The sequence below is a fragment of the Equus asinus genome, chromosome 23 (assembly GCF_041296235.1).
Source record: "Equus asinus isolate D_3611 breed Donkey chromosome 23, EquAss-T2T_v2, whole genome shotgun sequence".
NCBI classification, from domain to species: Eukaryota; Metazoa; Chordata; class Mammalia; order Perissodactyla; family Equidae; genus Equus; species Equus asinus.
Window position 1 is genome coordinate 45,932,537 of NC_091812.1, and position 288,358 is coordinate 46,220,894.

General features: G+C 37.5%; 1 protein-coding gene across 10 annotated transcripts; it reads right to left on the minus strand.

Annotated features, from left to right (window-relative positions):
- Positions 1-77,265: 77,265 nt before the first annotated feature.
- MPDZ (multiple PDZ domain crumbs cell polarity complex component) lies at positions 77,266-232,447 on the minus strand. Of its 10 annotated transcripts, XM_070496079.1 has the most exons (49): positions 232,154-232,427; positions 210,596-210,645; positions 207,556-207,631; positions 205,162-205,328; positions 182,133-182,342; positions 181,521-181,660; positions 180,188-180,401; positions 179,330-179,458; positions 177,538-177,747; positions 174,776-174,890; positions 174,335-174,423; positions 164,975-165,158; positions 164,058-164,147; positions 162,064-162,173; positions 159,707-159,853; positions 158,690-158,854; positions 156,562-156,747; positions 155,191-155,400; positions 152,994-153,110; positions 150,087-150,254; positions 143,492-143,773; positions 143,112-143,235; positions 135,787-135,985; positions 130,036-130,140; positions 126,147-126,239; positions 119,150-119,327; positions 116,212-116,322; positions 111,635-111,733; positions 110,840-110,911; positions 108,550-108,715; positions 106,568-106,764; positions 105,355-105,446; positions 104,781-104,871; positions 102,461-102,541; positions 96,383-96,475; positions 96,218-96,292; positions 94,903-95,077; positions 92,787-92,932; positions 91,969-92,052; positions 91,589-91,782; positions 90,025-90,172; positions 86,478-86,564; positions 85,480-85,570; positions 84,540-84,583; positions 83,558-83,680; positions 82,183-82,287; positions 81,513-81,625; positions 80,520-80,643; positions 77,266-78,673 (listed from the first exon to the last, which is right to left on the minus strand). In XM_070496079.1, exons 3-49 carry the CDS (start codon positions 207,569-207,571, stop codon positions 78,527-78,529), a joined length of 6,306 nt encoding a protein of 2,101 aa, XP_070352180.1. In that variant the 5' UTR covers positions 207,572-207,631; positions 210,596-210,645; positions 232,154-232,427; the 3' UTR covers positions 77,266-78,526. The 10 variants fall into 10 exon arrangements, with proteins under 10 accessions (XP_070352180.1, XP_070352179.1, XP_070352182.1 ...); XM_070496078.1 differs by lacking the exon at positions 210,596-210,645 and having other exon boundaries at positions 232,154-232,447; XM_070496081.1 differs by lacking the exons at positions 152,994-153,110; positions 210,596-210,645 and having other exon boundaries at positions 232,154-232,447.
- Between the last annotated feature and the right edge of the window lie 55,911 nt (positions 232,448-288,358).

The following is a 288,358-nucleotide window of genomic DNA, read 5'->3' on the forward strand; positions in this document are numbered from 1 at the left end:
CCTAATTGCAAGGGATCTGGGAAGGGTAGGTCCCCTATGGCCAGGAGAACCCGATATTATAAGCATTATAATGTCTACTGAAGCTAGCATACTTTCTTTTCTTTTTTATTTTGGAGGGGTGGTGTTTCTTCTTAGTAATAGTTTCTGAAGAATTTAGCTTTCTGTCTTACGCAACCCAAACTTATCTCTGAATTGTTGGGAATTTCCATGTGTAATGTTATATTGGCACATTTTAGTTTAAGCACATTATTTACTAAATTCTTTTCTGGCAAGGATCAGCTTATTCTAGTAGGAATATAGCTGACAGGTATGAGCAGATATGAGCCCTGGAAGGTAGCAGGCAGGGAGCCCTCCATGGTCACAACCTCTGTGAGCTACTTCTTACAGAATTTCCAGTCCCAACATTCCAACAAAACGGGAGTTTCTTAGCCTTGAGATTAGAAAGTAATGCATTTTAATTTATTACAAATTTGAACTCTCTTCCTCCTCTACAAAAGTGGTCATTTGCATTTGATTTTACTTTTCAATAAATATATAGCCTTTTCTCTTTTCCTGAAAGAAAGAAGTAATTAATCAGCCACAAGAAAAAACTGAGATAATACAAAAGACATGTGGAGTAGGAAAATTCATTTCAGGTTTAATAATGTCAAATGTGCATTTTCACACCTTTGAGAGGAAAAAAAAGGATAAAGCTAAAATCAAATTTTTAAAAATCTGACTTCTGATCTGTTATATAAATTTTGAAAATTTTTGCTTTGCCTTTTGGAAATGCAGAGGTTTGACAGAAATTCATACCTTTATCACTGGACACAGTGATCGTTGCTCACAGCCCTGCCTAGCATCTTGTAAGGGATATTTCAATTTAATTTCAATCTCTGTTTTTTATACATTAGTTTTATTTGAGGAAGGCAGAAGATATAATGTATTAATCATGCACTTCTGGGCTCTGTCACCTGAAATTTTAAAATATTCTTAGTTCAAACTGTGTTTGACTTCATGGCCCAGTTCTAATGCATACCATCTCTACCACAACATCTTAGAACTCATTAGGAGAAATTATATGTTCATTCTCCTGTCACTTCATAGCCATTTGTTAACAAATCCCTTTAATAAGGAATTTATTACTATTTTTTGCTAATTGAGAGCTTGCTTTTCTCATCTAATTGATTTTGAACTACCTGGGAGCAGAAAGTGTGTTTTATTTCATGCTAAGAAAAAAACTGTATTCGCTTAGCTTCCTATGGCTGCTGTAAGAAATTACCACAAACCTGGTGGTCTAGTATCAGAAACCTATTATCTCAAGGTTCCGGAGGCTGGGAGTCTGGAATCAGTTTCACTGAGACAAAATCCCAGCGTCGGCAGAGCCACGCCTCCACCACAGGCTCTGGGGGAGAATCTGTTCCTTGACCCATTCAGCTCCTGGTGGCTGTCAGCATTCCTTGACTTGTGAGCACATCACTCCAATCTCTGCCTCTGTGGGCACATTGCCTCCTTCCCTTCTTTGTGTGTCTGCTGTCCCTCTGCCTCTGTCTTATAAGGACGCTTCTAAAGGTGTTTCAGATCCACCCAGATAATCCAGGATGATCTCTCCATCTCAAAATTCTAATCACAGGGATGAAGACATGGACATATCTTTGGGAGCTATATCAGCCGACTTACACATATCCCAACAATTGCCCAGCTTAGAGCACAATCCTTAGGGCATAATAGGCCCTCAGGATCATCTTGACAGTGAAATTTCTGTTTCTCTGTCTCTCTGTTTCCAATGTCTCTTATCTCTACTTCTCCTGGGTTATTTCCTCTTCTGTGGATTGACTTCTTTGCTCACCATCAAAGCCAACCCAGAATAGCAGCCTTCATTTTAGAGACTCCATAACTTTCCACCTCAGTTCTCTACAGATTACTAATTCATTCTTTCAATGGCCTTATTCCAAAATTCATGGGAGAGACTGTCTAACCTCTCCTTTGTGCCAGTGTTCACTATTTGGGCAGGCAGCTTAAATCAAAAGGAAGAGTTCAGAATTATAGATTTTGCAGATTCTCTCTTAAGGAAGTGGAGCTGGGAGGAGATATAACTGATACCTACGATAACACACCTCCCTAGTCCTTGGTGTCCAATACTACCTTCAGTCTACAGGTTTGCTCATCAGAGTTTTGGAAATTTACTGAATCAACTCCTTTCCTTTGTTTTCTACACACAATCTCCAGAAATCTGGTAACCTTTTCTTTTTCTAGGCACACTCCACTGGACACCACAAGGACTGAACTTGGACAGACTATGGGCTCCAAGAAGACATCTGATTTCTACCCCAGTTCAATCTCTATCTCTACATACGATGACTTTCGGCAAAATGCATTATTTCTAGTTCTAATGTTTTAGCTTCAGTAGGAGAATATTGTATTTTAATCTCATTCTCCTCTAATTTGAACAACTCCAAACTAATGTAAAAATATACTTTTAATGAGTAATTAAGAAGTAATATAAATTTCTAAATGAATGCATTTTATTATCACTCCAAAGCAAATCATATGATGCATTGTGAAATCCAATAATAGCAACAGAAACAAGAAAAAAAAAACAGAGAAATTCTATTTTGTTGCTGCCAACAGACTGGAAATCCCCTTTAAGAAATATTTCAAAATTAAGATAGCAGCTGGAAGCATTTAGATATTCCAAAATACTTCAACATTCCTTATAGGCTGTCATTTAAGGAAGATTTTTAATCATGTATTTTAAAAAGAAACAAAGGGCAGGCTTATCAGCAAAGTCGTTTTTAGAAAAATTGCTTTCTTATTTCTAAGCAAAGCAGAGATTATAAATATTTGGCTCCAGACGAGTCGTCTTCTTCTGAATCTTCAGGAAAATATCTTTGATTCGTGCCTGCTGCTTCCCCCATCCCCGCCCCTATTTTCAAAGCCATATAGGCAGGAGATGGAAGGATGTTAATCTCACATATATTGAACCAATAATTAAGTAAAAAACGTTTATGGCATTTCCTCTGAACGTTTCATGTGAGTTTTTGTCTGCTATTGTACAGTGTGGACTTTTTAAAATTTTGTTTTCCCGAGAGACTCATAAGCCTCTTCCCTAAAATGCTTTCATCCTTTTTGTTTAATTCGTCTCAAAATTTCCCAGGACATTCTTTTGCTCCCTGAAAGCAGAGAAGTTTATTTTCGGGAAGTTGCTTAACTTTCTGTGGATGAGAGTTGCCCTAGGCACTGGGTGCATATTATCCGCCATCTAGTCTAGATGGTGCTGAGTCTGAGCTCTGCGTTACTTTAATGTCTGTGTGTGCCTACCGCCAAATCAAGTATCAACTATATGTCTCATGAGGGGCTGGCCCAGTGGCATGATGGTGAAGTTTGCACACTCTACTTCAGCAGCCCGGGGTTCATGGGTTCGGATCCTGGACACAGACCTATACATCGCTCAGCAAGCCACGCTGTAGTGGCGACCCGCATGCAAAATGGAGGTGGATTGGCATGAATGGTAGCTCAGGGACAATCTTCCTCAAGCAAAAAGAGGAAGACTGGCACCAGATGTTAGCTCAGGGCCAATCATCTTCATCAAAAGAAATATATATACATATATATATATGTATGTCACATGAAGCTTAATTATTGTTAATTAAGCATGCTCACCTCCTCACATGAAAGATAGTACTTAAGATTAAACTATGGGGGCTGGCCTGGTGGTGCAGCAGTTAAGTTCGCACATCCCGCTTCAGCGGCCTGGGGTTCGCCAGTTCAGATCCTGGATGCAGACATGGCATTGCTTGGCAAGCCATGCTGTGGTAGGTGTCCCACATATAAAATAGAGGAAGATGGGCACGGATGTTAGCTCAGGGCCAGTCTTCCTCAGCAAAAAGAGGGGGATTGGCAGCAGGTGTTAGCTCAGGGCTAATCTTCCTCAAAAAAAAAACAAAAACGATGAAACTATGTCATTTACATGTTAGTTGTAAATATATTTTGTCAGGAAAGCACCATACATTCTTTGGAAAAAAATTTTCCTGACAGTATTTTCACTTTTCTCTCTAATTTAGAAACTTCACCAAAAAAGACTGATGTAAGAACAAGATACAGAAAGAATTCTCACTAAGAATTCTGACTAAGGGGAAGAAAATCTGGAGTAGGCAACAGGCATCTATTTTTCTGTTCTGAAAATCCCAAGTTCCTAAATTTGCTTCCTTTTCAAAGCTGGGTATTAGGTTGCTGTTAGGAAATCATACATTTAATGAATAAAAATCTGTGGCATTCAAAATGCGTCTTTGGGCCAGTGTGATCAGGGCTGCCTCCCTGTTAGCCCACATCAGGGATATTTGCACAGTGATTCCAGGAGTCCAGTTCACACCGCATATCCATTTTGTCCCATTAGAGCCTTCCCTCCCAGAGGAACCTCAGGTTTGTCTGACTAGCCAAACCAAACGGCCCTTAAATTGCCTGTTTCTGCCCTGTGGTATTCGTGAAAAGTTCAGAAGAGGCTGCAAAAGCTCCAAGTCAAATACACCATATGTGAATCTTCTCCCTGTAAAATGCAAATGTCCCTATCAAATTAAATAGAGCATATTTTCTTTTAATTCCCTTCAAAGGTTTCTGCCAGAAACTTGCAGGTACAATGAACCAAAAGCACAAAGCAGGAATATTTTAGAGTTTCTGGAAGAACTCCTCACCATTTGGCAAGATAAAATAATCCAGAAAATAAATTTCTACATGTTTCTAAATTTTTTACTATGGAAGAGATAGATATAAACTTCTACGCTAGTCTTTAATGACTAAATATCTCCTATTTTTCAACATTTAGAAGGAGAGACAGACAGACTGACCACAGCACTCAGCTGGGCTTCTTGTCCTCATCCATTCCATCCGCAAAATCTCAAACTGAATGTTTGAGAATAAGGTTTTGCAGAAAGTAATGGAGGGAAAATATGGTATAAAAATGTTCTCCAAAACATGATGTCAATTTACAATTGTCCCATTACTAAATGAGAGCCCTGTTTCTTGTCATCACTGTGAATTCTGTTTTAGCTTTAAAAACACAAAAGAATCTTTGTCAGTTCGGTAGGTGAAAGCTGGCATAACACTTTAAAAACTTCTTTCTAATTTTATAAACTCACGTCTTTTGCCCTTGCAAGGGAGGAAGATATTTCTTTTTCTTACACCTTCACATAAACTTTTTATGTTGAAAATGTCCATCTAATACTTATCTTCATTTTTATTCATGGTTTCTTAAAATGTACAGATTTGTTTAAAGACTTTCTTTTTTTAGAGGAGTTTTAGGTTTGTAGAGAAATTTGGGGAAAGGCACAGGGATTTCCCATACACCCCTGCCCACACACATGCATAACCTCCTCCATTATCAACATCCCCCACCAGAGTGGTGCATTTGTTACCATTGATATTGACACATCATAATCACCCAAAGTCCTAGTTTACATCAGGGTTCACTCTTGGTGGTGTAAGTTCTATGAGTCTGGACAAATGTATAATGACATGTATCCATCATTATTGTATCATACAGAGTATTTTCAGAGCCCTAAAAATTTTCCATGCTCCTACTATTCATCTCTCCCACTCCTCAATCCCTAGCAACCACTGATCCTTGTACTGTCTCCATAGTTTTGCCTTTTCCAAAACGTCATGATTGGAATCATACAGTATGTAGACTTCCAGATTAGCTTCTTTCACTTAATAATATGCGTTTCTGGTTCCTCCATGTCTTCTCGTGGCTTGAGAGCTCATTTCTTTTTAGCACAAAAGAATATCTGACTGTCTGGATGTACCACAGTTTCCTTATCCATTCACCTAGTGAAGGACATCTTGATTGCCTCTAAGTTTTGGCAATTGTGAATAAAGCTGCTGTAAACATCAGCGTGCAGGTTTTTTTGTATAGATATAAGTTTTCAACTCCTTTGAGTAAATACCAAGGAACACGATTACTGTTATCATTTGGTAAGAGTATGTTTAGTTTTGTAAGAAACAACTAAAATGTCTTAAAAAGTGGCTGCACCATTTTGCATTCCCACCACCTCCTTGCTGGTATGTCATGTTGTCAGTATTCTGGATTTTGGTCATTCTAAAGGCCAAAATGTGTAGTGGCATCTCATTGTTGTTTTAATTTGCATTTCCCTGATGACATATGGTGGAGCATCTTTTCATATGCTTATTTGCCATCTATAGATCTTCTCTGAGGTGTCTGTTAAGGTCTTTGGCCTATTTTTTAATCAGGTTGTTTGCTTTTTTATTGTTGAGTTTTAAGAGTTCTTCCTATATTTTGGATAATAGTCATTTAACAGATGTGCCTTTTGCAAATATTTTCTCCCAGTCTATAGCTTATCTTCTCATTCTCTTGTTATTGTCTTTCACAGTTCAGAAGTTTTTAATCTTAATTATCAACTATTTCTTTTATGTATCATGTCTTAGTTGTCGTATCTAAAGAGTCATCACCATACCTAAGGTCATCCAGTTTTTCTCCTATGTTATATCCTAGTTTTACAGTTTCATGTTTTACATTTACATCCATAAGTCTATGAACAACTTGATTTAATTTTATGAAGGGTGTAACATCTGTGTCTAGATTCATTTTTCTCATGTGGATGTCCGGTTGTTCCAAGACCATTTGTTGAAAAGACTGTCTTTTTTCCATTGTGTTACTACTGCTCCTTTCTCAAAGATTAGTTGACTACATTTATACGGGCTCTCTATTCTGTTCCATTGATCTGTTTGTCTATTCCTCCACCAATACCACATTGCCTTGATAACTGTAGCTTCAGAGTAAATCTTGAAATCAGGTAGCGTCAATCCTCCAACTTTTGTTCTTCCCCTTCGATGTTGTTTTGGCTATTCTGGGTCTTTTACATTTTCATATAAATTTTAGGATTACTTTGTCAGTTTTAAAAAAATGACTTGCAGGGACTTTGATTGGGATTGAATTCACTCTATTGATCAGAGTTGGGAAAAACTGACATCTTGATAATATTGAGTCTTCCTATCCATGAGCATTGAGTATCTCTCCATTTATTTAGTTCTTCAATTTCATTTGTCAGAGTTTTCTAGTTTTCCTCATATAGATATTGTACATAGTTTGTTAGCTTGATAATCTAATTATTTCATTGTTGGAGGTGCTAATGTAAATGGTATTGCTTTTTTTATTTCAAATTCTACTTTTTCATTGCTAGTGATTGACTTTTGTACATTAATCTTATATCCTGCAATTTGTTATAATTGCCCATTCATTCCAGGAGTTATTTTGTCAATTCTTTTGGACTTTCTACATAGATGATTGTGTCTTCTGTGAACAAAGACAATTTTATATCTTCCTTCCCAATCTATACACAATTTGTTTCCTTTTCTTGTTTTATTGCATTAGCTAGGACTGGACTGATTTTTTAACGTAATCAAAAAACTCAATCTTTTTCCTTATAACGTCTACACATAGGGTAAAAGAAGGGAAAAAAATGTGAAAATGAAAGAGGCTCAAATTTAACAGAATATGAAAAAGATCTCTTTTTAAAAAATTCCATGTGTTCTAGCACACATGTGTTTGCTTATGTTTGTAGCTGACACCAGTTCTTGAGATAAAGAAATAATTTCAAGTCAGGACTCTGACCTTTGTGAGATTAGTCTGAGTCCAGGAGCTGTTTTCTCAATTATGCAGGTAGGAGACAAGCATATCAACTCACTCTAAAAGCAATTAAAGATGAATGACTCATATGATGCAGATACAAATGAGACTTTCAACCAAACATATTCATTTGAACTGGGAAATAAGTTCATAAGCAATCAGCTGGTCTGTCAGCTGTACACAGTATCCCTCCCTAATATGAGAGAGCCATGAATGAGTGTAAGAAGTTCCTTAGAGAATGTAGAACTAGAGAAAAGGGGTTTGGCATGGTATAGCCTCATACCTGCCCAGAAATGTATTGAGTGAGGTGCAGTCTTTAATAGGATCTGAACGGATTATTATGATTTAATTACTATGACTATGAGTAAACTAACAATCTGTCTTCTCTTATCATCACTCTATGACTTGTAGCATAGTTTTTGTCAGTCAATACTTGAATATTTGATGAACTGCTTTCTGCCTTACTCAAAGGCAACCAAGTCAGATGTAAGATCTGGATTCCTCTTGACCTAAATCAGTTGACTTGTTAGTTTGGGGGCTTCTTTGGGGGGTTTCCCACACACTGAGTGCCATGTTAAGCAGAATTTACCCCTAAAGGGCAGTTTTACAGAGCTGACGGATAGGATATGCAGGTGTGTAGAAATTGTAATACTAATTGAAAGATAACAAACACTCCACCGCTCTGCCCTGGAGCTATAGAACAGCAGGTAACCATCTTTGCTTCTTCTTTATTCCTTTTTTCAACATTTTCTTTGCCAATAGAGAAATCTCTTCATTTCCTGTGCATTTAGAGTTTGGCTTTTTAAAACGTTCTGTTATTCATTTCCAAACATTCTTAAAATTTGTCAGCTTTATTTTAACCTGGTTAAAATATTGGTTTATGATTGTATCTTTGTATAAAGTAGTCAGTGGTTTCCAGCATAGATAAGGATGGTAGATAAACACCAGTCCTAAGTGGAAATATTTCTACACTGCCAGCCAACAGCCTACATGTGCATTATAGACCTGACCACAACTAGGTGATGAACGAAGGTTAAAACTTTCAGTTTTCAGTATATCCTCCTAATTAATTATCTGAGTACCTAGCATGGAAAGCATTATTTTTAGCGTTTCCAGAACAGATATAAAATCTCTGCTGTCAAGATGGTTATTAACTCTTTGAAAATATATCTACACATGTAGAGGTGAACAATAGCAGTTAAATAGCCTCTAAAATAACAGTAGAATAGATGTCTCCAGGTAGTACACATTAATATGGTGCAGACAATAAATACCACGAACTTCTGATAAATTCAGAGGAAAACTATAAGCAAACTTGGTCAGAGCAACGTTCCATGGCTGGTCAGTCTTGAAAGATGAGTAGGATTCAGAAAGAACAGAAGACAAGGGTGACGGTCTAAAGGTGTGAAAAGACTAAACTGTGTGAACAGAAATGTTGGAAACAAGCATGCGGTATCAGAAGAGTGACTTTGTCAGTCAAAAAAGAGGGGGAGGTCAAAGTTAGAAGCTATTTAATATCTAATGGCATATTTGAGCATTTATTCCTTTGTGTCCTTGGGAACGATTTTAATAACATTACAATGGAACATATCATATTACTGAACATTTTGCTTTATAGGTTTATTCTTCTACTCAACTGAGAATTCCCAGAGCAGGGGCTGTTTCATTGCTTTCATCACCACATAACCTGGTACGCAAAAGTAATTTACTAAACCTTAGTTAGATGATGAAAGGAAGCAAAATAAATACTGATAGATTTTCCTATTAGTAAAGATTGTAATTTACTATTAATTACTGGAGTTTTCATTCTCAGTAAGAAAGGCATAAGATATCTGAAGAATCTCTGGCTTCAAATAAGATCCTTTTGGGCTTTCCACTAAAAATGAGATCAATTGAAAAACATCATTGAAAATGTTGAGTTAAACAAAGTTAAATGGGTTTATTTATTTTTCTTTTTCCTTTTTCTCCCCAAAGCCCCCCGGTACATAGTTGTATATTTTTCATTGTGGGTCCTTCTAGTTGTAGCATGTGGGACGCTGCCTCAGCGTGGTTTGATGAGCAGTACCATGTCCGCTCCCAGGATTCGAACCAACGAAACACTGGGCCACCTGCAGCCGAGCATGTGAACTTAACCAAACTGCCACGGGGCCAGCCCCTTAAATGGGTCTATTTTTACACATTCATTCATTCAACAAATATTTCTTGAGTATCCACTATATCCTGGGCACAGTTCTAGGTAAAGCAGGATAAAGATAAAATAGTTAACAAAACAGATAAATATCCCCGCCCTCATGGAGTTTATATCCTAGTAGAGGGAAACAAAAAAAATTTTAAGTACATATGTACGGTAGTTTGCAAAAGTGGTCCAAATTGTTCACTTCTCCCTCTATAGACATCCTTTGTAGGGTAACATTGTAGTGCCCACCCATTCTGATTCTGTGCTTGGCCCTGTGACCTGTTTTGGCCAATAGGATATTAGCAAATTAATTTAAGCATATTGAAAGTCTTGCTGGCTCTTGTTACTCTGTGACTGTCAGGAGACTATGCCTTTGCTAGCTTGCTGAAGGATGAGAGACACATGCAGTAGAGCCAAGAAACTCCAGTCATCTCAATGAGCCCTCATTTAGACAACATCTGGGAGACCCACAGACATGTGAACAAGTCCAGCCCTTATTAGTATTGCCGCCTAGATGACCCACAGCTGGCAAGAGACACAGGCATGGACTCAGGACAGATCTGGGAAGCGCTATACATTTGAGGCTAAGTGAATGTTTATGGTTGCATACCATGAGGAGATGAGCTTATTCGTCAATGCAGCATTAGTATGGCAATGTCAATAAGCATGACAGAGAAACACAAAGCTGAAAAGGTCAATAGGGAGTGCCAGGAGGGGATAATTTGGAAGTTTAAGGTAATCAAGGAAGGTGTCACTGAGAAGATGATATTTCAGAAAAGACTTAAAGAAGGTAAGAGAAGAACCCAAGGAGGTATCCAGGAGGGAAGGGAGAGAATTTCAGGCTGAGGGAACAACGGGTGCAAAGAGAGAGCGTGGTGAGTTGGCGTGTCTGAAGAATCACAAGACCAGAACGGTCAGAGACGAAAGAAAGGGTGACAGAGAGACACGGCAGGTAAGATCAGGAAAACAAAGGGAGCAGGACAGACTCTACTTTGCAGAGCTCGAGGAATTCTCAAAGCCTTAATATGCTAACAAGCCTTGTGAGTTTCCAAAAAGGAGATTGAGAATTCCGCAATTCCTCAAATGTATTTGATGGTGCAACCCTTGTTTTCACACAGTTATCTCAAAGTGCTAGAGCGCCACAGAACCCACGGGTGGGCAGTGTTCATCTTAAGGTCTCAGGCAAGGCTGAGACAGAATGGCCTGAGGCTGGCTGAACTAGCACCCTGACAACATTCCAGGAGATCCAGGCACTCAGGCAGAGCCTGCTCCAATCACTCCCCCCAACCCGCACCCCACTATGCGATTTGACAGGCAGCAGATAGATTAGCTTTTTTCATTAGGAAAGTTTCATATGTGGCATATTACATCATCACACAAATGTTCCAACTGAAATAAAATTTTACCAAGAAAAAAATATCAGACAGCGTGTTAAAAGACACAGAAGTTATAAATCACTAAGCCTTCCAAGCTTTCCATTAATAAAAAACGAGGGTCCCTCCTCCAGATGCTCTCATTCCACACCATTTGGATGGAGAGCCAAGACTTTAACCTGTCTCAGCAAAGAACATCTCATTTGTAAAGAAAAGGGAGAAATGGAATTGCTGCGATGATTTTAAAGATGGATTAAGCTTTAGGTGGCTTACATGAAAATGCAGGCGGCTATTGATTTGTAACAGGAGGTCTCACCGCGGTCTAGGGTCCCTGACACCAGAGAGACTGTCTCTGTAAACACGAGGCAAGAATTTTCAATCACACTGTATTATCTGATACCACCTTTCCCTCTTCCTCTGACTTCTTCATTATGTTTTTTCACCCCTACTCCTTTCAATTATAGCTCCTTCTTCTGAAAGTAAGAAAGAATTTTAAAGGTGAGAATGTATAGCATCTCCACGCAAACAGAATCCACTGTGTGTATTATGTTTAATTTTCAAAATCTCTCGGCCATCAGCAAACTGTTTGATCAGTCATGTCTTCCATATTTCCCTCTGTCATATTATATGCGAAATAATGTGTGGAGGAACATCCTGAAATGTTGTAAATTAAGTATTTTGTGAGGAAATATGTTCCCTAAACAGTATAAAAACAGTTTAAAAAATTGCTATGTAAGTGCAAACTAGCTTTCTACCAACTGAGAAGAGGCAAATTTTCCTTTGCTCCCCTGAAAGATCCGTATTCCCTCCCTCCGTGACTGATGGCCCTCCTTAAACTCCATTTCTGCAGGCCAGAAGGGGGCCTTTTCCCCCTGCTTCTCTTCCACAGAGCTACTGGCAGGAAGACTTAGGAAACCTGCTTAAATGTCAGAAGGCATGCGCACAGGAGACCCAAAGCAAGCCCCTGCGATTGTCCTGCCGTGGAAACCCGCTGTCTGCCTCCCTCCCAACGTGAGTTATGCTTCCTGCTGGAGGGAGCCTCCCAACCACTCCACATATGAGCATGGCACTGCACCCTTAGAGGGGCTAGAACGGAAATATGCATTTAATCAAATAATAGATAACTATTGCTTACCGGAGAAGCTCTGTCTGCCAGATCGTCCGAGACGCCCAGAGGATAGCACCAATCCTGGCCACAAGGCAAATCCACTATAATTGGAGGAATAAGGTAGCACTTCTATGTAAAAACTTATTAACTGTTCAAAATAAATTGAGTTGTTCAGGTACTAACATGGCAGAAGCTCGGTAGAGTATGAGCTATCACTTTGGGACGAGTCAGACCATTGGGAAAATTTCAGAGATGAGGAAACTTATCTGTAACATAAGCCTAAATTCAGTGAGGTAGGTTGAGAAACCTGGAGATGGATACAATAGAGGCTTTTGGTGCATACATATTCCTTCAAAAAAAAAACCCCAGTATTATATTTAAACATATACCAGTTGCCAAAGGGGTGAACACAACCATAGGATTAATAATAGAATATAAGAATCATGATTTTCACTCTAGCAAATCCAAGGCAGTATTTCACTGTTTAAATGGCATCTACAATACGTGAATCCCATCATCTGTTTTATCTCTTATTACTTATTATATCTAGTTTATCACTGCCCTTCCTATGAAAGCAGTGATGTTTGACTAATATGGTTTAGCTTGAATGTTACCATGTAATGAATTTCTATAGAATTCCTTGAGAGAAACTTTTCTCGTACTTCAATTATTTTCAGTGATGGGAATTTTGAGAATTCATAATAACTTTTATTTTTTTCATTTATTTGAATAGCTAGAATGTGTGTTCATTTTAAAGAGAATGTATCACAAAATGTAAGGTGGTATTATTTAAAACAAAACAAAAGAAAAGAAAACTGTATTAAGTGTATCGGAGAAGGGAAAGTAACAAGACAGAATGCCAGTTCCCCAGGACCTTACACGCTAGAGGAAAAGAACAGAAAACAAGTAGCAAATGAGCAATCAGCATCACGTCAAAAGGTGATATGCATTATGAGGAAAATCAAACAAGATGATGGCATGGGGGAGGAGTGAAAGAGAAGGCCTTTCTGAGGAGGTGGCTTGAAAGCTTCAACGCGTACTGGAGCAGAGAATGCCGAGGGCAGGACTTCCTTGGGTCTAGGTTGTAGAATTCTGATGTTCTGGGAAATATCAGAGTGATTGAGAGGGGGGAAAAAACACTTTTCCATAGAGATTCTTTCCGGAGATTCATAATACACATTAGCATGTTAAAGACACTTGAAAGGCCTACGGTAAAGAGAACTATTTAACTCAACGCTTCCCCAACTGCCTGAACACGATGGCCGATGGCCACGTTTTTGGTGGTGGTGTGTATCTGTGTGTGGGGGTTGGGAGAGTGGAGGGGCGGGTTGTAATATAACAACATTTCCACTGTTAGTTCTCAAAATACGTCTTAATGCCAAACTAAGAAGTTTGAAGACGCCCATAAAATAAAACCTGAATGGGGCTCCCTGTAGTTGTGCCATATGGCAGTCTGTTTGGAGTTTGATCTGTAGTAAATAGGAAACCATTTTAACTTTTGAACAGGAAATTTATAAGGTAAAAGTGTGTGTTTTGATCCTGTTATCCTAACAGTGATCATGCTGAGTGGGTTTAATGAAGGAGAAGAGAGAACTAGGGAGACTAGTCAGGAAACTATTATTCCAGCCTAAGCAAGAATGCCTGAACCAAGAAACAGCAAAGGGAATGAGGAGAAAGGTGGAGATATGAAAAATTAGGAAAGAAGACTTTGCCAAACGAGTGGCTAGCTCATCTAGAACACGGGAGAGACATAGTGAGTTGGAAGGTGTGGGTTGGTCTTGGGGTGGTAGATCAGAAATAACAAAAGAAAATTAAATTACATTTCACATGGCAACAAAGGATAGGCAAGGACAGAAGGATGAAATGACAATAAGGATCGAAACAAAGCTGAGGTTATGATATGAATGGCCTACAGTGGAAACTTTAAGGGTTTATGATTCATTTTATAGGCGAGGTACTAGAGGATTCTTAGTAGGAATGATTTGAAGTATGTTTTAGTATGTTTCATTGGGTACTAGTATGTAGGATTAATTGGAGAAGAGAGAGAATTGAGACAGGAGGAGCCATTCAAGGTCAATTTCAAAAGTCCAGGTGAAAGATAAGCAGTGCCTAAGAGAGAACGGAGCATGGGAATGGGGAAGAGGAGAGAGATGCTAAAGCTGTTTCACAGGGAAAATACCGGAACTGGCTGGGATCAAGTGTGTCACAAGCACTAACAGGGAAAGAAGAGTGGAGCATGATGGCATCTTTATCAGAACTGGGAAGATGGGTTAGACAATTAATTGAAAGTTAAGGTGGAGGCAGCAGGTACAGGGAGCAGAGTCTCCATTCCGTCTGGGACACACTGAGTTTGACTACCTTCTGGCTTATTCAGGAAGAGATGTTCTGCAGCCTGATCTGAGGTTGAAGGGAGATTTCAGGCCTAGAGATAAAGATTGGAGAGAGGATTCATTTAGCATAGAGGTTAAGAGTTTCTGACCAGACGCTATCTTGCCTCCACCATTCCACACTCCGTGACTCTGAAAGTTACCTCTCCTTTCTGTGACTTATTTTTTGTGTGTGTGAGGAAGATTGGCCCTGAGCTAACACCTGTTGCCAATCTTCCTCTTTGTGCTTGAGGAAGATTGTTTCTGAGTTAATATCTGTGCTGATTTTCCTCTATTTTATGTGGGACGCCACCACAGTGTGGCTCGACAAGCAGTGCTACGTCCACGCCTGGGCTCCGAATCTGCAAACCAGGGGCCGCTGAAGTGGAGCATGTGACGACTTCATCACCTGGCCGGCATCTCTGTGCCTTATTTTTTATTGTTGTTATTATTGTTATTAAATTACATAGATGAGAGACTTTTGAAGCAATGAACTGGAACAGTAATCTTCAAATACTCTCTCTACTCTCAGTATTTAATTATACAAGCCTTCTTATTCTTCATGAGAATGAGTAAATAATGCCTATTGCTATGGAGATTATATTTTGATTTTCAAATCCAAGCTCAGAAAAATAGCATATTAAAGGCACAATACACTATCTTGTTGCTCTGTGTACAAAACCCCATCATTTCCTTTGTAATGATTGACTAATTAAATGATTATAGTAACAGAGAGTCTAGACCTAGAGTTTGAAGTAGTTTTTGAGAAAATTCAAGACTGTCAGATTGGGACAGACCTGGAGGTTCAGAGGGATGAATGGAGAAAAGGTCACTTTATTCCTGAAGATTATATCTCAACTGGTTATATTATTGAGGATCTTCACCAGACTCAGCTCAGATATATTAGGATTAGGGTTAGGAAAATTTTAGAGAAATAAGCTCTCCAGAAATATATGGCTATGAGAATATTAACCATTTCTAATAGAAAAGTCTGTTTATTTTACATCAGAATGCTCACCAGTTACTGTTGCAATGAAACTGCAAAGATTATTAAGGCAGTTTAATGAAGGTGGTTATGAACTGCTACTTTAAAAATTCATGTGCCGTTAATCCAGCCTGTCTCTCCAAGTGGCCCTTCACAAAGGAAAGGATTACCCCACCAGTATGTCCTATTCTGTTGTGCAGTGAGGGGGCTTCATCCGTTCAACAGCTGATGGTTTTCTGGGAGCAGTTAATACCCGGAAGAGGCAAGCTCAGATGAGAACGGCAGTTTCTCTTCACCAAGGGAAACAGTTGGTTCATATTTCTTAAATGCAACAACCTCAAAAATAAAATCCCAAAGAACACTTTTGCGTGACTTTCTATTGTCTGAAAAATATTTTTAATATGTTTTTTAAATGAGGATTCAGTTCCTTTACTGAACCTGTCCTAATAGTGACCAAGAACATCTGTTTAAAATTCTGATGAAACACAACTGGTCTGTTCTACATAGAAGCACATACAGATTAGATCTTGTCTTTAAAGGTTTGAGTCAGAGATACACAGAAGAAGTTTTTAATATTTCAGTTTTGTTATCAAATGTATGTAGACCGCAAATTTTTTAGCAAGTGCAATCAGGTCATGTAAATATCAAGAGCTTCAGGCAGAGGAAATTTTCAATTGTTGATCACAAGTTTTTTTTGTTCTTTTGTTCTTTTTGCAATGATTGTTTCTTTCCTCCCAGAGGGTACTGTGATTCGAAAGACATTTTCCGCTAAATTCAGAATGAACATAAAGTCGGTTTGTTATTTAATGTTTGAAACAGCTGGAGCTAAAAGAATAGAATAACAGCATAGAATTTACAGTTGCATTTTATACGAAATAACACATCATCTCTATTTAGCTTCGGTTTTATAAAGATCCCCCTGCAAATTTGAAGGGAAGAATGTTTTCAGAATCTTCCAAAGAAGTGGAACAGGAAGCTGATACACTTAGAAGTGTGGGGCACTGGGCTGGGTAATTCAGTGGTTAATTCAGTGGGGAAAGTAGTTGAGTCTGACAGGGAAGCTCTGGGCTTCCTGGGCCCCTCGTCCCTGAAGTCTACAGTGACTTAGCACAAGCAGGAGTGAAGGAGCACTTTCGGAATTCTTTTAGCAGTGGGAGATGACCTCATAAACACCAAGTATGAAGGCTAAGCACCAGGAACAAAGACCTGAGTGAATAAACCTAAAACAAGATAAGATGCATTCACGGTTTAGCAGAGAGTCACGATTCCTTGAGAGCATAACCATAAAATAGGTTTATTTTTCCAGTAACTGCTAACAAATATGCTTTGCTCACTAAGACCTCATCTTTTTCCAGCTTGGTGGTGAGCTCAGTCTGATGATTCAAATTTCCTCTCATTTTAGGTAATTAGAAGGGTCCCTCTTTCCTGCTCTGGCTCCTCACGGTTGGAGCCGAGGGGACGAGAGCAGACTTCCTGTGTGACTGTGGGCTGAGTCGTCTCCCTCACAGGCTGCACCACTGAGGCCCGGGAGCTGAGTGTGGAAACAAGTATACTGCTAACTTCCTAGTCTCCGCTATTTTGATTGTAAAATTCTGAGGCCATTCATGTTTATTATATGCATGATCGTAAAGTGGCCAGGAGAAATTGAGATTGGGAGGTGAACCTGACAAATGAAACATAATAGACCCAAGATTAAAAGCCTCATCCCTAAGTCTCACTTGGCCACTTAACTAGCAAATGAAACCCAAGTGATCCTCTGAGCAACAGGAAGTGACGTAAATTTCCCAGAACTCTTGAGGAAGTCATGTTGATTTAAAATCTCAAACTAACTTACATAGTTTGGAATAATTGTTTACAATCTGATAAATGGAGAATGGACAACATGGGTGGGAAATATAAAATAAAAACAAAAAAATAGGCAAAAAATCAGAAAATACCTCATGTTTATATGTGTATATAACACATACGGCTTTTTTTTCTTAATGGTTCACTTCCCACACATAAGCTTACTGAAGGAAGAAACATTTTCTGTCTGTCTCCTCCATATCTGTATCCCCCAGCACATAGAAGGCTCTCAAAAAATAAATATTAAATCAATCAATCAACCAATCAATCAACAATTATAGTCTGATTTTTAAAAGGATGTGGACAAATGATACAATTGATAGGATCAAAACAGACTTCCAAGGCAACAATAGGATTACAGAGCCAAATGGGGAGTGGGGCATGACAGCATCTTCAGTAGTTGCATGTCCCTTTCATTCTGTATCAGAGTATTTATGAGATTGCGCTAATATTTGTTCACAGGTTTGTCTGCCCCACTAGACCACGATGCCTGCTTTTCTCCTGCTTAGTACAGTGTCTGGCACAGAGTATTCAATAAATATTTGATGAACGAAGGAACAAATAATAGGTACCTGGATAGCAAACACGATTCCAGATGTGTTACTAATTGAGATGTCAGGATTCCCTACAGCTTTAGATGAAATACAGTTATAGGGAGATATCCTTCTCAAAGGTTTTTCGGGCCTTTTGGACGACTTTGGTTTATTATTCCGTTCTTGAAACGCAGTGAGGAAGGAACTCAGTTCTTTCTCGGAAGTTCCACTGATGACCACATGATGGCGCTGGCGCTGCACCATAAATACAGAAGCAGCTGGGCAGCGTGGTTTCCCCAGGCCCCTCCGGGTGCCTCCCTCTCTCCTTTTCCTGCGCCTACTCTGGCTGTTTTTCCCCTCAGGTCCTCCTTCCCATCCAGTCAAGCTTGATACATATAATACTTGCCAAGAAGCTGTCAGACCGGAACTGGGTACGGCCCACCTGAAGCTGGTATTTTCTTTGTTCTCCGACAGGCCAAATTCTGTATATTCCTCCCATCTGAAAAAATATCTACGAACATTTTGCATGCTGTTTAAAGCTGTGCATCCTTAGTTTGAAGTATAGATTTTTTTATTTTGCACTTGATTGGCCCTTGCAAGTGACTATTCCTTTCTGAATAAAATAGCCAACAGAGCAAATTCCATCCCGATAAGTTATTAGAATCCTCCCAGCTACAGAAATTGAGAGCTAAGGCTTTGCCAACATATACAAAAGAAGTAGACTCTTACAGAGTATACAGCGTATGGATGCCTACATTCAAAGTAGATTGGAAAACTCAGGGAACAAAAGTAAATTATTTGAAAATCAGCTACTTGCTAAGAATTAAAAGTGAGTTCAGAAAGCAGATAATATGGTTTCCAAAAACAGAAAAGGGATAAACATGTTCATTAAATTAAACTAGGATTTTCTTTTCTTTTAAGATTGGCACCTGAGCTAACATCTGTTGCCAATCTTCTTTTTAATTTATTTATTTATTTTTCTTCTTCTTCTCCCCAAAGCCCCCCTGTACATAGTTGTATATCCTAGCTGTAGGTCCTCCTGGTTGTGCTATGTGGGACGCTGCCTTAGCATGGCCTGCTGAGTGGTGCTAAGTCCGCACCCAGGATCCGAACCTGTGAAATCCTGTGCCACCGATGCAGAGCATGCGGACTTAACCACTCAGCCATGAGGCCGGACCCTTCTTTTCTTTTTTAATTGAGACAAATATTATATATGATGAAATGCTCCAAGATTTATGTTTCTTTAGAAACAATTTTATTGAGATATGATTTACATTGCATAAAACGCATCCACTTAAGTAAATAGTCCAATGAGTTTTGACAAATGTATGTATACTAATGTAAACACCACCACAATCAAGATACAGAACTTTTCCAATGCCAGAGAAAGTCCCCTCAGGTCAATCCCTTCCACGTCTCTGGGCTGGTTTTTATTATCTGAGAATACTTTTGCTTGACCTTGACCTTCGTGTAAATGGACTCATACTGTATAAATACCCTTTTTGTTTTTGACTTCTTTCACTGTTTTTATCTTTTGTTTTTTGATGTTCATCTATGCTATAGAGTGTATCAGCAGTTTACTCTTTTTTATTGCTGAATAGTGCTTGACTATATGAATATAGCTAGTTTTTATTCATCTCTTTCTTGGGCATTTGATTTGTTTCCAGTTTTAGCTTTTATGACTAAAGCTGCTATGAACCTTCTCATACCAGTATTTTTGTCGACATATGCTTTCATGTAGTTTGGGTAAATAGCTAGGAGTAGAATTGCTGGGTCATAAGGTAGGTGTATATGTTTAAGGTTATAAAAAATTGCCAAAGTTTTCTAAAGTGGTTGTATTTGTTTCCCAGGACTGCTGTAACAAAGTACCACAAACTGGGTGGATTGAAACAACAGAAACATCTTCTCTCAGAGTTTGGGAGTCCAGACTCCTGCAATCGGGTAGTGTGATATTAAGGTCTTACCATGGCCAGCCTCCCTCCGAAGGCTCTGGGGAAGAATGCTTCCCTGCCTCTTCCAGCTTCTGGTGGTCGCTGGCAACTCTTTGCATTCCTTGGCTTGTGGCAGCATCATTCTGATCTCTGCCTCCTTCCTCACATGGCCTTCTTCCCTGTATATCCCCTGTGTCTCTGTTTCAATTTCTCTTTTCTTATAAGGACACCAGTCATTGAATTTAGGGCCCATCCTAATCCACTATGACCTTATTTTAACTTGAATATAACTGCAAAGACCCTATTTCAAAATAAGGTCACATTCTGAGGTTCCACGTGGACATGAACCTCATGAACCAATTCAGGGGGGACACTATCCAACCCAGTGCAGTGGCTGGTTGAACAATTTTATACCTCTTGCCAATATGTCTAGGAGTTCCAGTTGTTCTGCATCCTTGCCAATCCTGGATATTGTCAGTTTTTAAAGTTTTAGCTATTCTAGCATACAAGTAGTGGTATCTCATTTTAGATTTTTTTTTTTTAAGATTGGCACCTGCACTAACATCTGTTGCCAATCTTTTTCTTTTTTTTCTTCTTCTTCTCTGCCAAACCCCCCAGTACAAAGTTCTATATTCTAGCTGTAGGTCCTTCTGGTTGTGGCATGTGGGACGCCGCCTCAGCATGGCCTGATGAGAGGTGCCATGCCCCCACACAGGATCCGAACCAGTGAAACCCTGGGCCACCAAAGTGGAGCATGCGAACCTAACCACTCGGCCATGGGGCCGGCCCCTCATTTTAGTTTCAATTTGTAATTCCCTGATGACTGTTGAGGTTGAGGATCTTTTCATATACTTATTGGTTATTCAGGAATCCTCCTTTGTAAAGTTGTCTGGGATATTTTCCCATTTAAAAATTGGGTTGTCCTTTTTATTGATTTGTAGAAGTTATTTATATGATCTGGATATAAATCACTTAGATCTATGTAATACAAATATTTTCTCTCAGTCTGTGGCTTTACTTTTCATTTTCTGCAGTGTCTTTTGATGAATGGAAGTTTAATTCTGATGTTCTCCAATTTTCAACTTTTATTTTATGTTTAGTGCTTTTGTGTCTCCCCTAAAAAATCTACCCAAACGCAAGGTGGCAAAGACATTATATTTTCTTCCAGAAGCTTTGTAGTTTTAGCTTTTATGTTTAGGTCTATGATCCATCTTGAATTAATTTCTGTGTATAGTGTAAGCAAGAGTCACTGTTAATTTTTTCCGCACACTTATCTAGTTGTTCTGACTCCACTGTTGAGAAGAACCTTCTTACTCCATGAAACAGCTTTGCCTGAAAATTAATTGACTGAATAGGTTGTTTTGAAAATTAATTGATGGTACATGTTCTGCTCCAATGATCTATTTGCCTATTCTTGCCATATTGTTTTAATTGCTTTAGTTTTTTACTAAGTCTTGAAATCAAATAGAATGAGTCTTCTAACTTTGTTCTTTATCAGGATAATTTTAGTTAGTCCAGGTGCATTTCTTTTCTGTATAAATTGCAGAATTAGCTTTTCAATTTCCACCAAAAAAAAAAAAAACCTATTTGGATTTTACTGGGGTTGAATTGAATATATACTAAGTAGGCTTTTTAATAGTTAATTTGTAAAATCTATTTTTTGATAAGAAAATCTCACTTTCTAACCTTTTTAGTTTTCCCTAAATTGCCTTGTCTTTGTAAAATATGTATAACAGTCCTAAGCCAGATCAGAATTTATTTTGAAAACCTTGGAAATCATCCAATCCATTTTAAGCTACTCTTCCTTGAAAACAAATAATAAAACAAAAAGCTTCTCAATAATTCAAGTCTGGGAAAGACTTTTTCTGACATTAGAAAAAAATGTACATACTTAAGATAAGTAAAACCATAACTTCAAAAATGTTTTGGAGACTTTATTTAAAAAGAACATTTAATTTCCATTTTGTTTAACTGTTAGCTTCTAAATACTTCTCCATAGACTAGATTGAAACATACTGTCTGGTTATTTTAAATCAGTATATTCAAATTATTGAAAATTCAAAACAAATTTATTTTCCTTCACATCTCTCTTTTATTCCAGTATCCACTGTAATTATATATTTGCAATATATAGGTACAGAATGTTTGGAAAAATAAACCACAGAGAAAAAAACACCTGGCATATTTTGCTTTTCAAATGTTTTTAGTCTTAGGTTATTCTCAGTCTTATTTGTATTTCTTCCCACAAGAAATATTTCAATGTTCAGAAAGTAAAAACTTGAAAACAGTCTTAAATATTGTCATAATCCTACATTTATTTCAATATCTTGTTCCATGGCAGTGACACATTTTCAGGGAAACAACCCAACTGTCCTAGCTTCTTAGATACGACTGTTCACTTTATCCCAACCTCTCTTCAATTGTCAGTGAATGAAATACCTGGATTGTGGCATAATGTCTTTTATTTTTCCAAATCCCAAATGATGAGAGCTGTAAAATTAAGGAGTTATTGTCTACAGCATCACAATGATTCAAAGAAACTTGCTATCTGGCTCTCACCAGACATTTTGAAAGTTAGTGCACATGTTGAAGGTGCCATCTGCTGGGATGCTCAGGGAGCACAGAGCCACAGTTTGCGTCTCCCTTGCTGACAAGACATTTTGATTCCTATATTCCTTCCATCATAAGATGTATTTTTCCCCTCAGTATAATATTCCTGAAATTAGGATGCACTGGAAAATCTACCTTAAAATTTACCATTGTAACTAGCATTTCTTGCCCCAATCAGAGAAATATATACCTGAGTTTCTTATAAGGAAATCAGTACAACAAAGTTTGCAAGACCAGATCTGTTTGGGGAATGGTTTATTGCTTTCTAAAGACGATTTATAAAGAAATTAATTAAGTATGAAAAATCTATATAATGAATGATTCAGTTATTAAGCATGACATTTATGAAAATATTTTAATGACAAGTGGAATTGTTTATATCATTGTAATATTAATGGGAAAAAAGACAACAAAACATATGTATCATTTAGCTCAGACTAAGGCACTATTGTATTTGAATGAAAGATTCAAAAGCCCTGGGTTCAAGTGCTACCACTGTCCTTTATTTCCCGTGTGACATTGGCAAAGTTAGTTAATTGCTCTGAGCCTCAGAGTCCTTATCAAAAAATGTTGTAAATTACAGAATTCGCAGGGTCATGAAAATTAAATGAATGTGAAGCCCTTAGAACAGTCTCTGGCATCGACTACAGTCTTACTGAAGTATTTATGAGTTTACAGGAAAAATAAAATAATTCAGGCCAAAAAATCAGAAGTTAATTTATGAGAAACATTTTTAATTCTTCATGAAGGACTTGTGCATTTCCTAATTTTCTAGAGTGAACATATTTTATTTCAATAATCAGAGAAATAAAGTAAAAACCAAAAATACAGATCTTAATATTAGTGCATATAGGCCAATGGGGCAATTACAAACAACAAGCAGACAATAATGGCATAATGGCTGTCAGGTCCTGATGCGGCTTCAAGAGTGGTGGGCCGGCTATGGGAAATGCAGGGCTGACGGGCCAATCCTGTATTAGTCCTAATTCTGTTAGACTGTGAGAGGTGCAATGGGCTCCATTCAAAACACTTGGGCAACTGGGAACATCAAGACAGAGAGGCATTGCCATTAGAATCTTCTATGCAGTTTATAAAAAGCACAAAATAATTAATACAAAAAAGTGATGGGTCCGTAATTTCTGCAATGAGAGATGATGTTCTTGACTTTTGCAATTACTGAGAATTGCACAAGCCTGGCATTTTCTTACACATGGATACCAATCAGGGAGGCGGTAATGAATCTATTTCTCACACTGGTAGTTAATATTTTCCTTTAAATTCCATAAAAACAAATAATTATACAAAGATGGAATTCTTTTTATCATAAAGAAATTGTTAGACACGTATGATAATGCACTATAATGGCGTTAGGAAATGCAAAAAATATCATTTTTTTTAATCCCCCTAGTACATAGTTGTGTGTGTGTGTGTATATATATATATATATATATATTTTTTTTTTTTTCTGGTTGTGGGTCCTTCTAGTTGTGCCATGTGGGATGCCTCCTCACATGGCCTGATGAGCAGCGCCATGTCCATGCCTAGGATTCCAACCGGTGAAACCCTGGGCCAATGAAGCAGAGCATGGGAACCCAACCACTCAGCCACGGGGCAGCCTCCAAAATATCAGTTTTAACAATATGTAGGGGCCGGCCTGGTGGCACATTGGTTAAGTGCACACGTTCCGATTCTTGGCGGCCCGGGGTTCGCCGGTTTGGATCCCGGGTGCGGACATGGCACCACTTGGCACGCCATGCTGTGGCAGGTGTCCCACATAGAAAGTAGAGGAAGATGGGCAGGATGTTAGCTCAGGGCCAGGCTTCCTCAGCAAAAAGAGGAGGACTAGCAGTAATTAGCTCATGGCTAATCTTCCTCAAAAAAAAAAAAGAAAAAAGAAAACAATATGTAACTCTTCACATATATTGTGGCTGTCTAACTCATAATAACATAAATATCTGTTAAACTTAAACATAAAGAATGCATAAATTTCATATGCTTAAAACTACTCCCATGAGAGAACAAGTTTCCTGGGATTAAGATTACATCTTAATCCTTCTATCTTCTTAGTGCCAAACAGTAGTTTCTGTATATGCAGCAGGTATGAATTTGCAACCTCATATGTAGGTAACAGAAACAGCTCACCTTATTTTCTTTAATTAACTTAAACTTGACTCCAAGCAGCCACCCAGAAAGGCTGTCAGGAAATCCAACCTCAGTCAGTATTTGGACTTTCTCTCTTCTGCTCCGAGGTCAAATACTGCAGCAAAGTTTGGGAGCTTTGTTTGGCGTGGGGCGTGGGGAGAGGGCGAGCGCCAGTCATCTGGAAACGTTGACAGCTGCTGAGATGCGGAAAGCCAGGCTCTCACGGTCATCACCACGTCTATGTCATCCATGGGGCATGTGAACTTCTGCCCAGCATGCGAACCTCAGCGCCAGGGGGCCACTCTCCCCTCAGGCCCCTCTCTGATATCTTGCTGTCACAATCCTTCAGGCAAGAAGAAATTGGCTTTGGGCTTCTCATATCCTTTATTTGGTTTACCCCTATTTTGAGCATAGAATAAGATTTTATATTTTAATCAAGGAAAGAGAAAAGAACATAGATAATTCTTTCCACTCTCCATAAATCTTGACTTTCTTTTGCCTGGAGGAGACCTCGAAACTTTCTTATTGAAGAACAGAGACTAAATATTAACTTTCTTTTTTTAGTTTCCTTTATTAATTCTTCCTCTTTTTAGAATTTTAATCAAAATTCTTACATTTTCTCTACTCCCCTCGCCTCAACACCCACACCTCACCGAGGTCCGGCAGAGGTTAGGCTGAGGACATCCAGGAAGTCTACACAGAAAACAGAGGAGCAGAACCCTTATCTCCCTAAGTATTGGTCCGTCTATCCTCATTTCTCTTCTACCACTTCTGCCAGGACCCGTTAAATAATTTGCAAGGCCAAGTACAAACTGAAAACGCCGGGTCCCTTTTTCAAAACTTATTAAGAGTTTCGAGAGGTGACAGCAGAGTAACAGTAAGCACGAGGCCTTTCTCAGTGTGGGGCCCTCTCTGACTGCACAAGTCATGTGCCCTGACGCTGGCCCTGCGCACTGCTCAGTTCAGAAGGTCTTCATCATCTCACCTGTTACTCAACAACCTCCTAACTGAAGTTGCTTCTTTAGATTCGCTCCCTTCAGAATCATTCTACACACACCTTCCACATAAAATGTACCTAAAGCCAACACCAGGTTCCGTCACATCACTGCTCAAACTGCAATAAATCCCCTACAGGGTCATGTCCAAGCTACAAACATGAACTTCAAGGCCTCTAATCGACTGGTCATCTCCATCTCTTTCCACTTCCTGCTTCACACCTTAAGCTCCACCTGAGGGTCAAAATGCAATGCCATTTAGGTATCATGGACTCAATCTTCAAACAACCACAGAAAGAAGGTGAGACAACACTGGATGGTGCTATACACAAAGCCTTCATTTCACTGATAATATTCTGTCCTTTTAGAAGACACACAGCTACCAGACATGTTCATTTGTCAGCGCAAGAAAGCTCAAGAACCAGAAAATCAATGACGTTTTAAATGTGCTTGAGATTTGTACACACTATCAATGTCATCATTTCTAATCCTGTTATAGTACAAATTTCAAATGTCCTAATATTTATAGATTTCATCATTTATGTGTCCTTTATTTGTGTGTTGATCCTTTGAGCAAATCTTTACTGTACACTTGCTGTGTGTCAGGCACTTTGCTAGTGCTGAGGCCAGAAAAATGAACAAGAAAAAAAAGAAGATATAACTCCTTTTTACAAGGAGGTTATAATTTAAAGGAGATGAGGAAGACATTAACGGAGTAATTACAATATAATACGCTGTGATTATCATTTAGTGAACCCCTACTATGAGTCAAGGGTATTTGACTCATTGGGTATTTCACATATGTGACTGCTAATCCTCACAAAGCTTGGGCATTCTTATTCCTATTTGAAAAATGGGAAAACTGGGGCTCCAAGAGTATAAATAACTTGCCATAGGAAGTAGGTTATAAGCTAAGATTTAAATCCAAGTTTATTTGATCCCACAGCTCTGTTCCTTCCACTGTGCTGTGATGCTGTGTCTCATATATATTGAGAACGGCGCTCTATAGCTAATATGTGTGGAGGGGAGTGACCAGCACACCCTCTCCCAGGTTATCTAATAAGCCAGACAGAAAAGGATAAGAAGTGACTGGCCTTGGGGACAAGAGTGAAGGGTGAAGGGAAGGCATGCCAAAGGAAGAACACATTGCCAGGCCCCAAAGAATGTCATATTCTAGGGACTGCATTTAGTCTGGAAGGAAAGGGCCATTTGTGAGGAACTGTGACAGGTGGAGCGAAAACAGGCAAAGGTCGCATCATAAGGGCTTTGCAGGCCATCTAGACAGCTTGATCTTCACTCAGTAGTTGATGACAGGTCACTGAGAGGATTTAAGTGGGAAATGACACATCAGGTCTGAACTTTAGAAAGACATTCTGTTACCCATTTGGAGAACATATCAAAGGAGAAAGAGACCACAGGCGGAAAGATCATTCAATAGGCCACTGCGGCCTATGCGAAAATGAAGTTAGCCTGAACAAAGTCAATGGGAAGGAGGATGAAAAGAGGAAGCACATTTTAAGAGATAAACAGCAAGAAGAGACATTTGGTGACAAATTAAATCAGGATTTTGTGACAGGTGTAAAAAAAGAATCTAGGTTGACTCTAAGGGTTTCTAACTTAAATATTTGAGTGAATGCTTCTTTAACCCAATTACTCAGATCTACAACCCCAATTGGACCTTTGAAATTTTATCTTCTGTTATAATCTTCCATTTAGGAAACCATGATCACGTTATCTTTTTCTTTTCTTCACGATTGAAGCAAACCTTCCTTCCCTGTTTTCTGAATCATGTTGTTTTGTGTTGTTTTACTTTTTAATGGAAGGCCTATTTGAGTTCAATGATTGCTTATACATGTAGTTTCTGTTCTTTTCAATTATTCTCTAAGAAACCAGGTGCTATTCCAGGATAAAGTGTTCCACAGCTTATACGTGTGGAAAGTCCTTCCATTGTTATACCTCTCTCCAGTGTACACAGCATTTCCACAAATATGTTCGGTTTGATCTCCTTTGAGACAGCTGTGGAAGAATTAAATTTCCTATTTTAAAATGAAGAAAATGAGAGCCAGCCCTGATGGCCTATTGGTCAAAGTTCAGCATGGTCCACTTCGGTGGCCCAGGTTCAGTTCCTGGGTGCAGAACCACACCACTCGTCTGTCAGTAGCCATGCTGTGGTGGTTGCTCACATAGAAGAACTTAAACTATACACAGCGATGTACTGGGGCTTTGGGGGGGGGGGGGTGGGGGGGGGAGGAAGGAAGAAAAAAGGAGGAAGATTGGCAAGAGATGTTAGCTTAGGGCAAATCTTCCCCACAAAACAACAACAGCAACAACAACAAAAACCTTTTAAAAAAGGAAGCAAATGAAACTTTCAGAGCATTTGTATCATTCTCATTCAAATAGGGATAGAACCTAGGTCACAGGTTTTCTGAAAACGTGTTCATCAGTCTTTATGACTCCTCCCTGTCCCAGCAAGGTCTGAATTTTATTGCTAGGCATAAAGCAGCTGACATGTGCACTGTAGTTAAGTGGGAGAATTTATTTAAAAAAAAAAAAAAGAACCAACAACTTTCAGGATCTGGGGAAGCTACGGCTCAAGCCAGTTTCTATTAAATAAGGATTCATCTGGTCACTTGAATTACCTACTCGCCCTCCTGAGACATTATGTGTGATTGGATTCAGGCAGTTTGCACAATGCAGTGGATCAGCTAATTGCTCCTCTGCTTACTATAAGCACAATTGGCTACATTGGTTGGAAAACCAACCCAGGGAATAGGCTATGAAATTGGTATGGAAGCTTTGGCAGCCGACCGGCTGATCAGGATGCTGAATGAAAAGCTAAAACACAAAGCACAGCTTGTTTGGTTTGGTTTGGTTTTTTTAACAGTAATTTCTAGTGGCGGAGACAGATGTTTCTTGAAGTGGCAAGAGATTTGCAAAGCAGAATGTTATAGCACTTACTGTAATTGCTTTATTAATATTGTATGTGTTTATGGCTTCTATCTTTTGGCTTGTGGCACCTCTTACTTTAAATGGCTTTGGGTTTCCTGATGACTGGCAGTTAATCTTTACTTCAGAGATCCTTTGAGTCACATATCCAGCTTTGCTCCTGCATAGTGAATTATTTCATATGAAGCCGCATTTTCATTCGCTTTTATTACACTTAGAGGCCCTCAGGGGGCAGTGGAACACCATCAGAGACAGCATGCCTGTCTAGGCAAAGGAAACTAGTTTGCTGAGGAATAAACACCCAGTTACATGCCCATCCCTGCAACAGAAATGACCTATTCCATCGCTAGCCAAGTCTCAGGACATAATGTCAGCTACAGTATCGTGAGAAGGACCTAAGAGATTCTAATCCAGGATCATCAAAAGACTGGAGCCCTTTGGGGGGTCAAGTTTGCAATGGGCATATTCTAAACAACTTCTTTTTTGGTACTTGGTTTGTTTTGCTTTGAAAAGTAGAGACCATATTTTAATTCTCTTACAATGTGTTACTAAAAAGAGGGAAGAAGGAATGAATAAGGAAATAAACCAATGCAGTTAAATTTGGAGTTGATATTTTCTGAGAAGCTTTGCTAGTTGGCCCAGTGGCTGTTGCATTTCCTTCTCTCCCTTCCCAGGCCCATCAGAGTGGCTCCTGCATGTTCCTGCATGTTGCTCCGGAATGTTCTCTCACTAGGCTCTTTCTCTTCAGTGTGCCTGCTCACTGGACTGAGGAGGGGAAAGGGTCTTCTTTTAGGGAGTTTTAGTCTGAGTTTTGTGGCTGACATCATTATTATTATAATTTGCTTCAGAACTGCACCTAATGACAGCCTGTGAGTTAAAGGCAGGCCTCACTTAGCTAAAAGCCATAAGAGGTGTGTGGAAAAAGCAGTAAAGCCTACTGAAAGATCCTGATCACCAAGTCATTTCTGAGAACTGCTGGGACTTCCTTCTGAAACCAACCAGCAGTGGAGGGCTGAGCCGGGCGTTAGGTATTCAGCATCGTGCACCATGTTGTAACAAATTCCTTTGTGCAAACACACACAACTGAAGGCCTCCATACTTCACTGGTGAAAAAAAAAGCATCTTTCTTTAATTCATGTCTCTAGGAGAAAGCCTACTCAATATTTAATTTTAATCTAACGTGTCACATTTTTTTCATGCCAAGAAATAGCCCTCCGGTTATGCATAATTCATTGTGGTGGACAAGACCTACATCGGTTTTAGAGGAAATGTTGGTGGGGGCTGTGATGCAGCCGCCAGGATAGTCGCCTTTGCAGTGACAGTTGGATCCAGGAATTTTTAAGTCAATCAACATAGACTGTTTATATAAAGACAGAAATTATTCGATGGAAAAAGGGAAAACACTAACAGGAAGTAGAAACATGTAGATTTTTTTAATGCACCCTGTACAAGAAGCATAAATAAGCGTAGCTTGGAGCCAATCACAGACATGTTTTCTATACTTCAGATTCTTCATCCATGCCAATGGCCTTTCTTTAACAATGCCTGTGAAATGGCTTTTAGAACGGTCCAAGAGAAAGAAGCAGGACTGCGTATATATATCTCCAAGATGCTCCATTATTGTTGACTTTAGTTTGCAAATACTAAGAAATTGAGTCAACATGTGTTTTTTTAATCCTTGTGGTCAAAAAATAAGAAATGATCAAGAATTACCAGAATGAATTACATTCAACCATGACAGATCTACAGTCATCTCAGTTTTTTATCTTCAGTAGTCAACATTCCCCTCCTCAAAATCTAATCTAATTCTGTCTCCTTAAAAAAGACTTAAATGCTACTTTGTTAATACAAATAAAAAACAAAGGGGGATAAATATCTTATAGAAGTTACATTTTGTGTACTTAAGCTAATAACATCTTGCAGGTAAACAGATTATTTATAAAGGCCAGGTTAACATATAATATTATTAAAATACTGCCATTCCTTCAAGCTGTTCCACTGCACAACCAATCTGACACATTAACATACTGCATAGTGAAAAGGCTGCACTTGCTACATTCTCCCCAGATTTTGTTTCATTTAAAATATTGTGTACAAAAAAAAGTCATATTCAAGATATTGCTTAACCACAACATCCCTGAAGTGCTTTGACAGCTATGAGATTCCTTTTTTTCGGTAACTGAATCATGTAGCCATGCATCCATGCATTTGTTCTCCCTTAATGCTTTTTTTGTTTTTTTGTTTCATTTACTAGCGTGTAATTTCACTTTTCCTTATGGTTAGTTCTTGGGTTGTGCATTTTTTCTGTATGGTAACCAACTATCACATCTTACCTGTATCTTATATCTGGTGCCTTCCTAGCTCACCGTTGAATTTTTTCCAAAACAGAAAGAAGAAAGGAAGGGAGGAATGGAGGAAGAAAGGAAGGAAAGAAGGAAAGAAAGGAGAAAGGGAGGAAGGAAGGAAAGAAGGAAAGAAAGGAGGAAGGGAGGTAGGAAGGAAGGACAGAGAGAAAAAGAAACTCATGGATATTTTCCCTCCAATTTCTCATTTTCTTCAATTCCAAGATGTGCAGTTCTCCAGAGTATTATGTTCCCTGGGCTGATCGGTATTCTCTTTCAATAAAACCACAGGACATAGCTGTTGGGCACAGAAACTAAATGTCATGAATGCAGTGCCCTGCTACTTGGCAGAAAACTCTGCCGGCGTGCTTTTTATATAATGTTTTTTTCACCTTCACTCTCTTATTGTGCTTTTTTCAACAAAAGTTAGACAGTAATAACTAGTACATTTACACACCACAGTTAATGATTGTAATAGTATAAGGTAAGAGGATAAATACTTATTAACACAAAAAAAGTACAGTATAGCCCTACAATGAATAGAAAAAATTATTTCAGCAGTTAATGAAAACATGGATACATTTGACAGAATTACTTAGGGGAAGAAAATCGCTCGCATGCCTCCCAGGGGAAAATTAACTGGGTGTGTATGTGTTTAATCCTTTCAAGACTGTAAAGTATAATTGTTATAAACTGCCACCCTCTTGCCTCCTACCCAAGTCTGAGTAGGTACCCCCCAGTCCTATCTTACCTTTTGGTAGCTAATTTGAGTTTCTCTTCCCAAGATGCACCACAATGTCTGCAGGAAAAGAGGCTAATAATGCCTTCCTAGGAAATTCTAGATTTTGTTCCCTGGGGTTAATAGTTGATCGAATAATGGACAATCAGAGCAGTAGCCATTTGGATGAAGAAAGAGAGAGGGGCCTATGGATAGAACAAAGAAAAAAAAGGATGCTGTTAGAAAACATTGCGTAGGTTATCAAAATTCGTTTATCATTATTAATTAACACTTCTATGTCTTTTGACACTGCACTCTATATTAACTTGCTGGCATAGCCTAATTAAATAAATATGTGTGTGTGTGTGTTTGTGTGTGTGTGTGTTTATATATACACAAGTGGGCTTCCATGATCATCTTGCCCTTGCTAATCTAGCCATTGACAAAGAGCTTTCCCCGGGCTATGGACTATATACCCTCAAGGAGAAGGTGCTCATTCCATATAGGGGGCTAATTTATCAAACCTCAGAGAAATAAAATAATCTTAGTTAAATACAGTAGGAAGTAATTTAATAAGATTAGTAAATGAGCAGTCTAGGGCTAGGATCTGACACTTTCTGATTAGAAATGTCAAGAAAGTGAAGAAATTCTCTTGAGACAATTAACTTATGAAGGAAATTCATTTTATAGCTCTGGCAATTTGAGATGAATCACTTAGCTGCTCTGGCCCTCAGCTAAATCATGGCATCTATAAAAGAACAAGGTTGGGCAAGGCAGCTACAACTCTAGAATTATTTGATTAGGTGATATTTTAAATCTGTGAGTATTACCATGAAAGGAAAATAAGAGTTCAGAAGATGAGAACATAGATATATCATCTGAGAGTTCTTGATAATATAAACTTTATCAAAGTAGATTTCAGCAAATTGATTGTAGAAATATGTGAGGTTCTACTGCCAGAGAATCTAAAAAGCTCCCCTAAAAAGATAGGAGACACTACAACTTTCAAGCAATCACAGAGAGGGAGACAAGGAAACAATGTAAGGAATTGTGTCCGTTGGAAGCAGACATGGAAACGGAATTTGGAGAGCAAAAGGTTTATTGAGGGAGAAGAGTGGTGATGCCTGTGAAAGACAAAAGGAGAAGGATGCAGTTTGGGGCAAGAAAAGCCACTAGATGACAGTGCAGATCTGACCCTTGTGAAAGGAAAGTAGGGAAGGGGCAAGACTGGGCAGGACAGCTCTCAACAAACTCTTGACCAGCCCAACAGGAACTACAGACAGAAGACTGCTGATTACAAGTGTCCTGCCAAAACGGCCAGGTCCTAGAATCCCTCCATGCTCAGATGTTGGCTGGGGACTTCCCAGAAAGTTTGTGGCCTTGGCCCAAAGCTGAAGTGGTTTTGATTTGCATTTCCCTAATCATTAGTGCTGCTGAGCACCTTTTCATGCACATGTTCACCATTTGTATGTCTTCATTGGAGAAGGAAGGTTATTATCAAAAAACCCAAAAGACAATAGTATTGGTGAGGATGTGGACAGAGAGGAACCCTTGTGCACTGTTGGTGGGAATGTAAATTGGTGCTACTGTTACCGCCCAAGGGGGGTCATCTGTCCACTGCAGGACATGCCAATAGTCAAGAGGCAAGGTGGTAGGAGAGAAAGAGTTTTTTATTACAGCTTGCTAGCAAGAGGGAAGATGGCTGACTAATGTCCAAAAGAACCATCTTACAGAACAAAGACTACAGGCCAGTTATATATGGGGTTGGTCTCTGGGTGGGGCCTCCATCTGATCTCTGGGTAGGGGCAGACATATGGTCTTAGTTCCTGATAGTCTTTTGTTTTACTGGATATACATCATAGACTGAGCAAAGAGCAACGCCCTATACCCTAGCCCTATACCCTAATTGTTCAGTTGTCATTGATGATGTCTATCAGTATAGACTCTCTACCCGGGGGTCATCACATTCCTAAGGAACTTGAAAGAGCAAAGTTATCATCTTATCACAGCTGGGAGGGGCCATAAAATCTATGGGAACCTATAAATCCCTCAGAGACAGATGCTTACTTATCTAGGAAAACTAAAGCAAAGATTCAAAGGGGCTGGTGAGTCAGGGTTAGTTAATTAGAAGTCATTCAAAGTTACAATATGGTTTCTTTTCCACAATATGGCTTCCCTTATGTCAACCTTGGTTGAGCTGGTATCACAACCACTATGGAAAACAGTATGGAGGTTCCTCAAAAAAATTAAAAATAAAACTACCATACGCTCCAGCAATTCCACTTCTGGGTATATATCTAAAGGAATTGAAATCAGGATCTCAAAAAGATATCTGTACTCCTATGTTCATTGCAGCTTTATTCACAATAGCCATGGAAACAACCTAAATATCCATCAACAGACAGTGTAAACTATTTTTCAATTTAATATAATTTTAGTCTTCCATTTTGCTCTGACTTGCATCTTGTAATGTATTGTACTACATATAAGGTGCTAGTGCATCTTTTTAGCATCATATGTAAGCACATTGCTGATCTAGTCAGTGCCAATTGATTAATTCAGTTCAAATGGTTTTTTTCTATGCACCAATGCAACATTGTAATGTGTTTATCTGAATATCTTGAAACACCAGAGGTTATCATGATATCTATGTAAGTTTAATTGATAATTAAATTGAAATGAATGCTTTTAGGAGGACAATATTATTAACTTATTTTTCTAGTTCAGCACATAAGTATGAAAAAGTTTTATAGTTTAAAATAAAGACATGAGTGGAGATAAAGTTAGTATTATGACTGGAGCAATAAAGAAGAAAAAGAAGGAAGGTTTGTCTCAAATATCACCTTAAATGGAAACTGAAATTTGCTGGTGCAAAACAAAATAAAACAGCTGTTTGTTATATAAAATTAAAAAATTAAGATAATATGACTCTATGCAGTTGTCAAAACTTGTACAGAGTGGATGTGTTTGTGAAGGTGCTCTTGGATAAGACTAACATTTAAATCAGTGCACTCGAGTAAAGCATAGCGCCCTCCATAATACAGGTGACCCTTATTCAATCAGTTAAAGGCCTGAATAGAACAAAAGACTGAACTCCCCCAAGCAAGAAGGAATTTTCCAGCAGATGCCCTTGGGACTCAAACTGCAACTCGAACCACCTGGTCTCCAGCCCACCAGCCCACCCTGGAGATTTTGGATTTGCCAGCCTCCATAATCCCGTGAGCCAATTCCTTAAATCAATCTCTCTGCCCACACATCCCATTGGCTCTGTTTCTCTGGAGAACTTGACTCATGCACACTGCATCTCACACCACCACCGAGCAGACCAGGCAAGCCCCATTGCCTAGCTCCTGCATTCTTCATTTCTATGGCGGGTCAGAGCAGGGAATCCGAGAACTTCCCAGGTTCCAATTTCCCTCCTTTGGATCCCCCTTCTGAAGGCTCTGTTTCTGAGGACTCATTCTAGAAACTGACATGCTCAGAGCTTGTGGACCTGGGTGGTCATGGAAAGGAGAGTTTAAGGTTAACCCTGGGAAAGCACAGAGTTGAGTGGGCAGAACCTTACCTGTCATGTTCCACCTTTGATCCTCCTCCTGGCTCTCTGCTGATGCTGAAAGACAGGAAAACAATGAGAATCTGGGACTTAACTCTCACTCTCCTCTCTCTAGGCAAGCTGCAGACATTCATTATTCATGAATAATATGCCTTTATGGATTCAATTAATTAAGGTCAATTTTCCATCCCTGTTATTAATTTTTAAAGTGGATAAAATAATTTTCCACGGTTTCTTCTCTGAAAAACTCAAGTAACAAAGATTTCCTGTGTGAGGTCCTTAGTTGCTATTTCCCCCGGCCATCCTTTGCTGGAAAAGGGCACAGATCCTCAGAGCTTTAGAAACACCTATGCTCCGTTCAATAGGATTCTGGTCGCTGAGCACAGATGGGATAGCATCAGATCAGAGGTTTTCAGAAGCTCACCATCACTTTCCAGCTTAGCCTTAACACGAGGGGGACGATTATCCCAAAGACACAGAGATGGAAGGCATCTGGTGCACAATGTTGAGAAACTGTTCTCCTCAGGTGTGCTGAAATACCTAAATAAGCCAAAGCACCACCCCTGAATAATGGTATTTGGGATCCACTCCAGGAACCTCTACCACACCCAGGTAAACGGACATGGGAGCTCTAGTCCCCTCTCTAACCTCGGCCCTGTCCAACTCATTCCCCTAGAAGGATGGCGTTCTACTGCTCCCTGAGAGTTTTCATTTCAAGTGTCTCTGCGCCCCACCATGACTTAGAAAAATGAGAAGAACAGGAAAAACAAGACTCAATCTCTTCTGGGGAGCCAGGCCTAGTGTTCCCTTACCTGATTAAGATCTTTTTTTCCCCAATATTGATAAAAACCAAAGAAGAAGCCATAGTCTAAAAGAGTGTAGAAAATCAAATCAAAATTCCCCAGGAAAGGGCTGGCCCCATGGCCCAGTGGTTAAGTTCACGCTCCACTTCGGCAGCCCAGGGTTTCGCTGGTTCGGAGCCTGGGCGCGGCCCTAGCACCACTCATCAAGCCATGCTGAGGTGGCGTCCCACATGGCACAGCTAGAAGGGACTGCAACCAGAATATACAACTATGTACTAGGGAGCTTTGGGGAGAAGAAGGGAGAAAAAAAAAAGACTGGCAACAGAGGTTAGCTCAGGTGCCAATCTTTAAAGAAAATGTTCCCCAGGAAGTAGAGCTTCAGCTCACCTATCGGACAAAAAGTGTTCTGAAGAAAAAAGCTCATTTTTCATCCTTTGAAGCATACTGCATCCACAGACAACTGGGCACTGAGAATGCACACTCCAGACTGGAGCTCCGGGCCTGGAACTGTCACGGAGGGTTCTGGAAGGTGGGGGAGGGGACAAGACAGGAAATTGTTCTTACCAACCAGGCCCCTAGATCCCCCACACTTCTCTAGACCTTACCATTTTCCACTCCATCTCTGCATCATGTCATATATATGCATTAGTACAACTGTCTATTTACACCATACATAACCCAGATGCTAGCTGGGTCCACCTTTTACTCTCAGTGATCTTGGCTTTGACTTTATCAATTCTACAGCTCTGATAGTCTGAAGTTTACCCTAGAACTTTTGCTAATTGCATAGCATTTACACTCCTGAAATCTCCTCCAGCTTCTATACCAGCTTCTCCACATACTCTATTTTGGCCTTACATCAACCCAGACACAGAACTCAGTCTCCCCTTCAAGCATCCTCCAATGAAGCCACTTTCACAATAAAAGCATTAGTGAACTAAGTGGCCTTTATTGAAGATTCTATATGGGTGATAAAGTGTGGATAGCCCATCCCACCAGAAAGAATTTTCATTTTGTTTTTTTTTTGTATTTGTTTCCCATCCAAAGTGCTTTTCGGACTTTTCTGTCCCTCAGGCTCCCAACTCTCCCCTCTCCACCTGAGCATTGTTCCACCCTGCTGCTCTGTCCCTCTTCTCTGCCAGATCCCCACACCACCACCAAAGAATTCCGAATTCTCATCTTTTTTTTTTTTTTTTTGCTGAGGAAGATTAGACCTGAGCTAACATTTGTTGTCAATCTTTCTCATTTTTGGCTTGAGAAAGATTAGCCCTGAGCTAACATCTGTGCCAATCTTCCTCTACTTTATATGCAGGTTGCTGCCATAGCATGGCTGACAAGTGGTCTGTGTCTGGGGTCCAAGCCTGCAAACCTGGGCCGCCAAAGTGGAGTGCACTGAACTTAACCACTATACAATGGGCTGGCCCCTCAAATTCTCATCTTTTTATACAAAGTATATCAGCTCTCCCAACTCCCTACACCAACCTGGATAGCCAGATACATCCTGGTTGGAAGGGTGAGTGAGGCCTTCTCTGCAGCATAACTAACTTTGTAAGGGAGCAGCTAGAGTCATATAGAGCAGTATTTTTTGTTTGTTTCAAATCACATCTAGAGGTTACTTCCTCTATAATGGTTTTCCTAATTTTTCCCACCTATTTACTAACTTTTCACCAAAATCCCCATTAGCCTTTCAGTACTTATTAAAAATAATTGATGGGGGCCGGCCTGGTGGCACAGTGGTTAAATTTGCACATTCTTCTTCAGCAGCCTGGGGTTCACCAGTTCAGATCCTGGGTGAAGACATGGCACCACTTGGCATGCCATGCTGTAGGCGTCCCACATATAAAGTAGAGGAAGATGGGCACGGATGTTAGCTCAGGGCCAGTCTTCCTCAGCAAAAAGAGGAGGATTGGCAGCAGATGTTAGCTCAGGGCTAATCTTCCTTAAAAAAAACTTAAAAAATTAAAAAGTAAAAATAATTGATGGTGGTTACCAGGGGCTGGGGGAGGGGGTAATGGAGAATTGTCATTCAACAGGTATAAATTTTCAGTTATGCAAGATGAATAAGTTCTAGAGATCTGATGTACAACACAGTGCCTATAATTAACAATACTACATTGTATACTTAAAATTTTAAGAGAGTAGATCTCAAGCTAACTGGTAAGAACCACAAAAATCAAAAACCAGCCACGACAACAAAAATACAAAGGGGCAGGAGGCAACTTTTGGAGGTGATGGATATGCTGCTTACCTTGATTATGGTTATGGTTTCACAAGTATGTGCATATGTTCAAACCTATCAAATTGTATACGTTAAATATGTGCAGTTTTTGGCCATCAATTACATCTCCATAAAGCTGTTACAAAAGCTGCTGACGTGGCCATTTATGTCATGGTGTATATATGTCTGTTTTATCTACCCATGTTAGCCAGACATTTAACAGATTCATCAGACTTATGGCCTCATTCTTAAGATTTCAGGCTGGAGAATTCAAGCACTGTGTCATTTCCTTACTTTCATTTCCACGATTCCTTTGTTAACGCTGCTGAATCACCGTGCCCAGGATTCCCGAACCTTTCCCACCCATGGGATGACGGCTCCTCCTCTCTGTCACAGTTTCCTTCTGTATCAATAGCTGTTCCAGAGTCGCCTGCCCACGAAGGGCTTACATTTCAAGCTCTGCCCCACCTTTATCTACTCTCCTTTCAGTGCAAAACACATTTCTGTTCAGAAAAGTCCCTCTGCCCATCCTAATGGCTCTGGCATTATCATCTATGGCCTAACTCTATCCCTGATTGATCCTAAAGGCCAAAGGACTCCCATATCTAAAAATACCCTTCGAAGTTTAAGCAAAAATAAGCTCCAGGAAAACTATTCCAGGTGAGAAGAAGGGCTCTGTAAATGGCCCATTGGCTACATTCTTCAAAAATGTCACAGTCAGGGGCCAACCCAGTGGCGTAGTGTTTTAGTTCACACACTCCACTTTGGTGGCTCAGCCTTCACAGGTTCAGATCCCGGTCACAGACCTACACATTATTCATCAAGCCATGCTGTGGTGGCATCCCATGTACAAAATAGAGGAAGATTGGCACAGATGTTAGCTGAGTGACAATATTCCTCACCAAAAAAAAAAAAAAAAGTCACACTCATTAAAGACAAAGAAATCTGGAGAACTGTTCCAAATTAAAGGAGACTAAAGGAATTGATAAGTAAGTACAACATGTGATCCTTTACTGGATCCTGTCCTGGAAGAAAAACATGTTGTAAAGGAATTTGCTGGGTAGGTAAATGGACAAAATTGAAACAGAGATGGTAGATAAGATAAAAGTCCAGTGTTAATTTTGCTCAAGTTGATAACTGTACTGTGGACATGTAAGGGAATATTCTTTTTCTTAGGAAATACACATTGAAGTACTTAGAAGCAAAGGGCCATGACGTATGCAACTGAGTTTCAAAAGTTTGGGACAAAGAATTTTGTTTATATAAACAGAAAGAGCAAATAGGACAAATTACAAACAATAAGTGAATCTGGGTAAAGGTTATTGTGGAATTCTTTACTATCCTTGCAACTTTTCTGTAAGTCTCCATTCTTTTTTCTAATGAATAGCTTTTAAAAATGGCCCATCAATCAGTCCTGCTGAGTTTTAACTCCGCTTGAGATGAGCAGACTTTGGTACCCATAGTTGTCACCATCACCCAACTCCTCAAAGTGAGAAATTTCAATTTTGAAACAGTTTTATTAGGTTCCACCTCAGGCCAAAGCACTGGGATCTTCTTATGACAACCGTATTCTAACATTGTCAATAGGGGTTTTAAAAAAATATTGGAGAGGCCAGCCTGGTGGTGCAGTGGTTAAATCTGTGCTCTCTGCTTCAGGAGCCCGGGGTTCGCCGGTTCAGATCCTGGGTGTGGACGGGCCACCGCTTGGCAAAAGCCATGCTGTGGTAGGCATCTCACATATAAAGTAGAGGAAAATGGGCACAGATGTTAGCTCAGGGGCAGTCTTCCTCAGCAACAAGAGGAGGATTGGCAGCAGATGTTAGCTCAGAGCTAATCTTCCTCAAAATAAAATAAAATAAAGGAAAAAAAATTTAATTCAAAAAAATAAATGAAAATGCATCCTACCTATAAAAACACAAAAATTAAAAGAATAGTATTAATATCAGGATTCCAAACCCTTGCCCTGTAACATACCAGCTGTGTGACTTGGGAAATGTAATTTTAATTCCTTCTTTTTGAGTTTCTTTATCTGGAAAGTAGAGGTGAAAATCCTTGGTCACACGATAAATGGTAGTTATGATTAGGAATACTAATAGAACCAATAGGAGCTTTATCTGGACCTGAAATTTCTTTGTTCAGAAGATCCCAATTTTTCTGAGTGCATGTGGTACAGCCCTGAGTCCAGTACTTCAAAGGGCAGAGCCTTATAAGCCTATAGATTGATTCTTCTTGCCAAGATGGGGAGCTCCATTCTCCTTATTTTCACACGTTAATAGCACTGCCCCATCACGCTGTTCTGCTGAGGACTGACTCCAGGGCAGACCCCACTATCTCAGCCTTTCCACTGCGCTCTTCCAGAGAGCCTTTCACCTCAGGCTCTTCTCATCCTTCGAGCCCCTCTCCCAGTGTTGGGTTAGCAGATTTCACTTAAGTTCTATTTCTCATCGAAGTTTTCCTACATTGGGATAAACCTGCCTCCTCTTTGTTTTGCCATGCCTTGTGTTGACTTTTGGTCCTTCTCTCCGAGTCTTCATTTCCTCTCTGAAAATCAATTTATAACTGTCACTTTCCACTAACAGAAACATTTTGTTGCCAGCCTCCTATAATAGAAACAAATATTCAGGTTACGAGTATCCAGTACTCTGCATTCTGTGTGTGCATCAGTGCAACTATCTAGAAAGAAATCTACGGTTACATGGAGAGTATGAATTGCACTGGAAATTGCAGACTGCCAAATCTGGGGATGAGGATGTGCTCACCAGATTCTTGATTGAGGAGGTGGAAATTCCCAGTCTGAAAGCTTAAGACAATGAAACGTAAGGCTCTGTTATGTATCCCAATGCTCAATTTTACTGAATAATTTTTATTAAAAAACAGAGAACACAAAGTTTTTGGCACTTGGCATATGTAGTTGCAAATGCATACCAAAATACAGACATGTTTTTAGAGAAGTTTCTTTTAAAGCAATTTTTTTTTGTCTCAAATCCAATTTTTTCCAGGTGTTACTTTTAAGAAATCCTACATAGAGTTAGCTTTTTAGGGTTTCATATAATAACATCACATTGACAAAAAAGAAAAACTTTTCAAATCATAACATAGCTGGACAAAGTAATATGATAAGCAACATTTCTGCTCTCTGCCTCCCTTCCCCAAAAGAGAAAATAATGAGTCATCTTTATTTCTAGGGAGTCAGACAAGGGATTTCAAGAATGGAACATAAGGATTGTAAAAATGAACATCAGACCTTGGAAAGGATCTAAGGGGTGAATTAGTTTACCTCTATTTTCCCTAATAAGAAACTGAGGCCCACGGGTTTGTCCGGGACTTCCCAGCTAAGGACAGCACATCTGGTTTTCTCTGGTCTCTGCGCTCCTGCCCGTTGCCTTGTCTCATTTCACAGCCCTGCACATTTCACCCATTCCACAGTCTTGTCTCCAGCATCCCTTCCCTTCATCAAGGTCTCTTCAGGGCTTTCTAGACAGGCTGCTTCAGAATAGCATCTTGAAGGACTTGTTTCCATTCTGGTCACTCACCTTCTTCGATATTAAGATTCTTTTCAGCTCTAAAGGAAAAATCCCATTCTTGTTCACTGAATGCATTTGATAGCATTTGCATCTAGGAGTCCTTCCTTATTCCTTTTCTTTTACCTCCATTTATCTAACATTATTGAACTACTACTGAATGAGAGCAACAATGTTAGATGCTGAGGATATGAAGAAGAAGAAGACAAAGCTCCTGCCAGAAAGAACTCAGAGTATTCCTCGAGGTATTTCTGCTGTCGTCAGTGAGGGTGTAACCCATCTACCAGTCTGCAATTCTCTTAGTTCTTGCTTTTTTCTATTTGACATGGACATGACCTAGCTAATATTAGGTGATATTTGTCTACATGAGTGCTAATAATGCCTGCCCATCTATCCATCACTTCATTCTTCTGTCTGTCCATCCAAGCATTTATCCCATCAGCTGAAGATACCATTCTGTTGCCTAGGGCACCAAATTACAGGATTTATTAGCTGGCCTAGCATAGGCATGTTTCATTATGTCACTATTTCTCATAAGGAACGGTCTTTTGTCCACAGGGTAAATAGTTTGAGTTATGTAAAGTGAAAATCTGGCACACAGTGGTTTTTATTCTTGTCCCCTCAGGGATGAGCATTTTGTTAAGGTGCTTCCTCTGTCATGTTTTAAAGCTATAAAATGACATTTAAAAATAGTACCATATAATCAAATCTTCTCAAAAATACCAGAAAAGAATCAGTAAACCTCTAGAAACTTGAGTCTTCACGGTCTTAATGGTGAGTCTCTTAATTAACAGTTCAGAGATCCCACCTACTGTCAAAATAATTACGCCATCTTTTCACTGAATTTTCATCCCACCTCAAAAGACTCCCAGTTTTTTTCCTTCTCAGAGATCTACTTTACTTCCTGCATTACTTTTCTCACAAAGTGTTTCAATGCACATTTCAACTCAATGGACAACTGTAAAGAAGGACTATTTTCTCTGTTAAAGCACAAGCGCCTTCTTGACAGGGAGGGGCTCTGGAATAAAGGAGCAGCCTTGTTAAAACTTTGAGCTGTGCTTGAACACATCCTAAAATGATTAAATTGTCTGTTCCGGTTATAAATTATACTCTGGATAGTTTAAAGCCGACTCCCATTGACTAATAAAACGGAAAATATTGGGGTAGGCCAGTTACTAGTTTTCTGTGAACTGCTTCTTTATGAACAGCAATGTGAAATGTTCAGGACAAGCGACAGTAAACAAAAGTTAGATTAAAAAAAAATGCCTGGAGGATATGTGATTCACAAGAATTATGGAATCTGTTTCTGCCTCCAGATCAAGACTACTAATAAATTATAAGCACATCAAATGTAGCTGCTGATACAGTAATAAATATTGATGTAAAACAAAACTCAGAATCCTTTCTTCTGCGCCTGAATCTTGCGGTCCAGTCTGGCAGCTCTGTGTTACTCAGTCTTTTGAAGGGAAACAACTTGATTTTTTTTTAGATTAAACAAAAACAGAAAGCTTTGTGTCTATCTAATAAACAGCATTACAGTTCACATGAGGGAAATGGATTCTTGGGGAGACAAGATTTTATATAATGCGAAGTTCCCCTCTTGGTGCCTCTAAAGAAACTATCATAGAATGACAGCAATAAAAGATGAGCTTAGAGGCTTACATTCTTGGTGTTTCATGTAAACCACAAAATTTAGGAGTCTACTTCCCCTTTTCTCCACAAAATAATATCTGAGATCTTTTATGTCCAACTGATTATTTGCATTCTTTCTCTTTGCTTTCCTCCTCAAAGTACTCTCACTTTGAAAACTTTCAATGAAAAAGCTAGTTTTCTGTGATTGGCTTTGATTTTCACTATCTGCTGAAAATCCGGATAGTGGTATGTAATAAGACCCCCGTTGGGAAACTGGAAAAGCTGGAGGCTGGTTCAGTATCTGCCTCGAGTGAGCTGTGAGACCGGGGGGAATTCGTTTACCTTCTCTGCACCTCTTTGTTTTCATTTATGAGATGAGAATCTTGGCCTGGATGACCTGTCTAATCCCTCCTAACTGTAAATTATGACTTTGTAAGCTCTAACTTATCCCTCCAAGGCTCATTAAAATGACCTCAAGAATGCAAAAACCAGACAGAGATGTCCAAGTGCCTTCCCCAGATTTTCTAGTCTAACTGATCTGGGGTGGGACCCGGCCATGAATATTTTCTAAAGGCTCCCAGATGATTCTAATGTGCAGCCAGGGTTGATAACCACGGTTCCATGAAACCCGCTCAGGTTTCCTGTTTCTCAGTCCTTCCTCAATATCCCTGAAACCCTGCACAATAGTCTGAATCATCCAAGTTAGCATTTATTTATACTGCTGGCTTCAGTTCTCCTTACAGATTGTCAGCGTCTCTTTCCTGTGCTGTCCAGTGAGTCTACCATCGCTCATGGCAGCTTCTGGTTCATTTTTGATGAGTGAACCGTTTTCACTTGTACATATTCTTGAATTGCAAAATATTTTTAGCTTTTGATTTTATAAACCCTAAATGAGGTTAGGCTTGCTTGGGTTTCTATCCTGTCTTAAAACCATCCCCATTTACGGTAGTTAGTCTTTTTAATGAGACTTCTGTGCCAGACTGTAAGCTCCATGAGAGCAGGGCATCACTAGTCACCATTGTATCCCTACTACCTAGTAGCTAGTCAGACACATAGAGGCATTCAATAAATCACTGTGGAATGAATAATTCAATGAATAATTCAATGAATTCAAGTCAATAAGTGTTTGGATAAATGCATTTAAAGGCACACCAGTGTATTGTCTTCTTCATGGGAAGTGAGCATAGAGTCATCTGTATCTTGAGGTAGTATGTACATGTCCATGCGCGTGTGTGTGCTTGTGCATGGGTGTATGGGTATGCACGTGTGCCTCTATGCAAGTCGTGGTTGTGTGTTTGTGTGTGTGTGTGCATGTGCACGTGTGTTTCAGATGCACAATCACTGTGAGCATCCTTAAGAGGATCCAAAAGTTGCTGAGTACTCCAAAGGATCCCTCAGCACCTCTTGATTCTGCACAGCTGGTAGCTCTGCTCTCCGTAGCTACAGTCCTGGGAAATACGGTATTAATACTGAGTGAACAGATGGTGTAGGGTGTGTTACTTAAGACAGTTTTGCCAGGAGGTAAATTTATGCTTTATAAATGTACTTCAAAACTATGCTATTTGATTTAATCACTTAATGCAAAGACAGCTGCATACTATATTTGCCTTAACTGCTGTTATATGGGTTATCTGCCAATCTGTTAATTATAGTATTTTGAAAGGCTTCAGGAAAAAAACAGTAATTACACAGATTGGGGAGGGGGGGAGAAAAGAACATTTTTGAAGCCTAAATTCAGACATTCATTCCCAGCTAACACAAACTTATTGAAGATTTAGAAAACCTGTTAGGAAAGTGGGAGTAGATGCGAGAGTTTTCCTTTGAGGGGGACAGATGTGTGTGTTCTCCTTCTGCATTAGTTACCCTGGGTGACTGCCAGGGAGAGGGGAAGGGAGGATGGTTCAACTGGACAGAGCTTCTGCCCACTCTCTAAGGTCTTTGTGCAACCGCTCAATCGCTTAACATTAAAAAGAGAAGAAGGAAGGGGAGGAGGAGGTTGTACTTTGTTATGAATATGATTCTGCCCTTGACTTTCCCAGGCTTTCCCATCATCTGCTTGCTCCCTGAGCTCTCCGTACCTAAGTTTCCTCTGCTAGCCAGTTGCACGAATGATTAAGCAGATTTAATTAATACTTTATCAGGGAAGAGGAATATTTTAAGCACAGTCTGACAGCTTCCTTTTCTTGCCAACCACTAGATGCCACATATTCGTAGAAGAAGTCTGGCCCATTTTCCCCTATCCTCTGGGAATTCACATTCAATGAATTTCATTGTCATTTTGAGAACAAGATTTCCTCTCTGTGGGCAACTGTACCAGGATAAAAGGATTGAATGGGACCCACACTGGAAATTAAAGAATTCTGGAAAGAGCGTTACAGATTATTTGGTTCAACTCTCTCATTTGACAGATCAGGAAACTGCGGACCCAAATCCTTAATTGATTTGCTGTTCCAAATTAGTTAATGAAAAATGGGGACTTTGACCAGGAACATTTTTAAATCTGTTTAGGCCCTTTTCATGTGCATCACACTGCCCAAGAAGGCTATAAAGTGACAAGAAGTAAACAGAAAAAGCAAAGAGTTTATTTTCCTATGCTTGGCCAATACATGACTGGCTGGAGCTGCCTCTAGGCAAAATGAGAAGCCAGCAATAAGAATAACAGTTTTCCTAACAGACTGCCTAGGGGCACCTTGTTCCACAGCTTCCAGTGCCATCCACACAGAGAAGGGCGCCCTGTGGACTCGCGCATCACAGCCTGAATGCTGCCTGCTATGTGCTAGGCGCTGTATTAAGTACTTTCAAAACACTGTCTCAATTGAAACTGCTAACAATCTACCATGCAAACATCATCTCATACACTTCACAGGGAGGGAAACTAGCTCTCAGAGGTTGAGTACTTTTTGCTTAAAGTCACACAGCTGATTTCTAATAGAGTCTCATATTCAGACTTGGATTTACAGGGTCAAAAGGTATTGTGTTCTCAAGAAAATGTTTGTTTCTTGTCATCCTCTTTCCCAAATGGACTAACAACACTTCCTACAATTCTCCGAGCTCCATTACTGTGTCTGTTCTCCCTAGTCTAGCGCCATCTTGTGGCTTGCTACTCCCAGACTACCCTCTGCACAGCCATTCATCGGATCAATATCCCATCTTCATCGCCAGGCTCTATGCATTGTTCAACAAGCCTCAACTGATAAACTGATATGAGGTTAAGCCAGGTCACCAAAGCAGCCATTTAGGATCCATCTCCTTTTTTGCAGGAAGTATGCATTTCCATGTAGTCTTGCTTATGCTGATACACAGGTGCCCATCTGACCGAGAGGAGAATCACTACTTCTAATTTCTTGTGTTAAGGCTGCAGGTAGAGGAGGAATTAGAGAGGACAGCCTTGACTCTTGATATTTTCCAATTCAAATTTAAGTGATTATTGTACCTAAACTAAGAAGAAGGAATTGGGAGGTACTTATGTCTTCAGTGGTCCTTAGTATTTCCATTTCCTTGAGGATATTTAGATCAAAGTTATGAAAATGGCAATTTCTCTGAGCCTTCATATCTCTGCTTTGAACCCTTTTTATATAAAACAGGCAAATGTTTTAAGAAATTTCTAAATGCTTGCCTATGTTTGATCATAATTTTCACATATTTGGGGAAATATTTTTATCAACATTCTTTGGCCGCTGTTTTCTCTGTTCCTTTTCTGACTTTTCGTAATAACAATTTTTTTTAAATTATCAGTCATCTTTGAAATGAAGCAAATTTATCCTCTACCAGTTAATTAAAGGAAATTCACACATGGGAAGACAGCATTCTGAGAGAAGAAATTCTTTCTGGTTTATACTGAAGTGCTTTATGGCACAGGGTTGAGTGTGTGTGTGTGTGTGTGTGTGTGTGTGTGTCTGTATGGTATAAAATAGCTTCCAGGGAAGATCTACCACCAGCCCAATTACCCACATCTCTTGTTCCAAAGAAGGCATCTTCCTAGGAGGTATGTCAACTCTGGGGAATTCCAGCTGTTTAGAAATTCACTGCCCCACATAGAAAATCTAGGTGTCTCCTGGCATCTTCATTTAACAGGCACTACATTTGGCAATCCTTTTCTTAGATTCTGTGATTTAGAGTAAAAAAAAATCTCCTACTGTCATCAAAGTTACAAGTTAAAATCTGTATCTGTGTCTGCATTATCCTAGTTGCTTTGGAGTGATTTCTGAAACAACGGAGCAAAACCAACTTTATTCAATCATCTACCAAATGGAAGCCCTCTGTTTATAAATCATTTGTATTTTTATTTATATTTCATTTTATTTTTTTAAATCTACTGTTATTTTTTAAAATAGAGAAAAAGTACCAGACCCACTCATCTATAGATCAACTGATCTTCATCAAAAAAACCCAAAGGCAATAGAAAAGGGATAGTCTTTTCAACAAATGAAGCTGGAACAATTGGACTTTCATAGGCAAAAATACGAACCTAGACACAGAACTTACACTTTTAAACAAAGAATAACTCAAAATGGATCATAATACTAAGTTTAAATGCAAAACTATAAAACTTCTAGGAGATAACATGGGAGAACTTCGAGGTGGCCTTGTGTTCGGCAATGAGTTTTTAGAGGCAACACCAAAAATATGAGAAAATACAAGAAAAATAATTGACAAGTTGGACATTATTAAAATGAAAAAAATTTTGCTCTGTGAAAGATATTGTTAAGAGAATGAAAGATAAGGCACAGACCACGAGAAAATACTGGCAAAACACATACAAGTTACCTGATAAGTAACCCAAACTAGACAAAGAACTCTCAAAACTCAACAACAAGAAAACAACCTAATTTAAAAATGGGCAAAAGATCTGAACAGACATCTCACCAAAGAAGACGTATAGATGGAAAATAAACATGAGAAAATACTCTCAATGTCATACGTCATAAGGAAAACTGCAAATTAAAACAACGAGATACCACTATACACTAAAATCCAAAATACTGACACCATCAAATGCTGGTAAAGATGTGGATTAACAGGAATTCTCATTAATTGCTGATGAGAATGCAAAATGGCACAGGCATTTTGGAAGAAAGTCTGGAAGTTTCTTACAAAACTAAACATTCTCTTACAACATGATTCAGCATTAGTATTTCTAGGTATGCACACCACTGAGTTGAAAACTTCTGTCCACACAAAAACCTGCTCGTGAGTGTTACTCAACTTTATTCATAATCATCAAAAACTGAAATAAATCAAGATGCCCCTTAATAGGTGAACGGATAAACAAACTGTGGTACATTCACGTAATGCAGCAGTGAAAGAAGCCGAGCTATCAAGACACCAAAACCATGGAGGAATCTTCAACGCCTATTGCTGAAGTGAAAGAAGCCAGTCTAAAAAGGTCACACACTGTATAATTCCAACTATATGACATTCTGGAAAAGGTAAAATCACAGAAACAGTAAAAAGATCAGTGGTTGCCAGGGGGATGCGGAAGAAAAGAATAGGTGAATCACAGGGGATTTTTAGGATGATGAAATTATTCTTTATGATCTTGTAATGGTGGAAAAGTGGCATTATGTATTTGTCAAAACCCATACAACTGTCCAACATAAAGAGTGAAGCTTAGGGGCCAGCCCCGTGGCCGAGTGGTTAAGTTTGCGCGCTCCGCTTCAGTGGCCCAGGGTTTCGCTTGTTTGGATCCTGGGCGCGGACATGGCACTGCTCGTCAGGCCATGCTGAGGCGGTGTCCCACATGCCACAACTAGAAGGACCCACAACTAAAAATATATAAAACTATGTACCAGGGGGCTTTGGGGAGAAAAAGGAAAAAATAAAATCTTTAAAAAAAAAGGAGTGAAGCTTAATGTAAACTACAGACTTCTGTTACTAATAATGAATCACTATTGGTTCATTAATTACAGCAAATGTCCCACACCAATGCAAACTATTAATAATAAAGAAAGGCATATATGGGAACTCTGTGCCATCTACTCAAATAAAAAAATATTTTTAAACATCACATTTACTTTGAGAGGCCAAAGCTTTGGGCGACGATGCTATCATTAATGAAAGTCTTTGGAAACTCCTTTTTCAGATTATCTTAAGAGGCTGTGGTGCATCTTTTTGAAGATCTTCAATGCTAGTAAGCACTATCTTTTCTTTGAGGTTCTGAAATAATCAAAAGTCATTAAAAGGGAACACAAATGAAAACTTTTGTATATAGATCTAAGAAACATTTTTTTTGGTTAAAAAAACAAAATTAAATATGTTTATGGTATAACCTATCTGTGAAAGATGGATTCTGAAAAGGTCATGAGCAATGACAATGTTATTAGCATATTACGTAGTTTCCCAGAGTAACTAGTGTGAAGATTGCCTTCATTGAGATGTTCAAATACTGATTTTAATAAAATCTGTCAGAAATATTAACCCGTTCTCTCATGCACACACATAAGAAGGAATACAGAAAGAAAGAATGGAAAAGAGAGATGAGGGGTCCAGAATCAGGAACTTGAGAGGAGAGATAAGGTGGCAAGAGAAGAAATGTGTGGGATGATAGGGGAAGTAAGGAAAAGGGAGGTAATATCTGTTTATTTAGAAGGCATTTTATTCCTGGTGAAATAAATAGTATTATAAATAGGTTAAAATTAAATTTATAATATGCGTGCTAACACTATTTTCTTATAGAATACTAACGTTACTCTGCTAATTACAGGAAAACAAATTAGAAGAAGAAAACAATTTGGGGTTGATCATCTCTACTACTTAGTATGGCCTGCGGGCCAAGCTTACCTATCCTTTGTTCAGAAAACTTCTCGTTCTCATAGATTCTGCTGACATAGAACCACACCTTCTGCACTTTAAGTTGCCCTAGAGTGCCTCTTAAGTCTTCATACAGGAAGACTTCAGATAAGTGATTTAGAAATGGATTAGCGGAACAAAGGGTGTCACCCAGTGCATGCCCGTGGCTGTCTGAAGCACAAGCTAGGACAGAAAGTTTAGGAGGCAGCCTCCGTCTGAGTAACTTAGCCTCTCTTTGCCCAGGAATAGTAGAGAGGATGCCACTGAGAAGAAAAACACTCCTTTCTGAAGGATGAGAATGGCATTCAGCCATGGGGGTTTTTAGGTACCATGCTCTGTGTTCCTTAAGGTCCTGACAAAGTGCCTTATCATAACTGAATCACACTGGATTCTTGTGGATATAATGTGCATTAATAATTTTGAGTTCTCTATAAACTACATAAGCCTAGGTATATTATTAACATTGTTGGAGCCCAGGGAAGTCCACCCCCAAATATCTCACAATAGCATATTGATTATTTTGAATTAAGGTTACCTGTTTGACTTAGCAAAGATTTGACCTCCTCGCTCTGTTCCCTCTGAAAGCAGGAAATAAATTGCCCATATGAAAGGTACCCTCCATGCACCAGGAGATACAGATATCCTTATTGTAAGAGCTAGGAAATTCAGGGCCAAGAAGCCTATATAAACAAACCTTGTTACTTTTACTAATTTACTACCTCAAGCCTAACTCTGCCTAAATTCCTCACTAATTACATACCTGAAACCTAAGTTTCTTTGTCCTATCAATTCCTCACAAATTTATTGTTTCTTTGTGCAAAATATAGATAAACTGCCTGCTTTGTTCACTCTCTGGGCATCATTTTTATGATCTCCTGTGCACAAGTATTAAAGTGGTTTTTCTCCAGGTGATCTGATCTTGCATCAATTTTATTATTGATCCAACCATAAGAACTCAGAAGGAATGGGGGGCATTTCTCCTTCCCCATCAACACTTACACTTATTTGGCACTATTTGACATTTTTTTCTGTCTTATTTCCCCAAATAAATAGCAAATTTCTTAAAGTCAGGAAATACTATGTCTTCTTTTTTCGGCTCATAATATTTACCACACTGCCTTATGCAGAGTATATGCTTAAGCAATGTTTAATTTTTTAAATATTAAAAGAAATTTTTTTCTCATAGATTTCATTTAAATCTAAATATATTCAAAATGTATATGTGGTGCAGGTTGTAAATTTATTGTTTCTCCTTTTCCTTCTTGAATGTATTATTCTTATCTTAAATTCATTTCAAAATTACATGTTTAAATAAACAATTTCCTTTCTGTTTTTTTCTTCAAACTTATTTCAAATCCTCTCACATAAATGTCACATGTTATTTACTGTACACTTTACACACATGAATGCTGAGGTATGTGTGAAGATGACTGTTATAATGCATAATGATGTGAAACTTTCAGAATTTCTGTATACTCTGAGTGAACATTTAGGTATGCTCTTTTATTTCAGCATTGATTCATATTTTTAATATGTGTGAATACATCTAGAAATAAAACATGAAATCTGACAAAGACATAAAACAGACTTTTTATATAACTGTTGCCTTTCCACAACACAGCTTACACATAAATTTTAAAAAATTAAATCCTAGTTGTAGGCTTTCAACTTCTGGCCATGTTAAAGTAACTGGTACTAGACTTGTCATCCTGTTGTTAAAAGAAAAATAACCTATAAAACTGGGCAAAATACAAGAGACAGCTGTATTCGGATGTTGGCAAACTGGCAGTACCAGACTGTGATCCAAGAGGAAAATATAACTGTGATGATTCCTACACTCACCCTGATGACAACAGCCTTAAGATTTTTTCTGGACTACAGTGCAGGGCAGCAAAACTCAAGCAGAGCATAGACAACAAAAATAGGAGTTTGGAGAGGCTAGGATGACTGAAGTTTTCAGGCAGATTACAAGAAAAATGGGAGCTATGCAGAAAATATCTCCAGAAATTTGAAAAGGAGTCCTCTTGAATCTGTTCCTGAATATTACATTGCACATGCATAGGATGAAACTCCACAAGGGAGTCACTGGAGCCCAGAGCTCACACAGGGCTGGGAGATGAGTTACAGTCTGCCAAAAGTGTAGAGCTCTTGCTGAAAACCCAGGGTATTCAGTATTTATCCTAAAAAATTTATGCCTTAGTAATAGAGTTAAACCAAACGTGGAGTAAAAGCTACTCTAAATCAGCCCTAATAGTGCTTAGAAGCAAGACTCTAAGAGATCAAGCTGAATGTAAGTTACTTAACTACCGTTTAGAACCAGGTTCACCACTGTTTAAAGAAAGATAACAAAATCAAACATTCAATTATGTTTAAAAATAATCTACATTAAACTCCTAGAAATGAAAATCACAATGTTGAAATGTCCAGCATACAATCAAAAATTGCTAAACATGCAAAGAAGCAAAACAACATAGCCATTATTTGGGAGAAAGCAAAATCAGTCAATAGAAACATGCAGAAATGAAAATAATGGTAGAATTAGCAAAGACTTTAAACAAGTTATAAATCTGCTCAAGATTTAAGAAGAAAATCTAACATCATAAAGAGAGATATAAAAATATTACTTCTAGAATTGAAAACTATCTGAAATATAAAAATTAACTAGACAAGTTTAATGACAGACACTGAAGAAGAAAAGATCCCTAAAATTAAAGACATAATAACAGAAACTGACAAACTGAAGCAGAAAGAGAAAAAAAAAGAGATGGGAAAATAAGCTGAGACTGAGGGACCTGTGGTATATTATGAAGTGATCTAATGTACCTATAATTGGAGTCCCAGAAAAAGGGGAGCTGATAAAAATATTTTAGTAATAAAGAGCAATTTTTTCTAGATTTGAGGAAGTCTATAAATTTAACATATACCAAGCAGATAAACCCAAAGAAAACAATATAAAGGCAAACCATAATCAACTTGCCAAAAAAACAGCCATAAAGAGAAATTCTTAATCACAACTAGAGAAAAAAATGGACATATTACATATTGGGCGTTAAAGATGAAAATAGTTTCAGGCTTCCTGGTAGAAAATATCCAAGCTAGATGTATTGGTTTGCTGGGGCTTCCATGACAAAGTACCACACACACAGTAGGTGGCTTAAACAACAGAAATTTATTTCCTCATATTTCTGGCACCTACAAGTCCAAGATTAAGATGTTGGCCAGGGGGCCAGCCTGGTGGCGTAGCGGTTAAGTGTGCACATTCCACTTTGGCAGCACGGGGGTTGCCGGTTCAGATCCTGGGTGTGGACATGGCACCGTTTGGCAAGCCATGCTGTGGTAGGCGTCCCACATATAAAGTAGAGGAAGGTGGGCACAGATGTTAGCTCAGGGCCAGTCTTCCTCAGCAAAAAGAGGAGGATTGGCAGCAGATGTTAGCTCAGGGCTAATCTTCCTCAAAAAAAAAAAAAGAGATGTTGGTCAGTTGGTTTTTTCTGAGGCCTCTCTACTTGGCTTGTAGATGGCCAATTTCTTCTGGTGTCTTTACAAGGTTTTCCTTCTGTGTGTTTATGTCCTAATCTTCACATTTTACAAGGACATCGGTCATATTGGATTAGGGCCCACCCATATGATCACATTTTACCTTAATTACCTCTTTAAAGTCCCTATCTCCAATTACAGTCACATTCTGAGATACTAGGGGTTAGGATTTCAACATACAAATTTTAGGAGGACACAATTCAGCCCATAACACCAAATAACAATGAAATGACATCTTTGAAATGATGAATGAAAATAAAAATTTTTAATCTATAATTATAAAACCAGTGAAAATATCATTAGAAAATGAAGGGAAAAAAGAATGTTTCATACAAACAAAACCTAAAAGAATTCATTACCAGCAAGCCTGTACTACAAGAAGTTCTTCAAGCATAAAGACATCAATACTAGATAGAAATTCAGATACATGAAATTAAGGACTTCTGCTTTAGCAAAGGTAAAGTAACAGATCAGATTTATCCTTCCACATGAAACTATATAAAATGGACAAAATATATGAAATAAAGATTTACAAGACACCATATATCAGGTAACAAATAATAATGACTCAAGAAGTAGGAATCAAATGAGGTGAGTTTCCAGGCTGCAATGTAGGGAGGGGGAACCCAGGTAAAGCCCAGGAGACTCCTTGAGTTGAGAAGATAGAAGTGAGAGTTGAGGGAGACCAAGGTGGCTAGAATTTTCAGGAAAGAGTACCTGAGAGGAGAGAGCTTCTCAGAGAGAGAACTCTGGAGTCTACAGAGAATTACCTTCAAGTATTTAGCTGAGTACTCATCAGTGTATGTGTGTGAGAAAACTGCTTGAGGCTGTGGAAAGAATCACTCACAATGATTAAGGTAATAGTATATGGGATTCAATCAAGGAGGAGAAGAGTTCTTATTCCCATCAGCCATATGGTAACCCTCATGATTCATGAAGTACTCGGTAAAGTACAGAGAAAAAATAATTATCTCTAAAGTGAGCACTGTTTCAGTTTCCCCTAACAAATCTTAAAAGGCAAGACCTGAAAAGATCAAACTGTTTCCAAGTAATTTAACTGTGTCCCAGAACAAAACTCAAGAATATTTATAGAAATACAAAAGATATCCAGCACCTCAAAGGTAAAATTCACAATGTCTGACACCCAGTCAAAATTATCAGGCACATGAAAAGGTAGGAAAACATGACCTAAAATGAGATTAATCAATCAGTAAAAATAGCCCAGAACTGAGATAGAGAGAAGAAAGAATTTTAAAATATTAAAAGAGCATTAGTAAACTGAGGGAAAAATTCAACCAACTAATATCAATGGTCTAACTGGAGTCCCTGAAGGAAAGGAAAGAGAGGGTGAGTGAGGAAAAAAATTTGAAGAAATATGGCTGTAACATTTAAATTTGATTTAAATTTCAAACTTACAGATCCATGTAACCCCTGGTACAAGAAACAAGAAAAAAAACTGCTCAGCACCAGTGGTAAAGAAAAAGTCTAAGAAGCAGTATGAAAAAAAAAAAGACACATTCTGTACACAGGAATGAAGATAAAGATGATAGAAAATGTCTCATCAGAAACCATGTAAGTGAGAAAAGACTGAAATAACATCTTTAAAGTAATGAAAGAAAAAAAATCTGAAAACTTAGAATTCTGTATCCAGTAAAAATACTTTTCAAAAATGAAGGGAAACTAAACATTTTTTCAGATTTACAAAAGCTGAAAGAATTAATAATCAACAAACCCACATTACAAGAAATGCTAAAGAAAGTCCTTCAAACATGAAGAAAATGATACTAGATAGAAATACGGATCTACAAAACGAATAAAGAGCAATGGAAGGGATAACTACATGTGTAAATATGTGAAGTTTATTTCTAATTTTTTAAATCTCTTCAAAAGATAATTGACTGCTTAGTAAAAATAATAGCAATGCAGTGTGGAGTTTATAATATATAGAAAAGTAAAGTATATGAGAATGTTAGCACAAAGGCCAAGCGAGGAGAAATGAAAGTATACTGTTGTAGGTTTTTAGACTAAAGTAGTATAATATAATTTGAAGACAGAGTTTGATAAGTTAATGATGAATATTATAAATCACTAAAATAACAAAAGAAAGAGAGTGCATAACTAACAAGGAGATTAAATGTAATTATAAGAAATATTTAACTAATGCAAAAGGAGATATAAACAAGAAAAAATGGACAAAGACCAGATGGGACAGATAGAAAACAAATAGGAAGATGATGGATTTAAAACTAATTTTATGATCATTATAATAAATATCAATGGTCTAAATACCTTAATAAAAAGGAAGAGATTGTCAGAGTAAATATGAAAGTAAGACCCAAACATATACTGCCTACAAAAAACGCACTTCAAATAAAGGACAATTAGGTTAGAAGTAATACGATAAAGAAAGATACAATGCTGGCACTAATTAAAAGAAATCTGAAGTAGCTATAGCAATATCAGATGAAGTAGGTTTCATAGCAAAGAATATTACTAGAGATTAAGAATTTCATTTAGTAATGACAAAGGGGTTAATTCATCAAGAGGACATAAAAATCTTAAACATTCTTGTACCTAGTAATACAGCTTCAAAATACACAAAGCAAAAACTGATAAAACTACAAAGAAGAAATAGGTAAATCCACAATTTCAGTAACAGACTGCGATAGCTTTCTCTCAAAAATTAATAGAACATGTAAACAGAATATGAGTAAGGACACCAAAGATCTGCCCAACATTATCAACCAACTTGACCTAATCGACATGTATAGACCACTCCGCCCACCAAGAGTGGAAAGCACATTAACTTGTAGTTAAAAGCCTTTCCACAAAGAAAATTCCAGACGCAGATGGCTTCTCTGATAAATTCAAGCAAACATACAAGGAAGAAATAATAGTACTTCTGCATAAACTCTTTCAGAAAATTGAAAAGGAAAAAATATTGCCTAATTTATTTTATGAGGACTATGTTATTCTGATATTAAAACTCGCCAACCAAAATATAAAGATATTACAAGAAAACTATAGACTGATATCTCTCATGAACATAGATGCAAAAATTCTAAACAAAATTTTAGAAAGTTGAATTGAACCATATATAAAAAGCATAATACATTAAAACAAGTTGGCTTTACTCTGGGAATTCAAGGTTGGTTGAACATCTGAAAATAAATAAGTACAGGTACTTCACCATATTAATAAATGAAAAAAAAAGATTAATTTGATAGGCACAGAAAAATCTTTGGAAAAATCCAGGACACCTGATAAATACTCCCAGCAAACTAGGGGGAAAAATGGACTCCTCAATCTGACGAAGGGCATAAAAAAAAATAAATCACAATTACTTTTAGTCTAAAAACTGAAAAACTAAACACTTTGGAACAAGACAAGGATATAAGCTCTATTCAATACTACATTGGAGCTTCTAACTAATGCAATAAGGCATGAAAAATCAAAATAAAAATTATCCAGATTGGAAAGGAAAAAATAAAACTTTTATTTGCAGATGACATGATCGTCTATATAGAAAATCTAATGGAATCTACAAAGAAGCTACCAGAACTAATAAGTGATTCAACAAGTTTGGAGGATACATGACCAATATACAAAATCAATTTCATTTTTATATACTAGCAACAAACATCCAGAAATTGAAACTTAGAAAACAATACCAATTACAATATTATCGAAAAATTTAGGAGAGAGAAATCTAAAAAAAGGTGCAGAAGGTTTGTACTCTGAACACTACAAAAGATTGCTTAGAGAAAACAAAGGGATCTAAATAAAGGAAATATACTTTGTTCATGGGTCAAAAGACTCCACATGGTTAAGGTGTCACTTCACCATAAATTGATTTATATATTCAACATAATCCCATTCAACATCCTCACAGGCTTATTCTGTAGAAATCGAAAACTTGATTCTAAAAGTCTTATGGAGATGAAAAGTGCCCAGAATACCCAAAAGCATTTGGAAAATTAAGAACAAAGTTGGAGGATTAATGTTGCCATATTTCAAGGCTTATTTTAAAGCTAGAATAGTCAAGACATATGAATGTAAAGGTAGCAAAATAGATCAATAGAACAGAAACAGACTTACACACATATGAACAACTGATTTTCCACAAAGGTGCAAAGATAATTCAGTGGAGAAAGGAGTCTTTTCAGCAAAGGTGCTGGACCAACGACTATCCATATGCAAAAAATAAACTTGGATACACACCTCATACAATATACAAAAATTAACTCATAGACCTAAATATAAAACTTAAAACTATTAAACACTTAGAAAATAAGATAGAAGAAATTTTTTGTGACTTTAAGTTAGGCAAAGTGTTTTAGACACTCACCAAATGCATGATCTATAAAAGAAAAAATTAATAATTGGATTTCATCAAAATTAAAACTTTTGCTCTTTGAAAGACACTGGGAAGAGAATGAAGAGAAAATCACAAACTGGGAGGAGAAAAAAAATACATATAATAAAGGACTTGCATCCAAAAATATATATATAAAGAACTTTCAAAACTCAATAATAAGAAAAACAAACAAATCATTTTTTTTAATGCACAAAAGAGATTTGGACAGACAATTCACCTAAGAAGACATACAAATAGTAAATAAGCACAGAAGCACATGAAAAGTCGCTCAACATCATTAGTCATTACGGAAATGCAAATTGAACCTGCAATGTAAAACCACCACACACCTGTTAGAATGACTTCAATTAAAAAGACTGACCATACCAAGTATTGGTGAAGGTATCAAGAAGCTGAAACTCTCATACTTTGATGGTGGGAATATAAAGGTGGTACAGTTCGGAAGTTTCTTATAAAGAAATGCATATATACTTTCCTTATGACCCAACAATTCTACTCCTTGGTTTCACCCAAGAGGAATAAAAGCTTTATAGTGACCCAAAAACTTTTTCATGAATCTTCTTAGCATCTTTATAATAGCTAAAGCTTTGAAACAAATGTCTATCATAATGGTATGAATAAACAAACTGTGGATATCCCAACAGTGGAATATTTCTCAGAAATGAACTACTGACATATACAACATAGATGATCTCAAAAACAGGCTGAGCAAAAGAAGCCAATATAGAGAGAATACATACTTTTAGTGATTTTTGTCATATAAAATTCTATTAAAGAAAAACTAACCTGTAGTGACAAAAAGCAGGTCAGTGGACTAGGTGTGTTAACTGAGGAGGATGGCTGTCTGAAAAGGACACAATCAAACTTTTGGGGATATTGGAAATAATTGGTGTATAGATTTGTCAAAACATATTAAGATCTACACTTAAACCTGGTATATTTTTTTTTAAAGATTTTTAAAATTTTTTTCCTTTTTCTCCCCAAAGCCCCCCGGTACATAGTTGTATATTCTTAGTTGTGGGTCCTTCTAGTTGTGGCATGTGGGACGCTGCCTCAGCGTGACTCAATGAGCGGTGCCATGTCCGCGCCCAGGATTCGAACCGAGGAAGCACTGGGCTGCCTGCAGTGGAGCGCGCGAACTTAACCACTCGGCCACGGGGCCGGCCCGGCCCCCCTTAAATCCGGTATATTTTATTGAATATAAATTATGCCTTATTAAAGGCGACTTTGACTATAGTTTGTCTATCTCCACAAAACAACATGACCAGACACCTATTCAGCAGTAGGATCTACATCATTTTCTATACTTAATGTAGCTAAATTTGTCCTTAACTTCAAAAAAAAAAAAAATATTGGGTATCAAAGGAAGAAAAAAAATGCCTTCTAGAGATGTGCTAGCTTGCTTTCAAAACAATCATTTACATAACTGAGATTAAAATGTAACTGGCCTTTTCAGCTGAAGCAGATAAACATCTGGGTTGCCGAAACTTGTCTCGATGCTCTATGAAACAGCCGTATCATTGGCACTTATCAGGCATGAATCATGGCGCAGCCTTCCTGCTTAAAGACGAGCAGCGCAGTGGCATTCCGACCTATAACGATGTGGCTGAGGGCAGGGGAGAGTCTAGGTGCAAGAAGTCTTGTCAGGGGTTCAGCCGATTGTTCCCATTTACGAAGAATAACCTTTTAACATAGCTTGTGCTTTCAAATGCCGATTTAGTCCAGTTTCTACTTTTCCCCTTGGGTTGCAACTCCAGCTGCAGTTTTGGCAAAAACAAGAGTGGATGTGACATTAAAAGATATGGCTTTGATGCTCACTCTGCCCCTTTTTAAACTGTGTGAGCTTAGACTGATTAATATCTGATCTTTATTTTCCTCATCTGTAAAGTGGAGATCATTGTTCCCATCACACCAATGTTTCAAGCGTTCAATTTCATAATGTATATGAGCGGATCAAGTCATCACAAATCCTGAGTAAATAATGGTTGAATAGGAAATCAGAATCTTGTGGAAAAAGCTAACACGTTGGAGGCCACTGTGAAATAACGCTACAGATAACAGAATGGCTGACCTCCTACACTATGCCACACTAGAAGACGATTAATTGACTGTTACTCTCCAGGGCAGGCTGGCACTCAAATCCAATGGCGGAAATCTCGGCAAAGTAGCACAAGTGCGAATGTTAGTTGAACTGGATTAAACGTTGGGTCAACTGGGTCATCCTCCTTCCAGCTTAATGTTATCAAGTATCTCATTTAAGTATAATCTTATCCACAGAGAAGAAGAAAAGGGCCCTTCCTCCCACCCCCCCCCCAAAAACATTCCCGGATAAAAGTTGCCAAATAAAAATATCTTATTCAAACTGGGCAATATTAATGAGATAAACAGGAGTTCTAACAGCTTTCCATTTCTGAAAAAGCCGCTTCACAAATGCAGGTCTTCATACCTAAGCACCAATGCTCTGCTCTAAGGTCTAAGGCTTTCTCTTCTGCTCTAAGAAGACAAAGGTAACACATTTGAGGTTAACTCAAATTTTTTTTTAAGACAGAAGTGTCAGAATCCACTGTGGTTGTCTCCCGAGGAGTCTCTTAAAAATATTATCACTGGATTGCTTTGATATGAGAACACAGTCTGCTTAAGATCACGTCCCTATGCTTCCCTTAGAAGGGCCCACGTAACTGAACCATTATGTGAGTGATAACGGACTTAACACCCAGGGGAAAGTCAGACTGAGCCAGGATGATTTTTGTCTAAAAAGCTTTTATTGCAAAGCCTTTCCAGGAAGTTGCTTGTCAAACCCTAGGCCACGTCCAGAAATAAATCCCTTGTAAATCTCAGAAGGGACTTTGTGCGGGAGGGGCAGAGTACCAACACCATTTGTGGGAGTTACAAAAGAAAACTTTGGTGACAACATAAAGGGAATCTGGAAAAAATTCATCACTTAGATCAGTAATCGACAAGCCTGTCTTTGAGATGCTGCAGTTTGTCTGCAATAATCCCCAAGTTTCTTTAAAAATTCTCCACCAGTATAATTCAGTTCTCTTTAATTGGAAAAAAAAATTTGTTGCACGGCGCTTTTGTGAGGAGAGTAGAAACTGTAACAAAAATTAGCAAATACGAGGGCTAATTAACTTACCTCAGAGTCAGCAATAGCAAACATTTATTAATCTAGAGGATTTTGGCTCCCATAAGGAAGGGATAAGAGTTTCTAGCATAGTGGTTAGAATTTAGTTATACACAATAGATGCTAATTTTTGTTGAACAAATTGAGTAACTGCTCTATGCCCAGCACGTTCTTGGGAATAAATAGTTATGCAAAACTCCAGGTTAAAGTCTAACCATGTCTAATCGAGTTTTCTAAGGAAATCTCATATTTCTTCAAAATGTTGCTTTATAGCATTCCATTCTTCAGCAAGTAAAATGACCATTTCTTGAAGTATGTGTTCATAGAAAAATTTAATTCTAAGTATTTCAAGGCCAAAGACACCAACTAAGTTTACTTTTTTTTTTTTTTTTCCTGCAGAGGAAATTTTATGCACAAAATGTTGAGGACTGAAGTGACAATCCTGACAGAGCTGAAAACAGAAGCTGGAAAAATGATTTTACTTTATCAGTGATGTATTACAACATAACCTTTCTTTATTGGATAAAACTCAAAATAAGCACTCACAAAATCGGCTTATATTCAGTCAAGGAAAAATTTCAACTAAATCTTTCATTTTAGCAGAAATGAAAGCTTTTGTTAGAAGAGAGAAAGATAAAGGAAAATGGAAAAAATTATCTTAGAAAGTCATTTTTCTCTTCCAAATTCTAGCAATGATATGCAATAGCAACATCAATAAAAAGCGGGGCTTCTAAGTATCAATTATCTCATGTGGCTATTATTTTATGTTCTTCATATAGGATTTTTTACTCAGAATACAAAGAGCTTGGCTTTATCACTTTCATAGTTTCTGACTTTAAATTAGATTTTCAGGAAAGGGAGATTTTCTTAAGAATTAATTGATTTAGTGCTTGGTATTAATTTTTTCAATAACAACAGAAAAGCCTGTGGATATACCTTTCTTTTTGCCCTAAGTGTTCACTTCAAAAAAGAGCTAATTTTAACAGAAGCAAAAAGAATATAAGCACATCCTCAAATTTGGAAAAGGGTGCATCTCACATTCTAGTTGTGCTGCGTTGTGTCTCAGGTGTGTTTCTGAAAAAAGGTAATTTTCCAATATTTTAGACATGAGAAACAGCCTTTTTCTGAAGAATCCATTTAGCCACTCAGAATGAGGATGGGCTGGGGACAGAGTGGGGGTGGGGGGCGGAGCGGTGGGGAGACAAATGTAGGACAAAGCCAAAGTAGCATGGACTCTTCTGCCCTCTAGTGGCTGGACTCCAGAAAAAATTAAACTGTTGCATGGATTTTCTTTATTCTCTAGTGGCTTTATTTTCCCTTTGAGAATTTAAACTAAATGGAAAGATCTTTAACCAACTGAAAACATTGCTTGGAGTATCAGGAACAGCTACATTTTACTTCATCAATCATAGTTGTCATCTGGTCCTCTAGTTTTAGAGGTTATTGAGGAAGTACACCAAACACAGAATCAGCACTGCAAGGGCACTGCTGGCAAGTGGCACGCCCTCTCTCCCCAATTCAGTAGCCTAGTTTCATAACCATATACACATTTTCCCCAATTGCCTCCATTTCTCATAAACATCAAACTTTCTTTTTACACCTTAAAGCTCAAGAAGTAAGTAAATCTGGCCCAGTGGTGTCACTGTTGCACTGTATGTGCACACATGGACCAGCATTGGTTGTTAAAACCTAAAAGGTGAGACACATATTTCAATGTAGATGTAAGATTATGTCATCTATTACATTTATTTATTGTGTCCCTAAAAATTGTAAGCTTATTCTTAACTTATTTATTCCTAAGCTTTCCCTTTATACAGAACTTGTACTTTTTAAAAGCTTACACTAAAACATCTCACTAGTGTTCACTAACCTAAACTCACTAATTGAAGGAACTTCCATGTAGTGAATGTGCTTTATCATCACATATATTGCAATTGACTCTCCGTGAACAAATGTTTTTTAAACTGCAAAAATATTAAAGGATCACAAAATGGCTCTGTCTTATAACTTGATATTGCAATTACCATTACACAAACATAAACATTTAATCAAGGTTATGTGGGGAACTTCTACCAATAGTAAACACAATAGCAATCAAAATGTAATTTTGTTTAGTTTTGTTTCTGCATAGCTGTCCCAAGACTTAGTAGCTGCCATGATAATAAATTGATATGGGGATTTGCTTTATAATGCCATGGCAAAGGCAGATAAAACCTAAATCAACTCCAACTCAGAGAGATGATTCGAGAAACAGTGAACTTTAATGCCTGCTGAGAGAGTTGCTCATCTGCGTCTTCCTCCTCTGTCAAAGAAAGAGTTAAATCTAAAAGATCTTTCAGGTAGCTTCCTGTTGGAAACTATGAACTCTACTAGTTAATGTCTGGACTTTTGAGAGTACAGCTCAACAGCTTAATGATAATAATCAGCTCTTATTCATTCATCTCCTTTACCCCAACTTTAAATGTATAAGATTAATGCTTGGTTAATTTCCTTCAATTGAGCTATTATGATAAGATACTACTATTATAGATTATTTAAGTATTGAATTCTTTTAAAAACATCACTTTCTAATACTTGTGTTAAATTAAAGGAGTCATTCATTGTCAGAAAACCTGAGTTCTAGTCGCAGTTTTACTGTAGATTATGGGTAACTTTGAAGATGGTTCATCTATTATATTAGTGGGTTGGATAAGATTCTTCCCTAATTTAAAATTTTTGATCTTATTGAAAGTCAAGAAATATCAGCCTTGTTATTTAGTGTTGGCTTTAAAATGGTATCATGCCAGGCTCATAGTATATGATCAAGGTTTTGGTCAAATTTAACAAGCTAGAGAAATGGTAGATCATTGGGATACTAAAGTATACCCATGCACAAGAACTTATCAAGTAAGAACAGTCAACTTGGAAACATATGAGACCATTAGAGGACTGGCTTGTGCTCTACACCCTAACTTTCCAATATCAACTGAATAATTTTGTTGCAGCGTAGTGGGTATGCCAAAAGCTGACCCAATATTTCCCTCTTGCTCCATGCTTCCTGTGTGTTGGACGATGTACAGAGGGTTTCCTTTTCACCACTCACAACTCAGTTAATTCCTCAAAAATAATAAACACATCCTCTTTCCCTTCCTTGCTTTCAACTCCTACCCAGTTCCTTTAGGAAAAAAAAAAAAAAATTTCTCTTTCTCTCAAAAAAACAAATGTGTTATGGCCTGCTATGTGATATTTTTATGGGGTAAAAAGCTGAACGAGACTCAATCCTTCTGCCAGAAGCTGAAAATCTGTTGGGGAAGAGAACATACAGCTAAATATTTCAGATCAAAGTCTAGTGTGGTAGAAGTGTGCTTCCTAAAAATGTATTCCCTGGAGTTTGAGTTTCACCAGATAATTTTGGTCAATTAGGTTTGGAAAATTGTATTCTATAGTCTGTGAAGATTTACAAATATTGCTATATTTGACATTCTGATAAGTCTGACATAAAACAAATCTCTTTAACTGTGTTTAACCAATGCTCCAACAATTTATTTTTGGACCATAAAAGATTTCTGTTTTTTAATAAGTTAACATATAACATTTTAAAAATGCTGTGCCAGAGATAAATTTTATGAGTGTGAGAAGAAAAAAGATGAGTTCTGATTAAGAGTAGCTGCTATTTTCTGAGTGTTCTAGGCACTCTCCATGAGAAGCACTTTAACATGTATTAGCTCATTAAATAGAAAACTTTATGAGGCATAAAGGATTTGAGCTAGGCCTTGAAGGATGAATAACCCGGGGACATGTTGAGGAAATAGATATTCCAGATAAAAGTAACTGTAAACAGAAACATGGAGGACAGTATATGACAATGTTTGGAAAATTATAAAAAGAATGATAGGGCCAGGGCTTCAATGGAACAAAATTGGGGAATTAGACTGCAAAATTTGGGGCCAAGTGATAGATACTCCAAATACTAAGCAAAGTATGGACTGACTTTTTTATGCAGTGGGAAGCCAAGATACATTTGACCAGAGAGCGGCATGACTGAATAGTCCAAAAGAGTATTGTCAGTGACACAAAGCAAAGAAAATAGAAGCCACACGGTAGGACTCATAAAGAACCAGGACTTTTCACTTCTAGAATGCTTGAACACTCCTAATGGCTTTCTTCAAAATCTCCACAAAAGTATTTTACTCATCCTCCTCCTCTAACGAAGCCCAGTTTTCCTCAAACACTAGTTTTCTGTGTAACTTATTTTTTATTTTAACAGAATATATTAGCAGTGTTTAATTTTTTTAGTGAGAACTACAAATATTTTAACGTATTTTGTGGGTTAAATATGTGGGGATGAGGGAACCCATCTTATAAAGCATCACACAGGAGAGGCCGGTGAAACGGCGGGCAGACCCATCCACCCAGGAAAGGTGGGCACACTCCTGCAAGCACCAAAGCAGGTGTTTGAGTCAGGTGACAAGCACAGGGAGTCATGGGGATCTGCAGTCCCAATCCAGATGAAGAAGCAGCAAGAAAGGGGAGACACTAAGATAAATCAGAAGTGTATTTCATTCAAGGCATGGGCAGATGGCAGCAATGACAAATGCAGGGCAGGCCACACTTGACCATGTCAAGTGTTGCACTATCTGGGCATTAGGTAAGATTTGATGTTTTGGATCGAAGTACGATTCCTGGGTAGGGAACTAACAAATGCAAGCAGATGACCAGAATAGACAGTCAAGACCAAGGGTAAGGAAAAAGAACAATAAAAGTTCTTAGTAAAAGAGGCGTGGAGCTTAAAGGAAGCGGTGCTTTGAATCAAGGTAAGACTGGTAGCCAAGGAAACCATTTTGACCTGCAGACTGCAGAATGGGAGTAAACTCTTTCTCTTCTTGTCTCTGCTCAGGATACACCCTGAGAAACAAGGCTAGACCCCTGGCGGGAATCACAGACACTGTCCCCGGGAGGAGAGCTCTACGGAACTATCCCTGCACTTCAAGGGAGGAATATCTGCCCTTAGAAAACCAGCCCAGATCCAGAGGCTAACCAATGGCTACAGCAGTGACAAAAGAGGTCCTCAGTTCCATCCTCAACTACCACGCTCGTCATCCCCAACCATTCCCAAATAAAATTTTCAAACACCAGCCACTTGGGAGTGGGAAACATTCTCTGCAAGGGGACTTGAATGTTTGCATGTGGGAAACATTCAACCTTGGTCCTTGCTGTGCTGTCTCTTAGAGAACTTCTCAACTGGTAGCAAAATCACCCCTCCCCTTAACCAAGGAGAAAGATTTTTCCTCCATGTCACCAGGCCCACCCAAGTCATCCAATGCTCCCTCCTTCTGTTGGGGGACTTACAGAAACTTGTCCACAGGTGATGGTGGGAAAGGGGCAGAGTCAGTGCACTACTGGTCAATTGCAAAGGAGCTGGCACTGGGATCATCACTCAAGGAAGCATGGGACTTAGTCCTCTTCCCCTCAGCTTCCTAGTCCTTATACCGTAGGATTCTTTCCCCACTTTCCACTTTAAAGACTTTCATTCCTTCCCTCTTTCTCCCTCAGCAGCCATTTTCTGATATAATTTTGGGGAGTGAAAGCACCGTGCATTAAACACCTAAACTTTTTCCTCTAACATTTTTGCCAGTAGCTACTTTGAGAGTTTGCTTTTATTTCAGTGTGGGCTGGGGAGGGGGAAAATGGTTTTTTGATTAGGAGAGAAAGAGAGAGAAAGAGGAGCAGGGGGAAGGAGAGGGGAGAGAGAGATGCAATGCATAGAAAACACACATACTCACAGTTCCAGATACAATCCCACTACAAGCTTGTGCATTACTCTATACATATGCACATATGCTTGTCTGGTCTTTCCTACACACCATCCCAAGCAGACAGATTTTTTTTTATTGGCTTGCTATCATTTATTTACATGCTAAAACCAGGTAACGGGATGATTTTGCCAAGAAAAGTGGTCAGAGTTAGAGATTAAATCTATTTCCTAGGGGCTGCTCTGTGCTTCCCTCCATGATGGTGAAGGAGTGTATGGAGTCTGTGGGTTGTCCAGCAGTGCTAGATCAGCCTGACATGCCTGGCAGGCACAAGTGGCCATTCCAGTTTGAAGATGGAGGAAAGAAATGGGGCAGCACGTAGTGTGAGGGAAGTATTAGGCAATGAGCAAGGGAGGGGATATAATTTTTAATCCCTTCTTTGAGAGTGGAACATTAGGATAAGATAAAGGTCAATGAAAAGATTTTTAAGAAGGTTTAATGTGGAAAACAATTCAGATTTCATAAATGAAATAAATATTTGGACTGATTTTAGTTATATATTTTTTGGTTGCCAGACTGTGCTTCTTTGAATATGACCCATTTATATTTGGGCTACATATAAATTATGGTTTACCCATTAATCATACCTTATGAAAATCACCTTTAGATTTGACGTCTGCCATATCATATGCATTGGGGATTTGGAGAGGGTCCACAAGAAAGCAAAAAAGATTGAAAAGTTGATAAATAAGTGAAGGGTAGGAAAGACTTAGTCAACATGGATGTTGTGTTTCACTATGGAAAACTAGGGTATGGGTAGGGAAAATAAGATTTCATGAAACTCTCCCACTTTGTTTTCTTCATTCATTAAGAAGGGGTTGTAAGCATCTCTTCTAGATGAAATGTTAGGGAAATTCCAAGAATGAACTGTGGCCCTTCAACCTTCCTAGTAAAACAATGGCTTGGAACTGAGGCCTTCCCCTGACTGTTACAATCAGATGGCCCCTTCCTTTTTATTTGCTTCACTTTCTCAGCTTAGCCTTAGGCAATAAGCTCTCTTATCCACTCATCTTATCCAGGTCCTTCATGTGGTGATCCTCCTTGAGGAAATGCTTGCCATCACTGCCACTTCCCCCTTCTTTTAACCCAAGGCAAAGACTGCATGCTTTCTTTTCTAGCAGGAATTTAGCTCTTGTCTGTTTCTTGGAGAGAGGCAAGGAATCATTCTTCCTACAGTCCTGAACAAGAGTGAAGAGAATCACATGGACAGAAAGCACGTCAGTATTGCAAGGGAACTGCTATAATGGGGTGTGAAGAACGCACAAACATCCTTCACTAAAGGAAGAGAGCTGTTTGGTGTAGGGAGAAGGGAGGGGTTGGGAAGATCCCACAGAGAACAGTGGGATTACAGTCCTTACAGGCATTGAGCCTCTAATCAATCATCTATTTCTAGAAAACATTCACTGTCTAAAGAACTCGTGCAGAATACAGGTAAAAAAATTTCCTGGACCAAAGAGTAGTCTGGTTATCAACTCTTATCTTATTTATCAAAAATAAAGTCCATAGCCCTGTGTGTTCAGTTTTTTGTTAATACTTTATTTTGATCATACTTCAAATCTACACCAGAGAAATATCTAGGCGATTGGGACAACTTACTCAACAATTAAATCCAGAAAACTAATTTCATCTGAAATATCTAGATTTTGGCTTTACTTCACTTCTCCATCTCATGCCATCTGTCACGATGCTTCTCAGAGGATGGTTCACAGACTAAAGGACAGAGGAAAGATCCTTTTCCTAGCATGATACCAAGTACCATTGGAATGGACTATTCTGATTATCATTAATATTACCTAAGGTAAAAAGTCAAAGAGATAAACAAGGCCTAAGTGCTAATTTTTATTAAGATTTATTGTTTGTTCAATAGACGCTGCACCCAGTTTGACATGTTGTAGAAAGTGGGTTTGAATAAGTAAGATACACATCATGTATTTTCTTCTTTTATAATAAAGACTATCTTGGGGAGGAACTCCAATTGATTAAGAAGAATTAACATTCCAAAAAAGTTAAAACCATATTGCTAGCATCTACCTAGATACCGTGCGTTGCCATGGAAACTATCCACCAGACCTATGTTTCGGCGATGTCTGCAGAAACAAGCAGCAGTTGCTTTCTGCCCTTCATGCCCTTGAGACCTTGTGCATTTTTTTCTGTTTCCTCAGAGAGTGAAAAATATCCATCCCACTTATCATTCTCTTAGTTTCATTTTCTCAAAGTTAAACAAAAAGTTTGAAAAGAAAGAAAAGAAACAGAAGATGCAAACTAGCATTGTCCCCCACTGGCATTATTCTCAGTTTCTTTTTCCTTGATCTGTCCAAGTCTGTCCCCAAATGATGCTATCATTCATTTATTTATGTTACTAAACACTTATGAAGCTCTTAGTAATTGTATAAAGTATGAGATTTTGTAAATTCTGCCTCTTGTCCCCAAATTAGAATTATAATTGGCCCTGCCCTTTTGTTTTCCACTGACTCTGCAGAAGTCTATATTTAGCTTTCATATATAATGGTAGAAACTTTATCAGAATAGGCTTGAGGCCAATGATCTTCCCCTTTCCTCTAAACTCACTTGTTTCCTTCTTCCTCTCTTCATTCTTCTTTCCTTCCCTCACCCCCCTCCCCAGTGCTGAGCAAAATTCCTGTCCCAATATTATTTTCATATAGTAGCAGAGCCCATAATGTGGACAAAATAAAGCAACACAGCACAACCATCTGTTATAAAATCAGTATGTCTAAGATACAGTGACGATACAAATGGTGCAAGATCAACCTTGGGAATGGGTGTGGGTTTGTTCTTTAAGGAATCTATTGTGAATATTTTTAAAAAATTATATGCTGCAAAATAAAAAATTATATGCCGCCTCACATTTTTAGAAAAACACGGGATATATGTTATCCCTTAATAAAGTATTGCATCAGTAGGAATGGTTCATTTCCAGGGTTATATAACAGGAAAATAACAATATATGTTTAGATAGTCTTGGTCAACTTGACAGCTTTTAATCAAAATAGCCATAAATGTGTGATTTAGTCAATAAATAGTAACAATGATCTATGCTTTAAAACTTCAAAAGCTTTCATATCCATCACATAATTTTGACTTTCAAAAACCTGAGTGGAAGATATTATCCTCATTAAGAAACATATTAAGAGAAACTAAGTACCTGGCCCTAGTAAAGGAAAGATTTAGGGCTCCAATTCCATTTTTTGCTCCTTCAAATTTGAAATATTTTCCATAGTCCCATTCAAATTCTTTAGTAACTAAATTTCTCTTCTCTCCAGTATTCAGGATCCCCATATGGAAAATTAACATTCTTCCAATAATGTTTTCTCTATTTCAAAGTCGAAAGATAGATAAAGCCTCTAAGTAGCAACATCATGGTAAGTATATCACAAAAAAAATACGATCCATGGTCATAAAGGAAAACTTATCAAAGATTTTCATACTTTAGGACCTCCCATCACAACTTTCAAACGAGCACATCTATCTGTAAATGATCACTTCTGTACAGGTGGTTACAAACACGTCCAATCTTTGGGATCTCAATTACTTACATCTTCAAGGGTGATTCTCGGCCCTGTGCTATCTTCTAATATTTAGGTAATTTTCTTTTATAAATATCTATAAAATATTTTATTAGAAAGTGGGGATTGAGAATTTTATGTTCACCCCATCCAATGTACAAGTCTAGAAATTAGGCTTATGTGTACTAGCTGTCTGCTCTCCAGTTCAGAAAAGCACCACCTTTTATTACACCAAAGAAAAGCATGCTGCAGTACCCCAATAGAAGTTTCTGTTCTCCCAACCTTAACCTAAATCTTAAACTGTATGAGATTTCAGAGCCAGGTCTTCATAGACTTTGAAGTTTATTTTATACCCAAATGTGATCATCACTTGGCAGAAAGCCTCTTTAGAAGCAAATTCCCTTTCCTTGACTTTTTAGAAATAAAACATTTAACCACTAGTGGTATGTACAATTTTTACCTTACATTTTCCCAACTTATTAAATATCAGTCTCGTGAGAAACAGTACCTAATATGGAAGAAAAGAGCATCTGGCAGAATCTGATCTCATCAACCTTCATGTGGAAGACTGTTTAGTCTACCAAGCTGATTTCTTCTTCGTTGTCCCCTTCTGAAAAGGGATTGTACCGAAAAAGGAGGATAAAAATGAAATTTCTTTATCCTAATTAATTTTATATGGAGAACTGGGGAGGAGAAATTATGAGTGATGGATATTGTACAACTTCCCATTTACTTTTAAAACTCAGTACTTGGCTGATTTTGCAAGCAATGGGGCTTAGATTGATGCTAAAACCTCTCACTAGATTTAAGAAACTCCCATCCCAAATATATCTTATTTAAAAATTAAGGAGTGGCACATTTACTTCACCAACCAATGGGACTCTGCAGTTCTCACTTCTAGAGTCCTGTTTGCTTTTGCTTCCCATTCTAGTAGAAATTATGAGGAAATTTCTAGAATGAGAAAATAAAAGCACACAAGTTTATTTTTAAAGTTGGGATACTAATTAATACTAGGGACAGCACCCTCTCTCCAGATGACTGCCACAATTCCACTATAAGCATCATCACAGCCCTTAAGTTACATGGACTAAAGTAATTTCTACCATTTACCAACTGCCACCATGTGCAGACACTAACAGAGCTGTGAGGAAGATGTTGTTATTCCCATTTTACAGTCAAGGAAGCAGAGGCTCAAAGAGGCCGGCTGCCTCTTTTAGTCAGGAGCCAAGCCAGCGTATAAACCCAGGGCCCTGAGACCCAGAGGCCCATGCTCTTTACAGTACATTTCAGAGAAATCTAGAGTTCCTTCAGCATGAGGCATTTATCTGACTTACATTCATGCAAGGCAGTCAAAGTGGGTGTTGAGATACTGATGACTTCATTACATAACTACCTGTAATGTACCAAAAGGAAAACTTTAGAAAAAAGTCAGCTCCTGAATAGAAGAAATAATGGGTGCCTACAAATAAATGCAGATGGATGGGGTGGAAATTCTTACAGGTTTAGTTATCCAAATGGCAACAAAAATTACAAATGTAAATTTTAAACGTATAATTCCTTCATTTATTAACTTAAAGATTAAAGAGGAATAGATGAAGAAATTATTTGCTCCTTAGTCGAAAAACAAACCGCTTTTTCTTAAAAATGAGCCAGCATTCTTTATCATCACATGAACGTGCAGCACCACACTCCCATTTTGATGGAAACTATATCTGAAAAAGAATATTTCACTTGTCCTTTATTTTGAAAATGTAGGTAACAAATATATAGTTCATTTTAAGAAAAATAATAGATGTGTATGACAAATATTATGAAAGTATTTAAAAAATTATTCTAAAATTAAAACCAGAAGTTGCTGGCTGTTTGTTTTAACTGTATAAGCATCCAACTGTAACAAAATGAAGTCCTTGGGAATTCATGGAAGTGTTAAAAAGTTCAGTGATATCTCTGAAATATCTGTAAGAAAACCTATTATCTATATGCTTAATTATACCAATATATTTTCTACAGTAACTACTTCTTAAACAATTAAACACGTTTATAAATATCTGAGCGACAATTGGCCCATCCAATTTGTACCTAGAGTGAGAAATCAAATCAACTCATTCAGGATTCTGTTAGTAAATTTATCTTTTAAACTAATGTGTAGTGAGTAAAAACATAAGCTTAAATTTAAGTGTTTCCTTACTGGTTTGAGAATAATCTTCTTCTAACAGGACTGACATATATTTTCATATTCACAGAAAGGACAAAGACCATGACTGTAATAATGACATTTTAAAAATCAGGTAAATATTTAAATTACAGAATTTCATGTTTCCTTAAAAAATACAGCAGGCCGTGCTTTTTGTGTATTGTGCTGCCTTGCTCAAACTTGTCTGGAGCCAATGAAGGAACATATTTTATACTCTGTTGAGAGATTTTTATCAGTACACTTAAAGGCAGCAGGGTGCATAATTAGGTATGCCTGCCATCTGCATAGCCCTCCAGGTGCAAGAGGCATTAGCTTTATTTAATATTACCACAACATCAATTTTACCCCATTAATTTATGTCATTTGTCCTTTATTTCAAACTAAGATCGCCAAAACTAAAGCAGTGGACGTGATGACCCAATTCTTGTTTTAGTGAAAGCCCTATAAACAAAATCTTAAACAACCTCATTAGCTTAGAATACTCTTAAGGATAGGAATTGATTAACTTGCTTTCACATTTTAAAATAGTTTATAAACAAAACCTTCCTGACTTTGGTATGAGAAAGTTTTTGCAAAGAGGGAGTATACCGTGAGTTCATTGTTGTAGGTGGCACCAAGGCACTAGATGATAATCGAGTCACATAATGAAAAAGCTATTTTCTGTCAGTTCCTTTAAGTCCAGGAAAGAGTCTCCAAGGAGTCATTAACACCATGCTAACATTTGCAATTCTCCCTTTCCTGACAAAGAGAGCAGGTCTCAAGTTCTGATCTTTGGTAGCCAATAATATTTTGATAGAATTTATTAACATGACTTTTGCTCATAGCTACTTTATATCTTTGGCAAGTGATATTGGTTTTCCAAAATTTTTCTTTTAAGCATATTTAAGTTAAAAATTAGTCTACTTTAGGGGGCTGGCCCTGTGGCCAGGTGGTTAAAGTTCTGGGTGCTCCACTTCAGCAGCTGGGGTTTGTGGCTTTGGATCCCGGACGTGAACCTACTCCACTCATCAGCCATGCTGTGGAGGCATCCCACATACAAAGTAGAGGAAGACTGGCATAGATGTTAGCTCAGGGCTAATCTTCCTCACAAAAAAAGAAAAAAAGTCTATTTTAAAGAAAAATATTTAGTAATTAATAGTAGAGTTCTATGAGGATATGGGAAACATTGTGAAGGCTGCATGCAAAGCAATTGAAATTTTGGTATAAGTTGATTTGCATCCAACTTCAGAAGAAAAAGATATGATTATGCAAAAATGAAAACCGAAGGCTATTTAAAGAAAGCTATTGAGTTTATATCACTCTAAAAATTCTTCAAGGATATAGTGCATGTAATAACTACTGCCATTTCTTGATAGCTTGCCCTATGCATGGTATTAATGCTTGACATACAGTGATCTCACTTAATTTTCCAAAGCAAGTACATCTGTAGGTTTTTTACTGAATGGAATGAAGTATCTTTAGATAACAGAAATTTAGGGGAGTGGAACTTTGAATGCCAAGTATTTCAAGGTAGACAGGTAAAAAATCGTAATTTCTAGCACATCAGTAAGAAAAGAAGAGAGAAAATGTGTGTGTTCCAAGGATAACTGTGTTTGTTTCTGAAAACATGCGTGTAAGGAAGAGGCGGGTGGAGGAGGGAGGGAGAGAGGACCACAAAGTATTAGCAAAGCACACAACCTTCCGGAGAAACGCCCAACTTCAGGTGAGCAAGTGGAAGCTCCCTCCTAGACGCCGCCTAGAGCAGTCTTTTGATGGTAGTATTTCGGAAACTTTAAGAAACATTTTCAGTGAGAGAATTCTGAGATTATCATCATAGATTCGCCTCCTTCTTGACAGAATTCCTTTTAAGGGTCTACTATGGAACTCTCCGTACTTGACTGGTAAGTAAAATTCTTAGACAAATAATACAATTTTTTCTAATTTACATTAAAATGGGCAATATGGAATATCTATATTTTGAAGGGAAAAAGCTGCTGCAACATCAAGTATACAAAAATCACTTTAAAAACATTTGTTTTGCCTAGTTTTCATGCTCTTTCATGTAAAAATTTTTTGGCCTCCACCAATTTTCTTCCTCTTGAGGTAACAGAGGCCAACCTCGCCGTACCAATAACTCTCTTCAGAAAGGAGCAAAGTTAAACATTAACTCCTGGTAGACAAGGGTGAGGAACATCTTTGCACAAATCAAACGCATTCCAGAATACTTGCCGCTGACATGAAACAACCCACCAGGGCTGCTGAAAGCAGGTGATGATAGTTTTGACATTCTCACACCTAGACTAAAAAAAAAAAGCCTTTTTACTCCTGTTTCCCAGCAGACATCCTTTCAACTTCTTGTGCTCTGACGGAGATCTGAAGGCAGGCTCTGAATCAGTGTGGTGCGTTCTCAGACAGTAAGTCGGCTGACCAGACCTAAGGCAGCTTGGTACCGTGCATCTCTGAGCAGGGAAGAGCTGCCTTCGCTTCTCCAAACCTATGAAAATCTGCTCTATCAAGATTCTTAAAATTAAAAAAAAAAATCTGTCTTATCTTTCTTGAATTTTAATGTTTTATGCTTCCAACTCCATCACTGTTTTGTTGTATGGATTTTACTGACTTTCTATGCCGCATTGCCACTTCTGCTGCTATGTATCAGTCAGTGCTGAAATTAAACACATCATCATCATCATCATCCTTTTGGAGGGGTCACAAAGAGCACTGGAAAGGTGTGGCATTCTCCAGTGTGATGTAATCATAGAAGCAATTGTATTGAACCTATTATGGGCAATCTACAGTCTTTGAGTTGTACATGGCATTAATATTATAATGTTTAAGTCTTCAAACTCTTCGCTCAAGCATTCTCTTCCTTCATCTCAGAGAATTCTTGAATTTCCAGACAAGAACATATGAAGCACATCACTTCTCTCTAATGTTGATGAATCTATATTCTTTTCATCCCTCCCTCCCTTCTTTCATGTGTTCTGACTTTGCTACCTAAAAGCAGTTCAGGAGGGAGTTTTCTCCAGTGTGCTTACATGCCTACAGAGGCATTCTCACGGCTTCTCTTTTGCATTCGGTATGAAGACTGCAGCCAGCTTAAGTAAAACAAGGTAATACCATCAAATTAACCATACCTATAATTTAATCATTCATATGCTCAACAAACAAGTATAGAGCGTCTCCTGTTAGTCAGGCACAATGATAGTAGCTAAGGATATAAAGACATTTAAGGTACTGTTATTAGCATGTCCCAGGGCTTCCATAACAAAATACTATAAACTGGGTGGCTTATAACAACAGAAATTTATTCTCTTACAGTTCTGGAGGCCAGAAGTACAAAATCAAAGTGTCCGTAGGGCCACGCTCCCTCTGAAGACCCTAGGGAAAAATGCTTCCTTGTTTCTTCCAGCTTCGGGTCACTCAACTTTTGTTTTATTGCCCCCATTTTTACGTGGCCTTCTTGCCCTGTGTCTCTACATGGCCTTAGTCTAAGGATTTAGGGCCCACCATGATCCAGCGTGACCTCATCTTAATTTAACTAATTACATCTGCAAAGATCCTATTTCCAAATAAGGTCACATTCTGAGCTTCCCCGGTGGACATGAGTTTTGGGGTGATGCTATCCAGGCTAGTACAGGTACCCACTGGGCTGGTCTCTTTGGGGTACTCTCACATATTAACTCAAACTTTAATTTAGTTGGTTAACTTGTTCCCCTAGAGTCTACCATAGAGTGTCCTTCATAAAAATCTTTGCTGGTTAAAACGTATAAAAGAGGGTGCTTCCAGCAGCCCACCATGAGAGGATCCTGGCTTACCTTCATGATGGAGGGTCATTAACTGATGACTAAGAAGCTGGCTGTGTCACTGAGATACTGAAACGAATTTTGTTCTATCAAGTACCTCAGGTTACCATGACTGGTTGGGGAGCACATCTCCCAAATTACTGCAATGTGTGGTTTTGTCCATTCAATATTTTGTATAACTAAGAATCACAGAATTCTTATATTTTAGAGCTGAGATACAAGCTTTGAGATAAAATAACCTATCATTTTAGAGATGAGATGAGTCAGAGGGAATGCACAGTTCATTAGCTAATTAGGGGAAGAACTAGCAGAATAAAGGTTGCCCCATTCCTTGCTCGGTGTCCGAATCAGACTTTCCATGTTTATGAACATAAATAATTTTCATTATGACTTTTCCCATCTGAACACACTTTAGCTCTTGACTACCCTAAAGAGTAACTTATAATATTGCTTCTTTAACAGCATCTCAGAAGAACACACGCAGGCAGGCCACTTCTCTCTCTCTAATCTTGTTTATCTTTCTCTGCTGTGAGGAGTCTACAAATCTTTAGTATTAGTAAAAACTCTGATGTGAAAAACGTTGAGCTTTTCAGGATGATGTTGTCCAAAGTTCCTCTAGTTGTAACTAGGGACACCATATGTTCAGTTTGACATGATAAAAACCCATTTTAAATTGTAAATCTTGAACAATAAAGCTTTTTCCCAGTAAAAAGAACAAACAAAAAAATACGTCTGCTTCTTTATTTGTACACCATGAAACTTCTGATTTATTTACTTCAATTCTGCATTTACACAAAAGTGCTGTAATAAAATATCTGTACACTACTTCTGTTACAAATATAGATAATATTTAAAGTGACTTTATATATTCTAATGTAGGAGTTTCACGCTCTAAAATGGGAATGAACACATGATAATTCCTCACCAGTTGTCTCAATAAACAGCTCCATCTGTTTCCTTTAGTCTTAAACTATTGTATTATAAGATGTTAATATAAGGCAATGAAATGAAGTTATGTTAATCCCCTTAATTTTTCTATCAATTTACTAATGGCATACAACTAAAATAATTACTAACACATTGCTTTTTTCTCTGTCATTAAGATTAATACTAATTGACAACCAATTGCACAATGCACTAACACATTTTTAGTGTTGCATCAGTTAAAACGAGTACTAAAGATTCTGGGAGCTTCTATGTTCCTCCATGGTTAGCATGGCTGCTCTTTGGGGAAACCACAGTCAATACAGGGTAGCATCATCATTTTACTTACAGAAACATGAAAACAGGTCAAAAACGAAAATGATGGCAAGATGCACATTAAATGTTTTCTTTACAAACTTAGGGCCATTGCTTCATATATGTGCCATTTACTCAATCTTAGAAACCCATTTTAGGGGGAAAACATATATGTGTATACTGGAGGTGGGGAGATGCAATTTTTTACAATATTCAAAACTTTTAAATACTGAGAGCATTTTTAAAGACTTTCAATAGAAAAACATGTTTTCTTTTTTAGTTCGAAGTGGGGAGAGGAGTTGGATTGACAAAATGAAGCATTTTTATAAAACTTGAGATATTCTTTATTTTATATTTTCATTTTTCACCCTAATCTCATGAAACCATTTCTCTTTGCTCAGCTTTAGAATTATTTTTCTTTCTCTACTAACCAGTTTAGCACAAAACAACTTTTGTCCATGTGACTACAAAATGTCAGATATCTTCATAAAGAAAGACTGGAATTAACTATGCAAATAATCCTTCTTTTTGAGTTTATATTCACAAAATGCAAGGAGAAAGGAAAAATGATGCTACGTTGTAAGAAAATCATTTTCATATGAGAAAAATAAACAAGTGGTATTCTTCCTCTACAGTTCTAACAAGTCCGATAAACACAGCATGGGAAAAGGCGTCCACAAAGCCAGTCCCACTCTCTTTACAGTGTGGGTGTGGTGAGGGGTTGAGCTGCCTCAGCTCTGGCAGCAAACTCAGGAGAGAACCAGCAAAGTGACAGTGCCTTTTGTCCGCTTAAGGATGGCGACGGCTTCTTCATGGGTCACCCCTTCTAGACTCTGCCCATTGACAGCAATGATCTGATCGCCCCTTTTGAGACGCCCATCCTCAGAGGCTGCTCCCTGCAATGATAAAGTAGGCTTGTTGACTTCCCAAAAAATGCTGCCTTGCAGCTACACAACAGAAAAAGCTCTAAACCACAATGTAAATTGCTCTGCATGTACACACACATTGCTCTCCATGCTCCATGGGTAGTGTACAGCCTTTAGGCAATGATAAACATCCACAAAGGAGGCCTTTCTCTCCTAAATGGTTTTAGCACTGAGATTACAGTTTGAGAGAGAATTTAGCAGTCAACAGATTAGTTGGATGGTTTTTCGGCTATTCAGCACAGCAGTTGGTGGGAACTCAAATTAATAAAGAATATTTGGGAACTTGCCTAGTAGGAATGATTTTTTATTCTGTAAAGAACAACTACAGAAAGGAGACAAAGAATTAGCAGTTTTATGAGACAAAAGCAGTTTTATAGGACAAGGGCAGGAGGACCATGAAATGCAAAGGCTTGCAGAAGCAGAAAGCCCACGTGCATGTGGACAAGGACAGGACACAGGACAAGGCACAAGGCCTGCTAACTCTAATTCTCTTTCTGTAGCTTTGAAAGGGCTGCTCTAGCTGCTTGGTTCTTTACTTTCTAAGCGTAGATGGAGTCTTCATATTCCTTATGGGCCCTAAATGATTTAAGATAAAACACAGACATTCCTGTTTGAAAAAGAACCCCATCTTAAAGGCACACTTATAGTAGGCAATTATGTAATTAAATATAAGATTAAAAATAGGAAAAAGTTAATGAGGAATCCATAATGATGAAATTCTTAAAATATGTTCTAACTAGCATGCCTTAAATAAATTGTTCCAAGGCGGAGGAAAAGGACGGTCTGACTCTCCTATTCACTGGCAAATGCTGTCTGTATTTTTGGACATACCAAGGACTTTAAAAATCTCAGAAATTAAGCCTATAGCTAGACTGCTGTAGATAGAGCACTTTAAGTTGGTTAAAAATAGTAATTTTTTTCAAAATAATAGAATGAAACCTTCATAGGTGGGCACTTTAAAGGACCATAGCACTGAAGCCCCTGTATCAAGTCTTTTAATAGGTTTGACATAAGTTTTGTTCCTTTGCACTGGAACATTTTGAGATTCTGGATTTTCTCCAGCAGGAAATTTTGTTCGATTCTGTAGTTCCTGAAAAAATATCTTAACAACATATTAACAATAATTATATGGGTTTAAATTATTTTAATAACTTCACAAATGTTGCAATAACTTTATTCTTATTCTAAACATTCTTAAGATAGAACCAGTTACTATATGATTACAGCTATATACAAATGGCTTTTTTTAATTGAATGCTGATTGCAAACAGCTAATTTATTGTAAGTGACAGAGCTACTAGATACTCTTCAAATCTTTTTAGCAGTTATTTTTCTATTCCATTCAATGAAATTAAACTTGTAAAATAAATGCCCAATTAGTTAATCTGCATATGTATTTTAGGTACTTTTCTGTGCCTATTTTACATTTGACATCAAAAAATAAGACACGCCAGAGCTCTACAGCACACACATATTTAAAATGTCCTATTTTCAAAAGAAATTCACTGATATGCAACTTGTTTTCAAGGGGGAAAAATCAGGCCTTACTGTCTAAATAAGGTTCATTAATATTTTTACATATATAGCCAAGAGTTTCCATGGAATTTCAATTTGAGTCTATTTTTCTTTAAACATAACTAAACCTCATATTGGGCAAAAATATTTAGTGACTCATTCCTGTAGGGAGTTCCAAAAGAAAATGATCAACTGTTAACCATTTGGCGTTTCCTCAGGCCATAAACTAATAAGCCAGCTGCTGACCACCATTAATGAACGTTTAGCGGGGAAAAAGGGTGGTTAAAATTTGCAAACTTACCTTTGCAAACACTGTTTTAACATAAATTGGTAAGTCTCCATGAGGGCTGCCGTATCCTCCAACTATACTGAAACCCAAGCCATCTGGTCCTCGGTCTAGCATAATAGACTTACACTGAGGAGGTCTACAGTTAGGGAAGGAAAAGAGTTTTTGGATTTTTAAAATATATATATATACACACACACAGATATCTTTGTGAATCTGTAAGTTATGAATTATCTGACATGACCAAGAGCTAGTATAATTCTCTGTGTTAGTGATGGTGAGTATACTATGGATATTTTTGGGATGTTTAAATTGTCAGTACATGCTGTGCACAGTATTTTAAATTTACAAAATCTAATGAAATCCTACTTAACACCCTAATTCTATTTCTCATTTACAGCCCCTTAAACTAACATATTCATGGCATGTTCTTGTTGCACGGAGTAGCCCCTTCTTTTTCCAGTGTATTTAAAGTGAGAGGGCAGAAGTGCAGAGGACTAGCATGAAATAAGTCATAACGTCAGCATCCCCAAGCTCAGAGAGAAAAATCGATTCTAAGCAATGTAAAAGCTGCATCAAATTATTTAAAAATTCTAATAAGCTCCTCTCTTCTCCTCTCTCTATGTTCTAATTCTATTGTACTCAAGTGTTGGGCAACTGTAAAATTCTTTTAATCAAAACGATGATTTACTAAATGAGAAGGCAATGTTGGAATTTTTAAAAGGATAGATTTGACTTGTTCCATGTCACATAGGGTAGTGACATCAAGACTAAAATGTTCTCCCAAAAAACTCAGAGTTGAAATGTGGGAAGGGTAGTGGCATGCATGCATGTCTGTCTGTCTATTTATCTATCTGCTACCTACCCACCTACCTTTGATGAACTAAATCCAAGCCCTAATTATTGAAGAGTTTAGAAACACTTGATTTTCGTATTTCATACTTCATCTCCTATTATTTCATGTTTATGTGAGTAGTAGGGATAAAAAACTAAACCATATGAGCTTACCCTAAATCATCCTGAAATATGCTGCTTGATGTCAGCCCAGTGAAAGAAAGACTAGAATTGGTGGGTTCCTGCTGATGGCCTGTGACCACACTCACATCTCCTCCAGCAACCACCTGTATACAGGAGAAATAGAGAAATACACATGTTGCTAGGGAGAGATCAGTAATTTTTCTTGCAAAAGAGCATTTGCATTAAAACGTGTATTTTATCGTCCACTGATTCATTTCTGCTAACATAACACACAACTAAAGACAAAGAAATTTCACAAGGCCCAGAGGCCTCTTCAATAGACAGTAAAAATACTAATTCAATTCTACAAAGTTCTTTGATGCTTTTCAAACACGGTCTCATATGTAATTATTTTTTAAAGATCTTTAGAATACAAGCCACTTGCTCACACCAGTTAAAATTTTAGCAATTAATCATTTACTTCTAAGACCTTGTATTTTTCCCCCCTTAGATATAAAGTATGAAACAATAAATGCATCAGGATAAAATGTGACAGAATGTGTTTGTATGTACTTTCTTGGAACTCTCAATATAATCGTTTATGTTCAAGGGAAATATTAAATAAAACCACAGCAGGAGATTTAATCATTTTTACTGCTTTAACATCAAAGCTCATATGTCCTCAAGCTACCCATATTCTGAATGCTGCTTGGGATCTCACCTGCATTTCAACGGAGCCAGAGGCACTTTTCAGTAAGTTAACTGCTTGGGTGTGAGTCATCCCCTCAGTGGACGTGCCACAGATAGTGACAATTCTATCCCCAACCTGCAAGGGAGAGGAAGAAATAGCCATCTGCTAAAGCAGCCATGAAGAGTGGGACACTGAGACCTAACAGTCCCTTCCGTACCTTCCACATGACACATATACTGCTATCAGTAACTGAAATACAACCAAGGAAACCACTAATTCCAAGCAGCAGCCGCCATGAAAAGAAGCTGCACATAATGACTGAGTTCCATAATCTCTAGGGCAAGCGGGGGAATCACACTTCCCTTATCTTCGTTTCTCCTGCATAAGACATTACTTGCTATTAAAAGAATAAAATATCTGACATCATTTGGAAACCAGAATTTCTCTGGACATTATTATTACACATATTAGACGTGACGCTAAGTCAGGGGTTGGCAAACTAGAGCCTATAGGCCAAGTCTGGCCCACTGCTTACTTTGGTTAATAAAATTTGGTGGGAAGACAGCCATGATTATTTGGCTGCTTTCACAAGGCAGAGTTGAGTGGCTCCGATAGAGACTCATACGTCCCAAAAAGCCTAAAATATTCCCTATCTGGTCCTTCACAGCAAAGTTTTCTGACCTCGGTGCTATGCGCACGATCAGTTTTTAAGCGCCAGTCATGAATTCAGATATCAAGGAGACTGAACTATTCCCGATTTAGGACTATTTAAACTAAGAGGTGGTTATGTTTTGAGACCCTTTGTGAGGCAGGAGGCCATACAGTTTACTTTATAGAGACTGAGTAACTTTAATGGAATATTCCCCCGACTTCAGAGCTGGAGAGTTAGCGTAAATTCCACCACGGCGCTGTACATGCGCACAATCCCTCAACTTTGAAGCAAGTTTTGTTTAGTTTTACAAAATTACAAGTCATATTTACATTAAAATTCTGCAAATTTGATAATCAAATGCAACACAAATAATAATTTTCAATTTAATAAAGTTAAAGCAGCATTTCAACCAATAAAACGTAAGGAAAAAATTTCACCTCATACTGGTGTTCTGAGAATACTTTCTGTTTTCTTTTAAAATCTTCCACAGAGTTTCAAACAAGTAAAAGGTATTAAGAAACAACTGTAAATCTTTACATTTCATTTACTTGCAAATTTGCATACATCTGCAAATTCTCCTCTCTGAATTTTCTCCATCTTTTACTCAAAGCAAGCTCTGCTGTGGCTGGCTTAGCTGATTTGAAAGCAAATACAGACATTTTAAAACTGCCTGCAACAGGTGGCCAGATTCAAAGGGTTTACGAAAACTTTTGCCAGATTTGTGAAGGCTACAGGGCCATTAGCAGAACTTACCCTGAGTTTGTGGGTCTGAGCTGCAACTCCATTCGGGTGCATCATTGCAATAAATACAGGGACGTCACCAAGTGGGCTGCCCACGCCTCCAGCGATGCTGACTCCCAATGAGTCAGTGGGCCCCTGCCAGTGAACAAATAAAACGCTTTGGTCAAAGCGATATTTTTAATTGACTTTTGGTTTCTTTGGCACAACATTCCATAGTTAACTCTGCTCTTCTAGGTGTGAGGGTGGAAAATAAGGCTCAAGAAAATTGCACTACTTTATTTGACACAGGTCCTTAATGTGATTTAGGAAAATAAGCATCTGCTGAGGAAGTAAAAGAAATCAAAACATACTAAATGAAAATCATGCTGTAGGACTGATGGAAAGCAGGTAAGCTGACGGAGTGAAAAGGCTGCAGTTTTTGGAATCAGAGAGACCTGTGTTCAAAGCCAGGAGTCCACACTTACAAACGCTGGGACCTGGAACAAGTCCACTCCTCTCAATGAATCCCTAGATGCTCATTGACAACACAGAGATTCCAGTGCCACCACATGGGGCTGCAGTGAACACGGAATGAAATGGTGACGTATGACAGGTCTAGAGTGCTCAGCACATAGGAACAGCTTAGGAAACCGAAGCTGCTCTTATATTCTCTCTTAGCATGGCTGTCAGAGGAATCTGTTTCAGGAGAACAGGAAAGGTCTGTTGCCAGCAAAGGCTTACTTATCAGTATGACAAGTGAGAGGGGCCGGGCGTTAGTCTGTGTGGGCTTGGGTTCATGCATTTTTGGTGATACAGAATATGCCAATGAGGACTTCTCAAACAAGGTGTTATGACCAGGGAATTCAGCAAAGACGGCATTGTGCTATTTCCACTGCATATAATCCATATTTTATTAGACGGTGCTATAAATTGGTAAGACAGCTCACAGGAAAACACAGATGCAGATACCTCTGAAGTCAACAGAATTTATATTGTTTTCTCTCTCCCAAGTTACCTTTTTTATTTCAACTGTTCTTAATCCCTGTATTTCAGATGCCACTATAAAAGTGAAAAAGATAAAACATGGTTATTACAGCATTCTTTATGTTCAGTTAAACTGTAGGCAATGCCTAGAGCTAGATGGGACTAAATGATACCCTAATTTTTTTTAAAGGGGGTGCTCAAAGTTACTAGTACACATGATTAAATCTGTCTTACATAGGAATTCCTTATTTCTCCAGTTGGAAAAATGCAGACAGCATCTCATTTCTTCCTTATTTTAAGTACTGATTATATAACTGCACAATTCACTGTGAGTGAGTCAAAGACAGAACGTGCTTTGGATAGAAAGACACATGTGCACAGCTGAGAGGAATAAAGCCATGGATGCATTAAAAAGAATCCATGGACTTAAGTGCCTAAATTTCTAGAATATTAGTCACATTGCAAACAGAGAATGCCATATGGTTAGTTTCTTCAATCTGAACAATTTTCAACCAATGCTCCAAGTCAAAAAACGCTCTGCACCATTATTTCATGTAATTAAAACACAGAAGGATCACGTTAATTTTCTCAATCAAAATTTTTGCAATCTTCATGGAAAAAGAAAGCTTCATTTAATGGCATCTTCTGATTTACTGGTGTTACACTGAACAGAGAAAGGGCATAAAAATCAAGTACACCAATATGCTTAGTAAGAAAAAATTACAGAGTCCTGATTCTAATGTTTAGTAAGTCTTGTAGGGAAAACATTAAATGGAAAGAGTTGCTATAGGCACAGCTTCATGTCGTTCAGAATTTTTGCCCGCACACGTTTCTGCACTTAAATCTTTAAGATATGGAATGATTTAGAGGAAAGAGAGCTCAGAGGTAAATTAAAACAAGGAAAAAAAATCAGTGTTAATGGCCAAAATTAAAACGAGTAAATCATGCTTAAAATATCAAACCAATCTTACATGCATTCTTCTTTGAGCTACTTTCCAGTGACTCAGATGTACTGGATCCAGAAAGTGGAAAAGAGAATGATGACAGGCTGCCTTCACTCATCTAGAAATCATAACAGTAAATTTAGAAAGTTTCGGAAGTAATAATACTCCCTAAATACGACTTATTTCAGAATTCAATTCTTTTAATGTAGCTAGAGAAAAATATCTGTTAAGCAACAGTGGCATTTGATAATTTGAAGGGAAACAAACAGTTTCTACCTATTTTTTTTCTTTTTAAGGAAGAATTTGCCTAGTGACATAAATAAACTGAAGATAAAAGGATGGATGAAATTGATTTCAACCGACCTAAAATTTTAGTGGATTTTTCATCATCTCATTCCAACGAAAGCTCTCTAAATTTAAACTGAAGTTGTACATAGATGGGGACTTCAAAACTGTAGAATCAGGGCCAGTGAACAGGAAGCTAATGGTGGTTAATAAGCAGTGAGTGGGCGGTCTTTAAGGACAGGTTGATGAAAACGAGCTGCTGTCATTCTGATGACAAGACTGAGGAAGGGGGCTCAGCAGGAGATGTGAACCATGCAGCGCCATATTGTTATATATGGTGGCGAGCAGCTACAGCTCACCTACCTGGGATTGTTTTCAGTTGAATTTTGATTGATAAATGTTATAAAATACTTAAAAAATATATTATCTTGGTAGGCTTTACATATATTAATTGGTTCTTTTGAGATTATGGAAGAAGAATCATATCAGAAAAGAGGAATGCTTGAAATTAAGTCCCTTAGAATGACTGACAAACTACTCAAGAGCTACATCTTGCTCTCCTGTCCACTCTCATCTCTTGCTCTTCCCTATCTCCAATTCTGCACCTCAGTCACTCTGCCAAGCTGCCACAAGGCCAGGCCCGTGTACAGGACCCTGGACACAGACCCACAGTCACAGCATCTTTGGGTTCCTTTTGGTACGTGAACTGCACCACCCTCATGAATCCCACAGCTACCCACCTGGCTGCTTTGAGAAGGCCTCCTCTCTGAATGGAAGGGACCAGCTTTCATTCTTCCGACTTCCAAGGTCACTGTGCCTAGGGAACACTGCAGGAACGAGAGTTTTACGGAAATGTTTAACTAAAATATTAGTCATCTCTAGGAGTACATTTTAGTCTTCAGGACAGAGTTTTTGAAAGGCATCTTCCTTTTGGAATCTCCATAAGGATACCTCCAATCCTTAATAGAGAGAGGCTTTTCTAAAACATTAAAACTAATAAAAATAATAACAACAAGCAGCAGCAGCAATACCACCACATGACTGTCTTATTCCCTCATGATTTACATGGAGACTGTTTCTGCCAAGGCAAAGATAAAGTGAGAATTGAGCAATTATCTCATGAAACACAGTGACTTAGAGAAGCCAAATGAACTAAATAACTCAGGTTTTAAAAAACAAAACTAAAACAATAAAACAACCACTACCACAACAGCATGCTTTGCCTTTAATAGCAGAGGGACTTAGAGAATTGAGTAAGCTCTCTATTCCCACACTGCACTTGAATAGACCTATTATACGCTACTTAAATAAGCCATATTGCTATAAACACAAAACAAGAATTGAAGACATTTTCCCCGTGGCCCTTTACGAATAAATCATAGACATGCAAGAAATGCTGCATAGTCTAACGTGGAAGGAGCACCATGAGGTGTGTGAGATCCTGGGCTTTTGGAGTCAGAGACCCTGGTTTAAATCCAGACTATGTGATTTACTAGCTGTATGACCTTAATAGATGTTACCTTGACAAGTCTTTTACTCTGCATTTTTAAAATGGAGACCAAACTAGGTTGTTGAGATAAGTAAGAGAATCTATGTACAATGCTTTTGAAAGTGCCTGGTGCAAAGTATTATTTACACAAATATTGGGCACTAATATTATCATGCTGCTTCTGATGGGGTACTGAGGGACACGTTACTCATAAACACGTGGATAATAAATCAAATTTTGAAAGGTCAAAACTTGACTTGCAATATCCATAAGTTGTTTGTTTGCTTGTTTGTGTTTTTGGGGGGGCCAGGAACTTTTCAAATCCTTCTTGAACCTATTTATATCTCCAGCTTACGGAACTGCAGAGCTTAACAAATTCCACACAGTAATCATTCACTGTGTACTTATACCTCTTTCACCTACCTACAACATATCTCTTCCAAAGTTCAAGGGTATCTATTATTATAAAATTTTTTAAAGTTAAATTTTCCATTATAAAAGCAATTCATCCTCAAAAGAAAATTCTGAAAATAAAATGAAAACAGAAGGAACACAGAGGATCCTATAATTCCAAAAATCATCTCAAAATTATTGTTAAAACACTTAAGATTTTATTTTACATAGTTGTTTCTACACTGTAAATACAATTTTATCTCACATTCGCTGCTATGTTTTTCCATTGTTAATATAGTTACCATGAACATTATTTTAAACAGAAAGGTTTGCCACGCATCTCTGCTATATTTACCAAAGTTTATAGAGTTTTGTCAACTGTGTTGCTTCCAGTTTTTCTATCATTACAAATAACACTCCAAAAAACCTTACATACATGAAGTTTTTTGTGTATTGAGGATTACTTATGCAAGATTTTTAAATGAAAGTTAAGTCAAAACAAGGACAAGTAGTAGCAGCAGCTATAAACAGCAAAGTTATACAAATACTTAAGGCTCTTATTATATACTGCCAAACTGGTTTTTCAAACGATGGTTTAACTGGTTTTAAAACTGTTATTATATGGATATTCCTTCTCTTTCAGATGTATCTATCTTACAGAGTCAATAATCATTTTAAATTTATGTCCAAAGGAAGTTACTTCTCCTTAAAAAAGTCTAACTACTTTTTGAAAATTCATAACTCTAACAAAAAATCATAGATTTCAAGTGTGATTTACTAATAACTAAAGTGATACACCTATTCACACACCAGATCTTATCCAAACCACAGAGGTTACTAACAAGAGGATCACTTGAAAATCCCTCCGTGAAGCCCAGCCACTGAAGAGGAACCCACTAGCATCAGAGATCTTTGGCAGCTCTCTTGCTGTCATGAAGGCTCATGTTATTTAACATGCCTCACATGACATGGGTATAGATGGTGACTGTTTTCTAGTCAACGCTGAACTATATACTTCACGTCATAAAAACATGTGCTAGGTAAGAAAAACAATGAGATAAGCACCGCTTTATTTATTTGTAGGAACACACATTCCCTTTAGAAATTGGAAGACTCCCATAGGAAATATGCCTAGAGTCCCAAGGGTTGTATTTTTAAGTGACTATTCTGTATTTTACAATTTCTTTCTAAAATGAGACTGGCTCTGCATTTCCCATCAGAAAACGAGTCTTGATGGAGAGTTTCCTTTGGAGGAAAACGATTTCACAATGTAAAACGTACTTAAGACTAGAATGATACCTAGGGATGGGGGCCTATTGTTGAAATAATTCCCAGTGAAAGTACTGCCAGGTAAATCTGCATTAAATTACTTACTTTCATTTCATAAGGATGACCCATACAACTTCGAGTGAGAGTGTGTGGGAGTGAGGGAGTGAGGGAGTGAGGGAGAGAGGGAGAGAGGGAGAGAGGGAGAGAGAGGAAGATTGGCCCTAAGCTAACATCTGTTGTCAATCTTCCTCTTTTTGCTTGAGGAAGATTGCCGCCGAGCTAACATCTGTGCCAATCTTTGTCTATTTTATGTGGGATGCAACTACAGTATGGCTTGACAAGTGGTGCTTGGTCTCCGAGCCTGGCATCCAAACCTGCACACCCTGGGCTGCCGAAGTGGAGCACACGAACTTAACCATTATGCCACTGGGCTGGCCTGCCAACCTCAATTTTTAACTGTGAAACTTTAAATATTCAATAGTTTTGAGTAAGAACAAGATTTGGACCAAATACCATCTTCTGTGGTTCAAAAAGGGTAAAATCTTTCTCCCACATTCTTCCTGTCCAAGGAAATATAAGGATGTCAAATTTAGTATGCCCAGAAAAGGGTTACGGAAGGACTGGGACAGGACAGTCCAGAAAGCACGATTCCATCCCCAGAGGAGCCATGGGTGCTCTTCTTGCCTCCTAGCATCTCCCACATGGAGCATTTCTGCCAAGTCACTTTTCAAACAGCCAAGGATGAGACTCTTCACTTATGCCAGAGGTCATAAGAGTAAATCCAAATATCAACATGGATGAACTGAGTAAGACTTTGTTTCTACTTTGTGGTCTGAATATGTGTGTTTCTTTCAAGAAGAGATCCAAACAATATTCATCTTAAGATGAAAGATTTACTAAGATCACAGATATTCAGTTCATAATTCTTATTACTGCTATATATAAAATATAATAAACAGCTAATTATAAATTTATTAGAGATTTATCACTGAAATATAACATCTTACTTATAAATACGTCTTATTTGAGACAACATTTTAAATAAAGAGAATTCAGTACTTATTTTGGTAGCCGAAAGTTAAGTTCTCCTCCTTCTATACTATTCCACAAAATTACTTTTGGCATTTGATTTTCACCTTTAGCAAAGCAGCAACAGCCTCCTGGGTGGCACTGCGGACGTCCTCTCCATTCACCGTTAATATCTGGTCTCCCTGCATCAGTCTTCCGTCAGCGTCTGCAATTCCCCCTTTGACGATGTCTGACACAAATACTCCAGTATCATTTCTGCAAACATCATTTTGAATTTCACATTATTTTTTCTAGTAAGTAATGCAATGCTCATTTAATGAAAAGCTAATACGTTTTAAACTGAAAATTTTACTTCCATTTTTGTGACTTTAAAAGTTTTATTGTTTTTAGCAACACTGAGGCAACATTATTAGAATTAATTTTTTGTAATAGCTTATTTCATAGCACTTCACAGGTTAAACAGACCTTTCATAAGCATATTTATTCTTCGACAATTATAAACTGAGTAGAAGTGGCTACTATTATTCTCGTTTTATGGGTCACACAGCTACTAACTGGCAAAAATGGGACTTAAGAGTCAGTCCTTAGATGCTAAATCTATTGTTCTTTCTACACCACAATGAATCCTTGAATGAATATTGACCTGTAGCTACATAAATATGTTGCTATTATCATCAACAACCTTAAAATTATTGGAAATAAAACTTAAGTACCACTGCTATGGTGTCTTTTTTTAAACCACTATGGATCTAACTTTCACACAAGACAGATTTAAGGAAAAAGAGCAAATACTAATCTTATTCCAATTCTCCTTTCTTTCACAAAATAGTAAATAACCCAACAGCTACTTGTTGAGATACAATGATAACTACAATGATAAGTAGAACTATTTAGTGACAGCTGAACTGCATCGCTTGTTCTTGACAAGGTCATGATCTCAAACGAGCCACTTCACCATCTGATCCTCTGCTTTCCCATCTTTAGCATAAAGGTGTTGGAACTTGCTGGATTATGTATTTGTTCATATTACTTATACATAAATATTTCAATAAAGTAGGTACTGAATTTACGTGTATTCACCACTCTACCACGCCAGCCTCTTACTTTATGCTTTCTGTTCCCTTCTGATGGCATGTTCTTGCTCAGGCTGACCTTTCTCCCTATATAGCCTCCACTTCCCTGTAATAGATCAGCATCATTTACCACTTTTAGCCTCAACTCAGGCACCTCTTTTTTGGGAAGTTTTCCTAATCTACTTTCCTTAAATAGGGTCACTTGGTCCCTTTATCCCTTGCTTCTATGGCTCCTCCACATTACGCTGTTTCTATTACTCAACAATAGAACCCTTTGTTGCAAGAATATTGTTAATTCTAGTTCATAAAACTGAGTTTTTTCAGGTCAGGAACCATTTCTTACTTAACTCTGTTATCCAGAACCTATGGTATTTCCTGGCACATGGCAGGTACTCAAAACACACCAAAGGGCTTTTCATTTAGTACCTTCAAAATCCTGCAGAATAATGAGTTAAAAAATTCAAAACCAACATCTTTTGATACTGCATTACTAAGTGGGCTGACGATAGCTTTCTACAGAACAGTAGCACTGATAAAGTTTCTACACTGCTAGTACTCTTTACCAAAAGGTCATTGGGTTTGCCCTCTTCAGTCATACCTTTTACCAACAATACTTAATCCCAGGCCTTTCCCCGGTTTCTTCTGCAACTCAACGGTGAGCGTGTCATACACGTCCTCCTCTTTGTATGGGGCTTCATCTCTGTAGAGCGTCAGGCGCACTCTCTGTGGTGTCTGTCTCAGGACATTTATTGCTTCATCATGGGTGGCCTTTCTCAAGTCAATGCCATTCACCTGTTTAAAGATGGGACACTGACTGTGAGGAACCAGTTGAGTTAAGCAAAGTGAAGAAAGAGAGGAAGAGAAGGAGGAGAAGGGAGAGAGGGAAGGTGGGAGGAAGGAGGGAAGAAACAAAGACCACTTTCCCCAGAGTAGCCTTTCCTTTGTTAACGTAAAGGTCAAATACACAGCATTCTGTACCTCTAAAATCTGATCTCCAGCCCAGAGTCTTCCATCTTTACATGCTGCTCCTTCTTCATAAACTTCATGGATGATAATGGCACCCTAAGGGCCAAAACAAAACATACTCATGCTTTATCCCACTCTCCCTAGGAACAGTGAGCTGAAACGGAGTCAAAACATACTGTACTTTTTGTAGACAGCAACAAGGGTTATACACTCATTGGATCCATATGTGAGTCACATCAAAATTCAAAGAAAAGTATAACAACACAATTTTTGCTAAAAGGCTCAAAGAAGCCTATACTGCTTTCTAATGATAGGGAAGTTTAAAGAAAAAAATTATAAAATACAAAATTATACACATACATGTAACAGATATATATATCACCCTTCCTATCAGCAAATGAAATTAACAGATAGACATCACCTTTCCTATCCACAAAAGAAAGAATTAGATTTTAAAAGTAATTTTGACATTTAGAAAATTCTGTCTACAAATTATCCAATTTTTCAGACTCTTCTCAATATGGGTCAAATCCAACCATATTCAGTCAGTAAAAAGTAAATTAAATATGGCAAAGACTGGGGAACTGACAGAAGTATTTTGAACCTAAAAGTCACAATCACTAGTGTAACAGAATCTTATTGAGTCAGTATTGGCTTATTCAATATAAAAAGCCCCGTACCCCACTGAATATATGCCATACAAATTAAAATAACGATGAATGATACATTTTTCTCAGCCTTTATTATTTAATAAAACTGATGGAAATCTGCTGATAATGATCTCGATGAAGGGGCCATCTGTATATCTGAATCGCCGGGTGTGACCTCACCAGCAGTGTGTCAGAACCCCCAACGATGCTCAGGCCCAATCCTGTTCGCCCTTTAGATATCTCAATTGTTGTTTCACAGCCTGGGATAATGGGGCAGGTTGCAGGATCAGAAGCAAAGACTGCTGGCGTTGATGACCTGCTTGTACCTAAAAATATGTTAAAAATGAAACAAAATACAAACAAGAATTGATTAGAAGGCATATCCATCAAACTCACCACATTGGTTCCTTTGGGAAATGGAGCAGGGAAATGGGTCCAAGATTGGGGACAATGAAGACTTCACATTTACCTTAATCTTTCAGTTATATTAAAAAATATCAAACAAATACGATTAAATCATCATTGTTAATTTAGGGTGGTGGGCACAAAACTACTTTCTGCACTATTCTGTATTTTTAAAATTGCTAGAGAAAATATATATAAAGGAACAAGAACAAAGAGTTGAACTGAACCTCTAGTTTCACTGTGATATTCTGCATTTCACTGGACCAAACAAACTTCACATGAAAATATGATTTGTAAAACTCAGACCTAAGATATGTGGCAGTAACCTAAAAACACATTCAGGGAACACTGCAAAACCCAAAGCACATTGGTAATTCTGGTCATGGTGACCACCTTTAAGGGCTTTTTATGGTTTTGTTTTGGTTTTCCTTTCTTCTTATCCTAGAGCACCTCTTCTTATGTAATCAAATCTGAGCACGTACGCACCTGGATTTAATATGTGAGTTTATAAAACGTCAAGTGAGACCCACTTGCAATTTCTTTCCTTGCGTCTCACTTGACATTTTATAAACTCACATATTAAATTCTGGTACATATATGCTCAAAATTTAACAGATAAGAATAGGTTATAAGAAAACAAGGAGAATATAATTTCACACCTTGTTTTATGATAGTCTTCATATCATATGTTTTATGATATACCAAAGAGCATATAGAAAATCGCATATTTTGGGAAAGCTGAGACACGTGGTAGAATAGCTTTAGACAAGATGCTCTCTTTTTAGGAAACCAGAGCCAGACTATTTTCCTGCTCCTGAAATGGTAAGAGCAGGTGTAAGATATTTTCTGTAACATTACGTTTTCATTTTTCATATTTTTATAGACAATGCTATTTAGGGATCAAGATAAAACTGAAAAATGAGAACATTCCCATAAAATTTTTTAACACTTCAGTGAATTACCCAGTCTTTCTAAATAAAGGATTACTTTCATCAGATGTGTATGTATTACTTTAAGACTTTTCTGTCCAACTATATTACAAATGTTTTAAACTGCTCTTTCCTTAAAAACCTGTCAAAAGTACTGAATGTTTCAGTTTAGAGGCCAAAAGACATTTTTTTCCCCCAATTTCAGAAAAAGCCAATGTGTTTAAGTACTTTTTTTTAATGCTGCAAAGCTTGAAATTTATTGTTCATTAAATACCAGTGTAATTTTTCTCCAAAAGTAACTCAAAGGAATAATTCGCCTCCCTATGCCAGACTGGTATTTTAATGATACATGCAAGTGTCACCCCATGGTCCACACACAACCATTTCATCTACTTTGACAGGATCCACTATTACACCCAAATGACAGGACTCGATCGACTCCGTACACTGTGGCAAAGACTAGCATTTTTAAGAGTTTCTTGTGCCAGGCACTGTTGGAATGATTCCACCAGTGAAGTATTTATCACTACATCCATTTTACAGATTAGAACAGTTGAGGTTTAGAGAAGTTAAATTACTTGCTCAGTATAAAGAATAAAGGTACAAATGATGTTTCTAACTCATCAGTTAGATCCTGGAATCAGTACCCTTAGCACAAGATCTTCGGAGAGCATAGAGTACCACTCTTTTGTTTAGAGATGAAGAAGCTGAGGCTCGAGGAGGGTGGATGGGTTTCCTAAGACCCTGCGGCTGGTTAACGGACAGCACGCAGATCACCTGCCTAACAGTCCAGCACTCTGTCTTCAGGAGCCCTTCTCTTATGCCATCTTTTCACCAAAGGGTTCCCTGACTACGGCCTTTCAAACAAGGAGCTACATACAGGCAAGTGGCTCCCACGTGGGGACCCTCTGCTGTGTCTGAGTGTGCCAAACATGCAGGACTCACACGAGACCAGCCCTTACTTCGGATGGACTCTGGTTCTGGGGAGCCAGACGGTGGGACCATTGGAGACTGGGAGCTGTTCTTCTTTTCTCCATTGGCTGTACCAGCTGCTGAAGCAATTGCCTGGGAATCTGGATTCTCAGCACAAATGGTAAGTTTCACTGTCGTCTTTGCTGTTTTCAAAAGGCTAATAAACTGGCAGGGTGTTGGAGGGGAGGGGAAACAAAATCCAAAGGGAAATTAGTGGACTTAAACAAATAAGTCACTATTAAAGCTGGAATCTAAAACTATCTATGGCTGAGAGAAGAGTCACAGGCAACTTGTTTCCTTGTCAGGACTTGAGGAGTTAAGAAAGGTTATAGTTTCTCCAATTGCCTGACACTGATTAAGGCCACAGCAAATTTTTACCACTAAAAGAGTAGTTCTGACCATATTCTTCCTGATATAAGTATAGGGCTTCCAATGTTTTACATTTCTAATTAATCTCACCCATTTCTCTGTATCCCTACGATCTTAGAAGATATATGGAGTACTTTACCCATTTCCTGATTCTACAGAGAATATGGAGCAGCTTACTCAAACACTTTTAATAAAATGGAAACTTATGTTCAAAGCAGGATAAGGAAAACTATGCAACAGAAGAATCAAGCCAAATGGAAAGTGAGAACGTAGACATATGGGTTAAAGGATCCAACTTACACAATTATTAAAACTGAATGAAAAATGGTTTCAGCTTCTTGCTAGCCAACGTAGAAATGGAAACATTTGCACTCCAAATCTCAAGAGAAACAGCTTTTTTCCTAGCACTTATATATGAAAGGCCTCAAGTGAGACTCCTAGTAAGTATTATGATAACTTTTGAGGAGGAGGAAACTCAGGCACAAATAATTGTTTAATCCCAATGAAAGTTATACCTTTAATGACTGAGTCTTAAAAAATCTGTTTATAGAGCACTATACATAGTGGATATTTATGGGAGCAAACAGTCATAAAAAAATATCCCTTTCGTCTTAACACTAAGTTGACTTTTGTCTAGAAGTTTCAAGTTTTCCCAAGGGAAAATGGAAATAATATTTAGCAAAAATGCCCAGTGAATACTGAATTTACCGGGCAACAGAAAACACCTTAATATCACCTTGATTAGAAAATACAAAATAGAAATTGAAGACCAAATAATCTCTTCTCTTCCTTAAGGACATCTGTCCGATATAGTTACATAGCTTTAATCCTCTATGACTGACCACACACACACACACACACACACACACACACACACACTTTAGCCATGCCCAAGCACAAGTTCACAGTACCATTTGCTTTCCTTTGGAAAAGTACCTTTTCAACAGGATAGCCAACAACAACTTCATCATCTATAGCCAAGATCTGATCTCCAACTTTGAGCCGTCCATCCTAAATGGAAACATGGAAGAGTCTGAGTGATTTTGCAGAAATGCTTCCCTTGTCCACCACTGCATGGCAGTGAAAAAGGGAAAGCCTCACCTTGGCTGCCACCCCGTGCTCTGTGAGACTCTTGATGATGACTCCGCTGTGTGTATCTTCCTCACTGATAGCAATGCCCAAACCCCCCTGATCCTAGAGAAATAAAAACGAGAACACTAAGAAACCTTGAGACAGATTAAATGTATCCACATGGAAAGGTATGTGGCCATAACTTTTGAACATCATCTTCTACCCAAGGGCTAGAAAAGCAGTTAAAACTGTTCTAAAGTCCACTATTAGAAATCTCTTCTTCTCTTAAGCAAACTTTCAAATCCTTTTAATGGGAATAAATTCTCCTCCATCAAATATTCAAATGTTTTAACTGCTCTCATATGCTTAATATCTCTAGTATCTTTTTTTTTTCTAGAATTCAACTTTTTTTCGTTTTTGGGGGCGGGGGGCTAGGAAAGATGTGCTCTGAGCTAACATCTGTTGACAATCTTCCTCTCTTTATTTTTCCACCCCAAAGCCCCAGTACATAGTTGTATATTCTAGCTGTAAGTCCTTCTAGTTCTTCTATGTGAGCCAACACCATAGTAAGGCAACTGACAGACGAATGGTGTGGTTCCACGCCCAGGAACTGAACCCAGGCTGCCGAAGCAGAAAGCGCCGAATTGGTAGGCCATCAGGACTAGCTCATATCTCTAGTAGCTTTATCATATATATCCAGTAACATATCTTCAGTAACTTTAGCAAAATATCCAGAGAAAAGAAATGCAGTCAATAATTCAATGAACATAGAACATTTGTGGATTTAGTTTTGTGTAACTGGCTAAGGTAAGTCATTCAAAATCAATCAAAGTATCCTCCTGCTTCCTCTTTCTGGCCTACAGCTTTGAAATAACAACCATGACTGGCCTCCTCATCCCCTTCTACTGCCTTCCTTCAGCAGACAGACTGCAATTACTGCTGCGTGCTTAGTCCTTTCTGGGGTTGAAAACCCAGAGTTGTTTCTCCAGAGACCTGTGTTTTGATTTGGTGCAGAGTGAAAACGCTCTCAACTCTGAGCCCGAAGACCTGCACTGAAAACCTGCCAATGCTACAGAGCTACACCCACTTTGTCTATATTTTCCACATTTTCTTTTATCAAAACCAAATGTTCAATAATACTGGCTTTTACCTTTCCTTAATGTTTACATTAATAAAATTAAAATAAGGTTTTGAACATTTTCATTCTGGTTGGACCTGGTAACCTTTTTTTCCGTTATAGTTTCCATCCAGGGAAATGTAAAGCAAGAGAGAAGAGGAAATCTTGTCACGATTTCTCTGAAATGTAGACATGAGAGCCAAGCTTGGCATCAGACATTTAGGATCATGCCCACAGTGAGGTAAGGCTTCACCATCCTTTTAAAGATTATCAACAGTGTGGCCGTTCTGAGGTAGATTGTTAATGCCTGACGACTTTCAGACTGTCCCTGTGCATCCCTCTCTACCACCGCTCTCTTTCCAGGTAATCAGTCATGTGTATAAAAGAAAACTGAGTTTTTCAGGTGAGCAGACCTTGGTTCTAATTTACTTTCTGCCTAGCAATAGAAATTTGGATATTCTACTTAACATCTCTAAATCTCAATTTTCTTACCTAAGAAAAAGGAATAATAATACTTGTCCAACCACGAGCTTGCTGTGAGGATCAAGTGTAATGAGAAACGGTGTGAAAGCTTGATCACTAGACAAAAGTGTGGTTACAGCACATACATTCCTTCTGCTTAAAAATCTATAGGATATAATCAAACTTCCTTCAGATAAATTCTCTGAACTTTCCAGGATTTTGAAACTCCAAATCCTGATCTAGTGGTCAAAGAATTAGGCTTAATGAATAAGAAGGTCAACGTGCTACCAACTGACAAAATCCCAATGCCAATGCTGAATGCAGATAATTTAGTGACCCTCTATTTGGATTTCCCACACCAATCATCTTTCCTACTAATACAGAGAAATATTCATTTGAGTATGTAATCCTCTGGATCTAAGATGACTGTATATACTCAGTTCTGAGATTTGACTCTATTATTGTCTACTCACTTAACTGTAGTCAGGAAAGCACTTTACTAGTACAGTGGGCTTTTGCTGGTTGTTGAGCATTCATCCTCATCTTACTCCTTTGTTCAAACTCACACATTTTCCATTAGAATATCCAGCCCCGCCTCCTGCTGCCTCAAACAACACACACACACTCCCTCCTTCTCTCTCTGCCTATGTTTTGGGTGGTAGTTTTAACATATGTTCACAAAATCTTTGATATTCCTCCCTTCAAGAAGGGGATCCTGAGTGTGGGCTGGACTTTTTGACTTGACTGTAACAAACAATAATGCAGAAGTGATGGTGTGCAATTTGAAAAGTAGGTCAAAAAAAGGCATCCAGGCTTCCTCCTTGCTCTTTCTCTTGGATCACTTGCTCTGAGGGAAGTCAGTTGCCATTTCATGAGGACACTGAAGCAGCCCCATGGAGAGGAAATAAGCCTCATACCAACAGCCATTTGAGTCAACCATCTTGGATGTGGATCCTCCAGCCCCAGGCCAGCCTTCAGACAACTGAAGCCAGAGCTGGCAGTTTGTTGGCAACTACACAAGAGAGTCTGAGCCAGATAACTCAGCTAAAATGCTCCCAAATTCCTGACCCAGAGAAACTAAGAGATAGTAAATGTCTATTGTTTTAAGTTGCTAAGTTTTGTGGTAATTTGTTATGTAGTAATGGATAAGCAGCTCCAAGGATGGAGTTTGAATGACTTAAGTCAATCGCACAATTCTATTCCCACGGCCATAGTCCCTAGGTCAGGAGTAGGCATGTGATCTGAATTGTTCAATTAGGATGAACCTCAGGACTTCTGCTCAGAATTTTGGGACAGCCACTCTCTGCTCTGAACCCCAACTACATGTGAAAGAAGTAGTACATGACCCCAACTACGGCTGGCAGCCATTCTGAATCTATGAGGAAAACCAGCCTTGGGATAAAGCTGATACTGCGGATGGCTATGCAGGGAGAGGGAAAGAACTGGCTTTTCATGACTATTTTGATGGCTATTGAGTCATGGGGTCAAAGGCCTTGAAGATTGCTGACCTGTTACCTGAGCCCATAAATCCCCTTCTCCAATTAAGCCTGATGGAGTAAGTTTTCGCTTTTTGTTTTTTTGCAATAGGTAGAGTCCTAAAAGGAACAAAAAGCTACACATCTGCATGTATAATGGCCCCAATCCCACTTAGAATACTACCAAAATAAATGAGGACATACACATCTACAGACGACTTACTGACAGCAGAAAAGCAGGATGACATATAAGCAAGGATAATAGGGTGTGAGTGTGCATCTTCTTATTTAACTGCTCGACTTCCCACCTTACTTCTGTCACAGTACACACAGTCCTTAACAGAAGAGGATCTGAGAAACGCTGTTCCGAGCTAGTTATTAAAATACCACCACACAGGGAAGGTGAGACAAATTAAAGAAATATATTTATGGAGGAACAGTTGTATAATTAAACAGCTAGAAGAGTATAAACAAGAATTGGAAATGGGACTAAGCTAAACAAACCACTATTATTATCGGCAGAACTATTTTGAAGTTGGAAGATTCCCTAAAATTCAGAAGGAAAAAACCTCTTAAATGTCTTTAAGACTTTCACCATCTAAAATCATATGGATGTGAAACATATTTCTAACATATTATGCAAGGTGGTTACCTACTTTGACGTATAGGTACTCTCCTGGGGAAAAATGTGCTAAAAATAAATCTTTAATCAAAAATATTTTGTCTGATAAATTGAATTAGCATTTCAGTCAGTTATAGAGGGTGCAGATTATATACATTATAAACTTTCTGTTTATACTTCTATTTCCCATAAAAAAAGGATTAAAAAGAAAAAGGTCAATCGACCTGTTGAGAGAGTTTCTGAGGAGTCAAAACAGAACTAGAAATTACTTGTTACTACAGTTCCCATTTTGAAACAGTACAAAAACTATTCTTTCCTTCCTGACTCTCCTAATCCGACATCTTTTCCCCTGTGCATACACTGCATGTAAGCATTCATTCATTCTTCCCTCCCAAATACTTAGTAGGAACTACAGTACACAATACTACATAAGATAATGGGAAAGAAAGTACAAGAATTTCTTCTCTCAACATATGTGCAATTTAGACATACAAAAAATATACCCACATGAAAGTTTACTGCAAGAAACATGCCCTTGGGCCATGCATGGTTATATGACAAATAAAGGAAGACATTAATGGTAAGCATTATATAGGCCATAATATTGAAGGAACATTTCAAAACCCACAGAGGTGAGATTAAGCTAGGTCTTGAGTCATGCAGAGCTTAGATAAGGTAAAGGAAAGCAGAGGGACATCTCAGATGATAATAAGCAAAGGCAAGGAGGGATGAATTCTCAAAATAATCTCCATGGGCTCTGATTCAAGTCAGTGTGAAGGAAGTAGAGTATTCTTATCAGAAACACATAGGGGTTTGGAAAGGTAATGGGGCCCAATCGCAAGATGAAACAGAGAGTGGAAAATGGGACTTGGACGTAGAAGACCAAGAGTTTCAGTTTCAGCTCTACCATTCTGAGTTATGGGAACTGTTAAAAGTGAGGAAAATAATAGCAACCTCATGGGGTTGCTAAAAAGTAAATGACATAAATGTACACATATGTCTTTACCATTAAATTATTTTTCAAATAATCATAATTTTAAAAAATACAGGGTTGTATACATGACAAAGGATTTCAAATGAAGTAGGAATGTTAGAAGCTGGGTTAATTCTCCCTTCTTTGCTTTCTTGAGTTTTGTTCCCAGGGTCGACTAATAATGGGGTTCAGAGGGCATAGGCTTATAGTACGATATATCACTTAACATGTCATTTTTAGCAGTGGCTTCCTCAAAGCCTGTTTTCAAGGACACATTCTCCAGAGCATTCAGAACCTCATGGTTAAAAATATTAATGAAAATAGTAACTTGCACAGAACTAAGTGCTTTATATAAATTCTTTTACTTAATCCTTACAAACACATCTCTAATATAGGGGTATTATTATTTCCCCCATCTTACAGACAAGGAAACTGAGGCCCAGAGAAGCGGCTCCAAAAGCCCACACTTAAAATCATCGTCGATTGCCTCTTCTGTGAGCTGATTTTAAAAGACTCCTGAATAAAGTGAAGTCACTTTGGCTTTCATTAATAAATACATTTCAGCTACTTGAGCTTTAGATTTGTTTGAAATCTACACATAAACGGAAGCTTTCTGTGGACAATAAAATCTGAAGTTCTTAGAGTTCTCTCATTCCTCTATAGCAACTAATTCAGACAGGGAAGTGCAGAGACTGACTCTGGAGCCCAGGCTCTTAAGCACCAAGCTGCATCGCCTCAGCTGGAGAGGGGCACAGGGACCACTCCTCTTCTTTCTGCCTGCAGCGTTTCAGGTAAATAGCCCCCTACTCCCCACTCTACCTCCTTCCCTCCTCTTCTCCTCCTGAAGCACATCACCGCTCTTTCTTCTCACACTGTTCATCCACCATCCACCTGTGTTGTGAGCCTCCAGCACAGGGAAGCATTTCTAGGTTTCTGTGCAGCAAACCACCTCTTTAAAGAGGGTCATTTGAACCTAAGGTGCAGATCTTTTCAAAAGCAAATACCTCGCTGAAGCCTATCAGCAAAACTTCTGGTTAGTTGGGCTTTCAGCTTTATGAAGGACAAACACTATAACTTCTATTTCTTTATTCTTTTTACTTCCTTCATAGCAGGTCCTTGGTAAATGAATCAAAAGAGACACTGCTAAATGTTAAATCTTAGACCAGCCATAAAGGCAGGAAAAGCTGGGTCCCTATTGAAGTATCAATTAGCACAGTGGTTCTCGAACTTTAGCATGCATTGGAATCACCAAAAAGGCTTATTAAAATACAAACTGTGGGTCCATCCCCTGAGTTACTTACTCAGTAGGTCTAGGTGGGCCCAAGCACCCGCATTTCTAACAAGATCCCAGGCCGTGCTAATGCTGCTGGTCTGGAGATCACGCTTTTGAGAAGCAGTGAATTAGCACAGTGGTGTGAAGGTACTCACATCATCCCATTCCAATTCAAAGCAGATTTACCTTGGGAAGCTCCAGATATTGCACATTTTTAAATGAACTGAGGTCCACAGCTGAGTCAGAAGTAGTAACACTTAGTTCAGTCTGAAAAAAAAATGGCAAAACAGGCAACAGTGTTATGTATTTTTGTTTGTTTAAACATAAATGCCACTTAATCAAAATTATTTCATATATTGTAATTCCTTATTACTATTTAAACATCTCATGACATTTATGAACATTATATTCTCTTCAAAATACTAATGATATGTGATTAGACAGCAACAATTTTAGAGCAAAGAGACACAAAGTTGTTCTCAAGACCACCTGGATTTACTCTATAATGAAATCTAATAGCAACTCAGCTACAAGAGGGTTAAACTCACTGGAACACAGAACAGCAGCACAGGCACCATTCACTATTCTTCACTGTGGTAATCATCAAGCGAATTTAGGAGCTAGTAAATATTTTACCTGAAAATATTAAAACACTCCAATTTCTTAAGGGACATATTTGGTACAATTCACATGAAAATAAAATTTTCTCCTTTGTAATCTTGGAAAACCACTTGACTCAGTTCACCATATGAGCAATGACTCAGTTCACTGGGTTGAGACAATGATTCATACGTCCATCTTACGTATAGATAAGCCCAATGTTTGCATATTCTTTTAGGGAAGAGTGTTTCTATTTCTATACCTTCTCACACTGATAGTCATCACGGCTCCTCGAATTTTAAGCTTTTGACTCTCTATACCACCTTTTTATTCTTTTGAATTTATTTTTATTTATTTATTTTATTTTATTTTATTTATTATTAAGGTGTATTATATACACCTTAAACATGTAACCAAAGCTTTTCCAACTCAAAACAAAACTCCCACCAAAAAACTCTCTTAATTCTTTATCACCCTCTAACCACTGCCCTCTCTTTCCTAATTTCTTATCCATCATTTACTTTCTCAAAATCACTGATGATCTCCAGACTGCTAAGTCCAAGGGACTGTCTTTATTCATCTTCTTACTTGACCTCTTTGCAGCATTCAAGGTTGTGGAATATACGTTTCTTCTTGAAACGCAGCCTCCTCAGCTGCTGCCCAACACACCCGCTGGTCCTTCTTCAGCAGCTCTGACCACTCTTTGTTAGCCTTCCTCCTTACGGTTGACATAACAGAATTCTGACCTTGGTCCTCTTCTTCTCTAATTGTTCTCTGTAGGAAAGAACCTTAGCTCCCATGGCTAACAAACGACAGGTCTGCACCTATGGGAATTCATCTCTAAACTCTAAACCAAATGTCCTAGTGCAAAATTCACGGAAAAAGCTTGTCTACCAGGCTTTCCAACAGGTACGCCACTCTTAAGCTGCCTCAAATAGAATGATTTCTATTTCTACAAATATCTGCTACTCTTTTTTATTTTTCTATTTTGTTGAAAATGAGCCATCCATCAAGTCACCAGGTCAGACACCTGGAAGCCTTGTACATCTTGTCTGTGTCATTCACCAACCTATTCCCAGCCCAAAGAACGCTACCTGGTCTAAGGCAGATACTCAGTAAATCTCTTTTGGATAAATAGATTCTCAACCACTCATTTTTCCTTGCCTAGTACATTTAGGTGGGGATGAAGTAAGGTCAGTTTGGGTTCTAAACATCCGATGTAACCATTTCCTCTTTTCTGTGCATTAGTTCAGGCCCTTGTTATCTTTCTCCTGAACTACCGCAATACTTTTCTTACTCACTTTAACTTATTTTCCTTGCAACCTACGATTTTCTTCTCAGCACCATTTCCAGGGAAGCATTTAAAACGATAATTTTCATTCTTTGAGTTTCCCACTGCCTCAAAGACAAAGTCTGCATCATGATTCCTGAGATCTGCCCCCACCTCTTTCTCAGTGACCCTTGCCTCACCAGGTCCCCATTTCCTGCCTCCCACTGTTCAGTAATGCTCTGCAGTTTTCAATTCTCTGCATTTGCCAGAGTCTCCATTCGGTGCTTCACTCCACGCCCTCTGCTTATCTTTTTTCTGCCCCCCAGTCTTCTACTTTCAACACACACTTCATGTGTAAGCCCCTCTATAAAGGCTTATTCTCACTCTCTCTCCTGAGGCAGAATAGACAACTCCTTTTCTACCTTCCTTATTCCCTATGCAGACTCTACTTCTAGCCCTCATGTAAGCGGTGTGCTCATCTACACAAGCGTTTCTTGTACTAGGCTGTAACTCCTTGAGGGCCAAGGCTATGACTTATTTATCTTTGATATCCCTGAAAGGGGTCTATAATTGTTAGCTGAATTAGTAAGTGGTATATCAATCAATTCTTCCCAGAATAACACACAAGTTACATACCTCCTTGTTTTGTAGATTCTCTGAGGCAGAAGACAAAGGTTCTATTGTATTTCCAGGACATACGGCCATCTGACTCACTGCATCTTTATTTCTAAAAGAAAAAGCATTGACCTATCACAGCATAATAATTCATATTATTTTTATTCTTTCACTTGAAGACTCAGAAGGATTATTAGAGAAAGTTCTGTAAGCCCAAAGACCTGGAACTATAACACTCATGCATTTATTTTTATTTTTTTCTTTTTGAGGAAGATTACCCTGAGCTAACATCTGCTGCCAATCCTCCCCTTTTTTTGCTGAGGAAGACTGGCCCTGAGCTAACATCCGTGTCCCTCTTCCCCTACTTTATATGTGGGATGCCTGCCATAGCATGGCTTGCCAAGTGGTACCACGTCTGCACCTGGGATTCGAACTGGCGAACCCTGGGCCGCTGAAGCGGAACGTGCGCACTTAACTGTTGTGCTACCGGGCCGGTCCCTCACACATTTATAAATGTTTTATTTTCATTCAAAAGAACTCAAAATTGAAAGGCTAACAAAAAGTATTCAGTAAACCAGAACAAGAAAATGCTCACCTGATAAAAATTATTTTTACTTTAGAAGGAGCACATTTAATGATTGATGAAGCATTCTGATGACTTCTTCCATATAAAATTTGACCATTGATCTATGAGAAATAAATATAATTAATTGAGCCTGGAATTTTAATTTTGTAAATTTTTATCATCTTATCTAATGAAAATACATTTTTCTTCCTGTAAAATATCATACATATTTTCCTTCCCAGAACATGAACCTGACTTTGATGGTGGATACAGAAAAGTGCATGTTTAAAACCAACACTGAAATGACGTGTATGTAGTCTGACCTCCATGGAATAAAGAGGCACCACTTAGACTGACTGGAAAGTAGAGGGTCAACTTCCTGGAAGGCACGGGGCTTCCAGCGTGCTTTGAACAAACAAGGGCTCTGTGGAAGCACTTGTGACCTGCACTGATCATCCTGGGAAGTCCCCTACTGTCATATTTCCTAGTTAATCTCAAAACTCAAGCCCTGGGATTAGGCCACTGGGAGAAGCAACGCTGGCAGATGCAGGATTTGTGCAGCAGAATGTGCCTATGAAGCACAGTACCTAATGGAAACTGCCAGTCATTTAGTCATTTATCCACTGCTGACCAAGCCTTCCTAACCAACAGAGAAACATTATGAAGTAGGGGGAAGAGTATTAAGGCAATATAAAGACGTGGATTCCAGGCGACAGGAGGCAAGGACCAACAATACAAGCTAAGGCAATTCTAAACACTATAAAGTATGGTCCACAAATTTATTTTGTTTGGCAGGCTGAGTTACTGTTTGTGTTATTTGGCCTTAATCTTGACCCTGCCGCACTCCACCACCATCACTTCTGCCATTAAGGACTCAACTTCCAGAATGCCCAATGGGTCAGCCTCATTACTGAGGAGTGACTGGTCATTTGGCTTTCAAAAGCTCCTAATAAAAATGCAGCACACAAAAAATGTTTTTGAAGTGTGATCTTTATTACTGTCTTGGGACAAACATTGTTTCTGGTGCTACAGTCACAAGCTTTTAATGGAAGTAAATGGGAACATGGACTCTACTTAGTAGAGATTTGGTTTAGAGCCAAATATGCTGCAATGCATCTATTTTATTAGACAAGTGATAGCTTTCTCAGTCACCATATGAGGTCCAGGTGGATTTTCTGGAAACTGATGATTCTGTTGCACTGATTCAGCAAGAGCAAATTCAGCGTTTTCCACAGGAACTCACCTCTAGAAGCTCGTCTGCAATCTGCAATCGACCATCTTTCCCAGCTGCTCCATTTGGATCAATCCCCACTATAAAGACACTCATCCTGGATCGGTCTTTGTTCCCAGCAAGACTTAGACCCAAACCACTACGACCCTTTTCCAGTTCAATCATGTGTAGATCACCTGTTAGGGTTCCATAACGCTCTCTGATATTTTCTACACAATAACAAAAAAAAAATCTTAGGTATTGAGAGTTAACTCACAGCCAAATGCTGTACTATGTAAAGCTATACAGAACAGGCTCAAAAGGGCATTATTTGTACCAAAATGTAATCCTTGGCAGTTAAGAAAATCTAAATAGACTAGCCATCAGAGCATAAAGCCTGGTTTCCTGGAGTACCCACGCTCTGAGGAATTTCTTTGCATCCAGGATGAGACAGTAAGTGTCTGATTCATCGGTTCGCCTGAGGTTATCAGGCCCAATAGATGTGATTCACATTAACAAACTCCCAAGAGACTGTGATTAAAACAGAAAGTTACTTTATCAATTGCAGAGGAGAAGAGGACATCCAGAGTATTTGTCTTTACTTTTCTCCCACAGGAACATCTACACTGCGTGTCCCATCGTGTTGGACAGTTGCTTGTACAGATATCCAGAATAAAGGGAATGAGTTTTCTATTTGCACGGAGCCATCAGGCCAGGACAAACTGATGTACCTATCCCAGCTTTCAGACACACGTCCTAATCAGATGAGACCGTTCAGATCTCTCATGCCACATGTTCAAGACATAGAATTTACTCTTTAATCTGAGAGGGCAAGGCCACATGTAGGAGGCCCAGCCACCAGCCAGTAGCAACCAGCTGGTTGTAGGAGGAGCAACCAGCCAGTAGCCAACACTAATTGTCATGTGAGCGAGCCATCTGGGAGGCCCAGCCCGGCTGAGCCCAGTCAACCACAGCACCTTGAGAGATTAACAGTAAATTGTTTTCTTAAGCCATGAAGTTTTGGGGTGGCTTATGACATAATAGCTAACTGAAACATTTGGCTTCATGTTCTCCTCAGAGTACATCCTGGTCACCTTGATAGATTAGGAATACACTCTAATTTCATTGAAAATAGACCCAGAAAACTGTGAACTTTACAAATCATCTCTTACAAAATGTTCTTCTATAGGTAATTTTATGAATTATATCTTGATTCTTAACTGCATCAATTTCATAAACTGCCATTTTATTCCTTCTAGAATCTAGCAGCACAACTTTTATACTCTGTACTTCCTAAAAGTATACACAACAGCTTTCTCAAAGAAATAATTATATTTTTAAAATGAAACTATTTAAAGCACTGACACATAACTTTTGGCTAAATTTTTAATATTTCCCTGTAAAATGGCTTATTTCCTTAGAAAATAGAGACACTCCAAAGACCCTAATAACAGCTGCCTTCGAAGGCTTCTTGTGCATCAGGCATTGTGATCAGCACTCCTCAGACATTACCTAAGTTAACGTTAGCAACCTGAGGTGAGAACTGCATTTTAGAAAGAGGAATAACCACCAGGCTAAAACTCAGAGGCAAACAACTTGCCAAATGCCCAAAGTTTTTACCTCAACAATTATACTCTCTTACCATGCTAGCACAGAAAATACCGAAGTTTAAGACATATTATCAACAACAGATTTTACAAAGAGGAATCTGAGGCCTACAGAGAGGTGACGACTAGTTCAAGACCACCAGAGTGCCCTGTGCTCTGTAATTCTCATACAAATGGCAAAGTGGGCTTTAACAGGAATGTGCATTTAAAGGAAAGGAAGAACATGATCTCTCGCCTCGGGAATGTGTGCTGTATTCAAGCAAAACAAATAGTATTTTTTTCAACACAACATTGCAGTATGGATAATCAAAGTTGAAACAGACTTATTCATCCAGGGCATAAGCCTTGAAGAACCCAGAGCTATTTAATAGCTTTTATAATTACATCTATTACAAAAAGACAACTTACTCCAGCTGTAACCAAACTCATCCTCTTTGTCCCCATCTTCTGAGACTGTGCTTGCAGACGACCTTGCCTGATCACCACTCATTTCTGCAAATGCTGAAGGAGGGGGGGGCGGAGGCACACGGACTGATGGCGCCTTTTCTGGCTCTGATTCTGACTGACTGGGTGCCTGTGGGAACAAGAAGAATGCAGTGGGCATGTGCAGTCGAAGGAAGAAAAACTTACAGAAAAGAAATGAGTATAATGTCAAAAACAAAAAACTGGCTTTAAAATACCTGACACATAAATAAAGGGAAAAAATATACATATAAAACGGTAGACAGGATTCAGGTAAAGTTTAAATATACTAAACCAAATAGCATGTTCAGAGCACAATTCACTAAACCGTTATTTGGTATTTTAAGGTGATGAATTATTCAGTTTGAAGGCTTAAATAACTTAAGATAGAAAATTGTACAAACTTCCCCTTTTGCAAAAAACATTTTCATTCAGAAGTCATCATGCATGTGCAGGGGGTCTAGGCAAGATTTTAGGGGTCTAGAAAAGTCTTCCAAGAAACCAGAAAAAAATTCACCAAGAAGTTAGTCAAACAATCAAACGAAGTTCAAAATTTGCTAGTGAGACTATACATAAAGAACTTTTTATTGCTACCTGAATCCTTTCTCCAGACAACTCTCTCAACACATCCATAGAAAATGAGCATTACACATGCAGGTTCATCTACGGGCGAGCCAGTCTGTTAGCACAGAGCACACGGACTCAGAGGCGAGGGGCTGGTTTTAAGGGCCAACACCATTGTTTCCTTGCCAAGGCAGCTCGCAAGATAAATGAGAAAACATGGGAGAATACTTCACACAAACCCCAAGTGTGGTATACTTGCTGTCACTGAGGGCTACAGGTCCTACTTTGAAAAAAGGGCTTGGTATCATCAAGTTCTTATGTGGTAGATCACCAAACAGAATATTAGAGTCTGAAAGGCCCTTAAGTCACTGAGTTCATTTTATTCATTTTGCAGATTAATAATCTGAGGCCGTGAGAAGTGAAAGATTTTGCTGAAAACCACATAGTGGTACTAGACGTCTTTTTGCTTAATTCTTAATCCAATCCAATGCACTCTCCATTATACATCTTGTCTCCTCGAATTTCCACAGTAACACAGTAGCTAATTCAGGGGTCAGAGACACCCAGCTAAAGTTCTAGCCCTGGTGTGAAGCTGTCCTTGATGTCTTGAACCTACATTTTCCCTATCCTATTCTATTTTACCTTTTTTCTACACAAAAATTCTTCTGCTACACCTCATTTTATATGTGTATATCTGGAAAAAGATGAAAAAAAAAACCTTATAGAACACACTAAACAATAGGCATGAACAAATAGTTAGGAATTATTAATGGGTGTCAAGAATCAGAATACCACAAAATATACCTAATACTAAAACTATATGGCACTAAATGTGATCTTTCTTTGAAGATTCAGAAAGCATGCTTCAGGATTATAAGCTACCCCAAAATGATCCTAATAAACATGAAACACTACTTTTCTGGCAAAGCATAGGAGAGTTGATTGAGAAAGACTTAAGGGCAAGAGATTTTCGACTTACGGAAGCTGCTGTATTAAATGTTTGCTTTACACATCATTGGCCAAACAGACAAAAATTACTAGTGTAAATAAAGCTCTTGTGATCTTCCCAAATGCTGTGCCATAAAACTCTCAAATTAACAACGTAACAAATAAAAGAGAACAAACAAAAAATCTCATTTGATCCAATCAAGGTTTACTAAACATACTAAGGTGGTGGGGAGGAATATGTAATTCAGAATTTTTCTGGTTAAAATAAAAAATTTACTTTTCTGTAACAACAGGAAATGTTAACAAGCATGAATTAAGCCCATTCATTTTTAAAAAGTGAAATAAAATCTAATTTAAACTTCCCATAATTTTAATAAATTTATGGATGCAAATTTTATAGATCCTACTTGCTGCATAACTTTTCTGAGCTGCTATTTTCCTTAAAAAACAAACAAAACCTGCTTGTCTAAAAACTGCTCAGGATCTTACTTCAGCACAACACACCCTCATTCTCATTGAGACTGTAATCAGCTTGTTGTTGACATTTCTTAAAATTTACTAATGAAAATAGAACTCTTTAAAAAAGATCAGTTAGCCTTCACTGGCAAAAATGCAAAGTGCACTTGAAATCACTCCATGCCATGTATGCACACAAGTATAACCTACACACATAGCACACTGCAACACATCCACTTACTCATGAACATTTCACACTAAGACAAACCTTAAATGGTGTGGGAGCAAAAGGGTTAGTTGGGGAACAACGGAAGATAACTCTACTTGAATTCTGTAATTCCTACAGTAACAGAAAACATATTCCTTCAGACACAGCATCTTTGGTTATCTATATTACAGTAACATGAAAATCCAATGAATATTCATAAAATGCTTCCTGAAAGAAACTGTTCTCAGCTTTCTTCCTTTTCATGATCAGATTATAATATATAAATTCTTGTAAGTTTTTGTTTCAATTCTGGATTTATGATTTCACCAGAATATGAGAATATCCAAGTATAGATTTACAAGCTTTGAAACAGTTACATGTTTCCTGATTCAGGCATTTACATGGACACACTTTATGAATATTCAACAGACTCCTACACAATTATTTGTGAAGTGATTAACTCACAGAAGAGCTTACGACCACCCTGCATAAGTCTGAGAAGGATTTAAACCAATACAAGGTTTTAAAGAAATTATGTGTGAAAGCAGTTCATTTATTTGGCAACTAACAAAAATTAAAATATCAGAAAATTTAACTCACACCAAAATACAGGAAAGGCTCTGGACTCACGATTCCCTCTGACTCTTCAAAAGGGCCATCTAATTTCAGCTATAAAAATGAATATGCTCTGGCAAGAAAATGTGCTTATGAACGACTTGCATGCCCACTCTAAACACAGTTGTTTTCTTTTTCCCTGCCCAAATTTAGTAAACAGTGAACTGGGACAAAGGCACAGTAGTAACAAAGAACAAAACATTTGCAAAGGCAATGGCAAGACAATGGGCGTTATCCAACCTTGTCAGCGTTGAACGGCAGAGAACCAGCAAATGGGTTAGTGCTGCTGAAGGTGGACTTAGGGTAAAGGTTGTGCAGCAAGGAAGGCAAAGGGGCTTTCTAAAAGGAAACATAAGAGGCGCTGAGCGCAAAAGAAATGCTTTTAAAACAACTCAATTTAAGAACAAAGTACTTACTGATTTAAACACCTGTGTGCAACTAGATCCTAATAACAACATCTTTTAAGCAGTCTGCAACTAAAGGTTTACTTCTAGTGAACTGAATCTACACTTCCATCTAAATCAGGCTGCAAACTACATAGGAACCGAGTCTGTCAAATTGATCCCAACTTTCTTTACTTTCACTGAATGTCTTCACTATCACAGATAGATGCACATAGATTTCGCCCACTTAATACATATATGTTCCATGCATATCCCTAAAAATGTTTCAAAATTAAAACCATAAATGTTTTTATTTACATTTAAAAGTGAATTACGCCTTTTCTGTAAAGAAAAATAATAATAGTCTTTCTGTTCCAGAATGCAAATTAAACCTTTGCTAACTCATCGGTAACCTTCTTTTATCTTTTATCCTTTGTTTTCCAATAAGGAAACTTTTCATACTTTGACCAAATATTAAGATTACTTCTGATCAGTAGTATTTTTTAATTAAAAAAATGAAATCCACACTTTTAAAGAAATAACCACTCTATAGTGGCGTTCTTTATTTCTGCCCACTATTTGTGGAGTGAAGAGCATGGAGATTCAAATATTTTTTTTAATTTCCTATAAAAGTTTCCATATTATTGGGGAATTTATGAGGCTTTGGATAATATTTGAAGTCCTGCCTTAGCGTGTTTCTCATAGGTTTTGTGGCTTGCCTGTGATACGCCCTGAGCTGGGACTACTGGAGTTGAACACACATATTAAAGGCAGGATGACTGCCAGATAGAATTTAGCATTTTCATGTTTTTAAAAAAAAAAAAGAAAAGTAATTTCCTTAGCACAATAAATTCTTCTCCTTCTTTTCACACCCGCTATCTTTTTCTTTTATTGACTATATCTTTCAGGGGAAATTGCAGACATTTAAAATTCATTTTGGCTCCAATTAAATGTTTGTGTTACTTCTCTATAAAAAAGTCCTCCTGGCAAGCATCAAGAGTAGGGAGAGGTTGTCATGTGACACCACCCTGTATGGCAGAAAACGCTAGAAAGACTCCATCCTCATTCAGTACGCCTGTACTAAAGCTTATGCCACATTACCCTTTCAATCTGCTCTTCTTGCAATGTTTTTCCTACAGAGGGAAGACGGGGAAAAGAAATGGGCACAATGACATTTCTGCTCATCTCAACTTTCTCTCTGCTTTTCAGTTTAAAATGTCAACTCCTGCTTTATAAAAGAGAAGATCGCAAATGCCAGGGAACGTGACCGTTTATTAAGGTGGAAGAAATGACTAGGCAGAGATTAAAAACATATCCTAGGCAAAATAACTCAATGCTATGGCAGGTGGAGTTTATTTCTAATCCTCATACACTTTTTTAGGTTTTACATTTCCTTTATAGTTCTGTAGAATATAAAACCATAATGGTAAAATACGGAATATTTTAAAAGAGCTCTAGTTTTTTGTTTTGTTTTGCTTTTTGTCTTTTCAATTTGCAGTTCTTAGAGGATTAGAATTTGGCCCTGATAGCAGAGTATAAAAGTACAGCATGAGCACAGCAAATAAAGTGATAGATCACTCTATTATTAGGGAAATATTTATAGAAACATAATATTTCTTATTAAAAAATCAGTGATGAACTTCTGTTTATAGTCCCAAGATCTGATAAAAATAGAAACATCATTAATTAAAGCAGCACAGAGAAGACAAAAACGTTCTCTGGCCCACATTAACGGAGGCCGCCCTTTAGTATGACAGTGTGGTCAGACTGAACTCCGTGAAGCGTCCTATGGTGGAACTATCAGGGCTAGTTCCAGGAAGTTCTGACTCTCCAACAGTCTAAGAGCAAAAAAGACTGACTGGCTTTTCAGCCTAGATATAGGATTTCCTCGAAGCTTTATTACATCCACAAACAAAACATTTACCACTAAGAGACTCTTATGCATTTGTGATTTTTTTCCTTTAGATTCCTGGAGATATGATTATTTCCATAGGGAAGTAAATTGTTGAAAATGAGGTATATCTCATTTTAAATGCAAAATTCATTCTAATTCCCCAAAGCAAACTGCGTATGTGGAGGAGGAAAAATATCTTCCCTCTTAGGTTCTTGGCTGGATCTCTGTGACAAAAAACAGATTAACTAGAGAAAAGTATATGTACTGATTTAATATAAGTTTTACGTGACACAGAGCCTTCAAAAGGAAATGAAGACCTGAAAAAATGGTTAAATCTAAGTGTTTGTATACTAGGTTTAATGAAGAATGGAAAGTCGTGGAAAACATGATCTGACAAAAGAGCATGAGCTGAGTGTAATCAACTGGGAGAAACTTAGCAAGGCCTGTTCCTTCAGATTCCTGTCAGCCTGCCTCATCTTTGGAGATAAGGATGCTCCTTTTCTCCAGGTATAGGGAGGGAATCTCTCACAAAAGGGTCTTATAACCTGCTTCACGGGAGAAGGGGGAGGTCAGGGTCCTTCCTGTACCTGTCTTTTCTCAAATTCCTTCAGCTTAAAATATTCAATATGCAAAGGTACCATATTCTGGGGTAACATGTCCTAAACCCTGTCACGTATAACTTGACTAAACATGCCATTGTAAGCAAGATTTATCCTGGAATAATTGCTATAAAATCAGGCATCATTATACCTCAGATAATAAAATAGGATTATTTTCCAGGTGCATGAGAAAATATCTTCCCAGCTCATTACAAAATGGGACTGGCATTGAAAGAAATGTTTGTAGTTGAAGTTTTTAAAAGTAATACTGAGAATCGTATTCAGCAGTTTATAGTATTGTCCTAAGTGATATAAAAGTTGGAAATTAAAAATAAAAAAAGGAATAAAACCCATCTACAGGAAAAAATAGCTTTAACTTAACTTAAACAGCCATTTACCAACATTACCATGCTGTGTCGATGTTTAACACAACAAATAGAAACAAATGTAGAAAGATCTGTAGTTATTTAACAAACTGAATAGCCTTTGAAAAGAATACAGTATGATGCAGACCCACCATTTGGCAGATTTTCTCATCTGAATAGATGATTATTACCTAACAATAAACAACCGAAGGATTAAAAACTGCAGATGTGAAGATAACTGCTTACATTAAGAACTACTAAATTCATTTCTTACAGAGAACCCAGACCAGAGCTACACCTGTCTTGACAATAAAAGGAAGATCCAATAGGATGAATCTAGTCACTTTATCTTCTGTGGCACAGAATATTGACAAGTTACTTTTACTGATCTCTTCCACAGAGCTGTCTGCTACTTTCCTTCCATTATTTGAGTACTGATATCTTAAATTCTTAATGTTAAAATTAAATGTATTTTTTGCATAAAATTACCTATTTTAAGTTTTAGATGGTTCTTTTAATTCCCTCACATATGCTGACATTTTCCTATTAAAGACAACCAACCCTAAAAGCTAAAAGTAGGTATTTCAAAGAGAATTGGTACAAGGGTTCTTAAATCCAGAAGTAGAACCTCTCTGTGAGGTTCAGTACATCTAGAAAACTCCTGCAATGGTGTGCAAACTTTTCAGTGAATGTGTATGTTTCTGAAGAATTTTCAAAGGGCTGTGTGGCCCAAGTATATTGCAGAATGGCTGCACCTGAAAAGAATTTTTTTCACTGAGGCATAAAGAAGGAATAGAAAAAGAGTTTTACACTCTTGGCATAATTTTCATCTTCAGCAACATTAGGGTATATCAAATACACAAAGCCTCATTTAGTATCTTCTCCATCAACAACATTCACTAAATGCATTTATACTTGCCACAATATTTTTTAAAGTCATTTTACCTGGCTTGACTGATGGTAAAATGGGTGAGATTTCTGTCCACCAGGGGCTATAGAGCGATGAAGAGCTACATAGTGATTGCGGCTGGGAAACAGCAGTTATGAAATCACTAGGATATAAACATACAGCTTAAACAAAATCCACCATGTGGAAATTTAACGTTCAGTGGGATAGACAAACGCATTAAAGATCATTCACAGGTGATCATGGGATTGCACAAGCTGGAAATTCTGTCTAGAGATAAATTTATAAAGAAAATGTAATCTCTCTTGCTTCTAAGGGACTCCACTAGAGGTCACAAACTATTAACTTGAATGACCACACCACACTCCTCTTAACAACTTATGTATCTTGTGACTACAGAGAATGCTAATAATAATCCATCTAGATACCTGTGGCCACCAATGAATCCTACTTCTGTGTGTTTTCAACAGATTTCAAATGTTTATAAAACATGGTAGAAGGGATTTCTAGGAACTCAATAAAAAAAAAAGCAAAACAAACTTTTCACAAGTCTCCTGAGATTTCAAGACTCGTTATCTTTGCTCCTAGAGACAACTTGGCCCTTGATACATTAGATTCCAAGTTGAACACTGTTTGGACGTGCCTACCTTGCCCTTTGTGTTCGCTTACCCTTGGTCTGTTTATAATGCTCTGTACCATAAAGACTACAGGGTTGCCTGCTTTCCGAATGGCTTCCACAGCTTGTTCATGGCTTGCATCTCTGAGGTCCATTCCATCCACCTGCAATGGAAGGCCTCAGCTTAAAATTTCAAGAAGCTATAGAACAACAGAACAATTTGTGGATCTGGAGTTTTGAGGATCCTGGGTGAAGCTCCTAGAAAATCTGTTCCAGAATCAAAAATAACTGAGACTACTTATGAGGCTCCAGAACTTCTAATCTGTCCAACAAACTTGTGGTTCCTTATTTTGGACACTGATTTCTATCTCCAATAATCAACTGAAATAATAATCAGTTGGAATGAAGGCTCTGCTTCCGCTTTCCTTACACTGCTTAGTTGTTCCTTTAAATTAATAAATCAGCATCATTAAAGAAATAATATAAGGGAAATGCCTGGCTACACTATCTTCATCATGAAAGTCACCGTACAAATTTTCTTCCAATTCATTATTGAGTGGTTTAGGAAGCGGGTGGGTGATGGTTTGTGTATTTCTCTCTGTACAGGGAATCTTGAAGTTAAAAACAAAATTCTGATGTTCAGAAAAATCCGGTTATGGTAAGGTTAGTTGTGCAAAAGAATCTTTGCAGTAGACATGACAGGAGCTGGAAGCCAAGAAATTGTGCGTATTTGTTAGTAATTCTTACATAAACAGGTTGAAAAGGGAAGTTATTTTTTTAACTTTTTATTGACCATGGCTTGTCTGGGTCAGCTTATGCATTTCATGAATAGGAAGGAAAAAGAGGTTGAAAGGCCAAATGCTAATCCTGCCAGAAAACTACAGGGTACTTTCATTATTTCCAATTACGACAATATGGTACATTCAACAAAATAGTAAAATCAGAGTGGACACAATTCTGGAAAAGAAAATTAATTATTAGATCTCTGCACAGAACATTATCACCTTTCAAAGAGTTATACACGTTTAATTTAAAACCTCCCTCAGGTTGATATTTAGATGACATAACGTCTCTTTCAGTGCCTATTAAAAATGACTACTAACTGTTTGTAGATTAAGTTAGTAACCACATGTACTATACATTCCACTAGTGGGAAAATTGAGGAGGACATTAAATATCTTTGCTCAAGTCCAAAGAACACTCTATCTAGAATCAAATACTTTGCAAGGCTCTATTCATCTACTCTACAGACACTTTCAGAAAGAAATGTTCAGGAAGCCCCCAGACTTAAGAGAGACATGTTTTAGAATCCCCATGACTGCAGAGGCCCAAAGGCTTTCTTATTTACTAGAAAAGCCCCTGTACAGAACAGCACTCAACAAACCATTGTTAAACAGCATATAGTATTTTACAACACAAAAAAATCCGCTCTTTTCAATTCGAAAATGATGCCTTAACTCTCTTAATACATTTAACAACATTTTGGTACAAACTATGATCAATCCTCTCTAGAAATAATTATAAATATTTCTTTCTTTTTCTACATAGGTCAAAGGTATTTAACAGCGAAGTATTCTTAAAGTAAACTGCCTTGTGACAATTTAAAATTGGAAATTTTAACTAGTGCTCTAATTAAAAACAGTTCTTCAAAAAGGGGCTAAGATATCATCGAATGAAAGGTAAGGATGCAGGAAGAGAGAAAAAGCCCATCATTCTTCTTATAAATGGTTGGAGGAAAAACAACAGACAAGGCCTTTGCTTTCTCTCAAGCATCAATCTTCCTTCTTCAGCTCTCAGAGACAACCAACTAACCAGTCAGCCAATAAATAAATCCCCCAAATGTTTATTTTAAAGTCGTGGTGGATACGTTATAACCTTCTACATAATTAAGGCATTTTAATGTGTAAGTTACATAGAAAATGAGACAGTCGCTTGTATAAAGTAATTATAATGGTCATTATAGTAACAAAGCGATTGGTTTGTATTTGGACGTTGTCTCTCTTAGTTTACTCTATAAATCCTGACAACTCAGCAAATCCGGGTCAGGCAGCCCTTCCTCTACCCTCTTAACTAAAACTACGCTTATCCTGATCAAATGATTCATCACACTGTTCTGAGGTGACTTGATTTTTGTCACGTCTGCCCTGCTTGACAGGCAGGTGCAGTGTCTGTTTACTCTGGGAGCCACAGGCTGGTGTCGCACCTCTGAGGCAACAGCTGCTCCAGGAAGATCTGTTGAGTAAATGAGCGAGCGACGTGTGAGAGAAGAATCTATTTAAAATACTAAACCTGGCCTTGAATTGAGGGATCAGGTTCAATTTGACCAAACGTTTCTCTCTCACACATAACAAAGTACACGTTCATGTGTACACAAACGGATGTGCATGCACACACACGCACGCATGCACCCACACACACATACACACACCTTTCAGTGAGGAATGGGCACAGCACTGAGAAGGAGGAAAATTCCAGCCTGGACTTGGGGGCGGAGGGCATTTATATGAAAGGTAATCAGGGTCTTAGCATAAAAGATTTCACCAAAAAGACTCACGTGGAAAAGTCTCATCCAACAACATTTATCTACAATGAAATGACAATAAGTATTTCTTGAAATAAAATCACATTGGAGAACTTAATTATGATGTACACATTTGGTATGTGTATAGAGCATTTTAAAAAATTCAATTATTTCCTCAAGAAATTTGCTTTGTTCTTTTAACCAGAACTTAATGATTTTATTTCAGGGCAAATTTTATTTAAAATTGTAGGTTATACCTCCAATACATGAAGATACATAATCTGTCACCAGATTATCTGTCACCAGAGAAAAATTATGGATGAAAATAAACAAATAAGAAAGAAATGCACTAACCACAAACACATTTTACTTTAATGTAGGGTCAAGTAACCAGCATAAAGATGATGATTCCCTCAGAAAGAGGATGGAAAAGGTGAAGAATTTAGCACAGAAAGCTCACTGGAGGGTACCTCTACGATTCTATCTCCAGGTTTCAAGGTTCCATCTTTGCCAGCTGGACTATCTTCCAGAACATGTTTGATGAAAATGCCCCTCATCACTTCACCGTTGCTTAGACGACTCCCCATTCCTCGTCCACCAACAATGCTGATGCCCAAGGATTTGCTTGGTTCTCTCCAAAGTTCAACCCTATAAAAAACAAATAAAATTTTAAACTCTTCTAAGAAAAAACAGAGGAAAAGCTTAATGACACTGGATTTGACAGTGATTTCTTGGATATGACACCAAAGGCATAGGCAACAAGAGAAAAAATAGACAAATTGGACTTCAGAAAAATTAATAACTTTTGTTCATCAAAAGGTACTATCAATAGAGTAAAATGGCAACCCACAGAATGGGAGAAAATATTTGCACATCACCTATCGGATAAGGGATTAATATCCAGAACATATACAGAACCTCCAAAACTCAACAACAAAAAAATCAACAACCTGATTAAAAAATGGGCAAAAGACTTGAATAGATGTTTCTCTGAGGATATACAGATGGCCCCTAAACCCATGAAAAGATGCTTAACATCACTAACCATTAGGGAAATGCAAATCGAAACCACAATGAGATACCACCTCATACCCATTAGAACGGCTACTATCAAAAAAACAGAAAATGTGTTGGCAAGGACAAATTGTAAAGAAATTGGAACCCTCGTACACTGTGGGTAGTGATGTAAAATGTTGCAGCCACTATGGTAAACGATATGGAAGTTCCTCAAAAAAATTAAAAATAGAATTACCATATGATCTAGCAATTTCATTTCTGGGTATAGACCCAAAAGAATTCAGATCAGGGTCTTGAAGAGACATTTGCATAACTATATTCACAGAAATATTACTCAAAATATCCAAAGATGGAAGCAACTCAAGTGTCCATCTATTGATGAATAGATAAACGAAATGATATAACATATAATGGAATATTATTCAGTCTTAAAAACGAAGAAAATTCTTACAGATGCTACAACACAGATGAACCTTGAGAACATTATGCTAAGTAAAATCAGCCAGCTAAGTGAAATAAAGGACAAATATCATATGATTTCACTTATATGATGTACCTAAAACAGGCAAATCTATAGAGACAGAAAGTAGAATGGTGGTTGCTAGGAGAAGGGGAGATGGAAAAACGTGAAGTTATTATTTAACGGGTACAGAGTTTCAGTTTTGCAAGATGAAAAAAGTTCTGGAGATGGATGGTGGTGATGGTTACAGAGCAATGTAAACGTATTTAATGCCACTGATCTGTGCACTTAAAAACGGTTCAAATGATTTAAGAAAATAATAAATTTTTAAAAACACAATGAAATAAAATGCAGTTATATGTTAATTTCTGCAAATCTTATTTGTTCACTTTATTAAAGTTTTACGAGAGTAACAAGATAGTTTTAAATACTTTCCCAATTACGTGTATATGGAGTCTGATAAACACTAATGTATTTTTTTTTTTTTTTAAGATTTTATTATTTCCTTTTTTCTCCCCAAAGCCCCCCGGTACATAGCTGTATATTCTTCGTTGTGGGTTCTTCTAGTTGTGGGTTCTTCTAGTTGTAGCATGTGGGACGCTGCCTCAGCGTGGTCTGATGAGCAGTGCCATGTCCGCGCCCAGGATTCGAACCAACGAAACACTGGGTCGCCTGCAGCGGAGCGCGCGAACCTAACCACTCGGCCACGGGGCCAGCCCAACACTAATGTATTTTTTAAGTTAATTTATTACAAGTAAATATTGGCCTCAAACTCCAGGCTGGGGCACAGACAATATAAAACTACCATTTTCCAGGAGCTCTAACATTGCAGACAATAAGTAATCAAGAAATTCAGCTACCCCCGACCAGACAGTAGCTTCTAACTTTAGCAACCCACTGGAGAGAAAGAACATTCCTGCACATGCTATGTCAGAAGCTCACCTCTGCAGAAGTCTTTCCTGCCAAGGAAGACATGGTAACTAGCAGTCAGGGCACGACGAGTGGTGGCTGACAAGATTCTAGGTGATGTAATCCCACCCCCACCTCCCTAAACACATCGCCCATGGCTCTTTGCTGTCCTCTCTCCACTCCAGCTACCATGTCCTCTTCTTGCTGCTCCTTAAGTTCACCAGACATGCTCTCCTGCCTCGGGGCCTTGGCACTCGCTACATCCTCTGCCTTGAATGCACTTCCCCTACCCACAAAATAAACACATGAACTCATATATAATAACTGCAAATAGCTCTAAGTGATATGAATGAATTGAAAGTATACGCCTTGTGGAAGGTTGAGCTATAACAATAAGGTGATTTGCAGTGAGATGCTTGGCCACGATGAGGGAGCACTCAGGGCACTGGAAGAAAACGGAGATACCAAGCAGAGAGCTCTGAGGCAGATAACGAGACTGCAATTTGTTCCATGTGCAGGAAGGGAGACAATGGGGACAATAAACAGGGAAAGAAGGCATGGTCCAAACATGCTCTCAACCTTGACATCTGAGGTGTTCCCAGAGGAGAGGAAAGGCGGAGTAAGGACTCCACTGAAATGAGGGAGGCCCCAGCAAGAAAATGCTGGGGACAAAAGGGCACCACGGCCGGAGCGAGACGGTGGGCAACGGGTCAGAAGAGGACAGAGGAGGAGACACAGCTTTTCTTTGGTCACGCTTTTTTTGTTATTGGAAGTCTATAATCCCAGAGACCCTACCTGTTTAGTTTAAAAGGGTCTCACAGTGATCTGCAACCTTCTAAAATTGGTGTGAATAGTTTAAACTAGTTAAAATCTGAATCACCCTTCCTTTCACTGTAGGAATTTCATGAAAGATGAGAACCAAGACCTTTCCTTGTTTCTGAAAGCAGTTCCTAAGGTAAAATGGCAAAATAAAGAAGTCAGTCAAGGGGCCAGTCCGGTGGTGTACCAGTTAAGTTCGCAGGCACCGCTTTAGCGGCCTGGGGTTCACCAGTTTGAATCCCGGGTGCAGACATGGCACCACTTGTCAAGCCATGCTGTGGTGGCGTCCCACATATAAAATAGAGGAAGATGGGCACGGATGTTAGCTCAGGGCCAATCATCCTCAGCAAAAAGAGGAGGATTGGCAGTGGTTGTTAGCTCAGGGCTAATCTTCCTCAAAGAAAAGAAAAAGGAAAAAAAAGAAGTCAGTCAAGTTAGCCAGAGTCTAGAATTCATAGGTGGGACTCCTTAACTCTTTCCTTAAAAAGGAAAAAAATAAATAAAAGAAGGCTGAAAGAAAATGTCTTCCAGGGTTCTCCGTGGTTGGCATAAATTAGAAAGTGGTTATGATTTCTTGAATAATAAAAATAACAGCAGTAGCAGCAAACATTTATTAAGGGCTTATCATGTGCTCAGCATCATTCTCTAAGTGAGTTACACATACTTTCATTTAATTCTTAAGTCATTCCACAAGGTGGATACTCTTCTAAATGCTTTTATTGTTTTTTTCTTTTTTAAAGATTGGCACCTGAGCTAACAACTGTTGCTAACCTTTTTTTTTTTTTTTCCTGCTTTTTCTCCCCAAATCCCCCCAGTACATAGTTGTATATTTCAGTGGTGGGTCCTTCTAGTGGCACGTGGGATGCAAACTCAGCATGCCCTGATGAGCGGTGCCATGTCCACGCCTAGGATCTGAACTGGAAAAGCCCTGGGCCACCCAAGTGGAGCACGCAAACTTAACCACTCGCCCATGAGGTCAGCCCCAAGGTGGATACTCCTCTCAGCCCCATTTTACAGAGAAGAGAAGAGGCACAGAGAAGACAGACGATCTTTTGATAAGAGCACCACATGCCCACACAGGGTCTGGCACAGAGAGCAAGTGTTTTCACGTACCCTCCCTAGAAGAAAGGCTGTAACTCCTTACAACACTGGACAAGATAACAAAAGCCAGAGCTGTCAAAATGAGCACAGTGCTGAGGAACCAGACTCAGTGTCCTTTCACTGAACAGAACATGGTAAACATTCCATGGAAAGAAAGGGAAACCTATAAAAGGAAACTTTTACAGAACACATTCAGACTTAGTATCATAGAAAAATGGTATTCTTTCCTGAGACCTACAGGTAGGTTTAAAAAGAATGAAATTCAGAAAAGCAGAGTAAAACAGAGGTCTGAGGCCAGCCTGCCCGAGCTCTGAACCCAGAGTCCCTGCATTCAAGTCCTGCTCTTTTGCTACTTAACACTCATGTGACCCTCTCTCTTACTTTGCTCAGCTGAGAGACGGAGCCAATAAGAGTCTCTACAACAGAGAGTTGCTGTGAGGATTAAATTAATGAATACATGTAAAGGGCAAAACAAACCTTTGGCACATAGTAAGTGATCAACAAATCTTTTATTACTCTTATGATGATGATTATGATTACTGAAGTAATGTAAGATATAAAACTCAATCCGTATGTCAAATGAGCAAAAGTGTACCCCACCACCTCAATTCTGTTATACATACACATTGTTCATTAAAACAAGGTAGGTACCATTTTCTACCCATTAGATTGACAACAAAAATTTCTTTAATGATTATACAATGCGGTAACAAGGCTGTGGGGAAAAGGGAACAGTCACATATTGGAAACAGGAGTAAAAATTGCTACAGCCACCTTAAAAAGCAATTCGACAACTTCTAATAAAGTAAATAATACATTTAAATCTAAGAGCCAGCAATTCCACTTCTGGATATACACCTAGACAAATTCTCATATATAACTATAAGGAAATAAACATAGTTACTGCACAGAATTATTATAATAGTGAATGTCTGTTAACTACTCAAATATCAAGCTGGGAATAAACTGTGGTATATTCATATACTGAAATGCACTGCCACGACTAGATTGAGTAATTGGATCTTTAAGTATCAACATGATAGATCCCCAAGGCATTGGATTGAGAGAAAAGTAAGCAAGCTGGAAAATGATACATACAGTAATGATATTAATTATGCAAATAAAATCACATGAAAAATAAAAGAGTAACACAGCTTATTTATAATCTTAAAATTTACACTTTGCTAAAAAGTATTCTCTATTTCCAGACAAAGTGAATTTATTTGGACTGCATGAAAGAATGTCCCATCATGTTTCCAACGTTGTGAAGCATATTCATCACACTTGCTCCTCCCTCACTTACTAAAAGCTCTGGTTATCTTGCTAAGTGTCCTCTTAATATTCTATGAACTTCCCCCTAAGAGTACCTTAGTGCTTCTATATACATCATAGTGCAGGGTACCTTCTTTAAGATTTATGGAAGCTCCAAGGTAGTTACCATCTTTAGAGACATCTCTCAGGCTGATGTGAAGGTTAAAATTGGGGATAAAAGTAGAAAAATATTCCAGTCCAGAAGTGTCACTCAATTCTTTCTCATAAGAAAATTTCACAATGATTCCTGTGTTCAACACTTTCTATTTGCTTAGTTATTGATGATGATGATGATGATGACTGACAAGGCCAACCACCGAGTGGGTGGTCACTCTGTACCAGGCACTGCGCTAACGATTTTACACGCATTATCACACTGAATTCTCCCCCAAATTTAAATGGTTCTATTAGTAATCCCATTTTTCAGATGAAGTATCTGAGACCTAGCAAAGATTAAGAAACTTGTCTTAGAAAGTGTCAAAATGGGAATTCAAACATGGCTCTTATTGACTCTAGACATTTTGCATATTATCGTCTAAAAATTACTTTCCCTCCTAAAATGTTATTAAAACTGGCCATCTATCTTTTTATTTTTCTGTGATTACTGTCCTCCAACAAAATTCAAGTTTATCACTTGATCACCAGCTGCAAAATAATTTCATAATAACTTACTTCTGTCTCCATCCTCAAATAAATAAGAAACTTAACATCTTATAATATGTTTTCTGCCACAGATCTAGCACTTATATTCTGTCCTCAGTGTGGGTAATGTTACAGAGACCCTGATTTCTTTAAGCAGAATAAACAGGCTTTAAAGAACTCAAATCAAACAGTCATTTTAGATGGCTGGAAATACTTATTGTTTTTTTGTGAAAGTAACATAAAATGTTTTCTATACTTTGTGACTCACCCTAGAAAATGTTTAAATGCGATGGCTAGAGCCTTAAGTTCATTTGTGAGCAAGGAAAATCATCAAAATGTATTACATCTCTGAATAGAAAGTTTTCTGTCTTTAGTATTCTATTTATTCACTGGAGCATAAGTACTAAGCGTTGACTAAGTACAAGGCACCATTTTCACGGTCACCTTTAGATCTGTTTAGAGGGAATGTTCAATGATTACTTACATTTTACACTTAATGCAAAATACCTTATATTTTTCTTTAATTATTCTGTGTGTCTCCACATCTTGCCCACCCAAGTACATTATAACTTCCTTGAAGGCAGTATTTATGTCAAACTTCCCTGTTCTTCACAAAATCATCTGCCTCTTGTCTCGGTCTATAATCAGGACTCGATAAATTCTTACTAAACTAAATTTTATTTTACTCCACATGAATACAAAAATATGTCTTAGTGATGTATCTAAGCATATTTTGGAAAGTCATCTTTTCTATCATATCTGAAATTAATTCTAAACAGAGCATGCGTTAGAATAACCACAGCCTATGATAACAAGATGCTTACTTACACACACACAAATACACACACGTGTGCATTCTGAATATGTATGTTTGAGTTTCTACAAATGCTAGAGAAAACTTAAATTAGCAGTAGCAGTATATCTAAGATCAAGCTCTACTGAAAATATTATCCACTCCAACTACTTATGCATAATTTTCTCTAGTTAATTTTATTTAGTCCCTACCATGTGCCAAATCCTTGCATATATGTTAATTTTAACCCTGAGTGATACACATTAGATACTCCACTGTGCACATGAACAAATGGAGGGTAAGGGATATTAAACGATTTACCCAATGTCACAGTAGGAAGTTGCAATCCAGTACTTGAAACCAGACCTCCCTATCTTTAAACACTGAGTAGGCAGAAGACAGAAATAGTCCTTACCGCCTGGTCTGATTCCAGTTGCTATATGCTGCATTCTCAAGTTCACTTTCTTCTCCCTCTCCTTCTTCTCGCTCTGGCAGTTCTGGAATGTCTCTGTTAAAGAATTACACAGTGAGTACTCCAAATCCTAGTAAAACCACGCAAGACTGTCTTATACGTACTTTGTTGGTTTGGCTAAAAACGCAGAACTGCTTTATATTTTCACCATACTTGGCCAATAAGTATATAACATTTTACATTTAGGGGAAAAGAAAACTTGATCAAACAAAACAAAAAACTTATATTAGAATCAATCTACCCTACTTAGTCTGGAGATATAAATGAATACTAAGAGTCTTGTCTAGTCTGTTTCTTTCCTGACGAAACATAGGAGAATAAAAAAAAGAATCAGAAGAAGGGGACAAATGCCAGAATTTTAAAGAACAACTATTCAACAAGTACTTCTTACATACCTACCACGTGCAAGAAAGTAGAAACACCATGTGGGTTATAAGCTAGCACAGCACTGATCGAGCCCTGCCCTGAAAGAATCTGTCATCAAGTGTGCCAGAAGTCTGGCATCTCTGCTTCCTAAGGATGGACTAACACTTGCCCTTCAACTTTTGAAGAAAGATGGAAAACATTTATGGTCCAGCTTCAGCCCATCCAGATGGGCCACACACAGAATACTCCTTACAAGGAGTTTACAATGCATCTGGGTTCAAGGTCACTTTTCAACTTCTGTAGGAATTCAGATTTTGCCAAATGTCAGGCATGTAACAGAATGTGTCCAGTCTATTAACTGACTGCAAAATGATAACCATATAAAGTAATATTTTGTTTTTCCAAAGGTATACTTTGCATCAACAAATGACATTGTAAGGGTAATAGAGAATGGTTAAATCAATTACGCTGTGTCCTTATGTTGTTAGTAAAAATTAAATTTCTATAGAAATATGTCCACATATCCATGTGAAAGCAGGGAAAGCTATAAAAATTCTGATTCAATAAATGTTTGCAGTTGATTTTTATAGAAACTGAAAAATCTAAAGAAAGTATAGTCATACGTCACTTAACAACCAGAATACTTTTTTGGGAAATGTGTCGTTAGGTGATTTCATTGTTGTGTGAACATCATACAGCGTACTTACACAAACTTAGATGGTATAGCCTACCACATACCTAGGCTACATGGTACTAATCTTATGGGACCATCATACACGCAGTCCATCATCGATTGAAATGTCATTATGAGGTGCATGACTGTATGCTCAAACTATATCTATTCTCCACTGACAAGAATATTGAACTCTGTCAAATTACATAATCTCTAGACTTTGAGACCAGAAGTCATCTAATCCAATAACCCATCTGTGTTTGAACATGTTTCACAACATTTCTGGCAAGCAACGGTCCAGGCTCTCCTTGAATGTCTCAGTCTTTTTTTGACTTGAATGCTAGATTTTTGTTTTCAAGTGTTAAAAGGAAATCTACCTGCCTATATGTCCTACCCACCGGTTGTGTGTTTGAATGTCCCTCCTGTGCAAATTCAGGAACAAAGCTCTGAATGCAGTGGGGTTCGGAGAGCCTCAGACTGACAGTGGGACAGGACTGATGGGAGTGGATCCAAAAGGGGGATTTTAACAATGATGTTAAGAAGCTGATGAGAACCAGATAGTCTGCGTGAAGCCCTAATCCAGAAGATGCAAGGCAGAGAAGGGAACACTAGGCCTAACCCTCTGGAAACACAAATAGAACATGATAGAAAAAGCAGGTAAGGAAGACAGGCAAGAATGATTTAGAAAGAGTGCCTAAAATATTCAGCGACAGCCATAGGGGTGGGAGGAGGATCTGACCCCTAGGCCCAAGCTGTGGGAGCCACTGAGAAACACTCTCAGACAAACTGTATCAAAAGCTCCTGCCTCTTTAGCTGTAAGACGACTAATACTCAGACTCCTGATACAAAAGCCCCATTCTCTTCAAATGATTCTATAATCTGGAATCCCTCACTCACCCAGACATGCTCCTCTAAATGTACTGATTATTCTTTGTTCATCTTAGATTATGGTTTACAGGACTCAAGTGTCGTGTGCTCCAAAGAGTAGATGGACCAGTTCTCGTTCTCCTGCACTCACTTAGCCAAGAATGAATTAGACTTCTTTGCATCTGTGTTCAACTGCTGAATATCGATGAAATTTCTGTCAACTATAGCAACTAACCCTCTTTACATCTGCATAAAGGTGCTAGGTGAAGAAACTGGCATAAGGTCACTCAGTAAAGTAGCAGAGGTGAGATGTGAACTGAGGCCGTCTTACTACAAACCTGAACTTTTAACCTCCAGGCTATGCCGCCCATTATTTTTATACTGGGCTTGAGCGATTCTTTTTTTGGATCCAATGGTTAAGAACATGGAGCCTGACTGCTTACATTCTAATCTCTGCCACTTATTAGCTATGGAATTTGGGTAAGTTACTGAACCTCTCTCTGGTGCAGATTCTTCCCCCGTAAAATACAGATCATTTTGTTTTGTTGAGCACCTCATATTAATAGCAAATGTGCTTTCTCCGCAGTGAAGCAAGTAGTCACAGCACTGGACAATCCAGGTCATTCTTTCTGTGCTAGGAAGGAAGCACGGTGCTGAAAGTGGCTCTTTCTCTCTAATAACTTTTGAATGCTTCCAAGGCCTGGGACTTAACAGGAATATGATGTTACCTTGGCATATTCTTTAATTAGGCCATATGAAATGATATTTCAGAGGGACATTGGAACGACTGCTTTTACCATTTTGACAGGAAGCACCAAGAAGCTATAATCAATTCATGCCATTAACCCTGAGATGGAAATTCTAGAGTGGAGTGTGGCTGAGTATTGTACAGGGTGGAGTGAATATTCCTATTCCCATAAATTTCACAAGGCCCTAAGGGCCACGGCATTTCTTCCACTTATCAAACACACAGCATACACTTCCCTTCCCTAACGCCTTCTGTATTGCTGCAGTCACGTGTAATTTGTAGAGGAAAACAATGAGGCGCTATCATGATACCTGCAGAGTCACTAACACCACGGTGTTCTGGGATGTTCTGACATCCTCTGAGGAACAGAAGAATTCTTCTGAGAAGACCTCAGAATGTTTAAAAAGCCATTTTTTCTCTGCAGCATGTTTAAAGAGAAATTTGGTACTGAGCTGTTACTGCAAGTGAAAAAAACAGGCACATAGCTGAGAGTGTAAAATGGGACATTCTTCATGGAAAAACAGCTTAACATTATTTCTCTCCCTGTGCTGAACTCAGTCAGCAGAAGCATCAAAACCTAGTTCCTCACTTTTCTAAGGGAAAAAAACCCTTTTTCCTGTATTATTTAAAGATTCTTAATATGACGTGTATCAAGAGCCTTTAAAGGCTACACATTCTCCTTCCTAACACGCATATACACCAAGATGCTCAGCTCAACATTCTCCAAAGGAGTAAAAAATAACCATTAAAAATGTTTCTGAACCTGTATATATGTTGGAAAGGAATATACAAAATTTTTTAAAACATTTATGAAAGAGAAAAAAAGCATGATAAAACACTACACAAATTCTAGGTTCGAGGGAATTAATGAAATAATATTCTTACCTGGGGTGAATTCCCCAAACTTAGTATGTTAAAAGTGCTATACTGAGTGGCATAATTAAAGATGATTTTAGTTTCTTGATTTGAATTTTCATATATTTTCCACACTGTATAATAATTACTTAAGTAACAGGGTTTCTCCTCAATTTTTTAAAATATTTTTTTAAATCTTTAAAGAGGGAAAGGAATTCAGTCTTTCTCATTGCTATTTCTCCCTGACTCTGGATTCAAAACTCTTCTCTATAACTCGCTGTATCACTCATTCATTGTAGCTCTAGACAGACTGTTTCACTTACCTGCCGGTGTATGAAGAAAAAATATCCAGTGCCATTATTCCTCCAGACTGCTGTGCTAAGCTCATTCTGAACTCTTCCAAATGCTCTGCAGGCACATAGGTAATTCTGGAACACAACACAATTCATGAAAGCACAGGGAAGTAAAATTTTGGCTGTTAGGAAAGGCTTCCAAAATACAGAAATAAAATTATGTTGTCCCTTCATCTCTAGTTTTTCACACAACTCATTTAATCAGCTTACTCAGCAGAGAATCAAAACTTCAAAAGGATAAAGTGTCCTATAGGCAAGAATAACAACAGAAATTAAATTTTAAAATACTGCTGACAAACCACGTATTTTCCAATAATCATATGGGGGGGAGAATAGAATTATTAATATTTCCAGATGAGAAGACTAACAGCAACTTTTTTAAATTAGAAAGATCTATAAATCCTCAGAAAAATAATTGTCAGTAATAACAATATCATCCAAACATTTTTGGATTCTTTAGCACAAACAAATGAGGTGAATTGTATTCTATTAAAACACTGGGTGTCCCAAATTACTTTACATTCTTCCATAATACATAATTAATTATGGATGTTAATAAGCATTATCACTTAATTATATGATAGCTCTGTTAAGTCATAAACTCTCAAGTCCGAAGCTAAATCATTATAAGTTTATAGAAACACTCTCATACGGATTTGTAGCAACTTCCTGAAGGTTCATTTTGGTCTCAGAGAAAAGTCTACTGCTTAGACTTGGATGGTCACTTACTAATTCAACAAGTACCTGCTGAACGCCTATAATGCAGAAAGCACTGAGCTGAATGCTGACTGCAGCTGTAATGTTTAAAAACTCACATTTGAAAATTCAAGTTTACTCCTGTCCTATAAGGCTACATAGCTGATACATTTAAGTAGGCTGTTCCAAGATCCTCAAATTAATGAATAGTAAGGTAAGAAAAATACTGCATTTGCAGTCAGTTCACCATGCATGTGCAACTAAAAAAAAAGTATCAAAAACACACGACATAAAAATCACACAGACTATTAAACCAGCTATCCATAACTTACCCACAAAGACAGTAAGTACATAAAATCTTAGCACTGGAGGGCAAGGATAAAAGGATTGCCTTTTATGTTATAATAAAATAAGAATTACACCTATGGCATAATTTATTGAGTGAGGAGGATATATTATTTCAGATATATTGGTTATTCCATAAAAAGCATTCAGTCTCTGAGGTCACTTAGGTTTGGAGTCACAAGACACAGCGCTGTAGCTCATCGGGAGTGTGATGGGAGGGTCAATCACGACCAGCCAATCTCCATGCCCTCCATCACGAAAAGGACATCACTGGTCATGAGAAGCAGAATACAAACATGAGGCAGTGCTCTCCCAGGCCACCAGCTAGCCTGGTCACACCTCAGCACTCTGGCAAAATCCGTGGACCTGTGGGAATCTCTTCAGGACACTTCTACCTCAAAGACCCAAAAATGACGCAGAAAGTACAGTTCAGTGGAGGCAGGACTGGACTGAGTGAGACAGTTGTATCCTAATTCAGGCTTTACTTAATTTATTCATCTATATAAACACCTTCTCGATGGTGTTACAAAAACATATCGAATAGTCAATCTGCATTTATCCCTTCAAAAATAATGCAGCAAAGATGTATAAGACATTGTGTTGGGAAAAAGGACATTGTTTTTTACACAAAGTAAAAGGGTTATATAAAATCTAAAATCTGAACAGCTCATTCAAGAAAACTGGCATTATTTTTGAAGATTCAATAAAGGTAAAACTTATAAAAACAAGACCTTAGGGAAAAAAATACCAGGAAGAGCTGAGGAGAGAAAGTTAGAACATAATAGTGAAAGTAATAATAATCAGTTCAAAGTACTTAATTTTTTAATTGGTTTGAAAAGGAAAAGATGTTTCCATTCCAAACAATGCTGAAAATGAGTTTTCCTCTATATTTGTTTAAAGTTGTTTTTCCTTTTACCAAAGGGTGGGAGAGGGGGAGACTTACAAATATTTTTCTGATAGGTAGATATTTTTCTTTAGGTAGCAGTGAGAAAGAGGAAAGAAGGCCGTTTTCATAAACATTTAGCCCAATACAGACAGTGAGGCCACCAGAACAAGCATCCCATAATACACCAGCACATGCAGAGCAACTCTAACACACGCCTGGTCACACAGCCACACAAAACCTCCAAGTCACCAACAAAGAACACCAAAACTGAATTACAAACTGCATAAACACACTGCAACAGCTTATTTGAGAGTCGTATTATAAATTCTTAAATGTAAACTAACCTTTGGCTACACACGGAGTGGAAGAAAAAAGAAGAGCATTAGTGATGCTGAAATGTGACTCGGCTATTCATCCAGAGACTGCGCCTGCATATGCAGACACGATCATTCCCTTACAAAGGAGCTTGAGAGCTTAGTGGTTGGAAAATAGGGTTTTCAAATGAGTTCACAATCATCAGTGCAATGTGAAAACGTAACCACCTCAGAGCTCTTTTGGAATTTATGTTCTATAAATGAAGGGAAAAAAAGCCAAAATGTATACACTGTATCTATATCTGGATCTATCCCTGCATTGGGACGTTAGGAAAGCACAAAATGGTTTTCACAGACAAGTTGTAACACACAGCCATAATGAGCTTTTGAATCACCGATACTCACACATAAAAGGGGGCTCGATCGTCAGCAGGTGCTGTAGAAAATCTAGAATGTGAAGCATACGCCGCGGCATCTTTTTACAATGGTGTTAACAAATGTCAATGTCTTGTGCTGAATGTGAGATGCATACATATGTAGTTAAAAGTGGGTGCTCCTGGTTGTTTTTTTCCCCTTTCCACCTCCCTCCCGTCTACACCTCCCCCAGAAAAGCATCTGCTCTTCACTGGTGTCTATAGCAGTGATTATTAACAAGCATGGAAAATGTAACTGCAATCAATCTTTTATTCCTTGATCAGGAATTCATCCCACACTTTAGGTTAAGGCAGGTGAATTCTGATTCAGCTCAGTAATTATCTGGCAGATGTTACTAGCAGCTGCTGCTAAGCGCAAAACCCTGGCTATTATTACAGAAATATAAGAGCTCCTGGCAAGGTGGAGTGAGAAGCGAAACAGAATGCATTCTGGTGAGGCTTCACATCTGGTTTTCCACAGAAAATAATGAAACCTGGAACTTAAACTGGCTGTTCTTGAACTCTTGAAACTCAAATTATCTACCCAGGCACACAGGAACGCACACACATGAAGTTCCTAGCTATCTATCGTAAATGGCAAAAAAGAAATCCAGTGCATTGTCTTAATAAGTAATGCCTGTCCTAAAACCAATCAGGTATGTAACAGAACCATTTAGAGTCTTTTTTTTTTCTTGAAGACCCTACAATACACTCCCACCACCACCCAGGGGTAACCCAGGTTTATAACAAGAAATAAAGAGGAGGAGATGTGGATGGAGCCTAGATCTAGGCAATGACTACAAAGCTTAATTGGCCAGAGGCAATGTTATGGTTCCACTCAGAGTAACGGAAGGACTAGGCTTTCCTGTGGGGAGGATTACTCACACAGCTTTCAAGGTAATTCTAAACCTTTTGCTTCATAAAAGCAAGTGATAGGGAGGGGACAGGGCCAAAAAACACTTCATGCAATATGCACAGAACATGCTGCTCAGCCCTGGTCAATCTAAATGGTTGTTTTATCATTTAACATATTTTTTCTGAGAGAGGATTATATGATTCTGATTTCCTTCTACCGTTTACCCAATGAGTCAAACTATAACCATCTGAATCACAGTTTCAGGAGGACACTTGAGAAGAAATCACTGTGTTTTATGGGTATATTTGAGAGTATGTGTGCACGTGCGCACGTATGTGAGCATGTGAGAAAGAGATGGATTGACTGAGTCACTGTGATTTCCAGGGGAGGGAAGGTTATGGGATTTTCCTTATTTTCTTTTTTTAATATAAGATACTACAGCACATTTCGCTTCACGGGATCCTAAAGCAATTATTTATGAAGCTAGTTCTCTCGATATCCTTTCAAGGTCACAATAAAGCCACTATCTGCATGAATGGGTAAATACTGGTGCTGAATCAGAGCGTGGGAAAATGAACGAACAAAAAACCAGAACAAAACAGAACACAACAACAACAGAAACTAGAAAAGGAGAAAAAAGACTTTGGGAGCTTGAAAACGTACCTGACAACTTTTCTATAGTTGGCTAGATAATATGACTTACGATAAGTCAGTGTCACAATGGTCTTATTTTTTATCCACTTTTTAAGTTCTGGAGGACACGAGAACTGAGGGGTAAGGCCAGAACCAAGCACCGATTCTGGGGCTCAAAGTGACTACAAATGGGCAGGGGACCTGCATCAGTGCTCACAGCATAACATAGCATTATCACACAAGAAATCAAATGATCAGTTACTAGGCCATCTGCGTTTTACACTACATCTGAACTACGTAAGTTGAAAACCTTGCAACAAATAGTCTCCATGTGGATCTATACCATTCATCTTTTAAGCAAAAGGAATGGACACAAAAGGAGTAATGAGAAAAGCACTTTGAGTTTCTCCTTTTTCTTAGTGTAGATGCACTGACATTTTTAATGATATTCACTTGTACTAACATTATTAATAAGATAATTAAGGAACTGTCACATGATCTGTTCCATTATAAAATAAAAGTCAAGAAGTCATGCAAAAATATGAAAGCCCATTAGTGAAATTCTGCCTAAAAATAATACTTCTTTTTCATAAATCAGCAGAATCCACTCTAAATGGTATTTTTCTGCTTTTTATTGATGGTGGAATGAAAAACAGATCGTAAATAGTTTTTCTTACCTAAGCTCTAGTAATATATACTTTGCAAAAGAATAATACAGAATGCAGTCAGTAAAGTAACATTAATATGAAAAAATCTCCCATACCAGTAATCATTAAATCGATTTAAGGTAAACAATCTTTCCCTGAGCTCGTATTTTACTATTTTATCCCTCATACATTAAATACAAATATTCAATGATTAATGCTACAGAAAAAAGCCAAGCTATTACATTGATGAGGTGCGACAATAAAGTCGTGAACTGATTTTTACGTTGGCTCAAGAAATGTTTAGTGACTTAAAAACCAAACCATGTACATGACGTGCTTTTAGCACATTATGGGATTATGGGACATTTTAAGTACTTCCCAAGAAAATATCCCACGTGACCTACAATCAGACTATATCAACATATTGGTGAATTCTCTTAGATCATGAGGCAGTTTAACAAAGGGTAAATTATGTCATACTGGCACTGTTCTATATGGTCTTTTCCACGCCTGGCCCTTAAAGAACTGGCTTAGTCCTAGGGTTCATACTACTCAATTAAGCACTGCACAATTCCTTATTTTCAGGCCAATCCAAACTTCTTTGTAAGATCCTAACAGTGGTCCCCCCTGCTCTGTGAGAGATGTCTCATATCTCTCACATCTAAGTTTTTGCAGAAATCACTGGAGAAGTAAAATTAAAAACAGAAAGTAACATTGTTTTCAAATATTTCAACAATGCTATCATCTCAAAGAGACTATTGACAATCAAGAACTATTCAAGAATAGTCAAATTCTTAAGTGATTTATATTAAATAAATTTTTTGATAACTTTTGTATATCAAACAGAAGTATATACTGAAAAAAAAGTTCTCATTAATGAATTGAAAGTCCTGAATTTCCCAAGCCAAACTGGGGTCCAAATGATACTTACTTTATGTCAGGCCCAATGAGAGAATGTCTTCTTAACATGGCTCGCGCCTGGGCATTGGTTAAGCTGATAGTAGACTCTTCATTAATAGATAAGATGCAGTCCCCAACGGCAATCCGGCCATCTCGACTAATGGCACCTCCGTGAATGATGCTTCGAACAATCATCCCCAAGCCATCTTTATTAGCACTTACTGTCATCCCTATGGTAAAGGAGAAACACAGACACGTATGAAACATGTGGCTTTCAAATTAATTTTAATTTCAATTTAATAATGCTCATGGATTCATAGATAAAAGAACACGAGTAACATTTTTAGCCAAAAAAAGCATAAAAAGCTAGTTTCTCACAAAAAATATTTTTTAAGTAAGTTTTGAAATGTTTGTACAATTGCATCTAGATAAAGACACTCCATGTTGAATACATTAGAGATGAAACAGGTCTACTCTATGGGGTGAATGTAACTAAGGCTATTTGATGTGCTGCCCCTTAAATAGAAAGCTCTCCCAGAGAGAAAATTTTGACAGTATCAAATCAATTTTACAATAGCAGCTCACCTCTTATAAGAGAATAAAGTGCAGACTACAAATGGAAAATGAGTTGTATAAATTAAGAAACTCTGTGCTATTACCTTATTTCCAGATCACTGGGCCATTCTGTCTATATTTACTACATGCTGACATGTGCCAAGTAATATGCCAGTTGTTTGAGATAGAAAAACATAACAGGATTCCTAACATCAAGGAGCTTGTGTTGAAGTCTCAGCCTCTGTGCCTATCACAGTGTCTGAATGTACAGTAATCTGTTGAAGTATTCCTATATTTTATCTCCAAATCTGAACTTCTATGAGCTCAAGATTTGGAAATTCACTTGCTTTCTTGATGTATTCCTTGGATGACAAATAGGAAATGCAACCTCAGTACATATAAAATTGCATTTCCAAGTTTCTACCTCTCCTTATTTCTCCATTTATCTTCCCCTTTTGGGAAGTGGTACCACCATACTACTCTCCACAACTCAAAGGAGAAATGTTGACGTTGTTCTTGATCCCTACCTCTCTCTCACCTCTTATATTTAATCTACCACCAAGTCCTGTCATTTCTATCTCCAAAATTTATCTTGACTCCATTAGCCCTTTCTCCATTCCCATGATAACCCTAGACCAAGCCAGCATCTTCTCTTGCATGACTTTTTCTAACAGCCTCCTAAGTGGTCTCCAGTGTTATCCCCTCTAATGCATTCTTCTCACTACAGACAGAGCAACCATTTAAAAAAGACAAATCACATCGCTCCCTTGTTAACAAGGCTTTAATAGCTTCCCCTTATGCTAACATACAACACACCTATTTGGCACAGTCCATAGGGCACTGGTGGCCAGGCCCTCACAACATGCACCCTTCCTTTGTGCCATGTCCTCCACGTATCCTTGTGCTCCAGCCACGAGGACTTCTTTCAGAAATACACCTAGCCTCGCCCCATTTCGGAGTCCCTGCCTAACATCCTCTTTCTGAAGTTCTCACACAGCTAACTCCTTTCCACTCTTCAATATCACTTCCTCGGAAAGGCCTTCTCAACAAACCCTCTCTGAACCCCTCTCATTCTACCCTCGTTCTATTACTCCAATGTATAAAACTTTCTGAAATTATGTTCAAAACATACATAAAATAATGTAAGTTTACTTAAAACCAAGTGCTGAAAATTCCTTCCAAAACAAGATTATGTAATTAAATAAGGAGAGATATAAAGCCATAAGGATATTTATAAAAACCTTCTTTGAGAGAAATCACAAATTCCAGGTTTTTATATATTTTAAGATGGAAAGACTTTCTTTCTAAATATGAATTCTAACTTTACTGAATTAGACATGATATTTCAAATATTTTTTTAAGAATGATCCTGACTAAGAGGGGCCAGCCTGGTGGTGCAGTGGTTAAGTTCACACATTCTGCTTTGCCGGCCTGGGGTTCGCTGGTCTGGAGCCCGGGTGGAGACCTACGCACTGCTTGTCAAGCCATGCTGTGGCAGGCGTCCCACATATAAAGTAGAGGAAGATGGGCATGGATGTTAGCTCAGGGCCAGTCTTCCTCAGAATGATCCTGACTACAATATGTCTCCAGCCTGATATTTCATGTCTGGATATGGCTCATCCGGGCACTAGCTAACATTTTCTGATAGAAATGAATCATTATCAAATGTATTTGAAATATTCTGCTTAGACTCATACTAATGATTCTTAAATGTATTGTTATTAAAGAACTACCTCTGCTTACTATAAATCAACAAACAAATTTAGACACTATTTCATCCAAGGTGGGTTTCTTATGAGCAAAGAAGCTGGCTCTAGTTTGCCCCGATGCTGCCACCCTTCCCACCAAGACCCACCAAACAACTGTGCTATGGTAAAATTGACACGGATGACTACAAAACAAAATTTGACTCAGTGGTCCATACTGGGAATACCATCATCTGTTCTTATTAGCACCCTGCATTCTACAATACAGTCAGCCACAGACAAGGGACAAGTCATCATGAGCTATGGTTGATAGAACCTCTGAATTCATTTTTTAATGGCATATTTAACTCCAGACTCTATTAGCTCTGAAGGCTGTCAGGTCATGTCGACCATACAAACCATATCCACTAACTAGGATTTTGGTTGTAACTTGTACGATCTCTCAATTTTTTCCCAGAAGAAGGATAAGAGAGTAGCCCAAACTATGCACTGTACAACCAGAGAACTGGTCCCGAATGTGGGTTCCACCACTTCTAATCAGTGTGGCTTTGGGTAACTAACTTAACCTCTCAGAGCACCTCATTTTACCCTTCTGTAAAATGGGGACAATGCTCACTTTTAGGGCTGTTTAAAGAATTACGTGAGAAAAACATACATAGAGTACCTTTCAAAGTGCCTGACACAAAGTGCTCAACAAAGTACAAAGGAAACTCAAAGAATATATTAAAAAGGCATCTCAATCCCAATCCAAAGATCCACGGTTCTCTAAAGCCTCTATGCAAACCTTAATTCAGCTTCAAAATGAAGCTTGTTATTACAGCAATCTTAACGCAGACCTGGACAACTCGAGCACTTTACTGTATTGTGTGGTATGTGAAAACCGGAGGCAGACTGAGGTCTGAGTCTTGCTTCCCCCTCCCAAGGGCTGAGCACTTTCAGAGAAATTCCTGAGTCTGTCTACGTCTCTGCACCTCATCCATGAAGAGAGGATAACACCCTCCTTTCCTTCTTACCTGTTTACCTTCAAGTCCTGATATAACATAATTAGCCAATGGACCACAGACCTATCAAAAATCAGCAAGATTAAATTTTCAAAGGTCACTATATGCAAGTGTACATATATGTGTGCATCTGCATATGACATTTCCCCCCTAAATTTAACAAAGTTAAAGAAAAACCAAGTGATTCATGAAATCAAAGCAAATGGATTATGACAGGTTTTACAGAAACTTATCATTTATTAATAATTTCTTCTAGTTATCACTAGAAAAAGAAACAACTTCTCCAGAAAGCGAAAACTGCAAACACTCTCACATAGTTGACTAAGGAAAGACTATGAATCTAACAAAATATGTCCAGTGATAGACCGTTTCATAACTTACTCTCCTGTCAGCACAAAGCCAGCCTCTGTTTAGACTTTCTAAAATCTTATCACACCTTTTGTTACCTAAAGTTGTAAAGGCAACACCTTCCTACATAAAAAGCTTAAATGAAGATGGATTGCAACCAGACGGTGGGTGGTGAACAAAATGCAGTCTGTACACAGGTAAACGTATAAGGACATACATCTGAAATTTAGGTGTTGTTATAAATGAATATGACCTGACAAAAAAATTTTTTAAAAGTCTAAATGAATGCTTTAATTATTTTAATGTTTTACACAGATTTTTAGAATAGGCCTTTTTCATTCTTCTTTTACATTTACTTACTCTAAGTGCTGTAGAAATCAGAATATGAAACATCTCCTGTCAAATGAGATGATAGAGAAATGTTCTTGCTTTGGCATACAGCATTTGAACTCCAAAATGCTGGAGAAACCTCACTCGGTCCCAGGAAATCAAACAGCCAGGGACAAAGCCCTGTAAACATTTTGGGGTATGTAAATTAATTCAAATAATGGAAATGAAGCAGAAAAGTAAAACTAAAAGTTACTTATACTTTTATATTATAATTTGGTTGGTAAACTAAAGGTGCTATGATTTCACACTTATAAGTAAGTAGTTTAGTCTCACAAATCAAATGAAAAAGCTCTTTTATACTTTAATTTTAAAATTAAGCTGTTGAGGTTTCAAAGGATTTTCTGATATGATAGAAAGTAAGGAGACTTCACCTTTCCCTGTTTTTTCCCCAAGAGCTTAATCATCTTAGTACATTTTTAAAATCAAAACTTAAAAGCTAAAGTGGAAGCAACCCAAGTGTCCAACAATGGATGAATGGATAAACAAAATCTGGTATATACATACACATATACAAAACTAAGTATACTATAGCACACTGTGTGTACTATATATACACACACAATGGGATAGTATTCAGCCTGAATAAGGAAGGACATTCCGACACATGGTACAACACATATGAACCTTGAAGATACTATGCTATGTGAAATAAGCCAGTCACAAAGGGACAAATATCATATGATTCCACTTACATGAGTCATGTACCTATAATCATCAAAACTTCCAGAGACTGAGAGTAGAATGGTGCAGTTGCCAGGAGCTCGGGGAAGGGAGGAGTGGGGAGTTAGTCTTTAATGGGTACAGAGTTTGACTTGAGGAAGATGAAAAAGTTCTGGAGATGAATGGTGGTGATGTTTGCACAACAATGTGAATGTACTTAATGCTACAGAAATGTACACTTAAAAATGGTTAAAATGCCACAGAAATGTACACTTAAAAATAGTTAAAATAGGGACCAGCCCCATGGCCTAGTGGTTAAGTTCACAGTGCTCTGCTTTGGCAGCCCAGGTTCAGTTCCCGGGCACTGACCTACACCTGACTCATTGGTAGCCATGCCGTGGCAGCGACCCACATACAAAATAGAGCAAAACTGGTACAGATGTTAGCTCAGAGTGAATCTTCTTCAGCAAAAAAAAAAAAAAAAAAAAGGTTAAAATGGTGAATTTTATGTTACGCATCTTGTACTACACTAAAAATACTGATGTATCCCGACATATTAACAGAATAAACAAAAAACCCATATGATTGTCTCAGTAGATGAGGATTTGACAAAATTCAACGTTCTCTCAGCAAACTAAAAAAAGGTGAGCCATCCGAAGGGTCAGCTCATAAAAGCAGATGCACTCAGACCACGGCTTTTATAAGAGCCTCCCAACTGCTTCCAAGCTAACTCACCAACCTGTGGCAGAGTGACCTCAAAACACAAATCCCACCGTCTCACTCTCCTGCCCCTAGCTCCTGGCGCCCGCAGGAGCTTAAGGCAGGAGGCTGTTGCGACGGAAGACCTGTGTTCCACACGTGACCTGTCCAGCAGCCGTCTCGCACCTAGCATTCCTTCAGCTTCAGCTCTTTGCCGCCATCACACCACAGTTCATCCATACCAAACAAAGCCCAGTGATGTTTCACATTCCTCGGCCTTAGCTCCAGCACCTTCCAACTTCTCCCAATTCCTCAACAAGGTGGAAAAAATCTCCTCTTTCAAGAACTAAATCAAACATCCCTAAACTCCTCCACTCTCCAAACAGGGATCAGCTATTTCCTCTTTTAAGCCTTCAATGTTCTCTGCACGAGTGTCTATCACAGCACGTATAAGATTTTAACGCATTTAGGATTTTACATGTCCATTAGCTTACTCTCTTAAACCGATGCTCCTTGAGGAAAACAAATATATCATAGTGTCTAAAATATAGAAAATAATAAATATTTGATAGTTGAGTAAATAAATACACTGGAATAGGGTTTCTCATATGGGCTTTGCAAAATGTCTTATGAGTTGGTAAAAAAAAAATAGGTTATATGGCCAATTAAACATGGGAAATGCTGCATTCTATAACCTCTTCTTAGAGATCCACAATGCACATTTGAGTATCAGTTACTGAGTAGTGTGAATAGAAACCTATCTCCCCAACTTCACCACATTCCACGCTTTTAAACCTGGAACCCGTGTATAATTCCTATTAACATCTCACAGAACTACTATTGTAAGCAACGTGCCCTCAGAAACACTGCATTAGCAGATGAAATATTTCTCACATGCTTAGATATCTATAATGTCTGCCATAATTAATGCATAGAAAGCTCTGCAGCTTGTTTTATATCATTTTAGTAAATGTAATATATAAGAACTATAACAACTGAGTAGAAATTCTCTGAAATAATTCTCCATTTACTTTCCTTTGGAAGTACTCAGCCACCACCAAATGGAATAAAATCTAGCAGAGAGAGCCTGGCATCCCACTCCCCAGGTAGGCACTGCCGGACTCCTCTGCCAAGTCTCAAATTTCACAAGGAAACAAGACCCTCCATACGACAGTAGTGTGAACGGTACTGGTTGGTGACATCACAGAAGGAACTAGATCTCTGACGGAGCACTAACCAAAGAGTCTAGGGCTGCAGTGAGGCGTCCAGAGCCTGACGGATGAGCCTATTTATCAGCACCGAGCACTAAGGACGGAGCAGAGTCATGTCACTGCTGAACTCAAAAGAACAAATATGCTCTGCCTTGAAATAATTTTAGCCATTGTAATCAGGCTTTTATTTCTACAGGAAGTCTTTGCCCAATTCAGAAGGATTTGCGATTATTCACCAGCGGCAACCCTTTATGGGTAAGAGAGGACACAAAAATTCCGCCACCTGGGAAGGACTACTGAATAACACGCATTTATATTTTGGTAGTGGCACACCTGGCTGGTCTTTTTAGTCTATTTCAGTGAATGAAAGAAATTAAATACAAACTGACTTATGCATAACTGGTAACATTCAAAGAAACTAATAATTTGCTTTTCCAAAGAATTTAGAATTCCAAATTGCTGACATTTCATTTTCTAAGAATTCCTTTTCTGATTTGCTGTTTCATACACAAACAATTCGTATATCTTTTACTTGAATGTAAATGAGGCTTGTGAATACTTTTAAATAATTAAGAGAGTGAGGGATTTAAGCTAGGCTGAAGTAAACAAACCTGTTAACCACTTCAGAAAAAACAGAGTACATAAAAAGAGAAACCATAAAAACTACAGGAAAACTTATAATATCTATCTTCTTATCTACAGCCAAAAATACTGAAATTAGGTTCAATACTTCCTCTTGGTAAGGTGCTTGGGAGGAAAAGCATATGTGGAAAACAAGGCACTTACCCAGGCTAGAATTGCCTTTTGCTATAGTAATAGTCCTCTCAAAAGATTCTTCAGATATATTTTGGAGCATGACACACTCGGCAGTAGAACCCAGGGAGCTCTGGTGAATTAAGAACTCGGAGCCCTGACAGAAAATAAAAATAAGTCACATGGAAAGGAAAACTAGACTTTGGAGTATGAAATCAGTGTCACCAATAATCTCCAATTGGTTGTGCTTTATTCAGCAAGAACCTATAACCAAACAAGTTCAAAGGTTGCCTTCTGGAAATCTCAGCGTCAGAAGAGCACTTACTCCAAACCGGGAGATTAGCCAGAATATTCTAACCCTCCACTGTCCCCTACATCATCACAACACACAGATGATATCTTTAAAATGGTACCTTCCCAGTTGCGTCAGGTAGCACGGAAGTGAGTTCTGCGCTTGATATAACTTCATTTGGTAGGTGAGAGTCAGTCCATGCTCCGGTGTTTTCACACTCATATTGTTGTTCAACAGCATTTGCAGGTGTATAATCATTTATGGTAAAGCCAGAAGCAGGTCCCATGCTCAAGTCCACTGAAGGTGGACTCTCATCCTGTCTTTGCAGAAGATTCTGGGCATAAAGTTCCTCCAAGGACATATGGAGATCAAGTACTGGATCTGAAGAGTTTTCAGTAACACCCTGAGAAGTAAAGAACAAAACCCAAAAAGTTATGGCCAGAATTACATCAGTGTATTTTATAAGATCTTAATGGACAACTACTTAATGGAAAACAATTATTCATTGCTCAAAGCATTGGCAAACATAAAAATTCTTCACATAGCTTATATTCTGCATATCTTCTCATAAATGCTTTTGAATACGTTTCCTGAAAATCACACATCACATATTCTACTGTTACACTCGTATGATATACGTACATAAAATCATTTAGATATAGTATTATTTTCTACTCACAAATAAAATTATTCAGAGTTCAGTCTACATAGGAAAGCAAATAACTTATACTTCCAAACCTCATTAAAAGAATAGTTCATTTCCGGGGCCAGCCTGGTGGCCTAGCAGTTAAGTTCGTGCACTCTACTTGGGCAGCCTGTGGTTTGCAGGTTAGGCTCCCAGGCATGGACCTACACACCACTCATCAAGCCATGCTGTGGTGGCATCCCACATACAAAATAAAGGAAGACTGGCACAGAAGTCAATCCAGTGACAATCTTCCTCAAGCAAAAAGAGGGAGATTGGCAACTGATGTTAGCTCAGGGCAATATTCCTCACCAAAACAAAAAAGAAAGAAAAAAAAAGAGTGGTTCACTTCCAATCAGTCTGAAGTTCCTATTTATTATAAGATCAAGAGCATAAGGAATATGACATTAATTTAGATTCACAAGAACCTCCAAGAGAAAATTATTTTGATAGGTATTTTTGGAGAAGACTACAAAGCCATACAATTCATATTATTATAGGGGAAATTTTCAAAAATTTTCTGCAAGATATAACAGAAGGAATACTAAAAAGGGGTGTCATAAAATGTAGGTTCTAATCCAGGCTCTCCTGTTAACAATCTGACCATCACAGAACCTCTCTTGGCCTTACATTAATTTCTAAAATTCCCTGAAACTCTAAAATTTTATAGTTCTACATAAATACACGTATCTAATTACAATGGATATATTGTATCACTTATGTGCTTCAGGCAAGCATTGTTCCATCAACTGCTGTTGAATAAATCTATCAATCTTCCCTTTGATTCTTTTATCGATGTTTTTAAAGTATAAAAGCAGTGTATGAATACACTATCATCAGAAAAGATTCAAGCCATACAGATATACATTGCGCATGCATACAGACTATAATATGAAAGTCTTCCCTTACGGTTCCTACTTCCAGTCCTTTCTCTAGTAGAAATAAATGGTGGCATCAGTTGGATGTTTATTCATCAGACTTTTTATGCTTTTACATAATACATGTGCACAAATACACAAGCACACATGAATGTATACACACATTTTTAAAACCTAAACGGAACTACACACTAAGTAGCATGTTTTTACTACTTTTTTGAAGTATTTTTTTACTCGACAAGAGAGGTTTCCATGTTAGTAAATAAAAGTCAACTTCAGTCTTCTTATAGCTATAAAATATTCCTAAGTATGAAAGGCACTGGAGTGTAGACTCTGGAGCCAGGCTGCCTAGGTTCAGATGCTGGCGCCACTACTAGTAGGCAGTTTGAGCTTTGGCAAGTTATTTAAATACTCTGTGCCTTGGTTCCGTTGTCTATCAATTGGGAAAAATAAGAGGATGTACTACAGGACTGTTGGGAGGACAGAGAGAGTTAATACTACAAAGTACTAAAAACATGCCTAACTTGGAGTGGACCCAGTGGCGTAGTGGTTAAGTTTGCATTCTGCACTTCGGCAGCCCGGGGTTCACAGGTTCAGATCCTGGGTGCAGACCTAGCACTGCTTGTCAAGCCACATTGTGGCAGCATCCCACATAAAATGGAGGAGGCTTGGCACAGATGTTAGCTCAGGGCTAATCTTACTCACCAAAAAAAAAAAAAAGAAAGAAAAAAATACTCCTGACTTAATAGAAAATGCCTAATAACTTTCAGCCACAGCTGTTATGTTTAGTATACATCTTTGTGGACAGGTGAGAATTTGTTGAGTATGAAATACAATTAGAGCTGTGGGCCAAATGATATGCAAACTTAAAATGCTGGTATATAGTGCCAAATGATCTAATTTTCTCTCCCAAAAGAAAACATGAGAGGACCTATTAATTCATTTTGCCAACCCTAGATTAGTTTGGCGATTTGATCTATACAAAATATATTTGTTGGTATTTTAGTATTTTACTATGCATGTCCTGGACAATTAGCGAGAACACACTATTTGTATACCTTCTCTAAATGCTCTTCATATACTTCATCCAACTTTTTATCAGGTGGTTTTCACTCGTTGTCATTGACATATTCTGAATATAATAGTCTTTGTAATATACCCTGCAAGTATTTTCCAAGCTTGTCACTTGACTTTTAAGTGTGTATATGTTATATACATATACGTGCAGAAGTTAAACTCTTTACATAATCAAGGACTGTTTAGGTAATTCTTTATGAAATCAGAGTTGTCAAATTTTTTGTGCTTCTGGGTTTTCTATGTTGCTTCGTAAGTCCTTCCACGGCACAAAGTAAATTAAATGCTTTCTAGTATTTTTTCTTCTATTTCATAAATGCTTTAAGATTCAGTTTTAATCCATCCAGAATTTATTTCAGGGTGTGGTGTGAGAGAGGGGTCTCTTTTCATTTTTTCCAAATGGGTAATAAATTGCTCCAACACAAATTTATGATACTCCTCTTCCTCAATCAAGTTTTCATCTTTCTCAAATTATCAAATATTCCTGGTACAAAGAATTGAGGCAAGTGGCAATATCATACAAGCCAGTAACATCTTAAGAATCCTCAGGAACAAATGTTAGGAAGGCATCATTCTGCACACTCCTAGAACCTAAACAAAAACTTGTTAGCTCATTCACTCAACTTTGATTATTTCAGGATTACAAAAAATAACAATGTACTTACTACAAAACTGGTTAGCGTCTGTATTACCAAATTAATTATAATAATTAGCAGTAAATCATCCCCCCCACTCTTCAAATAAAGATAACAATCAAAACGACTTTTCATCAGAAAAAGAGGTCAAGCTGCCCTTGTTCAGCTGGGGTTTACTGGAAATCGTGTAACAGAAACTGCCATGCATTATTCATGAAGGAGTTAACACAGACACATAGAAAAGAAAGAGCTAATCAACACAGCAGACAACATACGCCTACTTCAGGAACGTTTCTGGTTGCTGAACAACCAAGTGAGTTTTATTTTTAAAAGTCTTATGGATCTAAAAGAAAAGCAGTTCTTCCCCCATAAGACGTCCAAAAATAACTCTACAATTTCCCAGTGCAACTTGGTACCCGAACTGAAGTCTTTCAAAAATCCACATTAATGTGTGCCTCCACTTGATATGTTCTTGTCCTCAGGAAAAAATGAGGGGGAAATTAAATTAAAATGTCAAATATATTTGAAAATAGCTCTGTTTCTTAAGTGTAATGAATAAGTTAAGGTTGTACCTGAGTGTGTTATTGACCCAGATAATATATTTACATAGATTTGACAATTATTTCTGCATTGTGTTATGTCTTTGTAGGTGACAAGAAAAACGGGATAAAAAGATTAATCAAAAAATTAAAACCTAGAACAATGAGAAAGGAAAAAACCCACTGGTGTTTTGCCTTTAAAATCCACATGCCATGGAAATTGCTATATTTTTCAGATTTTTGAGTACTGGTTATTTCACTTAAATCCTTACACAATAATTAATCCTATTAAGCAAACACCACTCCCTTAAAAAAAAAAAAGAAAAAAAGCAGAATTGGCCCCCAAACAGGAGAATTTTGTGTAGAGGAGCTCCACCATATGGCTGCAGCCCTTTCATGTCTAAGTTGCTGGCAGGCCCAGGCTCTGCAACGAACAGTAAAGCCTCCCTGGATGATAATGAGTCCTTGCTCTGGTTGATTAGTTCTTACAACTTCTGCTGGCATACCTGACCAAGGTCAAAAGACCTCTCATCAAAGTAAGGAGAGAGGTAAAATTATTTGTGCATCTCCAGCCACCATTTAGGGCTACAAGCTTATCACATATTTAGCAAAGTCGAAAACTTGAGGAGTCGCTGAAATCCTCACACTATTTTATCCTTCTTTCAAATCAGTATAGAGGCTTCTTTGTTTTTCTTAAATACCATATACTATACAATTTCATTTTATCCATTAAAAAGTCCTAAAGTGAGCTCACTTTCCTTTAAGAAAAATGGTCAATTCTAAATTCCATATCAAATTGCCATTCTTTTTAAAGTGAACTTAGCGCAAAGAAACAAGAAGATGAATGAAGCATCTAATGTTTTATTTATTTACATACAATTTTCTAGTAAATATCTAGGTACTAAAAAATGTCACACACATAAAAAAACAAAAACAAAATAACGCTGCAGAGATTTACCAAGATGCAGGAACAGTCCTACTTTCTAAGAAAACTGAAAGCACACAGGAGTTTCACAATGTGTTTTAAAACACCCTCATTAATGTCTTCTTTGTTGTTTTGTAGTTTAAATATTTCTGTTGATAGGCCAGCTTGCCAAAATTTGCTTCAACAAAAGAGTAAACTGCTTGGGGAAAAAAAAAAAAGAGGCGAACAGACTTTAGTAAGCCAATATGTTGTGCTGCATACAGCCAGCATTTGCCCTGTAAAATACATGCTTCTCAGTATGCAGATTGTGTAATCCCTTTAAGTAACAATTACTAAATTAAACAATGCAATCTGTCCCACTGGCAAGAAGTGTGCTATGCTGTGGATTAGGAGATTCCATTAGGAGATGAACTCAGCTTCCAGCCCTGAGGCCAGCAAAGACTGAACACATTCCAGACAGGACGCAGTCAGATAGACAGTCTCAGGTGTGGTGAGAGAGGAGCAGCTGCTCCATTCAAGATTATACCTTGCAAACCAATTCAAGGAGATTGCCCAGCATCCTTTGCAAGGATAACAGGTGCACCTTGAACATAAAAGAAAGTGCTTTGAAAATGTTCTGGCCAAAAAATTACTTGTTAATCAGGAAAGGAGAAAAATTGTGCTAGATCTATGGAAATTTTACTTTCCAAGTGATTCATAAATACAGTTTCCCTTCCTACTGAATTTAATTTATATGGAAAATATATATATATCTCATATATTTAAGAAAGAATTATTGTCCAGTGTTTTCATTTTAATTTTTAATGTTTATTTATGGTATATTTCCAACATAGAAAAATAAAGAAAATATATGTATCCATATACAAACTCTTCACCCAGATTTAATAGATATTAACATTTTGCCATATCGTTTTCAATCTCTCTTCTTAAAATGATAAGATATATTACGTACAGCTAAATCCCATGTTTCCTTTTTTCTCCAAGAATAGCTTCTTTCCTGAAATTGAGAAGTATCATTCCCACATATTTTTAGGCTTTTTAAATACACACACTCACACATATACTCATAAAAATACACTGAATTGCTCTGTATATCAACTTTTAGAAAATACAAACAACTCCAACAAATCAATAGAAATACAAGCAACCCAATATATAAATGGTCAAAAGATGTAAAGAGGCCAGTGATGGAAATAAAAACCAAATGGCCAATATATGAAAGAGTATTCAACCTCACTAGTAATCAGGAACTCCAAGTTAAAATAGTAAGATACCACTTCACACCCAAAAGACTGGATAGGTTTTAAAATATTACATATTAAACATTATAGAGTATATCACCAAGAAAATGAACATAGTGGGGCATTTACATCAATAATCTACTTATAAAATATAGACGGCACAGCTATGTCAAATAACAACTAATTCTTCATTCATATGCAGTGACATAAACATACCCTTCCATTCCTTGTGATTTTTACGTAAAGTATTCCTTGGCACCATTTTACATAAAAACATATGACAGCATTAAGTTTAACTTAGCTAGTAAATATTAATGCAAAAAATATTTTACTATCCAACTTTGCATAAAAGTCAGTTTTAAAACTATTAAGAAAATAAAAACCATTAAGTAAATAAACCTATACTTGTAATTTTTCCAAAGTAAACACAGCTAAAAACACAATTTGGGAAATATAATTCATTAAAATTTTTCTTTCTAACATGGAAATCCTGATCAAAGCTTTGAACCCTGTGTCCATCATTCTGTATCAGGGACCCTAGATCTAAACAGTCCCTGGGAGTCTAAGAGTTACCCAGTCAACACGACCTAAACGAAACTGCACTTTAATCCGATGATGACTCCATGACTGGAGAAACATATGCCTCTCACTTGCTACTCCCACAGCTCCCCACAAACACTGACCTCTGGACAATCACATGCAAGGTTCTCCCGTAAATAAAATGACATTTTCTTTGTACCTTGGGAGGAGAAGACGGAAGGGAGGATCCATAGTTCAGGCCATCACTACAAGCACTGCCATGTAGAGATAAAATAGAGGCTTGAGTGGAGTAGATACTGTCATTATCAGGGGAGTACTGAGACTCAAAGGTAGACTCGTCTGCTAAGTCAGCATCATTGGTATCCACCTAGGAATAAAAACAGTTAAGCTCAGTTGGGAATTCTGTTCAATTACATATATGGCAAAGTCTCAAGGCTAAAAGGCATACTAGTATCGTTCGTCTACTCTATTTTCTACATGACCTCTTCAACCCTCTTCACCACATCAGAGACTGACTAAGGCAACAGAACAAAGATGAGCTGCTCACCCACAGCAGAGAGCGCTGGCAGGGAAGGTTATTTTACCCCATCAATAAAAGGGCTATTGGTAATGAGTAACAAAGGGCCTGGATCAATTCTAACTTTAAATAGTTCTACTCCATAAATTAAGGTAAACGTTTACTTTTTTCCAGTCCATATTATTTTTTAAAAGCACCTGCCAAACTCCTAGAATTTTATAATAAAATGAATGAGGTCATCATTTTCCCTATTTAATTAAAATAAACTATTATTCAACAAGGCAGCCAGGCGATTACCTATTTGTAAAATTCACTAAAATAATATATTTTATCTATATTATCTTTAACTAAATTTGAAAACCGTTCAAGTGGCAGGTCCAGAACTTGATGGTGATCATCAAAACTCAGAAAGAATATCAGTGATTGCATGCTGAAATTATACTAACAAACAGAGGACCTAATTACGATCTGGTTATGGTGAAGCTATAAGTTATAAACTTCTGCTGTTGGAAAACTACATAGAGTAAGGTAGAGAATTTCACCACATATTATCTAAAAATCCTATTACTACCTTCTGTGGCAGAACCAAGGGAAGGAACTAAGTCATGAGAGTTTGAAGCTCTTCTTACAATGCACTCAGTTACACCTTAGCATAGGTAGAACTGACATAAATACTACCCCTCTCTGATTACCAGAATTTTCTGTCTTGATGGCAAAATCCTCTGTGTTCTATTTCTTTGTGATTTCAACTTACATGTTTAGCCAAGAGAAGTCAGAAGCATTATAACATTATCCTAGGTCACATTCTTGCAAAAACATGATAAGAATATAGGTGACCAATTTCAAAGTGAACCTTTCTCTAATGATATATTTTAAATACATGTTCAAATTCACTAGTGAGTAACTATGTGGAAGTTCACCCTTTACAAATGTACCCCTCATGTACAATAATCTAAACAGTAAATACTTACCATTTGTTGTCTAGATAGTATTAACTAAGCCTTGTGTCATGGATAACAACAGAAAAATATTTGTTTTAAGTAACACTAAAGAAGAGTATCTCAGAACAATTTGCATATCTATTGTTGATGCCTTAGAATCTTAAGAGAGATTCTAATAAATCAATTCATCTAATTATCGTAGAGAGAAAAACACTAGGACCCAGAGAAGTTGAGTGACCAATACAATACTGAATTGATGGTCGAGCAACAGACCCAGGATACCTGTTACCATAAGATGCTGAGCTCAGAGAAAAGTGGGATTAATCTTTTTTGTGATTAGTATTAAGAAAGTCATGTAAACTCTAGAGAAAAAATTGTTTTTTGAGACACGTCTAGGGACAATAATATATTTGTGTCCTGCAGCATTTCAAAAAGCATTGCTATGGCTGGGTACCATTTAACACATTTATACCATAGTGCTGTATGCAGTTCATAGCATTCTAAACTATCAAGTCTTCAAGTGTTAACATAATGCCCGTGGAGAATAGGGCTAAATGTCACCTGGAATGCTAAGTATTATAATAAGAAATTATTGCATGTATTATAATATACACCAAAACTTTCCAAAGAACTATTTCAGGAGCTGGCAATTCAAAAATATGAAGAACTGTCTCCCACAAAATTACAATTATCAAAATCAAAGAAATAATTCAGACTCTGGTTTAAAGAAAGATGTACACAGTTATAAATACATAATGGAGAAATTTCACAGGTTTTAAACCTCTCTTTAATCGAAAACACTAAACAAGTACTTAAAAAGCGGGCATATTCCTTTCTAGTTACATTGGACAATGTTTTCCCCCCAGAAAGTTAGGTTATGAACCTGGCTTTAATGGCAGGAGCACTGGAATAGGATGCACAATTTGTCATATTGCATAAATGTCATGTGTATATTTATGTCTGGTATTTATGCTTTAATTATTGACATAGCATTGTCCCCTATACCAGACAATAAGGTTCTTAAGAGCAGGAATCATGTATTTATTCATCAAAAGTGGCCTCCGGTGGTCCCTAAACACATTTATTCCAATGAATGATTTCATATAGATCAAGCAAAAATATAATTTTAATTTAAAATTTTCTAGTAAATCAGTGATGTGTACATATATGTATTCATAGAAAACATGGATTTTGCCTATTCTGGAAGCTTTTGTGTTCTTCATCAATAACAAAACCAATTTATATGACTTTCACACTATTAACAACTAATGGAAAAAATAGACCTGTTACCTCATTAAAAGGCAGCCAAAACAATGATTTATGATTGAGTACTGAAAACAGTTAAAGAATGCCTGGCGATACCCGGTTATACAATTAGAGTAAACAAGTGCTCCAACAACTTTTGGTATGACACAGACATAATGCACTGCTAACTGAATTTCCCCCACAAACCAACAAATAGTTGTCACATATATTATGGTTTGCTTTTCTTCCTGTTTTGAACTGTGAGAATCATTGGAGTTGAACAGAAAATGTTTAGTTTTCCAAAACATAATGAACAAAGAATAAGACTTCAGAATATTTTGAAAGGCAACAATAAGACATATAAGATTTTTTAAAGAAAGCTTGATAGGTCGTGGCCACTAACCAGAGCCAAGTCAGCCCTGAAGAGGGCTTTGTCAGCCAGCCCTTCCTCCGTGCAGGAGTGTGGCGGGTAGAGAAAGGAATCCTCCTTAGCAGAAGCATAACCTTCTTCTGGTGAAAGCTGCAGGGAGAATGAAGCTCAGCGTTTGAGGGTGAGGTCAAGAAAAAGAAAGAGACCAGGAAAGAGGGAAGGACAGGGAGGGGGTAAGGAAGGGAAGGAAAAGTAAGGGAGAGAGGGAAAAAATGGGCAAGTTTTCAAAAGGTAACATTTGACTTTCACATAGAATCATGAGCATGAAATACGATAATATTCATATTTAACATTTTTATTTAAGACACAACAAAGAAATTTGTTTTAATACCAGTATCATCTGTTAGATGAGAATCCCTTTCTTCTAATTTTTTCATTCTTCTTACAAAAGATTAACAAAATCAACAATTTTTTTTATATTGTAGTAATCTTCTGGTCATTTTTGTCTGCCAAATACTCTGGCAAAACAATGACTTCCTAATATAGAAATACGGCAACTTTTAGGTGTTAAGACATAAAAGAAGTCACAGAAAAACCAAACATTAAAAAGAAGGATCAACTTCTCTGTCATCTCTTACTAGAATATTATTTTAAAGAATATAATTTACTTGACAAGGACTGTTAGTGAATCTTACAATGAAGTCCCTTAATTTAGCATGGCTTAAAAAAAACCATCAGCTCTCCATGTACACAATCTACCTACATTGCAGTGCTGAGCTATCACACGGTAACCTTGATCGCAATGACAGAAAACCTAACATTTTCATTCCAATCTCAGATAAAATAGGCTAAAATATTTAGATTGTCTTGCCTCTATCACCCTGTATCAGCAATATATGCACAAGTATTTTAGAGAAAAACTGTTTCTCTTCTTTTCTTACACATTATTAGTTTAAAAGTAAACCTCACTTCATGTAAAAGAGATATTCATCATATATTGAATTGGAAATATCAACTACTCTCATGAAAGAAATTTATTTTGGAACTAGATAGGAAAAATAAAAGACTGCTTCTGAATAACTGGTATGGTTTCTCCTCAAAAGGAGTAAAAACATATATTGGCTCGTTTGCTATTTTTCGTTGTCTAACAGAAAGACCAGAACTGAAAGTACGCTCCATCATAATAAATATGCAGAGTCCCATAACAGCCTATTTTCATTTTTACACGCTCCTTTGTATTGATCGTTCGTTCGGATTTCTACAATCCCAGTTTGATTTCAGGTTGGATTAACAGATTCTTCCTTCTTCCTTCCCTCTCTCCTTCCCTTTCTTTCTGTTTTCATAAATATATTTTCATAGGTTATCAAAATTCTTTGTGTAATAAAAAGTGAAGCACAAAAAATTTAATTAACATTTTAAATATATTAACAAAGCTTACTATTTGAACAATTTCTTTCACAAAGTCAACAAATCTTTATTTGATGGTTATGCAAATATATCTATGTGTTTGTGTTTTCTTAAGAGAAGGAATATTCACCCTTTCACTTAAAAATATATTTATACACTGAAAAAAAACCCCACAAATATTGAGAATGTCTCCAATATTTAATTGCAATTCAGTGATAAGTGCTATGTTGCAATCACTATATATAATAAACATTGACATTATGTAGCATGAATTCATTAGCTGTTTTTAATATTGCAGTAATTAATGACACAAGGGCTATTCCCTCCCCGGAGGATGAACCTACTTCGGAAAGTTCAATTTGTTGCTCTGTGGTAATTAGACAACAGATGTGCTGGGGTCAACAGAATACAGGACCATAAGTCACTGTGACAGAGGTTTTACTTTATTCCACTATGACTAAAGAGTCCACTGTCAGCTGTTAATGCTATTAATTTCTCCAATACTCCACTATACTGGTATATTTTAAAGCATATTTCTTTGAGAATATTTGATTCTATATTCATCACGACTTTATTATTGCATTAAAAAAAACTCAAAAGTGAGCCACAAAGCAGTAAGTTATGAATTTATTTCTGAACTTTCTGGCTTTCTTTCCTTTATTCTTTTAAAGAATATTACTCAAAGTTAAATCTTTACACTCATGGAGCCAACAAACATGTTCATGAAAAGTACCAAAAGTCATGACATCTGAAGCTAAAAGTAAGCCTAAGAATCATTTTGTTTGAAAATATAATAAGAAATGAATAAAATCCGAACTCTTACGGGTAAAGGCTTGGCAACTCCTATTCTCACTGTTCCTGGTGGTGCGCCCTTTAGAGCCTGCACAGCCTCTTCGAGACTGCTGTTTTCCAGGGTAACATCATTGACGAACATGAGTCGATCTCCAGGAAGAAGCCGTCCATCCTTTTCAGCAATGCCACCAGGCACCAAAGAACGAATTACGATCACAGTGCTCGCTGGATCAACTGGATCCTGACGACAGAAAACGAAAGAGAAGGCAGCTCCTTTTCACACTGAAAAATGTTTTTACACGGTGTTGTCCACTTTGAATTGCAATGGATGGGTAATTGTTTCAAATGTCTTAAAAAATTTTCATATAACACTTCCAATGAATTATCTGGGTAAAGGGTGTCTCCATTTTAAAGAGTTTAGGAAGAGCTCACCCTAAACAATGGCACCCTCACTTTCCATTGTTCCTGAGTAGACCTCATATTGTACTGATAACTCTGAAATTGTAAGTTTAATTTGATAAATTGTTCCATTTTATAACTATCATTTGAGGCTAAATCTCAGATATATGAATTACTAACAGCAGCATTTGTTAAACAGGATGTTACTGCGGTGGAACATCAGTAGACGTCAGTGTCCTGAAGGGAGGGCCTGACTTTTTCAAGTGAAGAAATGCAGAAAGAGACCATACAGTATTTAGTGATGCAGTGTTTTCAGAAACACGGCAACCTTAGTACTAGCAAAAGGCTCCAGAATCAGGCCCTGTGGAGAACACAACTCCCGGGCGTCACTGGAGATTTTTTCTGGTTCAGTATTAATTGATGAGGAGCAACAGCTGTGCTCTATCAGGCAGGCTGTAGCATCTCCTCTCTCACCCAGCACAGAACACAATGCAGGGTAAGGATGCAGCCCACACCGGACCGACTGAAGCTTACTCATAAATTTGGTCATTTAGTCAAATGACAGGAATACTAGAATTTATAATATACTCAATTAGAACTCTATCATTAACTTCATACAAAAGAGATCGATATCTAATACTTTCTGTCTTACCATTAAAATATGAACCGTCAATTAAGAGCATGGAAATAAAAATAATTTAGACATATTCCCCAGGTGACAAAAAAAAACCTTAATATTTCCATAATATTCCTAAAATGTATTCTACATGTTCTTCACATTTCCAAGAGCTGAAATATAAAAGGGGTCGACAAATTCAATGTTAAAAGAAATCCTTTATGATAATCAATGAATCACATAAATTACTACTTTGAAAAATTTACTAGAAACAAGACAATGTCTTTGATGACTCTAAAATATTATCTGCTTTTTCTGATATCAACAATATACCTTTAGTATATATCATCTTTTTTTAAAAAATTGCTAAAAGTAGGATATATTTACCTGATAATCTAAAATGCTAAAACCAAGTCCTTTGCTCCCTTTCTCCAGCTCGATGTACTGAACATCAGTCTCCCACATGGCCAAAGGTCCTTGTACCTCCTCCGCATTCTGACCCGCATCAGTCATCGCCAACACAGGATCCTCTGTCTCTGAGGACCCAGTGAACTCACCTAGATCTACATGAGGCTGGATAACAGACCAGACAGCTCTTATTTCAGAGGCACTAGATTAGCAGATACATACAGCAACACTACAAGGAAAAGGGAGATGTCCAGCATCTGTCCAGAACAAAATACTGACATATAAGAATAGCAACAGCTAACCATGAAATCTTCATGAATTAAGGAAGTAATTATTGAAAGTTGTTAAAAAGGAAGAAATACCTAACTTGTAACAGACAATAAAAATGCATGGTTCAAAGATCTCTTATAAAAATATACAATGGTTGCATCTTAGCAGCATGATTGTAGGTGATTTTCATTTTTTCATCAATGTCTGAATCACCTCTAGTCAGAAAAAAATATAAAGCTATTTTGATAGTAAAGAAAAATAATTCTTACAATATTTAAGAAAAATTAAAGAGGAAATGACAATATGTAAAAGTTCTATATTCTATACACACAAGCTTCTAAAAGGCTGTATGACTGACTTGTGCACCTGATTATTTCATTAGTCGATTAACATGCACAGTAGCAAGACGAGATTTGAAGTCAGACTGGCCTGGTCTGCAGACTGCCTTTATGATTTCTTATCTGTGTTGCCTTGAGCAATATTCTTGACCCAAGCTTCACAGTTACCCATCTCACAGAACATCTAACATCTGTTGCCAATCTTCCACTTTTTGCTTGAGGAAGATTCTCCCTGAGCTAACATCTGTGCCAGTCTTCCTCAATTTTGTATGTGGGTCACTGCCACAGCATGGCCATTGAGCAGGGGTGTAGGTCTGCACCTGGGAAGTGAACCCAGGCCACCAAAGTGGAGCATGCCAAACTTAGCCACTAGGCCATGGGGGCTGGCCCCAGGAAAGACGAGTTTTTTGATGATGAAATTCTACTTTGTATACTACCTTTGCTTTTTATCAATTACTGAACATTCCACCATAGATGCAAATATGTCCACCTGCTTTTTTGTAATGATTCTGTTTATACCACCGAAAAATACGTATGGATATGAATGGTGCTAGACTTTGAGTTCTATATAATTTGGAATTATCATTCTTATTCTACCCTATTCTAATCATCCATGCAAATATTAAACTATGCACTTTATTCTTCCAAGTTTTCAAAATTATTCCATTGTACTGATGCCTTCAGTATAATGTAAATAAAATTCTAACATCATCTCTCATTACACCTTAAATGAAATTTGATTAGACTGCAAATTACGTAAAGTCCAAATCTTAACTTTTGAGATCTCTTAAGAGTCCTCAGAGAAGCTGACAAGCTCTATTTCATGATATTTTGATCTGAATAGAAAAGAATAAGCAAACAGGAAAATGGGAGTTTCTGGATGTCACAGAGTATCACCTGACATGCAGTATTGTGAGCTCAAATTTCTGACATTTTCAAAGTATATATAGTGTGAAAATAAGACCTATACACACAAATGATGCGTCCATTCATATTTTAGCCACTCACTGAGCAATAAGTGTGTGCCAGGCACTAAGCTGGGTACATTACACAAAAGTATCTTTTACCACATATGTCCTATATACTCACTATTTACATACTTAAATTTTCTCTTCTGTAAATGGGGACAATGAGTGTCTATTTCAGAGGGATATTGTGAAATCACATAAGCACACAGTGTACAATAATATCTATTATCATTCCATTACCTTATTTAACCTACAGAGCAACCCTCTGAGACAGACATCATGACTCACATTTTGCAGAAGAGAAAACTGCGATTCAGAAAGATGAAGTGACTCGCCCAAGGTCACAGAGCTAGTGAGTGCCAAGGCTGATGCAAACCCAGGTCTGTGTGACTCCAAGCTCTGTCCTACAACGTGGCCTAAGTGAGGAAGTCAGGTATCAAACAAAAGAAAAAAGCCTTTAAAACAATTGTAAACGTCATCTAGCCTTTCCATTATATATTCAGATTAGTCTCAAATGCACAAATCTGATACCTTTTCTATTAGTTCAATATCACATAAGTCCAGGCTATCCAATTCGGACTGGGTGGTGGGTGGCACAGTTCGACGACAGCACACCATTGTCACTTCTATAGACAGTTCTTTTAAAATATTCACCACATCTTGGTGATTTTCCCCAAGCAAAGTTATGCCATTCACCTGTCCAAAAAGATAAGTCATCTAAGAAGGAACATTTCATAACACAAATACTCTTTTGAAAACAATTTTTTATTAAATATAAATTTGACTCTGGTGATTACCGTAGTTCTGCTGTGCTCAGAACTAGAGTCAGAGCTGTAGTAGGACTCTGAAACAATTTACGTGAAAGTTTAGAGCTCTTTTGGAACTGGACCTTCTAGAGCACTCACAGAAAAATCACTAGCTCTCATCCATGTTTCACACGCCAGTGTAGTAGTTTGGAAGGGAGAATCAATAAGAACATTTCCAAAGGATGAAGGGAAAAGCAGGTTATTTTAAAAATTGACATTTTATATCATTAAGTGAAGAAATCAAAATGGAAAACGGCACAGATCATACACTAGCATGTTTTTACATGTGAGGGAGAAGAATATATTCAAATTTTCTTATTTAGTCATTAAAACATCTGGAAGGTTGCAGAGAACCAAATATAACAGTAGTTACCCACTTAAAGGTGAGAGAACTGGGTGGACTGGGACAGGAAAGAGACTCGTCACTGCATATCCTTGCATTCTGTGTGATTTTGAAACACGTGAATGTATTACCTATTCTAAAAATCAAATAAATGTTTTATAATTCTTAAATAAAGTTTTTATAGTTCTCTGGACAAAAAAAAAAGCCTCTTCAGCATGGAATTAGGTCTGAAGATCTATATACATACAGATTTGAAATTTCTGCTTTTATTTGTCTCTCTCTCTCAAGTACCCTTTGGAGAGGAAATTTAAAATAAGAACTTACTTATTCACCACATGAAGCCTCCCACAGCCTTTTCAGAACTTTAGTTAAGGAGGGGAAAATGGCATAGCTCCTTACTTCCAATAGCTCATCTCCACTGAAAAGCTTCCCACTGTGGCCAACAGGACCTTCTGGTAGAACAGATCGGATAAAATGATGTCCCACTGTTGCTTCCAGACTTATCCCCAACCCACTGTTCTCACTGAACTTGCTCACATGGGCCACCTGAAAGGAGAAACATGGTCACAACTCTAATATTCTTTCATTCGTTTTTTTCTTCCCATTTATACGTTTTATGTTTATCCAAAAAGGTCAACTTTCTCACAGAAGCTTCAAAAAAGCTTATTACAAAGATACAAAGCTTTGTCTTTGAGGGAGTATTGAGATCGATTGGTTTCATGAACCAACACTAACCAAAAGGAAGCAGCCAGCTGCAAGCACCCAAGGCATTCTTCGGCGCCTACGGATGCTGATAACAGACGGAGGGTAGTCAGAACTACCACGGATAAAATCACACGCCTGAGCTCAAACAACAGCACAGTTAGCACTTACTAGGTTCCCGGGACTGTCTAACCCCATTCCATAGCTTATGTCATACTTCTCATAAATAGGTACACTTTCCCTCCTTGTTTCCCAAATTAGGGAAATGAGATTTGGAGAGGTTACCTTAACCGGAGTCACATAGCTAGAAAAGAGCTTTGAACCTAAGCAGTCTGAACACAGAGCCCACACTCCTGACCTTATGCTGTATCTAGGGACAACACTGGTCTTTAAAAGTGAATCAAGCTTAAAACAGGAGAATGAACTTCCTATTTCCTACTGTTACACTAAATAATGAAGAACCTTAAGAAATTTTCACAAAGCATCCAATCATCAGAATGTTAAAATCAGAAGGTAGACTACAGATGATCTACTTCATCCACCTTATTGACAGCTAAGGAAACTGAGGGATAGAGGGACTGAGAAAAACACGGTTTAATTAAAAAAGATCTCTTTCCAATCTTGATGATAGTATATGCAGGGTCATTATCAGAAGCTACATCACCCAACTTTGAAATCTAATGCTAAATAAAATCCTTCTCACTTCTTAACACTCTGGCTCTCACTTCCTCTGAGCAGTCCTCCAGGTCCTCACTGATGACGCCCATCAATGCTCTCTGCTACACCACTCCTCCTATGATTACATTTATGCTGTATAACTACATCACACACAACTTAAAGTCAGATCTATGTCTTATTTACTTTTGTTTGATGAGGGCAATAAACAGCTTGTTTTTTTCTTTCTTACAACACATTTCTGCCCTTGACAGATGACTTGGGGGTGCCACCAAGAGATGATATACACAAAGGGTAGTAAAAAGTTCAGTCTCAGGACTGACCTTTGTGACAAAGTGGCCAGTCAAAAGGTTCCCTTCACTATTCAGTTACCACCTGAAGAAGTGCACTCTCAGTTAAGCATGCCAGCCATGTTAACGCTGCCCCACAGATGGAATCCTCCACCTTTCTTTTCATGGTAAACTAACCACAGTCAAGCTGGACTTTATTATACTTTTCCTTGACTCAATTTAACATGGTAACAACAGCTGTACTTACTCACTTCTTAATTTGACTGTTAATCACTTTGAGGGCTCAAAAAAAAGATCATGGTCATGAGGATTAAATGAAACACTAAGAATACTGCTTGGCACAAAGTGCTCAATAAAAGCTAGCTACTATTATTATATGACATCTGTTGTTGCTTCTCTCTTCTAGAGTTACTAGAATATTGTAAGCAATATGAAAATTTCTCACCTAACCAAGTATTTTATTTTTCCTTTTGAAATCCCTGAGATTTGCCAACTGACACATCTAAGGATTGATAATTTGTGTCACTTTTGTTAATTTTCTTTTTAGGATAGCAGATCCTAAATTCAATTCTATACTAGGTATGCAAACTGTTCATAAAACATTCACTACGGCATAAGTGATATGAAAAAAGCATACAGAATGAAACCTCTTAGGGAAAGTAAATGCATAAGAGTGATAAACAGAGAGAGTGAGAAAAAATCCTTTTACAATTTTGTCCATAGGTCATGATGATTTCTCTTTTAAGGAAATTCTGTCATTGTATTTCAATTCTTTCTATAAATCCCAGGTTTAAGAATCAGAAAAACCCTTCCTTGTGTCTATATAATATAGACTATTGCCAGGAACAGTAAAACATTGATGAATTATGAGTTCTAAAACTTCCAACCCATTTATTTCAGTTCCTTGGTTACTATCCAACTTTTTCCAATCTTAATTTTTTAATACCTGAATCAACACATTTAGGTCTTCAGAAAAAAGTCCTGGGCATTTGCTACTTCTCTAGGACTCTTCATGATGGTCATCTTTATTACCGCCATGAACTTCCTGCTCAAATACAGTTACCAGTTAGGGAGCGTAAGCTAACCTACCACTATTTCATAATTAATTCCCATAATCCTTTGCCACTTTGCCAGCAGGGCAGCTTCCTGTTGTTGTGCATCTTCTATTTCCTCTCTCTCAGCTGACAGCAACGGATACCCTGAAATGGTCAACACAACTAAGTTAGTGACAAACTGCAAAAATCTCCGTATCTTAACATTCTGTACCAGGGACACTGTGATCAGAACCTGGCTGCTATACTAAGTCTGAGTCTTCACCCAATACACGAGTTATTATTTCCCTACATATTTTAATAATTTAATTAAATTTAATAATATAATTCTCCTTGAGAAATTGGAAACAATAAGCTATAATTTAAAAAAAATTTGGAAACTAGCCCCCTAAAATAAGTGTTTTCTCTTCCAAATTAGATTCAGTCCAGAGAGGGATTAACTACACAGGGGTGAACACCGATTACAGGAAAACTTCCAACCTGATGAGGCGAGAAAGAGGAGGGTCAGCTCAGAGTCCTACCTCCTCCCATAATCCCTTTCTCTCATTCTGTTGTGTTTACAGAGATGGGCACTGATCCAAGTAAGGTGGGAGTTTGAATGGAGAAAGTGGGGAATCTGTAAGCTGCTGCTAAAAGCAGTCTGAAATTTGTATTCATACAACCAACCTACAGTCACACAACCCTTGTTCTCCCCCTCTCCCAACCACCCCAATACTAGATTTCAGACATATTTAGAAACTCATCAAGTCCAGTCTTCTGAGCCTAGTGAGAAGTCAAATGATTTGTCCAGACTCACAGTCAGTCAAATTTCTATGGAAGAGGCAGAGAGATCTTATCCCCTCTCTGATGACCGACACTAGTGCAGATGCATCAGAATCATTTACAAGTTTTTCCTGTTTATTTCGTTAGAAAAAGAAGTTGGGACTCCTGATTCTAAGTCTCGAGCCTCTCCCACCCATTCTCCCACACACAGACGCACATTCACCAAAGCAAAATGGATGGTCTGAGCCTTCAAGATGATCCCTCACACCCAACCCCACTTACTATCTCAAGTTTCATGCTTTGAAATATTTTTATCCTTTCCTGCTACTCTTGATAATCACTTTATCCTAAATAATGTCTTCACTTAGTGTAAAAATGGAAGAACACAATTAACACCTGTGAATCCTAGATATCTCACTCCTGGGATATCAAATATCAAACACAAATAATCCTTTAAAATAATAAAAGTACGTCAGCACCAGGAAAAAAACTTTAATAATGAAGGAGTAGATAGTTTAAAGAACTACAAAGCTTCAATATAATTATTTAGTAAAGGGCAGAATTTGCATGAAGGAAGATCAATCCATTATTCAGTGGATTTAAGTTACCAAAATACCTATAGCTCTCCGACAGGTAAGGGAGGCACACAGCCCCCAGCCAAACAAGAAGGCAGTAACATTCTGCATAATTATATATTAAAACAATGCTGATCAAAAAAATTTTAAACAGCTGAATGGATTCTAGGTTTATTGTGAAAGATCTCAGAAAAGTTTAATAATTTCTCTGTACAATTCCTTTCCAAACAAACTTCCCAATATTAAAATTTAGAACTCTGGAAAAATTGAGAAGAAAAAGCCTCCCAAAATTGAATAGTTTCATTCTTAAGAGCTTATGCTTTAAAGATTCTCTTGTGTTTATTTTAAAAATACTTGACAATTTTATCATTGCTTTCTCAATACGCTCGAGACATGTTGGGTGTACAGAAACAAGGGGACTGAAATAAAACCACGTATGTAACTGATTGAGCCCTAAAACCTTTTGGTTAAAAAACGTAAAAGAAAGAAAAGACTGACTCAGCAAGAAAATATGTCAGATACAAATGAACTATTCTAATCTACTAGAGCAATTAATCACATCTATAAATAAGGATTTACAAGCATCTTTTTGAAAGATATTTTTTGGTAATTTACAATGTATCCATAGAGGCTCAATCACATTTATAAGAATCATTTCTCTAAAAAAAAAAAAAAAAGGAAAGAACATAATCACCTGGCTCCAGATGTTTACCTTCTTCTTCAATTGGTAATATGTTGGCATTTCTCCTCAACGATAGAGGATCTTCTTCTTTTTCATAATTTTCTTAAAGATAAGAATTACTAATTATGTCTTTAAAATAATCAAGCACTTGAATTCTTCTAACTCCAGTGCACTTATTTGAACCCCTAGATGAGAGTTTGTTGTTAGTAGGTAAACTCTTCTATAATCATATGTCCTTAAAGGAAAGTTCTCCTGTTAATGGGACAAAGAAGTAATAAATTTCTCCTGAGAGTTGCTTCCTTGTCTCCTAGTACTGCAAAAAGTAGTATATGGCAGGAATACCAGAACCGTCAATGGTTTGAGAAATGAAACAGCATTTTCAAGCCAACAGCCTGACCAATAAACCCTTACACCAGTGAGGTCCATGGGGATTTCTGTATTGTGAGAGACTCATGTACAAACAGCTTATGAATGACAAACAACTTGGGAATTTCTAAATGTGGAATTAAAGTCCATTCTTTCGAGGAAAGGCTGGGCATTTAGAGAAATCAAGGGGCTCACACAAATAATCCAGGCAGAACTGGGCCCTCCTAAAGAGAAAACATGGCATACCAATGACACCCAAAAAGAAGGCAGAGAGAAAGGTAAATGACTGCGTATGTTTCTGACTGAGAAATAGTGACCAAACGAATAGGGTAGAAAGAAATCTGCTTTATTTGAAACCTTTCTATTGTTAATGGACACATAGCTTCTTCCAGTTAATCCCAACTTTCTTCAATTTCCTTTTTGTTTATCTTCACATTTTTACTTTTATTATTAATTCATAATGAATAGGGAAGGGTAAAAACCATTCTTAAATAATTTCAGAATTAGAAAAAAATCTAAATGATGTAAGAATCTAACTGGAAACCAGATTAACCCAGCATTACCTTTGCTTAAACTGGCATTAACAGGAGACAAAATCGCGTCCTTTGTGACATCCTCCCGTGACGTGAGCTCGGCTTCCTGCTTCGTTCCTCTCCTCATCAGCGTCAGGTGCACAGTCTGTCCTGTGTGTCGCAACACCTCCACTGCTTGTTGATTGGTAAAACCCTGAAGGTTTGTGCCATCCACCTGTGATAAAGAAAATATATGGATATTTGTACCACCAAGTCACAAAATGCGTATTCACTGCTTGTTGGTGTGAAAAGAATGGGGAATGCCTATTCCCCTAACTGGGGAATGGCAATAATCCCCTAACACCTGTTTGGGGACCCGCACCAGCTTAGAAGCACTAGAGTCACTCAGGAGGGTTTTGTGATGTTTAGTATAGATTATAGGGTCTCATTTCTAGAAATTATGAGCCAACAGCTCTAGGGTGGGGTTCAGAGTTCTATGCTTTTTAAAATATTCTTTTATATTATTCCTCAGACAATCCTTATGTACAGTCAAGCTTGAAAATCAGTACTACGCAGGATATAAAGGTATAGAAGACAGGGATGAAAGTGGTTACTCAGAGTGCTGACATATTCCAAAATTATATTTATACTGGCTTTAAAAAAAAAAAGAAAGATGACAAAACGATATTTCTTTGTCTCTTCAAAAACTTTATGTGATTTTCCCTTTTTCTAGTTCACAAATGACAAAATATTTGAAAATGCCCCTGTGATCTTTCCAAACTACAGGTATGACCATATCATCCCAAACCTGCCTTGCACAGAACATTCCTTAGGACAATGCTCTGAACTGTCAAATGGCTTAGAATGGCCTGTGTCAACTATTCCCTCCTCCCATTAGCAACCTTATCCTGCATAATGCTGCCTATTACTGTGCCCTCCAGCCCCAGAGGGCTCATTTCCATTCTTCTGACCTGCAGTGTTCCCTTCAGCCAGGAGTTCTCTGCAAGTGCTGTTCCCTCAGCCAAGACTCTCTGGACAGCCCGCTCCAGCCCATGCCCTTTCTCATCTGTTCACTCAGCAAAGACCTATAATTGCTTTCGATCTCAGTTCAATAGCTACTTCCACAATTAAGCTATCTTGATGTCCTTGACTCTAGTTAAAGCCCTGTGTTACCATTTCTCCTTCATAGCATTTATCAGAATTTTAATTTTACATTTTCTGTCATTATTTAGTCTATAACTATAGTCATAGGTTGCTTAACACCTGGGATACATTCTGAAAATGCTCTTTAGGTGATTTCATCATTGCGTGAATATCACAGAATGTAATTACACAAATCTAGATGGTATAGCCTGTTACACACCAAAGCTATATAATAATCTTAGAGGACCACCATCATATATACAGTTAGTAGCTGAGTGAAATTTCACTGTGCAGCACATGACCGTACATGCTCCTAAAGGACAGGCTGTGTCACCAAAATCCAGTGCTGTGTGCACAGTAGATATTTACCCCAAATGGGAATACAGAGCTGTTGGCACATATGTCAAAGATATGTCAAAGCAAATTACCTTTTGGAATAAATAAATGTAGATTATAACACCTTATTTTTTAAAATCCATAAAATCACATTGAAAAGAGTTTTGAAAAGTGGAACAATAAATTTAATGTTGAAATTCAAAGTCATCGACATTCCTTTTGAATTGTGAAATGCCTATAAAATGGCTGTGTAGGTGTCATGCTTTTCTAAATACAGTGCTGGCCATATTAGGTGCTCAAATATTTACTAAATGAATGAGAATAACAATAAGACCCAGATTAGTGGTCTCTAAAATGAAGTACCCTTACTGCAGAGGTTTCTGGAAGAATATTATAAAACTTCTAAGTAAACATATCTTAAAATCTAATTTGTTTTATTTATACATATATGCACACATAAAGTATATATTAATTATATATAAAATATATATAATACATACATCAAACAATATACATTGTATATGAATATATACAGATGAGGAAAGACAGGAGGTAGGAAGGAGTAACTTTTTTTTTTAGTGGTGGAGATATTGAATAAAAAATCTAGAGACCACTAATCCAGATGATAAGCTTACACTTTGCAGGTTCCTTAAATCTTGTGTGACACTTTGGACCTAGATGGCAACTTGAACACGGGCATCTAACTCTCTCCTCTTTCCTCCTATCTCCACCCTGTTGATTTCCTTTTGGAAAAACTAATAAAAATATAATACAATAAGAGAGGAAATACTGCAATGAAACTGCAAACCAAGGAAGAATCCAAGTCCCCATACACCAGTAACTTGAAGGAACTTCTACTAGGAACGGTCTGGAACTGACCAGATTGAAGGTAGCCCAGCTGAATCCCTATATGCGAGGGAATAGCTTTTCTGGTCTGTGAGAAAACACTTCAGTAAAAATCCAACAGCCTCCCATTAAAAGGGGGCAGTCAGATAGCACATGTGGATCCAAATCAGTGATTCCAAGAAATACACCAAGTGCTAGAGATCACACCAAGCTGGGAGCATGCAGCAACACAGAATCGCACATGTGTAATGAAATCACACTCTGCACAGAGAAGCATACACACACAACTCCAACTAACTCCTGGCCTCACAACAAACACACAATCTCTCAGCACACAAGGGCAACACTCCCCATTGTGATGTACTGGTCTTCTTTCTATTCTATTAATCTACAAATGAATCAATTGAAGCTGAGTAAATTTAAACTTTTCCCTTCCTTCTTGTATTGTCAATTCCTGAATCATCTTATCTTCTGGAAAAAACCTACACAATCTTCATTGGAACCCATCTCAACTCCCATTTGTACAAGCATAGTTCTTACTGAGTGTGACCAAAGGTTACAAGACATGGAATAAAATACCACAGTCCTAAAGAAGGTGCTTGCACCAAAGCATCAGTACAAACACCTTCCTAGGAAACTGTTACTGCAGTGAACAGGAAAAAACTGAAACTTCCCTTCAAAGGGATACGTATTTCATTGTATTTATGGAAATAGGGATTACAGCTACAAAGATACAAAGATCTACCAAAAAAGAGAAAGGAAACTGTTATAATGAAGGCAGTCAGCAGGATTTTAAATACCACAAAAATAAAGTCAGGAAATGGAAGATAGAAACATGCAATTTTCCCATATTTTAGAGGAAAAGTATAAATCTAGAATGATTGGAGGAATAAGACTGAAGACACAAAGCTGATCTAGGACATCTAACATAATTGTGAGAAGAATTACAAGGAGAAGAGAATGAGGAAAAAAATAAAGAAATGATTAGGAGGTAGGGAAACTTACTGAGTCTACAAATCAAAGAGGTACATGAAAAACCAGAAAATAAATGAAAAAAACCCCTAACACTTGGACATATGCTGGTAAAATTCTTAGATTTCAAAGATCAAAAGAAAAAAAAATCTACCAGCATCTAGACAACAGGGTGAGCAGATTATCCAGAGAATTTGTGGTAAAGAAATTATGAACCAAGAGTTTTACACTCTGTAATGTAAGTGAAAATGGAAATTACAGTAAAGAGGCTATGATTATTTATATCCTATACCAAAGTGAGTTGTGAGAGAGCAGTCACAATGCAGACATTTTAAACTAAATGGTCAAGAACTACAGTTCGTACACAATTAGGGCATAAAAGGGCTAGGCTGTTAAAGGTTAGGAAAAATTTAAGAGGAGAAGAGAAAAGAGTGCTGTAAGTCCCTACCCCATCCACACTAAGATGTTTTGCTCTTGACCTCAAGTCAGAAGAGTTGTGGCACCTGTACTTGAGGAGGATGCAGTGGATTGTGTCTAACTCCTCTGGGAGGATAAGGGAGAGGCTGTTTAGTTGCTTTGACAGTGGAGCAAGGGAAATTGCTGTTACGTTGGGAATTGCTCAACAACATGACTTTGAGCATAGATCAGAAGAAGGCTAGACACATGAGAAAGCCAGGATGAAGTCATTTTGAAGCCTACCCAGAAGGTATTCCCTAGGGGTACTAGGGAATGATGGTACCCAAAAGAGAGACTCTACGGAGCAGACCATTTGGAAACCAGGGGTCAAAGAGAAGAAGAGTCAGTCTGATGAAAAATCTACCATCTGTCATGGCAAGTTAAGTCAAATATCTCCATTAGGATCCCCCAAGACCCCAAGACGGAACCCTAAGAGACAGTTTTAAACATCTGCCAGGCTTACTCAGCACAAAGCCATCTTACAGTAGTACCAGTCAAGGAAGAAAGGTCTTATCGCCCTTCCTTTTCTCCCTTCTCTCACCTTTTATAGTAGCAGGGTCAGAAACCACAATAAGAAGGTGAGGGAGGAAAAGAAAAGCCAAGTAGGGAAGGACAGACTGGAGAGTACAGGCTCCATCCCTGAGAAGCCATCAGTCCACAGCAGGCTTCTGCTAGGCCAGGGTGTAGTTTGAAATTAGAGTATGACTTAGGATGGGAAGTTCTTAATTACTAAATTGGGGCTGTGTTTGATGATTTTGATTGGTCATAGGACATTTTATTCTCTGAGAATCACATAAATCATGGAACTTGCCTAAAGGGGGCAGTCGATGACAAAACTTTAAAAGTTGTTCAGGATTATGCCCCCTATGTCCTCCTTGTGCAATGTCTCTGTCGTCCCCAGCCAAACTATCAAAGGCAACAGAAGAGGTTCTCAGACAGAAAAGTTTTGGAAGGGCCACTAACATGTTCTCTTTCTATAAAGTTTACCCAAAATGCTCTAGCTGACCAAGAAATTAATCAGATTTAAAATTCAAATTAAGAAAATAGTGGCATATAAGTTCTAGTGCCAAGTAATAAAATAAGTAAAACTCAAATCTAAATACTACCATTACAGCAAAATCAAATGTTTCAAGGCTTAGTCCATAAAAGACATATAAACTGGTATCTAATAGTTGTTTGTAGTAGCAAACAACTCTAAAGAATATGTAAATGTCCATGAGTAAGGCTTGCTTAAATACATTACAATGGATTTATATGTGCTGATATGACTACGCCTCCCAGGTATATTTTTAAGTAAAAAGTAAAATAAAAAGGTATAAACAAATATAATATGATCCTATTCAAATACAGATAAAATTTTCTAAAATTTTAAACCATAAAATATTAGTAGTGGTTTCTATGAGAAGATTTTTTTTAACTATGTTCAAATTTTATATTCTTTAAACCTCAAAGACAAAAAGTTAGTCTAAAATGAATGAACATGCTATTTACTCTTGGGGTATTTAAGAAAAGGAGAAAAATCTCAACTCTGAGATTCCATAAAAATTCTTAAAATGCACAGAACCTAGGTTGTAAGTTTTCATCTGTAATAGATTTTCATTGCTTAAGTGTTTAAAAACTCTAAAAAAAATCAAATGTGTATGATTTTGTCTAATTAATAGCAATAAAGTTCAAATATGTTGAAAAAAAATCTTTCCTTTATTTTCAAAACTTGATGACCTGAATTTAAAAATATATTCCTTACCCAAATGTCAAAGATGGTCCTAGCACAGAAGAAATTGCTATAATGAAATAATCATGGGCTTTTAAAGCTAGACTTCGGTTCACATTTCTCAGTATCTTCATCTATAATATGGGAATAATGGTACTTACTTCCTCAAAATTATAATGCATGGCATTTTGTACTGGGAAGATACTCAGAAGCTGGCATTATTTTTAATAGAGTGGAGGAGTGATTAATAAACATGAAAACCCAAGCCTTCGTAGGAGCAGTTTCTGTTCAATATAATTACACCTGTCACACATAGGAGACAAGGTCACTGGAGCCTAAATCAGTGCCCTGGACAGCTCTGGTCCCTCACACCACAGGAAGACAGTTAAGAGGTGGCTTCAGACTCAATGGTACTACAGAAAAGAGTTCAGTGGAACTGGGTGCAGTGGCAGCAAACTGCCTACACGTTATCTCAAGGAGAGATCCAACATCCTTATAAGGTGCAGTGCAGACACTACAATTAATAGGAATAATTATAGGGGAGAAATATTAGTTGGAACAACTCAAAAACTCCAGCTCTTAGCACACTCAATCTAGCCAGCTAACCCCTCCTCCAACACAGCCTAGACCTACATGTTTAAGAGAGAACCTGAGCCTATTAACACAGAACATCAAAGGTAACATTTGACACCGTTCCTTATTTCCATGCTCGTTTAATAATTTTCTATTCAATCATAATTTCATGCTGCTTTTAGCCAGAATCTCTGTGTATCAATCCAAAAGGAATGAGTATATCATTTTATCTAATGATGAGTTTGATCAACTTTAAAAAAAACCAGAGTCCTCTCATCAAATAATTCTTATATAGAATACCAGTATATAAAGTGGAAAAAAATGGAACCATTTGCTCTATCCCCTGTCCCTGAAATGTCTATAGTGAAATCTTAGGGGTCAACAGAGCACAATTTGTAAAACATGAATCTTATAACAAAATAGTGTTAATGTTATAAAATAATACTTCCTCAAAACAGTAAGAAATAATTTCTTAATCTTCTCACCACCTCAACAATTACAAAACAGAAACAGAATATAGCTCCAAAAAGGTGCTGCCAAAATAAAAATGGAAAAAACAGAGAAAAATTACAATTGTGAAAATGCAACCAGTGTGAAGATCTTTACTACCAATATCTCAAAAGTCCACAAGATGGTGATATTTTTGCACAAAATTAACGTATGATCAAAAGCATTGCAAAATGTTCCCGAAGAGTTTGAGGTGCTTCTAACTTTGAAAAGAATGTTGCTAAAAATTAAAAATCACAACACTGATGACAGTGAAGACAAGTGAGTTTACTGAAAGCAAGAGAACACTTGAGAAGAAGAGTGCTTCCACTTTCGAGTCGACAATTTCCTTTATCACTGACCTTGCCTAAGCAAAATTATATGTAAGGTTCCACTTATGTAAGAATGAAAATAATGTCAAGTTTGGAGGGAAGCTATTGTGAAACTCTTTCAAATGTGTAATCATTTCAGGCCCTCAATAAATATCTGCTTAATTAATTTGGCTTATGTGCCAAATATTATAGTAGATATTTTACATAAATTACTCATTTGGTTTTCCTAAAAATCATACAAGGGAAGTTTCCTTATCCCAACTTTGTCGGTAAAAGAAGTCTGCTAAACAGCTAAATATACAGTTATCATATAATCCAGCAACTCCACTTGTAAGTATATACCCAAGAGAAATGAAAATACATACATTCACATGAAAACTTGTACATCAATATTCATAGCAGCATTATCCATAATAGCCAAAAAGTGGAAACAACCAAATGGATAAATAAAATGTGGTATACCCATACAATGGAATAATATTCAGCAATAAAAAGAAATGAATTGATACATGCTACAACATAAATAAATCTTGAAAATAGCATGCTGAGCAAAAGAAAGTAATCACAAAGGACCACATATTCCATTTACATGAAACGTCCAGAATAGACAAATCTATAGAGACAGAAAGTAGACTGAGAGGATGGGGGAATTAGGGAGTGACTGCTAATGGGTATGAGGTTTCTTTTCAGGATAATGAAAAAGTTCTAAAATTGATTGTGACAAGGGATGCACAATTGTGAATATATTAAAAACTACACTTTAAATAGGTGAATTGTATATTATGTGAATTATATTTCAATAAAGCTTATTCTTTAAAAAGCTTTCTAATGGATTAAAACATATAGTTTAGGGGAAAAAAGAGTACATTAGCTATGTTTTCATCTTTTAATTCAGTATCAGACATGGATTTAGAGTCTGTATCTATTCACTCTCTCTCCCTCCCTTTCCTCCAAAATAAAAAAAGTAAAGTAGTTAATTTTCATTGTATGTTAAAATGGAGATACTGTGGTGAAAGCTCATTTCCAGGATATAGCCAGTTTAGACAGTAAGTACAACGTGATCTTTAGAGTAGATTTTAAGAGGTTAACAGGTGCAGTTAGGAGTTTTTATAACTAAGCCCAAGAAGACTCAGGGAGTTGAAATGTAGAAGCAAAGGGCAGAGATGAAGGACATCTCTTTTTTTTTAATTGTAGTAGAAAACATAAAATTTACCATCTGAACCATATTTAAGTATACAGTTTGGTGGTGTCAAGTATATTCACATTGTTGTACAACAGATCTCTAAAACATATCATCTTGCAAAACTGAAACTCTATACTCATTAAACAACAGCTCCCCCTTTCTCCCTCTCCCCAGCCCCTCACAACAACCATTCTACTTTCTGCTTCTAGGTGTTTGACTACTTTAGATAACTTACGTAAGTGGAAACATACAGTATTTGTCTTTTTTGTGACTGGATTATTTCACTCAGCAAAATGTCCTAAAGGTTTATCCATGCTGTAGGATGAGACAAAATTTCCTTTTTTATAAGACTAAATAATATTCCATTGTATGTATATACCACATTTTGCATCTTTGTCTTAGCTATTGTGAATGATGCTGCTATGAGCAGGACTCTTCTATTTTAACATTCTTCTTTCTTCCTATTATTAAGATCCCAAGGGAACAACAGAGACTTAACTAAGCATAAAGAAATACATATTAAGATAAATCAACATCTTTCAAAATGTCTTCCAAAGAATATTGATATATGACTAAGGAAAGAAAGAATCCATGACTACAGAAGTTTAGGAAACACTCAACTAAAAGAGTTAAATGTCCCTCTATTGTAGAACTTCTCAAGAGTCTGCAAGTTTTCCACGTGTGAATCCCTAAGAGACCACATCACATGAAGTTTTCCCTAAACTTATCTGACCGGGAAGTCCTTGGTGCGGAGTCTCTTTGATTTGTGTTCTGAGGAGTAGTGAGGGTGGTCCAGTTTCCACTGAACTGAAAGTTGGATTCTTTTGTACACTACCTTGAATAGCCATATGCTCAAAACATACTAATGTTCCTATAACAACAATGATGGACTCGATCTAATAAAGAGGAACTGAATCTATTTATTTTATTCTTGTATATTCCAAGAGCTAAAAGGAGCCCTGGTCATGGAACCAACGAAACAGTGTCATTCTGATGTAAAAGAAAATGCACACATCACAAATTCAGATTCAAGTACAGTAAACATTATGATATCTGATCTTTACCTTTGGAGCATCTGTAATTAAAGTATAAGTATGATATTAATGTAACAAATTCATTACAATCAGAAATCAGATATATCAGAAATTATTCAAGAAATAAGTTCCGCCCTAAAGGTTAAGATCAGTAAAGCCTCTATCCAATACCCTTACTTCCACACAATAATAAAATGGGTAATTGTAATGACAGCCTCAAATCACCAAAGCAGACAAATTGGTATGGAGCTAACCGTAGTTCTCAAAACTGAGTAAACTAGAAGAACGCATTTCTCAACCATGAAAATAAACAAAGCTATTATTAAATGTGTTACTTACTGCTATAATCTGGTCTCCAACTTGGATTCTTCCATCATGTTCAACAGCACTGCTCTTTGTAATGCTCTTTACAAAGATTCCCGAAGGTTCTAAGATTAGAAATAGAGTTTATTTGGGTTTTTTTTTTTTACTATTTACAAAACACACTTAAAGAATATCCATCCTCCATTTTCCAAATATCAAGTCTTGATTTTGAATAAAAATAAATCAACAAGCCACACAAACAAGACCACTAGGAGAAACTTAGGCTAGACAATAAGACAATGGTTCTGTCTTAAATACAATATCAGAGTCACCTACATTAAATTATTACTAAGGAAGTTTTCAGTCAGTTTACCTAACAATCTGAGAATACATAATGTTGATTCAATGTTTCATAAGACAAAGATATTAGAGGCAATTGCCAAGTTAAATAAATAAAACATTAATGTTTATAACTACCTAATTTTTTATCTCCAATGTAACCAGCAATGGTAATTCCCAATCCTTGGACATTTTTAGTGAGTTCTACATCAAATGTCTCACTATCTTCATTTTTCTGAGTAGAAGCATCAACCTAAAATAAAATTGATAAATAATCATACAGAAAAATAAACATGTAAACAAACAAGATACATTCAAAAAGCCACAGCCTTTATTTGAAATAAGATGATGTAATTGGGTGTCACAGAACGCTGCTAGAGAATTACTGCAGAGATTACTCTTCAATCTTGACAACACAGACTAAGCATCACATTTTTACTCAAAAGGAATGTCAGCAGTAAAGTTAAACTCCCCTTATCAGAGAAATGCATTATTTGTCTACAAAAAAATTTTAAAAATCAAATCATTTCTTATTAACAAATTCTATCTTTCAGAGATGGCTCATCTTCATTTCTGAAGGAGTTAGAAGGAAACACAGTTGAAAGAACTCATGTTTTGAATTCAGATGAACAAGTTCAAATCTATCTTTGCCACTTAATTTTTCTAAGCATTGTTTTGCTCAGCTATCTAGCAGGAATACGAATAACAAGTCCAGCTAGCATTTAGTGAGCAGTTTCTGTGTAACAGGCACTTGACATGTCTCAACTCATTTACTCCTTAGAACAAGACTATGAGATAAGCACAATTACCATCAATTTTTCTCTGGGGAAACTAAGGAACATAAACTTTTCCAAGGACAACCAGTGAGCAATCCAGTAAAGGCAGAATTCAAACACAGATAGCCTGGTTGCAGAGTCCCTGCTCTCAAGCGCCATACAGGATGTAAAATCCCTAGCAGAATGCAGGGGCCATGGTGTCCACTCAGAACTCATTGCTATTACTATCTTCAGCTGATAGTTGATCCTAACAGCATGAATATGAGTTAATCTATCCTCCAGATATATTATTAATAGGCTGATGGTTATTTTGAAAGCCAGTGAAAAGCACCAAAGAGCTATTTAAAACTGTTCCTGTATTTGTTTTGTAAATTCAGACTTTAATATGAAAAGCTATTTATAAGAAAAGTATGCCTTTCTGCACTGATTTCCTTCATTCCTGGAATGATAGCTGAAAGCAGGTTCCTCTAACATGTAGAATTGTTATTAATTATATATTGAACTGAAGGCAAGGCTCCCTGAATTAAACATTAGTGGACTAGTGCAGTAAGTCATCAATAAGCTACTGGCTTTATGTACAAGTGTAGTGTCAGCAGATTCCACAGAGAACCCTAGAAAGATCACAACAGAATGAAGGCAAGGGCTCGAATGGACATGCAGGTTGGGGCTAGCTGGTAATGTTTTCTGATTCTCTTTAAGCAAACTCCTCTCCCACTGATAGTTTACCTAAACGAGACACAATTTTACAGTAAAGTTTGATTTATTTTTTTCATTGCACATAATTATCTGTGCAAACTTAGCAAAAGTTTAAAGTTTAGATAATTACAAGAAAATGACAGGATGAAATCTGCTTCAATTGAAACAAATGTGTTTTCTATTTTTAATAAGACTTATGCGAGTGCTATTTTAGAGGGTGGCAATTTGACTATCGAATGGTTTTAAAAGGGGCACAAGCTTCAGAAACGATGATATGCACAGAATAGATATTTCTCTAAGCTTTCAATTACATCAAGTGGTTTTCGGTATTGCATTCATTTATATATTGCTGAATAAAATGTTTTGTTTACCACAAAAGAATGCCATTTAAATACTTTCATAAACAAGCTTTCTTTATTTCTTTCTCTTTGCAAAAAATAGCAACCAGACTCAAACCTAAAAAGAACAGAATCATGGAAATTTCAAGTGTTCTAATAAAGTTTTAAAGGGTTTGGGGAGGAGGTTAGAATATTAAAAAAAAAGAATTTGCAGCAACTGGTTAGAAAAAAACTTTAATAGAATAAATCATATAGACGTTTCTAGATCTATGAGAAAGGAACATGGGGCTTGCATTTGCTATAAAGCTTACCTAGAAACTGGGTGTAATTCTCTTCTTAAATACTTAGATTTCTGGATAGAATTATTTTGTTGATATTTTATCCGCTATAGTCTTGTAACTGAATTTCTGAGATAACCACTACATTCTAATAATTTTGAAACTTTTTAGCTTTTTTCATATCAAGTTAACAACAAAGATGGAATGCTATGCCTATGAATAAAGCTTTTGTTACAACCTCGAAAGCTTAACTTTTGTTTAAAAAATTATATAACTGGGTCAAGCACAGTGCCTTCTCATTACAGATCTGATTACAGTTCTAAGACATACCTTAAAACACTAATATTGAAAGGTTTTAGTAAGCTGTATTCACCCCCACTAAGCCTGCCATCATCTCCCTCTCCAAGAAAAAGACACTAAAAAGAAAGATGTTGAAGGAAATGGTTGGAACATATGGCCCACCCTATAAAGGGCCTTCCAAGTAAGAGAAAGATAGAATTAAACATTTTAGGTATTAGCAGAAAATAATTCTTTAAAATTTTATCCATACCTCAAAACATTATCCTCATAAATGTGCTGCTTAGAGAAAAATGTAAAATAGTAATCTAGAATTTTTTAAGATCCTATTTTTCCTGTTATACATTATTCCTAATTAATAAAATATTAGTGCCAAAACATCTCTACATTTGAATTTCGTTTCATTCTTTAGCACTAACATATGAACATTAATAAGTCTATTTTCTAAATAAATATCACTGTCATCTAAGTGCTATAGTCTATGATTTTTCCAATAACTGTTTTTACCTACTTACCCGCATCTCTGGCGTAGATGATGAGGATGAAGAAAGGGTGATGCCCAAAGAGGTGGACGCTGTTGGTTCTTCTACGGCACCTCTTGCAATCATCAATTTAACTCTGTTTCCACATTGCCTGAGGACTTGCGCTACTTGCTCACTGCTCATTCCTGCTAGATCTGTGTCCCCAATCTTTAGAATGTGGTCTCCACTGCATAATCGCCCATGCTGAATAAAAAGAGACTGATTAATCAGGATACTATTATTTTTACTCCCTCAGAGAAATCCTAAATGACAGAAAGGGAATAATAAAAAAATGGCAAAGATATGAACTACCTATCATGGGACATTAAATATGTGGTTGTAATTTTCACCGTCTTTTGAAACGTCCTGGCATCATTCACTGTGATATAGGCAAACGAAATTTACAAATATTCCTTAAATCAATATTGATACAAGCTTTACAATTTGATTTTTACCTACTAGATGCAAAAAAATTTTAACTCTTTCTGTGGATTTTTTGAGGGCTAGAAAAAGAAGACAATGTCATTAAGCAAAGATGAAGTATACGTCACAATGCAAATACATCTTACTCAAAATATGGGATGAACCACAAGAAAGCACTGAATAAAATACCACAATTTTCTGCCTTGCACTTCAATTATAAATGTCCCTAAAGAACTCACTTGTAGATGAAATCCTTGTAAAATGAAAATTCAGATAGAAGAGGAGAGTGAAAAGCAGTCTTACAAGCCTCCCTTGAAGCACTGTCCACGAGAACTTTCTGCAATGATGGAAATGTTCTGCACTGTCCAATACGGCAGCTATTAGCAACACGGGGCTACAGAGTGGTCGAAATGCGGCTAGTCCACCCGAAGAACTGAATTTGTAATTTTATTTAATTTTAATTAATTTAAATTTGAATTTAAAAAGTGACATGTGGCAAGTACCTATAGTACTGGACAGGGCAGATCTATACTGAAGATGCTGCTTATTTATCACGAGCCTGGAAACTGCTAGATGCTGGCTAATGTTTAAAAGGAAGAAAATTTGTATACTATTGTGTTACTATTAATATCTGCACTGATAAGGTTGCCATTAAATAGGCCTTTCATTTATGAATATAAGAAATACCTGATGAACCTCACTTCCTAGTTGAAGTTCAAAAAAACATGCAAAAACCAAACAGCATTATAAACAAAATGTCATAATAAGGCAAAAGTTAGTGACACTAATAAATCTTGTCAAATTAAAACATAAAACGTAACTAGTAACTTTACAAAAACTTTTCTCACATATATTCCGTGACATATCATAAATGGCAAGGCTTTAATGAACTACTCTAAACGATGAAAACAGGCTGTGCTCCATAACCAATGACCCCGTGACCCATCACTAAAGGGACAAGTCGAAGCTTGTTTTTTCCCTCGATAATAAGGTATTCTTTTTTCCATAATATCTTGTGACTATAAAACAGATGATTATGTTTATAAATATGATTTATAATCATAAAATAAAAGGTAGCTACCTCTACAGTCATCAAACCCATAACCTGGGCTTTAGTCTGTGCTTCTAAAGAGTCATAAGATCATTGCCTACAACTGTAACTTAAGATCAATGTCTCTTTTCAGAAATAGTTCTCCCCAGGTCTAAGAAAACACTTTAGAGATAATCTAGCAAAACAGAAAATTCTAACTCAGCTTCTTTGACATTATCTAAGAGCAAAGTTTCTTCTTTATAACAGAGAATGTAAAAGATGAAGCCATATCATTTGATAAAACAGCATAAAGGACCTGTTGGAGCAGCTTACCTGGTCGGCTACTCCTCCAGGCAGAATGGTTTTTACTATCACACCAGTGGCTTTCCCTCCTACAATGCCAAATCCCAGACCAGACCCATCATTCACCAATTCAATAGTCTCCACATGCTGCCAGTGGACCTGAAAACAAAGCTCCTATGTGAATTTGAAAAAATTTAGGAAAAACTAAAATTTTTATTACAGTTGAGCTTTTTGTGAATTTTGTGATCAGTATTAAATAATTGAGTTCAGACATAACAATGAGCCTTAACAATGTCCCTTTGATTTAGTACACTTCCCTTTTACTGCTGTTGATATAATCATTTTTGAAATTATCAATACATCGTTATAGTGACCACATTTAACCAAGCAAAGACAGGCACTGATTTGCAAGATCCTCTGTAGAACTTCTAAAAAAGAAAAAAAGAAAAAGATCAAGGAAAAAACTGTCACCTGTTAAGAATGTCTTCTGCATAATCTTGCCTCTCAGGATTCCAAATTAGATGACTTCTTAAAGTCACTAACAGCTACCTGTAACAATTCTAAATTTGTATAACAATTCTATAATTATAATTCTATAATCAAAATCAAAATTTTATCTGTCTACAGATAGAGTTAATTTTTTTAAAGGACTAATTTTTTTTTAGGAATGGTGTAAAGTAAAAAAACTACACAAAAAAGGTAAAAGATTTTTTAGAAGCCAGAAACTTAATCATAATTAAATAACAAATATTCCAGGCTAGGGAGAGAGAAAAGAACAAAAGGGCAAAACTCAAAAAGTACAAAGAACCTACAGGAATTGGAAACCTGCAGACAACCAAAAAGAACTAGAAAAATGTTCTAATCCTTCTGAAAATCTTATGTACTCACCGGATTCGAGTGAGCTGAAACTGTGCTGGCTGCAGATGGAGAACGGGAAACTATGGGGCTGATGAGTTGAGGCAATGAGCCTCTGGCAATAACTAACTGGACATTATCTTTGGCTTTCTGCAGGATGCTGATAGCCTGCTGATGAGTAATTGTCTGATCAAGTGCCTGTCCATTGATAGCAAGGATTTGATCAGTTTCCTTCAATCTTCCATCTCTATTGAGAATGAAAAGGGGGTAAAAATTATCTGACAGCCCTCAAGAAAATGACAGCTTCTTTGGCATATATTTTCAGGTTATTTTTAATCCTGTTTTCTAATATCCACACTTTTCAGGCTTTTTCCTGCAGTTCTATTTTTTTTCCCCCTGAGGAAGATTTGCCCCAAGCTAACATCTGTGCCAATCTTACTCTATTTTTTTCTAAGTGGGTCAGTGCCACAGCATGGCCACTGACCAGTGGTGTAGGTCTACACCTGGGAACCGAACCTAGGCGGCTGAAGCGGAGCGTGCTGAACTTGAACACTAGGCCACGGGTCCAGCCTCTGTAGCTCTGTTTTCAAAAGTACATGCTTTGGCTCCAGCTGATCTACCCCTAATCCACCCCTCCCATTTAAAAGCCCTCTTTCTTTTCAGTTACCCACTCAACCCAAACCTTACATCTTGGATGTTCCTATCTTCTACAACTGAAAGCAAAGTTGCCTAGATTCTTATTAATAAAATATAGCTCACATTATCATGGGCTATTTGTATATTTTTCGGTATGGTAATTTTAAAAATCTACTCAAAAAGAGCCCATTTAAAAACAATGAGAATAATGTCCTACTCAAATTTTTCTTTCCTTACTAAAGCGTGGTTATGACTAAACAGCTACTCTCCTTTCAAAGGACTTCCTTTTTATCATGACAATGTTACTGACTTCTAGAAACTGGTTAATGACAGATTACATCTGGTTTTTGTTTTTATTCATTTTTGCTTCTCTAAATTCTCCCAAAGTGATCAACACCTTCTGAATGTGGTATCAAAAACAGAGAAGAGGGGCCGGCCCCATGGCCAAGTGGTTAAGTTCACATGCTCCACTTTGGCAGCCCAGGGTTTTCCTGGTTCAGATTCTGGGCACGGACATGGCACCACACATCAGGCCACGCTGAGGTGGCATCCCACATAGCACAACCAGAGGGACTCACAACTAGAATATACAACTATGTACTTGGGGGCCTTGGAGAGAAGAATTAAAAAAAAAAAAAAAGACTGGCAACAGATGTTAGCGCAGGTGCCAATCTTTAAAAAAAAAAAAAAAAGAAAGAAAGAAAGAGGAAAGATGCTATGACAGTCTCACCTGTGAGCCACACTGCCCTCTTGGATCTCCTGCACAAATATTCCCAGTTCGCCCCGGTTTTCACTCCTGAGTCCCACGACACTAAACCCGAGGCCTCCACACGGAGGTTTGAGGAGCTCAAAAACCTCCACAGGGCGACCCTGTTCAGGAAACAAAGCAACAAATAAAATGAAAAGCCAATCAATGCACATGCAGTCATCTTATTAGTGGCATTATCTTGTTGTGGGGAAAAAAAGAGAAAGAAATTTAAAAAACATTTTCTAAGATAACCTTTATCATTCATCACCTAGAAGGAGATATTTTATTTATCCTGAAGAATATTTGTGGAAAACAACATATAATACTCAGTTTAAAATGTGATAATAAAAAAAGTAGAATAGAAAAATCTCTGAATCATCTGAACTTACACAAAATCTACTTTTTCATTCCTATTTTTTCAGATGTTATAAATGTCTTCATAAATAAGAATATATTTAATATAATATATATTTAATGTATATATTTAACATATATAATATAAATATATAAATATTCTTCAAATTATCCAGGACTTGATTACACTCTTAAGATATCACAGGTTCTATCATAACTAACAGGAAGAAATGTTCTTACCTGGGCCATGTTTTTGATCAGCTGATCAAATTCATCACAAGCAGGTTTCCCATTGATGTGTGCAGCACCCAATCCTGTAAGTGCTTCCAGAGTCCCATTATTGGGTGATGATAAAAATGACTCATTTTGCAGAGTAGGAATTACAGCTGGGTTGAGATGTGGGATGTGGGCATATTCGACATTTGAACTTGCCAAAGTTGCAGTGTTTACCTAAGAGTAATATGGAGGTTACCAACAATTTTGACATTCCATAAACCGTTTCATAGAAAACATCCCAAGAGGGGTTATAATGTAGTACATATGAAATTTGAAAGTGTCCATATCCTTTGATTCCAGAAATTTATTTCAAGGAGAAATTTTAGAATAATATGCAAAGATGTATGTACAGGGACGTTCAATGCAGCACTATTTATTAGATGGGAAAATGTTTAAAAACTAATTATCTCCAGTATACAATTTTAAGGTACTTATTAAAACACACACACAAACATACACATCCATAGACACACTTTTAAGTGAAAAAGGCTAGTTATTGAACAATATGTATAGTATGATTCAATGTGCACTCAAAAAAAAGATGTTTATATATGTATTCAATATCTGAAAGAATACATACCAAACAACCAATATAACACCAGTTCTCCCTGAGATGGGATTCCAGGGAGCCACTAAATTTCTGTATTGCTTGAATTTTTATAACAATGTATATAGTAAAGAATTTGGTCTTTCCCAAAGAGAGGTCTGGCCTTTGTCTGCAGCTCCTAGGAAGTAACTTCTAAACGAGTGGAATTTCCCAGATGACAGGTGTGTCTTTGTTATTCGTGGTGGGCCCCAAGGCCAGAGGGTATCAGCTCAAATTCTGAGACAAAGTTAAATCCTGTGGGCAATCAATCAGGCCTACAAAATAATGTCACAATAAAAACTCAACACCGAGCTCAGATAAACTTCCTGGGTTGGCAATACTCCACGCACATTGTCACACATTGATTCCAGGAAGACACCACTTCCTGAAGAAAATGAAAGCATCCCATTTGGAACCCTCCCAGACTCTGTATTATGCATCTCTTCCTTTGACTAATTTCTGACCTGTATACTTTCCCTATAATAAACCATAACCAAGATTATAATAGATTTCCCTATGATAAACCACAACCAAGAGTATAATAGCTTTCAGTAAGTTCTGTAGGTCTTTCTAGTGAATTATTGGACCTGAGTGTGGTTTGAGGAAACTCCTGAACTTGCAGTTGGTGTCAGAAGTGGGGGTGGCCTTGTGTGGACTCTTCCTTCTAACTGTATTTGGAGCTTAACTCCTTGCTGTTGGTGTCAAAAGTCTTGGGCAGAGTTGTCAGTCTGGAGAAGTGTGCCCTCGAACCTCACAGTCTGGCTAACTTCAGGTACAATGACATAAGTAAACAACAACAAAAAAGATAATTCCATTTTGGAAAAATATTCTATAATTACTTGTGCGTGTTACAAAGAGCTCCAAGTTAAAGCTAAACAGTTGATAAAACAGTGCCAATAGTCAATCCTAATTTCATATTTCTATAGGGTATCTGGAATGTAACATTTTATCCACAGTTATTTATCAGAAAGGCTACATCAATGTTGTTTTGGGATCACTCTCTGAACTCATCTCCTAGCACTGTGTCCTTCACCCACATAGCTCCAGCTATACTCACCATTTCACCATTCCTCAAACTGCCAAGCCACTCCCTCTACCAGCCAGGGACATCCTTCCTCCAAGCATCTACATGCTTACTTCTTTATTTCATTCAAGTGTGCTCAACATCACCTCAGAGAAGCCCTCCCTGCAACCCTATCCAAGACAGCATCCCACCAGTACGCTCCATGAGCTTACCCTGCCCTGTTTTCTTCATGGTGCTTATTACCAGCTGGTATGCACCCTGTTGTCATGGAGCTTCCATCCCAATCTGTAGAGACAGACTACAATGTAGAATTCTCCAGTGGAGGAATTTGACTATTTTATTCTCTATTATATCCTCATTCTCTAGAAAAGTGCTTTGCACAGAGTTGGCATGCAATATACATTTGAAGAATAAACGTTTATCTATTTTTTAAGGACCTACTTGGATCTAATCTCCTAACAACTCTCCAAGTATCGTTATTTCCACTTTACAGAGTACAAAATTACACACAGTCACACACTTAATAAGTGGACTGTGACCTAGATTTTTTCATCCTGGTGTTCCTACATCATCTTTCTTTATATTATACACACAGCAAACAGTCATTTGAGATATCATTTCTGGAAATAAGATATTAGGTAAAGAGCTTCCATTGACAGAAACAATCAAAATATTTCACAATATATCATCTACCCATGCCTAAGAGTTTGTCACTTGTCCTTAAAAATAAAACAGCAAACTCAGTAAGTTACCAAAGTTATCAATAACTCAACCATCATACTGGCTATCTATAACCACAGATAAAAAAGAGATCAATATGTTTAAAAGAGGCTTTTGGGAATCTTTTCAAATGTTTATCTTAAAATCTATAGCAAGAAAGATCAATTATTATTTTTTCAAAAGCAAGCTTCTTATGCCCAATCTGATTTTTTTATCCTGAGCCATGGCAACTTCAATAAAGTCTGCCAGCAGAAGATACAACGCTCAGGTTGAAGCAGATGGCATAATGAAATCTGTGACAGGCTGAGGATCCCACACACCAGAATCTAATGCCTATGGCATGTTTGCATAGGAAAATAATATTTGGACTTCTGCTACGGTAAGCCATAATGAACAAATCACATTCCAAGAACCGAGAGTTTATCTACATGAAGTTAATTGGTGAAGTAGAGGCTCTGATATGATGTAAGAAAAGGAATAAAGGCAAACAAGAGTAAAGTTATAGGACCAGAACAAGTACTATATTATGAGAATCATATAAAAGAATTGAATACCAATTGACTTCTCCAAATTTGTTAAAGGTTTAACCAATGTCAACGACTCCTCCTGTCTTCTCCCGGCCCTTGTGGTATACATAAATGTAAAAGCAAAAGTTAAAGAGATGATATATGAAAAAACACGAATTTAACTATAACATCACACAAAAGGCTTGTTTTCAAATTTTCAAATTTACACTCATAGGAAAAAGCACAAAGGCACCTTTTGATTCTGCTATAACATTATTAAAATGGTTTTCTGAACTATAATCTTCTTGATGAACAGGAATCTTATTTACCCTGATAGGCCTGTTCATAGCAGACTCAGTATAAATGTTTAATAAAAAGAACTTGACTCTCATCTTGGTTTATGGAATATAAAATAAACAGAAGAAAACACAACTATCTGGTGATTTTTATATACAGATAAACAATCTGTATAATTTATGGAAGTTGCTAGTAAATGAGCAAGAGTCACCAAATAATTATCTGTTCTCTGTTTAACTTCTGGCTGAGTATTTCAGTCTAAAAAAGCCTTTTATGCTTCTTGTAAATAAACATATATTAACTTAATTTATGGATTTTAATTAGTGCTAATACCTAAAACATAATAAAGATTATGTAAATTATTCAATTAAAAAGGTGTCAAAATCTTTCTGAAAGGGAAGGATGAAACACCCTACCAGTATTTAGAAGTATATGAGAAGCCCTCTTCTAAGATGGAGTCAGAACTAGTAATTGCTTCAGTTACTCTAAAAGGTCAGATAAAGCAGAAATCATAACAAAGGCCAAACATATAACTGAAGTACTTTAACTTAAAACATACGGGTATTCATTCACAAGTATCTTCATATATGGGAGGTCCCCACCTTATTTCCTGCATAAAACATACTCATCTAATATGGCATTATTTTCAAATTCAACCTCTTTAAGGTGAAGCAAGAATCTGACCCTTGAGAAACAATTTCATTAAAGAAATCTAGATATTTATGAGATCTTTCCTCAGTGTTTTATAGTTTGATAAACACAAACAATTCACCAACTGTTTCATCAATTCATCTATGTGGTCTTTGAAAAAAATTTCAGTAAGTTTTCAGAGAAAAAAATTTTTGTCATAAATTTTTATGTTTTATAATAAAGTCATGCAATTATAAAAAACAATTATGACTGGCATAAATAGCTCTAAAAATGACTTTTTGATAAATGTATACTTACCTGGTCACAGCTGCAGAAGCACACAAATAAGAAACTATCTGAATAAACAAGTGTTTAGTGCTTTGGGCATCAGTCGATATGCCTTTATAGGGGAAATGGACAGTATCCTTTCACCTAGAAAGTCACTTATTTGGAGGTGTACTAAGAGAGCTGCTTCTTCTATAAGAACATCCCAAGAAAACAAAAATTGTCTTTAGTTCCATACACAATTAAGCTCACCCTGTGGGAATAGCTGTATCAGAGTAACCCTTCCACTGAGATCAATTAGAAAATTTGTATAGAGCTGTTTAAAAAAAAAAAAAAGAACTTTAAAGGTATCAGAAAGAAACCATCACGTCTGCCATATTCTACTCATTAAAAGCAAATCAGTAAGCCCAGCTGACACTCAAGGAGAAGGGATCACACAAGAGCATGAAGACGAGAAGGCAGGGATTACTGGTGTCCATATTAGAGGCTGACTACCATAGCAAGGCAGCTGAAAGCCAAGTTAGAGGGAAGATCTTAAAAGCCATCAGGGCAAAAAGGCACTTTATCTTGAAAGAAGAATAAAACTGACAGCTGACTTCTCAAGTGAATCAATGAAAGAAGACAATAGAATAAAAAAAAAAAATTAAAAATAGAAACAATCTGACAACCTAGCATTTTCAGAATACTTCCTCTGCCCCCGCCCCTGCCGCACACACACACTAAATGTTGTCTCAGATTGGTACAAAAGAAATGCCAAAGTAAATTCTTAGGCAGAAAGAAAAATCCCTGATGGAATTTCTGTAATGCAGAAAAGACTGGAGAACACAAAAAAGAGTTTAAAAATGTACGTAAATCAACAGAAATTGCTTAAAACAATAAATAATCTAAAACTTGTGGAGTTTTAAATATATGTAGAATGAAAGTACATGATAATTACATGAAAGACAGGAGTAGGGCAAACGGGGTTGAAATATACTATGTTCCCTGCATTTTCCAGGAAGTAGTGAAAGTACTAATTAAAGTAAAATGAAATAAGTTAAGCGTAATATATCTGACATAGGACCTATGTCTGGCTTATATAAAGAAATCTCAGAACTCAATAGTTGAAAGAAAATCCAATTAAAAAATGAACAAAGAGACATTTCACCAAAGAGGATATACTGATGACAAATAAGAACATAAAAGATGTTCAACAGAATTATCCATTAAAGAAATGCAAATTAAAAGCACAAAGAATATAACTACATACCTATCAGAAGGACTAAATAAAAAAATACTGACAACACTAAATGCTGGTGAGGATGTGGAAAAATGGATTGCTCATCTACTGCTGGTAGGAATGTAAATTGGGAGAGCCCTCTGAAAAACAGTACAGCAGTTTCTGAAAAAAACTAAGCATGCATTTACAACACAGTAATTATACTCCTGGGTATTTATTATAGAGAAAAACTTACGTCCGCACAAAAACATGTACACAATGCTCATAGCAGCTTTATGCATAAGAGTAAAAAACTGAAAACAAACAAAATGCCTTCAAAAGATGTATCTATACCATGGAATAACATTCAGAAATAAAAAGGAATAAAATATTAAAATACACAACAACTTGGATGGATTATAAGAGTATTATGTCGAATGAAAAAAGACAATCTCAAAAGGTCACATACATTATGATTACATTTTTTAACAATTTTGAAATGATTAAATTATACAGACAGAAAAGGTTGCCAGGGCCTAGAGGGGGCTGGGTATGACTATAAAGGGGTAACACAAGGGAGGATGGAATAAATCTGCACCTAGATTGTGGTGATGGAATAGGTCTGTATGTAGACGGTGGTGGTGGTTACACAATTCTATACAAGTGAAAAAATGACACAAATTGAAAAAACTGACACACACTGTACCAATATCAGTTTCCTGGCTTTGATATTTTACTATAATTATTAAGAAGTAACCACTGGAGGCAACTTGGTTAAGGATATATAGGACCATTCTATACTATATTGAAAACTTTCTGTGAATCTATAATCAATTCAAAATAAAAAGACTTTTTTAAAAGTTGACTCAAATACCTCAAGGATACTTACTGCAATCTTTAGGGTAACCATTAGAAGAATAATAAGATTAAGTATAAATAATATGCTAATAGAGGTAGAGGATGAAATAAAAAGTTAATACAAAGGAAGAAAAATTTAATTAAAAAAAGAAAAAATAGTAAATTAAAATGAAAATGTATCAATAATTACATTAAATATAAAGGGGTTAAATATTCCAAGTAAAAGATTAAAATTGTCACATTGTGTAACACAATACAGCCCAAATACATGCTGTTTACCAAAGACACAAGTTACTAATAAAGAAAAAGATGAAGAAAAGGTGCAAGTAGAATGACAAAAAAAAGATATCCCACATACACATTAACCAAAAGAAGCCTGGTACAGCTAAACAATATCAGACAAGTGGACTTTAAAACAAGAAGCATTACTGGAGATAAAGAGAGACAATTCATAAAGATAAAGGGTCAACTTGGTAGAGAGATAAAACAATTTTAGTAATCTAAAAATATAACCTCAAAACATGTAGGGCAAAAGGACTCAGAATCCAAATGAGAAACAGGCAAACCCACAATCATAGGTAGAGATTATACGACATCTCTCTCAGTAAGTGATAGAAATAGATTAAAAAAAAAAACAATAAGACTATAAAAGATATGAACAACATTCTAAATAAAGTTGACCTAATGGACAAAGACAGAACACTGCACTCAATAACTGAGTGCACATTCTTTCAAAATACAAAAGAAATATTTTATCAAAATAGTTTATATGTATGGAGCCGGCCTGGTGGCACAGTGGTTAAGTTTGCACGTTCTGCTTTGGCAGCCTGGGGTTCACCGGTTCAGATCCCAGGTGTGGACATAGCACTGCTTGTCAAGCCATGCTGTGGCAGGCGTCCTACATATAAAGTAGAGGAAAATGGGCACAGTTTTAGCTCAGGGCCAGTCTTCCTCAGCAAAAAGAGGAGGATTGGCAGATGTTAGCTCAGGGCTAATCTTCTGCACAAAAAAAAAAAGTCTATATGTAAAGTTCATAAAGCAAGTGTCACCAAATCTCAAAGAAGTGAGATCATACAGAAGATGTCTCTGATTACAGTACAATTAATCTACAAATCAATAACAGAAAGAAGAAAACTAAAAAATGTTAGTTGATTAAGCAATACATTTCTAAATAAACCATGGTTCAAAGAAGAAACTGCAATAAAAATTTAAAAATTTTGAACTGAATCATAATGAAGATACAACATAAAATTGCGGGATGCAGCTAAAGCAATGCTTAGAAAGAAATATTAGAAAAAATGAAAGATTAAAAATCAATATGTTGAACATCTGTATGAAAAAACAAACCAAAAAAAGGTACACTAAATCCCAAAAAGGAAGGAAATAACAGCTTAGACCAAAATTCAAGAAAATAGAAAAAAATACAATAAAATAATTCAACAAAGCAAAAGGTTGGTCTTCTGAAAGAAGAAAAAATTAATAAATTTGATAAACCTCCAGCAACACTGGTCAAAGAAAATACAAAAGACAAATTTCCAATATTAGGGATGAAAAGAGGGACCTGACTAGACCTTACAGGTATATAGTGAACAACCTTATACCAAAAATTTTGAAAGAAACATGAAATAAACAAATACCTTAAAAAGCAAATTTACTAAATGTCAAAAACAAAATTACCAAATGTCAATAATTTTGTACCTATTAATGAAATTGAATCCATTATTAAAAATATTCCCACATATATAAAAAAAAACAGGTCTAGATGATTTCACTGGTAAATTCTCCAAATATTAAAAAAAAATTTTTTAACACCAAGTTTTTAAACACTTTCAGTGACAAGATAAAGAGGGAATTGTTCTCAACTTTTTCCTAGAGGCCAGCATAACCCAGACACCAAAACCTAACAAAGACATTACTAGACAAGAAAGCTACAGACCAATATCTCCTAAACGTAGATACAAAAATACTAAACAAAAATGTTAACACACTAAAGCCAAAGGTATACAAAGAAGAGAATGATTATGACCAAGATGGGCACTCCAGAAATGCAAGGTTGAATTAAAATTTGAAAACTGTTTAGGTTTAATTTACCACATCAACAGAATAAAGGAGAAAAACATAGGACTAGCTCAATAGACTGTAGAAAAAAATAGTGGATAAAATCATACTTACAGGGAAATACAGGTTTTTAATCCTAAAATAATGAATGAGACTATGAGGTCCACCATCACCACTTCTATTAGACTCAAGGTTTTAGGTAGTACAATAAGGCAAGAAAAAGAAATAAAAGGCATAAAAAGTGGAATTGAAGAAACAAAAACTGTAATTACTCAGTGTACACCACACAGTTGTATACACTGAAAACCCAAGTCAATCTACAGATAAATTATTAGCTTTAATAAGTGAATTTAGTAAAAGTTAGTGGATATAGTCAACATGAAAAGTCAACTAGATTTCCTAGCAAAAAACTAGAAACTGAAACTTAAAAAAAAGATTCCATTTAAAATATGATAAAAATTTTTGGAAAAACTGGAATACATAGAGTTTAAGAAATAGATCAACACATATATGACCACTGTATTTACAACAACAATGCCAACATAAGGAGGACAATGATGGTCTTCTCAATAAATACTCTGGGTCAAATGGATATTCAAATAAAAAATTATAAACACACACATACATATTTTATCTCTACCTCACACCACAGCCAAAATTTAGAAGATAAAACAAACTTCTGAAAGAAAATCTTTACAATCTTGGCTTGGTCAATGATTCCTTAAGTAGGGCAAAAAAGGCAATACCCATAGAGGAAAAGCTTGAAAAATTGGACTCTTTTTTTTTAAAAAAAAAAAAACTTCTCGTCATCAAAAGATACAATTGAGTCAAAAGGAAAAAATACGAAGCAGAAAAAAACAGCTGAAATACAAACATCCAACAAAGTTGTATTCAGAATATATTTAAAAACTCTTATAAATCAATAAGAAAAAGACCGACAAATCAATAGAAAAATGGGCAAGAGACAAACAGGAACTCCTCAAAGGAAGATATCCAAATGACCAATAAGCATATGAAAAGGTGCTCAACATCATCAGTCATCAGGAAAATGCAAACTAAAACAATAACATGATACTCTAACATACCCCCCTGAGTGGCTAAAACTGGAAAAAAAGAAATTTAAAGCTGGCAGTACCAAGTGTAAGAGATGCTGTGGGGTAAGGAGAATTTTCATATATTATAGTGAGAGCATGGACCTGTAACTTTGGAAAACAGTCTGGCAAAATTTACGAATGTTGAATATACACAATAAGATGCACAAATTTTACTCAAATAAATATCCCAGAGAAATTACACTTAAGAACATTAAAATACACATGTTAGAATGTTCATGGCAGTTTTATTTATAATAGCCAAAAACTAGAAAAATCAAAATTACAATCAACAAAAGAAAGGACAAATATATTCTAGTATATTCATAGAATGAAAAATGGAAAAGTACTACAGCTACATACAACATGAACGAATCTCATAGACACAAAGTGAAAACAAAGAAACCAGACACAAAGAATATATCCTCAAACTACATTTACATAAAATATAAATTTTTATCTAAGGGATAAAAGTCAAAATAGTGTATGATCTGACTTCATGTGGAATCTAGAAAACCTAAACTCATAGAAAGAGAGAGAAGACTGGTGGTTGCCAGGGGCTGGCGGGGGTGGGAGAAATGTGGAGATGTTGGTCAGAGCGTATAAACTTCCAGTTGTAAGATAAATAAGTTCTGGGGGTCTAATGTACAGCATGGTGACTATAGTTAACAATACTGTATTGTATACTTGAAAGTGGCTAAGAGAGTAGATCTCAAATGTTTTCATCACACACACACAAAAGGTCATTATATGAAGTGACAGCCGTGTTAACTAACCATATGTGGTAATCATTCCACAATATATCAAATATCACATTGTACATCTCAAACACACAATGTTATATGTCCATTATATCTCAAACAGGCTGGAAAAAAATAGCGAATCTTTTGGGGTAGAGGGTTAGGACTGACTGAGGAGACACAGAGAGTACTAATGAGTGCTGGTAACTTTCCATACCTTAATTTAGGTGAAGGGTTATATGGGTATATTCAATTTGTAAAAAATCCTTGAGCTATATAATTTTCCCCCTTACTGTACGTTATTTCTCACTTTTTCTAAAGTTTGCAAAATAAGTGATACAATCAGAGCAAGAACCTGGGGCACTCCCGTGAATGATATAAAAACACCCTCCATTTAGAGAAAGTAGGTGGTAGGAACAGGCTCTACAAATCAAACTAAACCTTTTCTGACAGAAACTCTGAATTTAAAGTTCAATTACCAGGCATTCATCTTAAATGGATGAGAATATAGAAACCGGCTATCTGAAGCTGACGCTTAGTCTTTTACTGTGATGGATGACCCTCTCCAGGCTTGATATGGATTCAAGTAACTGATTCCCATTCCCAGAATGAATCCTTTAACAAGTGCTCAAGGCAAGATGAATCCTTAGCGAATATGTTTTAACCTCCATAGCACATTTAGATTTTTCTTCCTCAAAGATTATGACTTTCTAAAACTTGTAATCATTTAATCAAACACTAAATTACAAGAAAAAAAATTTTGTTAACTTATACTTTAAAGTATTCTGACACACCTTTGTACAAGGCTGATATAATTGTGAGATTTCAAAATTACACAGTTTTTTAACTTTAATAATTAACTTTAATAATTAACTTTAATAATTTAGGCTTACCAAATAGAATATTTTCAAATATGTAGATTCACTTAACTAAATCTGCTACAAAATATTGAAATGCTGACTTCTTATGTTTTCTCCCTCTCTTCTGGGATGTTCACTGAAAAGGAAGTTAGTATTATAGCTCTATTTTAACGGCTAACATCAATCTTTCCAGAAGTACTTGTGTAATTGTCTACAAAAATGATTGCTTAGGATCAAACTGAATTTCCTAAAGCACTTTATATAGATTATCAAAACCTGTTTTGTGGTCCTGTTATTTTAACTTATTCTGAATGCACAGTATAGCAATGAGAATAAAATGACCCAAACATTTAGGTACATTTGATGGATATTATATTTCTATCTTTTAAAAGCTAAAATATATATTATCTTGAATTAAGCAAGAAAAATGACCACTGCTTTTGTAACTCTAGTTTTGGTAGATTTTAAACAAATTTAAAACATATATTCCTAGTTCAATTTCCCAATTTTTTGTTTGTTTTTTACTCCCTAACATAATGAGAAATAAAAAATAAGGCACTCTCTGGGGAATCTGCCATAACAGGTGCACCTCACAGAAATGCAGACTGTTTTTTTAATCTGCACCTTGTCTCCTTGCAGAGCAAGAAAACTGCTTATTTTCTTACGAATTTACAAAAATGCTGTAAAACACTCTCTGGAACTGATCCCAAATATGAAATGCAAAGATGGATAGGATGCTGAGAGTATTCAATGAAATACAGCACCTAAAATGGTAGCAATCACAGGAAAATTTTTTTATACATAATAGAACTGCATTTCAAGTTTGGAACCAAGGGAGGCCTCCTTTTCCATAAATCTTTCAGTGAAATACTGATTACAGCACAACTCTGATGCATTATTGAACAGGCAAACCCTTGCACAGTAATTGATGGTGGCACTCTGATTTAATGATCCTTATTTTTAAAGCTAATTAAAGAAATTGAGTTGCATGTTCAAAGGGGATTAGCTTAATGTGACGAGACTATTTTGGACATAAAGTAGCTCAGAGGTCCTGAACTAAACAAGATACAAAATGGTGCAGCAAGTTATAAAAGAAGGAAAAACATTTTCAGATGGAATAAACATAATTTTACATTTTCTATGAGACCTTCTTTTCATTCATTCAAATACTTATAAAAGCATCTTAAACGTCTAAGACATTTTGCTCTAAGTGATGAGATGGTAATTAAATAGACAAAACGCTTTCCACAATCACTAATACATTAGATATCCTATAAAATTACTCCACCAAGCTTAGTTCACCCACCTACTGACACGGAATACCCTTCTTTTCATAGCTATGAAGTCTTGAATAGCAAAGCAGATTGTGGTCTAGAACCCACATTATCATTTGAAAATATTCTTAAAGTAGGCCTTGACTATCATTGGCTGATAAGTTAAAAAGATAAAGATACTGAATTTAGAAAATAATTCCTTAACCCAAGAACGTTTAAGGAGTTATTCTGAGTAATCGAAATGCAAATTTTCTGCACCTGCCTCTAAGTAGACACAACTATAAAAGTTTCAGTGGAATAGTTGTCTTAAAATTCCCCTGTGCTAATAAAAAAGATAAACTACCAACCAGGAAACTCAAGATGGAAGAGAAAGAACAGTAAGAAGTAAATGAATTAAAGAGTATGTAAGACTCTTGTCATCTCCCTTTTGATATTTAGAAAGGCATACATGGATGATCAATAATCTACCCAAAGCAACGCCTATTGCTATAGTTTATTAAATGACAAGATCAAGCACAGAACTGTAAACTTTCTATCTTTATACAACGTTGTCAACTTACGTGAATGGTCATATAGCAGGTTATGCTATTTTATAATGTTCTACTTTTCAAAGCTCCCTGTATGAAAATTTTATTCATTGTTAAAATTACATCATAAAAGATCTTTATTAGAATCAATCCACAGGCGTACCACACTAAAACGTTGGGCTCAGGTAGCATAATGCAGAGTTCTCTACGTATATTTTATAAACTTGTTTTTTAAAGAAGGTCTAAACTTCACTAAAATCTTTAGAAATACTCTTATGTGAAAAGATTCAGATTCTGCACAACCCCCCGACCAAATTTCCAAAAATATATATGAAGACTTGGGTAAAAATTGGAAAATAACTTGAATTTAAAACAGTAACAGTCTGTTTTAAACTTTTTCCTTATTGTTATAAAAGAAATTTTAAGTTTACCATTAAAAAAAAGTTCGATTCTACAATGAAGTAAAATACAACAGGATTCTTTAACCTATCCCGAGTTTCCACTGAGATTCCAATTAGATTCCACTAATTTCAGAAACAATGGTTTCTTTTTCATACCTGTTTGATCTTTTTTGATAATATCTTTACTTTTTGTTATTATTATTGGGGGAGAGGTATCTGTGGTAGGCTGAAAAAAAAAAGACAACAAATTGTTTTCAGCTCTTGTCAACAAAAGCAATAGTCTATATTTCCCTACCTTTGAATCACTTAAAGTTCTTGCTGAAGTAGTAAAAATTATTAATTTTATTCAATCTTGACTCTTGAGTGTACATCTTTTATATTCTGTGTTTCAAAATAAGAAGTAAACATAAAGCACTTCTGCTGTATAAAAAATACAACTGTCGACTAGGCGAAAAGCACTATGGTTTGAGCTGCAAGCTGAACTAGCTGTACTTTTCATAAGCACCATATTACTTGAAAAAAATGACTGAAAATCAAAAAATGGTTATACAGACTTGGGTATATGGCAGACAATTTCTTAAAAATAAACAAAGTAAGCCTGTCACTTCAGAAAAAACAACTGACAGTACTTGTTGCCAATAGTAAAATTTGAGCTTTCAAGTGAAAATTAGAATTCTGGAAAACTTGTTATCTGCCACCCTGAGCCTGACACCCTTCCATAATTTAAAGACTCTGTTGATAAGATCAGAAGTGATATTAGCAAGTGTAATTTTTGATATTACATAAGGAAATGTGAAATGTAACTTCTTTTTTCAAATTTTCCATTTTCCAGATGACCAATGTAATACAAGATTATGCATAGGTAAAAAAACAAATAAAGCACCAGTTAGATTTTACTATAATAGAAGACAAAATATTCATTCATCTGGTTTCAGATTCCACATTGTAACTAACCTCTAAGAAACTAGCAATGATTTTGGTGCACTATCAAAGGATATCCACAAAAAGGCTATATTCCTCCTTTCCTAGCTATAAATCTGCATGAGGCCAAATTTTCTTCATATATGGCAACTAAAACAACAAATCCAAACACATCAAATGCAGAAGCAGATATGAGAATCCAGTTTTCCTCTGTTAAGCTACATTAAAGAGACGTGCAAAAATGTAAAACAATGCCACTCTTCTCACTAATTTTTAAATGTAATGGGTTTACTACTGTTATTTTTAAATAAATACTTAAATATTTCTCAATTTTAATTTCTAACCTAATAAACACTGATGGATAAAACAAAACAAAACAAAACCTCTTTGAGGTCCTTAGAAATTTTTAAGAGTGTAATGGGGTCTTGAGACCAAAATGTTTGAGAACCATTGCCTTAGAACGTTAAATTTTAATAGGAGGAGGAAGCAATAAGAAGAGAACTAATAACTAATATTTACTAAGTGCTTGGTAAGCACTGGGCTTATGCCTTAGAGTTTTTAGATCCATGTTATTTAGTTCCCATTTCAGAACTAAAGGAAGGAAAAAAGGAGGCTCAGTGAAGATGTGTATATATATATATATATATCTTCTGATAAATATAAATAAACTCTTGTTTAAGATCATCTTCTAGTAAATATCAGTGCCAGAATTCAAATCTGGATTGTGTGTGTCTCCAAATTCTATGACACCACACTCCCAGCATTTGAGCTCAGATGATCATAACGAAAACCTCAAATCACCAGGAAATCCTTAAATTATGTTCATTACTCTGTTTAAGAGGACAGTGGAACAAAACACGACAGAGCTCAGTCAGTTGGCCTACATTTAAATACTAGCTCCACCACTTACCCTCTCTGTGCCTCTATTTCCCTACTTGTAAAATAAGGAAAATATTATTATCTACTTTATAGTATTGTTGTAATGATGACATAGGTAACTACACATGGAATAGCTCCTGGCACCCAGGAAAAATTTAATACATGTTAACTGCTGTGATGATGATGATGATGAGCAGTGCATCTTTTGGTTACGAAGAGAAAAGTGAAAGGTCTTCAAAGTGCCTTCAGTTATTTGGCTGATTTATTTACGTCAAAAATTAGTTCCCCTGCAAGGACAGACAATTATTAATGTACAACAGTTCTGAATACTCACATGTTCATTAATCAAACAATCATTCCTGAGTTTGAGTAAAGTACCATGTTAGGTACAAGGTATTCAAAGATGAATATGGAATGGATTTTATCCCAAAAGTAGTAAATGGACTCCCAAAAAACCTAAACTCAATTAATTCTGAAATTCCTTTTCTGCTCGTTAAGAACAAATGGCAAGTGGAGCGCAGCATATACACCACAGGCTAGGCATGTGTGTTGATGTGTATTTGCAGAATGTCTTTTCTTTATTTAAAGCTCAACACTTCTGTGCTTTCTGAGCAAAACTTCGAAGGGAAAAATTTAAACAATGTAGCTTGACCAAAAATAATATTATCATCAAAGTATGCTTAAATTTTCTACATCAAAGGGGCAAAAGTATCAAAATTAAGTAATCTATTTTAAATGCCAAGACAAATATAAATTTAGAAATTGAAAACTTAGACAAACAACATGTTAGAATTTTTGCAGTGTTTTTTCTATCAGTCCCACATTTCCAAAAGGCAAATACAACTGATTCACTGTTCACAGTCTGCTCAGAGAAAAATAAAAATACAGCAAAACCTTACCAACGAGTATAAATATATGGAAACGGACACAAGAAGACTGATGTTACTTTGCCATATTCCTCTCTATTCCACTATTATCTTTATCCAGTTCATCTACTTTAAAATCTAGCATAGTTATAAATAAAAGCAAAATGAAAGTTCTGGTTTATATTAAAAAGGCCCTCTGAGGGGCTGTAGCGGTTAAGTTCACGCACTCCACTTTGGAGGCCTGGAGTTCAAGGGTTTGGATCCTGGGCATGGACATACACAATGATTATCAAGCCATGTTGTGGCAGGCCTCCCACATATACAGTAGAGGAGGATGGGCACAGACGTTAGCTCAGGCCAATCTCCCTCAGCAAAAAAAGAGAGGACTGGCAGCAGATATTAGCTCAGGGCTAATCCTCCTCAAAAATAAAGAAAAAAAAAGAAGGCCCTCTGATTAAAATTTGGGGGAGAATTTAAGGGAAATGGCAAATCATAATGAATTTGAGTTTACAAGATGTTTAGTTTAAGTTCATTTCTCTTAAGGAATGCTATTGACTGTTTTTTCCAACTTATTTGTTCCTTTATATTACAGAACTAAGGGTTTAGAAACAGTGTAAATTAAAAGTAAAAAGAGCAATAGCTTCGGGGTCAGAGAGACTTACATTCTTCTCCTAAATCTATGAATGAATAATTGTGTGATCCAAATGAAGTTACACAACCTCTCTGAGCCCAAATTTCCTCAATGGACAAAACAGGGATAAAACCCACTTCATGGAGCTGATGGACTGGTTAAATGAGACAGAGCCCACAGCAGACAAGGGCTTCCTAAATGTAATTGCTGTTGTTGGTGCCACAGCTTCAAACGTAAATCAACCTCTATTGTTCTTAAATTCTTGGGTTAAAAGACTCATTTAGGTTATACCCAGTAAACTGCACATTTTTCCCTCTTCTCCAAAGACCATTTAACTGTGTCACAAAAAAACACCATACAATTAGCACCATTTGCTGTTTTAGACACACATGCATACCCAATAGCAAGATGGTGTTGCATTTTAATCCAGCACTGTATAAAAAGCTTGAACAGTGCCTTCTTGCCCAGGATAAAACAAGAATTTTGGTCCCTTCAAAGGCTCTATATTTACAAACTTTTAGTTAAAAGAACAAACATTTAAAAGCTGTTATTGTACCAAAAATAAAGTATTTGAAATTCCTACAGTAAATAAACTTTATGGTAAATGTAAAAACATAAGAGTCACTCCTTCTCTTTTAACGTCTCCTAGATAACGTACATTAAAGTCTCAAAGAAATAGATACTTTCCTGTTAGGCGGCTGCCATACTCTCATAAAAGGAAAACCACTTCAGGCGTAAGAAAAATATTTTTTCATTTTCACGAGCAACATCAACTGGGAAGAATGCCATTCAGTTTTTAGATAATTCCTGTTAATGGGGTCAAGGCATATTTTCTTTCTCCCTGTACTCCCTCTCTCCATAGACACCAAGTCATAATTTACGCGAGGCATTTTGGGAGACGGTAGTCACTTCCCCTTTTCTGACAGCAAGCCTGCAGAAGAATTCCCTTCATTTCACTCTTAAATCAGAAACCACAGAGAGAGGGGTTATGTTTTTGTCATTTATATAAGTAATAAAATAAAGCTGAAGAAACACAGGCATTTCTGCTCTTTGCCATGAACCATACAAAGTAGCATCTTTCTAATTAACTGCCAAAGTCAAAACAGAGCAAGAAAATGCTCAATTATCAAAATTTGCAACTTTTCCATCAACCCAAAAAAATATAAATGTAAGGAATTAACAGAGCTGCTGATGCCACTGCTTAGAGGCAGCACACCTCAGCGCTTAGCCCATGAACTAGATTTAGCTGTCTTACAAATATGTACCTACAGAACAGCAACTCCTCAGACACACGGCAGGACGGTGGCGTTCCATCCAACACCCCTGCCTACAGCAGATATTTGAAAGTGACTCCGAAATACACACTAACTCTAGGTTCTCTAAATTTTACTCCTGTTTTAAGACAGAGGATCAGAAAACAAAAAAAAATACACAGGGTACATTACCTCATGTACCCTTGGGCAGAAAACCCATCACTAAATGAGGATGTGATGCTGTACTCTTAGTGTGTATTCTTAGCATATTTCATTCTTAGAAAGATGAAAGCAGCATTGCTTTCAAGGACCATTCATGTATTTTACAATTATAATTGAAGGTCTTATCTATCAAAATGTCATTAAAACCCTTTATGTGTTTTTTACTACAATTTTTAAAATGTGGAGAAATAAAATGGTTAAAATACTGTATTTAATAGAATGGTCAGAAAGCAAAGTTGACACAATTTCGACTTGATAGAATAAAGTTTGACACAGAAAGTTGAATGCAAAAGAACAATGATGATAAAAAACAAACCCAAAAAACAAAAACCTTACCTTAATAAATTTCTGGCTCCAAAGTTTCCTCTCTTGCCAATAGCCCACACATATCTTATTGCTCTGATAACACAGATCTGTACCAGACTCAACCACAGCATTACACACATTATAAACCCAATAATTCTTTGTTTCAGGGGGCTGTGCTGTGCAATGATGTTTAGCAGCATCCCTGGACCCTACCATTACATACCAGTAGTATGCCCCCCATCCCCAAGCTGCAACAATCAAAAATGTCTCTAGGCACCAGCCCCATGGCCGAGTGGTTATCTCAAGTGGCCTCAAGGAAAAAATGAGGAAGACTGGCAACGGATGTTAGCTCAGTGCAAATCTTCCTCAGCAATAAATAAATAAACAAATAATGTCTCGCGACATCGCCAATGTCTCCTGGGGAAGGAGATGTAAAAGCATCCCCAGCTGAGAAGAAGTGCTCTATACTCTTGTAAACACTGTTCCCGCAACCCAAAATAATTTCCCCCATCTATGCAGAAAATTCCTACTCATTTTTCAAGACTCATCTTACATGTTACTTCCAATGTAAAGTTTTCTTCTAGTCAAAATTAGTAATTCGTTCCTCTTATACCACTCACCTTCTTGCTTTTCTATTTAATTACATAAAATAAATATATGTTCTATTGTCCCCTCTAGATAGTGAGAAACTCCAACTTATTTATTCATTGTATTTTTATTGATTTTATTAATAAAAGATTATGACCTTTCTAGAGATAAACCTCCCATTGCAGAAAATGTGGCTCAGTGAACGACATCTCACAGTGAGCAATATATAACCCTCTAGGTCTTTTGCTTTTGCTTTTGCTCCTGGGAAGTAGAAATTAAATGATATATTCAAATTTCACACCCCAAGGTCATTGGAATATCCAGTTCTCTGATATTTCTATTTGGTCTTTGTTTAGATGTACCTTTGAGTCACCCATTAGCTAATATGTTTTGCCATCAGAAGTTGTGTCAAATTCTTTTTGAAATGTGAACAGGTAAAACTTAGAAACACAGAAATACAAAAGCAAAATTTTATACCCTGAAGACCATATTTCAAAAATAAAAATGACAAAGATGGATCTAATTACTCCAAAGAACACTGAACAGTGATTTCCAACCTGATCTATATTAAGTCAGCATCTCTCCAATTATTTCATGAAATATCATAAAATTTCCAAAGAAAAACTCAGAAAAATCTGGCTTAAATTTATGTATATATACATTATGTACCTAGATGATATGTATATAAGCCAACACTTTTCTGGGAGAAAGATGAATGAAACAGGAGCCTGTAAATATCAAACAACAAGAGCAGCAACAAAATAATAGCATGTCACACTCCAAAAGGTTGAAATCACTGGCAAGCAGAAACCTCCAGAATATTCTGTGCCCAAGCCTTGTTTCCCGTATCAGCAGCTTTTGTAACTTAAATTATCCACATCATTTCTTCAATCTTGGAATTGGTCTCTGCTGCCATAGCTTTAAAAACAATCTTAGCAACATCAATTTTAAGTATTAGTCCTAAATTTCTATTGAAATTAATTTTAATTCAGAGTTTTCCTATAGATGACTCAGGGTAAAGAGCCACTTAATTTAGTGCCTGTGGTCAATTCATAAGGCAAGCCAATTAATTAATCAGGAAAGTAGCATCCACCTATACTGGACTGGAGAAATGTCCTAGAATAAATATGCAAATCCAATGTCCTCATGGCTGACAAGTTTCTATTATTAAACGGCTAACGTGTTTATTTCCCCCACAATAGCTGGATTTTTGTCATGAATACACATTGAGCCCTGCAGTTATTAGCTGTGATGACTAGGTGACAGTGAGGACACTACTTGAGAATTTGCATTTGACAGATCATTGACGCACAGTCACTTAAACAGGAATCATGCAATAGGAAATGAACTGGAGCTATTAGAGATTATTCAGGTTTAATAGCACACATCCTTTTAGCTGGCGGTTAGAACAATGCACAGCGTGGCAGAGTGAAACAGAGGCATCAATTATACTCTCAGACCTGTTAATATTTTTGACAATATTTAAATAGCACATCCCTTCAGGGCATGGCTTTTGTGCCCTCTCAGTTACACACCTGTCAAGTGTTTAATTTGCCAAAGGGAAACAGTTTGATTTCTAAGGGCAGTCTTAATACTGAAGAAGCAAATTGGAAAAATTAAACATTATTGAATAGAAGTAACGAGAAGGATCTGAGGGAAAAAAATAGTAGGCTTAATTCAACATGGCATGTCAGCATCTGTCATTAATGCAACAATATGATCATGCTCTCCAACGTGCTGCATATACCTCGGGCTTTTCAATTAGTCACTCCTTTTGCTTTCTAAGAGACAGGGGAATGATGGCGAGGAAAACTGGAGGGGTCAAATCTTCTGGTAATACTAAAAAAGATGGAGACAGTAACTTGCACCTATCGTGCATATAAAATTATACATCTAAAAAGATAATTTAGGCATAAGGTAATAAATAAAAGGTGGCCATTGATCAGATTTGTGTAGCTATTGGTTTAAAAGGACAAAACAAATTTCACCCCTTAGGTGCATTAATAAAATATTAAATTATAAATATTAATTATTAGCAGGTGGTAAACTACATAGAAAATTCAATTCTAACATGATAAAGTCTAGAATATTTATATTTAAACTTTAAAACAGAAAATATAAGTTTTTGAAATTTTAGTCATAAAAAAAAACTGGTTCAACAAACAAATGAGATTGAATTAGTCAGAATGGAGACTGAAGTGAAGAATCAGGAAAACTGTGAAGAAGTTACCAATGGTTTTGACCACAATGAAATTCTTGGCAAATAGGAACCAAGTTTCCACCCTTGGGAAAAAAAGAAAGAAGATGTAAGACAGGCTGCAGAACGAGAAAAGAGAAAAGGCTATGCCTTGGAAACCAAGAAAACCAAGTTCCAGTTCTGGCTCAACCCTCATAAACAAGTCACTCAACTTCTCCAAGCTGTTGTAATAAGCAGGGTGTGGGCCAGCTGGTTTCCTTGGGCCCTTTGAAGACGTGACCTACGAGCCAAAAGTCCGAAGGCATGTAAGACATGCCTACAGAATTCACAAACCTTACAATTTACTTAGTCTTGAACTATAACAGCGTCTATCATTAATACAAAAATAAGATCAGACTGTACTTAGTCACAGACTATGAGGCTCAATAATATTATGTTCAATAGATTTCCAAGGAGGTTTCAGGTGAATCACGTGGGACCCAAACAGTTTCAGAGCCCATACCCTCCTTCCATTTGGAAATGGTTAACCAGTTCAACAACAAGCGGGCCTGTCTCTCTCCTCCTTTCAGGAGACCCGGTAAGTACAAATGCTGTTCCCCTTACACAAGGCTGGCCAGAAGGGATATTTCCAGTTATCTCACTGGACTAGCGGTATTCCCTAGCATATTTACTAGAACTTTCTGTTTCAACTTTTCTTCTCATTCCAATCATATTTTCACATAATACAATAAGGGGAGAAGACACGTGTTCAACTTCTCCACACACTATGAAAAAACAATCTTCTACATCATAATCACACGTATATTCAGGATATGGGTTTCTCCAAAAGTTGGCCAACCCATTCTGCAAATGGATACCTAAAACCAAGCTTTTCAACCAATAACTGGCTAAGGGGACAAACACAACTACATATATCAAAACATCTCTTTTTCTTAATTCATGATCATGACTTTTAATCATTAAGCAGAAATTCACTAGAGAAAAAATATTTTTAAAGATTATCCTTGATTAAAGATTATTCTTAATTTTTTCTGGCTACCAAAATATCTAGATTAAGAAATTACGTGACATTAAACAAATCCCTTCTCTATAGCTACTATTTGTTCCTTTTGCATTTGGCACATTTTTGGTTTTTTTTTTTTAACGGAAGCTGTTCTTTCACTGAATTATGAAACTAGTCTTCAAGTTTCATTTTTCACTTTTTAAAGGAGAATATTTGCTAGCAAGTCATCCATAACCATTCAATTAATGCTAAAAACATTAGAATGAGAACTATCTTGGACTGAAGGCATAATTACATTGACTTCAAACCTTGTGAGGATAACAACTGTTTTAAAGATATTTTTTTTAAAACTTGAGAAATGGTGATTAAATCAAGTTAGTTCAGAGAACATCTGCCTCCAGTTTTCATTCTGTCGTTGTGATATGTTTCAATTTTAATATAAATGCTAGGACTTTTTAATGCTCATAATTTTTACAGAAAAAAAACACTGTGTTACATTTAGAAGTTCTAATGTTTATCACCATCTGATGCTGTCATGGGAGCAATTGCTACTTACACTCTTTTAAGAAGTGAGAATTTCAATTCCTCTAACTGATGACAATGTAATTATTCCTTTTACTGTCAAAATAGAGGTGATTTCCCTTCCTCACATGCACGATTACCCATGCAAATCCAGGGTTATCTGAAATCTTCTAAGTGTACTGAATATCTGAATCTGAATGAGCAAGATCACATGAACAATGAGCCTTAGTGATGATGGAAGCCAAGTCTACAGCCAATCACCCTAAACATATTTTTATCGTGCCCTCTCCTGTAGGGACTCATTCTTCAGCATCCACACAGCTTTCAACACAATGTCATATCATCTACACTATACTGCAACAACCATTACAAAAATAACTAGGGGGGGAAGCCACAGTGAATGTGAATGTGAATGCCTTGTTTGGAGGTTTAAATGACTTCATTAACTATTCATTAACACATACAAAAATCAGCCTTTCAGAAAAACACAAGACTTTCACAAGATCCAAGCCATGCAGCAAAAGCCTGCTTCAGGTGTGTCACGTCCTACCTGCTCTTTCAGCTGCTGCACGGAAGTCTGAAGGTTCAGAATCTGACTGAAGAGCGGGCTCTGCAAGACTGACTTTAGAAGGTTCAGTTTGTCTTCATTGGCTACATCCCCACGTTCGCGCAGCTTGGCTTGCAAGCGCTCGGCTGCCTGCAGGGCCCGATTTTTGTCTATACCAAAGAGCAACATTAGTCAATAAGGGGATTCAAAAGACACACATCAAACCATGCTTATAGAAATCCTAAAACTTTTCCTTTTGAGAGCACAAAATGGACTCAGGAAAAAAAGAAGACTGTAATGTGTCACTATAAATACGTCCTTCAACCCTTAAAGCCTCTGGTAAGAAGGTTTTTTGAAAGCAGGGAACTGGTTATAGTGTCTGCTACATGCAATTAATTGTCTGTAAAGGATAGAAATTAATTCAGATGGAGCATACTTGAGTCCCAATGCCAGCTATTTCAACTCTTTCATAAAAACTATTGAAAACCAAATGCTCTGTCATCTTGTAAATGGTGATATTTTCACTTAAAAAAATTTTATTTACATATAAGAAAAATTAGAAATATAACTAACTCACTTATAAGTGGATGTGGATAATGTCACTGATGAGTCATAACATCCAAAATATGACAGTTTCATATACTAAGGGGCAAAGCATTCTATACCTGAAAATTTACTTGGAAAAATATCACAACAATGCATCTCTCTTCAAAAACACTACTTTTCATAAACTTTAAATGTCTTTCCCCAAAATTAAACAGCATATTTACATACGCATTAAACCAACACAGTTCAAATATGTATCAACCACCTTATATAACAGGCACAAAGTTGTTAAATATTTTGAGTAAGTATGTCCCTAACAATCGTAGCATTTTACATGCATGATTCTACCAGACAGTGAGTTTCTACCACAAATAACAGTCATAACATCATCCTAAAATACACACACACTCTCTCTCTCACTTATAAGTGAAACCATATTTGTTAAAAAGAAAAATGGAGGCTGTTCAGATACATGACTAACTAATTCATTATGGTAACAAGTGTATCTATTAAAATATATTTGCCATATTATAGTGATCAAAAAGAGTAGGAATTATCACCAGAGACACTTGCTATAGCATCAAGTGTGGAATTACATAGAAATAGAAAAATTAAACACGAATTAATATTGAACATGAATTCACATACACATACAAATTTAAACAATGTTAGTCATATGCAGAATTTTAAAAGCAAACAATGACAAGGATATGTATGAGAATTTTATTCTGGGTCCTATTTCCCATGGTATCTCAGAAGACAAATCTAGTATTAACTCCCATGTCAATTCTTGGAAGGTGTACAACTCAGTAATGACTTACAGAATAAAGATTCAAAAGTAATGGTTTAAATAATCCTGTATTTCCCCTCTGGTGTCCACTTTCTTATGAAGAGCTTTCCCATGTGGACTAGTAGTCTTTATGGTGTGGGACTTATAGTATAAAACGGATGATCAAGGAAATGTACACCCACGCATTTTCATTACCGGTATAGTACCAGGACAAAAATCACAGTAATGATCCCCACTATCACAAAAACGGCTCCTTCTCCTTTTCCTGCCACTCACTCTCATCCTACTCCTCAAAGCCTTCAGGCGTCAAGACACAAGCCAAGATCACCAAGGCGCCAGACTGAAATCCAGACACCTTCCAATAGTCATGCCCAAAGAGTTCCCTAGAATGCGCGAGGGACTGGGGCATCAGATGAGGGGCAATGAGGGCCTGATAAACCTGAAACTAGTTCTACAAACTAGTTTCTCTAAAACTAAAGAACAGTGTGAAAGAACAGTGTGAAGAAAAGATTAACACATGATCCTGGAAAATTTGGATATTTCAACCTAAATTATCTCATCCTAGAAATTAAACTGCCTCAAATTGTCACTGAAGTGTGTCAGCCTAAGTGCTTGTTACTGTCATCTTTATCAACCTAAAAGCAAAGCCCAGTAGTACTGCGCCTGTCACAAATAAAGTAAGAGACAGACCTAAGCAATGATCTTCTTCCAGTATTAAAAATATCGTTAAACTTTCTGGCACTATCTAGAAACAAACGTTAACCAGAAATGGGTTCATAAATCAGAACTGAGTTTACAATAAATTTTATTAAAACCCATAATTACTAAAATATCTCATATGCTTTTAACTTTTGCTTATAAATGATGTGTTTTTTATAGCACTTCAGATGAAACTGTTCAAATATGGGAACACATTACCCTAGTATAATGTTAGTGGATAAAAACTTTTTAAAACTAAGTTACTATAGGCAGAATCCTGCTGTGTAGAACATATATTTCAAAGATCCCAATGGAAGGAGTTTCAATTCTTATAAAAGTAGTTAGGAAAAAATAGGTCTTACCTATAGTTTCTAACATTTTTTTCAAAGTTCAGTGTTCTTCTTTACAATGATTATAAACAGCAACTAAAATGGAACGCTGGAGAGAAAAGAAATAAAACGAAATGATTATGTTTTATAGGAACTCTAAAATTATATTCTAAAACCATATACTCTAAAAAGCATTTGATACTACTATAATTCCTTTGATCATTAAAATCTTGATGATTTAACTTGAGATAGTTTCCTTTATAGGTAAAGGAAAAAAGTAATTATTTTAAAACTTATTGAAAATATCTTATATTTGCAGGTCATACTTGCATAATAAGGTAAAAAGCATAAAATTGGTTTTAAATAAAATGGTAGAAGTATCGAAAATATTTCCTTAATTGCTTCTTGACACAGACCAGTATAATCTTGGATTCACTTACAGATCCAAGATTCACCTCCAGACCCACAGAGGAAGGAGTTTACTTGACTCTGCATGAGAACTTCTGTGGGCAAAAACATTAAAATGTAAAAAGTAGAAGATGTGATTCTGCCCTTGAATGCTCCCAGTCTTAACTGGGGAGACAATACACACATATCAATTAGAAATGAATTGTGACACTCGAGAGTAACCACTGGAAGATAACACATTAAATCATGAACAAAAAGCTGAATAAAAGAGAGCACAATGTTAAATGGAAGATTTTTCAAAGTTTTTCAAAATACTCTCCTGACTATAGTCTTCTATTCTTTCTCATTCAAAAATGTTCTCAATTCCCTCAACTCTCATAGATCTCATCTTTCTCTGACAATACTTATCTGCTCTTTAAACTATTGGATACAGATCTCCAATGACAATGTCCACATCAGCAACTCATCTTTAATCTCTGCTGTCTAACAATTTTGCACATTTGTCTCCCTAGTTACACCTATCCTTTGCCTTGCAGAAAACCTTGTGTCATCAGAAAGTCAGTCAGTCATTCCTTCAATGGAAAAAAGGAATCTACAGCCAGACATTCTCACTTTTCATCTGAAAGATCAAACAGAGGATTTCTCTGAGAAGGAACAAGCTGTCCTGTTATCTCTTTAAGAGAAAATACATTTGGGGAAAAAAAGAAATATGTGATGTATATAAGCAGATGTGTAGACCATCGATGCCTGCACTTCACCTGTGTAATAACAGAGAACAGTACTTACTGACTTTCCTTACCACAATTTAGAACATGCTATTTAAAATATCAACTCCATTTCAAATAGTCAAATAGCCCAACAAATGGCACTTGTTTTAAAAAGAGCTCTGGTATCAGGAAAAGAGGGCACTGACTCAAATCTGGAATCGAAACCTAAATAGTGGTATGGCCTTGAGTGAGGGGCCTCTCATGTGAAACTTAGTTTCTTGGAAAACAAACTTACTTATTGGTTATATTGTAATAAATGAGATAAATAAAGTATACCAATTTCCAGCTCACACCATAACTCATAGCCATAAAATATGTATTCCAGATTAACACTGAGCCCAGGCAGATGAGCATGCCAATGCCAGACATTGCAGTTTCATGGGGAAAAATACAAAGAGATCTTAAAAATAAACTAGATGTATTTTTTACAAGGGGACTATAATATTCATTCATAAAATAGCACACTATTATGCCCCACCTCAAAAAAAATATTTACTTCTAATAATTAAAAAATAAAATTAAAGACAGCCCAATATCAGGAAGCCCAGGTCTACAAAGGTATATTAATTGAACCACCCAGGAGGAAGCATGATAGCAATGAAATAGGATGGACTAGGGAGTCTCAGGACCTGAATTAAAGTTTCAGCTTCACCACCTGCTAGCTAGATGCCCTTTTAAGTCACTTACTTATCCTTTCCTAACTTAAAAATCTCTAATTCCATACAAATGATACTCATAAAGTTTTGAAAGAGTAAAATTATACACATGAGTGCTGGGTATGCACAATAAAATTTAGCTCTACCCTCTTTCCCCTACGAAAAATTAACTTAGAATGATAGGCAGGTATTCGTGACGTGGAGAGGGAGGTAGCCTATGGATTCAGAAGCCAAAGGATTCATGAAGAGTCTGTCGAGAAAGTACTGAGTAAGCAGTTCCCAACAGAGAAAAACACTGTCATACAAAAGTTCACCTACAAGTAAGTTACGTGGAAATAGAATTACTTTTGTTTTTCCAGAGAAACTCTTATAAAGGTTTAAAAAAAAAAAGCTCAATTCAACTGCAAGTCACTGACATTAAGGTCCCCGATGAGAGCGCCACTCCTCTGGATTTCAGTGATAAAAACTAGTTTCCCAGTTTCTCTTCTCTGCTCTGATGTCCATAAAATAAATACATCTTTTGAGGTTTTCCAGATTTCAGAATTAGTAACCATGACAAAGAGACAAGAGCTTTAAAAAAATTGTTCCTTTCCATTCCCTATACCCCTGTCCCAAGGATTCAGCACCAAGCAGAAACAAACTCATTTCTAGTCACGGAATTTTTGATATGGAGAGATCGAGTCCACTCACAGCAAACTGCAGATAGGAATTCTCCTTTTCACCCAGCCATCACCCTGCCCTCTTTTCCCATCTCAACATTACAGAGAAAGAGAAGGGCGCCTGGGATAACAGTGGGTCATGGCCAGTGGATAAGACTTAAAGAAGATCCAATACGTGTCAGAAGAAAGCCAACTTCTGAGGGGTTTTCTGGGCGATTCATGCTAGCAGGGAGGATAATCAATCAGAGGGGCAGTAAAGAGAAGAAATGAGATGTGGATGCAAGAACAAGGAGATTGACACCAATGCTGGGGCAGAAGCAGATGTAATAACAGTGAACACGCCAGCACCTACCACATGCTGGGCACTGTTCAAAGCATGTCATCCAATGAAGTCCTTTAATGTTTGCGCTACCCCCTCACGCTCCAAATCAGGAAACTGAGGCACAGAAAGGTTAAGTAGCTTTCCCAAGGTCATACCACTAGTAAGTGATGGAGTCAAATTTGAATCCAAACAGGCTGGCTCCAGAGTAATTAAAAATTTAACTTCTACAATATGCTGCCTCTCAAGTGCAGAAAGACTCACCTTACCATTCTCTTCGCTCTTTCCAAGTTCAAAACTGTGTAGACCTTGTCCTACACAAGGAGAAACCAAAGGAAGAAATAGGGACCCACGTGAACAAAATCTGAAAGGCACTGGTATAGACAATTCAACGTAGCCAACAAGCCATACAAAGGCATGATCAAGGCATTATCAAGTCAGAATTAAGTATTTTAGGTACATCAAAGAAAGATCAGTAATATCCACCATTTATATAATGTTCACATATGTCTAAACAAATCACTTCTAAAATCCAAGATTTCAAGAAAAATCCCCAATAAAAAATAAGTCTCCTTATATTCATATTCAAAGTATATTTAAAAAAATGGCTGTTACATCTCAAGATATTAAATCCCTCCACGCAATGAGAATAAGCATATTCAAATCGTATGGAAAATACTAGCTGCTGTTGATGTATTCTGCTTGTAGCCATACCGCCACTTGGTTATAAATGAACCTGCTTCAGTAGCCACGGCACTCAGAACTACAAGAGCTTTCAATAACGGCTCAATGAATTCAGTACCTGAGGCACCAGCGTTCGGCAAGTGTGTTTTACACATATTACACAGGAGCAGAGACCCTGACCATCTTGCTCTCTACAATACCCTGCATTGCCTGGCACGTTATTTTCTCTATTATCCAGATAAGACAACAGAGGAAAGGAGAGGCTGAGGTCACACAGCTAGTAAGCCAGAGAACTTAGATTTGAATCCAACTCTGCCTGACTTCAAAGCCCAAACTCACTCTACCACATTACTCCATATTTTCCATATTGTCTTGCAAAAATCATATGGTGAAAATATTGTTAAATGAAAAAAGAATTGCAGGACAATGTATTAAGTTGATAGTATTTGTTTAAAAGAAGGGAAGAGAAAATGTTTGTATAAGTAAAATTAATATGGGCATGTTTATAAAAATATAGACTACTTCTGAAAGCTTTCCAAAGACACTAATAGTGGGATGTGGGGGGCTGGAGGACACTAAGAGAAACTTATTTTGCACTGAATTTGTGTGTGATTTTTAAACTTTATGTTAATATAAGGTTGCCAGATTTAGCAAATAAAGATACAGGATACCTAGTTAAATTTGAATTTCAGATAAATGAATAATTTTTTTAGTATAAGTATATCCCATGCAATACTTGGGATATACTTATACTAAACATTAATTTATTGATTATCTGCAATTTAAATTTAGCCAGGTATCCATTATTTTATCTGGCAATCCTACTTGTGTATATATTAGCTTAGGGAAAAAATCAAATTTTAAAAATCATTTTTAAATTAAGGCCTTTATGCTCCCTGCAAAACTTTAATATAATGACAGAGTCGCCAAATCCTTTATAAATCTCTAAATATTTTAGCTGTGACCATATGATTCTCCAATACCTGGTTGATAACTCTAACTTCAGGAGAGGATAAAAATGAAATAGGATATTTGGTTTTATTTAGAAACAGGAACTGATTAACTGACTAATCATTCTACTTTTCAACAAGTTGTACTGGTAATGTGCAGTGGGCACAGTTTCTATGTAGTAGAGAATCAGTGTCTGAAACATAAAACAAATCATTCTGCCCAATGCAGATTTTACGGCGACTAACAAGGAAAAATATGTTCTACGCTAAAAATAACTCTAAGAGAAACTGCCCCAAATGCATACAATTTTCTAGTTATCTTAAACAATTCTGACTGTAAAAGGAGTACAACATTAAAAGAGCTTGCTGCAATGGTTTGCAGCTTGTCAAAGTTGCTCAGCATCTGTTACTGCATTTAAATTTGGCATTTCTCTCATCCGTAGCTGCCTCAGCACTACCTGAAGTTAGCAGACAAATGCGAGGCTGTAGTCATTTGCAGGTAGTTTGTCATAAAGCCAACTGGTCGTGACAGCAAAACTTACACTTTCAGCCATAATTCATCTTCTAGGGTAATGTTACTAAACTATTGCTTCAAAAGCATAAAAACATTCCACTACCCACCAACATCATGCAGTCATCCAACAGAAAACACGAGGCCTTTGCTTAGGGTCTGTTCTTTTGAACTTCTCCCTCATTTTTATAGGGTTGATCAAAAAAGCATTCATGAAATTTTTATTTTCAAGTTGACATTTATGAATCTTTCCAAATTCCTTCAATAATAATAGAATTTATTAATTCTATTTTGCTCCCCAGAATCAAAGAAAATCAAGTATCACAGGACGTTGCCTTTACAACATACTACAAATATTGATTGAGAGTCTTGTCTTTCCTTTATAAAACAGAAAGATAAATTACCTGTCCAGAGTGAAAATGCCGAGGGGGCCACACTGGTAGAAAATAACTCAAATTCTGCTATTTATTGATTCAACAACACACACGGGGTGCCTACGTGACTGGCATGTTGCTGGGTGGCAGAATTAGAGAAATGAGGACACAGTCTGGGGACTCACGGGCCACGTGAAGGGAAGAACAACATAAGTAAATGGACACTGAAGACACAAGAAGACAAAAGAGTAACACCAAACTGAAACTGAGGAGAAAGGGAAAGCTTTCTGGAGGCAGAGGCCCCTGCACGGAGTCCTAAAGAACAGGGGGCAGTTAGACAGGGTGGAAGGAGTGATAAAAGAGCTCCCACAGAGAGGCAAGAGGGCACAGGACTGCAAGCGGTTTCTTATACCTGGACTGGAGCTGAAGGAAAACCAGAGTTGACGAGGCTAGAGATGTGAGCACAGGATAAATTATTGTGGGCCTGCACACCATTCTTAAAGAGTTTAGATATTCAATTTTGAAGCTAATTTCGGTACAGAGAATGATATAGTCAAACTTTGTTTTAGAAAGATCACTCCAGCAATGGTGCAGAAGACCTATAAAAAGCAAGAGAAACTGGAAACAAGAAGGTCAGGTAAGAGGCGTTTTCAAAAACAGAGATGAAAATGAAAAATAAATGAAAATGGGAGAGAGATTCAGTAATTAAGAGCTATAAGCAATAGGACCTGGTAATGTGGAGGTAAGGAAGATGAGTCTAGGATGAATCTCAGCTTTCCTACTTGAGTTATTGATTGGATAGTAATACCAATCACCAAGATAGAGAATATAAAAATAGCAGGTCAGTGGTACGACTGTTCTAGAAATAAAGATCTGTCCTGATCAAGTTTACAAGACTGAGTTATAGTACCTTATAATGCTGCTATGGATGGAATCATATGCCCTCCCAAATTAGTATGTTGAAGCTGTAATTCTCAATGTGATTATATTTGGAGATAGGGCTTTTAGAAGTAATTAAGATTAAATGGGCCATAAGGATCAGGTCCTAATCTAAGAGGATTGACGGCCTTGTAGGAAGAGGAAGAGATATCGCCCTCCCCTAACTCTCACCCTGTCTCCCCCCACATGCAAGCACCAAAGAAAGGCCATGTGAGAACACAGTGAGAAGGTGGCCATCCACCAGCTAGGAAGAGAGCTCTCACCAAAATCCAAACCCTACTAGACCTCGACATTGGACTTCCCAGCCTCTAGAACCATGACAAAATAAATTTCTGCTGTTTAAGCCACCCAGTCTACGGTATTTTTATGACAGCTGAACCGACTAATACAGATTTCAACCTTTCCACAGCCCCTGCTCTAAGGAATACGCAACTACACACTATGCTATGCCCCCTCCTCCAACCATAACCAAGGGAGCAAGAGTTGGGCTCTTTGCCCAAAGGACGACAACCAAAGCGCTCACCTGAAAGGCAGAACTGGGCTAGAGTGTCTCTCCTGGGAACATAAGAAGAGGAAACACTGACCAAAACAAATTAGTGGTAGAGGTAGAGTTGAAAAGATAGAAGGAAGAGGAGTAAAGGATGAAGAGGCTAGGATGGGGCACATGCAAGCCTGAGTTATGAGAGAGCAAAACAAATCAGTTGACAGAGACAGAAGAACACAGCCGACATTAAAACAGAAGCAGGTAGTCCTTGGAGACCCAATACTGCCAATGGGAGGGAAACAAAGTAATTGGTCCCTAAGATGCACAGTCACCAACATCCATTCTTATGGTGAACTCCATTTTGCCAAAGGTAATTTCTATGAGGTTCTGTTTGTTCCATTCAAATACACCTAACTATTACAGTCTGCTTTGGTATGGCACCATACCATCACATCCTAAACCAACCACTCCTCTCAAGCATCCTTGGTTAGTAGAACTCTTCCTCCATTAACCACTTCATTTGGATACTCTACTCCCAATAAAGATTTGAGGGAGCTTATAAGCAAAGATAACTTTAATAGGACCGCTGAGATAATTAAGAATCTTACAGGATAGATAGTTACATCAGAAAAACAAGCCATAAGGAAGCTGCTACTATGCCAAGTGTATAAAATACTATGAAGTATTCAGTTTTGATGAGAGTCTGATAAAACCACCAGGTTTCAACTAAACATAACATAAATCCTATATTGGAAAAGAAATGTGAGATCTAACTGACAAGGTTTCATTCTATAAATGAAACCATAGTAACCGTGAAAAAACATTTACAAATAATGAAAATATTTCTGGCTAAAAAAATTCCTGTCATAGGATAGAAATAATTTCACTTCAAACTACAATAGAAAAATGAGTCAAATATGTATGTTAAAAATTTAAAGTAACATTAAAAAAAACCCAGAAATGGAAAATATAATTTATAAAACAGGAGGAAAAAAGATGGAAAAAAGAATATTTCAGCAACATAAAAGAGGTTAGAACAGGAGAAAAAAGAAAAAAGGAAAAAGCATAGTAAACAAAAAACACAAACCAATGGGACTGAAATAAATCCAGACATCTGTATTCACAATAAACATGAATGGATTAGACTCACTTATTAAAGAACAGACTCACAATCTAGATCTCAAAATGAAATTTAGAGTTGCAGAATAAGTACAGTTTGATATCATTTATCTACATTTCAAAAAATATATAAAATAATCTATGCCACACACAAATACGTATATATGTACTTTCATCATATTCAACAATGAATTAAAACGATACATTCTAAATCAATTACAGAACTAATTACTTTTAGGGATGAACAGATGAAAGTGGCAGCCTATGATCAGAGAGAGGCCAGAAAGGGACTTTAGCATTCTCTATTTTTTTAAGAAAACTATACTTTTAGAATGTTTTAAAAGTATATATGTAAAAAGTGATTGGGTTGAAATATTTATGGATAAAGTGGTGAAATGTCTGGGATTTGCTTCCAAGAAATGGAAGAGGACAGAAGAAACTGGCCATGAACCAATGGCTGTTAAAGCTGAATGATGGATATACAAGAATTCACTGGAATATGTACACTGTAAAATGTACATTTGAAATCTTTCATAATAAAAATTAGAAAAATAAGAGACTGGCAGTAAACATGGGAAAATGTTAGCATCTAATTTTGGAAGACAGGACTAGAAATGATTATTTCCTTCTTTACAATTCACAATATTTTTCAAATCCTATCATCCTTCCTCAGCAAAAAAAGATTTCACCTCAAACTACTAAATTACTTGGAGAAAAATTTTTACCACTGGTAAATGTTGCCAGAAAAATAATTTCTTTAGGCTAGATTACTTAACTCCAGCAAGAGAAAAGGAAATATTATGAAAAGATTTCTTCAAAAACATACGGAATTTTCAGAATTTTCACTTTTGCCATTAAAAACAAAGCTTTCTTCTGATTTTCTGATGGCTACTCTGCTCCTAGTTTTACCAAGCTGTTTTAGATAAGCACCTCAGAAGCAGAAGTTTACAGTCCTGGTTTAGCCAACTCCATGTGAGAGAGAGAGAGAGCAGGGCAGGAAGCGATGCACGACTGTTGCTGTTCTACTTCTTAACACAGACAGAGTGCAAACCCAAATCTGCACCGCTGGGAAGGATGACTGAACCAAAGCAAGCTTATTTATCTTTCATGTGTTTTCAAACGACAATTCAACATAATGAAGAGTCATATAATACATCTCAGCTAATACTATAATATGGAGAAGCGGCATGTTAATCCACAATTATGTAGACATACAAAAATCAAAAACATTACTTTGACCCAAGAACCCACATACTCTAAACAAGTTTTGGTGAAAATAGTATCTCATTCCTTTTCCTAGGAATTTTCTAATAGGGAGAAAAAACCTACTAAAAAGGCAAATACATATAATATACAAATTAGGCTATCTTATTACCTACGGATATTCAACAAATGCATTTATACTAACACACGTTTGTGAAATTTATTTTGGTTTTGAAAGTTACTTCCTTTTATTTCTAAGATTGCAGGGCTGAGCTAAGGGTTCATTGTCCTTCCCAAATGTCTGTGTGTTCTTTCCTTAAGTGCAGGCTCCCTTGAGCACACAGATACTAACTCTATAAAGACACTTCACCGGATTCATATCCACTTCCAGCATTACACACCTAAATTATATTTTGTGATGCCTTAGAGTTAAGATCCCTTATTTACTGCCGACACCCAACTATGAAGTCAATTTTAGAGTTGAAGAGCTTCAAAAACCATGTAACTCACAGATAGGCTAAAGGTCACTGGGGTTTGCTTACATAACAAATCAGTGGCATGTCTGGGATTACTCAACTGACTATTTCAAAGACTGAATTTTCTCTCTTTTTAATATATTACACAAATCACTTATAGTCTATTCGATTACATTTATTTCCTTCCTCCTCCACCCTCGTCCATAATTTTTAAAAAAGCAAACACACACACATTAGAGAACTATGGATTCCGATTCATTCTCTCTGGGCGCCCATTTTTACATATTTTCCATCCATAACGTTCTCTTTTAGAACATCCCTAAAAGAGAGGGGCCCTCCCCCATACTGTTAACTCATACTACACATGTTGACTCAGGAAAAGATTTAGATGTTTCTGAGAATGAAGATTTAGCTTCTTCTATTCTCTCGCTCCCTAGTTAAACTCAGAGGAATTTAGGTTATTGGGCAATTTGCCCGTTTGCTACCACATTTTCAGTGTTAAGGACCACAACACAATAGGCATATTTCTTGGACAGAACCAGGCAGGGAGAGTCCTCCGAGGGCTGCCCTTGCAGATGAATGACCGTGGGTCAATGTCAGACTGCAGAGGCAGCTAGCTGCTCCTTAGGCATTCACTCCAGCCACATAACTTTCTTGGGGGAAATCAAAAATGTACAGAAGGATTAACTTTGTGCCACAGAATTCTCAGGTGTAATTCCTACACTGGCAGCAAATTCTCCTGAGAAATTACTTCAGGCTCCTTCCTCCTGCCCTTTTGCCTGCCTGGAATGAGGCAATTCTCCAGGGGGCCACTGCAGACTGTGTCCCTGGTGCTTAGAAAAAGTGTGGATACTCAGAGTGTCCCCATGGGACCCTGAAACAGGGCTGGCAGCTGCTCTGTATAAGGGCTTGTCAACAGCAAGAGGGAGTGACAATCCAGAAGACATCTGTCATACCTCAGCCGCCCTCTCAGGGACTGGATTTTCACTGAGTTTGTGAGATCTCAATGAGGATACTGGGGCAAAACAATAGGTGGCTTTGTCAGTTGTGACTGAATTATCCCTCAAGGTAAAGTCCTAAAGGATGCTGAAGAGAAACAACCTTTCCAGTACAGACAAAACTGTGGAACTGGGAGGTCGGAGGGTAGAACAGAATATTATCACCACGCTGCTTCAACTTCTCCCCTCACCTACTACCTCGAGTTCATGCTCTTCACTCAAGGTCATTTCAAGGTCTTTCCCCCATAACCTTTAAAATAACTCTACTTCCACCATTTCCCTATTATTACTCCAAATTGGTTCTCCTGTTCTGGAATCTTTTCTACAAAAATTATGATGAGTGTCGTCTATCATACTGCCTACTTAGCTATCACTGAGCTGTAAGTACTAAACATAATTAGATATTTTTATCTTTCCCCATCAATCAGCACCTCCAAAATTCAGTTTGTGGCTTTCATGATTTCCCTTTGCTGAATCTGGATAGGAATAAAGATAAAGTTTACAAACTTTACTCAGAAGAAGTCAGGCTCAAATTTCTGATAGGAAATCCCCTGGGAGGAAAACAGCATATTGGAACGATATTTAATGGGCTGTTTTTCTCTCCTACACCATGCTTGTGGTGACTAATGGCATGCATCCCTTTGGTTTAGTTCCAGCTCTTCGCACAGAAAAGGACCACGCGTGTACTGAGAAGGGCTCCTGAAGGATCAAGCTCTCTCGCTCTCTGAGCCCATTCTTTGCAATACTTTTCATGAAGCAATTTAGAACCCTTAAATTCAGCTGGCAGAAGAAATCAACGCATTTTAAAAAAATTATTAATATTTAATTTCAAATGTCTTATTTGAAGACATAAGGAAATTTTGCGGGCTTTTACTCTTTCTAAATAAAACATAACTTGCTAACACCACACTTTATAGATGAGGAAGTAGAAGGTCAAAGTGATTATTAACTTTCTCAAGGTCACATAATTCAGACCTTTTATTAAGCAAGCATATTTTTAAAGCCACTACTATGTGGGGGTACTGAAAAGTCTATGTATCAAAACATCAACCAATAATCTAAAAGTTTCAGCCAAAAGTAATCTAATTCAGCTACAAGAGGATTTGGGGACAGAGAAGAAGAAGTAAGAAAGAATAGGCTTAAAAGCCCTACTCGATCAAACTGGGAGTCCACCCTGAGTAGATTCCCTAAAGAAAAAACTGTTTAATTTTCTATGTCATTTTGCTGATTTAAAACAAAAAGTAACTTTATTCCTTGGGTACACATTCAGCACCAAACACTCCTTTCAAGAGGCAAAAGTTTCCAAACTTATGTTCACTGTTGGGATGTCTAAAATGTAGGCTTGGTTGTAATCCACAAATTAAAGTAATAATTTGTTGAGACTTTTAAAAAAATGCTATTCAATAACAACTAATAATAAAAGTGCATATAAGAATTGACTGCTATTGCATCTACTAGAATAATAATTCTTTCAGAGAATAAGTCTCCAGAAGTGAGTTTTTTAGGCAATGAACCGACATTATTTTTACTGTTTGAAACCAGTTACAAAATCGCTGTCACACATCTATTCCCATCTTCTTAAACAGAGCATCCATGCTTCACACACACACATTTCCTTGAATCCTTCCAACTGCTCTGTATTAGGTACATCCATATTCAAGTAAGAAAACTGAGGCTCAGAAAGATACAGTGTTTTCCCCTACCTTCAGGAAGCTTGTAAGCACCAGAGCTAACATTTAAAGGCAATTGAAGTCTGACCGACATCAAAGCCAAGTCCCTTCCAGCAAATCATAGCTCTGTGCTCCAATAACACTACTACAGGGAAGAAAAGAATTCTTTACCTTCAGCTTAAGTAGCTCCAGGCAGCTATGCTTTCAGTGTTCCCAGGCTGCTTTATAAAGTTCTCTTAGAAAAACACTCAACCATTTTACTAGTTTGAGATCCTGGGCAAGTCACTTAACTTCTCTGAGCTGCTGCTGTAAAGTGAGCATTAACAATAACATATGCAAAGTACCTGGAAATAATAGGCATACAAAAGCTACTGCTATCACTATTTTGTCTTCTATTAGTGTCTGAAGACTATTCTCTCCATTTTGGTCTTTCCTATTTGCTATCAGATTAAGCAGGTTTATTAAATCAGTAACTCCTTAACACAAATGAAAATTGATCGTTTCTGAAGTGGGGTTTGCAAATTGCCCCATGTCGTACCTATGCAGTAAATAAAGTACGTGGCTTTAGGATGTCTCCTTTCCCAGTGCCAAAAACTATACGCACTTTTTGTACTACTGAGGATCCCCAAATCACCCCATTCAGTACTTCAAAGAGGCAGAAATGAATCCAACAACTGCAAACTACAAAACTGAGCTCAAAGAACTGATACTTAAAAGTACTAAGTTCCCCACCAGAGAAGACAGATGGAGAGGGAATGGGTCCGGTGGACGTAAGACACAAATAAACAAATAGGGGAGGAAAGGAAGAAGAAATAATGAGTGAGGAAGCTAAACGGAGAAGAGAGAGAGAGATGCAGCGGCAGCAAGAGAATTTGGAAAGCCCCCAGGAAATCCCTTAGCATTCCCCAGGCTAACAGGAGGTGGAGCAAGGTGTTGACTGAGGGTACAGATGCACAGGAAGAACTGAACACTTGCTCCTACCAAAGAGAAATCTGATCTCAGAGGAAGAACTTCAACTCCATCTTCTTTCACCCGGCAAGCAGCTAAACACAGTGAGAGTCACTGAGTCTGAGTCACTTTCCTCGCAACTCAGTTGTTAAAATCCCATAAGATACGTATGTGAAAGTGCTTAGAAAATGAGAAGTGCTATAGAAACATTAGGCATTATTAACAGTATCAGCATCAGAATGGTTAACTGATATTGTTTCCTAATTTTAAAAAATCAACAGCAAAAAAATTATATATACACGGCATTATTCCAGCAAGTTTTAGCCAAGTACTTACATTTCCCTGGGTATGGGGCACAGGCAGATTAAGCAATGAAGGTACTTGCACAGGATCCTTCCATTCCCCATTCAAATAAATATGCACTTTGACACCTAATTTTGTATTCATAATTTTTGGGTTTTTTAAAGAGGGCCAGCCCAAATTCTATATAAACTTTAAGCCCCCCCAAAAATCTGTTACTTGCCTCTATCACTGAAGCATATGACAAAGCAGAATAAGGACAGCTACCTAACTTCTGAGCCCTCAATTTAGTGGAAAACAGTAAGTAATCACACTGCAAGGTGATGTGCTGAATTCTATGAGAGTACAGAGGAATCCAATGCTGTCAGTATGAGTGAGAAAGAATTTAGAGATGTGACATGTGAATTGTCCTCAAGGATGCACAAGTTAGGAGAGTATGGGGAAGAAACAGGAGGAAAGGCATCTCTTGTGAGGGAAGGACATCTGCTAAGGCAAAGAAACCAGAGAATTTAATGACAGTGGTTCTATAGTACTGAGGTACTAAACTAGATAGGAGCTAGGAACGCAATGTTTCTATGGCCTTAGTGCGACTTTACCTTGCAGGACTGGTGGAGCATGTAGGTACACGGGGGAGGGTGAGAAAAATTACTGAAATTTATTTTCGGGAAAAACAATTCTGGCAATAGGGCAAGTAATTTACCAAAAGGAGAGAAGAACTAATACACTACAACCAGATGTTAGGCTGTTAACACAGCCCAACAAAAAATAATGTGAGCCTAGATTAAGGCAGTGGCAAGAAAAGAGGGATGATACAGACATATTCATTAGAGGGACTCAAAAGCATTCAATGACCACTAGACATGTGTTGCGGGCAGGTGGAATGAGAGAGTGACAGCAATAGAGTTTGACTCCCAATGTTTCTAACCTGGGAAGCTAGAAATATTGCGACATGATTAGCTTAAACAACAAGAGCAGAAAGAGCAACGTCATCTGTTTTTAGAGGAAGGGGTAGAAATGTATTCCTTTTGAACATACTGAGCTTGCAATGCCTTTAGAAAATAGGAAATAGCAGATTTCAAGCTCCATGAGGGGAGGAACTTTTGTTTTTTGTTGTTGTTTCCTCTTTTTCACAGGGCCCCAGCACTAGAAATACTGGCTGGCCCAGAGTTGGCGCTCAATAAATATTTGTGGAAAGAATGAATCAATTACACATGTGGACCTAAGGAGAAAAGAATGTGGAGACACAAAAGTGGGGAATCACTGGCCTCCAGGTGTTGCTGAAGATGACGGAGACTAATCAGGAAGAAGGCACAGATTAACAAGGGGGAGAACTGAGATCGGAATCCCAGGGAACATGAACATGTAAAAATATACCTTAATATACAAGAATTATTTCAGTGGTAGAAATCAATTAGAAATAAAGACCCCTCATGCTTGATCACTCAAAATAAGTGCCACATTCATAAAGCACCCACTACAGCCAACATATGAGGCAAGGAATAGTGTTACTGTTTATTTAGCTCATACTAAATAAGGCTTATTTGATATCACTTTGGTTCCTATACCAATGTGAAAATAAATTACTTATGGAAGATAACCTTAAAAAGGTCAAATTAGGGGCTGGCACAGCGGCGTAGGAGTTAAGTTCGTGTGATCTGCTTCAGTGGCCCAGGGTTTGCAGATTCGGATCCCGGGCATGGACCTACACACCGCTCATCAAGCCACGCTGTGGCAGTGTCCCATATACAAAGTAGAGGAAGACTGGCATGGATGTTAGCTCAGGGCCAGTGTTCCTCACAAAAAAAAAGGGTCAAATTAAATATAGAAGAGGATCAAAAAAGGGCACATATGTACAGTGATGGATGGCAACCAGTGTTTGGGTGAACATGACGGAGTGTATACAGAAGACGAACTACGATGTGCATCTGAAATTTACATAATGTTATAAACCAATGTTACCTCAATAAAAAAATTTAAAATATCTTAAATAGACATCAAACAATTATCTGTGAAGTAAATTAAAAATCCTAGTGGAATCAAAAGTTTCAAGATGAAATAAAGTCTACAAAAGAGCAGAATGTATCTAAGAAACTCAAAATTGCCCATAATCCTCCTATTCACCTCCATACTAAATCAAAACAAATTCACCTTTGGCTCTTCTGTTGATTAAATAGCTGCGTATACTCCAGAAGAAAATAAAATTTGTCCACAATAATAAAAGCAGTGTTTTTCATAATCTGTACTAAAGAATTACTAGAGAGAACTCCGTATTCCTCTGACAGCAAAGACATGTCACTCTCTAAATCAGCTGATAAGCCTGTCAGTCAGTGGTAGTCTACACTGCTGAGAATACGCTGAGGAAAGTCAGCAAAAGAGATGATGATTTACATCTTGCTGGCAAGATTCCAAGTAGTTTAGATAAGGGAAAACTGTATAAAGAAATCCAAATTAATATGAACCTATCCGAACATGAACCTTAGGCATATAAGACAAATAAGCATGGACCAATTCAATCCCCTAATTACTAATTCACAGATAATTGTTACAGGCTGCAATATTTAGTTACCATATGTAATTCCATAGGACTCACTAGGGCCAACTTGACAACTGGTATTTTCTCTCTGAAAACATTTTAAAAGCCCTTACTCTCTTTCAATAAACATGACTATTTGCTTCTTAATTAACTCATCTACTATTTAACTACACTCATTAACTGTATTTTACTATGGTACCCAAAGGACTAAACGTTAATATCAAGATTATAAACCACCTTTCACATTTGTAGTAATCCAGAGAGCCTGAATAATCAGCCTGTAATAATCTGCCTGAAACGGTAGTGTTTTGTTGTTTCTGCCACTTAATTTCACTTAAGTGATCAGAAAGTAGAGACAAACACATAAATGTTAAAAAATTACCCAAAAAGTCTGAATGATTCCAGTCAGAATAGCACATTTTCACAATATACTGATCCTCCCTCTTCAACTCTTGGTATGTTTGGTGATCTAGTTGTAACATATATTCAATGGCAATTATTTGGATAATTCAGGCACCAAATTACTTCTTTGACATCCCATTCACTCTATCACGGCCACGTAAATTTGTTACAAGCAGTGGCAGATAAATCTATTAAAAATTATAAGAACTACCAAAAATACGCAACTGGGTCAGGGGTTAGGCAAGCATTCTGCAAATCCAGCTCTGGGCTCAACACCGAAACTGACCAAGCTGAGCTCATACTCTTCACATAGCAGGATACAGGAGCTCCTCGAAAACCTCAACAGCCAGGTGACCTTTTTTTTGCTTTTTACTTAATCACTTGATATGTTTAAAGATGCGAAATTTTTAAATCTTTTTATTTTACAAGTACCAGCAGTTTTTTTCTTTGAACTACAATTTACATATTTTTGAAACTTCAAGTCACATTAAAGAAGGGCATTTAAATTTTATGTTTAACCAAAACGGGCATGAATTTAAGAAGACTGAAAAACACTGTCAAACACAAAATTCTGACACCTACTGTTGAAACCAAGAACAAATGTACTACATGACAATGGACAAAGCACAAGAGAATTTTAAATTACTAAAAAACTCCTGGGGGCCAGCCAAGTGGTGTAGTGGTTAAGTTCGCCTGCTCTGCTCTGGCAGCCTAGGGTTTGATTGATTGGATCCTGGGCGAGGACCTACACACCACTCACCAAGCCATGTGGTGGTGTCCCACATACAAAGTAGAGGAAGACTGGCCATGGATGTCAGCTCAGGGACAATCTTCCTAAAGCAAAAAGAGGAAGACTGGCAACAGATCTTGGCTCAGGGCCAATCTTCCTCACCCCCCCCCCAAAAAAAATAAAAACCCAACCAAACAAAAAAACTCCTGAATGATATTTCCATTCAATGAACTAGTACTCAGCAATAAACAATAATAAACTATGAATACAGGCAACATGGATGAATTCCAAAATGCAGAGTGAAAGAAGCTGGACAAAAAGAACATTCTGTATGATTCCATTTATTTAAAGCTCTAGAGAATGCAAACAAAACTATAGTGACAGAAAGCAGATCAGTGGTTTCTTGCAGATGGGAGACAGGTAGGCAGGGAGACAGGAAAGGAGTACAAAGGGGCATGAAGAAACTTCTGGGAGTGATGGATATGTTCACTATCCTGACTGTGGGGATGGTTTCACAGAGGCCTAAATTTAACAAATTGTACATTTTCATTATGTGCAGTTTATGTGAATGACAAATAATACCTCAATAAACAATAGAAGTTAAACAATCCCTCACCCTTCCTTGAGAAATGGGTGGAGCGTGAATGTCCTGAGTTTAGCACTCAACTGATGTTCACTGACTCTAATGGAGCTGGCTAGGCGGCAATAATCCAGGCCCAGGGGCTGTTTCTTCTTTTGTTTTTCTACCTCAGCCACAAAACACTTCTAAAAACACTTTGTGACTCAGCCTGATCTACTACCTGTATTCAGCAGATCCTATCAGAATAAAGAGGTGTTCTAGTGCTGTACTTTTCTCAAAGGGAACAGGATGACTACATTTACTATTCCCAGGAAACAAGTGAATGTGACAGGAAGGAGGGGGACAGGGTCAGGGAAAACTCCACTGAACCCTAGAGTTGAAGCCCCTCCAGTCCTACAGCTGGAAATAAATGTCACCCAGAGGCAGATTCACGCCTGACTTATTCAAAAGCAGTACCCTAGGAAGACTGGGGGGAACACCTGACCTAAGGCTTTATGAACTTCATCCAGTAATGCCTTAGACAAACAGGAGCCGATAAGGGGCCTAGGAAAGCAGAGGAGAAGCTGGACAGAGCTTACACAGATCAGAGAGGATCTTTTAAACTGTAGAATGATCTTTACTCTTTATGATTCTATCATCATAGTTTTGTTAGGTTAGCGATGTTTTATGAGCACAGATTCCCGGACCATTTTCTACAGCCAGTTCCCCAAAGCAAGGTGTGCTAGGAGCCAGTGACTACACAACGTAAAGTTATTCCAAAGTTAACTACAGGACTACACAACATTTAATCTTAAGCACAGATCAGGATGCACAAGTACATTCTCCACTGGTGTCCTGTGTGCCACATGGTAGTTAACCACATTATGCCTCCTCAAAGAGTCAAAAAGCATTGGTTCCAAGATATGCTATTAGTGTCAATTCAAACGTATGGATGCTTTAATAATCTCAGATCATGTTATCCTCACTGAGAAAAAGAGCATTCGGTGAAATCTACTGATCAACAGCTCTACTTATTTATTCTGTCAAAATAATTTAAGCATCCTCAATTCACAAAATATGCGTTCTCTTGGGGGGGGCAGTACCTATGGGAACAATAAATAATACCTCAATAAACAACAGATGCTAAACAATCCCTCCCGTCTCCTCGAGAAACGGAGACAGAATTACAGGTAAGTTTTTGCTGCTTTGCGCTTGTCTATGTCTTCCAAATTTTTTTAAATGTGCTATTTTTATCATCAGAAAGAGTTACTAAAAGAAATAAGTACCTTATGTATTTTACTATAACTATGGTTTTTAAATGTAAGCAATAGAGTAAATGGGAAAGTATCCCAAAACCTACTCAAACTATCAACAGTAAATCATCAAGACAACCTAAACAGGTTTTCCCTTAAGATTTTTTTTTGTTTCTCTGGTAGCTGATGTTTCTGTTTTTCCTTTCTCACAAGCATTTCCTTTTTCACTTTCCCCTCACACATTTATTTATAGCGCATTGGACCTGGAGGTAGAGTGGTTTACAAGAAAATAACAATGAATGTTGTTTGCACAGATATAATAAAACTAAAAAGAGGAAAAAGATAAGAATTCCCTAGACCAAACAAATTTAACCACCATAGGCAAGAAGAAAAAAAGCAAGAATTTAAGTCTCGTTTTACTTTTTTTTTTTTTAAACTCAGCCTGCCAAATCTGGAAGAATCACTTTAACATTCCTCTAACCCAACAAATATAATTTCAACACTAAAAAAATTTTTTGTTATCTTATGATACATGATATAAATTACTTCTTTATATTTATATTTTTCCAAAAAGGGGAAGAAATTTCTGGGGAAAAAAGATTATGCCAAATATTTGCCCACAAAACATGCGTAGGATATATACACACAGTTTTTAGACCAATGTAATTTAAAGAATACATTTTGCTGTTTTAATCAGACTCCAATACCATCATGAGATGTTTACAACACTAACATTTCATCTTTGCTGAATTTCATGTTTTTACTCACTTTTTAAGAGTAGAAGAAATATTTTGAGAAAATTAATGCTTTTATGAAACACTTAAAAAGAAAACTAACGCTCTGTCCACTAAAAGGAAGGGTCAATTTCCCAGTGAGCACCAGGAGAAAGAAGACAAGTGGCCTCAGAGCAAAGAGAAAATAGCTTTTCCCTCAAATAGCAGTTTCTTTCTTCCCAACATCACATTACCACAATAACGCTAAGGTATACTACCACAGAGGTCTGCTGCACGACCTCCTCCCTCACCGGGAAGCAGTCCATTCTTCACGTCTGACCAGTTTACAGCTTACAGTCTGTAAGAAGCTTACAGTCTCTTCGAGAACTTTGTTATGGGCTGAACTGTGTCCCCTCCAAAAATTCATACTGACGTCCTAACCCCCAGTACCTCAGAATGTGACTGTGTTTGGAGACAGGGTTTTTAAAGAGATAATTAAGCTTAAATGAAGTCATTGGGAAGTCATAGGGAAGACACTGAGAAGTTACAGGGAGAAGAAGGCCATTTACAAACTGCCATCTACAGATGCCGGCAAGCAATCCTATAATGATGTCTAATTCTTTGATTCCCTGTAGCTTTTACAACATGCAAAACCTTTTCATTCTTTCCTCTGTATGTCTGTTTTTCCACTAAGACAGTAAGCTTCTGGAGCAGTATATTTATTTTGTGTTCTTCCCAGTACCTAACCCAATACAACATAATCCTAATCCATCTAGCATTACTATCTACTAAATGAATAACTACCTCAGATCTTCTTGGGAAACATTTCACAGGAAGGCAATGGATTACTTCACATTAGTTTCCTTTATCTAGAAATAGCTCTTCATGTCCTTATTCTTATTCACCCACATGGAACCCCACTATAATTATTTAATCGTAGCAAGTCAACTTTACCATACTAAACATCATTTCCCAACTGTATTTATATTGATGCTCTCCTATGCATGACACTAATTTACAAGAGAAAATAATACCTTTGTTGTTATAAATATGTGGTTTGATAATACATGTAACAGTGTAACTACAGCAAATGAATTCCTATGTTAGGCCAAATGTGTTTTAAAGGCACATAAACTATTTGGGAAATAGTTCTAAGTGCTCCTAGTTACCTGTTAAATGTGCTAGCACAAATAACTATTTATACAGTTATATGTACATTTAGTTATATGTGCAATAGTTTGGATGCCTCAGGGCCAAGCCGAGGATGCACAGAACTACTCCCAACCCGGTGCCCCTCAACATGGGCACAGAGCTGGGAGTCCAGAAGCAGGGCCTGAAGTGCCACGGGGCCAGACACAAGCTCTCCACCCACCAGGATGTGGCTACCGGTAAGGAGTAGCACCATCAAGCAGTCCTGAATTCTGTGAGTTGTCTGCTTCTTTACTTTGAAATATAGGATCTTTTGCTGGCAAATGTGTTGTTTGCTCTAGCATATATGGGGACATTTCCAATCCAATACATCAACTTTGCCTCAAGATATTTTATGAAATTCACAGAGCACTTTGTGCATATTATAAACATACAAAATGAAGCCAATCGCAACTCAACCTAAGAGAGTCAAGTCTATGAGGTCGGCCTTGGGATGTAAGCTGAAGAAAACGATCTGCCTTTAACTCAGGACAGTTATCTGCTAGACAATCCACTGTTTCATGCCAGTTTCTAAATCCCTTAATCTTACCTCTAGACAATAGGGCCACTTCTTCATTTCTAACAGCTTCCCCACCCCAGCAGCTTACGGTTAGAGGCCTGCATCAATGCAAAATCACACTTCAAGGATTTCCAGGAACCTCTCTGAGCACACCACTTTGCAGGGATAAAGTTAACACCCTGGGGACGATCTCTACTCCCTCACAGTACGTGCATTTAAAAGGTATACCAAATGCAAAGACGTCTTTAAAGGCCAAACAGGGCAGTGTCTATCTGATAGGAATCTGGAACACACTAAAAACTGTGACTGACAGCCCTCCCTTTCCAAGCCACAAAGTCAGGCGGCTTAGACCATAAAAGGAAGAAGTGTGGTAAAGGGAGAAAGAAACCCAGAAACAAGAGACGGGGGAAGAAATACTGAAAGGAGTCAAGGAAAGAAAAGCAACACATGTAAGAGGAATGTATACATATGACTGATCTGTTAGTAACTCGTTGAGATAAATTTCATCAGTTCTTCTGTTTGTTTTAGCAAATGAAGTAGGGAAAAAAGAGCAGTGAAGAGTCCAGCTAGCCTTGCCTAAGTTACAACTTGCCTCTGGAAAGGAACCTATGACATCCCCTTAGCCCTCCTCTCTCTACCTAAATAAACAAAACTATCATTCTATCTGCAGATAGAAGTCACTAGAACTCCCTGCAAAACAACCTGAAATATCGCTATCTGTATTAAACTTAAAATAACTAAACACATAATTTCTGCCAATCAGAAACTCCACTTTATCCTAGATTCTAACAGAGAAAGATACCAAAAGGTTATGAAAACTTTTTGGGAGTGAAACTTGGAAATGAGAAAAATCCAACACATTAACTGAATTTGTCCATCTACTAGGGAAAAGTCTGCCAGTTCAGGGGAAACTCGAAACTGGGCCTGAAAGGCAATAAAATTAAACAGCGCACCCATCACAAGAGGGAAGATTTAAGCAATACTTTTTTTTTTTTTTTTTTGGTGAGGAAGATTGTCCCTGAGCTAACATCTGTTGCCAATCTTTCTCCTTTTGCTTGCGGAAGATTATTGCTGAGCTAACATTTGTGCCAATCTTCCTCTCTTTTGTATGTGGGACACCGCCACAGCATGGCTTGATGAGCAGTATGTAGGTCAGTGCCTGGGATCTGAACCCTCAAAACGAGGCAGCCGCGAACCCCAGCCAAGCGAACTTAACATTACGCCACCCGGCTGGCCCCAAGCAATACTTTTAAAGCCTGGTCTTGGTTGGCAACTTTTTCTGTAAAGAGTAAGATAACAAATATTTCAGACTTTGAAGGCTATACTTTTCTGTCTCAACTATGCAACTCCTCAATTCTGCCACTGTAGCTGTGAAAGCAGCCACAGACAATAAGTAGGAGACACAGACGACAGGAATGAGCGTCACTGTGCTCCAATACAACTTTCCTTATGGACACTCAAATTTGACTTTCATATAATTTTTACACGTCATGAAATATTCTTTTGATTTTGTTTTCAACCATTTAAAAATGTACAAACCATTCCTAGCTCCAAAACTTCAGGGGAAAAAACAGGCTGTAGTAGGCTGATTTGGCCCGTGGCCCTTACCTTTACAGACCTTGGCTGTCAAGGACCCTAATGTGAACTTTGAGCGGAATAGAGCCCAATCTAGACAGACCCGCCCGTTTGTAAACCAGCCCATTAACAAGCAGGCAATGAGGGCAGCCCAGACAAGATTAACCCCACCACGCTCTAAACCCGCTCAGCCCCTCCCTCAGGCCAGGACACAGGTGCATCCAGCCAGAGCTCCGCCTTGCATTACAGTTCGAGCCACGGAACTTCAAGCTCTGTTGGGTTTTTAAATGCAATTGTTTACCTAAATTCTACCAGGCGCTAAAGCGTATACTATACAAATTTAGCTGATTCCATCCTTACGAAAAGTTTCGTTGTAGTCACCTATACCCAAATTCAACAAGTAAAAACTCCCAAACCATCACGTCGTTAGTTTTTCAGATTAGGTGTCGTTTATTCTGTAAAGAGAACCCTTAAATGAGGAATGTCTATGGAAACACGAAAGGGATGTTTACACCACAGCTGTCCACCAAAGCTGGATGCGAGTCTGGCCACTTTTCAGATTCTTCCCCTCTCAACATCAAAAGAACACGGAGAGGTTTCCTTCTAGGCTGGTGAAGTCATGGTCCTCTTATCTGATGTTACCGGTGAAACACTAGTCGCCACCCTCCCCCTCCCCACCCCAAGGCACGCAGCGCCCAGGCTCTGGTTCTTCCCAAGCGGAGCAGCCTCAGCAGCCCCACCCGCGGATTTGGATAGAGGCGCCCTGCCGCCCGGACTTGCCCCCGGCCACTGCGCAGCAGCGGCCACCTCCCGCCCTCGCCCGGCCCCTCCTCCTCTCCGCAGTCCCAGCTTGAATTTCCATGTGATCCGCAGGAAAGAATAGCCAGGGCTTTGTGCCTCTGCAAAGAACGCAAGCAAAAATTTACACCATCACCACCGCCAGCACACACACACACACAACTCCCCAAGACACAAAGCGTCTCCCGACCACCGCCTCCCTAGGAACATCCGGCATCCCGGGGCTGCGAAATCGCAGACAAAGGCGCCCCACAGGCCCGCGGGGGGGATGCAGAGGGACGCGAGAGCAAAATGCTCGCACCCAGGGGGGCCAGGGATGAAGGGGCACAGGCGCTACGGGGGGGTAGGGGCAGAGTCCCAATTAGCGGCGCGCTCTGTGTCCCCGCCGCCGAGGCCGGAGACGCCAGCCTGGGGGCATTTCTCCCCAGCCGCTGCCCACCCCGCACAGCCCGGCACGGAACCGCGGAGGTGGCGCCGGGCCGCGGCCACAGCAGCGCAGAGCAACAGGCTCCCGCGCCCCAGGCCTGGAGGGCCCCTTCTTGGCATCCATACTCTGCCCCTCCAGGGGAAAGAAAAGAACAAACTTTTAAACCATTTACAGTGAGCAAGAGCACAGGCGGGTGGACGGGGGGAGATTAAAAGGTCTGGACTATGGCTCGGGGGCCATGCGAGGAGCAAAGGAAACTTCCAGACCGCATCCTTTTCAGGAGCCCGAGAAACAGCGGCTCCCCGAGAGCGCCGGGCCGCGCGGGGAGGGGCGAGAACACCCCGCCCGCCGGCCGGCCACCCGCCCCGCGCGCCGAGCCCCGGGCGCCCGCGCACCCTCCCGGCCGGCGCGCGCGCAGGGCGCGGGGACGCGCTCCGGCCTCCCGGCCCGGGCCCCGGCGCCGCTTACCCGGCTCGCGGCGGCCACCGCGGGCGGAGACGCGAAAGGGGAGGAGGGCTAGGGAGCGGGGTCGCCGGGGTGCCCGGGGCCGCGGGGGCCTCGCCTCGCCCCCTCTCGTTCTCTTCTCCGCCGAAGTAACGGCCGGCGACGAGCTTCGGGATAAGCGCGCACAGGCACACGCTCACGCGCCGCCGGAAAACTTCATCCCGCCCGGCGCCGGCGGCCCGACGCCAACCGCGCGCCGCCGCGCCCCCGCCCCCCGCACGCCGCACTTGCGCCGACCGGGGCTGCCGGGGAGGCGGCGGGGCCGGGGCTGCCGGGGCTGCGTGACGCCTGCGGCCGCGGGGCGGCGGGCGGCCAATCAGGGGGCGCGGCCGAGGCAGCCGGGCCCGGGTTTTAAACCAGCTCCTCCGGCGCGCGGCCTCGGATGATGTGGGGCGCGTACGCTGTGCGGCTGCCGGAGGGAACGCCGGGCGCCCCGTTAGATGCGAATGTCACACAGAAAGGAATACTTATTTTGGACAAGTATGTTCGCTGCGACGTTTGGGAGATACTTATACGAAAAAATTATTCGTTGTTTATCTGGAATTCGAATATAACCGGGCGTCCTGTATTTTTACTTGCTAAATCTGGCAACCCGTGGGAACTAGTAGCCTCTATTTCTAGTTCTGGGAACTAAATAATTTCTTATCTAGACTAACTGCTCTGTGGATGCTTTCTGCATTGGTAGCTTATTAAAGTGGTGTGGATTGGTGATGGGAAGCACTTTAATGAAAAGGCATGGGGAGGTTCATAATCTCATTTTCCAAGTAACTTTTAACACTTCAATATGCATTCTTAGACATATGTTCTAATTAAAAGACAAAAACAATAAACATGGAGGAAGGGTTAGAATTGCATGGTGCCAGGAAAAATATTCATTTCCATTTTGCGTCATTTAAGATTATCTTTCTAATACTCTCCTTTTGTGAGTCCCAAGAATCTTTTGTGGGAGAAAATTGCTCTGTTTTTCAATACATAAGTCTAATATTACAGTATACATCAAAAGATAGTCAAGTCCAATTTAAAATTTTTAAAAGAATGTTTTTAATATCCTAAATAAAAGTTTTATTTTCTTTGACAGACTTGTAAGTTTTTTTGTTTTCTCTACTAAAATAAATCAATTTGCATTTCTCTAGTATTCACCAAATATTTAAGGGAAAACAACAGTTTAAAAAATATCCAAGGCTTCAGGGGGAAATTGATTGGAGCTTCTAAATGGATATTTTCAGGAAGCTGCAAAATAGATCATTTGCCGGCACATAATTGGAAGTTGAGTGGAGTGAACTCTGCTGGGGATGGAGAGAATGCTGTCAACCCAAGGCCCCTTGTGCTTTCACAAACATGAATCAGTGTAGATTTGCCCGCTGGGAAAATTAAAACACTAACTAGAGTTTTTCAGAGTTTATGGATATTCATCTGCTCTGGGCTCTTTGAAAATGAAAGTGAAGTTAGGATGAAGGGAAAACTCATCCCAGCTTATCTTGTCCCTTGTATCTTCAACACATCTCTATCTTGTGAAACCTTTCAATCAGCACTCTCAAGTCTCCCCATCTTAAGAACAATGTGTCTATGTAACTTTTGTGTTCTTGCCATAGAGTTATCTCAAGCCATGCCGTTTGGAGAGGATTCTGTTATTGCTTAGAAATTTCAAAGGATTCCTCCTCTTTGAATAGCAAAGCACTTAGAATCAAGCCTTTCTAGAATTAGAGAAAGGAAGGGAGGGAGGGAAAAGAAAAATACCTTCCTCCGCAGTCCATCTCTCTCTTGCTACCACCCTTTCTCCCTACTCCTTCACAGTTCAGTTTCTTGAAATCAACCAGCTGTGTCTCGGTTCCTGCCCCATCACTGCACTGAAAGGGCTCTTGCTATGGACACGAGGACCTCCCGCTACCTAAATCCAGTGGATATTTCTCTCCTCATCTTCCTTGTCCTCTCAGATGCGTTCATAACTGTTGAATATTCTCTTCTGAATGTTCACTCCCACCTCACGCAGCCCCTGAAATCACACTCGCGGTTTTGCTCCTTCCTCTTAGGTAGGGGCAGATGTGTGGCACCTGAAGCTTATACAGTTTGGGGCTCTGCTCTGCTTTACTTTGAAAATTTTATAAAAATTTACGACCATGTAAGCAATTGCTGGGGCTCCTCCCAGGCAAGAGAAGGACCCAGAATCTTAAGCTTCATTAGCTTCAAGGTAGATGTGCCTCTGACATCAGGCCACTCTTCAATCTTTTTTGCCAGCTAACATCCTCTCCCTAACCTTTTTTTTTTTTTTGAGGAAGATTAGCCCTGAGCTAACACCTGCCGTCACTCCTCCTCTTTGCTGAGGAAGACTGGCCCTGAACTAACATCCATGCCCATCTTCCTCTACTTTCTATGTGGGACGCCTACCACAGCTTGGCTTGCCAAGCAGTGCCATGTCCGCACCTGGGATCCAAACTGGCAAACCCCGGGCTGCCGAAGCCAAATGTGCACACTTAACTGCTGCACCACCGGCCCAGCCCTCTCCCTAACCTTTAAATGCTGAAATTCCTCAAGACTCAGTTATAGGCCCTCTTTTCTTTTTAACTCTATCCCTAAGTAAGTTTTTCACCTCTAGCTTATTATCTATTGACCAAGGATTCCTAAACTTTTATCTTCAATCCAGACTTCTCCATACATCTGAGTATTTGACTTCCCTATTTGCTGTCTTAAATCTAGATTATCCAAAACGGAACCATGATATTTCTGATCAAGCCTGGTCAACTTTCACAGTTCAGTGTCTCAGTGAATGATACCACCATGGACGTTACTCCATAATTCCCACAAATTAGGATAAGCCATTGTGATACATTCTCATTGTACCCTATACTTTTGCTTCATAGTATTCATCCTACTTTGTAATTATATATTTAGTTTTATAATTACTTATGCAATGTCTCCCTTCCCCCTTTGACGATAAACTCTGCAAGAGCAGGGACCAAAGTCACCATTTTATCTTCAGACCTAGCAAAATGCTTCACGACTAGTTAATGTTCAAATGGCGTAGGTTGAATATATGACTGCAAGAAAGAAAAATTTGTCCTTGTAACTTTTGTGTTCTTGCCACAGAGTCATCTAACAGCATCCCATTTGGATTCTCTTACTCTTTAGAAATTCCAAAGGATTCCTCCTCTTCGAATAGCAAAACACCTCCATTTGTCATTTTCCAAATCTGGTCATTCTCAAATACAAAGGAAACAAGTGCATGAAATGCTAGCTGCTGGGAGAAATATGGAACTATTCCATACCTAGCTACTAAAGGCATTCTGAGGGTCTTAAAAGGTAAAATGGCATTTGTTCTATTGAACCATAGAGAAAGAGCTCATAATACTGAATTAGAGGCAAGTTTAAGGAATTTTTGTTCCCTGGTTTATTGCAAATGTATAAATGAAATTAAAACAGAAGATTCTACCTTGGTTAAAAAGGCACTATTGTTTTGGTCTCATTTTGCTAAGTGAATCATACAAGCTCGCTTTAAACAGCAGTATAACAGAGGACAAAAAAGCATCTTGTTTAGATTAGTTCTTCCATAAAATTCTCCAGCGCTTGGGGGTGATTCCACCCAGGAGTTTCCCCTTTTGAAGTTAACCGCTATACATAGTTATTGCTGTTCTCTTCTACTTGTTCTAACTCAGAGGACCCAAGATTTTCTACAAGTACCAAGGCAGTGTGTGTATTGCACTGGTTTAAAAAATTTTTTTAGGTTGAAGTAAAATCCTACGGAGAAAGCCAAAGTGTAAAGCAGACAAAGCACAGGTGCTCTTCTCTATGGGGTGGGTTGAAACTCATTCTATGCATATAAAATAATAATTCTTGCTGTTTCGTGTCAATCACAGCTCCGGGATCTGAAGATAAAGGAAGGAGTAAATTTGTCTGCATCCAGCTATATCCCCAGAGAGGCATTCTCCACAGCAACTTGCTTTTCTTAAATGTAAGTAATGTTCAGATCATTTTTCTCAGAGAAGAAGATTTGGGGGACTTCCAAGATTGGTTTATTTTTTATTATAATTGAACAAGTGCAAACGTAAATTAAGTATACAATATTGTTTTACATTTGTAACTCTACAACTGATGAAGGCCCAAGTTATCTACTCAAAACCTTTAACGTCTGCCAAATTCCATTCTTAATCCATCAGGATACAGAGGACCCTTTTAGTTGCCTCCCAAGCACACAGTCTTTGTTCTGCTTTCCTAACAGAGGGTTAGGATGGTTTGGGCGAGGGACAGTCTCTCCCTGGGAGGGGTTACTGCAGGGCTCCGGGGTCAGCACTTCCTATGAACCAAATCCTTTCGCAAGGACTGAGTGACTTTGGGGGAATTGTGGGACAATGGACTGTTTCTCTACCTCTAACCTGCTGTGACTCTTATTAATAATGCTTCGTTTAAGTGCAAATTAGATGGCATTTTAGTGTCTTCATCTGCCCAAGGGTTGTCTAATATATAACAAATATGCAGTTCTAATGTATTATAGTTTGCAGAAAGATTTTTATATTCTGTCTAATGGCTGACTGACTTTGTAGTTTCAAATGTCCTCCAGTTTCTCAAATAAAAGAAACAGATTTGGATAATGGGTTTTTTTTTTTCAGTTTATTCAGTGTTAGAAAAAAATAGACCATTTAAAATGATCTTTAACTTTTTTCTTCATTGAAAAGAGACAAGATTAAAAAAAGAAAAATATAAAGAAGAAAGAAAGAAATGTTAGGATAATGAATATATATGTGTCTAGGAGAAAGCCATTAGGCGGAGGGAAGGGCTAAGAGAATCCCAGGCATGAGAAAAATGTAAAAATTATATCTCTTTTGAGAACATGTAGAGTAATCTGTCTCTCTTCACATAACAAACTGTTTATAGAAGAATAAAGGCACCAAAATCTACAGTGCGTCTGATTGGATCTCATCTCTCTAAGGAGGAAGGAAAGGGCACTGGGAGGTCATGACCCTCTGACCTTGAATTCATTTGCTTTTGTACCCACAGAATTCTGGTGTAGTGAGGAAATCCTGAGAGAAAGCATTGGGACCAGGTTATTTTGGGGGTGGAACACATCCAAACACTGTTCCAGAATCTCTGACTCGAGTTTATGAAGGCTAGAATCACATTCTGGAATCTCTATCCTACAAAATATTTCTTGGCTATAAGTCAGTTGTCCAAACAAAAGTCAAGAAAAATAAGAATAATGACAAAAAAGAACTTGTTCAAGTTGCACACTATTTTTAGGTATTCTCCTCCTTCGTGTTGGCGAAAAGAAACTGAGTTTTTGAGACCACCACTGAGTCACTGGAGCACATATTACCTGAAGCCCACTTCATCTCTTGTCTTTCCATTTATATGAACCAATAAATCTCCTTTAGTTTTTTAACTAGTTTGAATTGAGTTTTCTGTTACTGGCAACTGAAAGCATTCAAACTGATGAAATGTACATCCTGAGCCATTCACAGTGAGCTAGACAGGTACTTTTAAGTTTCAAGGAATACAGTGAGATTATCTCACATAGAATTTGTCAAAGTATAGCTAGAAATATATGGAAGACAAGAGTTTGCATCGGTGAAACTCACTGAGAAATGTGACATCTTTCTGGTCATACTTCAAGCACGCAGAGAAAAATGGAAGGTCATTTCAGAGGATGCACCTCTAGAGACCAGGTTTTCTTAGCGTCTTTACGATCTTACGGTAATTATGATTCAGTGCAGCCTTGCCTCTATTTATCTTGCTTTCCTTCTGCTTTCCTCGAACAATGTTTGTTTAAATTGGCTCCTTCAAAGTCTGGTGATCCTTGATGTTCTGTTCTATTTAATAGTGAGACAATGAACAGCTTTAGGCTCTGTGCGCACGGGAAGGCTTGTTGACTCATGTGCTTCACTTTTGAGGCAGCAGCATTACACTCAGGAGCCCCTAAATTCCAGAATGAGGAAGTCTTTGCTCAGAGCCATTTGATGTGTTTAGAGAGGACATTTCTGAGTGTTTGTCTGAGAAATCAATGCCTGGTTGCCAGGAGTTCTGTATGGAAGCCACATGTGTGCATGTGTGTGTGTTTGTGTGTGTGGTAGTGGTGGTGACAGTAATGTCTATTGCTCCAATCCCCACGTTTTGCACCTGACGTTTTATTTCCCCTCTTCCTTGTACCTGGTATTTCAGTGTTCCCAGCTTCTCTGCAGTTTTAGGAGGTAGATTAGCTCCCTCCTCAGCTGTAGTGCTTTAGGCCCTCAGGCAGTGCTCCTCAAACTGTCTGTGAAGGGTCAGGATTTGGGGGTTTTGTTTTGTTTTTAATTTCCAAAGTATCACTCACCACTGCACTTAAAATGAATTGCTAGGAAAATAATTACATGCTTGGATGTTGTGTCAATGTGAACTTGCTAAAAAGGTTTTTAAAGAAACTTTTAATTTCTTTGTGGACCAGACTGTAGACCACACTTGGAGGAGAAATACTCCAAGGCCTCGTGACTCCAGGTATGGTCCATCAGAAACATTTGTGTCCCTTGGGAGCTTAGGAGAAATGCAGACCCTCAGGCATCACCCCGGATTACTGAGTTAGAATCTGCGCTTTAACCAGATCTCCAGGTGATTTATATGCACATTAAAGATCTTGGGGAGTTTCCACTCTTTCATCTGGTTTTTGTCTTCCAGGAATGTGCTGCTATGTCTTTACCTAGAAGGCTTTTTCTTCAGAGCTTCAGACGCTGGCATCTTCTCACTTGTGTTTCTGATCAAATGTCACCTCCATGGAGAAGGCTTCTCTGACTCTCCAGTAAAAGTAGTAGTAGATTCTTCCATGTCATGTTACCCTGTATTATTTTCTATATAACATTTATCACCATCTACAATTATTGTTGTCCCCCGTCATGTTCCCCACCCCCAGCTAGGATATAAGCTCCATGAGAGCAGAGATCTTGTCTGTTTCACCTCCTGCCCTGTTTCCCAGTGCTAGCGCGGTGCCTGGCAGGTGGTAGGCATTCGATGCTGCCTACACCCTCCTTTTGTTTACCTCATGACTTCTGCTCCCATCTAGCTCCTACTGCCTCACCGCTTCTGTTTATTACTTTCTCTATGTGTCTCTCTGAATTTGTAATAGAAAGCTCAGCCCAAATTGGCTTATAAAATAAAAAGGATGCTGGCTTATGTAACTAGAAAGGTTCAGAGTAAACACAGTGATCAGACATAGTTCAGTTAGGGCTCTGGCCCTATTTCTCTCTGATTCTTTCAGCTCTGCCCATCTCCATGTGTCATCTTCCTGTTCAGGCTGACAGCTGGATAGCAACAGCAGTTCCAGCTCTCACGTTCACACAGAATGCCATCCAGAGACCATACACCGCAGTTGCTCTCTGTTTGAGTAAGTAAACTTCTGTCCCCAAAACCTCCTGCAACATTCCTCCAGCATTCCTTAGACTGAACTGTATCACATGCCCATTCTGAATACATACATAAACACATAGAGAATGGTATAATTACAAACAATAAAATGTATGGATCTTAAGCATACATTTCACCAAGTTTTGACTTATATACATTCACGGAGACACCAACCAAACCAAGATGTAGACTGTTTTCATCACCAGTGAAGCTGCCTGTGTCCTTTCCAGTCAATCAGATGAGTAGCAGTGCCTTGCTGAGCCATACTGGAGCAGAGGCAAAAGGAACAATCAGGAATACTGATCCTGTCTTTATTTAAAATGTCGATGTTATATTTACATTGATTTTTTTAAAAATTGCCTTAAAATATGATTTATCTTAATGACTGGGATTTTTTTTTTGGTGTCCCCCCTCTTAAATTTTGTGCTTGAGGTGAGGGCCACACTCACCTCTTCCTGGTTGTAACCCTGTAGTCAGTGAGCCTTTGCCTCTGCTTCTGTCTTGAAATGATCTCTGCATGTGGTCTCTCCACATGGTGGCTTCCGAATAGCCGAACTTCTTACATGGTAGCTGAAGGTTCCCAGAGTAAGTGCCCACGAGAAGCCAGCAGGCCAGTTGCATTCCTTATCTGAATTAGCCTTGGAAGAAACCCAGGGCAGCTTTGGCCATATTTCATTCATCAAGGCAGTTACAAAGGCTCGCCAGTACAAGGATAGGAGACGTAGACTCTATCTCTTGATAGGAGTAGCAAAGATTTCGCAGTGTATTTTAAAACCACCGTGGATCCTATTGCTTTTACAGCCAATTTTGGGTAGTAGCAATTAGCCCTTATTTTGGAGTATTACAAATTCCTATCCAAATGAAATTTTTAAAAAATTCATCTTGCTTTCAGTTTAAATTATCTCCTCTTTGCCTCTAGGTTTAGTTGGCTATTGTTGGTTTTATTTCCTCCCTCCTCTCCATTCACTCACTGCTGTTTCTGGCTCTTCCAAGTTAAGGGTAAGAAGCTGGGAATAAGATGAAAAGCAACAAAAATATCTCTTTACTTGGCTGGATGTTGTAAACTATCTTCAATGGCAGACATCCAAAAGCTAACTCCTTCTTTTAGGGGGTGATTTAGTGAGTTATTTGGAGACCTCCTCCCCTCTGCCTCCTTGGACCTCTGCCCATTGTGGGGATGATGTACATTCCTGCTGACCTTGTAAGACTCCCCTTCAACTCCTGCTTTCCTGGTCCACCCCACACGGCCTCTTCCTGCTAGGGTTTACTCCATCCGGGCAGGCAGTCCTTTTGGGAAATCCTTTCGAAATGGCCCTACTGTAGACCCACTACCTTCCAAGTTGGCTCGATGGCACCACACATAAACTCAGCAACTCATCCCCACCCAAATCTGCAGATTGATCTTGGACTTGCCATCACGAGCAATTCTAGACAGCCTCTCATTCAAACTTTTCTAGGGGAGAGTTAGACAGTAATCTCTGTGCCACCCAAACTCCAGAGGTCCCGGATCAAGTTTCCCTAAAGTCTTTCTCATTACACTGTTTCAATAGCTGTACCAGGCAAGACCTCCCTTTTACAGCTCAACAAGCATCAAGACTGGGTGATGAAATACTTCCCCTCAACCAAAGTAGATGATAGGGAATGGGTGTCAGGATTCCTGTTGAATTTGTTAGTAAGTGCTGTGGGGACATGTCTAGTTCTTCTGTTTAGAATATGTGGATCAAATCCAGATTTGGGACTTCATCAAAGCTTCAGGACAACAAAAATGTCCCAAATGACATTGCTAATGCTTCTGTTATCGCATAGTAGAGTCCCATATTATAGTGTCTGTTGCTGGTTCATGTCCCATCTGTCTCATTTCTCACATCAATATCACATTGTTTTAACTACTATAGCTTTATAATATGTTTTCATCACTGGTGCGCTCTCATTAGTATTTTTTCCTTAAAATTCTCATAGCGTTTTTCACCTGATAGAAGAATTCTATAATTATATACTTTAACTTATGTAAATCAAGAATATTAGAAAATCTAAAAATAATCCCAAACAGAATTTGCCATTTATTTTCTCTTTTAATAGAATCTGAAGTAATTTACATCTTTCTTTACAAGTAGTAACATTTGCAGATTTTGTTGAATCTACATTTTAGAGGCAAATATATAAGAGCAATAACAGCAGAGTCTTTGAGATGTGGTTCTTTCCCCAAAGTTCTCTTTAGGAGTGCAGTCAGCCAGAGGCCACCTATCAAGTTAATTCACGATATGGTGTTGAGTGAATTATCAGATCTGCTTTGTCAGTGATAGCTTAAAAATGCTGGTTACTTAGAGGCAGTTGGAAGCTGACTGAAAAGGAGTAGTGAGGAGAAGACTAGAGAAGAGAACTACTTTAAAACTGTATGTTGCATCTATATATGTTACCCATGCCTTTTAACGTCTTTGCCTTCCCACTGTTAGTTCTTCATCCTCCCATTGTGGTAATGATTACTGAAATTGAAAAAATGTATATATATCTGGACAAAAGTGAAAGTTTCAAATTATCCATAGGGTGAATAATTAGCCTCTAGAAGGTCTTATCTTTTTTGCAAGAAGATGTATTAAAGAAACATAAAGATTATATTTTCCAAAAAAGTGTATAAAGTGAATGAACATAGTACAATCTTAGTAGTCTTAGGTCAGTAATGTGATTGCAAAATTGAAAAGGGCAAGGTGAAAAATTTGACAAGAGCAAACTGACACGTCAGTAACATCATTTCAGTGAAAGATTTGAGTTTCTACTTTAGAAGGCTTTGCCTCTTCACTATAGTCTCTGAATTTCGGTTCTCTATCTCTGTGATACACGTCATGGTCTTTATGGTATAGTCCAATTATTGAAAAAACTTGCTCTAGTTTACTCGACAAGTAAGGTCTTGTTTATATTTGATATTAGTTAAATTCTGAGGCTTTTTTATTTTATCTTATGTTGCAATTATATTACATGTAACAAATGACGTGAAGACTAAGTTATATGAAGAATATTTAGTACAATATTCAGTATGTTGAGTGTAAGATAAAATTTAAGAAGAGATTAATTTGGTATATATGTAGTAAAGTACATAAATATTATTATGCCTTATTATAATTATGTATATATAGCATGCAGATTCACTGAATTATTATTAAGGATTTTTTCACATAGACACGTCAGGTAAACTTGGGAGAGCAAAAAGAGGAATTAGACTGAGTAGGAACTGTTCTGTATTCACTCAAAAGCCCAGTGGAATTAAGAGCCCAGAAAGACCTGGAACTAGGTGACCAAATAGTCAGAAAGGAGGGTCCTACGCCTTATTTTATTTAGGGCAGATTTGCAGCCTCTACTCTTGTTTACTTTCATTAAGTAATTAATATCCTTGAACACAGCAGGGATGGGTGTCAAGCAAATGGCTACCGCTCATTCTTTAATAAATAAGGCTGAGTACCTGGTATGATCCAGGCATTGAGATCCTCACAGAAACAAAGACTACGTAGCTCCTGCTCCCAAGGCACTCACTTTGCCTCGAGACATGAATGGAGGACGACAATGGAGAAGGGGTGCTGCTATGATGTCCGTAATCACAAGACCCTCCTTAACGTTTTACTAAGGGCACTAGGGAGCTACTGAGGAGTTTAAGACAGGGAAGAACATGATCAACTTTATGAGTCTCAAAGACAAAAAGGTAGATAGAAATTATGTTTTCAGGACCAGGCCTTCTTTCTCCCTTCCTTCTTTTTTGAGGTCAAGGGCAATGCGTTTTAAGCCTTTAGCCAGGTCCAAACCTAGAGTTCTGAGGCAAAGAGGGGAAGGAGTGATGGAGTGAAGGACACCCCAAACATGGGGGTGATATGTACATCCAAAAAGGTTCAGGAATAGTATTCCCTCTCTTTGTCCATGTACAGAACAGTTTTCACTCAAAGTCTGGTTTCCTTTCATCATGTGTCCAGAATCTGTCTGTAGCTTGTAAAATTGACCCAGTTCCTATCTGAAAGCCATCTCTACAACCAGCTCTCTATGATCTCTGATTTCTGGGCTTCTGAAGGTCCCCGTTGACATATTTTCTAATACCTACACATGCTACTTACAACAAGGGGCATACTGTAAACACTTTCCCACTACCACCACCATAGCTCCCAACAGCACAACTACTACCATTTCCGCAATCACCTCCACTACCATGCACCGCTGTGATTAACACCAACAGCATCCCAACAACCACCAGCATCCTGTATGACTTCCTAGTTCAGGCAGTGATTGTGTATCTGGACAATATTTGAGTATCCAACTCTGAGCCCTAGTTGGACCATTCTGTGTACACATGCATTCTGGTGTGAACTGGGGATATGTACTCCCAAAATCAAATTCTGGGACATTTCCTTTCTTCTCAGTGAAAACAGAGAAACTAGTGAAATTAGCTACAGTTGCTTTTTTCCCTGGCCTCTCCAACTTGATTTACTTTTGATTTGTTTTTCCAAATATCTTCCTGCTTCTTTCCATATCTTGCATGTAGTGTTTTTCTTCCAGGTCCAACATCTCTACAGAGTGATATGTGATCTTAGAAAACCCCCAATCCTGACACACCCATCAAAACTACATGTTTTGAATTGCTCTGTGGCCATTTTTACCCAAGAACTTCCATACTAGATTGCCTGACTTGACCTAGTTCAGAATCAGTGAACAGTCTCAGATAAGGTCTTCTTCCTGACGTTTTCTCTTCTCTTGGATTTCATGTAGTTCTTCTCTCTTGATTATTTATTCCCAATCTTCTTTCTGTAAAAAAAAATTTGTTGAAATTTTTTTATTGTTCTCCACTTTGGTATTGCTTTTCTTTTTAGAGATAGGTGTCCTCAAAGTTTCCAAACAAAACCAAGCTTTTTATGTATCAAAATGATTGTGTCTTGAAATCTTGACTTCTTGGTTGCAGCTACTTTATCAAAGTAAAATTTAAATTTATACATTTTTTCATCACTCAGATTCTCTGGGAAGCATGAAGTTTATTGGAGAGTGCCCTTGGGATCAGCAACTGAGTGAGGAGTTTGTGAAAGGAGTAGGACTAGGCAAAAGGAGATGTGGAATGTTATAGTATTGTGATAAAGGCCTCAGCAGATCCCAAAGTTTGCTCTGGAACTGAGATGGCCCTTTAGAATTGCCCTACCTTAAAGAAAGGAGTCTGGCCTTTTGCATGTCCATGGAAATTGCCTAACTTATTAGACATTATTCCCAAAGATTGTTTTAACATCATCATTCTTGCCTATAACTTTGTAGACTTTGCTTTAACAAATTGCTTTTCCAGATATTTTCCTAATTCCATAGTTGTTTTTCATATGAAATCTAATTATATTGAGTGGGTTTTGCCCACTTCTCCTTCTCTCCGTACACAAGGGTGCAGTGCACAAAACGCAGTGCCAAGTACAGCAAGATTAGGGTACAGTCAGCTTAACAAATTACTCTCAAGTGGAAGGAGACAGAGGCGTGACTGACTCAAGCCTGGAAAAGCAAATATAAGGGTCAAGTCCAAAGGAAGAAGCAGGGTAACAAACAGGAAAGGTAGTTGGGTATCAGGATCAGGACAGATACTGGAGCAGGGAAGAAACTGGTACAGAGCCAAGAGCAGATTAAAAACAAAGCAATTGCTACAGATAGCACCCAGTGACCACAGTTTGTCTTTATTAGTCATTTAGTCCTGAATATGTGGTGAAGGGAGTTGTTAGTATGGCTAAAAGGACACAAAGAGAGTGGACATTTTCATATTTGGGTTAATTTCAAGAGAAATGAACCAAGACTGAGTCATGGAGAAATAGAAAATCTGAACAGACCTGTTACTAGTAAGGAGATTGAATCAGTGATGAAAAACCTCCCAACAAACAAAAGTCCAGGACCAGGTGCCTTCACTGGTGAATTCTACCAAACATTTAAAGAATTAATACCAATCCTTCTCAAACTCTTCCAAAAGATAGAAAAGGAAGGAACACTTTCAAACTCATTTTATGAGGCCAGCATTGCCCTGATATCAAAATGAGACAAGGACATCACAAGAAAAGAAAATTACAGATCAATATCCCTGATGAATATAGATGTAAAAATCCTCAACGAGAACCGAATTCAACAGTCATTAAAAGAAACATACACCATGATCAAGTGAAATTTATTCCAGGGAGGCAAAGCGGATTTCACATCCATAAGTCAATCAGTGTGATACACCACATTAACAAAATGAAGGATAAAAATCATATGATCATCTTAATAGATGCAGAAAAAGCATTTGACAAAATTCAACACTCATTATCGATAAAAAAAACTCTCAACAATGTGGGTATAAAGGGAATGTAACACAACATAATAAAGGCCATATATGACAAGCCCACAGCTAACATCATACTCAATGGTAAAAAGCTGAAAGCTATTCCTCTAAGAACAGGAAAAAGACAAAGATGCCCACTTTCACTACTCTTATTCAACATTGTAATGGAAGTCCTAGCCAGAGCAATTAGGCAACAAAACAGAAATAAAAGACATCCAAATTGGAAAGGAAGAAGTAAGTGTCACTATTTGCAAATGGCATGATTCTATATATAGAAAGACCTTAAGACTCCACCAATAAACTGTTAGAACTAATCAATGAATACAGTAAAGTTGCAAGATAGAAAATCAATATGCAAAAATCAGTTGTGTTTCTATACACCAATAAGAAACTGTCAGAAAAAGAAATTAAGAAAACAATCCCATTTACAATTGTATCAAAAAGAATAAAATACCTAGGAATAAATTTAACTGAGGAGGTGAAAGACCTGTACACTGAAAACTATAAGACATTGATGAAAGAAATTGAAGAAGACATAAAGAAATGGAAAGATATCCCATGCTCACGGATTGGAAGAATTAATATTGTTAAAATGTCCATACTACCCAAAGCAATATACAGATTCAATGCAATCCCTATCAAAATTCCAATGGCATTTTTTCACAGAAATAAAACACACAATCCTAAAATTTGCATCGAACCACAAAAGATGCGTTTCTTACCTATTTCTGCAAACAACATGTTTCAGTTTCCTTGGCCAACTGGCTTTCGGTTCATTTCCACCAATGGAAGGGCAGAAAAAGGGAGGAACCAGTTTTTGCCCTCTTTCTCTTTGCTTTGGGCAGCCTCTGGCAGTGCCTTGTCTCCTTGGAGCTTCCTGCTCCCTCTAAATGGATACAGAGGCCTCTATCCATCCTACTCTTGAGCTCTGGTCAACTTGCCTTATCCCTTTGTCCCTTCATCCCTAATATCTTGGAAGTCACCATCCCCCCTTTGGTTTTTCTACTTTTCCAGTACCTGTACAGCTCTTTTCTCATACTAAATTCCTTTTATTAAACTAGCTGGCATAGGCTCTGTTTTTCTGACTGGACTTTTGATATACTCATTAACTTTTTGTGTCTCCTTGCACAAAATGAGGATTGCACTGGCTTCTAAGGTCCTTTTAGCCATTTTATTGGATATTACTTCCCACCACACTTTCCCTGTGATCTTGCATACCCATCCATTCACTCATTCAACAAATACTTGTTATGCCACTACCAAGTGTTAGGCACTGTTCTAAATGCTGAGGATACATACAATAGTGATAAAAATTAAAACTCTCACTCTCATAGAGCTTGCATTGTATTGTGAGGTAGGATAAGCAACTGTCCCTGTTTGACTAGGACTGAGGGGTTCTCCAGACATAGGACTTTCGGTACTAAAATGGGAAAATCCCCAGGCAAATTGGGATGGTTGGAATGGTTGTATAGGGAGATAGATAAGGAAAAGTAATTTTTAAAAAGTGTGAGGTGGTAATAATGCAATGAAGAAAAGTACAGCAGGATAAGAAGAAAGGAAGCGTAGGGGTGCATGAGGTTTTTATTTGATAATATTGTCTGGAAGACATTTTGGATGAAGTAAGAGTGAGCAGAGCCCTGGATAATGCAGGAAAAAAATACTGCAGATATCCAGGTTGAAAGACCAGTCAAAGGAAAGGCCCTGAGACTGACATATGTTTGACATAGGTATCAGTCATGGGTCTGGCAGGAAACAGATGGCATCAATAAATAAACACAATGCAGGGAGATGGGACACCTTGAGGGATAGTGTAGGACTTAACGCTTAGTAACTGTGAAACTTTTACAACTCCTAGATTTGAAGAGGCAACAGAAGGGAGAAGTTTCCAGAACTTGGAGATAGAGAGGCCTGTGTGGAATAGGGTTGCTGACAGCAAGTGAGGCCTTCAGTGGCCCTTCGTAAACACGTCCTCCTCTCAAATCTCCTCTCCATCCTCCTCATTACTTCAGGGAGGGAGGTGAAGAGAAGACAGCAGAACAGAAAAGGAGGAGAAAAAAATCAATCAGATGGTATTAATTGAGGGAAAACATAGGACAGCAAATAGTAGTTTTCCTGTTCTGGTGTTCCAAGGATGGCTAAGTTCATTTTGATTCCTTGCCTTATAGTGATAAAATCTTCTTCTCCGTTGTCTAACTACAAATTTTTAGTGCATCTGTGGCTACAAATGTTGTGTATGTGCTGTGTGCATGCAGAAGTGCAGACTGTGAAAGAGGATGGCGTTTACAGATGGACTGGCATGATGTGGAAGAGTCAGAAGCACATGCAGAATAAGCAGGGCCTGGAAGACGGGAGTGACCACAAGATCAAATGTCACCTAGGAGTTTGCCGAAATCCTCGAGAGGACCTTGGACATTCATATACTGTGAAATTGAGGATTTGAACCAATCTTGGACATTCATATACTGTGAAATTGAGGATTTGAGCGATCGTAAGGTACCATCACCTCTAGGTGACATCTGTAATCCTTCAACAACTCTAACAGGTCGTCATTATTACCTATATTCATGGATAAAAAAAACTATTTCAAAGAAATGGAGTTGCCTGTCTTAGTTCACATAGAATTAAGCTGAGTCATGGATTTCTTACTATGCTGAGTAACTGATTTTCAAATAAAGGGAATAATCTAGATAAGTTTCTTTATAAAAACATATAATAGTAATGTGTAAAAGTGGAACTTTATGGTTTCTCAGAGGCCTTTGTATAATTCCTGATCTCTAACGTTGATGATTTCTTGGGCTTACTGTGTTGTCCTGTATGGGCAAATTAATAGTTTGCAAGTTAGAGATTTGTCTTTGCAGCACAGTTATTTTGTTAAATAGAACAATTATATTTGGTACTTAATGGTTAACTTAATATTATGAGCCCTTAAGTGACATTTTTAAAGCTCATACTCTTTATTTTGCAACACCTTAAACCTGTTTCACATCAAATGTTTCTACAGAAATTTCAGGTGAAGGGCAAATTGAATTTGAATCTATGGTTCTTCCAAGTTAAGCTTTTGCACGTTATGGCAGGTTCTTAAGGCACTTTGGTTCTCATTTTAGAAGCGCCTCCAACGAGGCCTAAATAAAAGCTAGGTTTGAAGCCTAAGATACATTCCCTTAGAATTTACATGTATGTCTGTCAATGCAAGTAAGTGGAACTGTCACAGACATACTAAAACCTAAGCATATGTAAATATCAACATAGAAGGCAAAATATCGTTGATCCAGTCCTGTTTGTGATATGGAATAATGGATCTGCGATAGAATTGGTTGTCTAATACTTCACCAGCCTGTGAGTACATGACACCACACAAAAAACAATGGCTCGTAGAACCCATGTACCTATGCAGGACCATGGCCTCTCTCGTTATTTTGGGTTGTCCGCAGTCTGGCGGTGAGTTGCCTATGCTCAGGAACATAACCACTTACAATCTTCTTTTAGCAGTTCTTGTCAATACTCCTGGGCACTCCTGCTGCTGATGGTGCTCTCTGTGGGAATGCTGCATAAATGTTCTCTGCTGTGGCCACCTGAACACTCAGGGTGCCTTGCATGGCTGCACTGTGTGGGAAGGAAGAATGGGCTTCATCCTAAGTCCTCTTCCCAGCACTGTTTATACACTTGGTCCAAGAGGGAGCTTCCCACCTCAGGGTATACCACAGGTGATGAAGGATTTATGCCCTCAGCACTCTGGGTGGCTGGGCAGGGCTGAGGGTCATAAGAAGCCCCTGTGTTGGTCATGAGCTGTTTCATCCATTTCCCCAGAGTGTTCAAATATTATTCCTTTCTGTGTGGCAATGATATGAAGTATGGTGAGTACCACTGGCTAATAAAATCTTTGAAGAACACAAATCCTGAGGTTATTCTAATCTTCCTTTTAGAGACACTAAATCAACTAGTGAGGCTGGGTACCTGAGAAGATACCATCCCACTTTCTCCAGGATGCTCATCTTTTCTCTGCTACCTCAAAGACATCATCAAAACAATCCCTTCCTACAAAATAAAGGAAAAATAAACACACAAAAACTTCTCCTTTTTGTTCTAAATCAAAGACCTATCTTCCACATACTTATTCTAAGTATCCAAGTTCCACTAGCAACCTAGACAGACGCTGGATTATAATAAAATACTTTATTTTAATACTTTAGAATATATTGGATTAGTTAAAACTTCATTAAATTTAAAATTATTGTATAAAATAGAAATCTTAGAAAATACAGTAAGCTTATGTGACAGAGACTACTATTTTTTATACAATTTCATTCCTCCCTTCTTCCTTAGTGACAGAACCCTGAATTTTTCAGGGTGGCTAGGCATGTTGGGAAAGGCAATCTATCATGAGCCCTGAGTATGCCTGCATGCTCCTGCTGGGTCTGCCAAGAATGCAAGGGCCTGACTGCTCTTGACCCAGGCCATTTTTCAGGGGGATTTTTTGCAGTAAGCAGAACCAAGATCAGGCTTGCTTACTGCTTGCTATAAAATGTTGGGTGTCCCCAAACTCAGAGCTTTTCTTCTGTAATGCAACCCATTGCATGTGCAGGCTTTCATCCAGGTCCATGGCATCATTCCTATGGGACTTAGCAGCTAAGGCAATCTATGCAAATATGCTGTGCCATGTTTACTAAAGATCCAGGAGTCTCCTGTCTTTTGTCAGCATCCATAAAACAGTAACAGGATAACCTAGTAGCTTCTAAATTAGGTAAAATAAAACTCCAGACTTAACTTGTGGAAAAGCACATTGCAGGTAGTTGTGACTACATTTTGGCCAAGGATCTGTAATTAGAAGTTATTGGGGGGGCTGGCCCTGTGGCTGAATGGTTAAATTTTCATGCTTCACTTTGGTGGCCCAGGGTTTTGCCGGTTCGGATCCTGGACGCAGACATGGCACCACTCATCAAGCCATGCTGAGGCGGCATCCCACATGCCACAACTGGAAGGACCCACAACTAAAGATATACAACTCTGTGCCAGGGGGCTTTGAGGAGAAAAAGGAAAAAGAAAACCTTAGGAAAAAAAAAGTTATTGGGAGTAACTTGTGGAAAGCTCCTTAAAGGGGAATAGATCGCTATGGTGTACTTTTTTTTTTTTTTTTTTTTTGCTTTTTCTTCTCCTCCTTTCTATTGTTGGCATAAAGATAAGATGGATGGATATATAGCAGCCATTGTGGACCATGTGGTGACCTTGAGGATGGAAGCCTATACCAAGGATGGCAGAACAGAAAGGCAGAAGCAGCTTAGGTCTTTATTGAACTTTGTGGAGTTTTCATACCTATTTGGATTTACTTGCCTGCCTCTACATGGTTATTTTAGGTGAGAGAATAAACTGTGATGTCTTTCTTACAGTCCTTAGGGCTCTTCTACCTTCAGAAGTATTAAATAAATTTTATATATTATGAACACAAAAAATGAGATATCAGTGGTTTTAAGTGTCTCAAAAGCCTTTGTAATTTCTCAGAAGTACCTCATAGGCCCTCTGAAAAAACCAATTAATGGAATTGAGAGTCAGAACATGAGAGTTGAGCAGACTTCTGGGCCCTTCCCTCATCACTTTAACTAGAGAAGGTTTAGTTTTTCATGGGTTTTGTGTCAGTTGGTATTCTGGATAACATTTTATTTGAAGAACGGCTCCACCTCTATAAGAAAGCTTGAAAACTACTGAGTTAGAGAAATAGTTTATGAAACACCATCCATATTATTATGCGAACTTGAAATTAGGAAACTTTATCTTAAGTTTACTACTTGGAATTCGTTTGATATTTTTGTAATTGTATTTACAAGAATAGAAAATTAGTTTTAGTTGTGATGAAATGTATTTTGGCAATCCTAGTGCATGGATTTCCATTTGTAAGTAATTTTAAAAGGTTATATTCTTCCCTGAGTGTACATTTTCGAGTATCTATTATTACTATTCTACTTTATGCATTAGTATCTTGGGAAGAATATGTCCCTTAATGTAGAACCAGGGAGTACAATGTTATCATTTTTGAGAGGTTTTTTTTTGAGCACTTGCTAGAGGACTTTGCAATTACAACACATTAAAATACTTTTACTACTGCACAAAAATAATCTTACAAAAACTGCTTCAGCTTTTACCATAGTAAACACAGCAAAACTTCTCATAAAATATATACTGGTCTAAACAAACAAAAGATTTTTTTAAATACTACCTATCTGAAGTGGAATATAATTTAATTCTATTTTATTTAAAAATAGTCATGTATCTATTTCCTTTGAATTCAGCTATAATGTTCAGTAATGAGAGTTGGGAAGTAGTTACACAATATCCTAGCCAGTCTTGAATTGAAAGCACTAATCTTTTGTGTGATAGATGTTTTTCATAATTACAGTGGTGTTTTTAAAAGTTGGTCTAGTAAAATTCTTCAGTAGCAATAATGCTATTTCTTATCTAGATAGCCACCAGAAAGGAGACTCTCAGGAACCGTACACAATGGCTCCATCTCCTTCCAGTAAAGGGAGATTATGTAGCACAGTGATCCAGAATCACCAACTGATTGAGGCTGAATAGTAGATTGAGCAGGGGTCTATCCAAAATGTTTAACAACTGGTATGGCATGGGCAATGGGGAGACAGGGGAGAGAGACTCAACCTCTTCATGAGACGAGTGGCAAAGTCACACGGCATAAGGTCATGTCGAATGGGAGGGATGTTTGTGACCATCTTTGGATGGAGAGACAATCTACTACAATTTCCTTCTTATCTCTGGTTGCCGCCGTTGACTCAGAATTAGAAGACTGTCACAGGTGGACTAAGAGAAAGAAGAAATTGTGTGTGTGTGGAAATATTATGAACGCCTAAGTTTCCACTTGAGGTGTAGTAAGATGCCTCAGAAAGATCCAAGAAAACCCAAGCCACAGTTCCCAGAGTTGGTGAAAACAAGGGACCACAGTAGAATCCTGTGACTGAGTTCCAATGTCTTAGATTAGATGTTAGGAAGGGTGGTATAGAAGAAAATTTCTAGGGTGACCCCTATGATTTGTCTGCCATCTCTCAGATGTCAACTATGTTGTCTCTGAGACAGGAGGTTCTCCTGTCTCTCCAGGGAAAACACTCTAGTTACTGAACAAATTCTGATCAGTAAGATGCCCAATTCCAAATTAATATCCCAAACTCGATCTCTTCCCTATTTATAAGCAAATATACTTAGTAAATATTATGGAAGAAAGGATCCCATTTATAAAATCAATAGAAAATATTTTAAAAACTAGGAGTAAGCTTTGTAAAACATAAGACACATATTAGAAAGACTATGTTACTTGACTGATATACGTAAAAAAGACTTGATGGGGGCTGGCCCCGTGGCCGAGTGGTTAAGTTCTCTACTTTGGAGTCCTGGGGTTTTGTCGTTTCAGATCCTGGGTGCAGACATGGCACCGCTAGTCAGGCCATGCTGAGGCAGCATCCCATATAGCACAACCAGAGGCGCTCACAGCTGGAATATACAACTATGTACTGGGGGGCTTTGGGGAGAAGGAAAAAAAAGACGAATAAATGGAGAGGTATGCTCTGTTGTTAAATAAGAAGACTCAGCATCACGTCAGTTTCCTTTCATTAATCTAGAATTTAAATGTAATTCTAATAAAGATTTCCATAGAAATTTTTTTAGGGGGAAATTGCCCCAATATTTCTAATGTATATATGGAATATAAATGTATGGAACTTTTAATTAAAGAAGATTGATAAAAGCATTCATATTTCTCTCCAATCATGAATCCTGCTAAAATGAGAATAAATGGATATGACTATATAAAAAGAAGTCATAAATACACAAGGGTAAACATATCAGGAAAGGAGACCACAAGAACAAATTCTGGAAACTGGCAAGAGATGGAAAGCTGCAAAACCACTTGATTTGCATTGCGGTCTTGGGAATTGGTGGCACCAGATTCTTCTGGAAATGAGAGTAAAAGTAGTGCAAAAACAGTAAGATTGACCGAACATATCTTCAAGTATAAGTACACTCCTCGATCCCCTAACCCAGTCCACACAGCTTGATTATTGCCTTTTTCCCATCACATCAGAAGACTGGGGGTTTATTCCCCCAAAGGGCTCTGACCTGGGGAATATGGAGCACATTGAGGGCCAGGATATTGTACAGAAAGTAGGGATGATAAAGTAAAAGCTGAGAAAGTAATTGTTAATACCTGACAGCCTTCACCTCAATTCAGCTCCCAGAGCACTGAAAGCCTGACCTATACTCTTAAGCTTGACATTAGAAAATTCTTTACTGAGGAATCCAATCAACTCAATATGAAATTTCTAAAGATATTGATATCCCCAAAAAACATTTTAAAATAATAAAAGTACAAAACGATTGTAAGTTAAGTTCCCCAGGAAGTAGACTCTGAAATGGAGATTACCTTGCAGGAAGTTAATTAGGGAGTGCTCATGGGAACCACGTCTGTGGAAAGAAGAAAAAGGAAGGAAGCAGGATGGGGGCGAGGTAGTTGGGCTGGGATCACATCTCATGCTGACCCCATGGGAGTTCTGAAACAGTCATAGTCCTTCAAAGTTGTCCTGTGTTATGACAAGGAGGTTGGGCTTTTATGCCTTCTGGCTGACCAGTCATTGGATGCAGATTGCCTCCAAGAAAGGGTCATGACGTTGTTGGCAAGAAAGTTTTCTTCAACTGGGGGCAATTTCCAGAGAGGGCAACTTGCAGCTGAGGACTGCCCTCTGGTAGCACTGCTAGCAGCTGGGGAAATAAGACCTTCAGTTCTGAAGTAGCTGGGAACACCTGCTAGATTTCCCTGCAGTGAATCCCTCCCTTGTCATGTGCACAAGTTTCCCATCGGCTATTTAGTGTCTGTGTATGGCAGGAAAGGTTAGATTATGTTGGAATAACAAATGATCTCTGGATCTCAGTGGTTTACAGTGCAGTGCTCTGCTCAAAGTTAGCTTCAGTTTGAGACCTAGGCTTCTGGGGAAGAGCCTCTATCTGAAAAAATATTGCTGACTTTGTGCAGATAAGGAAGTGTGTGGCAAACCATGCACTAACTCAAAGCTCAGAAGTGACAGACATCACTTCTGCTAACATTTCATTAGTTAAAGCCCATCATGTGGCTAAGCCTAATGTCATAAAGTGGGGATATATAATACCCCCTACATCAGTTATCTATTACTCTAAGGCTTAGTGACCTAACCACAATATGTATTGATGTATTATTTTTCATAGTTCTGACGATTGGCTGGGCTCAGTAGGGTGATTCTTCTGCTCTCTGTGGTGTCAGCCAGAGTCACTGAGGTGGCTACCTTCAATCAAGAACTCAGCAGAGGCTGGCACAGCCAAGATATGGCCTCTTTCCCGTGTTTGACAGTTGGTATTAGCTGCTGATTGGAGCATCTTGGTTCTCCTCCATGTGGCTAATCCCTCCACGTGATCTCTCCTTATTCAGTAGTCCAGGCTGGGCTTTTTTTTTAAAGATTAGCCCCTGAGCTAACAACTGATGCCAATCTTTTTTTTTTCCCCTGTTTTTTCTCCCCAAATTCCCCCAGTACATAGTTGTATATTTTAGTTGTGGGTCCTTCTAGCTGTGGCGTGTGGGACGGCGCCTCAGTATGGCCTGATGAGTGGTGCCATGGCAGGCCCAGGATCCGAATGGGCAAAACCCCGGGCCACTGAAGTGGAGAATGTGAACTTAACCACTTGGCCACAGGTTGGCTAGGCTGGGGTTTTTTATATGATGGTGAGAGCATTTCAAGAGAGTTAAAATGGAAGTTGTCAGGCCACATAAGGCGTCTTCCTGGAACTGGCATCACTTCTGCTGTACTCTGTTGGTCAGTCCATACTCAAGGGAGGAGAAATAGACTGAGATGGGAGGAACTATTGGTAGCTGTCATTGGAGACCGTCCACCATACTCTAACAGAGGGAAAATGGGATTTTTGGTGAATGGTCATATGATCTCCTGCTGGGGAGCGTGTTAACATAAACACCTGGAAATTCAGGTGTTTGAAGAAAGCCTCAAACTTGAAAGAGCGAAACCTAAACATATAGAATAAGAAGCAGCTAGGAAGAAACCACATAGGGAGAGGAAAATGTAAACAACAACAAAAACAAAAACAAAAAACCGCTTAAAATTCAGAGAAAAAAGAACAGATTTCATCCATTAAAAATAACATGATACTTTTTTTAAGATTGGCACCTGAGCTAACATCTGTTGCCAGTCTTTTTCCTTTTTATTATTTTTTTCTTCTTCTTCTCCCCAAAGCCCCCCAGTACATAGTTGTATACTGTAGTTGTGGTCCTTCTGGTTATGCTATGTGGGATGCCATCTCAGCGTGGCCTGATGAGCGGTGCCGTGTCTGCACCCAGGATCCGAAGCAGCAAAACCCTGGGCCACCGAAGCAGAATGCACGAAGTTACGCACTTGGCCAGGGGGCTGGCCCCAAAATAACATGATTTTTAAAAAGGGAAAACAGAAAGAGTTTTGGAATTTAAAAACCATGGTAGAGATGAAAAGCTGTATTACTAATTTTGGATTATTAAGTTGAAATCTGCCAGGAGATAAGGCACAAGACAAAAAGTGGGAAAGAATAGAGAAAAGATAAGAATATGAGGATCAGTCTGGGAAGTCTAAATTTTCAGTAATCAGAGATGCAAAGATAGAGAACAAAAGAAACAGAAGGAAGAAAAATCACTAAATAAATAATTCAAAAAAATTCCCCAGAACTAAAGGTCATGAGTTTTCAGACTATTAAGTCCCTTGGCAGCAAAATGGATCACAATAGACCTAAACCAAGGCAAGCAATGGTGAAATTTCAGACAGTTGGGAGAAAAGCATCTACAAGCTTCTAAAGAGAAAAACACGTGTCCTATAAAAGATCAAAGATCACAATGGCGTTGAACTTAAGTAGCACTGATACTGGGAGCTAGAACACAAGGACATTTGCCTTCAAATTCCAAGAGAGTAAGATTTCCAACTTATAATTTTAAACTCAGTTAGCTATCTATCACAACTAAGGGTATATTTTTCAAGTTTGCAGTGTCTCAAAATATCATCTTCCATTTACCAAAATAAGGCAGTAAATCGAGAAAGAGCAAGCCACAAAGGAAGAGATTGATTAGAAGAGAGAGCCCAAGATGACAACTGTCTTAGAGGACAAACCATCCAGATAAAAAAAAGATGAAATTCCTTTGGAGAGTTAATGTATGTGAACAAACTGAGAGAATATGAACCCTTTGAAGGCTTTGTGTATGAATTAAAAATGAGTCCTTACATGGTTCATGTATGAATGGCCGATAACCATGAATATTGAACCATACTGGAAAGTATGGGAGATGGAGCATAGGTAGTGAAGGGTTCAGAGAGACATGCAAGGGACAGATTGGTGAATAAACTAAATCCTCATCATCCATAGTGAGAAGTCAATGGATACGTCCACCAACAGAAATATAAGAAACAGAAACTACTCCCGTTGTTTAGCAGTAGAAAGTATATCCCAATAGAAAGATGTAAAAGAGTAGACTATTCAGTTATGCAAATTAATAAATTCCCTTTTTTAGCTTAAATCAGTTTGAGTTGCTTTTTCTGCTTTTTTTTTATTTTTTTATTTTTTCTTTTTACACTGAAAGAATTTGTCAAATATATACATGCATATTCTCGGATCCCATATCAAAACTTTTAGAAAAAAGTATTTGGAGATTCTGATGATTCTGATACATGGCCTGATTTGGGAATCACTATTCTGAAGAACGATGATCTTAGCAATGAGCTCATTTTTAAAATTCAGAGAGAGATGATAGCTCATGTTCTAGTACACCTCTTCACTTTTCTTCTTATCTTCAGTTTAGGAGGCACGATTTTATCTCACATATGCAAGTATGAAATAGTGATGTTGGCCGTGGGAAGAAACACACTGCTTACTTAGGGGGAAAAACACACAAAACAAAGGACTTGAAGAAATCAGGAATTTTGCTATCTGATAAACCCATAAATTGCCTAATGTGCTTTGAAATTTTCTGCCTCCCTAATGCTTCTTCACCTCCCCTGCCCTAACCCTGGAAAAATGTTTTAGTATTTTATTCTTTACAAAGAAAGCTGAGAACCTTCATCCTTCATTCTGTGAAGAATTAATTTCTTCTACCAGGGGATATTTTTCCAGTTGAACTGAATCAGTGAATTCTCTTAATAAAATGGACAACTGGACATTTTTAAATCCTATTTCACCTGATGAACAAATATTTCTCCATCCCAATTCATTCTATAGAAAGCAGAATTTTTATAATCTCCACTATGTTAATGTTGCTGACATGAAAATGGGTGTGAAATGCTTAAAGAATAAAACCACCAAATGTCTACATTCAGGGATGAAATTATTAATTATTAATTGCTGCATAGCAAACTAACCCCAAAATTCAGTGGCTTAAAAAAACAACCATTTTTTAATATCTCATGATTTCATAGGTCAGGAATTCAGACTGGGCTGGGTGATTATTCTGTTCCACAAGTCATGAATAGAAGTCACTTGGTGTTATTCAGCCAATGAGTAGGCTTGTCTGGAGGGTCCATGGTGGTTTCATTTGCAAGTCTGTCACCTTGGCAGGGGTGGCTGGAAGGCTGAGCTCAGCTGAAGCTGTTGACCACAGCATCTACACTTGGCATCTCCAGGATGGTGGTCTCAGGTAGGTAGGCTTTTTACCTGACTGGCCAGGGCTCCCAGACGGAATATTTCAAGAGACCTGGGCTGAAGATGCAACTTTCCTTGTGACTTAGCCTCAAAAGACCCAGAATATGACATCTGTTGTATTCTATTGGTCAAGCAAGTCACAAAGGCCAGCCCAGATTCAAAGGAAGGGGAACTGGACTCTTCACCTCTTAATGAGAGGATTAGCAAAGAAATTGTAGCCACCTTTACTCTGCCACAGAAAGTATCATGGCACTCATGTTCCTGGACTTTGGGAAATCTCTTACCACCCAGGATCAATCTAGAAGTTGTTCTTCCAACAAAAAAAGAATATGCCACTCAGATCTTTCGAAGAAACAACTAAGAAGACATGAAGGAGATACACAGACACCTGTAATAGAGTCACCTTCAACAATTAAAAAGCAAAGCCTTTATTGGTAACAGAAATGTAGTGTAGTCATTTAGCAGAGCATATCAGAGAAAGCAAACCCTCTGTAGCAATATGATTGAAAAATGCTTTACATATAAAATAAGTAATTGCAGATGTAGTGAACAAGAGTTTTCTGCAAATAGTAGTACTAGGTCTTTCCATATGAAACACTTTCTAGCTCAGGTCAAGAAAGAAAAGAGCAAGGAGGAATCCACAATAGCAGAATCTGGACAATGAAAAAAGAAGACAAATGTGGATAGCATAAGAATTCAGTCAATTCTAGAGTCAGCCTGGTGGCGTAGTGGTTAAGTTTGTGCGCCCTGTTTTGATGGTCCAGGGTTTGCGGGTTCAGATCCCAGGTGCGGACCTATGCACTGCTTGTACAAGCCACACTGTGGCGGTATCCCACATAAAATAGAGGAAGACTGGCACAGATGTTAGCTCAGGGCCAATCTTTCTCACCACACACACACAAAAAGAATTCAGTCAATCCTTTTAGCTACAGATGACTAAGTGATTTGAACAGTTTCTTACCATGAAGGATTAAGATATTACTATAGAAATCCTATTACACTTTCTTCATATTTGTTATATAAAAATTATACTTGTATTAACCATGTAGTAACTGAATATATATTTCTCTTCTCCAGGCATTATTTCTAACTTAATAAGTATTTCTTGATTGAATAACTGAGTGCATGCTGCAGGTACAAATAAAAGATTAATAATAAAAAATGAATAATCAAGATCCCCTATGATCATAGAAGCATCTCAAAAACTTCATAATCTGTGGGACAGTTGAGAAATGTATTCTAAATTATGGTAGAAAAAGCTAAAATCTGTTTTTGCATACCTAATATACAACTTTAATGATCCCCACTGTTTAAAGACAATGAGCTTTGACCTGAAATTCTAAGTGATTGCAAATTTCCTTAAAATGCCTGCTTATATTTTGTTTTTACCTTAGAGATAATTATTCCAAGTATGTTGCCAGAATATATGTAGAAGTATACAGGAAAAATGTAGATTCCTTTTTTTTTCTCATGAAATAAAAAATAATAGCTGTTGACATTGAACCTTCTGGGGTTGAGAATATCAGGAACGTTAGGAGATTGATTCTCCCAGACTGGCAGGCATCCCGTGAAGGAATTGTGTTTCGGGAATAAGAAGGGGAAAATGTCACAGATTGTAATACAGTCAGTGGAAGTTATGGAATGTGATATAAAGAATTCAGGACAAATAGATTATTAAAAAAGAGACTTCCTTGAGAAATGATGGATAACTTTACATAACTTGAAGTTAGGAAATAATGTTCATAGTTCAGCTTCCTGAAATGTATTATAAATTTGCTCTGCGCTGTTAATAATATTAGCTGTATAGTCTGGGGAATGATACAGACTGGGGCCAGACCAGGCATAACCATAATGAATGTTTTTTATTTGTGTGGGATTGTAATTATGCAAATTAAAACTTAGCTATAGTTACTCTTGCCTCCATGCTGAATGGATTGTAAGCACAGATCTGATGGAAATTTGGAATGATGTTTTCAGTGATGCTCATTGCTCTGTAATCAGGAAAGGGCTTAAAGTAAAGGCTGTAGAAATGAAGAGTGGCTTTGTTTACCAGAATAGTTTCAGAGTCTGCACTTTTTTGTATTGGTAGTATGGCTTCATGTAAAGACAAATATCTTTGGTTTGGAGAGGATTCCTCAGAATTTCTTTCTTAAATATGTATGTATTTCTGACTATAAAATTAATATTTGCATATTGAAAGAAATTTGGAAAGTATACAATAGTAAAATAAGACACCTGTAATTTTCACCACCTCAAGATAGCTACCATTCACGTGTGCCAGCTTTTCCTTCCAATATCTTCTGATGAGTCCGTGTGTTAATACTCAAAGTTTCAGAAGTTAGAATAGCATAGTGGTTACAAGCACATGCTTAGGAGCCAAGGTGGTGGGATTCAATTCTGGTTTCATCAGTTCTTATCTATATGATCTTACATGATGCCCCAGTTTTCTCATTTGTAAGCGAGGGATAATAATCTATTAGCAAGTGTTCCTACAGGCATTAAATGACATAATCCTCACTGGGGCACCTAAGGAAGAGTTTCTTCCCCTCTCTTCATCCAAACCTCGTTAAAAAGAGCCTGGCGGTGCCCCACTGAACAAACTCTTCCTTGTTCTTCCAGCTTCTCTGACTTGCTGTGGTGACACATTGGCAGGACTTGCCAGAAATCTGCCCTCTAGAGTATCAGGAAAAGCTGTTCATGGGGAAGTGTCTCATAGGACGCTCTGCCACGAAACTGCCAGTGCGGGAAGGACAAGTGCCAGGGGAAGCTGCTAGTCACCATGTATTGCCAGGCCAGGTGCTGGGGAAGCAGTGGAAACAGGAAGTCAAACCCTTTCCTCCTTCAGTGACTCTCCAGCACTCTCTACTGATGAAGCTTAACGTTGTGGCAGATGGCAAAGGAAAAATATTTAAAGGGCCTAGTTCCATTTTCACAGAGCAGGCACAAAGGGTAAATTTGGAGCAGAGGGGCAATAAATTGCTAATTGGCTGACCTGTAAAACACATAGAACAGTGCCTGGCATATACTAAGTGCTTAAGATCTATTAGCTCTAATTTTTTCAATCCCATATGTTTATATATGTGCAAAAATGGAATTGCTTCTACTGTACACATATCCTGCACCCTAGATTTTAATTTAGCATAATATTATGATTGTTTTCATTTAAATTTCTTAGAATCAAAATTTTATGTCTATGTAATTATCCATCATGTGGAAATATTTAGCCATTACACTATTATGCATGTTATGGATTGTTTCTAATTTTCAATCTGATAAGTAAACTGGGGGAATATCCACGTTTTTAATGCATTTTAAATATTTCCTATGGTTAATTCCCCAGGGTGGAATTTAAAGAATGAATATTCTTAAAATTTTTATATATGTTGCCAAATATCTTTGCAGAAATATAGTTCCAATTTATATTTTCTCTTAAAATTAGTCTGCCACAATAGATTTAATTTTCCATATTTTTAAACTTTGACTATTCAGTAAGAGAAAAATGGTATCTTATGTTTTGTCTTAATTTTCAGTTTGACTATTAATGAGGTTTGACATTTGCCATTTTATACCATTTGTCCATATTTCTATTGGATTATTAAAATTCTTACTATTCAAAGAATTCTTCATGCACAAAGGATAATAATCCATTGTCTGTTAAATTTGTTACAAATGGATTTCTTTTCGAATTTGACGTTTGTTATAATTTTAAAATTCAAATATATTTTCCTTCATGATTTTTCCATTTCTTTTATGATTAAGAAAATACTTTCACTTTCTAAAGATTATTTACAGTTTATATAGTTTATTCTGGCTTATGATTTTATCTGTTAGATGTTTAATTCTAATATATCTGAAGTCAAATTTGGTGATTATTTAATGTGTTTTCTCAAAATAGATTAATTAACCATCATTATTTGTTTAATACTCTGTAATTTTCTAATTAGTTTGCAATATTCCCCTATATGTACATATTCTGCTTCATTGTTCCATTTGCCAACTTCTAAGCCAGTAGCATATGTTTTTAAATGTATGCTTTAGGAAAATGTGTTTTTATTATTTTTACCAATGATTGTGTATCAGGAGAGTGGTACTGCTCATCACAAAACTCCCTTATTAATCAGTTAATATTAAGAATTCTTTATTAATTATTGGAAAAAGAATTGCAGGGAATTGCAGTCCTACATTTCCAGAAGTCTGTTTGGTAAAATGACTCTGCTCTGCCATTATCTAGGTGATAGTTGATAGAACTGACCTAATTTAGAAAAATACTGAAATTTTGTCATCTGCATAATTTTCCTCCCACTGACACAAATTCTTTCTTCACTTTAGAGTTTACTTCATTTCCCTGCTTCTATAAAAATATATGCATTGGACATCAATAGTATACAATTATACTATACTTTAGCCTGAATGAGTTTTAATTTTAGCAATTTAATTTCAATTTTTAAAGTTAAATATATTCTAAATCACATGTCCATATCTCCTTCTGATTATATAAGTAATTCTTGATCACAGAAAATCTGAGAAACACAGAGACATATAAGGAGGAAAATTTAGCATCATTGAAAACTAACCACCAGGGAAAACCATATGTTAACATTTTGGTGCATCTCCCCCAATTGCCTGTGCATGCTCAGGGAAATAGACAGTTTTTGGAACCAAATCATATAGAGGTTTGCATTTATGCATGTATATAAGTACTTCTTATATATACTTAAATATTATTATGTTATTGTACAATATAATTTTATTATTATATGCAATAATATATATTATTAATGATAATATTAATATATTATTAAAGTACTCCATTTATAGAGTATTTTTATCCTATTCAATAATTTTACTCAATAGTCTATACTAATAATATATTATTAATATATCATTAAACTACTCCATTTATATAGACAGAGGCGTAGTATTTTTATTCTATTCAGTATTTTTAAACAAATGTCCTTAGGGTCTACATGGCTTTTCCATAATTTAACAAATTCCATAGTATTGAACATTTATGTTATTTACTTTAAAAAGCTATTATAATGCTACAAATACTTGTCTAGCTAGATCATTGTGCAGTCTAATTACCTTCTAAAGATAAATTAGTAAAAATTGAATTGACTGAGAGCAAACCGCACACAGGGATAGCACATTCTTCTCGTATTATTGAGAATGCCTCTTGGCTTTCATCATAATTATGATTTTGGCAATTGATGTAAGATAGGCATTCTACATTATGTTCAGGAAGTATCTTTCTTTTTGTGATTTTCTGAATCTTTTCGGGAAGCGTTTTTGAATTTTGTCCTCTGCATTTTGATGTATAGTGAGTTTGTTTTTAAATTGGACTAATTGATGTATTCTTTTATATCCTAAAGTTTTCTAGCAAGAAAATATCCTTTCATTCCTGGAATAATCCAAATTAAATTTACTTTGTTAATATTTTATTTTAGATTTTTAAGAATCTCTCTCACCTGGCTACCTCAAGGCTATCTAAAACAATAGACTTAGATGAGAAAAGTAACACCCTTAAACTAATATTTTGCTTAAGCATGAGTTGCTTTGGATAACTGGAAATCTTAGTAGCCCTTCAACACTCATTGTCCTTTTTTGTGTTGTTTCCTTCGGTTTGGAGTTCAGAAGCAAATGGCTTATCGAAGCTTTCACGGCGCCAAATTTTGGCAGGGTGGAGTAGGGGTGGGGGAGTGAAAGAGGAAAAATCAAGAAATAAAGAAGACTACAAAATTGTCTAGGAATTATGTCTGAGCCAAAGTGAAGAGAGTCTAAAATGATTGAAGTGTCTCCCTCTCTCTCTGTTTTTTTTTTTCTGAAAAAAATTACTCTGTTCCTTCAATTGTGTTTTCTTATTCTATCAATCTTGGATGTAGAATGAGGCAATAGCTTTAAAGCCTATGCAATAAAAGTCCTTCCTGGGTGTTTATAATGTATATAAGATCATAAAACCTAGAACATCAACTTACAGCAATTGGTATTTCCAATATTTTGCCCCCTTTATATCATGCTATACCATATTATTTCAAGCATGGGTTTTCATTTCGGTTCCCATGAATCAATTTGATCACAGCAGAATCCTGAGCACAATATAGCCTAGGGATAAGAATAATTTTTTTAATGTTTTTTATGAATGATTATATATTTGGTGCCAAGCACTTGAAACATTTGAATCATAATTGCTGTAAATACTGAGTCATTGACAAAAGGAAACAAACACTGTTTAGTTCTATCCTTGAAGAGTCTGGCATTGAAAACAGAAGTAAGACTACAAAGGTTATATCTGAACTTTTAAATGAGATTCTATTTGATCTGATCTGACTTAACCTAAGAATAGAATCTGCAAATATTAAACTTTACATTTTCATTTAAAATTTTGTCAGGTAAATACCTAGTAAAGAAAAAATGTCATTATTTATAATCCAAGATAGTTACCAATATCAAAGAAGATTTAGAATTTGTTTGAGAAGAGGCGAGTTGCTAAATTCCACAGTGAGGAGTTTACTTTTTGAAGTGTTTTTTCTTATTTATTATCCCTCCTCACTTCCCGCTCCCAAGCTAAGGGTGTCCCTCGCTCTGAACTCATTGGCATGTGAGAATTCCATTCCCACAGTAAACTTGCTTCACAGCCTCTCCTTTCTGATATTTTTTTGTGGTTTAGAGCTAAAAACCAAGCGTGAGAACATCTAGTATCTAGTAAAAGCCCATATTACTGAATGAACTCATTAAAGACAAGTGGGAATTGCGAACTCCAAAAATTAAAACATCTGAACATCTGTTAAAACTCAATCTGTGTTTCTTTGAGAAAAATAATAAATCTGATAGACTCTCAGTGTAGCATCTCAAAAGAATAAACAAAGGAGCTTGATAAGTAAAATTAATTTGGCAGATGGCTCAATAAGTTAGGTTCTGAGACAATTCTTGGAAAGTTTCCTTAATTTCTTTTGAGAAGTAAATATAAATCAAGAAAATTCCCAAGCAACAATAAAGTGAAGCTGAGGAATTGCATTTACAATAGTATAAGAAGAGATGGAAAATGACTATAAACTAGATTATTTGTAAAGAAAAGGAATAAAAGTCCACTGATAAGTATTTCATCAACAAACACTTTAAGATATCAGAAAAGTTGTTTGTTTTTTAACTTTATTTAAAGCCGTTTATTTACTTAAGCTTCATTTTTTACAAAATGCTTTCCCCACTCTAAGAACAGCCCTTATTAAGTTACTTGTCATTCTTCTCTCGTCTCTCTTTCAGTATGCTTTTGCAGTTAGCTTTTTCTCACAATGGCAAGATGCAACGTTTGTAGGATTTGTCAAAAAGTCACGTTTCTGTAGAATGCACATCATGCACATGCGAAAGGCATTGCATATTCCAGAGTTGTGTAAACAGCTCATTTAGCTCTTAGTGTCTAGGAACAGCCAAATTCCTAACTCTCCTATTACAATTATTTATCATTGTTCTCTCTATAGCTTTCAAGTTAAAGTGTGATTTCTTTGTCCTCTACTCAAGATATTCTCAATTTTTTCATGTAGTGGCAAAGCTTAAAAACAGTGAGAAAAAAATTCATGATCAGTTTTGCATGCTTTATATTAGGGGATATGATTTCATTACTGAAACCGTTGTTTCCCTAAGCCATGGTGGCATAGGTGGCATCAAGTACACCTACATGGCTGGCCCCCACTATCTGGGGTCCTGAAACATCAGCTCCACATCCACCCAACCCGCATTGCTATGCTTTTACTTCAAGCAGAACAGTCAAGGGAGGAAGGGATGCTCACAAAATTCTCCTTGACCTTTGGTTTCATACTCCATGGTATCAGATGTGGCAAATAAGGCTGATTGGTGTCTAGTATCAAGCCATCTGGGTTTTGAGCTCCCAGCTATATAGATTTATCAAGTATGTCTGGTATTTTTGCCGAAACCATCTGGAACTATAAGTACAAAGCTTCAAGCCAGAAAAGTCAGCTCTCTCTGAGGACACCTCCACTCCATTCACTTTTATCCAGATGCTATTTCCATGCCTGCCACCCCTCCAGTTGCAAGTTCCAATGTTGTCATCTGTCCTGCCATTTTTTAGGCATCTAGATTCTGTGCTGGGGTTGAGACTGAACTTACGGCAGATTTCCCTATTCCCTCCATTGCTATCTTCCCTTGCACAGGTAAAGCTATGTCCATTTTTGTGCCTCCCTCCCATCACTCCAGCTCCAGCTTCCCCCAAACTCCTTCTAGACAAACTCTATTCCTTGCCATGGTTTTCCCAGTCTTTATCGTACTTTGGGAAAAGAAGTAATAGAGTAGTGCTGACTTTAGAAACAAAGTATTTCCATGTGGCATTTAAAGAAGTGATACTATGTGTAATTGTTTCTTGTGGTTTTTTTTTTTTTTAGTTCTTAAATTTTTTACAAAGTTAATGCATGCACGTGGTAAAAACTGAAAGTGGTAAAAACAGTAGAGTTAACAGTACATTTTCCTCCCACCCTTGCTTCCTATTCATGTGGTTCTTCTCCTCAGAGGAAACTCAGTTCTTAGCTTCCTAGGTACGTTTCTAGAGATGCGTATCTAAGCATACGTATTTATGATTGTTTTTACAAATGCTAGCATGCCGTATGTTCTCTTTTTTTTGTCTTGCTTTTATAAGTTAGAGGAATATAATAGAAATAATTCCATATCAGTAACATAGGCTTGTCTTATGTTGTCATCTGTGCTGCCACTTTTAGGCATTTTTAATGGTTATAGCATATTTCATTGTATGAATGTATCATATTGTAAAAACAATCCTTCATTGATGATCATTGATTTTTTTCCAGTCATTTTACCAGTACAATGATGCAGTGAGTATCCTTGTGCCTATGTCATATAGTAAAAGCAGAAAATTAGAAGGAAAGTCACTAGGTCAAAACATACGTGAACTTTAAGTTTTGACAGAGATTGTGAAATTTCCCACCCAAGAAAACGTACCAATTTACACTCCCTACGAGTGCCTAGCTTTTCTTTTCTTTTCTTTTCTTTTCTTTTCTTTTCTTTTTTGAGGAAGATTAGCCCTACGCTAACTGCTGCCAATCCTCCTCTTTTTTCTGAGGAAGACTGGCCCTGAGCTAACATCCATGCCCATCTTCCTCCACTTTATATGTGGGACGCCTGCCACAGCATGGCATGCCAAGCAGTGCCATGTCTGCACCTGGGATCTGAACAAGTGAACCCCGGGCCACTGAAGTGGAATGTGCACACTTAACTGCTGCGCCACCGGGCAGGCCCCATGTCTAGCTTTTCTCAACCTCACTAATACTGTATATTTTTTAATAGAATATTTAGATCTTTGTGAATCTAATAAAAGAAAACTGTTATTTCATTGTTAGGTACTAAGAGAGCAAACAGATAAACTGTGATCTTCCTAACAGTGGCTAAGCAGAGTTGCTATGTTCTCCTCTTTCCTCCTGACTCCAATCCTTACTAGCTCTATGCCTTCAGGCTATTTTCCCTCTCTAAGCCTTACTTTCCTTGTTTTCAAATCAATAATATTAGCTTACTATGTGTAGCCATTGTATACATCAATTCAATATTCACAACAACTCTGTAAACTAGCTATTAGTATCTTCATTTCATACAAGTTAAAAATAGTTTCCTTATCCTTTGGATTGGCATGAAAGTGCCTTTTCATAGGATGTTGTGAGAATTAAATGATAAACTGCATGTAAAACAATTAGCACAATGTTTGGTCATAACTCAGTACACATTATTATTGTTTTATTTACAAGGACACAGGAAAAAGCTTTATCACTATTGATGTAAGAGGATAGATCCCCAAAAATATGTTTAGAATATTTCATTTTTTTTATTGCACTGAACTTCCAAAAGCTAGAGTAAAATGCTTAATATTAATTTCTAAGCTGATGAATTTCACCCTCTATTGCTCCAGTCATCTCTAGGTTTAGCTATTAATCACAAACTTAATTTAAATTTACTGACTTAAAAAACAAAATGCTAAAATCACTCCTCAGGAGTAGCAGAGCCTATTGCAAAATAAAATAAAAATTAAAAATATGAAACTCAATAAGAGGATATCAATTGTTCTCTTTTTAAAGAGCACAGTCAAGTACTCCTGTACCCATACCCAGAATTAACAAACGGTGATAGTCTTGTCATTTTTGCTGTAGTTACTTTTTACATGCCTCAGTGATTCAACATTACAAGATGAATTTGTTTTTCCTTCCGTCTGTGGAGACCCCTGTCATAAATTCAGAGCATATCGAGGTTCTGTTTTCGTATATTCACATATACTTCATTTTGTAACTGGGCTTTTTATTAAACACATGTATTTTGAGATCTATGTAGATTTGTTTATTCCTTTTAATTGAGATTAAATTTATTTATCCTGGCTCCTAATATTAGAGATTTGAATAGTTTCCAAATTTCACTATTACAAACAGTGCTACCATAAGCATTCTTGGACATATTTCTGTCACCAACTAGTTACCCCAAGGAACTCAAGGATAGCTTTGGATATTTTAATTGTTTTTCCAATTTTTTTTTCTTTTGTTATGTTAAGGAGGTGGAATCACCAGCACCCTGAATCAGACCAAGCCACATCACGAAAGCTACGCCTATGAACTTTGCCTTATTTATTTAAAAAAAAATCTTTTTTTCTGCTTTTTTTTTTACTCCCCAAATTCCCCCAGTACATAGTTGTATATTTTAGATGTGGGTCCTTCTAGTTGTGTGTGGGACGCCGCCTCAGCATGGCCTAATGAGTGATGCCATGTCTGCGCCCAGGATCCGAACCAGTAAAACCCTAGGCTGCCAAAGCGGAGTGCGTGAAGTTAACCACTGGGACACAGGGCCGGCCGGACCTTTGCCTTATTTTTAATGCTAAGATCTCTGCAGGAGGAGCTTAGACCTTATTACCGTAACCGTAGTGTTTGTGGAAGCATATTTTCCAGCTGAGCCTGCACAAGAGGATACTCACCTCTCCCTTTTGAATATTCATCCCCATCAGAAATAAATGTCCCTGCTTCCCTTTGTTCAGGGATGCCATGACTCTGGAAATAATTCCTCATGGTCTATTTGCCGCAAATATACTTTACTTTGTTAGACAACTGCTTCTGGTGTAGCGTCTGATTTAACTCTCCAGGAGGGAACCCACTTCAGTTTCGGCAACATTTCCTTGTTTCTGGAGCATATTTACCTAGAAGCCAAATTGCTGGGTCATAGGGAATTTATTTTTCACCTTTACTAGATATTGATAAATTTAAAATGGTTGAATCATTTATGCCTCTGCTGAAATATATAACATTTCCCGTTTCCCCATGTCTCACTAACACTAAGCATTGTCGACATTGAATTTCTTGTCAGTCTGATGAATATGAAATGAATCATGTTTAAATTTGTATTTCTCTCATTACTAGAGAAATTGAACATCTCTTTATATATTTATAGGCTTTTGGGTTTTCTTTTCTCTGAATTGATCATTTTTCTTTTTTATTGTAGTCCTTTTGTGTTCTAAATACCAATCTTTTGAATATTGATTATGTTGCAATATGTTTAATCTGTCACTTTTTTGGGGGGTTATTATTGTGTGTTGGGTGGTTTTAATTTTTTATCTATATCAATCTTTTCTTTATGGTTTTGTCGTTTTTGTGTCTTGTTTCATAAGTCATTCCTTAATCCAAAGTCCCAAGATATTTTCCTCTTACTGTTTTAAAGATGTATATGTATGTTTACATTTATTTTTCCATATGAAGCTTTTTAAAAAATATTTTTTGGTAGAGAACTACTCTTATTTTTTAATCTACATAGCAAGCGAATAGTCCCAATATCATATATTAATACATATTGTGTTTCCTCTACTGATTTGTAACAATATTTCTATCATATATTGTCTCCTTAATATCTCTAAGCCCTTTATTCTGTTTCATTGATCTGTTTGTCTATCACTGCACTGATACTATAGTAGATTAATTTCTATGGATTTATATGTCTCAATGTAAGTGTTCTACTTTGTCAGAAGTGTATTTCGCTACTATTGGACTTTGTTTCCATAACAATTTGAGTAAAAGTATGTCAAATACCAAGATAAATCCTGTGACAATTTTTATTAAAATTTGTATACATTTGTCATTTTAATATCCCAAGTATTTCTGTCCATAATTTCTTACCATTAATTCCAGCCTTTTTTATGTTCTTCAATAACATTTTGTAATTTCCACCCTAAAGGTCGTGTGTATCTTTTGTTAAATTTATTCTTAACATATTACAGTTTTGTTGCTAAGTGAGATTTTTTTCTATTCAATTTTCTATTTGGTTAGTGATGGTGGTTAGAAGCATTATTGATTTTGCATGCTAATTTTGTGTTCGACAATTTTGCTGAACTTTCAAATTCTAATATTTTCTATAGATTTTCTAGTAGACTTTATGCTGCTGGCAAATAATGAATTTTCTCATTACCTTTCTATTTCTTAGCTCTTTGTGTTTTCCTGTTCTTTTGATAAATACTCAGAAGGGAATAGCTGGATCATATGGTAGCTCTATTCTTAACTTTCTGAGGAATCTCCATACTGTTTTCCATATTAGCTGCACCAGTTTCCATTCCCACCAGCAGTGTAGGAGGGTTCCCTTTTCTCCACATCCTCTCCAACATTTGTTATTTCTTGTCTTGTTAATTATAGCCATTCTGGTGGGCATGAGGTGATGTCTCATTGTAGTTTTGATTTGCATTTCCCAAACAGTTAGTGATGTTGAATATCTTTTCATGTTCCTGTTGGCCATCAGTATATCTTCTTTGGAGAAATATCTTTTGCTCATTTTTTAATTGGGTTGTTTGTTTTTTTTGTTGTTGAGATACCTGAGTTCTTTATATGTTTTGTATATTAACCCCTTATCAGATGGTTTGCAAATATCTTCTTTCAATTGTTAGGTTGTCTTTTTGTTTTGATGATGGTTTCCTTTGCTTTGCAGAAGATTTTTAGTTTGATGTAGTCCCATTTGTTTATTTTTGCTATTGTTTCCCTTGCCCGGTCAGACATGGTATTTGAAAAGATGCTCTAAGACTGATGTTGAAGAACATACTGCCTATGTTTTCTTCTAGAAGTTTCATAGTTTCAGGTCTTACATTCAAATCTTTAATCCATTTTGAGTTAATTTTTGCATATGCTGTAAGATGAAGTCTGCTCTCCTTCTTTTGCATGTGGCTGTCCAGTTTTCCCAACACCATTTATTGAAGAGACTTTCCTTTCTCCATTGTATGTTCTCGGCTCTCTTGCTGAAAATTAGCTGTCCACAGATGTGTGGGTTTATTTCTGGGCTCTTACTTCTGTTCCATTGATCTCTGTGTCTGTTTTTGTGCCAGTAGCATGCTGTTTTGATTACTGTAGCTTTTGTAGTATGGTTTGAAGTCAGGGAGTGTGATTCCTCCAGCTTTGTTTTTTTCTCAGGATTCCTCTGGCTATTCAGGGTCTTTTGTTGTTCCATATAAATTTTAGGATTCTTTGTTCTATTTCTGTGAAAGATGCTGTTGGGACTTTGATAGGGATTGCATTGAATCTATAGATTGCTTTAGGAGGTATGGACATTTTAACTGTTAATTCTTCCAATCCATCAGCATGGACTATCTTTCCATTTCTCTGTGTCTTCTTTGACAATTTAAGTGCCCACCAATGGATGAATGGATAAAGAAGATGTGGTACATATACACAATGGAATACTACTCAGGTATAAAAAACATGAAATCTTGCCATTTGCAACAACATGGATAGACCTTGAGGGTATTATGCTAAGCAAAATAAGTCAGATGGAGAAAGTCACGTACTGTATGATTTTACTCGTAAGCAGAAGATAAAAACAACAAAGAAAAACATAGATACAGAGATTAGATTGGTGGTTATCAGAGGGGAAGGGGGGAAGGAGGAGGGCAAAAGGGATGATAGGGCACATGTGTATGTGATGGATGGTAACTAGTCTTTGGGTGGTGAACATGATGTAGTCTACACAGAAATTGAAATATATTGATGTACACTTGAAATTTATAAAATGTTATAAACCAATGTTATCTCAATTTAAAAAAAAGAACACAGACATTTTCAGACACTCCTGGCTTAGATTCTCTGTTTTGCCCCTTTCTACTTGTGTGATCTTGGGCAAGTAACTTTAACCTCTTGAATTCTCAGATTTACTATCTGTGAAATGGACATCATAATAATACTTACCTATTAAAATTTTGACAATTAAAGAAATCATGGATGTAAAGAAATCATGGGTATGTTCATCTAAATCATGGTATTGCCTGGAAGATAATAAGCACTTATTATTATTATTATCTTAGTAGTAGTAATTAATGTTAATTATAATTTTAATATCATAGTGTTCATTTAGAGGACCAGTAATTGATCCAGTTTAAACTGGAAAGATAGGGTGAATGCAGATCAGGAAACAGATTGACAGGAATGTGGCTCTCCCAACCCAGGGTACAAATAATTGAATTCAATTAGTTTATGCGGTATTATTAAATTTTGAAATCTAAAATATAAATATAAATATATATTTGTGTCCATTTTACAGAAAATGAAAATAGAGCTACCCAAATTATAGATGGTTAATCTGTGGATTCCTAGGGGACCTGGGACACCCTGGGAATCGCAGCCATGTTAACACAGACTGCCTTCTTCAACTTTCTGTTTCTCCTCAACACCAGCTCCAGGCAAGACTACCGCTTTAAATTATGCATATAGTGGGTGGGAGAAGGCAAGGGTAGGTGGGGAAGACTGATCTGGGTAGGAGGTAGGCTGACTGCCAGATTCCCCAGGGTGATAAAGAAAGCTTTTTATTATAATTTAATAGAGAGTCTTAGGCCAAAATGTTTCCATAAATAAATACAAACGTTGGTTCTTGTTGAAAAATGCAAATCAGATGGTTTCAATATTTTAAAGCTTACTTGCAATACCTTAAAAAACAAGCGCAAACATTTGTGTGTGTACATATATACATTTAAATGTATACCAAATTAGGCACACAGAAATGTTTTATAAAATGGCATAATAGGACCGCACTGGCATCCTGACATCAGGCTGAAATTCAAATCAAATAATGCAGCCCTGGAAGCGCAGCAGGAACTTTCATCACCACAGCAAGTATTCATTAAACCTTTTCTTAGGTTGTATTTAAACAATCACAACCCTGAACAGACAGAAACAAACATCTGGTCTGTCTGGCTGCATCATTCCTATCCCAAAATATTAATCTTCTACTTAGAGGACAGCAAAATAATCATGGGAAGATTAAATATGCCAGTATCTGATCCAAAGTCTGACTCTTCTATATGGAGTAGAGCTGACTTGATCTTTCTTTTCTACTGCTGAGGCAGGATTTACAAAACTCTCTGAGATTTAGGATGTTGGCATAAATCAGAGAGATCTGATGCTTAAGCTAAACTAAGATCGTCCATTCCTCATAAAACATCTGAAGAACGTAACGGTGCTCTTTGGATATTAGTTGATTGGCATAGATGATAAACATATACAATTTGCTTTATTAAAGCTTTCCTGACATAACCAAAATATTTTCTGAGCTATGGTGGCCAATTCATTTCTAAATAATGTATTCCTGGGAATGAAAGACTGTATTTTAACACTATTGGCTGATCTAGCAAATTGTAAACTTTTCCAAATACAATGTAGATGGATGACAGATTTCATATTTGAATTGTAGGGTAAATCATTATTTTAACATTTTTATAGAGAAGTAAAGAAAATGTCAATAATAATAATAACCATAATGGTCATTATTGTTGTGTGCCCTGTAACTGGCACATAAGTCATATTACAAAAAATACGTAATAATAAACCCCACAAAGTAGTTGACATCATTAACTAACTTGGAGGTGGTCAGAGAGCTGAGTAATGGTCAAGTTAGGACTTAACAGCAGGTACCACATTCTGCCTTGAGAAGAGAACCTCTTTTCCTATTGGGGAGTAATTTATCATTTATTCCCAAATTAAATGAAGTACTTAAGAAAATGACATGTTATGACCCTCAGGTGTACCTTTGATTTCTTAGAATGAGGTGCTGATGACACCAAATAGTTTACGTAACTATCTCACAATTTAACCTTGGTCAAAAGGGTGTTCAATGAAGCCCTTGAATAACTTAGTAGAAAGTCTCATTGCCACAAATTTCAAAAAAATAGTCCAAGTCCATATTTTAATGATGGCAGTAGGTAGCATTAATTCTCTAAAGGTATTTCGGAATCCCAGGAAGGAAAGTGAAAGGCTACTTTATTCATTTACAATAGTTAAATATCTAGTTAGGTTTATCAGGCACTGTGCTAGGTGGAAGAGATGAATAAGGTATATCTTCTGCCCTCAAAGAGGTTGCAGTCTAGTAAAATGAAGTGGGACTGAACATGCTCACTCATGCCTAGGAGCCAGGTGTGTATGAACACAGGATGCGCTTAGAGATCCTGTAATGTCTTTAGTACCCAGGTCCATGAACCTATTCATGAAAGTGAAAGCTGGAGTTAACATTTACCAGGTTAACAGTAGAGGAAGCAGCATACCTAGGGCTCCCATGGGCAGGGAAGAAACACTGGAGAAAGTTCTTGATCTCTATGAACATGTGTAGTCACAGACTCGATGAAAAATGATGGCAAGAAAGGAGACAAGAGCTATAGGGTTCAGGGCTGAATTCGGGGCTAGAAATCAAACCCATAGTGGAGGAGTTGGCAACTCTAATTCTTAGTGCGCACACAAAAAAGTCACATGCTGAGGGCTCGAGGGCAAAGACTCAGAAGTGAGGTGGGTGGTTGCACGCTATGTTACATGCACGTCTGGTCACTTACTAAGGACGTGGATTTATTATATTTATATAGTTGTATATTGTATATGTAACAAATATAATATATATAGTATATAACATATTAATATAACATATACTATAGTTGTCATTACAATTCAAGGGAAACTGAAGCTTAGGAATCGCCATGGAGATGACGCCAGAGTGTTTCCGAGTAGGGCAAACTCAGGAACCTGAGGGCCAGAGGCGCTTCACATACACAGGAGACACAGCACTGCAGTTTATAACCCTGGCTGCACATTGGAGTCACCCACCTGGGGAACTATAAACAGCTACTAATACAAAGGTCAGCCCTCCAGAGGTTCTGAATTAATTACCTGGGGTAGGGCCAGGCATGGGAGTTTTGTTTTTCTCTAATTAATAAATTTTATTTTTTAGAGCAGTTTTAGATTCACAGCAAAATTGAGTGGCAGGTATATAGACTTTTCACATATCTTCTGTTCTCCGCAGGCACACCCTCCCCCTCCATGAGCATCCCAGGCCACAGAGGTACATTTGTTACAATCAGTGAACCTAAATCGACACATCGTTTTCACCCAAAGTCTGCGGGGTACCTTAGGGCTCAATCTTGGTGTTGTACATTCTATGGGCTTTGACAAACCTAATGACATGTATTTACCATCGTAGTATCTTACAGATTGGCAGATTTTTTTAAAGGCCCTCTTGGTGAACCACTGCACTAGCAGTAAGGAGCCGCAAAGACATGCAGGTTATCCAGAAGCTGTCATATGATACTGTCAACAAAATTACAATAGGTCCATCACTCGCCAGGAGCTTTAACTTTTAGGCAAAAGCAGAGGAATATTTCTGAAACTCCACTGACTGATGGAGGGAACAATACCTTTCTAGAAAGTCACCACTGTTTGTGGGGAGGGATGGGGCAGCCTACAAAGGATGGGATGTTTCTGACGGCCACTAGGGCTGGAACGTGGATGGACAGACCTTACAGATAACACACTTGTGTGTTGTAATGGAAGAAGATGTTTTGGAACTCAAGACAGATTTAGTTTAGAATCCTAACTTTGTCAAGAGGTATTACCTGGAACAAAGTATCTGACTCTTCTGCATATCAGTTTCTTTATCTGATAGAGATGATAATACCTAACTTGAAGGGTCGTTATGGGGATTAAAGTTGTTACACTCAGCTGAGCATATTCCAAGAATTTTGTGGATGATCTATAAATGGATTCTATTATAATTATTAGTAGTAGTGATTAAAGAGGAGCTTATAAACAATTGCTTAGTGGTGTAATATGGACCAAAGAATAATGAGAGTTCAAAAGCAGGAGAGCACAGGTAGTAGAGGAGTCAGGAAAGTCAATTTAGGATTTTCAATAATTTGTTTAGCTTTGCGTAGAGGAGTGAAGGAGAGAAGGATGCGATTGACTGCTGTGTTTGGGGGACACACATGTGATGAGAGACATGGCCACATTCAGCTGGCTTGTGGGAAATGTGGTCAGAGAGAGGGGTTGTCGTAGTATTTGGGAAGGCCTCACAGAGTTGAGGCCTTGAAGGCTAACAAAAGGCGTTTACCGTGGTAGGTGAGCAAGACCTTTGAGAAAAGACCACACACTGTCAACATAGAATAAATAGGTTCTATCCAGGGGTTCTCAGAGATGACAGTAGTAGAGAGCATCCTATAAATCTGCAATTTATGCAAAAGCCTTCTTTCCCCTTCATTTTCTCCTCAATTTGTCGGAAACACCATCTCTCATGGGCGTCTTGCTAGGAGGAGACATCTGGTTTTGCATAAGCATAAGTGAAATGATTTGTGACAATCTGTTACCAACAAAAAGGACGTTTCTTCGTCATATTCAACAAAGATAACAAACTACTGCACACCAAATCCTTAGTTTCTAAAAGAAAATGTTATTTGTGTTTATTTTATGTTACCAAAAACCTACTGATATGATTTAGCTGAGGAAGAGAAAGAATTTGCCGTGGATGGTGAATTTGGGAACTGAGAATGAAAATATGGACCTGTGATATTATTATTTTCAAATATCTTTAAGAATTAGGTGTACTTCATTACCAGCAGGTGTCACTGCAGGCATTAAACACAGTCTTTGTTTCTAGAGAACTTTGTCCCATAAATGTTGGTGTAATTTAATTGGTAGAACATAGTTATGATAGGCATAAAGGATATTTATTCTGAAAAGCAATATATTTTATCATGGTCATGAACTTGTAAAAACATTGGCTTAAGGAAGCTGAAGTGTATACTTTAAATGGGCTTACTTAATACAATATACAGTATAAGTAATAGAATCTTATGAGGGTTTAAATATATACAGTGGTTTTTCCCGGCTAAGATAAGGTTTGCTTTTAGGAGTTATTCTATAGAGTCTGATTTATAGAACTAATTTAATGAGAATTCATAGACCCAATTGCTGCCTTCTAAATCTTTGTGCAATTGACATATTTTCCTTATAACGTTTTTGTATGTTTTGTTAGAGAGAGAAGGAAATTAAGAATTTTAACTTGAATTACATTAGTTACCTCTTTTGGGTTTCTCTGGCCCTTTAAACATATAGTATCTAACATTAGGGAGATAAATTCACTAAGTTCTTTTAGAGAAGCACACATTAGGGGCTTGTAGCCATCTTATGCAGAGAAATATTGACCATAACAAAACACTGGTCTCAGTTCATTTCTACCATGGTTGTAGAGTTGATGCATTAGTGCAGTCCTGCTGAGTTGAACTTTCGAACAGAGTATTCTCAATAGAAATCCTCGCACTTTGAAATTAATTTGCCTGCTGGAGGTGTTGGTGGTTCTTATTTATGCATAATGTAAGGGCTAGGTGTGTGAATGTGCCCGTAGCGACTATTTCATTGGCTCCATTTTACAAATTGAAACTGATGGTAGTGGTTGTGGTGCTTTTCAAGTGTGACTTGGGGGCAATCTAATTTACCTAAGCTGTTCAAAGGTGAACTCAATCTTTTCAATCATAAATTAAAAATCTTTTCCAGTTTTCAAATCAGAAACAGCACAAATTACATATCTGCAGGCCATAAGGATTCTCCTACGCTGGCCTACCTCTGTTGATTTCATCGGGATAGACGAGACATTCCCAGACACTCAGTGTTTTAACACGTCCTATAACATCTAAAGTATTTTAGGAACATCACATTGCCTTTTTTCCTGTCTATACCAGCAGGAACTCTGTGAACCTCTTGCCTTTGCCTGTCTAAGTAAGCCCATCTCTGATAATATTTTTGGCCTGTTAGTTTACTGGGCTATCATAATGTGAACATGATTTCTCTGAAAGACTTAATGATATAGTCTAAAAATCCAGACAATTGGAAAATACTTAGCAATGTCAACTATGTGTATCTTTTTTTTTTTTTTTTTTTTGTGAGGATGATTTGCCCTGAGCTAACATTCATGCCAATTTTCCTCTACTTTTACTTGGGATGCCTTTACAGCATGGCCGACAAGTGGAGCAGATCCACCCTCGGGATCCGAACCTCGAACCCGGGCCACTGAAATGGAGCTCTCAGAACCCCCCGGGAACTTGGCCATCGACTGGCCTCTCTGTGTATCTTCTTAACACATAACAAGATGACTTCGTTAACTACAAGATGTAGACACTGCTCTCTATGAAGCCTACATTCTAAGCCTACATTGTAGTTCTTGTAATAGAGACACAACAAATAGACAAAAATGTTTGTTAGTCAACTGCATGATGCACAAATCACTGTGTTTGTAGTAGCCCTTGTCTGTGAAGTCTGTTGCATTCAAAGGCCAATCTTCCAGGAATTCTAAAACTTACACCTGTATTAAATTGGACTTCAGAGGTCAATATACTTCAGTCACATCATTGTGGCATCTAGGGCCACTCTTTTTACTTTAATTCATTCTGTTGGGATGCCTTTAGCTTTTATTGAGGGCCAGCATAGGAAATAGATTTTGGGAAACTTGATGTGTTAAGACTAAGTGTGTCGTTGAGAATGCCGATTGTTATGTTTCATGGGGTTCTAACTTCCAATCTTTGTGTCAGTAATGGCTTGTTTCCTCTGAGCTCTTTATAATTCTTCTTATTTAATTTTATAACATAGTAGATTGTTTAATAAACAGATTTCCCTCTCTGCCCGAACCTCCACTCATAAGAAAGCGTACAGCCAAAATTATGATCCTGTAGCAAGTGTAATGGCCTTTATGGTTTACATTTTGATAATAACTTCATTCCTAAGCACTCTTGGTTGTTTTCATCTTTCTCACTTACTTTTACTCTCATATTGCTCTATGTTATAAATCCTTGTAGGCTCTGGGACTGTTGGAACAAAGTAATGAGGGGTATAAATAAAATACAACAAAAATAAATAGAACAAGTTTCAAGATAGACCTATATTACACTTAAAATTCACATAGCTAACCACGAGAGTTTACAATAAAAGTATGATGGGATACCACCCACAGTTAAAAGGAAAGACAAACAACACTAAGATCCTCCTTACATTGCTATGCTGTGTAACATTGGATTGAGAACTGAGTTTGTACGTCTGTTTGAGGGGTGAAACTCATGCAGAAATTATTTTTCCAGGTAATTTGAAAGACACAGTGTTAGGAGTTTCTCAAGTCAAAGCAAGAGTATCTGTGAAACTGGAAAGGGAACTGTTGAGATTAGAAATAGTAATCCATTGGTGGAGTTTAGGATGTAGGCACAGATATTTTAAGTTATTGTAAGACGAATGAACAGAAATAATAAACTTGAGATTGAAATTTAAGGCATCTTTGAATTATAAAAGGAAAGAACTTTATTGAGCCAGAAAGGAATTACCTTTCTGGGTTCGGAATACGGCTTGCAGGAGGATGGGGAGAATGAGCTAAAGAGAGGAGGTGAAGGCTGGTCTGGGTGGAGGAGAATGACTGGACATCGGGCTAGAGTAAAGGAAAGTGACTCACTGAGGTCCCTTTCAGCGTTATGGTTTTGTTATTTGATTTAGGACTCAGGATATTCTGGCAAAATTTGCTAAAGCTGAGACAGGAAATTAGTCTTCATTTATAAAGTATTTGAATGTTTTTGGAAATAGGAAAGATATTGTCAAAATAGAAGTAAAAGATTTCTTTCATTTTAGTAATAGAATGAGTAGGAAGAATAGTGGGTAGATAACTGCTCCTGTCAAGGGAACCCATATTAAATATCTATTGGTCCATTGGCACTTTGGGCAATTGATTGATAGGCGCCTTCATCCCCAGGAAGGATTTCTGTATTTAGAGATCTTTTTCTCCAAATCTTAATAATCTTATATGATCAGTTTTTATTCTTCTTGTCTTTATTTTTCAAATTCCCTGAATTTTTTCCAACCCAGCCTACATAGATTTCTTTAGAATTGAAAAAGTAAACCCTTTTTAAAAATGACACTTTAAAAACATTTAAATAAAATTCTAAAACTTTAAGAAAAAAGGTATCATATGTGGAGATTTGAGAATTTCTTCTGAAATATTTGTCCCTACTTATCCTACTTTGTAGATGTAGCACATTCAAAAATGGACAAAAAGCACATTTTTGTTATTTAGACTTATATATCATCAAATGGATACAGGAGAAATATATTATTCTGAATTTGAGTTTGGCTTGAAATATGTTTATCCCTTTGGCATATGAATAGGTTTAGTCATTACAATTTGTCATCTCAGAAGAGAGGGAAGCAATCATTTGATCTGGAAGCCATGCATTTTCCAAATGACCAAACTAAATTTTCTGTTTAGCTGCTTTTGTAAATGAGAAAGTGGAGGCCACTCTATTTAAGTGACTGAGACACAATTATTCACTGAATCAATGGCAAAGTTAAGCTTGTATTCAGCTCATCTCTTTTAGTCCCACAATCTCACTTCAACTATGAGATAATTATATTTTTAAATATTCATGTGTCTACAACATGATACATGAAAATTTACCAGGAGTTAGCCGTAATAGAATACTGGATCTGGAATTAGACAGATCTGGATTTGAATTTTTTCCCTCCTCTTACTAGATATGTAATCTTGGGAAAATTGCTTTATTTCTCTGGATCTCAGTACTCTTTTCATAAGGCTATTATGAGAACCAAATGAGAAGATTTATGGGATATGCCTGGCAATTTTAAATGCTAAACAAATGGTAATCTCTTTCTTGTTCCTTTCCCAACTATAATTGCCACAGTGAACCTTACCGTTTTTAATTGAGACTCATCATTTAGGCAAGATTACGTTGATGCAAGTAGAAGTGTTAGGAGCTATTTCATCAGTCTCTATACTGTGTGTAAATAGTGGACATTAATACTGCATGTTGAGAGAAACACACAAAAACTTGGAATCTAAAAATTTGTCCAAATACTTTAAATTTATTTCAAAATCTAAAGTTTTAAGTTCAAAATGTACAACGTAGAACTTAATTATAAGGCTTTTTATTGTTCTCTATCATTTTTACCTGAATCTGGTTTCTCTATCTAGACTGTAAAGTCAGAGAAAGAGAAAAGAACAAGCTTCAAAGAGAAGTCTGCATTCCTAGACTTAGAGTTTTATCCTCAATAAATACCTGATGACTGATTGTATGAAAAATATAATAATTATGCTCTTTAATATTGAAAGGATAGCGTAAAAGCTGATAGTACTTTTAGAAAAATAGACTCCATTTCCCAGGATTATTTGATTCACTTTTGGAATTTTACGAAACATCAGTATATGTAACTTCTATATACTTTGCATTACCATTCTCTATGAGTATTTACATGAATGGGATTAGGTATCATTTGACTTGTGCAGCACAGAAGAAAATAAGTTTTCCTTAGTTTTTGGCATTTTCATAGTCTTAAGATTTCACAAAATCATTTGAAGGGACGAGACACAGTGGACTCATAGCAGTATTTTGTATTTTAAGAATATGAAGATGCTGTAAAGATCATGCCAAGGGAAAGCAACGGTATTTCTAGTCCCATTAATCTTAAAGCTTTCCTATTAATTTCAGGTCCAAGGGACTCAGCTCATACATTTTCCATTGATAGGCACTCTAAATCGTTTTCATATGTATACTACAGGAATGAATGTTCGTCCTTGGAAAGTGGTAGAACCTTAGTGGCAAATGAAAAAGGCTTTTATTTTTTCCCTTTTGAGGCAAACTGAAGACTCTAAGAACTTAGGTCAGTGTCCTTTTATTTTTTACCCCACCTCCAAAGACCCAGCTGATGAATTTCTAAAAATTAAGAGCATTATAACTATATCTACCTAATAATGAACATGACTAAAATGAACAAAACTCAATAAAAGTTACTTTACCTTTTGGGGCCCTAATCACTACTGCCCTCCCCAACTTTATCTTTCTTTCCACCACTGGACAGTGCTATCTTCACTCCACTGTCAGCTCTAAAATATAGCAACCAGGTCATCTCGAGGCCTCCTTCCACGTCTCCTAGTTTCAATGAGTTAGTTCACCTACACATAATTTTCCAAACATTTCAATAAAAACTTGTTGAATCAACGTAGAATGAATATGCAGATGTTTGGCACCATCTGGTCAAACATCTGGACATTGACTCAATTTTTCAGTTTTTAAAGGTGTTTAATATTTTGAAGATACTGTCTGCATCTGAACTTCTGATTTAATTCCAGAAAGGTGGAATGGTAGTGTTAACTGCTCTCTAAGGAATACAGTGTACATGAGCCACATAGAATTAACAAATCAGAAAAGATTTCAGCCACCTTTCATTATCTTTTAATAGCGAACATTCAGAATTAGTACCGAAGGCTAAGTGTGATGATTCGCTGTTAGAGTTCTGCACATCTGCTTTCTCCACAGCTTACTCATCGTTGCCGCACTGTAACTGTAGAAATGGGAGTCTGGCTTTTATTAACAAAATGAGAGAAACCTGTGTGGTAATAAGAAGGTAGCCCACCTCACACTTAACAGTAGTTGTAAGACTCAAATACCTTAAAGGCTTTTTCCTTTATGCCGACGTTCTTTCTCGGGTACACATAAACAGGGCTGCATACCAAAAACATGCAGTCATTGACTACATTCACTAGAAGAGAATTGGGCCTACAGCCATACCACCAACAGACTACAAACTTGCCAAGCCTCACAAAGAAGAGTCAGGCCAGCTTTTCGGATAAGTTAACTCTGAAATATCAGGTCAGGAAAGTAACAGGATGTCAGAATAAATAGATTCCAGAGAGCTGAAGTCTCTAAGATATAATCATATTCTATGGTCCCAGTCTGAAAGGGTGCCATGGTGGCCTCTGTCTTTGCTAAGCTAATTTTTTGCAGACTGAATCTAACTCATGTAACCTCTTTTAGCAGGGGCATGTTTAATCTGGGCTTTGTTACTCTTCGTGCAGATTACTTTTAAGAGCAATCTTAAAACTTAGTAATTTTTTTCTTGAATTTTAGAAATTGGGAATTGTGTTTGCTTAACCAGTCTACCAACACTTCATCCTCTCTTCCTTCTATATTTATTTTACCCCCTACCCTATACCACCCTCTCACCCCCAAAAGCTCTCCTGATACTCCTTCCAGGAAAATCTTGACATTGATGTATCTTCCAGCTATAAAGTTCTCCCTGGGGCTTCATTTCTTACTTGTACTTAGTTGGAACTCATTTCTTCAGTCATTCAGCGCAGGACCCCAAAACTAAAATTATTCAGGAGCTAATGAACATGATACTTAAGAAAAATTTCTAGATTGCTTCCTTAAAAATATTACATTAAAAAAATTACATTCATATGTGATTTGTCAATACTAATGCCCCCGAGATGGTGATCACTTGATGCTGAGCATTCGGCTGCATCAAATCAAATAACTGAGGAAGCGCTGACCTCTATTAGTCTCTCAGTCATTCCATTCTGGTCCTTTTCACCGCCATCATCCCATGTCCAAACCTCTTTCCTTGAAGGAGGCAATAGTCTTTACATTGTCTGTCTACCTGCAGCGCCTCCCTTCCAGTTTCCTCTGCATCTTGCTGCCAGAGGACCCATTAGAAGATGCCAATGTTGTGATTGTCACTAACTTTTAATAGTTTTCTGATGATGGTCCAATCCTTAGCCTGACCTACAATCCCTCTGCCTCCTTCTCCAAAAGGCTCTTCTGCTGCTATACTACAGATGAACAGGATCACTTAATGTTTCCCAACTACACTCTGTGCTTTCACACCTCTTGGATCACTGTTTCTCCTGCTTGCAATGCCCTTTCTGAAATTTGAACCCAGGTCTTCAAATTCCTATCCAGTGCCCTTTCCACAATTATATTCTCTCTTGAAACACAATCTATGTCTCATGCACATAAATTAAAGTATTGCTAGGAATGCTGGTGTGGTAGACAGAATACTGCCTCCCCCCAATCTGCCTCTATGTCCATGTTCTGATCCCCAGAATCTGTGAATATGTCACCTTACATGGCAAAAGGGACTTTGCAGACGGGATTAAGGTTAAGGCCTCTGAGATGGAGAGATTACCCTGGATTATCTGGACAGGCCTAATCTAATTATATGGATTCTTCAAAGTGAAGAATCTTTCCCATCTGCAGTCAAAGAGAGCTATGACGACAGAGAGGGTAAGAGAGATGAGATGTTGCTGGCTTTGAAGACAGAAGAAGGATGCCACGAGGAATGTGACCTCTAAAAAAAGCTGGAGTAGCAAGGAAATGGATTCTCCCCAGAGCCTCTAGAGAGGAACAAAGCCCTCTCGTAACCTTGATTTTAGCCCAGTGAGATCTCTGTCAGACTTCTGATCTCCACAGTTGTAAGATAATAAATTTGTGCCATTTAAGACACTAAGTTTGTGGAAAATCGTTACGGTAGCAATAGAAAACTAATACATCTGGGTTCAAATTCCAGAATTTACTAAAATGACTATAAATCAAGGCAATAGGAACATAAGATTTCTTAAATTCCCTTCCAGTGGCAAAATTGCCACCCTAGGCTAAGCTATCTTGTTCCTTCAGAGACCAAGATACTACCTAATCAAGATCACAAATGAATGTATACTAATGTGCTGACCAGTTTTATCCCATGAACTCAGAACATTTTCACGTAATGAGAAAAATAAAACTGTTAAAGAACACTTAATGTCCACCATTCAAATAAAATTGACTAAATTGATGTGGAGAGACACTTAATGTCAATGATTAGGTGCCTTGTACATATGAGTTACCAAATGAAAATTTTTTGATTAAACTCCCATTCAACATATTAAGAAAATAAGGCTCTAAGATATTAATCTACCCAGCTAAGGTCACCGAGTCATTTACGGATTCCTTTATTAAACAGCTATTAAGCACCTATTATCAGCCAGCTACAATGAATGGAAGATCCAGAACTCTAAACTATGGCGGGTGCTGAAAAATGGTAGACTTATGTAAGGAAACAGAATTATAATGCCTGGACAACATGAAATTTTGAGGAAGTTGGGCAGACCGGAAGTAAAGAGAGGTTTAGGAGAGCAGAAAATTTTTATGAAAGGAAAGCCATAGAACTAAAAAGATGGAAGCAGAATTTTACATAACCAATGGTTTTTATTTAGAGTTGGCCTTTAGAGATTCAACTAATCTCATTGGAAGTATTTATTTAACAAAAACTGTGCAATATTATATGCCAGGCATGGTGTGACGAATACGGTATAGATTATGTCTTAAGCTCACTGTCACACTGCTGTCAAGAAACACAGACATTTAAGAAATAATTGTAAATTACGAGTGTTGAAAGGACAGAGTGCAAATAGGGCCCTAATTAAATATCACAGGTTTTTGGAAGTAATGCTATTTACGCTGAGACCAAAAAGTGAGGCAAAGAAAGTAGGGATCTCTTTAGAGAACATTCTTCTTAGAGAATATTTCCATTAAAATGCATTTTTCCTGTCTGAGGGCTGATTTCCTCAATGAATTAACATGCCAATTGTATCACTTAAGAGGTTTCAAACTGCAAATAATGGAATAAACCCAAGCAAATATAGCCTTTATTCTCTTAAGAAGAAGCTTAGAGGTAGAAATCCCAGAGCTGATGATTTTAACAGTTTAGCAAAGTTGTCAAGGATCTAAAAATTTTTATCCTTCTCCTCCAACATCTTCAGCAAGTTGGCCTTTCTCCTCAGATCTCTACAGTCATAAGATGGCTGCTTGAACTCCAAAAATCACGTTCTGCTTCCAAAGGTAGGAAGGAAATGGAGCGGAGAGTTCGTTTAACATGTATTTTTCTTTTTACTAGGAAAAAAACTCAGTCCCAGGAGCAACTCATTCTCTACCTTGCCCCTAAGACTATTTCCCCATCTATGGAAGGCCATGGCCAAGTCTTTTATAGGCTCCATGATGCAGTTAAAAATAGAACCTGGAGGTATGTAACTAGAATGCATCAGGAAATTGCCTTATAAAGTAGTAGGTGGACCCTCTAGAACCAGCATGGCTTCTCTCCCAGTCTAACCATATAAAGGACTTGAGACTTCAGTTTCTTGGCTCCTAAGAATGGATGGGTTTCTCATTCTATGTGAGTTGCACTGAGCGATGAACTTCAGACAGGCTCCAGGAAGCTGTATGCACACTTTGTTGTATACTTATCTGGTCCACGTCATTTGTACCACTTATTTGCTAGCTCAGTCATAAACCAAAGTGAAAACAACTTTGAACCACATTCAAATCTTTCTTCTCACCAATCTTTTAACCTAGACCAGTCCTTTGTTGTCTGACCTAGTCTTATTACCCAGCAATCGTACGGCTACCTCTAGGCTGCAAAGAAGATAGGGAAAATGAGTATCTGGTATTTTCAGACTCTACTGTATGGTTGTATGGAATGAAGGAGGATGGGGTTCAGGGCAGGCTGCCCCAAGATGCACCACTCTGGTATATGGATTATTTTGAGCTGAAGACAATAAAGGCTCAGAAGACTCAGGAAAAACATTTGACCTTCCCCCCTCAAACTGCCTAAAAGACTTTAACATAGAAGGCCTGTTCCCGGAAGGAGGTCATACCACATGATAGCTACAGTGTAATGTAAAATAGGTGTGATAGAAAGACACCAACAAACCCATTTTTTGTCCCAGAAAAACCTGTTTAGCAAACATTTGCATTTCCATCTCGATGTAAATTGCCTTCCTCCCTTGTGAAATCCCAAATCACTACCCTCAACATCCTCCTTGTCTATAGCTGAAGATGTTTAAAGAGGCAGCCTTGGCCAGATGGCTGAGTTACTCAGTTTTTCCTGAGTTTCTCCCATGTATATGTGTTATTAAACTTTGTTTGATTTTTCTCCTGCTAACCTGCCTTTTTAATTATTTGACCAGCCATAAGCACCTTTAGGGAAAGTGGGGGAGGAATTCTCCCACTTCTCCTTTGGGGGAAGAAACTGACTGTTGTTTAGGTAACCAACAATGTCTGGGACCCCACATATAGTTTTAGAAACCAATTTAAGAAAAGTTATTTCTTCCAAAGGAAAGACCACCATAATGATATGATGGAAAAATCTTAATGTTTCTCATGAAAGTGCTTGAAGATGAGAGTTCCTTTAGTTCTGTTAAGTGTGAATTCCATATACTGCTTAATGCTTCTCAGGTAAGTTCTAGATAGCCCAGGTTCTTTCTGTTGGTTGCCAAGCCTGCCATAAATATCTCAGGCTTGAAGAAATCTTTATTGCTCTTTTATATCAAGGACAATGGATTCTCAGTTTAAGAGAATTGACATTGAGGCTAATTTCCGAATATCAACTGAAGACTTAGATGGCTGTGGCAGATACCACAGCAAAATAATTTGCATTCTGTGTGGTAAGTGTTGCAATTGCCCACAGTATACCTGTGTGTGATTCTGGGAGTATCATATGCTCACTGTTTATGAATGGGTGCATTCTTAAATATGGGAGCACTCCCACTTATAGGTCAATTCCAGTGTCCCAGAGTAAGGAATGGGGATAGTCCTGTATGTAGTCCTGTGTGACTTACGCTAGAATTATTAATAAGCATGCCTTAGCTTCTTTTCTAGATTGTTCCTTGAGAACAGGAATGCTGTCAGT

What these genes read in the sequence shown, in the direction of transcription:
- MPDZ (XM_070496078.1), bottom strand. An exon ending in TTGGCTATCCTGTTGAAAAG is followed by an intron (nt 95,078 to 96,217) that starts GTACTTTTCCAA and finishes ACACCCTGCCAG; the next exon opens with TTTATTAGCCTTTTGAAAAC. An exon ending in GGCCTTCTCAAAGCAGCCAG is followed by an intron (nt 85,571 to 86,477) that starts GTGGGTAGCTGT and finishes TATGATTTCTAG; the next exon opens with ATGAGTGAAGGCAGCCTGTC.